The sequence below is a fragment of the Urocampus carinirostris genome, chromosome 12 (genome assembly GCF_059441175.1).
Source record: "Urocampus carinirostris isolate Australia breed hairy pipefish chromosome 12, RoL_Ucar_1.0, whole genome shotgun sequence".
Lineage (NCBI taxonomy): Eukaryota > Metazoa > Chordata > Actinopteri > Syngnathiformes > Syngnathidae > Urocampus > Urocampus carinirostris.
Window position 1 is genome coordinate 32,714,867 of NC_142360.1, and position 243,793 is coordinate 32,958,659.

Genomic DNA, 243,793 nt, shown 5'->3' on the forward strand with positions numbered 1-243,793 from the left:
CATCTTTGATGTTTTCAAAAACAATTTGTGTCTGATTCGCCATTGCCTTTGATGTCAGAAAAATGTAGTTGGAGGCTACGTCGTTTGTCTTTGATGTTTACCGAAACATCTACATCGGTTATGGGGACCCTTTTTCAGTGTAAAAATGGTATTAATTCAATTCATTTTATTTTCAGAAAGTAACAACACTTGAGAGCTATTTTGGTTTGAATGGTTGGAAAAATAATTGAGGACCGATTTGTTTTGGATGGTCAAAAAATAATACCGTATTTTCCGCACTATAAGGCGCACCTAAAAGCCTTTATTTTTTTCAAAAGCTGACCATGCGCCTTATAATACAGTGCGCCTTATATATGGATCAATATTAAGTTGCAAAGTCTTGCAACTAAGGCAAGCAGCCGCCGACTAGATTTTCCCCTAAGGCAAAGTAGTCCGCGGTGTATGCTGGGATTTATATACCGGCGTTTCATTTCCTAACCAATGTGTCAATCATCATTTGAATCAAGCACTATTGGCTAAAGTTATTCAGAGGTAAAGGGGGCGGATCCTTTTTATCATTTACAGGCTCGCATAGGCTACAGGGGTGAAACAAAGCCTGCAATTGGCGGAAAAAGATGAAGGTGAATCACACGTTGGGTTGAACTACGGCATAGAGAAAACATTTTTTACTATTCTGTATTTGTAAATTTTTTACTCTCCTGGATTTACTACACTCACGGTTGTAAGAAGACCATGGTTACATATCATTATTGAAAGTGATGGCTGCAAGAGAACTTAGGTGAGCTATGCGGCTTTATATTTTCCCGGTATCTTGTTTTAGAACGATCTTGATGTTTCTGTGATGAGTCTATTTTTAAACTAAATTCAATTCAAAGTGTTTATTGTCATATGCACAGTAAAGAACCCCGTTTCCCTGCACAATAAAATTCTTACTTTGCTTTCCACACAGTTGCCAGCAAAAAATAAAATGGAAACTAAGAAATGTTTGGCATTTCTTGAATCCCAAGACTTTAACCTTCCGAATGATATTTGGAACGATGCATTTGAGTGACTGGTGACATGGTACAGACACCGTTTCCGTACATGTCTGAGACATGTATTTGCTTCTTTGCAAGCTTTCGGACTGTAAGGGGGTAATAAGTTTGACTGAAATATCTGACTGTTTTGTCGACGTTCCCATTGTAGCGCCTTATAAAATCCGGTGCGCTTTATGTATTAGAAAATATACCAAAAACTATTTTTTGGGGGTGCGCCCTATAACCCGGTGCGCCTTATAGTGCGGAAAATACGGCAATTAAAATGTGTTTGTTTTGATGTTCCTGACCTAGGAAGGTCAACCCTAAAGGTTGTGGGAATCAAAGAACAGCAACGTGACTGGCAAATAGAGTCAGAGATGCAAACCGTGCACAAACTCTTTGACAAAAAACAGTGGACATTGAAAGTCAAAATAACAAAAAACAGTGCTCAATATGAGTCAAAATAACCCTATTCTTTGCAGCTGTCCAATAACCGAAATAGAACCATATTTTTCATTGTAAGCAAGAATAAAAACAAATGTCTAAATCATAACGAAGTGTTTTTTTTTTTTATCAACTATATACAGATGGATACATCTATGGGATTTTCCCTGTGGGGGCAGAGAAATAAAACTGAGTTGTCCCAAAAATAAATCTACCTATACACGTGAAGCATTTTTTAGATACTATGCTGGAATTTGCCTGTATCATTCATCTTCGTACTACAAGTTTAGAATGCCTGGCGACACAAAAAAATCACGGATGTGGGAAACTGTGCATGCATAATATGCCCAAATAAAGGGATTGATTGTTTCTCTATTTTAAATATGCAGTCATTTGTCTTTTTTGGGGCAGGAGTTACGTTCCAAAAAGGTCGTGCAGTAGTCAAAGCACGCAAAGTAGAAATCCTTTGACTATTCATTAAATACTCTTCTATACTCTTTTATACATTGAACAAACCCAATGTACAGGTTTATTCATAATTTTTATACTATGAAATTATAATTAAATAAAATAATCTTACTGTATTGCACTTAAGATGATATTTTCAATCAAACAAAACACTTTATTTGTCCTCAAGGGGCAATTAAAGGCACACAGAGTAGCTTAAGCACCCACCCACATACATACACAGCATCATGGGGACGTTATAGGGAAACAAAAATGTAGCAGGAAATTACTTTTGCCTCTTTTTAGCATGTCGAGAAGTCCAAGTTTGGTGGCGATAGAAAGTATCTTCATCTTCCTTTTGGTGCTTTTGTGGGTCCAGAGTGTTTTAACGACATAATAGCTTTTAGAAAACCTGGAAATTGAAAAATGTTTGCGCCCACGTCACGTAGGTTGACAAGCTGTTTCATGCATGTGTACAACTTAGACCATAACTTTTTTGACGCACAGGCAGACACAGGCAGAAAGGGGCAAGGCGATTGCTTTGCAAATGGGAATGCAGAAGACAATTCACCAGAAAAATCCGCAAAGTAGCGAAACTACGAAAAGTAAACCGTGAAACAGTGAGGGATTACCGTAAGAACACATTTTTTTTTAGTAACGAGGTAATCTCGCTTAGCTAATTATTTATTTTGCTTTTCACGCCATTACTGTTACTGACGGTCAAAAGCGGTGCGTTACTTTGGCTGCATAACGCCAACCCTCAAAATAGGGACTACCATGTTCAATTATAGTATTTTTTATAGCGCCGAAAGAAAAAGCGAATTGTGGTGAATGCGTCAGCGACCGACTCGTGTCGTTTGTGAACGAAATGTCTCAATGAAGTGAACGAAGTTAGCCCGCTCCCCACCAATAATCAGGTGCTTCCCTCCGAGACATCGTTTTTTCTGTTGTTATTGGTCAATATGCAATATCCTGTATTGTTGAGTTTATTTTGTTGAGCTTAGAAAGGTTAAAATTGTTTTTTTTCTTTTTTGTTGGTATTTTCATTGTATCTTTTCTTGTAGATTTACAAATATTTCTATTATATTTTCTGTGTTTTTTCAGTGTTAATGTGTTTATTTAAAAATATGTTTATTATTTTTTTCTACTTTTATCTCTCTTTTCATTTTGTCATTGTATTGGGGCAGCATTAGCTCAGGAGGTAGAGCGCTCGTCTTGGGATCAAGAGATCGCAGTGTGAATCCCGGCTCCTCCGTGGTACATGTCGAAGTGTCCTTGGGTAAGACACTGAACCCCTAATACCCCCAATAAGCAGGTTAACGCTTTACATGGCTGCACGGCCGCTATCGGGAAATGTGAAGCACATTGTAAAGCGCTTTGGGAAGTCATTGACTTCAAAAGCGCTATATAAATGCAGATCATTTCATTTCATTTCATATTTTCCCTCGTTTTTTTTTTTTTGGTCCATATTTTGTTTTTCCTTTTGAAGTCACTCCATGCACAATGTAACACCATAATCGGTAATGTAGGGATTAAATCAACAAAAACAACTAGAAGAGCCGATTGGAACCCAAAAGAGTCGAGCAGATTTAGCCGGTTCCCCAAAAATAGTCATAATTCCCATCTCTACAAGAAATCGTGTTTCGTATTTGCTCGGAAAATTTTAAATTCTTAGACATACAACTTTGACTTAAAGTAACGGAAATAGTTAGTTTCCCTGGTAAATAGTTACTTTTATTATAGGGTAATTTAGTTACAAACTCAGTTACATTTTGGAAGAAGAAGTAACAACAGAGGGCAGCACGGCAGCGCGGTTCTAAGGTCTTGGGAACCTCCTGTGTGGGCTCAAATCCAGCTCCAGACTTACTGTGCGGAGTTTGTATGTTCTCCCCGTGCTTGCGTGGGTTTCCTCCAGGCACTCCTGTTTCCTCCCACTTTCCAAAGACATACATTTCAGGTGGATTGGCCGGTCCAAATTGTCCCTAAGTGTGAGCGAGCGAGTTGTCTGTCCCTGTTTGCCCTGCGATTGGCTGGCAACCAGTTCAGGGTGTCCCCTGCCCGCTGCCCGATGATTGCTGGGATGGGCTCCAGCACCCCCGGGACGCTACTGAGGATAAGCGGTGCAGCTAATGAGCTAATAATGAGCTAATAACAATAGCTTTACTTTTTAAAAGTAACGTACCCAACACTGGTCATAAAAGCGCTGACAAACGTGTCCATCTTGGGCGTGAGAATCCTTGGAGAAGGTCGTCGGCCTTGTAGCACGCGTTAGCATTAGTGCCGCTCCATTGTCCCGCAGGTCAAATGCGGTTGAGGTGAAACCATCTTCCCATCAATGACACAACAGCCAAAGCTACCTAATGTAAAGATAAGAGGATTCTCTCTGAAACGCCGGCGGCCAGGGACGATGCTGGCCGCCCGGATGAAAAATATAATCATCTCGCCATCTCGCGATACCCATCGGAATGAGACACTACAAGTACGGCCTCCAGTATTTTTGAGTTATATCTTCAAAGTACACGGTCAGAGCCGAGCTGATTTTATTTAGTAAGGCTGGCAAAATAACAAACCTGACGCGCTTATCGCTCTCCGGACCGCGGACATCAATACGACAGCCGCCGTTTATTCGGAGCGTTGAAGAAAAAAATCGGAGTTATTGACGCTTTGGCCGTGTATGTTGTCACGCCGCTGTTGGCTTTGAGTGGCTGCATGGCATTATCGAGTGCATGGAGATAAAAGCTATGCCGCTCGCTTCTTTATTGATATCTTGTCTTCGCTCCTAATGGCCGTGTGTTGACAAATATAGCGATGAGCCACTCGCCACTAACGGCCAGGGTTGGGTAGGGTTACTTTGACTGGATTACTTTCAATTACTTTTGGATTACCCCAATACCAAATATGCTAATAAAAGACAAAAAAACCTAAATATGAATAAAATGATGACTTACAACACGTGGTAAGCCTTTTCTCCTAGCTTTGATCTCTTTCATCTCCGGCAAAACGAACATAAAATGCAACAGAAACAAAATAAAAATAAATCCAAACAGCTTGCCAACATCATTTTTGCCGTTCCATGTATTCTGTTACTCCCCAAGCCTGCACAATTTAGTAATTTTATTCCTATTTAGTTTCTTTTGTCTTTTATTAGCATATTTGGTATTGGAGTAATAATAATAATAATAATAATAATTTCCTTGTATTGTCATTCTGTGTAACAATGTACACAGAACGAAATGTCGATTGCATCTGACCCGATGCAGCCGCAGCCAAGAGAGGGCGCCGCCGACCACTTTTTAAGTCTTAGGAATGACTCGGCCGGGGCGCGAACCCGAACCTCCCAGTCTCAAAGCGGGCGCCTTACCATGAAAGTAATCCAGTTAAAGTAACCCTACCCAACCCTGCTAACGTCAGCTTCATTTTGTCTGCACAGATAGTTTTATTTGGTATCATTTCAATTACAATTTCAAATTATTGAAAGGTATTTAAGTATTCAGAATAAAACGATATTCTAAATTTGTCCATTAGAAGCAAGGGCGAGTAAATGATGGCCCGAAAAAAATATACAGAATTATTATAAATATAATACAGAATTACTGACGAAATGACATAAAATAGCAGCACGATGGGGCAGTGGTTAGCGCTTGTGAAACACAGTTCTGCGGTCGTGAGATCAAACCTCCTGTGTGGAGTTTGCATGTTCTCCCCGTGCTTGCGTGGGTTTCCTCCGGGCACTCCTGTTTCCTCCCACATTCCAAAAACATGCATGTCAGGTGAATCGGCCGGTTCAAATTGTCCCTAGGTGTGAATGAGCGAGCAAATTGTCTGTCCCTGTGTGCCCTGAAATTGGCAGGCGACAAGTTCAGGGTGTCCCCTGCTCACTGCCCAGAGATAGCTGGGATGGGCTCCAGCACCCCGCGACCCTACTTAGGATAAGCGGTGCAGATAATGGATGGATAGATAGATGACAGACATTAAAATATCCTATCCTATCCTATATTATTATAATCAGCCATGTTGAAATAATAAAAGGCTTGTAACTTTTCAGTTAATTAATAATAAGTCCAATATGTATGATTTTTCTGTTTTTTTAATAGCTTGAATACGTCATCACAGTATGCTAATTAGCTGATAAAACTGTATTTCTAAAAAGAGACGGACTTTCACCACACAACTCGAACTCGAGATCGGCGTGCAGACGAAAACTCGAACCGCAAGACCAAAACAACAATGGCGGATCTGCTTGACGAAAAGTTTGGAGTGCGGTAAATCTTTGTTAAAAAAATTGTAATGACAATTTTGTGTCAAAAAACTTGCGTCCCGGGGACGCTCGTTGATTTGAGACTATGCGTCCCCAGCAAAAATAATGCGTCTAGGACGCAGGGACGCGGGCAAACGAGAACACTGCTTATTTATACTTTAAGGTAGTAATCAAATGATGAATAAGATAAGGGTTCATTTGTTTGCAAATCTGACTGTGCCTCACCACACAACACTGAATACTTGTTCTGATATCGGTATGGGTATAAAATGGTATTTACTGAAAATCTTTACCCCATATTGACATAACATACAGTGCAGATAAGGAAGTAATCTATCTTACCTACATATATATAATCGCTTCAACTTGACTCCAACCAGGCAGTTGCAAATTCTGACCTCCCACAGATCACCCGCCGCTGGCACGGTGTAATGCACGGCAATTCCTTTCCGCCTCTTATTTAATCCGGCGACATTTTCACCGTCGTCGAGGCAACCTGGCAAATTTGGGGGAGTTCGTCATCATCCCACGAAGCCTCCCAGCGAGTGTAGGAGGTGAAAACGAATGTGTTTGCATATGATGCGGGTGAGGTGATGGATACAAATGTGCGCTAGAAACGTTTAACAGCATTAGGTTTAAGAGAGAGCTTAGGTCGGCGACAGTGGAAACCATGCCAGATGACTTGAGGAGAAACCTGGTCCGAACTACTGTCAATCACAGGTTTGAGACCAAACTAAAAACATAATCCAAATCGGCTACCAGGAAGTATTTTTTTGCTCGTTCATATTCCCTACCTGTCTAACTCAGCCCATTGCTCCCCTTATTTATGTCAAGAACCAGGACGGACTCTCGGATCCAATAGCGTTTGTTTCAAAGGAGTTTTTATTGGAAAGGGTTGTTGGAGCTGGCTTGTGACCTCTTTGGGCGGAATGGCAGCTCCGTGACAGGTAAGTGGAAAGTACAGCTTAGCAGGTAAGTCGATGGCCAGGGCGGGAGAGCAGGTCGAAAAACGTGGGACGGAAACAGGTCAAAAACGGAAGGCAGGCATGAATCAGGCAAGAGGAGTCGTAGGTACTTTGTAGTCTGGAGAAACACACAGGGATACAAAAAGTACGGTCTGACGTCCATCTCTGGACGCAGACCGCTTAAGAGGAGAACGTCAGCCAATCAGGAAGTGCACTCCAGCGCGCCAAACGATTGCCCCAGGTGACTTGACTTAGGCAATCATGACAATTTATGATTGCACTTTCCCATTTTTAAGTGACTACAAACAGAACATGGCACTTATTTACTCCCAGTAAAAGAAACTACTGTATCTTAAGTAGCAGCTTTATTCATAGTTTGGCCGGTGGTGCGACTTATACTCCAGGTGCAAGTTATTATTATATTAATTATTAACCAATTACTATAACATTTAATCTAAAATTTGTATTACTCTATAGCATTTGAGTAACCTATACTTTTCGTGGACAATATCTCTGTATTATTTTTGATTGCGGCATCGTTTGCTGTCTGTTAATCCTGAAAGGGGGATGCCACATGTGCAGTCCCTTCACAAGGTTTCTTCATTTTCCTCATGTTGAGGTTTTTGAGTTTTTCCTTGCCCTCACGTTGGTTCCAGATCAGGGGATGATGTAATAATAGTCTGGAAAAATAGTCTGTGTAATAACCTGTGCAGCCTTTTGAGGCTTTTTGTGATTAAGGGCTATACAAATAAAAATGACTTGACATGAATTATTATTACTAATATACTGGATATTAGTACCTTTTTCTCCCACTCTATCTCTCTCTCTATCTCACTCTTTCTGCCTCTCTTTGTCTCTCTCTGTGTCTTTTTACCTTCTTTTGCTCTCTCCCTTTTTTCCTTTTCTCCCTATTCACTCTCTCTTGCTTTCCCCCTCTCGCTTTCTTTTCTTCTCTTTTCTCTCCTTCTCTCTTTTTTTTCTATTTCTTTCTCTTTCTTTCCCCCTCTCTCACTATTTCTCTATTTATCCCTTTTATTTTTCATGTTCTATCACTCTTTTTCTTTCTCTTTCTTTCTCCTTTTCTCGTTCCTTATGCCACACTCTCTTTGTCTCTCCCTCTCTTTCTCTTTTTTCTTTCTCTCTAATCCACCGGTCTGGCCCCCGATAGATTGTGTGTTTCTTTCTTTATTCCTCTTTGTCTCTTTCTCTCTCTGTGTCTTTTTACCTTCTTTTGCTCTCTCTTCTTTTTTTTCCTTTTCTGTCTTTTCTCTCTTCCTCTCACTTGCTTTCTCCCTTTCTCTTTTTCTCCCGTTCATTCTTTCTCCTCTTCTCTTTTCTCTCCTCTCTTTTTTTTTGTCTTTGGATTTCTTTCTCTTTCTTTCCCCCTCTCTCACTATTTCTCTTTTTATCTCTTTTGTTTTTCTCTCTCTCTCTGTTTCTCTCTCTCTTGTTCTCTCTTTCTTTGTCCCACCTTTTCTTTTCTCTCCCTCTCTTTCTCTTATTTCTTTCTCTATCTTTTTCTCTCTAATCTACTAGTCCGTCCTCCGAGAGAATGTTTGTTCTATCGTGTGGCCCCCTAGATAAAATGGGTTTGACACCCCTGACTTAGAGCTAGTTAGTGTTTGAATATTGTGTAGTAAGGATTTGGAGACTTACCTTTGTTAAAGTATATTTGATGTCTTTGAATTTTGAGTATCCCAGTAAATTTCAATTTTCGGTTTCTGAACACTATATTTTCTAAAATCCTGTTTAGTGATACAGTGGGACCTCGCTACTCCGCGGTTCCACGTTCGCGAGTTCAGAGCTTCGCGGGTCTAAAAAAATAATAATACAGTGGAACCTCGGTTTTCGAACGCCTCTCAGTTCGGACAAATCGGTGTTCGACCAAAAATTTCGAGAAATTCTTGCTTCGCTGTTGGGTCAAAAAAATCGGAGTTCGAACGCCTGTAATGCCTGAGTGCGTACGCTAGGGTGCGATGCTGAGCGGCGTACGAGTGTTTTAGCCCCTAATTATGCCTCCGAAGAAGGTCGTTGCAAGCAGCAACGTTGCTACAGGTGAAAAAAGAAAAGTTGTTCGTCCGACTATTGCCTTTAAGAAAGACATAATAGCTAAATATGAAAGAGGTGTACGAGTTTCAGATCTTGGGAATACAGCATGGCTAAATCTACTATCAGTACGATAGTAAAGAATAAGGAGGCTGTGAAATCGAGTGATGCGGCTAAGGAAGTAAGCGCTATAAGCAAGCAACTGCCGCAAATTTTGGAAGAGGTTGAAAAACTTTTGATGATTTTTCTCTCCCCACCGTCCACCACAAAGGTAAGAAATCCTATTCATAATCCTTTTTTTTATTTCTACACGTTCGCGTTAGCGTAATCTTTCGTACGGAAGATTACGCTAACGTGAACGTACGATTAGCCTGGGTTAGCTTCATGTTTACGTTCATGGTAAACATTCAGGGTGTTGGAACGGATTAAACCGATTTACATTACTTTTAACGGGAAAAACGATTCCGGTGATCGAACAAATCGGTTTTCGAACAGGGTTCTGGAACGAATTATGGTCGAGAACCGACGTTCCACTGTAATAGAAAAAAAATAATAATTATAATGAAAAATATTACATTAAAATTAGAAATTACATTATTTTACAAAATTTGAAAACAAATTATTCAATTAGAATGAGTAATTGCATCATTTTACAAAATTTTAAAACACAAAGAAATGCACGTATACGCTTTTATCCTTTTTTTTTAATTTGTACACGTTCATTTTAGCGTAATCTTTCGTACGGAAGATTACGCTAACGCGAACGTACGATTAGCCTGGGTTAGCTTCATGTTTACGTTCATGGTAAACATTCAGGGTGTTGGAACGGATTAAAACGATTTACATTACTTTTAATGGGAAAAACGATTTCGGTGATCGAACAAATCGGTTTTCGAACAGGGTTCTGGAACGGATTATGGTCGAGAACCGACGTTCCACTGTAATAGAAAAAAAAATAATTATAATGAAAAATATTACATTAAAATTAGAAATTACATTATTTTACAAAATTTGAAAACAAATTATTCAATTAGAATGAGTAATTGCATCATTTTACAAAATTTTAAAACACAAAGAAATGCACGTATACGCTTTTATCCTTTTTTTTTAATTTGTACACGTTCATTTTAGCGTAATCTTTCGTACGGAAGATTACGCTAACGCGAACGTACGATTAGCCTGGGTTAGCTTCATGTTTACGTTCATGGTAAACATTCAGGGTGTTGGAACGGATTAAAACGATTTACATTACTTTTAATGGGAAAAACGATTTCGGTGATCGAACAAATCGGTTTTCGAACAGGGTTCTGGAACGGATTATGGTCGAGAACCGAGGTTCCACTGTAATAAAAAAAAATTAATAATAATGAAAAATATTCCATTAAAATGAGAAATTACATTATTTTACAAAATTGGAAAACAAAATATTCAATTAGAATGCGTAATTGCATCATTTTACTAAATTTTAAAACACAAAGAAATGCACGTATACGCTTTTATCCTTTTTTTTTATTTGTACACGTTCATTTTAGCGTAATCTTCCGTACGAAAGAATACGCTAACGGGAACGTACGATTAGCCTGGGTTAGCTTCATGTTTACGTTCATGGTAAACATTCAGGGTGTTGGAACGGATTAAAACGATTTACATTACTTTTAATGGGAAAAACGATTTCGGTGATCGAACAAATCGGTTTTCGAACAGGGTTCTGGAACGGATTATGGTCGAGAACCGAGGTTCCACTGTAATAAAAAAAAATTAATAATAATGAAAAATATTCCATTAAAATGAGAAATTACATTATTTTACAAAATTGGAAAACAAAATATTCAATTAGAATGAGTAATTGCATCATTTTACTAAATTTTAAAACACAAAGAAATGCACGTATACGCTAAGCGTCACGGCCATAAAAGGGATCCGCCTCTCCAACCACACCAGATCCTGACAGCTACAAAAAAAGAGACCCACCTGCCAGGAAGTCTAGACAGCCCCCATTAAAAATGCCTAACAGAGGGGCAGCGGTGCCTTCTTTGCCCCGCCTGTCGCCAACTCATCAGCTTCCACCCAGGTCAATCGCAGCATCGGCCCCTCGATCGATTATTCAGAAATATTTCTCGAAACGTCCTCGGGCTTGCCTTTGAGCGACTTTCTGGAGTTTGAAGACATTCACCTTGTCGCTCGTGCCAGATGTTGCATCATCAATGAGCATCTGCTCCCTCCGATGCTAAACCTGCTCGGCTTCTCCGGTCCCAGGGGGAAAACGTGAGTTAAAGAAGGAGAAACAAGGGGGGAAAAAAATCACCGTTGGCCGGGGCAGCCACCTGGCAGGTACTTTTTTGTGTAAGGATGCTGTGAAAGAGCAAGACACAGGGAGTTATTTCTGTATGGAAGCTGTCAAAACACAAAGTTCAAGCTGTATTCTACCCGACGGGCGTCAAGAAAAAAAAAAAAAGCAGATGCGGTATGATGCAAGTTGTACTCTAACATACCTGTAGAGAATATGGCAGCATGAGGGGAAGAAGGAAATTCACTCACACAACCCAAGTTTGACCATGATGAGCTAAAACCACATGCAGGGCCAAAATAACCTCCGTCTGTAGGGTTCTTATTTTCGTGGAAAGAATGCAAAGTCCAAATCGATGAATTTTTACACACACCCGTACAAGTGAACACACCACCTTCAACATCAAGAACAATTTAAAATAAATGATTAAAACTCAGAGTGGCACGGCGACCGTGTGGTTAGCGTGTAGCCCCAAGGTGCGGAGGTTCAGGGTTCAAGTCCAGTTTGCATGCGCTCCCTGTGCCTGCATGGGGTTCCTCCGGGCACTCCGTTTTCCTCCCACATTCCCAAAAACATGCATGTCAGGTTAATTGGCCGTTACAAATTGTCCCTAGGTGTGAATGAGCAAGTGAGTTGCATGTCTCTGTGTGCCCTGCGACTGGCTGGCAACCAGTTCAGGGTGTCCCCCGCCCACTGCCCGAAGATGGCTGGGATGGGCTCCAGCACCCTGGCGACCCTACTGAGGATAAGCCCTGCAGTAAATGGATGGATGGACTTGAACTCATGATCGAAATAAGCATTTTTTTTTAAATCACACTTTTAAAAACCTATATTTAAAGCACCTGTCCGAACCAGAACAGATACAGGACCCAATCGCGTGACGTTCTCACACAAGCCTTTTTTTTCACGGGAAATCATACACGTTAGGAAGCCGGTCGGTCTGGCGAGGAAGGACAGGAAGCCAGAGACCGACGAGACCGATTCCAATTGCCCGAGTTGATATCGGACGGATGGGGTCGATACCGGACAGGAAGGGACAGACAGGATTGACAACCAATCAGGATATCGATAACTAAAAGGGGAAAATAGACAGGAACGAAAACTGGAGAAAATAACAAACAGGACCAAAATAGACGGAAACAAAACTGTAACCCGAAATTAAACAGGACAAAAACAAACGGGAACAATACCGGACTGAAGACATCAACAGGAAAACAGGACCGAGTCAGAACCCACATCTTGTGGGGCAGAAGTTCGTTTGACGAGCTGACAAAAAGCAAGAGAGCTCTGAGCTTAATATAGAAAGAAAGCCAATCTCTCAACGAGCCGCAGCTGGCGCCATACGGGCGGGGCCAATTGGGCACCATGGCAACCATGACAGCACTACCTGAAAATGTACATGCAACCAAAAAAAAGTCGTATTATAATTTTTTTGGGTAAAAACATAATCGAATAAATCACATAATAAAACACCTCTAATTCCAAGCACCATCAAATAAGCTTCCATGCAGGAAAAAAGACAGCCATAAAATGTTGAATTATTTGAAAAAACAACAACATTTTTTTTTTTGGTCTTTTAAAAAATAAAATAAAATAAAAAATATCATACTTAAAAAACTTAATAAATAAATTACCACACAGTTAACAATAAACACTTGAATTAAATAATTAAAAGGTCACATTTAAAGGGTGACGAGTTTTAGCACCTTCAAAAAATATTACTGAAAAAAATTAAACATTAAAACCCAAAAATAAAACCATAAAAGACCATACAGTGTTTTTCAGAAAAAGTCAACCAAACCAACAATATTTATTGTCATTTAAAAAACATTTATGCAATGTTATTCATTCTAAAACTTAAAAACATCATGCTACAAAATGTTCGGTTACAAAAGAAAGAAAAAAGAAAAAAAACTTCTATTGTGTATTTTGTGTATTCTCTTGGTGGTAAAAAGTCAACTTTATTCATTCAAACAAAACACAATATTGGTTTAAAAAATAAACAAAAATACCACAGCCTCCCCGCATGGAATTTGTGTGGGTTTTCTCCCACATTCCAAAAACATGGACACTGCACATGCTGAAATGTATCTGACGCCATGAAAATAACAAAATACTCCGCTGATATCATCAGTAATATGGACTCGATAGCAACGGTCATAAACGTTTAGTATTTCTAATTTGGTATGAGGTGTGCCCTGCAAACCTGGGCAGTTTCGATAAGTGACCCTGTTTTTATGGTTTTTTTTTGACATACTAACCACTTTCGTACCTGTGTGGAGTTTGCATGTTCTCCCCGTGCTTGCGTGGGTTTATTCTGGGCACTACGGTTTCCGCCCACATTTCAAAAACATTCATGTCATGTTAATTGGCCGGTCCAATCTGTCCCTAGGTCTGAATGAGTGAGTGAGTTGTATGTTTCATTGTGCCCTGCAACCAGTTCAGGGTGTCCCCTGCCCACTGCCCGAAAACGGCGGGGATGGGCTCCAGCACCCCCGCAACCCTACTGAGGATAAGTGGTGCAGATAATGGATGTAATGGATGAACGGACATGAGTTATCAAATAAACATGCATATTGTAAAATACTTGTCGGTAAAGAAATTAGCATTTATTTTATTTTTAAGAACTGACATAATTGTCTGCTATCTTGCTGCTACGGGTAGCAAAAGAAAACCAAAAAACAAGAAAAAAAGTGAAAATAAAAAAAGGTGTAGTCATTTGAGTTTTCCTTGTGCTTTTTAGCACTCGCTTTCGGTTGCAATACGTAATACAGCTAAATCTAGTGGTCTAAAAATACACTGTCCTTCTGAAGAGCAGCCATCGTAAATCTCGGACTATAGAGCGCACCTGATTATAAGCCGCACCCACCACATTTTAAGAGCAGAACCGATTTTGTACTTACACAAGCCGCACCTGTATATAAGCCGCACCTGTATACAAGTCGCATGCGCCCACATTCACAAAATTAGCCCAAATCTGGCTTTGAGTGCCGCGATTGTAACTGAATATAAAGTACACAGTCCAAAAACCACAGCGGGCAAAATGAACAGAAAATGATACCGGTAGTTAACGTTTGATGCAGACCTGCAGAGTCCAGGTACCCGTTGAAACTAATCCAAGGAAAAAAAGTCCATATTTCCAAAGGTAAGGGTGGGAAAAATATATATATATCCACTATTGTCCGCCGCAACAACAGGTCTCACTCACCTTTACCCCACTTACCGTCAGCCCGTGTTTGCTCCACCCCTCTTTTTTAATTCGCAAAACATATCAGAATAAGTGTCTCAAATAAATACATTACAAAAATATACAGGTGCAAATACATATTATACATGGTTACACATATTTACAAAGAAAGACGGTACACGGAGAGAGTTTTCAAAGCTTTAATTATAATATAACTTTCATCCCAAATGTTTATTTCAGAGCTTTACTTATGGAAAACCCCATTTGGCCCAATATTAGAGGCCACTCAATTGAGTTTGAGACCCCTGCTTTAAAGCTTGCATTCATAAAACCTTCAACATTCTTTAAAAACCCTCTCTCACACAACAAAGACATTTACAACTAAAAATTCTCAAACACAGGGCCAAACCTTTTAACACAAACCTCATCCAAAGAAGAAGGTGCGACGATGATTGGAGAAATGATCACAGAGTAACAGTTATAATAATAACGATCCATTATAAAATCACACATACCTAACACCATTTTTTTTTTATCGGATGTTGGCTCGCCCCTCAACCTGCGACGCCATTTTCAGCAGGATTTTGCCGTTCTCTCTTATGACTCCCCGCCAATTAAAAAAAGCATCACGAGATAAATGATGGCTGCCTCGCCATTTAATGAAGCCTCAATTGGCATTTGTTTCCCGTCATCTACGTGAGGACACACAACAGGTCAATCCAAAAAACGGTGCCCCCCCCCAATCAAAATCTCATTTGCATATTCATAGCAGCCAATTAGGCGTCTTCCTACTCATGTGGTTCTAGGTTCTTATTTATCTCCTGGCTGCTCGTCTCCCCGCCGCCAAATTAACATACAAAACGAGGTCAAAAGTAATCAAGCTTGTACAAAAAAATAAAGTCTCGAGTGACAAGTGGTGAGTGAGTGACAAGTTGCCCTAAAAAAAAGGTGACTTTTCGGTGTTTAGCCAGTTCCGCTCTACTTTTTCAATGTAATTGATTTTTGAGGGGTCTACGATAGGGGGTCACCAACGTGGCCCGCTGAATGGTTCTGAAATTACCTCGGAGGCTTCACTTGGGAAATGCTGGCCTGCCACTGATTCCAAGAGCCAAGAAGAAATCCGTAGGTTCGAGAGCATTCTCCTTTTGGGCCCCGACGCTGTGGATTTCTCTGCTTTCCAAGATACGATATGCAACCCCAGTACAAGTGTTTATCTATATATATTCTATCATTTATGAGTAATGATGACTTCATACTCTTGTCGAGTCAAGTCATGTTTTTTTTGTATAGCTATTAATCACAAGGACTCTCAAAGGGCTGCACAGACCACACATTCTTACCCCATCCCCTGATCTAAAGCAAAAAATGTCAAAACATGAAGACAACATATACTCCGTGGCGACCAGTCTGCCGCGCCCCCGAACTCAAGCTGTAGCAGATCAGCTGATTGCTGGTCTGCTACTTAAGGCTGGGTTGTGGGTTTGGCGGGCGCTGGCTCATTACACATTCCCCGGTCTGTTATGCCTTGTCCTGTTTTAGTTTTAAACATTGTCGTTCTGTTATGCCTTGTCCTGTTTGGTTGAGTTGGAAGAAACAACTGTTTGTTTTGTCATGTCCCAGAGTTTTGGACAACTTTTATTTTGGTGAATAAAAGTTTTGGATCGTTACGCAATTGAGTTCTCCCTTCCTGCCTCCTGCCTCCGTTCCGGTCCGGTCACCCCTTCCACTCCACCACGCTTCGTGACAGCCCCCTTCCACTCCGCCTCGTGACAATATACAATAATAAACAAGGTACCACTAATAAAAATAAATATCTTATTGTTGCATCTTAGTGTGTCTACAACAAATATACTACAAAAAAAATGCTATAAAAACTAAATAATAATACAAATGTAAAATTTAGTGGTTAAAAATAAGGACCTATTACATTATTTTGCTTTCATTTTGAAAAGACAAAATTACGATAGAAATATATAAAAAAAAAATAGTACTAAAGTTGTATCATAATACAAAAAGTGTGGGTGGGTTGGTGATGTGTCATGGGCAAGTACAGTCTGTTGGCGTCCATCCCTCTCCAGGCCAACAAATGTTTCCACAAGTACTACTACAGATTTATTACAACAGAATACAACTACAGTAATATTATAAAAATACTAGAAATATACTACAAATGTATTATTACAGAAATACTACAAAAGTACTACAAACATACTATTATAGAAATATTGTAAAAGTACTAATGAAATACTGTACAACAAAAATACCATAAAAATATTACAATGGAAACACTGTACCTACCTACCTGTTCATTTTACCTCTGAGAAGTGATGGGTCCCGGGGACTCGCATGCTCAAAAATCTATGGGTCCCAACAGAGATCTATGGGTCCCCAAAATGTAGTGTTATCGAGGTTGAAATTGTAAATCGGCGACAAATATATAATATAAATCTATATATTCATCCAGTTTTAATCATCACAGTTAATTGGCATGACAAAGCAGTTATCACTTCAGATTTTTCAGTTCACAATATTGTACATTATAGAAAATAATATTGATGAAATAATAATCTATATTTTCATTTAGTTGTAATCATCACAGTTAATTGGTAATACAAAGCAGTTATCGCTTCAGATTTTTCAGTTCATATATTCTTCGTGGTTTGCTGTCCCGCCACAGTTGTAATGCCTTCTCGAGGTTCAATCCATTATTATCCTCCGCATAGCATCACCAGGAATGTAATTTAGTCAATTTTGTCAGAAAAGTCATTTTCTTGCTAGGAGTATTCTTGTTTATTTTCTTTCGTCGAATCGTTCGCTTCAACACACTTCTTTTGCTTGCCTCCACGATCTTTCGAATAATCTTTTCGTGCCGGAATTATTGCCGTTGTTATTACTTTCTGCATTATGTTTCGACTTATTACTGACACTGAAGAAATTACCAATTTTGCGTTGATTTTTACCTAATACTGTTTTTTCGGAGGCATACTTAACCTTCACTCAACGACAACCACCACAACAATGGCGTAATCTCGAAGTAACGAGATCTCGTTTGCCGAGACCGGCGTGCAAACGAAAACTCGAACCGCGAGACCAAAACAACAATGGCGGATCTGACTGACGAAAAGTTTGGAGTGCGGTAAATCTTTGTTGAAAAAAAGTAATCGGGTAATTATAGCAATTTTGTGTCAAAAAAGTTGCGTCCCGGGGACGCACGTTAATTTGACACTATGCGTCCCCAGCAAAAATGATGCGTCTAGGACGTAGGGACGCGGGCAAACGAGAACACTGGTACTAACCACCTACCTACGTACCTACCAACCTACCTACCTTGCTGTCTGTCTTTTTTTTGGCACTCCGACTATTTGTCTGTCCATCCATCCATTCATCATTTGTTCATTTGTTTACTTATGTCACTGTCCCCATCATTTGTCCACAATGTAATTGCCCGTATCATGTCACTTTTGACACCTTTGACCCGCCGTTGCCTGGCTAAGTTGGTTATAATCGTTTTTTTTTTTCTTCGTCTTGTCTTCATCAGCAGACGGAGATAAAGGGGACAGAGGTGAACCTGTACGCGATGGGTGAGCGCGAGGGTAATTATATTGCACAAACATTAGCGTTTAACTTCAATACTAATTACCATATTTGATTTTTTTTTAAAATAGGGTTGACGTTGGGATAATGAATGTCTAAGCTAATGTAGCTTTGGGCACACACATAAATATAATGTACAGTACATATACATTCTCTAACAGAAGTTTTGGGTGTAAAAGATTGCCCAAACTATTTGAGTGATGTAAAGGTTTGATATAAATATTAAACAAAAGTTAAACTTAGGGCTAACCCACAGTGAAATTCTTCTTTCTGTGTTTACATTTTATTTTTTTCTCTATGTTTTCATCTCATAAGCACAGGTAATCCCCCAAAACCCAAAACCTTGTGAAAGGCTGGGCAAAAAAATGAAGAGGAAAATTCTGCGGTTTGGTCACTTTAAGTCTCTGTAGTTTGTAGTCTTCCTTGTTCTTTGTAGCACTTCTGAATACAGAGAAATCATCGGTTAGATATTACACAGTGTCCTTTTTAGAAAAATCATGTACGAAGCACCCCCAAATTGTAATCATGGTAAAAAAAATTATTAATTAAATGCTTAACTCCAATTACTAAAGCTAACATGCTAATTTGGGAAGATACCATGAAGAGTTAGCTCATAGGTTAGCAAAAAAAGCACAATAGCTCTCGCAGTTGACGGTGCTCTGATTTCGCCAACTGATAATCAGGGTTGGGTAGGGTTACTTTAACTGGATTACTTTCAATTACTTTTGGATTACTCCAATACCAAATATGCTAATAAGACAAAAAAAACAAAATATGAATAAAATTACTAAATTTTGTGCAGGCTTGGGGAGTAACGGAATACATGGAACGGCAAAAATGATGTTGGCAAGCTGTTTGGATTTATTTTCATTTTGTTTCTGTCGCATTTTATGTTAGTTTTGCCGGAGATCGAAGAGATCAAAGCCAGGAGAGAAAGCTTACCACGTGTTGTGAGTCATAATTGTATTCATATTTAGTTTATTTTGTCTTTTATTAGCATATTTGGTATTGGAGTAATCCAAAAGTAATTGAAAGTAATCCAGTTAAAGTAACCCTACCCAACCCTGCTGATAATGTCCTAACTTAGTCTATGGTAATAAGCGAGTTTGCAAGCTAAGTTAGCACATAGGCTCACATTGTTTGTGGAGCTCAAGAAGCGTTTGCTAGCTAATGTTAGATTACTACAATTTGTCACCTAATAGGACCCTGCAGTCGTGATTGCATGAGTTTTCCAGCTATATTTGTTTTATTATTTAATAATCACGTTATTACCTTGATAATCACATTATTGATTTAGTTCTTATAAATGAATTTTATGTTTTATCTACATATTTGAATGAGTTATTTACCTGCTGTATTTATTTGATGTGTCAATGTATCCAGTCAGTGGTTGCACTTCAGTTTTAACAAGGGTCTCTAATGGACATCCTTACTTTATTGGGAAAATCCCATATTAGTGAAGTTTCATTTTTAGCGCACTTAAGTAACAGATTAAATGTATCATAATGTAGCACAGGGGTGTCAAACTCAATTATACAGAGGACCAGAACTCAAACCACACCTTTGGTCGCGGGCCGGACAGGATAAATATTTATTGAATACACTTTCCTTTTAAAAAAAATAATTAAAAAAAATATTAATTTAAAACAGTCAGGAATATTATTCCAAAATAAACACACTTAAACATTAAATGAATTAAAAAATGTTGCTCTCCATAAAAATATCTCCTGTCAAAACTATAAAAATGAAAATATGAGAAAACGGAAAATATAAATAACATTTGTGCTTTGGGAATTTGCTTTAGTGAAAAACGTCTTCATATTCTTCTTTAACTCTTCAAGTTTCTGTATCTTTTCTCAGGATTTAAGGTTTTTCTGCTTACTCTGAAGTTTTGTCTTGCAGTGCCGTTTTACATTAAATCCCTTAATTACGGCCACAAAATCTCCACAAATAAGACACACGGGTTTACCGGCAATGTCAGTTAACATAATTTTCGCGGCCATTGTGGTTTTTAGTATCCGAGTATAATTTGAAAGTTATCAGGGTTTCATAGACCCGGGCCATTATAGTAGATGTATATAAAAGGATTCACGGGCCGGATATGATTGTACGCCAGGCCGGATGTGGCCCGCGGGCCGTGAGTTTGACACCTGTGATGTAGCAGAATAAAAGTACATTATGTTCTTCACACATCTACTAAAATATAAGTACCATAATTAGAAAATACTCTCAGAAATACAAAATGTCCCAAAACTAACTAACTAATGTAATGCAGCAATTGTAACTTGATACTCCTCGCCTCTGTTGTTAATGAGCATCTCTGGTCTACGGCAACTGGAAGGAGCGAATTTTAAGTGGATTTTAACTATTACGCTAATTTTGAATACATGTAAGCAGTGTTCCCTCTAAGCTGCGCGCGTGCGCAATTGGGCACTGCTCGCACATTCTCAGCGCACAAGAAAATCTAGCCAGCGCACAAAAATGAGGGCTCAAAATTACTAATTTAGAAGCAACTTAATTTAAAGTTATCGTGCATGAAGGTAAAAATACACGCGTTCCCCTGACGTTGTGTCCTAAATGCGGTATTTTGAAGTCGAGTCGAAGTAGAACGCAGTTGAGTAAAGTTAGTAGAGTTTGTCGAGAACCGGCTTCTTTGGCTCGGCTCACTAATAGGAACCGGCTCTTTCGGGTGCTAAACGGCTCTTCAGGTTGTTTTTGCTTCTTTAATCCTAACATGAACAAATATTATGTAAAATTATGCACAAAATGACTTAAAGGAAGGGGGGAATAGAACAAAAAAGAAAAAAATACCAAAATGAAAAAGTAGTGAAAAGCTGAGGAAAAAAAGAAACAAAAGGAAGAGAAAAAAAGAAGGAAAAATTGAGAAAAAAGCCATAAAAAAAGAAAAGAAAGAAATGTAGGAAAAAAGTAAATAGAGAACAAAAATAAAAAAGTAACAGCTTGGAAACAATTAACAATTTAAAAGGAATTTTAAAAAAAGTAGAAAAAAACACGGAAAAAAGAAGAAAAAGTTTGTGTTGCATACATATAATTTCCAATTATATCAAGTGAATCTTGTTGCCAACATTGTACTTCCACTAAAAATGTGATTAAGTACAGTTCTGTATCTTACAACCGACTAAATAAACCCCCAAAAATGTTAATATTATGCGACAAAATATATCAGGAAATAAAAAGAAATGGATATCTTGTGAAAGAATTGTGAGAACAAACGACATTTGTAGGTCCTACAACCTTTGCAATAGTACATGAGTCAATTCATTCAAAAGAGAAAAAATTTTTTGCATTGCCGGTAACTCCGCAAAATGTAACTTGATGTCAAGTTTTGGACATGTTTGATAATGATTTAGTTGCCACACTGGGGATTATGGTTGCTCACTGTTGTTTCAAGCGTTGCTCACCGACTTTGTGTGAACGCTCAGACCGGGTGGAAAATTAGAGGTAACATTGCATGTAAGCTAAGGTTTTGGGGGTTTTATTGTACAGCGTTGCAAGATTTACACTAAATGTAGTATTGCAGTGGGCAAATTGATATAAAATTCAATGATAAGTCTGGGGTGGATGTAAGCGGTATTGGAGCGGCGAGTCTTTGTTGGCCCTGTGATTGTCTTCACTTATTATTCATGTCACCGCCAGACTTCAATCTGAATTTGGGGAATGGGATCAGCGGCTAAAATGTGACAAGAGCATCGGGAGAATTGCATTAAGCGCCGCGCTTTGCCCGTTCAACTTCATCCGCCCTAAATTGTCTTCCGACTGCCGAGTGACTTCCAGTGGAGAGAAAAACAACAAAAAAGAAGCTCAGGTGTTGTTGACCGCGCAGCTGCAAGAACTCATTTTTTTCTGCCCAAAGTAATGATGTTGCCGGCAGAGGGGAGAGGAGAATCACATAGTAGGATGATAAGGAGTCAAATTTGCAGCTTTTGTCCTTCAGCTAGCGTCTAGTTTTCGTTTTTTTTTTTTTGCAATGTCAGCAAGGGGATGGCGGACTGATGGTTTGGGGTGCAATTTCACTGGAGGAAATGCTAGGCGGCGTGAATATGGCTGCAATAAAATATGTGGAAATTCTAAGAGACAATTTCCTGTTGTGATTTAAAACGACGGCCTTGAAGTGATTCGGATCAAGACCGGACTGTACGGAGGACCAATCCTGTCATTTGTAGAACTGAATAAATATGCCGTGCCGATCGATCAATTAAAACTAAATATATGACACGAATGCAATTTATTCAGATATTTATGCCTTTTGTCATCTTTATTTTGTCATGTTAATTTTTCCAGGTATTTTGCAGTGTATTTTGTCATGTATTTCGTTGTATCCTTTGTCATGTCAAGACCAGAACGGAGACAGGACCCACTTGCGTTACCTTTCTCTTAGTTTTAGTGGAAGAAAGTAAAGTGTTGCCCCCACGATCCGGTGATCGCTGAGGAAGCAGGTCGCTCTGAATACAGTGAAGTGGGACTTCCATGGCGGTGTGGGGAACGGAAAAACGTGTCAGACGGGACAGGAGAGCAAAAAACGTGGTCCGGGTCGGAACTGAGTCGTAAGCCAGGAAAAGAGAGTGTTGGAATTTTATTTCAAAATGTATCGTTTACCAAATTGTTCAAATGAGTTATCTGACTGCATTAACCAAACACAACGTACATTCATCCAACAATTTATGCACGTTCGTTTCTTGAGGGAAAATTGATCAGGAAGCCGACATTTCCACACGGGGGCAGATTTATCTTCACTAGCAAAAGAACTAAGTGAACTCCACCGAAGACGGCCGAAGAAGCAACGTTGGAGTTGCGTGGGTTCCCTCCGGGCACTCCGGTGTCCTCCCACACCCCCAAAACATGGATGTCAGGTTAATTGGCCAGTCCAAATTGTCTCTAGGAGGGAATGAGCGAGCGAATTGTCTGTCCCTGTGTGCCCTGCGACTGGCTGGCAACCGGCTCAGGGTGTCCCCTGCCCACTGCCCAAAGATAGCTATTGTGTCGAGTATTCCGTCCTTCATTTTTGCATGTATTTTGTCACAACAAAATGTGACTTAAATGGGGGGGAGCAGGGCAAACTGGCTGAGCTTTTCACCAATTACCTATTCGTGACACAGGCCAGAAACGGACAAATGACCCAGTAGCATTCGTTTACTCAGTTTTATTGAGAGAGCAGTGCTTGCTTCCACGATCCAACCGACACCGATAGCAGGTGTCCGGAACGCGGAAGTGGCACTTCCGTGTCGAGCGAAGATAATCGTAGGCAGCAGGGATATTGGTCGATACCCGGGACGGGAGAGCAAGGGCGGTATCAAGTCCAGAAAAGAGGTCGGTTACAGGTATCAGGCAGGAAACAGGGCAAAACAGGTCGATGGTCGGGATGGAAGAGCAGGGCAGAAACGGGTCCAGAAACAGGTCGGCAACAGGTGTCAGGCAGGAGAAAACTGGGCAGGAAAATGTCGGAAGGTATGGAGCTTGCCTAACTGGGAGCACAGGTTCGCAAACGGTCTGACAGCTTCCTCTTGGAAGCCGGGGGTTTAAAAAGAATATTTGAACCAATCAGGGCTCAGGGCTGTTAGCGCCAATTGGGCAGTCACAGGTACCATGAATCAGCAATCATGACAATTCGTTCATCACTGATCAACCAATAGGTGAAAAGCTCAGGCAACTGGGCCGCCTCCTCATTTGAATAACATATTGCCGTGCCCATGATATGAACCTAAATGAAATCAGGATAGGCGTGCTTTAATGTTTTATTCGGATTGTTCATGTTTGTGGCCTCAAAGTGATAAATATTTATTGTTAGTGAGCCACTGAGAAGTGGGATGGGAAAAACTTCATTTTCATCTTTTTGCAGTGCAGGCGTTTTAAGTTTTATGACAGTAATAAAATTTTGCAGGATTTATATCTTAGTGATTCATGTGACAGTGATGACTTCCTCTGGATACTCTTTTTTTTTACCGAACCCAACAGCGTTTTGCTTTATTTTCAACATCCGTCAACTCTATCTCACACTGAAATATGCAAGCCCGTTTATTATCAGACATTACAATATTGAGATTGTAAAAAGTCAGTGGTAGAAAAGCGTGTTTGAGTTTAAGAAATAGTGTAAAAAAGTGTAGTTAACTTGTTTAAGGGAAGCAGGTTCATGTGAAGTGATTAATTAGCTGTTATGACATTAGTTCCTCAATATGGTTCTAAAACAGGAGTAGCCACACTTTGTGAGTTCTGTTGAAATTTCCATGGCTTTTGGCACTTTTTGTTTTAAGGTTATTAATATAGTGTAAGTTTTATTGACATTTTTTTTAATTCATTTATTGTAAAAATTAATCACAAAGCTATTATGTACCTTTAATACAAGTTGCTGCCAAGCCATTTTTTAATTTTCTTGCACTGTAAGTTTTTGGTTTGAGTGAAAGATGAATCATGTTAGATGTGTTGTAATTGTAATTTATTTAATGTAAAGGGATACAGAGAGCTATAGAGTTTGATTTAAATTTATAAAAAATATTCGCGTGTGCCACAGCCGAAGTGCACACTGGTTCTGTAGCATCAGGGACAAGACTTCACAATATTACCAAGGTTGAAGAAAGCTATTTGAGTAATAATTTTCAAATCTAACTAAAACAACAAATTAGGATCAAATGTAACACTAAAATTCACTTTGGATGATATTACATTATCAAGGTTCTGAGCAGTGTTTGAGAATAAAATCACAATGAGATGGACCAAAAATTAACCCCTTGATTTTTTCTCGGTTTAGGCGCAAACAATCTAGTGACATCCATCTTTGTTCTTCAGTATGGTAGACCTCTTAACGAAGCAGTTGTCTCCAATAATACATACAGTTGAGTGTCATCTGCATAGCAGTGCAAACTAATATCATACTTTCGGATATTATCCCCAAGCAGAAGCTAAAAAGAAGGGGGCGAAGCACAGAGCCCTGTGAAATACCACAGGTGACATCACAATGTTCGGAGGTCAGAGTGCTGTAACTAAAACATTAACATACCTGTCAACCTCCACGGCTCCATTCCCGTACAAACTGTCGTATTTTCTTGTACAAAATGCAAAATAATCGTACACCATATTTTTTTTTCTTCGGAATGATGCATGATGGGAAATCCCCAGGCGCATTTCAGGTGAATTGGCCGGTCCAAATTGTCCCTAGGTGTGAATGAGCGAGTGAGTTGCCTGTCCCCGTGTGCCCTGCGATTGGCTGGCAACCAGTTCAGGGTGTCCCCTGCCCGATGATTGCTGGGATGGGCTCCAGCACCCCCGCGACCCTACTGAGGATAAGCGGTGCAGCTAATGAGATGAGAGGATATATATATATATATATATATATATATATATATATATATATATATATATATATATATATATATATATATATATATATATATATATATATATATATATATATATATATATATATATATATATATTATATGGTGGTTCCTCAAGTGGGACCAGTTGTGAACCACTGCACTAAAGAACTCACTTAACTCGAAAAGTTGGTTAAAATATCCCTTTTTGCAGTGTGGTTATGAAGTAGATTCAAAAAAAAGTTTTAATCAAAAGGCGAGTTTACTTTTTTAAAAGACATGGAAGTCCTCTAATGAGTGAATTGACACGGCAAAAGAACTTGTAGTTAGTCCACCGCCAGTGTCGCTAATTGCTAGAATCCAAAGGGAATCGTTCGCTGTCCTTGTCACTTTGTCCAAACGAAATCGCCTCACTGGAACTGCTTCCTCCTCCAACTGCATACAAATGGGAAAGGACGTAAAAAGTCGTATTTGGGTCGGACGGCGCGGCATCAAAGCCACTAGATGATTTCTTGTAGTCTGCCAGCCGGGCCTGATGATGAAAGTATGAGTGATTTCCCCAAAACTCAGCAGGGGTTGGTGACGCTCTGTAAAAATATTTTTGGAACACGATTTGAAAAACCATGTAACAGGGATTGTGATGTAAGAACCACCCAAGAAGAATGTGGATGTTTTAAGGGGGACTGGTACAAACGATGTGGCATGTGTTTCATCAGAATAAGGTTTCTTGGATGGATGGACGCATGGACAGATAGAGGGAGAGACAGACAGACAGACAGACCGAGATAAGATAGAAATATATATATATATATATATATATATATATATATATATATATATATATAGAGAGAGAGAGAGAGAGAGAGAGAGAGAGAGAGAGAGAGAGAGAGAGAGAGAGAGAGAGAGAGAGAGAGAGAGTATGATAGACAGACAGACAGACAGACAGATGTCTAGATAGATGTCTAGATTGATAGATGTCTAAATAGATGTCTACATCGATAGATAGATGTCTAGATAGATAGATGTCTAGATGGATAGATGGACGTCTAGATAGATAGATGTCTAGATAGATAGATAGATGTCTAGATAGATGTCTAGATAGATAGATAGATGTCTAGATAGATGTCTAGATAGATGTCTAGACAGATGTCTACTGTAGATAGATAGATGTCTAGATAGATAGATGTCTAGATAGATGTCTAGATAGATGTCTAGATAGATGTCTAGATAGATAGATAGATAGATAGATAGATAGATAAATAGATAGATAGATAGATAGATAGATAGATAGATAGATAGATAGATAGATAGATAGATAGATAGATAGATAGATAGATAGATAGATAGATAGATAGATAGATAGATAGATAGATAGATAGATAGATAGATAGATGTCTAGATAGATAGATGGATGTCTAGATAGATAGATGTCTAGATAGATAGATAGATGTCTAGATAGATAGATAGATAGATAGATAGATAGATGTCTAGATAGATGTCTAGATAGATGTCTAGATAGATGTCTACTGTAGATAGATAGATGTCTAGATAGATAGATGTCTAGATAGATAGATAGATAGATGTCTAGATAGATGTCTAGATAGATGTCTAGATAGATAGATAGATGTCTAGATAGATGTCTAGATAGATGTCTAGATAGATGTCTACTGTAGATAGATGTCTAGATAGATAGATAGATAGATAGATAGATGTCTAGATAGATAGATGTCTAGATAGATGTCTAGATAGATAGATAGATAGATAGATAGATAGATAGATGGATAGATAGATAGATAGATAGATAGATAGATAGATAGATAGATAGATAGATAGATAGATAGATAGATAGATAGATAGATAGATAGATAGATAGATAGATAGATAGATAGATAGATAGATGTCTAGATAGATAGATGTCTAGATAGATAGATGTCTAGATAGATAGATGTCTAGATAGATAGATGTCTAGATAGATAGATAGATAGATGTCTAGATAGATAGATGTCTAGATGTCTAGATGTCTAGATAGATAGATAGATAGATAGATAGATAGATAGATAGATAGATAGATAGATAGATAGATAGATAGATAGATAGATAGATAGATAGATAGATAGATAGATAGATAGATAGATAGATAGATAGATAGATAGATAGATAGATAGATAGATAGATAGATAGATAGATAGATAGATAGATAGATAGATGGATGCCTAGATAGATAGATGTCTAGATAGATAGATAGATGTCTAGATAGATGTCTAGATAGATAGATAGATGTCTAGATAGATGTCTAGATAGATGTCTAGATAGATGTCTACTGTAGATAGATGTCTAGATAGATAGATGTCTAGATAGATAGATAGATAGATGTCTAGATAGATAGATGTCTAGATAGATGTCTAGATAGATGTCTAGATAGATAGATAGATAGATAGATAGATAGATAGATAGATAGATGTCTAGATAGATAGATAGATAGATAGATAGATAGATAGATAGATAGATAGATAGATAGATAGATAGATAGATAGATAGATAGATAGATAGATAGATAGATAGATAGATAGATAGATAGATAGATAGATAGATAGATAGATAGATAGATAGATAGATAGATAGATAGATAGATAGATAGATAGATAGATAGATAGATAGATAGATAGATAGATAGATAGATAGATAGATAGATAGATGGATATTTAAACATTGGCACAACCTCTTGCTAACACGAGATATCCCTGGTGCTGATGCGGCATCTCCATGGCAACAACCCTATTCCCCCTCGAATTTTTTTTTGTCTTTATTACAAACCAGAAAGGCGGCCAAATGATTTCCAAGCCACTATTTTAAGGTCAAATTACAAAGTATTGCTCCAAAGGACGCCAGCCCGTCGAAACGAAAAAAGCACAATGATCTTCACAATGGATGGTTTGACCTGATGGTGCATGAGATTTTTTTTTCAATATATTTTCATTATCATGATTTTGTCATTGTCCCATTGAGGCAACGGTTTTTTAGATTTTTTACATTGTTGTTCGCGAGGCAAAAAGACAAAAAGACCAATTAACCAATTAACCAAACCGTATTAGAAAATGTGTTAGTTGCAGGGGAACTAAAGGTCGGATGTGCTGACTTATCAGCCTCACGTCCGATTCCCGCCATTCCTGTAAACAATGTTTTCTATCAGGGTGCCCTGAACTTTCACAGCTCATTGAACTTAACTTGTATTCAATCGTATAAAATCCTTTATGGTCAAATGTATAAAATCCTTCACTCGCTTCTTTTTTAAGCTTTTTACCAACCTTATAGAATGGATGCACGAGATATTAAATAACAAAAACGTCAAAGTTCTTAGCGTGCTAGAGATAAAGTGCAGTGTGTTTAGACACGAACCAGGAAGTAGAAACCGGATTTCTTCTTCAGGGTGGATGCTGGGTGAGCCCTCACAGCGCCACACACCTGTAGCAGAAGACAGAAGTAATGTCCTGTACTGTGAGTTCAGAGTCCTGACAGCCTGATGGAAAACTATGTCCTTGAGCCTGCTTATTCTGGCTCTGTGACTCTTCAGTCTTTCCCTGACAGAGGCAGGTTGAAGGGGCTACACATTGTCCCTTACTTTAATAATGAGGCCAAGGCCTCAAACTATCCTCCTGAGGCCTTTCGGGCCCCAAGTTTTAGCCCCCCGCACAAAGTAATACACGAGGTCCCCTCAAGTTTAAAATCCAATCATTTTGTTGTTGCTCAAGTTAAGTTTTTCTTCTTTTAAGTGCAAACAAAGGCAAAGGTACAATCCGTTCAACTGTGTTTGGGTTTACTTTTACACATTTCGCCGATCCCGGCTCGACCAAATTAACGCACAAAAGACATCTGCGCCGGAGGTGGGAAATTGTTTCAACGGACCAATTTCGCCGCCGTCGCACGCCATTTGATCCCAAAGCGCGGCTGACAAAAGGATTTGCCAAGCGCTCGTAATTTCCTTTCCGGAAACCTGCCGCCTCTCACGGGATTTGCAGAAAAACAATGCGAGTCCTTGCAGCGGCCAATTTGTTTTCTATTTGCAAGTCCACCTGCGCTTCGGTACAGGTCACCTTTGCCGCAGTCTATCGCTCGAATCCGCGTTTGACCTTTTACGAAATGCCTCCCAATCGAGCGCGACACGTCGGTTTGGTCCGAAGCGGCCGAGCTTATTTGCGTCCTGGCGGAAGGCTTTTGACAGGGGGCCGGTCCCGGTAGTGCCCCGCTGGTATTTTAAGCCTCGAAGTGCTTGTTTTTTGCAGCCTCTCAAAGTGTTTGCATGTCTCAGGTGAGAAAAAAAGGAGGCCTGCTAAATGGGGTCAACAAAAAACATCGCTTAAAGCCGAGAAAGACATTTTCTACAGCTCACTGGGTTAGGTTTGGGGATGACTCGGTACTCGGGCCCATGGGCGAAACATCCACATTTCTAGGGGTTCTCAAACACTGTCGATTCAACCTAAGCATCTCCAAAAATGATAGATAGATAGATAGATAGATAGATAGATAGATAGATAGATAGATAGATAGATAGATAGATAGATAGATAGATAGATAGATAGATAGATAGATAGATAGATAGATAGATAGATAGATAGATAGATAGATAGATAGATAGATAGATAGATAGATAGATAGACAAACGGACGGACGGACGGACGGACGGACGGACGGACGGAGGGACGGACGGACGGACGGACGGACAGACAGATAGATAGATAGATAGATAGATAGATAGATAGATAGTCACGAAGCGGTGCGGGAAACAGGAAAGGACCCATTCCAAGGACGAACTCACAATTTATTGGGGAAGGATGAGGAGGGTGCGCACACTCGATCCGGGGATCGATGCCCGCGGAGTGGATTCGAAATCCAAACAAAAGAAAAAGTTGTCCAAAAAGGATCGGACCAAAAACAAAACAGGATCCAATGCAGGCAGATTTACAGACTAGGCATTTCTCAGAATTAAACAGAACTTGTAGAAATCTCACAGAAGTCTCACCAAAGTTTAACGGGTATAACAAACGATCCAGCAACACACCCTTCAAAGGAACGCATTTAGATACTGTCAAGAAGCAATCAGTCAATGCGAGTCAGCCGGTGTCCATAGGCGGGGCCAGCTGGGCGTCATGGCAACCGCGCCAGACATGACATAGATGGATGGATGGATGGATGGATGGATGGATGGATGGATGGATGGATGGATGGATAGATAGATAGATAGATAGATAGATAGATAGATAGATAGATAGATAGATAGATAGATAGATAGATAGATAGATAGATAGATAGATAGATAGATAGATAGATAGATAGATAGATAGATAGATAGATAGATAGATAGATAGATAGATAGATAGATAGATGGATAGATACTTTATTCATCCCCGTAGGGAAATTCAAACTTCCAGCAGTAGCCTTGTGTGGAAAAATAAAATAATAAAATAAAGATATTGAATACAAAAATACCCCATGTAACGTGTTGATATAGAGTATTTAAATAGTGCTACATAAAATACACACTGTAATGAAAATGGGGTAATATGCAAATGTGTGGGTGTGGTTTAATGCGGGCTTTTACTCCCCCGGGTGGAGTTAAAGAGCCTCATGGCATGAGGAAGAAATGATCTCCTCAGCTTGTCCGTGGAAGAAGACTGTGACAGCAGTCTCTCACTGAAGGTGCTCTTCCGTTTGGAGATGATGCTGTGTAGTGGATGTGATGAATTGTCCATGATATCATTTTGAAAACTCTGGGTGTTTTTCACCCAATTAGTATAGAAAAATGAAATGCATTAAGAGAGTGGGTGTGAAATGCAAAGCGGGTGGGGGTTCAAGAGAGATTTGCAGCCTGGTTTTGCACATATTCATCCTTAATAAAGGACAGGATAGGCATAAATTGGAAGAAAAAGGAAGAAGTAAGAAAATGTAAACTATGTAGTTTCGCAAACACTCCACTGCCTTGAACGGCAGTCCATTTGATCCTTGGCACCACTCGTATGGCCCTCTCTGATCCCATTTTGCTCGGCCAGTGTCACTTGCGGCTAGAGGTGAGATCAGGCCTAGAAAAAAATCATCTCCACCAGGCCTGAGTTGCGGGTATATAAAACCGAACCCGCCCAAACCCGGCAGATTAACTTGATTCGATGAGCAGGCCCGAAATAAATCCAACGCTTTAAGAGCACCCAAATCAACCATTTGGCGAACCAAAGTGAAACAGAACAAAATGGCACCAAAAAAGAAAATCACATTTTGCAGGTTACAAGATGCAAATTGTGAAATATTTAGACAAAAAGTAGAAAGAAAGTTTGTAAATCTTGTAAGCTATATGCAAGAAGTTTTTTTCTGGTTTTTGAATTTTTAACCTTGGTAGCAAATATTAGTTAAAACTATCTACTATTTTCTCGACAATTTTTTTTTCACCAAGAAACAAAATAAAACAAATCTTTGTTTGGTGGGCTATTTACCTATAAGAATATATTAGCTTAATGCAAGAGCTGAGGTTCCTGTGGACTTGTCCTTAAGTGGATCACTAGTGCTGGTTCATTGTGAATTTCGAGTCATGTCAAGTGATGTCATGTTTATTTGTACAGCCCTTTATCTCAAAGAGTCTCAAAGAGGTGCACAGACCGCAGATTATTGCAAACCACGGACTATTATTACATGAGGGCAAGGAAAAACTCAAAAACCTCAACATGAGGAAAATGAGAAACCTTGAGAAGGGACCGCACATGAGGTAATCCCCCTTCCAGGATGACCAGGCTGCAATGGATGTTGCAATAACAAATAATACACAGCTATTGTCGACATAAAATATAGGTTATTCATATGCTATAGAATAGAAATGTGTTTTAAGCCTAGATTAATACAGTTCCACTGAGGTTCCAAATCATTTCTCAGGGGGAAGAGCATTCCACAGCATCGGGGCCTGAATGGAGAATGCTCTCGAGCGAGCGGTTCTCTTCTTGGCACTCGGGATCAGTAGTAGACCAGCATTTTCAGAGCGAAGGCTCCGGACCGGAACATAGGGGGAAATTAAATCTAGTGATATGAGGGAGCAAGTCCATGTATGATTTTGTATAATACCAACAGAACCTTAAAATCACATCTTAAGCTAACAGGGAGCCAATGCGGGTTAGCTAAAATCGAGGTAATGTCGAGGAAACTTTCTTGTCTTGGTTAAAAGCCTCGCTGCAGCATTTTGTACCAGCTGTAGGCTCTTGATTTTGGACTTCGGGAGACCGGAGAGTGGTGCATTAAAGTAATCAAGACGGAAGGTAAAAAACAACAAACAATTAACTATAATTCCCCCATCCGACTGAGACAGCATAGAGCGAATTTTAGCAATGTTGTGAAGATGGAAAAAAGCTGTTCTAGTAATATTCTTAACGTGTGTTTGGAAGGACAGATTGGGGTCAAATGTGACACCTCGATTTTCGACTGTGTCACTCTGGGTGATATTACATTTTTCAATGTTCAGAGCAGTTTTTGAGAACAAGTCACGGCATTTAGATGGACCAATAACTAACATTTCTGTCTTTTCAGATTTAAGGCGCAAGAAGTTGAGTGATATCTACTCTCAGTGAGGCAGGCCTCCAAATTTCCACAATTTAGTGTGGCAGATTCCTCCATCGGATGATATAGTTGAGTATCATCTGCGTAGCAATGGAAACTGATATTCAGGGATGTGATTTGACCAAAGTGAAATTATCTGAAAATTAGCGGGGGGGGGGGGGGGGGGGTGATTGCTAGCTGGGGGGGGGGGGGGGGGGAAACCAGGTAGGACCAGGGCAGTGCCCTGGTGGGGGGAAAAGTGGGGCGAAGCCCCCCCCCGGAGCTCATGGGTTTTTTTAAGTACTTTCAATGCACTCAGATGACAAAGAAATAGACAAGACAACAGCATAAATTTTCAATGTATATTGAACTATCCCATATAAAATTACAGTTTAAGTCAACTCAAAATCAGTCACATTAAAAAACATTTCCCCAACGCCACTATCTTAATTGTAAAGAAGATGGTTCCAGTGGCAAGGGAGACCCTAGACGACCGGCATCTTTCTACAACTGCAGGCGGCTAACGGGATCCAGGTCTGTAGGAAACCGCCTCAAAGCGTGCCGCCACCAGCTTTTGGGATCACTCTTAGTCTGGACTCTACCCTTCGACCTGTTCGGCTTGGGTAACCCTACCAGGAGTACGAGACTCCCGCCGACATAGCTCTGGGGGTCATGGAGACGCGCAAAGTGCCCCACCACGATAAGGTGGTGATCCGTCGGGACACAGCTAAATCCATTCACATGACCCAAACACTACTTCCTCCTAGACTTCATTGCTTTGGAATGGGTCTTTCTAGCCTGCTTCTGTGCAGCTTTGATGGTTCTTCTTGAGGCAGCCTTGCTCATTTGGGTGTCCTGTTTCACAGCAAGTTCTGTTCGTTTTGCAGACAACATAGCTGCTTCTGCATCCTTCTCCTCCCTGTACCTTTTGGAGGATGTCCTCAGATTTAGGCACAGTATGGACTGCACAGGATCCATCAGAATGTCTTTCCTTCCAAAATGGCTGACAGAGGTGGTATTTCTTGCTCTTAGGGCATATTTTACAGTCTGGATAGAACTGTATGTGGCTATGTCCATTCTGCATGCTTTGGGGTTCAGGACATCACCCATGACACTAAAAGCCCCCTCTACTTGCGGCCCATGGAAGCAACTCATGAGAGCCTTCACCATCTTGGCCAGGGTTGGGTATCTTCCAACAGCAAAGACTTGGGCCCACCAACGATCCAGTGCAATTGCCTTCCCCTCTGAGTCCAAAGGTGTTGGCAACTCACTGTCCAACTGGTATTCTCTCACCTCGAGATCATAGTTCCCCAGCTCTGACTCATCAAGGACATTGGTGACCAACGACGACAGCTTCTTCAGTTGGTTTAAAGTTGAGCTGTGTCCTCTGGCAAGTGGGTCAATGGCAGAGGCTGCTCTCAGAAGCTTGCTGTTCATGGGCAACTTTTTCTGAAGGTACAGACCACATGCCAGATATGCTGCCTTGGCTTTGGCTTTGAACTTGAACACAACTGACGACTTGTTAGAAGAATCCATCAGTTTGCTGGTGACACCACCATAGAAAATATCATTTTCTCGGAGTTGGTTGGCTTTGTTGTTCAGTTCAATTTCTGTCAGTTTACAGCCTTGAAGGGACTCTGGCTTTAGGAAACAGGACAAGAACTTCTTGAAGAAGGACACTTGCTTGTCGTTCAGCTTGTGGATCATTGGCGTTTTCGTCTCAAAGGTGATCACATAGTTCTTCAGCAAGGGCAGAACTGCTGTGTACAGGTTGAGGGTGAGAAGCGTATCCAATCTTGTGAAGAATATCTTCTCATAGATCCTCTGCTTCCTCTTCCTTCCTTCCTCAGTCATGTTCTTTTGGCCTAAAGCTGATTGTATGTCTTTGAGTTTGGCTTTGACTTCTCTTGAAAGATCCTTCTTGTGGTAGATGGCCATGATGGTGGGAAGATAGAGTTCTTTATCTCCTCTGCCAAGAAATGCATAGTAGAAGATGGTAAAGACATCCATGAGGCGTAAGGTGGACATTGAAACATTATAGTTTGAAAGCCATCGATGGCTGACAAATCTCTCTGGCATGGTGAAGGTGATGCCTGTCAGAAAGCAAATTTCTTGAAGAGCTTCCTTCAGATCGGTTGACCACTTGAAATCGTTGAAGAGATCATTATGGAGTCCTTCAATCTTGTACTCAAATGGCTTGCAAAAATGCTTAGAGGCGTTGTGGATGTGGTGGCAGGTATCCCCATCTATGTCAAGGAGATGTGGTGCTGGTCCCTCTCGCAAACGCGTCTCAACTCCAGATTTGGAACCCCGCATCACTGCACATGAGTCCATCAACACAGACACCAAATTGCTCCAGGGAATATTGTTCTTGGTCATGAGGGCTGAGAGTTCATCAAAGAGAGATTTGCCGTCAACTTTAACAACACTCAAAGATGCTAAATGTTCCACCACAACAGACTTTGTCGACGGGGAGAAATAGCTGACGAGAACACACAGGACACGGTGTAGATTGTTGCTGGTGGACTCATCAATGTTCATTGAAAAGTGGGAGGATCTTAAGTTTGTTAAAGTCTCATCAAGCATAGTATGGGCAAGGCCATACTTTGTTTTGTAGGATGCACTGGTTCTATCCATGGACAGTCCATTCAGAGCTTTTGGATCCCTTGCCAGTTCCTTTGACAGTGTGATGAGCTTTGGGGCCATGGTGAACGGAAGAGAATTTTCGGCCAGCACTCCCAACAGCATTGCCTGAAGAATAAAAGAAATTTAACAATAATCAGTAAACAATTAAATAATTTAAATAATTATTTGAATTATAATCCAAAATGTCATGCGACCAAAGTAAATAAAAAAGGATTTAGTCTAAACTTTCATGCACATTCACATGTCAGAGTATTTATTATGGTGACAAAAAAATGTTGAAAATTAGCTACAAACCATTGGAAATAATATTTACCATGCAATAAATCATTTAATCAATCATTCTTAATACATAATGGATAACAAAAACATAAAATACCTCATGCAGCAAGCTCTGATAAAAACACAATCATGCATTCGACTAAGATCATCTCTGTAACTGCATACATCAAGACACTCAACATCTTGAAACCTAAAAAGTGCAAACATGCAGCATTCATTTGAGTTTGTGTCAATGATTAACCATGTTATTAATATTAAGTAAATTATGTACCATAATAATATCGTGGCCATTAAGAAAATCAATGGTAGAATATCATACAAGTACTTAATTTAAAAAATATAAATACTGACAATAGTTTTGATTACTATTAGGCTTAATAATATTTTTAAATTTCCTAAATCATATTTTAAATGTAATAATTTATTTCTTTAATAGCAGCGTATCCAAGTATTTGATAAATGAAAGTACAATAAGTATAGGCCCTACAGTAAAGTGTTGGTGTAATGTACACATGAAAATCTATTATTGTAATTGTTAAATATTTATGGCCATTTTTATTACGTTATAATATTTTCGAAAAAAATGGGAAAACTGTCAAATAAATTTGAAAAGTTTACCACCTACCTCAAAATTCACGACTCTATCAGCAACTGGTACAGGTTGTTGGGGTGGATCACGTCTCTTTATTACCGCTTCCGATTGTGATGTCAATAAGGGATGGAGGCCGTAAAGTTTTGGAGTTTTCGTTTGGGCACCGAAACTTCCAGCGATGGAATAATTTGTCGTTCTTGACTGGAGTTCTTTCACGTGTTTTTTGCTCTTTGCGTGACTTTCAAGAGCTTTGAAACCTCTCCCACCATAGTCGATGGTATCATGACACCAAATGCAAAGTGCTTTCCCGGCACGATCGATCTTCCGAATAAAGTCATTGAACAAATTCGTCACAGTCTTCTTTCCAACATTCGTAGATAATTCCTTCTCCAACCAGTCCCATCGAAACTTGTTTTTTACAATCTTATCAATTTCTTTAGCTCGCGGAGCATCTTTGCGTTCGATCACGGACATCTTTCTTTAAACACCCGGCAAAAACGTGTGAGAAATGAACAATGGCACACTCCTATAACAAGCGCGTTTATTGGTCAACACGAGACTTCAACCAATCGCAAGTACGTTTCATTTCAGTTACGGAAACACTCAAATGGCATGCTGTCGAGACGAAATCGTTTTTTTTTACCAATTAAAACACCGGAAATTTTAAAATTTTATTTTTGGAGATAAAAAAAGCGGAATTCCGCGAATTAGCGGAAAAATCACATCCCTGTGATATTATACTTGCGAATAATATCACCTAATGGAAGCAGGTAAATGCTGAAAAGAATTGGGCCAAGTACTGAACCCTGCGGAACACCACAGGTAACACTAAAGGGCTCAAATGTTTTTTCACCATATTTAATACAGTGCGTCCTATCTGAGAGGTAGGATCTGAACCATAAGACAGTTCCAGAGATACCAATCCATTTTTCCAACCGTTCTAGTAAGATATTATGGTCCACAGTGTCAAAAGCAGCACTAACGTCCAGTGATGAAGCACAAGAGTTAAGGCGCAAGAAGTTGAGTGAAATCCATTCTTTTATCTTTAGTAAAATGATATTCTTTTTAGTCGTTGACTGAGTGTATTCAACCCAACTTTCAATAATCAGCAAATTCATTTTAGAAATGCTATCACGAAACCAGAACAGACCAGTGGACCCCAGAGCATTCGTTTTAGTTCTTTTATTAAGGAAGCGTTCAGGGTTTGCTGGAGACGTGATGGCCGTCAGACGTCAGCAGCAGCGCCGGGGAGATAGCTTCGGAGTGGGTAATCGGAGTGCGGTAATCAGGCATGTCGTGTTTACCGAGGCTGGAGAGGAGATTGAAGCGTGGGACGGAAACAGGTCGGATCGGAGGCAGGCAGAAACGGGTAAGCAGAGTTCTTAAATAATAATATATAATAATAATTATAATGAACGGGATATCAGGAGAAACACACTGTGTTACAAATGTACACTCTGACACTGGTCTCTGGACGCAGCGCGCTTAAGAGAGAAGTACCAGCCAATCAGAAGGTGCCCACCCAGGCGCCAAATGATTGTTCCAGGTGATCTGAGTTACTAATCATGACAAATGCATATAAAACCGGTAGCCCTTTTGACTAATTATTAACAAAAAGTAGCACTCGGCTTAAAAAGGTCGGAGACCCCTGGCTTAATGCTTATCAAAGCTAGACACAATTGATGAAATCTATATCAAAATATTCCTCAGGTGGTTAGTTTGTGACAACTAGCTTAAAGTTCAGCTAGCTGGCTTCTGGAATGCAAATTATAGTCAGTTAAATGTCATTTCACTCGATTTTGAAAGGGAATTTGGACTCGAGGCGCATGTTAAACTAAGCTAGTCCGGCCAAAAACAACACTCATCAGACGTTTCCAATTTTATATTCAGTCTTTATTTAAATATTTTCTTTGGCTACTCACACCGACACACATTCATCGCCAAGTTACAAAGTCAAGTGCTATATTTTTGTTTTTGCCGGGGTAGGGTAACAAATCAGTCTTTGAAGAGTATTAAATACTGCATTGAAAGAACACACCACTATTGAACATAGAGTTGGCATAGATATTTTCGTACCCCAAAAAATCGCTTATTGTGCTGTACAGTTCAACACGTCCGCAAAGGGACGAGAAGTGCAGATTTTTAGAGTTGGCAGGTTTCACCTACAAAGCCAACTTTTGTTTTTTTTTTCTTCACATTTTTGTGACATACAAAAACAACAACAAAAATGACATTCGGTATTGAGTCAACCCACGCGAGCTATTAGCTTCCTTTCGGACGTCCTCGGCGTTAAAGACTTGCCATTTGTCACGATATTGCTGCGAGATGACAGGCTCGGGTTCGCTATCTTTTCCAAATGGAGCTTGCGAAAGGACATTTTGTTGTAAGTGGTGATGGGGGAGGAGGGGGGATTGATATTAAAAGGTATCATAAAACATCTCAGGATGAATTATTGTGGTCATCATCTCAGGCAAAAACACACGTACACGCACAGTGGCTGGAAGGCTTAAAGCACGTCACTGCGGAGAGATTGTCTGTGATCGTCGGCATGCATTTCTAAGAGGACACGAGCATCTCACAGAGAAATCTGTGCTTTTCATTCGAAGCGATTGTATCTTTTTTTTTTCTTGTACTTCTTCCTTTTTTTAAGGTGCCATTAGAGTCCCAAGCTGCTACCTCCGCCAAGGTGGTTGTGATGGATTTGATTTTATTAATTTTTTTACAAAACATTGTGAAGGAACAGTCGAGGAAAAGGATTGATTTTTTACGTATGATTAAATATCAATTATCAAAAGTCTCTGAAAAACATTCAGGCGATGTGTTTTGAATAAAATTACCCGTGGATCACGAATAGGAAAACTGGTTTCGTCTTTCATTTTGGTGGTACAGCGGGGGGTAGGATCTTAAGCCTGTCGGGTCGGGACTAAAACGTCATTCATTGCTTTCGGGTTCGGGCTGGGCTTCTCTCTTGTTAAATTTTTGCTGCGAGAAGGGTGCTTAATCCGTCATGCGGATCCTCCTCAAAGAACAGGAAACCCAGAAAAATTATGGATTGACCTTTTTTTTCAGCTAGAGCAAAGCCCTCCTCCTTACTAATAAAATGTAAAAATTTGTGTTTGCTTTAGGCTCGGTCCCACAAATTTGTCAGACTGGGCCGGGCTTTAATACCCACAGGCTCGGGTCGGGCTGGATTTATTTAGGCCTCTAGGGGACACAGTAAGTGGGTGGTGACTTCTCCAGTTCAGAATCTGACAATTGTCATGAACGTCCAAAATGGCAGTGTACTCAGGGGAGACAGGTGACACTGTGCCTCACCTGTCATCGTGGAAACATGAAAATATGACATACCTGTCAACCTGTACGTTTTTGCCGTACAAAGTATGTTTATTATGCATTTTAAGACGTGTACGACGTACAAGAAAATCTGCACAGAAAAACGCAAATTTGTCTATTATGGGTACCATTCGGTATACACCGACTATCACGAAATGGCAAATCAATCAAGTCAAACGAGTTCACCGCTGTCTCTGTATCGTTTTTTTTCGTTGCAAACGAAGCGAGCGATTTGATCCTACTGTGCGCATGTGTCTGCCGCCTCGGATTTCATGTGGTAAATATGTAGTGAAAGGAAGTCCGTCTCTTTTTAGAGAACCGGCTTTTTCGGCTCAACTCATTAAAGAGAGCATGCTCTTAAACGGCTCACTCGCCTTGATGCATTAGATTACGAAATATTATGTTGTATAAAGAAGTTAAGAAAAAAAGGAAGTATAAAAGGAGAAAATGAAAAAAGACAGGTTTGTGGTTATCCCTTTAATCAGTCTATTACCGACAATAATTTAATCCAGAAAATGAATTAATAATTTGAATAAGAAAATGTATTATTCTACTTGATTATATTTGCATGTATTTTATCCTTCTACAGTGAACGTCCAAGCTACTTCATTTTTTAACTTTTTTTATAATAAACCTCATTCATGTCAAGCAACTCAGGATCTCACAACAAAATGTTAATTAACAATATTTATGATATAACAAAACACATGTACAATATAACATGTTAAACTAAATAAATAAACACGTTTGAAAAAAAAATATGGTGTAAGATTATTTTGTATTTTGTAAGCGAAAATACATCATTTTGTAAGGGCATGGAGCCCTGGAGGTTGACAGGTATGATATAAATATGTAAAATCGTTAAGTTAAATCAGTGATCATTTTTTTTCTCATTAAACTTCACAAATTTCAAATCTTCTATTTAAAAATTGTGTGTGTCAAAAGTGTAACATCCTTTGAATATTAATAATTAATGATGTATTTCTCTCTACTTACTCCCAAGCAGATAATTTGTGTATATAAAAAAAAAGTAATCTGCTGGAGACTATTACCCAAGGTGCGCATATTGAACATTTGTGAAATATCGTTCACATAATCCACTTTCTTTTGAATTTCTCATTCAGATTTGGAAGAATCCATTTTATGATCTTCAACATTAATACTTTTTCATTTAATTTGCCTCAATTGTGTCCTCTCTGTGATATTTACAGCTCAAAGGATATCCCATTTTTTGAAACACCGCCTATTATGAATACTGATAATAGAATTAGTATGTGATGTATTTGTCATGGTTGCCATGGCGCCCAATTGGTCCCTGCCGTGTGGCGCCAGGTTCTGTCACGGTTGCCACGGCGCCCATTTGGCCCCGCCCACTGACACCAGCTGAAACGCGTTGACAGATTGCTGCCGGACTACTTAAACGCGGTCTTGCGAGTTGCCATGTGTCAGAACGTCTGCGAAACTTCTGCTAGACTCTGTGTGATATGCCAAGTCCTGTGAATCTCCATTTTGCCTGTGTTTTGATCCTGTTTTATTTTTGGCCCGATCTGTTTGATATCAATCTACTTCCACGACCATCGATCCCCGGATCGAGTGTGCGCGCATTCCTCTTCTCCCCAATGAATTGTGAGTAACGTTACGCGATTGGGTTCTCATTCCTGTTTCCTGTCCTGGTTCGTGACAGTATTACTGTGCTGAGAAGCTGCAGAAGGCTCAGGTTTAAGATCTTACCTCTACCCCGTGACTGTCACCCGCTCCACCGCCACCCAAGCCAAACAATATGGGGGATGCTAACGCTACTCTGAGCTAGCACCAGGGTTAGGCTTCGCCTTTGGTTTTGACGTGATCGTACTTCTACGTAGCCACCTAGCTTAGCTGCCAAATGATAGGAAATGAGCTCAGTGCAAGATTATGTAAGTTAGCCCTCAATTCCAATATGGCCGCCTCATAGACGCATTTTGGGGAGTTGGTATTGACATCATATATCCCCCTTGACATTTAATGCATTCAAACGTTGATCCGAATTACAGTGGAACTTCCAAATTATCATTTTATTTGCCTCTACTTCAAGTCAGTACACAAAACTTCAGTTCAACAGGCCTTTAAAGTATTAAGGTCACAAGTGTGCATCGATTTTTCTTTGGCTTTTTTTGTGTTTGTATGCTAAGGGTAAAGTGGCGGTGTACGCACTAAACAGGCAACGGACGTTAAACGTCTCAATACATTCAATAATCTTCCTGTTCCGAGGTAGGGTTTCAAATTCCGGTGAGCTTCAAATAAATGTTTCTATCTAGGGTTAGGGTTTAAAAGTACTGTTTTAACGCGACGAGTAGGTTAGAGTTGAAAGTAGCAAAGCATTTTAAACTCGTGTCAAAGGAGCGCTCAATATTCGGACAGGGTTCCAAATTTGGGTTTTAAATTATGTTATCAAGAAGGGTTAAACATTACAGTTGTAAAAATAGAATGAATGGTTTCAAAGCAGGGTTTAAAATAGGCTGAGGATTTTCAAAGAAGGGTTACAAATTGTGTTTTTCAAATAGGACTTTTAGGAGTGTCAATGTAGGGTTTTAAACTAAATTTGGGTTTCAAGTTCGGTTCTAAACCAGGTTTACGGTTTCACAGACATGTTTTAAACTAGTGGAAGGGCTTTAATGTGGAGGTTAAAAGTTGGTTTACAACATCGTGTTTAAGTTATCAAGAATGTTATTGCAGTGGAGGTAGGGTTTTAAGCTAAGTTGGGGTTTGAGTTTGGGTTTAAAACAATAAAACAAGGTTTAGGGTAGAATGTCAGGTTTTAAACTTGGGTTAGGCCTTCAATGTGAGGGTTGTAAGTAGGGTTTAAAATTAGTGTTCAAGTTTATGAGAAGTGGAGCTACGGTTTTAAACTAGGATTGTAAACCTAATTTGGATTTCAAGTTAGCGTTTTAAACCAGTTTAGGGTTTTAAAGTCAAGTTTTAAACAAAATTTAGAGCTTCAATGTAATGGTTCAAAGTAGGGTTTAAAATTAAGCTCAACGTTTTCAGAAAGTTATTTGGGTGGAGTTAGGGTTTTGATGTAAGTTTTTCAATTACGAGAGGGTTTTAAGTTAGGGTTTTAAAGCAGGTTTGGGGCTTTAAAGTAAATTAACTACGATAAGGAATTCAATATAAGGGTTGAAAGAAGGGTTTTAAATTACTGTTCAATATCTTAAAGAAAGGTATTAGTTTTTGGTAGGATTTCATTGTAGGGTTTTTAACTGAGATGACATTTCAAGTTAAGTTTTGAAACCTGGTTTCGGGTTTCAAAGTCAAGTTTTAAACTAGAGTTAAGATTTTAAACCAGGTTTAGGCTTTCAAAGTCATGTTTTAACAAGGGTTCGGGGTTCAATGTGTGGGTTCGAGGTAAGCTTTCAAATTTTTAAGAATGATGTCAGACTGGAGGTAGGGTTTCAAAGGAGGCATTTGGATTGTTTATATAGAAGTCAAGTATATGATTTAGCCTATACCCTACTGTCTAAGCGTCTAAGCTACAATTTTAAATCTGGTTTTCAAACAAATACATCTTAAATAAATAAATGCACACGCAAGATTAAAAATCACATTTTTAAATTCAAGACATCATTTATTTAAATATTACTGGAGAAATTGGAAAATTGGCAAAGAAAGTTTTTAAGAAGCGCTTGAATTTGGCCATGAAAACGGTGTACGAAATACAATATTTCAAAATCGGTTTGCAGTCGAGGTTAGGGGTTTAACGCTCGAGTTAGGTTCACAATTGACGTATTTTTAGCTTTTTCCTCACTAACTTATAGGAATGTGTAATAAGTGTTGAATTACCTTGAATTAGCTAAAATAATGGAATCTTTTTCAAATCAATGCATTTTCTTTAGATTTTATGTTGTCTTTTATAAATAAAAGAAAATAATATATTATTTATATATTATTTATTTATTTATAATAGCCAATTAATCATTTTAACATCGGGAAAAAAGTTTACAATTACCTGGCACAAGGGTTGTTGCTCAAGTTTAGAGGTTCCACTGAAAACAGACTCTATTTTGATTTTTTTTTTTTTTCCGGCCTTGGCGGAGGTCTCTGCTCTCGTGATTCCTTCTTTTTGTGCTTTGAGCATCCTCACGGACTTTTTTTTTCTCTCTCTCTCTCTCATTTCGGACTTTTGTGATGGAAGAACACGGACGTGGAGTAGTCTTTTTCTCCCCATTTTTTTTTTTAGTTTACACAGCTTATCAGTTTTTGCATGGGTTCAAGTGTTTTCCGTTCTAGCACGATTGCGCCTCCGCTCCTTGAGGTCGCACCGATTGTCTCTTGGGGCACAGGATCTTGGAGAAAGCCCTTCGGAAGCTGCTGTGGCACAACGGGTAGAGGAAGGGGTTGATGGCCGAGTTGAGCCACAGGAGCCAGAAGGTGATGTCGTACCAGTAGGTGGCCACGCAAGCGCCGCTGCAGGCCGCCCGGATGATCATCAAGAGCGTGTACGGAGCCCAGCAGACGCCGAAAATGCACACGATGACGGCCAGCGATTTGGCCACTTTGATGTCGCGGGAGAGGCGGGACCCCGGGGCACGCCGGCCCGGGGCCAAGACCGTGGGGGAAGGTCGGGGGCTCCTCCGGCCCGGCGAGAACTTCTCCCGGTGGGCCGTGATCTGGTTGGCGTCCAGGTTGACGCAGGAGGAAGGCGAGAGGCCGTCGTCGTCCTCGATGACGGCCGAGATGGCGGTGGGCTCGCTGCACGACACCTTGGTCATAAATAGAACAGGGGTCATAAATGGAGCACCTTCCATTTTATTTATCAGTTTTAAGAATGATTTTTAACCCTTAGATGCATGACCTACAAGTTCCAGTAAACTCTTTCATGATTGTAACAGGAGTTGGTCAATGACCTAAAAAAAGAGCTTCCAAAGTTACTGTAGGTAATACACTAAGACGTCATCGGAGAAAGTTTTGTGGTCAGATGAGACCAAAATAGAACTTTTTGGTCATAATTCCTCTAACTATCGTGTTTGGAGGAAGAAGACTGAAGAGTAGAAACCGAAGAACACCATCCCTACAGTGAAGAATGAGGGTGCTTTGGGGGTGTTTTTCTGCACATGGGACAGGACGAGTGCACTGTATCAAAGAGAGGATGACTGGGGCCGTGTATTATGAGATTTTGGGGAAAACCTCCTCAGCGACATCCAAGAAACCTGACTGATCTAGAGAAGATCTGTGTAGAGGGGTGGACAAAATCCCTCCTGCAGTGTATGCAAACCTGGTAAAAGACTTCAGGAAACATTTGATCTCTGTAATAGCAAACAAAGGCTACTGTACCAAATGTTAACATACATTTTCTCATTTGCAGCTATATCCCACAAATAAATTGTTAAAAAAATCATGCATCCTTATTTTTTGGATTTTTCTTTTTAGTTTATCTGTCTCACAGTGGACATGGTGAAATTTTTAGACCCCTTCATGATTTCTAATTGGGAGAAGTAGCAAAATAGCAGGGTGTTCTAATACGTATTTTCTTCACTGTAGATATATATTTTTTTTGTTATTTTGTTGTATCTAAATGTGGTTTTATATCTATTTTTGTATTTTTCTTTGCCAATGGAAAATCGTAATGTTTAAAGTGACATTAGGTATTGTTTAGCGCCTCCTAAAGGTACAAAAAAAACGGGATTTATTGAAAAAAACTATTGATTTGCATTTTTTATCAGCTATCATAGAAAAGTGTATTTTTTAAACACTCGTCTGCAGAGAAATTTGGATTTATTTTACATAACATGAGCTTCATCTAAACTCTACAGGGAGCTGACATGATTGTCCAACATCTTGCTGCTACGGTTACCCCAAAAGACCAAAAAGCTTGTAAAATTCTGGGTAAAAAAGAAAAGACAAATTGTGCGATTTAGTCATTTTAAGTCTCCCTAGCTTGTATTCTTCCTTGTGCTTTGTAGCACTGGCTTTCGGTTGCACAACACAACACAGTGACATCTAGTGGTCGAATATTACACAGTGTCCCTATAACATTTTGATAGTGTTTATTTGTATTACTTTAATAATAAAATAGCATTTGTGTTGTTTATCTAAGCACACAATTTAAAGGACTTTGGGTAGTTAATCTACTCAAAACTTTTTTTTTTTTAATGAAAAGTTTTGTTATCTAGTTTGATCAAATAAAGGTTTTATTTTTTTATAGACAAATGCTTTTATAGTGGCTTTTATTTATGCATGTGTTTTTACTGCATGGGTTTTTTACGCTTTTGATACTTGCCTTATGCATTTCTGTCAAATTTTGAAATAGAGGGAGAGGCAAATCTAATTGGATACAATTTTCCAAAAGACCCGTAGAAAGTAATAGCATCGTGAGCCTGGCTAAAAAAAGAAAGTGCTGAATGAAAACTGAAACAGGCAAGAAAAAGAAACCGTGCCGTAAAAAAAAGGATCACGTTCATTTAAAGTTACAGTAACTTTAATTTTAAGTGTACAGTAAGTCATTACTTATCATCAAAAGTCGTGCACCATCACTCGAGTCCCTTTATGGCACTGGTGTCAAACAGGCGGCCCGCGGGCCAGATCAGACCCGCTAAGGGATTGAATCCGGCCCTCGAGACAACACTCAGAGAAGCGCAAGAGAAAAACAAGCTGCAGGTTGAAATATGTTAAGTTGATGCTGCCAAAGCCAGGTGCCTCGAATAAAGACACTGTACTTGTATTTATTTATCTATCTCTCTCTCTTTCTGCCTTTCTGTCTTTCTGTCTCTCTTTCCCTCTCTAGCTCTTTCTCTCTCCCTCTCTCTCTCTCTCTCTCTCTCTCTCTCTCTCTCTCTTTTCCACCTCTTTTCTCCCACTCTCTGTCTCTGTCTTCACTCTCTGTGTCTCTCTTTTCTCTTCCTTTGTTGCTCTTTGTCTCTTTCTCTCTGTTTCTTTTCAACTTATTTTGCTCTAACTTCCTTTATTCCTTTTCTCTTTCTCTCTTCCTACCCTTTGCGCTTTATTTTCTCTTTTCTCTCCTTCTGTCTTTCTATTTCTCTTTGGATTTCTTTTGTCCTCTCTCACGACTTCTCTCTCTCTCTATCTCTATCTCTCTCTCTTTTCCACCTCTTTTCTCCCACTCTCTGTCTCTGTCTTCACTCTCTGTGTCTCTCTTTTTCTCTTCCCTTATTGCTCTTTGTCTCTTTCTCTCTCTGTTTCTTTTCAACTTATTTTGCTCTAACTTCCTTTATTCCTTTTCTCTTTCTCTCTTCCTACCCTTCGCGCTTTATTTTCTCTTTTCTCTCCTTCTGTCTTTCTATTTCTCTTTGGATATCTTTTGTCCTCTCTCACGACTTCTCTCTCTCTCTCTCTCTCTCTCTTTTCCACCTCTTTTCTCCCACTCTCTGTCTCTGTCTTCACTCTCTGTGTCTCTCTTTTTCTCTTCCTTTGTTGCTCTTTGTCTCTTTCTCTCTCTCTGTTTCTTTTCAATTTATTTTGCTCTAACTTCCTTTATTCCTTTTCTCTTTCTCTCTTCCTACCCTTCGCGCTTTATTTTCTCTTTTCTCTCCTTCTGTCTTTCTATTTCTCTTTGGATTTCTTTTGTCCTCTCTCTCTCTCTCTCTCTCTCTCTCTCTCTCTCTTTTCCACCTCTTTTCTCCCACTCTCTGTCTCTGTCTTCACTCTCTGTGTCTCTCTTTTTCTCTTCCTTTGTTGCTCTTTGTCTCTTTCTCTCTCTGTTTCTTTTCAACTTATTTTGCTCTAACTTCCTTTATTCCTTTTCTCTTTCTCTCTTCCTACCCTTTGCGCTTTATTTTCTCTTTTCTCTCCTTCTGTCTTTCTATTTCGCTTTGAATTTCTTTTGTCCTCTCTCACGACTTCTCTTTTTATCTCTTTCTCTCTCTCTCTCTCTCTCTCTCTCTCTCTCTCTCTCTCTCTCTCTCTCTCTCTCTCTCTCTCTCTCTCTCTCTCTCTCTCTCTCTGTGTCTTTCTGTCTTTTTGTCTCTCTTGCTCCCTCTCTCTCTTTTCCACCCCTTTTCTCCCACTCTCTGTCTCTGTCTTCACTCTCTGTGTCTCTCTTTTCTCTTCCTTTGTTGCTCTTTGTCTCTTTCTCTCTCCGTGTCTTTTCAAATTATTTTGCTCTAACTTCCTTTTTTCCTTTTCTCTTTCTCTCTTCCTACCCTTTGCGCTTTATTTTCTCTTTTCTCTCCCTCTGTCTTTCTATTTCGCCTTGAATTTCTTTAGTCCTCTCTCACAACTTCTCTTTCTATCTCTTTTCTTTCTCACGCTCTCTCCCTCTCTCTCTTTCTTTGTCCTGCCCTCTCTCCTTTTCCCTCCCTCTTTCTCTTATTTCTTTATGTCTCTTTTTATTTCTCTTTAATCTACTTGTCCGGCCCCCGACAGAATGTTTGTTGTATTGTGTGGCCCCCTGAGTTAAAATGAGTTTGACACCCCTGATGTAGAAGTATCACCGTATGTCTATTGTATATATATATATATATATATATATATATATATATATATATATATATATATATATATATATATATATATATATATATATATATATATATATATATATATATATATATATATATATATATATATATATATATATATATATATATATATATATATATATATATATATATATATATATATACCACAGCCATATACTCTAGTGGGAGGTGGCTATAGTCATTTCTGACTCTTTTTGGGAGATTGATTTAGAGGAGGGGATTCCCAGCCCCCTCGCTCAACCCAACTGAGGTGTTGGGAGTCATTAGGTGACCAACCCCCCCCAATTCCAACCCCTAATGCTGAACGCCAAGCAGGGAGGCAACGGGTACCAATGTTTAAGTCTTAGGTATGACTCGGCCGAGGCTTGAACCACAACCTCCCAGTCTCGGGGCGGGCGCCATCCCCCCAAGGCCACCGAGCTGTCTATAGTTAAGGAAAAAGTCATCAAAGTCCATATTCAGATTCAGAAAAAGAACAAAATCAGCTCCTCACCTTGCGCGTCTTGACGAAAAACACGGACCAGGCAGCGCCGTCCCGATTCTTCTTGACCGGCCGGGGCGGCGGCGGCGCCTCGTCCAGCCCCACGCCCAAATTCTTGTTCCTTCGATGGATGTTTAAGTAGATGCTGAGATTGAAGAAGGCCACCGACACAAAGGGGGTGAAGAACTCGAAAGTGGAGGCGCACAGAAGGAAGTACCAAGTGAAGTAGAACTCGGCGTAACACTCGTGGGCCGGCACCACGCTGTGGCCCACCGCCGCCTCCCAGAAAATGATGGCCGGGCCATAAAGGAGGAAGGCTAGCGCCCAAACCGCCACCATCTTCAGCACAGCCTGCCGGGTCATGTGACGCTGAGCTCTGTATCTGACCTGAGAAGGAAAAAAGGCACAGGGCACTATTACCGACAAGCAATGTTCCCTCTAATCTTCCACGGGTCCGAGCGTTCACACAAAGTCGGTGAGCAACGCTTGAAACAACAGTGAGCAACGGCAATCCCAAGTGTGGCAACTAAATCATTATCAAACATGTCCAAAACTTGACATTAAGTTACATTTTGCTGAGTTTCCGCTTTTGAATGAATTGACTTATGTACTATTGCAAAGGTTGAACGCCTACAAACGTCATTTGTTTTTACAATTCTTTCACAAGATTTCCATTTCTTTTTTTTTTTCCTGGTATATTTTGTCACGGGCAGCACGGTGGCGCAGTGGTTAGCGCGTGTGCGGCACAGTTCTGAGGTCGTGGGAACCTCCTGCGTGGGTTTAAATCCAGCTCCCGGCCTTACTGTGCGGAGTTTGTATGTTCTCCCCGTGCTTGCGTGGGTTTCCTCCAGGCGCTCCAGTTTCCTGCCACATTCCAAAGACATGCATTTCAGGTGAATTGGCCGGTCCAAATTGTCCCTAGGTGTGATTGATCGAGTGAGTTGTCTGTCCCCGTGTGCCCAATTGGCTGGCAACCAGTTCAGTGTGTCCCCTGCCCACTGCCCGATGATTGCTGGGATGGGCTCCAGCACCCCCGCGACCCTACTGAGGATAAGCGGTGCAGCTGATGAGATGAGATGAGATATTTTGTCACATAATACTAACATTTTGGGGGGCTTATTTAGTCGGTTGCATGATCCAGAACTGTATTTAATCACATTTTTTAGTGGAAGTACAATGTTGGCAACAAGATTGACTTGATATAATTGAAAATTATTTGAATGCAACACAAACTTTTTCATTTTTCCGTTTTTTCTCCTTTTTTTTTAATTCATTTTAAAAAAAATCTCGTTGTGTTTATTTTTTCCTAGTTGTTACTTTTTCAGGCTTTTTTGTTCTCTATTACCTTTTTTCCTTTCTTTGTTTCTTTCTTTGCTTCTGGCTAATGCAATAAAGATATTCACTGACTGTGCTTTAGTTAGATGTACAATAAAAGGTCAGGGCAGACTGTGTGAAATGATGTTTTGTCTAGGACTTCTGATAACAGGACTAGTGAGTGTGCTGACGCAGAATGATCCAAACATCAAGGCGCTGTGGTGTGGGATTGTTGAGCACAAACAACTGATAAGCACGCCCATGGGAGGAGCCGAGACGCCATCTTGCGGGGAGAAGTTCACCGATAAGAGAAAGCTAAAGATAGCTGCAGACACGTAGCCAATTGGAGAATGGTGGGATGTGTTTAATTTGTTTATTGAAATATATAAATGATCCAGGGCAAATCAGGGGGTAGCCGTCTCCTGTTTACACTTAGATCTGCTGTTAGGAATAGTAAAAATCCACCCCCGTGTGGAAATGTCGGCCTTCCTGGTCATTTTTCTCTCAAGAAACGAGCGCCCATAATTGTTGGATGAATGTAGGTCATGCTTGGTTAATGGAGTCAGATAACTAATTCGAACAATTTGGTATATGGTACATTTTGATAGTTACCGTATATTCCGGACTATAAGCCGCTACTTTTTTCCCAAATGTTCAGCCCTGTGGCTTATTCAGTGAAGCGGCCAATTTATGAGATTTTTCGAACGGCCACCAGCGGCGATGGAGTATAAAAGGTAAGATTAAGACCAGAAGAATATGTGCACCAAGAAAGACTGCAACCTCCAAATTTATGCATACATTGTCTGTTAAGTAAAGGTACGTTCCGATATTGAGAAAGATGCCCTTGATTGCGATAGTTATGAGGAGGAGGGGGGTTTTTAAGGGTTATTGATCTATCTTCGTTATTAATTATCCATTATCCGTTATCGGTCAGTTCATAATACGCTACAAAGCCAAGGAGCCGGGACTCTTACTCTCAGCCAAAAGGCTAAGCTAAGGTCCTAGCCCTAAAGCCTTGTTGCGATCATTGCGAATGCACCGTTCCCGGAGGTACTGCAATACCGGGCCGATGCGTGGAGTGGACAGAGCAAGCTCTTATTCCATCTCCGAAATGCAAAAATCAAATGCAAGGCCAAGCTAAGGACCTAGCATCAAAGCCATGCCAAGGCATATAGTATAAAATCCAAACACCGTGATTCTAACGAATACGGCAATGATGAAGTTGAGGACGATCTATCGTGAATTTCACATTTATGGGATGCTTGTTGCATTGCGAGCGTGATCCTACTAGCGTGTTGGTACTTTTCAAAGGCACGGTTTGGGATGAAAGTTATATTATTATTATTAAAGCTTTGAAAACTCTCTCGGTGTACCGTCTTTCTTCGTAAATATGTGTAACCATGTATAATATGTATTTGCAACTGTATATTTTTGGAATGTATTTATTTTAGAGATTTATTCTGTTATGTGTTCAACGAGCGAATCAAAAAAAAAGGGCGGAGCAAACGCGGGCTGATGGGAAGTGGAGTAAAGCTGAGTTACCGCAAGATCTGTCTGTTGTCGCAGCGGACAATAGTGGATATATATTTTTCCCACCCTTAACTTTGGAAATATACATTTCGTTTCCTTGGATTACTTTCAACGGGACCCGGACTTTACAAGTCTTCATCATACGTTAATTACGGGTATTATTTTCCGTTCATGATGCCGACTGTGGTGCTAGAATTGTGTACTATCTAGATCTTGCTCTGCCCACTCCACGCATCGGCCTGGTATTGCAGTACCTCCGGGAACGGTGCATTCGCAATGATCGCAGCAAGGCTTTAGGGCTAGGACCTTAGCTTTGCCTTTTGACTGAGAGTAAGTGTCCCGGCTCCTAGGCTTTGTAGCGTATTATGAACTGACGGATAATGGATAATGAATAACGTAGATACAACAATAACCCTTAAAAACCCCAAAACCCCACAATTGTGGAACCAACAGCCTGTTCAGGGATAAGCTTGTGATTGTGTCACATGTTTCAATGCGGGCGCGCGCGGCTTATACACAGGTGCGGCTTGTGTAAGTACAAAAGTGGCAAATCACTTAAAAAGTGGTGGGTGCAGCTTATAATCAGGTGCGCTCTATAGTCCGGAATTTACGGTAATTCCCAACAATTTACTATTGATAATGTCTGTGTATTACAACCTGGTCATCCTGGAAGAGGGATTGTCTCATGTGCGGTCCTTTCTAAAGGTTTCTTCATTTTCTTCATGCTAAGATTTTTTGTTTTTCCCTTGCCCTTTTGTAGGTTTTAGATCAGGGGAGAGTGTAATAATAGATAGATAGATAGATAGATAGATAGATAGATAGATAGATAGATAGATAGATACTTTGTTCATCCCCGAAGGGAAATTCACATTTCCAGCAGCATCCCTGAGCTGAGAACAATCGAGAACAATCGAAAATAACACGGGAGCTGCTGGAGTGGCTGCCATTCGTGACGGCGCCGGAAGAAAAGATTCAATTTGAATCATTTACAAACAAACAAACAATTGAATCATGTACAAACAAACAAACAAAATATTCATGTTTCAATAAGTAGTGTGTAGTCTGTAATAATCTGTGGTCCGTGCAGCCCTTTGAGGCTTCTTTAAATTAGAGCTAGACAAACAAACATGGCTTGATTAGTTTCCAAGGTAGAAGAAGAGCCGATGCTCTTTTTCAGCATGGGGGAAGTTGAATGTAGTTTTTGGCTTAGAAGAAGATGCTAGATTTTTGGCATGGAAAAAAAGGGTGCTCGCTTTAGTTATAGAAGAAGACGCTTTTTGAAAACAGAAAAGAGGAAGGTTCTTTTTTTGGCATCAAAGAAGATGACGCTAGTTTAGTGAAGGAAAGAAGTCCATGCTTGTTTGCTGTCGAAGAAAGCTAAATTGTTTCCATCAGGCTCGAAGCACTGTGTGAAGTTAAGACTTTTCATGTACAAGTCGCTTTGTAATTCTGTCCATTGACCAAAATGATGCTTTCAAGGAAAGAAAAATAACAGGAATCAATTCCTATCCGTATAAATCCGGACGGTGCCATATCATCCCACTATTGTCAATAAAACCCGAGAGGAAAATGCAACATTTTCCTGCATCATACGTCAAAAACCTCATTAGTTGAGGCAGTTGTAAGTCAAGGTGCCACGGGAACAGCACAAAAAAAATACTCTTCACCACTGGCGATGAATTACATTTCTATCAGCCGCAGAGCAGACAAACACCCCCGTAGCGGCGCGCTGAAATGAGCCCCGAGCGCTGCCACGCTGACAAAGTGATGGCGTAAATAAAAAGCCACTCATGGTGATGATGATGATGCTCTTATTCTGCTTTGTGTCAAGCTCAGACGAGGGACTAAGGTGGCTGCGGGGTAGGGGGCTGCTTCCCCGTGAAAAAGAATATACCGTAAATTCCGGACTATAAGCCGCTACTTTTTTCCCTAACTTTCAACCCTGCGGCTTATTCAGTAATGCGGCCAATTTATGTAATTTTTCTAACGGCCGCCAGCGGCGCTCGAGTACAAAAGGTAAGATTTAGACCGGTGGAATATATGCGCCGAGGAAGACTGCAACTTCTTAGCTTGTGCACATGTCTGCACAAAATAAATTAGCGTAGACATATCCTCATCATGCAAATTGCAAAAAGAAAGGCACTCATCGGGTAGTGGGCAGAGGACACCCTGAACTGTTGCCAGCCAATCGCAGGGCACACAGAGACAGACAACTCATTTGCTCATTCACACCTAGGGACAATTTGGACCAGCCAATCCACCTGAAATGCATGTCTTCGGAATCTGGGAGGAAACCGGAGTGCCCGGAGGAAACCCACGGAAGCACGGGGAGAACATACAAACTCCGCACAGGAAGTCCGGTAGCTGGATTTGAACCCACACAGGAGGTTCCCAAGACCTTAGAACTGTGCCGCACACGCGCTAACCACTGCCCGACTTAAAACTTAAACCTATATATATATATATATATATATATATACCGTATTTTCCGCACTATAAGGCGCACCTAAAAGTCTTAATTTTTTTCAAAAGCTGTCCATGCGCCTTATAATACAGTGCGCCTTATATATGGCTCAATATTAAATCGCAAGGTCACGCAACATACGCAACAGCCGCCGACTCGATTTTCCCCCGAACGTGCAGTAGTCCGCGGTGTATGCTGGGATTTATATACCGGCGTTTCATTGACTAACCAATGTGTCAATCATCATTTGAAGCTATTGGCTAAAGTTATTCGGAGCCTCGGATAGGCTAGAGGGCCGAAACAAACCCTGCAATTGGCCGAAAAAGATGTGTCAATCATCAATCAAATCGATCGCTATTGGCTGAAGTTATTCGGAGCCTCGGATTGGCTAGAGGGCCAAATCAAACCCTGCAATTGGCCGAAAAAGATGTGTCAATCATCAGTCAAATCGATCGCTATTGGCTGAAATTATTCGGAGCCTCGGATAGGCTAGAGGGCCGAAACAAACCCTGCAATTGGCCGAAAAAGATGTGTCAATCATCAATCAAATCGATCGCTATTGGCTGAAGTTATTCGGAGCCTCGGATAGGCTAGGGGGCCGAAACAAACCCTGCAATTGGCCGAAAAAGATGTGTCAATCATCAGTCAAATCGATCACTATTGGCTGAAGTTATTCGGAGCCTCGGATGGCTAGAGGGCCAAATCAAACCCTGCAATTGGCCGAAAAAGATGTGTCAATCATCCGTTAAATCGATCGATATTGGCTGAAGTTATTGGGAGCTTCGGATTGGCTAGAGGGCCAAAACAAACCCTGCAATTGGCTGAAAAAGATGTGTCAATCATCCATTAAATCAATCGCCATTGGCTGAAGTTATTCGGAGACTAGGATAGGCTAGAGGGCCAAAACAAACCCTGCAATTGGCCGAAAAAGATGACTGAATAGCAAGCTCACTAAACTACGCCATAAAGAAACATGCTTCATTAGTCTGTATTTGTAAACATTTTACTCTCCTGGATTTACTACACTCACGGTTGTAAGAAGACCATGATTGCGTATCATTATTGAACGTGAGAACTTAGGTGAGCTATGCGGCTTTATATTTTCCCGGTATCTTGTTTTAGAACGATCTTGATGTTGCTGTGATGAGTTGAGTGAATTAAATTCAATTCCAAGTGTTTATTGTCATATGCACAGTAAAGTTGCGAGCGAAAAAGAAAATAGAAACTAAGGAATGGTTGGCATTTCTTGAATCCCAAGACTTTAACCTTCCAAATGATATTTGAAATGATGCATTTGAGTGACATCGTACAGACACCGCATCCGCACGTGTCTATGACACGTATTTGCTTCTTTGCAAGCTTTCGGAATGTTAAGGGGGTAATCAGTTTGACTGAATCATCTGACTGTTTTGTCGACGTTCCCATTGGAGCGCCTTATAATCCGGTGCGCCTTATCTATGGAAGATATAGGACCAAAAACTATTTTTTGGGGGTGCGCCCTATAACCCTGTGCGCCCTATAGTGCGGAAAATACGGTATATATATATATATATATATAGTCCACCACCAAAAAAGAAAAAGAGAACCAGGCTTTGTTCGACACCAATGCTTTCTTCAGGTCCTGTGATGCCATATGCTACCACACACAACCCTTTCCACAGAAGGGCCCTTTCCTTTGTTCTCAGAGGTACGCGGGAAAAGACCAACAGACCAATCTTTAGTTTCTGACATGCTATGAAAATAATTCCTGATCACTTAAATAAGTTGATTATCTTGAAACCAGATTCATTGATCAGAGCAGAGGTTAGCACATTTGCCCAATACGCGAAAGGTCCCCGGTTCGAGACCAGGAGATTTGTTGGCATGAAGAGGGATGGGTCCCACCAGGATGTTTTTTTCCAAGACACACCACATGAAATGGTACCTCTACGACCCTTGTGTTTAAGGAAACCATACATCAACCCACCCACCCACTTTTATTATTTATACCGAATTTCTTCCCCCTCCACTCTTTGTTAACACCGTGAGTGCTTGTTTCAACAATGTGCTTTATTGTTTTCGTTTGATCCATTTTTCCTTGTCATGTAAATAAAGCATAGTTTGTTAGAATCAAACCACCAGCATTATTTATATGTGTATCAGTATGATTTTACTTCTGGACCGATCATTCATTATCCAAGTCAATTAACTGAAAGAAATTACAATTTAAAGCTAAAAATAAAATGTGTTTAGAGTATTGCTCCCTACATGATAAATGCTGGATACAATATGAGGCTATTACAAATTATTTCGGGTGGGAAATCGTGAGCACTACCTGTTGGCTGAATCGGTAACCGCCGAATTTGATTCTGAACCAAAAAATATATAATCTAAAGCAATATTATTTACATTGTAAGGCCCCTGCCTTGACATGACAGTTAAAGGTACATTGTGTATCAGACAAAAAGTAAAACTCAAGAAAAAAAGGAAAAGAAAAGAAAACTGAAAAAAAGAAGAGAAAACTGCATTTTTTTTGTTTTGTTTTCCCTCATTTTCCTTTCCTTTTCTCCATTTTCATTTTTTTGCTTTATTTTCCACTGCTTTTCTATTTATTCTTGTTTTTTGCCTTTTTTTTTAAAATTTCTTTTACCCTATTTTTTACTTAAAAATGTCCCTTCTTTTTGTCTTTCTTTGAGAAAGGCTGGGTAAAAAATGGAAGAAAAATGGTGCTTCCTGTTCACTCTCAGTCTCTGTTGTTTGTAATCTTCCTAGGTTGCACTACACATTACAGCGTCATCAAGTGGACAAATATAAAACACTGTTCATTTAGGAACAGCGAAATATTTCTAGCGACGCTGTTTTTGTGGAAAACCCCATTTGGCCCAACCTCACCCGGATCCTAGCTTCAGCGACCCCCAACTCAATTGAGTTTAAGAACCCTGGTATTCAATAAAAATTGATGTCCCTTTAAATATATATCAAAGTATAATAATAATAATAATAATAATTTCCTTGTATTGTCATTCTGTGTAACAATGTACACAGAACGAAATGTCGATTGCACCTGACCCGTTGTAGCGAGCCGATGCAGCCGCAGCCAACAGAGGGCGCCGCCGACCACTTTTTAAGTCTTAGGAATGACTCGGCCGGGGCGCGAATCACCGACCTCCCAGTCTCAAAGCGGGCGCCTTACCATCTAGGCTACTGAGCAGGTATGTATCCCATACATGGAAAATTTTTGGCAGACCGCCAGGGTTAATTGGTCCCGACACAGTCTCATAAACTTTTACTATTAAAAAATATAATAATATTAAAAGAGATAGATAGCTAGCTAGCTAGATAGCTAGCTAGCTAGCTAGCTAGATAGATAGATAGCTAGCTAGCTAGCTAGCTAGCTAGATAGATAGATAGATAGATAGATAGATAGATAGATAGATAGATAGATAGATAGATAGATAGATAGATACATAGATACATAGATACATAGATACATAGATAGAGAGATAGATCAAAGCAGCAATCACAAAAGCAGCAGTACTTATATTTATTATTGTAATTGACCTAAATCAATTAAGCAGTGTTCTCGTTTGCCCGCGTCCCTGCGTCCTAGACGCATCATTTTTGCTGGTGACGCATAGTCTCGAATCAACGCAACTTTTTTAACACAAAATTGTCATTTGGTCCCTAGCCTTTGTCATTACATTTTTTTTAAACAAAGATTTACCGCACTCCAAACTTTTCGTCAGGCAGATCCGGCAGATGTTGTTTTGGTCTCGCGGTTCGAGTTTTCGTCTGCGATCTCGAGTTGTGTGGTGAAAGTCCGTCTCTTTTTAGAGAACCGGCTTTTTCGGCTCAACTCATTCAAGAGAGCCGGCTCTCATACGGCTCACTTGCTTTGATGCATTATATTACGAATTATGATGTTGTATAAAGAAGTTAAGAAAAAAAGGAAGTATAAAAGAAGAAAAATGAAAAAAAGACAGGTTTGTGGTTATCCCTTTAATCGGTATATTACCAACAATAATTTGATGCAGAAAATGAATTAATAATTTGATGATTAAAACTGAATGAATATATAGATGCCCTGCGATTGGCTGGCAACCAGTTCAGGGTGTCCCCTGCCCGGTGCTTGTTGGGACGGGCTCCAGCACCCTCGCGACCCTACTGAGGATAAGCGGTGCAGCTAATGAGATGAGAATATATAGATTTTTATCATATATTTGTCACCGATTTACAATTTCAACCTCGATAACACGAAATTTTGGGGACCCATAGATCTCTGTTGGGACCCATAGATTTTTGAGCATGCAAGTCCCCGGGACTCATCACTTTTCAGAGGTAAAATGAACACTGTATAAGTAATACATTTAAAATTAATATCCGTGATTCGGCCTTTTTACTCTCTGATTTGATACTTAATAGTAGTACAATAGTACAGCGTTGGCATGGGAACAATACCAGTTATAGAATAGAATAGAATAGAATATACCTTTATTGTCATTGTTACAAAATGGGTTAACATATTGTGACAACGAAATTGGGCATGACACTCCAGTTTTACTCATTCACAGTGAGGTATGAGCCAAGAAGATAAAGGAACAGAGAAGATATAGTTATTTCTAGACAAGCAAATTCAGTAGCATTAAACTCCTGTCTCGTTTACCACTCTTTGTGGGTGGGACGTGTTTGCAATGTAATTGCCTTTCATAACTACTGCATTTTTGATTCCATTCAAGAGCATACAATAATTACAGATCTGAGTTCTTGATTTTGCTCTGAAAATGCACCAGAATTATGCTTCTGACTTTAAAATGTACGAAACTTTCTAACGAGGGAGCATACCCCCTGACCTCCCTCCACAGTCCACCCACCAGGAGTTCACAAAATTCGATGATAAATATACAATGTAGCAGTGTTCATTTTACCTCTGAAAAGTGATGGGTCCCGGGGACTCGCATGCTCATAAATCTATGGGTCCCAACAGAGATCTATGGGTCCCCAAAATGTAGTGTTATCGAGGTTGAAAATGTAAATCTGCGACAAATATATAATATAAATCTATATTTTCATTCCGTTTTAATCATACTTAATTGGTAATACAAAGCAGTTCACTTCAGATTTTTCAGTTCACAAAAATATTGTACATAATACAAAATGATATTGCTGAAATATTAGTCTATATTTTCACTCAGTTTTAATTATCAAAGTTAATTGGTAATACAAAGCAGTTATCGCTTCAGATTTTTCAGTTCATATATTCTTCGTGGTTTGCTGTCCCACCACAGTTGTAATGCCTTCTCAAGGTCCAATTGTTTGGTAAGATGCACCTTCATAAGCTGGTGTTGTGTTACGATATTGAGGTGCTTTCGCTCTTTTGTGAGGATGCTGTTTTGGACGCTGAAACCCCTCTCGGCTGATGTCATTGCAAGCTGCGCCAACAGAATGAGATTTGGAAAATCATGTAGCCTCTGATAGGGTGGTCGTTTTGGTTGTAACATTTTTTAGAATTCACTGTGAATATAACTTGTTTTTATATTCCTAAATATAAAAACAATCTTTCACACACACACACACATGAAGTAACGGTTCAATAATCAGTCTAATTGCGTGTCTTGTACGTTTATCAGTTTTGTACTCTTTTATTTTGAAGATGCATTTCCGGTGTATATCTGTTTCCTGTGTGACTAAAGTTAACTAGACACACGGGGGCGCGCAGTGTGGCCGGGAGCCCAGCCGGGGCGAGTGGCGTTTGGGCCATCACCAATGCTAATAAATTTTATTTACCTTAATGCTTGTTTTTATTTGTTTAATTCTGCCAACATAGAGTTCATATAAGTTTTAACTTTAACACCTCCATTATCATCCTCCTCATAACCAGTAACCAGGAATATAATTTAGTCCATTTTGGCAGAAAAGTCCTTTTCTTGCTAGAAGTATTCTTTTATTTTCTTTCGTCGAATTGTTCGCTTCAACACACGTGTTTTCCTTGCCTCCGCGATCTTCTGAAGAATTTCTCCGCTGTTTTTTTCGTGCTGGAATTATTGCAGTTTTTTTTATCACTTTCTGCAGTATGTTTCCACTTATTACTGACACTGAAGAAATGACCAATTTTGTGTTGTTTGCATCAAATACTGTATTTTCGGAGGCATACTTCTCTTTCACTCGACGAGAACCACCACAACAATGACGTAATCTCGAAGCAGCGAGATCTCGTTTGCCGAGATCGGTGTGCAGACGAAAACTCGCGTGACCAATCACGAGACCAAAACAACAATGGCGGATCTGCCTGACGATAAGTTTGGAGTGCGGTAAATCTTTGTTAATAAAAAAAGTAATCGGGTAATAATGACAATTTTGTGTAAAAAAATGTTGTGTCCCGGGGACGCATGTTGATTTGACACTATGCGTCCCCAGCAAAAATGATGCGTCTATCGCAGGGACGCGGGAAAACGAGAACACCGATGTAGGTGTTACTCTTTTTGCTCCTTTGTCTTTAATTACTATAATAGTCCTGTACCGAATTTAAACGAACTAAAGTAGGAACAATCATCTGCATTTAACATGCTAACTGAGAATGCGGTGCAATGTTCCCTCTAAGATGAAGATGCGTGTGTGCGAAATTGCACACTACCCAGAGTTTTTCCGCGCACAAGAAAATCTAGCCAGCTCACAAAAATGAGGGCTCGAAATTTCTAATTAAGAAGCGAATTAAGTCAGGTACAGTGCATGAAGTCAAAAATACAAGGGTTCCCCTGACGTTGTGTTCTAACTGCGGTATTTGGGAGTCAAGGTCGTAGTAGAACGAAGTTGAGTAAAGTCAGTAGAGTTTTTCGAGAACCGGCTTCTTCGGCTCGGCTTGCTAAAAGGAACCGGCTCTTTCGGGTCCTAAACGGCTCTTCAGGTTGTTTTTGCTTCTTTAATCGCAACATGGCCAAATATTATGTAAAATTATGAACAAAATGACTTAAAGGAAGGGAGGAATAGAACAAAAATGAAAAAAATACCAAAATGAAAAAGTAGTGAAAAGCTGAGAAAAAAAGAAACAAAAGGAAGAGAAAAAATGAAGGAGGAATTTAGAAAAATCCAGAAAAGAAAGAAACAAAGGAAATAAGTAAATACAGAACAAAAAGAAAAAAGTAACAGCTAGTGAGATTTATTTTAAAGGAATTTTTAAAAAGTAGAAAAAAACACAGAAAAAGAAGAAAAGGTTTGTGTTGCATTCAAATCATTTCCAATTATATCAAGTGAATCTTGTTGCCAACATTGTACTTCCACTAAAAATGTGATTAAGTACAGTTCTGTATCTTGCAACCGACTAAATAAGACCCCAACATGTTAGTATTATGCGACAAAAGATACCAGGAATAAAAGAAATGTAAATCTTGTGAAAGAATCGTTGTAAAAATAAATGACGTTTGTAGGTCGTACAACCTTTGCAATAATACATTAGTCAATTCATTCAAAAGCGAATTTTTTTTCGCATTGCCGGACACTCAGCAAAATGTAACGTGATGTCAAGTTTTGGACATGTTTGATAATGACTTAGTTGTCACACTTGGGATTGCCGTTGCTCACTGTTGTTTCAAGCGTTGCTGACCGACTTTGTGTGAACGCTCAGACCCGTGGAAAATTACAGGGAACATTGGTGCGGTGCATTCAGGGTGCTTTCTCTGCATAAGAACTTGGAAAAACATTTCTATTTATGACCCAGTCCTACTAGGGTCTATTGGGACATGCTGTGTGTGTCAGGAATTGGTACGAAATATTTGGAGTACATACACACTCTATAACTCATCATTGTCATTATCATCATCATCATCATCTCTCATCATGATGGCCGCCGCTAGTTTCGGCACACGTTCATCTTGATCATATTCCCCCTTTTAGACGGGGAAAGAACAGGCTGTTTTTAGACTTAAAAGAAATAAATGAAATATCTCTTAATTAGTTCATAATAAATGACTACAAACTGCGGTCCTGACCTTTAGAGCGCTTCTCAGCGGCGGCGCGTAATCACTCAGCTCATCCAGGACTCAGCAGCTTATTTAAAGGTATTTTTAAATGCCAACAACATTTATAAATGGGGATGGGTGGTCCCTTGGGTCCGTGTATGGTAGGGTCGTGGGCGATGGTGTCTTTTATCTTCAGTTTTGTAAAACACTTTGCGAGGCTTTTGAGTATGAAAGGCGTCATAACAAAGAACCTGGGAAGGTTTGATTGATCGATTGAAGAAGTTTAAGACAATCTGAAACTGGAAGCCCAAGTTTGACTTCTGGTACTTCTGTAAGACCCAGCCTTGTAAAATTACAACACTTATTTTTTCCATCAAGTAGTAGTAAGGTTTTTTTGTTGACTTTCTTTACATTAACATAGTCATTGGGTGCTTTTGTCTCGATCACAATGATTCTGGTGATAAATTTGTATAAAAGCCAGAACTTTAACAAACTTCAGACCCTCGAGTGACCCCATTAAAAAATATCTAACCCGAATGAGGAAACAGGTGAAAGGAGAAGGGGTAGCAGTGTTCATTTAACCTCTGAAAAGTGATGGGTCCCGGGGACTCGCATGCTCATAAATCTATGGGTCCCAACAGAGATCTATGGGTCCCCAAAATTTCGTGTTATCGAGGTTGAAATTGTAAATCGGCGACAAATATATAAATAAATATATAAATCTATACATTCATTCAGTTTTAATCATCACACTTATTTGGTTATACAAACCAGTTATCACTTCAGATTTTTCAGTTTACAAAAATATTGTGCATTATACAAAATAATATTGCTGAAATATTAGTCTATATATTCATGCAGTTTTAATCACTTCAGATTTTTCAGTTCATATATTCTTCGTGGTTTGCTGTCCCGCCACAGTTGTAATGCCTTCTCAAGGTCCAATTGCAGCAACGGAATTTCCATAGCTAATTTGTGGTTTTCATTGTCGTTGTGCCGATCCAATGTGCTTTTCTGAAAGTTCGTATTGTGAAATGATTTATGCAATCCAGTTTTTTTGTCACGCTGGGTGCACGCATCACAGAACATGTAGCCTCCATTATCATCCTCCTCTTAACGTAACCAGGAATATAATTGAGTCCATTTTGGCAGAAATGTCCTTTTCTTGCTAGGAGTATTCTTTTGTTTATCTTTCGTCGAATCGTTCGCTTCAAAACCTTGCCTTCGCGGTCTTCTGAAGAATTTCTCCGCCGTTTTTTCGTGCCGGAAGTATTGCCGTTGTTACCAGTTTCTGTATTATGTTTCGACTTATTACCGACACTGAAGAAATTACCAATTTTTTGTTGATTTGCACCTAATACCAACTCTTTTCACGGAGGCATACTTCTCTCTCTCTCACTCGACAACCACCAAAACAATGACGTCATCTCGAAGCAACAAGATCTCGTTTGCCTAGATCGGCGCGAGACCAAAACAACAATGGCGGATCTGCCTGACGAAAAGTTTGGAATGCGGTAAATCTTTGTTAAAAAAAAAAAAAGTAATCGGGTAATAAATACAATTTGGTGTCAAAAAAGTTGCATCCCGAGGATGCACGTGGATTTGACACAATGCGTCCCCGGCAAAAATGATGCATCTAGGACGCAGGGACGCGGGCAAACCAGAACACTGGGGTAGAGAGGAAAAAGTCCCCTCCCGATGCGAGGATGTCTGATGTAGCATACAGTAGCTGTTCATTGCGACTATAAAGGTAGAAACAAGGAAAGATGGTATTGCTTGCTATGTTAAAACTGTTGGCAGCGGACAGCATGAAGCCAAAGTAAATTAAGCTGTAATTTCAAGACATCAGACCCCAAATAACACTGTTAAGACGTTTAGATTTTGTTCAGCAAAAAGGTGCTAAAAGACAGGGATTTGGCATGCACGGAGGTGACATTTTACCACAAAAATTGAGCACTCATTGTTTTTTCCCCACCAATATTATGTGATCATTTAAAAAAGACAGATTAGGGAAGTTGCTCTGTGTTGGTTGCGTGTGACTGTCTGTGTGCACGACTGTAATAGGCTGGTGTATACTGTCAAACAGCGGGCGGGCGCTGCCTCCCAAAACCAATTGGGAAATATAGCGCTTTTAACAGCTAATTACAATAGAAATTCATAACTTCTGAGGAAAGTCAAAAGAAAGAAAAGAAATGGTGATCACCAGCGGTTGCTTTGTGGATTGTTATCGGGTTTGAGAAACGACTGAGGCGGCGTCGGTAGAGAAGGCAAGAGCGGTGCTGCGAGTCAGACTTCCTGCTACGACTAAGCTACATAGCAACCCTCACAAGCTACCCCCTGCAGAACTTGTATTTCAGCAACTCCAGTTTTATGACCCACAAAACGGATGACCTGGAGCTACAACTCATTGGAAAAAGCAACATCCAGGATTGTTGTAGGTTAATCATCTCAGGGACTTGGCTCAATTCGAAGCCACCAAATACTAGCATGCAACCAGCCAGTCGCCCTCTAACGAGTTGGGATTTCCTAACTAGGTCTTTAAACAAAAAGCACGGACCAAAATGAGTTGTCTTTATTTTAAAGGGGCATCGTGTATTATTTAGCTTGCCCTTTGTGGTAAAATACATTTATTCATTAAAGAAAGAAGGAACATTATTTGAATTAGGGTTTTAGACTAGTTAGACAATTCAACAAATTTTAGAGGTTCAAATTAGGGGTTTCAGCCACAGTTGTTTTTTTTTATTGCATTCTTGCAACAAAGGCTAGGGACCAAAATGAGTTATGTAAATGTAAATGTACTTAGTTCATATGGCCCTTTACAATAAGCCTTTAGGTGTACCAAAGTGAGTTGTCTCTTTTTAAGACATTGTGTATTATTTAACACCTCCGAGTGGCAAAAATAACATTCATGTCATGATTGTCAACAGCCTGGACAGCTGATTGGCTGTCACTCTCTTTTCAAACCCCGGCATCCAAGAGGAAGCCGTCAGATCGTTATGCGAACTATTGCTGTTCAGCTCAGTAAGCCTTTTCGTCCGACTCCGTTTATGCCCTGCTTTTTTCTACCTGATTTTTGTTGCCAACCTGTTTCCGGACCTGACTACTTCCCGTTCTGCCTGCCTGTTACCTGACCTGTTTTGCCCCGTTACCTGCCTGCCTCCTGCTAACGACACCAACTTTGATCTCCAGTCCCGGCCAACGACTTGCTATTCCCGCCTGTCTCCGATCCTCCTCGCCAGACACGAAAGTGCCACTTCCGCAACGCTCATTCCTTTTGTCTGTCAGCCATCGGATCGTGGAAGCAAGCCTTACTCTCCCTCTTTTTCAGTAAAAACTGAGAAAACGAGCGCTATTGGGTCCTGTGTCCATTTCTGGTCTGTGACAACTCATTGATAAAAGGAAGAAAAAGAATTCAATAGAGGTTTCAGATTGGTTAGACTTTTCAAAAAAGTTTAGGGTCTCAAATTAACATATAATATCATATAAACATGCATTTAAAAAAAATACTAGCTATAAATGGGGCAGCACGGCGGCGCAGTGGTTAGCGCTTGTGCGGCACAGTTCATGTCATGGGAACCTCCTGCGTGGGTTTAAATCCAGCTCCAGACTTCCTGTGCGGAGTTTGTATGTTCTCCCCGTGCTTGCGTGGGTTTCCTCCGGGCACTCCGGTTTCCTCCCACATTGCAAAAACATACATTTCAGGTGAATTGGCCGGTCCACATTGTCCCTAGGTGTGAATGAGCGAGTGAGTTGTCTGTCCCCGTGTCCCCTGCGATTGGCTGGCAACCAGTTCAGGGTGTCCCCTGCCCACTGCCCGGAGATGGCTGGGATGGGCTCCAGAACCCCCGCGACCCTAATGAGGATAAGCGGTACGGCTAATGAGATGAGATGAGATGAGACTAGCTATAAATGAGAAGTAAAATAAGTCTATGTAGTTTGTGATCTTTTTTGTGCTTTGTAGCAATCTTTTTCGGTCAAATATTACAAAGCGTCCCTTTCAAAAAATATATTGCGCTAAATTGCAATAAACATCATTATTAAGTATGAGTGGAGTTTTATAATTATTAATTTTTCTTTTTTTAAAGAAAATACATGATTTAATCAAGAGTAATATCATAAAAAGTGGCTTCATCTTTTATAAATAAGATTGTACTTTACTAGTTTGTTTTTAATCTCGTTTGTACTTTGAGCAATCGTTTTCGGTTGCGCTACACAATACAGCTACATCTACGGTAGTGGTCAAATTTTACAGAGTGCCCCTTTGATAAATCACATCATTTTAATGATTTCAAATGAAAAAAACTTTTTTTGACACTAATGCAAAACTGACAACTGAACGCATGACAAAAAAGAATAAATAAATAGAAAGATTTTTAAAACCTGACTAAAAATAACAAAAATGTAGGCCAAGTCGCAGTCAAAGGGAGCAGCTTGTGCCTGAACTGAATATTAAAATGCGCCTGAAATATTCCAAACAGGCAACCGCAAATCAACATTTAAAAAAAAAACTGCTTGGTATTCTCTGGCTGCAAAAGCTTTTTTCCAAATTAACTCAAGGTTTCATAAGAGTGTTCAGGAGGAATGCCAAATGTTAGCCAATAGGACGGAGCGCTGCTAAAATGAACATGAAACGGACTGTAATTTGCTTCAGAAATTCTCTTTGAAGCTCTCCTCGGGCCATTTCTTATTGGGGTTCTCTAAAGTTGGACACCTTTCATGTAATTCCCAACCTGGGGCTAGGTTATCTTTATTTTTCAGTTTTTTCCCAAATATTTTTTTTTATTTTGACCCCATGCTAGCAAGTGATGCTCCCCGCCGTGCTGACCTCCGAGATGAAGATTGATTCCATACAGTGGACTTGTTGCGTGAATGACGCAGAAGACTGTCCAGGTGAGCCATTGCCCGTAAAATATTGTTTTTTTCAACAAAGTTTGCCGTTCGATGACGATTTTAGCTTCTTCTTTTTTTACCATATGACTTGGCTTGTCAAACTTATCTTTCCTGAGGGCCACATCTGTGCAATGGCTGTCCTCAAAGGGGTCTCATGTTCATCTCATCTCATCTCATTAGCTGTACCGCTTATCCTTATCAGCCCATCCCAGCCATCTCCAGGCAGTGGGCAGGGGACACCCTGAACTGGTTGCCAGCCAATCGTAGGGCACACGGGGACAGACAACTCACTCGCTCTGTCACACCTAGGGATAATTTGGACCGGCCAATTCACCTGTAATGCATGTCTTTGGAATGTGGGAGGAAGTGCCCGGAGGAAACCCACGCAAGCACGGGGAGAACATACAAACTCCGCACAGTAAGGCCGGTAGCTGGATTTGAACCCACGCAGGAACTGTGCCGCACGCGCGCAAACCACTGCGCCGCCGTGCTGCCCATGTTACTTGCCAAAAATAAAATAATAGTAAAAATATAAAATATAAAACAAATATAAAATATAAAATAATAAAAATAAAATGTAATCGGTCTGTAATATAAATGTAACTAACGAATATTTGAATGATCAATGAATCGGTTAGATTATATTTTTTAAAATAATAGATGAATTGGTATTGAAAAAGACATTTTTAATTTCCTTCTTTTTACTCAAATATAAAAATGGTGCACACAAACAACAATATATTCCAAAATATAAAACACTACAAGTGTTTGTTAAATAACAAAAATACATACAAATGTATGCTATGCAATTGCAAATATGTAAGGTACTCTGTTCTAAACCCGTAATCCTAAAATATGTTTTTATTTTTTTGGTTGAATCTTTGACTATTAATGTGCAAATTATATATAATATGTTTAAAAAGCTGACCCTTGTGTTGAGTTAAGTACAGTAATCCCTCGGTTATCGCGGTTAATGGGGACCAAAACCAGCCGCGAAAAGTGAAATTCCGCGAAGTCCCTTCAAAAATGCTTATTATTATTATTATTTTATTTTATTATTTTATTTTTTAGACCCGCGAAGCTCTGAACCCGCGAACGTGGAACCGCGAAGTAGCTAGGTCCCACTGTATATTATTCTGTTTTTACTATATTTTATTCATTTCTTTTTTTGATTTGCTTTCTCTATATTTCTGCAGCACTTTTTGCTCTTTTTATTGTAGTTTTTTAGTATTTGACCGTTTCATGCTAAATATCCTTGTTGTAAATATCCAACCTCATCTCATCTCATTAGCTGCACCGCTTATCCTCAGTAGGGTTGCGGGGGTGCTGGAGCCCATCCCAGCAATCATCGGGCAGTGGGCAGGGGACACCCTAAACTGGTTGCCAGCCAATCGCAGGGCACACAGGGACAGACAACTCGCTCGCTCATTCACACCTAGGGACAATTTGGACCTGGCAATCCACCTTAAATGCATGTCTTTGGAATGTGGGAGGAAACCGGAGTGCCCAGAGGAAATCCACGCAAGCACGGGGAGAACATACAAACTCCGCACAGGAAGTCCGGTAGCTGGATTTGAACCCACACAGGAGGTTCCCAAGACCTTAGAACTGTGCCGCACACGCGCTAACCACTGAGCCGCCGTGCTGCCCTAAATATCCAATGTTAAATTAAAAACAAATGTTTTAATGTAAGATACTCGTATTATAAAATTGGTCTCGAGGCACCCTCTGCCGAACCAAAGTAGTACCTCAACCCTCAATGTCACAAAAAAATTGAATGCACTCTTATTTGCATTGTTTTAATGTGCTTAGTGGCTCAGAAATTCTGCAACGCGATGAATCAATAAAAAAACGACTTGTTGCCAACGCTTTTATTAATCAATTTTAATTAATGTTATCAATTCGTTGTTGCAGCCCTACAATACACATATACATTATAATATGTTATAAATTAAATGCAGTGAAACTTCTACATAAGAAACTCTCGACTTAAGAGGAATCAGAGATACCAGATGTCTTTCGAGCGAAAAGATCCAGAATTTCCAGACTATAGCACTACAGAACGGGACTTTTCATTTTTTGTCTTCTTATTTATCTTCTTATTTTATTTTTTATGTTCAAATACTATTTGAATGTTTTTTGGTGATCAAGAAATCTTATTTTATAATTTATTTTATAGTTGTTTAGGGTGGGCAGCACGGCGGAGCAGTGGTTAGCGCGTGTGCGGCACAGTTCTGAGGTTGTGGGAACCTCCTGAGTGGGTTCAAATCCAGCTCCCGGCTTTACTATGCGGAGTTTGTATGTTCTCCCCGTGCTTGCGTGGGTTTCTTTCGGGCACTCCGGTTTCCTCCCACATTCCAAAAACATGCATTTCAGGTGAATTGGCCGGTCGAAATTGTCCCTAAGTGTGACTGAGCGAGTGAGTTGTCTGTCCCCGTGTGCCCTGCGAGTGGCTGGCAACCAGTCCTGGGTGTCCCCTGCCCACTGCCTGATGATTGCTGGGATGGGCTCCAGCACCCCCGCGACCCTACTGAGGATAAGCGGTGCAGCTGATGAGATGAAATGAGTTATTTAGGGTTAACTTAAGTGCTTTTGGGAGGCAGGGAACAACTTAATTGGTTTTCAGTTATTTCGTATTGGGAAAATTTGCTCCAGACGCGAGCAATACTAGATACGAGCATGGTCCGTGCACAAATCAATGTTGAATGTAGAGGTATCCCTTCACAACAAACCTTCTCGGACATTTTTGGGATCATTTATTTCTCAATTCTAAAAATTGGCACCGATAGGGAAATACTGGGGTGTAATGGCGCTGAGCCGCAAAGTCGCGGATATCGCAGACAACAGACATCGAGGGAAATGTAGTTTTTGGTCAAGGTATTCTTTTAATCTGTTTTTTTCTCTCGCAGGCAATATAGAATGATGTGCGGGCCATATTTGACACACGGGCTTTGACTTTGACGGATGAGATATTGACCCTTTCCACCGATATGACGACTCCATGACGGACGGCAGTGACCCGTACTAAACAGAAGGTATGGCTAGTAAACAGTAGACATCAACAAAAAAAGCTATACTATTGAACACCATTGGCAATGACTAGACAAATTAATATTGTGCAGCTGTCGGGTGAAGTGGCTCACCTTGCCGCTATTTAGAGAAACTGAGGACCAAATCTCTACCCATATACTGTATGTTACAATTTACTCCGGGCAAATTCTTTCATTTTTTGCCTATCCCTTTAAACATGTCCATACCTGATACGTAATCCTTGCACAGATTTCATAGTGCCCTGTTTAGGTGTAGCAACCCGATTGGGGGCAACGACGCTTCATACCAAACAGACTAAGAGGACGAGGTGGCCGAGTGGTTAAGGCGATGGACTGCTAATCCATTGTGCTCTGCACGCGTGGGTTCGAATCCCATCCTCGTCGCATGTTATTTTGGGGGCGGCAGTAGCTCAGGAGGCTCTTGGGATCAAGGGATCCTAGTTCGAATCTCGGCTCGTCCGTGTTACATGTCGAAGTGTCCTTGGGTAAGACACTGAACCCCTAATACCCCCAATAAGCAGGTTAGCGTCTTACATGGCTGCAATACAAGGCCGCTATTGGGAAATGTGGAGCACATTGGGAAGTCATTGACTTAAAAAGCGCTTTCTAAACGCAGATCCTTTCATTTCATAACTAATGCCAGGTGCCATCAATCACAAGGAAATAAATATAATGGCAAAGTGAAGCCAACAGAGTGCAGTGTCTCCATCATTTTTAAGCAGACTTGTTGTGGGACATGGCAACTATTTCAAGCAATTACAAGCACTTTCCCTGAAATTCTGGCACTTTTCAATCCTTGAAAAAAACAACATTAAAATTCAAGCATTTTCAAAGAGTTCAAGCACCTGTACGCAGCCGGAATCAGGTTTTTAGAGTACAAGAAGAAGCTTGTTTGGGCATAGAAAGACAATGAAGTATAAAACTTTTTTGGGGGGATAAAACTTGACAGCGCAAAAGAAGGAACTAATATTTGGGGCAGTGTTCTGGTTTGCCCGCGTCCCTGCGTCCTAGATGCATCATTTTTGCTGGGGACGCATAGTGTCAAATCAACGTGCGTCCCTGGGACGCAACTTTTTTGACACCAAATTGTCATTATTACCCGATTACTTTTTTTTTTTTAACAAAGATTTACCGCACTCTAAACTTTTCGTCAAGCAGATCCGCCATTGTTGTTTTGGTCTCGCGGTTCGAGTTTTCGTTTGCACGCCGATCTCGGCAAACGAGATCTCGTTGCTTCGAGATTACGTCATTGTTGTGGAGGTTGTCATTGAGTAAGGGGGAAGGTTAAGTATCCCTCCGAAAAAACAGTTAGTATTAGGTGAAAATCAACACAAAATTGGTAATTTCTTCAGTGTCAGTAATAAGTCGAAACGTAATGCGGAAAGTGATAACAACGGCAATAATTACGGCCCAAAAAAATGGCAGAAAAATTCTTCAGAAGATCGCGGAGGCAAGGAAAACACGTGTGTTGAAGTGAACGATTCGACGAAAGAAAATAAATAAAGAATACTCCTAGCAAGAAAAGGACTTTTCTGACAAAATGGACTCAATTATATTCCTGGTTACACTATGAGGAGGATGATAATGGAGGCTAGATGTTCTGTGGTGCGTGTACCCAGCGTGACAAAAAAACTAGATTGCATAAATCATTTCGCAATACGAACTTTCAGAAATACACATTGGATCGGCACAACGACAATGAAAACCACAAATTAGCTATGGAAATTCCGTTACTGCAGGAAGAGAGGCAAGTATGAACGGATACGACATCAAAAAGAAGACTTGGCCATGCTTTCACTGCTAAAAATAGTTAAGTGGATGGCAGTATTTTCAGTATTTTGTATAATGTACAATATTATACACAATCTGAAGTGATAACTGCTTTGTATTACCAATTAACTGTGATGATTAAAACTAAATGAAAATATAGATTAACATAATTATTTCAGCATTATTATTTTATATAATGTAGAATATTGTGAACTGAAAAATCTGAAGTGATAACTGATTTGTATTACCAATAAACTGTAATGATGAAAACTGAATGAATATATAGATTCTTATTATATATTTGTCACCGATTTACAATTTCAACCTTGGTAACACAAAATTTTGGGGACCCATAGATCTCTGTTGGGACCCATAGATTTTTGAGCATGCAAGTCCCCGGGACTCATCACTTTTCAGAGGTAAAATGAACACTAGTGGGGTACAAGAAAATACATGTGGAAGTAGTTTTGTTTTGAGTTTTGTTTTTTGCCTGGTTTTGTTGTGAAAGCGAAATACAGTTGTTATTTTTCATACCTGTATAAATATCTCATCTCATCTCATTAGCTGCACCGCTTATCCTCAGTAGGGTCGCGGGGGTGCTGGAGCCCATCCCAGCAATCATCGGGCAGTGGGCAGGGAACACCCTGAACTGGTTGCCAGCCAATCGCAGGGCACACAGGGACAGACAACTCGCTTGCTCATTCACACCTAGGGACAATTTGGACCGGCCAATTCACCTGAAGTGCATGTTTTTAGAATGTGGGAGGAAACCGGAGTGACCCGAGGAAACCCACGCAAGCACGGGGAGAACATACAAACTCCACACAGTAAGTCCGGTAGCTGGAGTTTACCAAGACCTTAGAACTGTGCCGCACACGCGCTAACCACTGCGCCGCCGTGCTGCCCCTGTATAAATATATGAACAAAAATATATGCATCCCCATGTGGACTTTTGAGTTGAAAGCTGCACAAATTATTTTTCTGCAAGTACCAACGCTTCAAGTGAACAAGAGAGCAAATAAATTTCCTGTCAAGAAGTTGTCACGCCTCAAACATTTTACGGATGAAGGGAAATAGAAGGCAGTGACAGACAAGCAATATTGATTTGTGAGACACTATAAAACCAACCACATATGACAACCAAAGCAGTCTAGACAAGGTCTGCTATCATCCCATTCATGATCACTTCGACTCTATTCCTACAAAATCAAAATGCCATATCAGTGATGAGCATTTTTTATTCAAAAAGGCCTCACTTACTACAGTGCTCGTCCTCATCAGGGGTGAGGCCAGCAGGCCTGAAATAAACTTAGAAAAACAGCCACAACCGATAATCGGTCAACACAACCGATAATCGGTCAATCCATTTGTTCAATCAACTTAACGGGCTTTTTTTCGGTCTTTTTAGTCGTGCTATGCGCGCGAAAGCCAGAGTAAACCAAACTAGAGAGAACAAAGCCAAGGTCTTTTACAGAGAACCGCAGAGAGGAAACGCAAGCAGACCGCACTGCTCCATTCATTCTTTTTTTTCTTTTAAGGAATGAAACCATGAGAACTAGATCTGAGCCTGACGCAGTGCACTCCACCTGCTAAATGGAGGCTCGCCATCAAAAGCAGCTTTCCTTTGTTTGTTTGTTTCAAGCACGCAGTTACAGCCACACCTTGAGTGACAAGACACGCCTCAGATGGGTCGGCGACCTATACAAGTTTTATTTGCCGATATTTTTTAAGGAAGGTCAACGTACTTTACTTGCTCCCTCAGAAACCTTGAGGCACGTGTGACGCATTGCATATCTATCTATCTATCTATCTATCTATCTATCTATCTATCTACTATCTATATATATATATCTATATATATATATCTATATATATATATATATATATATATATATATATATATATATATATATATATATATATATATATATATATATATATATAGATAGATAGATAGAGAGAGAGAGAGAGAGAGAGAGAGAGAGAGAGAGAGAGAGAGAGAGAGAGAGAGAGAGAGATTATAGATATATATATATATATATATATATATATATATATATATATATTATATATATATATATATATATATTTATATATATATATATATATATAGATATATATAGATAGATTAGATAGATAGATAGATAGATAGATAGATAGATAGATAGATAGATAGATAGATAGATAGATAGATAGATAGATAGATAGATAGATAGATAGATAGATAGATAGATAGAGTATAGATATATACAGGGTTGGGTAGGGTTACTTTAACTTGATTACTTTCAATTAGTTTTGGATTACTCCAATACCAATATGCTAATAAAAGACAAAAGAAACTAAATATGAATAAAATTATGACTCACAACACGTGGTAAGCTTTCTCTCCTGGCTTTGATCTCTTTGATCTCCGGCAAAACTAACATAAAATGCGACAGAAACAAAATGAAAATAAATCAAAACAGCTTGCCGACATCATTTTTGCCGTTTCATGTGTTCCGTTACTTCCCAAGCCTGCAGAAAATTCAGTAATTTTATTCATATTTAGTTTCTTTTGTCTTTTATTAGCATATTTGGGATTGGAGTAATCCAAAAGTAATTGAAGGTAATCAAGTTCAAGTAACCCTACCCAACCCTGGATATATATATATTTTTTTTCTTTTAAGGTGATGCCAAAATATTGATGGGAACAAAACAATGATTGCTTGATATTGGTGGGGACATGAAACATTTATTTTTAATTGATCACGTTATATTGGTGAAGATGAAACAAGGACTGCTTGATATTGGTAAGGACACGGCACATTTCTTTTGACTTGATCACAAAATATTAGTGGGGAGAAAAAATTATTGATCGATATTTGTAGGGACCAAAATATGCTTCACACTGGCATATTTCTTTTTAGTTGATTATATAATAGCGTTGGGACAAAATAATAATTCCATCAATTACATAATATTGGAAGGGATGAAACAATAATTGCTTGGGCACAGGTTTCTTATTTTCCTATTTTTTCAGGTTTTTCCTTGCCCGCATGCAGGTATCAGACCAGGGGACATTCAAAGTGTGGCTGAACTTTGAGACTTTTTGTGATTAAAGGCAGTACAAATACTGTCAATGTGATTTGACTTGGCATGGCACATTTTTTTTAAAGTTGATGTCATAGAAATGGTGGGGACAAAACAATGAAACAATGATTGCGTGTTATTGGTGGTCCACTCATCTATGCCAATATATATGATATATGTCCCTGGGTGTGAATGAGAGAGCGAATTGTCTGTCCCTGTGTGCCCTGCGACTGACTGGCAACCAGTTCAGGGTTTCCCCTGCCCACTGCCCACTGCCCGAAGATGGCTGGGATGGGCTCCAGCACCCCAGCGACCCTACTGAGGATAAGCGGTGCAGACAATGGATGGATGGGTGCATTTATTTTTGTTTATTTATTTTTTAAATTTTATTTATATATATATATATATATTTTTTTTTTTTTTTTTTTTTTTTTTGGGGTCACTTTTTTGGGGAGGGGGTGGGTGTACTCACAGCTCTGGTAACAGACAGGAATCGGTCGTAGCTGATGAGCACGATGTTGAAGACGGAGGCGCTGCAGAGCAGGTAGTCCATGACCAGCCACACCTTGCACAGACCCTTGCCCAGCATCCACCTGCCCGTCAGGTTATATGGGATGTACACCGGGATGCAGAAGGCGCCTAGGGGTACACCATCATGCACATCATAATGAGGATAACCATGAGGGCGGCTAAGAGGGGGGTGAGATGAGCGGCAATTTGGGCACGCAATCAGATTCCCTGGAGTGGTTTGATTGAGAGGAGGGTGATTTCTAGACTGCAGCACAAAAAGGGTTTGGGGAAGAACCATCCTACCCCCCAAAAAAATCTTTCAAAGGAATCTATTTTTAGCCAAATCGTCCACTCCATACTCAGTGATTGGAGGTAATTGCAGGGAGGAACAAAAGACTCCAAGAGTCCAAAAAAGAGAGGGTAGGTTGGGGAGGATGGCTTCTCACAAAAAATGCAACTCACCCACGAGGAAATCAGATATGGCCAGGTTGAGGAAGAAGTAGTTGCTCTGAGTTCTCAGTGTTTTGTCCACAACGAAGGCCAGGATAACCAGCGCGTTTCCGGCCACCACTGTGGCCACCAGCGTCACCATAAGCACCGACAAAAGCAGCGCCAGGTAGCCGGGCAGCGGCACCGCCGGGGACAAGTTGTCGCTGGAGTTGGACTCCAAAGCGCCCATGGTTAGCGGGGCTCCCCCAGCATCATGGTCGCCCCCCTTCGTCACCCACTCCCGGATGCCCCTCACCTTCTTTTGCCAAGTTCAGCTGCGCGCTTCAAGGAGAAAGACACCCGGGCGAAAGGAAAGGCGTGCCATTTTGGGGGACTTTGGGGAAGTTTTGGAGGAGGAGGAGAAAAAGGGGGTGAGGCTTCCTGAGGTCGCCTCGTGGATGCTGGAGCGCAGAGGAGGAGACTCCTCGTGTGTGGTGCGCGCCTTTATCCCTTGTGCGCACGAGAGGTGTGAGCGCACAGTTTTTTTCCCTCTCTCGTCTTTGTCACTCCGCAGCCGTTTTACAAATACAATCCACTTCCGCCTGGAGCTCCAAAATAAAAGTGTAAAGGCAGGACAAGGTCACGCAAACATACCGTATTTTCCAGACCACAAGGTGCACCTTATTATAGAACTGGTTCTCAACTGGTCTGACTTCAGGATCTCCCATTCCCCCTTAATGACGAGAAAATATTTCCTCTTCTCAAATGTATCAAAAGAACAGATTGAAAAGTTTAAAGCAGAGATAGTATAATATCCATCCGTCCATTACATGCAGCACTTATCCTCAGTAGGGCCGCGGGCATGCTAGGGAACATTCCCGGATTCTTCGGGCAGTGGACAGGTGACACTCTGAACTGGTTGCCAGCCACTTGCAGGGCACATAGGGACAGACAATTCACAACTAGGGACAATTTGGACAGGCCAATTAACCAAACATGCATGTTTTTGGAATGTGGGAGGAAACTGGAGTACCCAGAGGAAACAAAGCACAGGGAGAACATGCAAACTCTGCACGGGAAGACTGGTAGCTAGATTTAAACCCATGACTGCCGCCATGCCGCCATAGTAAAATATCGCTTTTTTATCAAATTTCTTCAAGTACCTTATACCTTAATCTCGCATATAAGCCTAATTTACATATGAGCCGCCCCCTAAACTACGTTAAAGCCCCAGTGTGTAATGTTTGACCACTAGATGGCACTGTATTTTAAAATGATAACAAAAAAAACACAGAGCACAGTCTAGCAGCAAGATGCTCGACAAACATGATGACGACTTCTAAGTAGAGATTTTACTATGTAAAAAATTGTTTTCGCAACCCATGATTTAAAAAAATAATAATAATACTAGCATGATACTTTATGTATTTTCGCTTAATATTCAAATCAATTTTTTTTTACTGAATGAAAGTTTTTATACCACTAGGAGGCACTAAATATTGCACACCATCATATATCAAAAGAAATTCTAAATATTAAAAACACGTGCACCTACGCATTGATAATGACATGGGTAATAGAGGTTAACTTAACGGTAAAAAGCTAAAAAATATAAGATTTTAAACCATTTACTGTACCTACCAGTGCTTCAAGACAGACACTCAAACACATATTTTGTACTTTGCCTTTATTTATTTATTTTTTACTTCCCCTTATCACGAACTTTCTTGGGACCTGTTATTATGGGCAGAAAAAAGAAAATAAAACCAACAAAATCACAATAAAATTAAATGTGGTTCTTTTCAAACATGCCAATTGACTAAACAGGTAGAAGAGATCGAACAGGGCATTATCACCATCTACTGTTAAGGAGCGCAATTGACCCTCCTTAGTTTTTAATTTAAGAATTATAATACCAAGGGAAAGCTGTGTGACCCACTGAAAACGGGTCCATGACCCACTTTTGTGTCTCAACCCACCAGTTGAGATACACTGCCTTAATATAAGGCGCACCCTCAATATTTTCCTTCATGAGATTATTTTCAAATATAAGGCGCACCAGACTATAGGGCGCATGAAATTAAAACTGCAGTCAGAATAAGTTTGTAGTCATGAAAACAAATATATTCAGAAAAAATGAAAATACACTTTTCTATGGTTGTTCAACTAAATTAACTAAATTCAATTATGAATATTTGACATATGTAGAAGTATTTCATTTTAATTATAGACCCCTGATTTGATTTAGGGCAGCACGGGGGGCAGTGGTTAGCGCTTGTGCGGCACAGTTCTGAGGTCATGAGATCAAACATTCCTGTGTGGAGTTTGCATGTTCTCCCCATGCTTGCATGGGTTTTCTGTGGCGCACGTTCAAAATTACACGAAATTTGGGGTTTTTAAGGTGGGCCTTAAAGTCTCGAAAATGCGGTACTGTGAATTCAAGAAAAAAATATGAATAGATGTTTTAAAAACTGTTCACAATACATTTCTATTATGATTTATTGGTCTGTTTATGTACATTTTTTACTCACTTTAGTCTGTATTTATTTTAATTGACCTTATTTCATTAATTGTTTTTGAACTGCTGCGATATAAAAAGTCCATGTATAGGCAAAAAAAAAAACAAAAAAAAAAACAATGAAAAGATTTGACTTGAAGAAAGGAGCTTAAAATACATTATAATAAAGCAGGGTCTCCAATGTGGTGCCATCTGAGAAGACCTGAGGAGCCCAGTGTCGTTAAGTTGGACTGCTAATAAAAAAAAATCTCATGGAGTGGACCTGTGTGGATCAGTGTTAGATCTCGTTCAAAATAATGTCATTTTGAAGGTACTAGGGACATCAAAACATCTAAACAAAAGAAAAAACTTTAAAAATCAAGGCATTATGGCAATCCAATCCAAGGATGTCAAAATGTCTTAATATTTTTTTCTTTTTTTTCTTCAAGGTCCCATATACATCAACCTTTGACATTAAAAAGTATTAAATGTCGCGCAACTTATTTTTACATGCAAAAAAAAAAAAAATCCGTCTCCAGAATAGAAAAATTTTTTTTTTAAAAATGTTCTCGTTTGAAACAAAAGTGGCAATACTTTACAGAAATGGAAATCTAATGTTATTGCTGGAGCGGTTTATTCATGCACAAAGACTCAGTATTGCTTTAAAATAAAACAGCCGTAGCCTAAAATACCTGTCTTGAGTCAAGATTTGTTGTCGTTTATATTTTTAAAAAATGTGGATTTAAAATAAATCATTAGTGTTATTGTCACAGTTGCCACGGCGACCAATTGGCCCCGCCCATAGACACCGGCTGAAACGCCTTGACGGATTTCTCCCTGGGAGTATTTAAACGCTTTCCTTTGAGCCGTTAGTTGTCAGAGCGTCTGCAACACTCCTGTTAAACTCTGTGTGAAATGCCTAGTTCTGTGAATTTGCCTGCGTTTGATCCTCTTTTGTATTCGGCCTGATCTGTTTGATTTTGACCACTCTTTTGTTTGGATTTCAATCCACTTCCGCGACCATCCATCCCCGGATTGAGTGTGCGCGCATTCCTCCTCTCCCTAATAAACTGTGAGTACGTTACGCAATTGGGTTCTCTATTCCTGTTTCCTGACCTGGTTCGTGACAGTTATTAAGGGAAGAAAAGTGGTAGTCTAACACAGTGGCTTCAACTGGTCTGACTTGAGACCCACCATTCCACCCTAACGACAAGCTGTGACCCAGAAAACAATTATACTTTTTGAATGTATCCCATTGTGCAGAGATGGTAGAATATTTTCACATTTTTTTCAAAAAACAAAATGACTATCAAAACCAAAACAGCTTCAGTGCTGTATATACTTCCATCTAAACCTCCATGGCATATAAGCAACTCCCTAAAACTGCTTTTAAAAATGGAAACATTCTACAAAAGATTCAAAATATAAATAAAGAGTGAGCCTTAACATATTTAGTTATTTACTCATGTAGTTAATATAGATGAATATACAGATAAAAAGCGAAAAAGGAATAACTTTTAACCCATTATTGTGCGCGGACAAAAGAAATGAAACGTAAAAAATCACAATAAAATGAGATATGCATACCTGTCAACCTCCAGGGCTCCATGCCCTTACAAACTGTCGTATTTTCCATAACAAAATACAAAATAATCTTACACCATATTATTTTTAAAACGTGTTACTTATTTATTTATTTTGACGTGTTTATGTTGTACATGTTTTTCATTATATCATTTATATTGTTAATTAACATTTTGTTGTGAGATACTGAGTTGCCCGACTTGAATGAGGTTTATTATAAAAAACAGTTCAAAAATTAAGTAGCTTGGACGTTCACTGTAGAAGGAAAAAAAACATGCAAATAGCCCTGCGATTGGCTGGCAACCAGTTCAGGGTGTCCCCTGCCCACTGCCCGAAGATGGCTGGGATGGGCTCCAGCCCCCCCGCGACCCTAATGAGGATAAGCGGTACGGCTAATGAGATGAGATGAGATGAGACTAAATTTTCTTATTCAAATTATTAATTCATTTTCTGCATTAAATTATTGTTGGTAATATACTGATTAAAAGATAACCAAAAACCTGTCTTTTTTCATTTTCTCCTTTTATACCTCCTTTTATTCTTAACTTCTTTATACAACATAATAATTTGTAATATAATGCATCAAAGCAAGTGAGCCGTTTAATAAAATGAGCCGAAAAAGCCGGTTCTCTAAAAAGAGACGGACTTCCTTTCACTACACAACTACCGCATGAAATCTAACGTTTTTTTAAGACCACATGTATTTCAAATTTACTCAATCAACTTCGCCTGTTGTTTTCAGATCAGAATGACGTACGGCGTTTTAATTCAGGTCGGCCATTGCGACTTGATGATTGTATCCAAAGAAAACTCAAAACTATGTTGTAATTTGGGCCTACTGCTCTGTTTTCGCTTTGTTCACGTGTGATCGGAATGATGCAATGGGAAATCCCCAGGCGGCAGACGCATGCGCACAGTAGTATCAAACCGCTCGCTTCGTTTGCAACCAAAAAACTGTACCGAGATAGAGGCTACCGCGGCAAACTCGTTTGACTCGATTGATTTGCCGATTCGTGATAGTCGGTGTATACCGGATGGTACCCAAAATTGCCAAATTTGCGTTTTTCCGTACAGATTTTCTTGTACGTCGTACACATCTTAAAATGCATAATAAACGTACTTTCTACGGCAAAAACGTACAGGTTGACAGGTATGGATATGGTCCCCCTTAAACGCGTCGATTCCCTGAACGGGAAGAAAAGATCAAGCAGGGCATCATCGCCATCTTCTGTTATGGAGTGTAATTGCTCTTCCTAGCGTTATTTTTCCAAGGCAAATGCCCGCAACCCACTGAAAACGGGTCCGCGATATACTTTTGGGTCCTGACCGACCAGTTGATAAACACTGCCCTAGCGCATATAGAGGGTTGGGTAGGGTTACTTTAACTGGATTACTTTCAATTACTTTTGGATTACTCCAATACCAAATATGCTAATAAAAGACAAAAGAAACTAAATATAAATAAAATTACTAAATTTTGTGCAGGCTTGGGGAGTAACAGAATACATGGAACGGCAAAAATGATGTTGGCAAGCTGTTTGGATTTATTTTCATTTTGTTTCTGTCGCATTTTGTTAGTTTTGCCGGAGATCAAAGAGATCAAAGCTAGGAGAGAAAGCTTACCACGTGTTGTGAGTCATAATTTTATTCATATTTAGTTTCTTTTGTCTTTTATTTGGTATTGGAGTAATCCAAAAGTAATTGAAAGTAATCCAGTTAAAGTAACCCTACCCAACCCAGCGCAAATAACGGTAGTGTTGGTGAATATGAGTTAGCTTGAGTATCCCCCGTGAGCCGACTCTTTATGAAGCCGTCACGAAAAAAACCCAAACATGAAAGACCAAACATGGATTCCAAAACATAACCTCAGAACTGTGAGGCCTTCTTTGATTTTCTTCGGCTCAGCTTTCATTCTTAAGCCTCTTGGAAACAAAAACGATTCAAAAAAGCCACCCCCGGGCCCCACATCGCCCCCTCCGCTCTATATTTTATTGTGAAGGAGCATCCGGCGTCGGCTGTGGCTCTTTGTCCTCACCCTCCTCATCCTCATGCCCGCAGTGTGCGTTGCCAAAAACCTTCAAGAGGTCCACTCCATGAGATTTTTTTAAAATTAGCAGCCCAACTTGAAGAAAGGTGAAATATAAGGTTCCTTCGGTTGGTCCTTTTGGGCGACACCGATGCCAACATGAAGACATGAAAGGCAGGAAAGGACTTCTTTGTCTTAGGGCGAAAACGCAGCGTCTGGGCGTTTCTTTATTTATTTCCAAACTAGAGCACCCAAATCCAAGCCCTCGAGTGCTCAAAGTCTAATAACAGATTGTCAAAGATCCCAGCCGCTGTGTAAAATATGCAAATCCACTTTGAAATTTAATAAATGAAGGCTACACCGGCTAAGCTGGCGATAGCTTGTCTCGCCCCAAGTCATCATTATTAGGAGTTTGAATGCATATTTGACACTGAATAACCTCTTGTTTACGCAGCCGCTTTGCCGTGAAAACTACAAAAGTTCCCCATTTTGTTGTACAGTAGCACTTTTTCATTGATTTGCCTTTGTTTACACAAATTAAGTCAGCCATGTCAAACTCTGTTTGGCCCCGGAGCAGGATCAAGACTTTCTGTTTAGAGGTGGGCGGGATCAGTGAAAGAATATTAGCTTGTTTAGTTGCTTTTTTTTTTCAGTACTATGCTCTATCATTCGGCCTAGATTGTTGCGATTCTACGATGGACCCAAACGCAGGATGTATGTCAAGGTGGTCAAAAATGATGGCAGTTAATCACAAAATAAATCAACTAGAGTAACAAACAAATGGTCAATGAAGAACTGTCAAAAACTAGAAACAGACACAGGACCCAGTAGCGTTCGTTTTCTCAGTTTTATTGATAAGAGGGAGAGTAGGGCTTGCTTCCACGATCCGATGGTTGACGGGCAAGGGTAGCAGGTGGCTGGAAACGAGGAAATGGCACTTCCGTGTCGAGCGAGGATGATCGTAGACTTGCAGGAATACTCGTTAGCCGGGACAGGAGAGCAGGGGCGGTATCGAGTTCGGGAACGAGGTCGGCAACAGGTGTCAGGCAGGTAGCCGGGCAAAACAGGCTGAATGTCTGGATGGCAGAACAGGGCAGAATCGGGTCCAGAAACAAGTCGGCAACGGGTATCAGGTAGAGGAAAACAGGGCAGGAAAAATGTCTGAAAGTGTGAGCTTGCCTAGCTGGGAGCATCGGTTCGCAACGATCTGACAGTGTCCTCTTTAAAGACGGGGGTTTGAAAAGAGTCTCTTGGCCAATCAGCTCTCAGGGCTGTTGGCGCCAATTGGGCAGTCACAGGTGTCTTGAATCGGCAATCATGACAAAGAACTAATCTTTCCAAACCATAAAACAAAGAACAAACTTCAAAAAGCAAGGTGAAACTGAAAAAGGTGAAGGTGACGTTAAGGATCGAAAATGAAGGTGAGAAATGAAAATGACCCAACAACAGTCCAAAATATCCTTTTAAAGGGTCAGGCTAGTTAAGAGACAGGTGTGGGTTGATTGGACACATCTGTAGCCTACCCTACAAATTATAATCATGAATGATATGGGATCTTTTGTAAGAACAACAATAAATTCACAAACAAGAGGAAAAAAAATATTTTGATGTTTAGATGTGTTAACAATTTGTTTATTTTAACAAATGAGTGAATGCTGTTTTACACCTGAACCAACGCACCACAGTATTCATACTCAACACTGCCCTCTAGAAGCCAGAGAGAGCATTTAGTTTGCATTTATTAAAAAAAAATCCTAACTGTGTGATATTTGACAACTAGATGTCACGGTATTGTTTCTGTCACGTCCTGCACTGTTGTCATGGCGCCCAGCTGGACCCGCCCCTTAACACCAGCTCACTCCTATGGGTATTTAAAACCGCCTTTTGGAACTGCCCTTTGCCAGATGGTTGTTTACTATTGTTGAAAACCTATTCATGCCTGTTTGATACCTGTTTATTCTTGTTGTGCTTGTTGGACTTTGTTGCACTTCGGTGTAACATTCTGAGAGATTCCTGCAAGGTCTATTAAATGCCTAGTCTGTAGTTTTGCCTGCATTTGAGCCTGCTTTGTTTTGTTTTTGGTCCGTTTGTGTGTTGGACAACTTTTCTTTCTCAATTAAAGTGTCAGATCGTCTACGCAAATGAGTTCCAACTTCCTGATTCCCGACCCGCTTCGCGACAGTTTCAGGCAGCCAAAAACGGGCGCCACCAAACACAAGGAAGAATAAAAACTACTCAAAGTGACCCAACTGTACCAAAAATATAAAGCAAAATGAAGATCCTGTGCCATTGGCATAAAAAAACCTAATTTTAAAAAAGAGGCCAAATTATCCTCCATATCAGAGAAGTCTGTATTTTTTATCTTCTAGAACAGATGTTTGAAATTGCAAAAACATTTTGCTCACCATGTCAATTTTTTTATCCGGCTATATTTTTCCTAATTTCTTGATTAAAGTACGAAAAACAAGCCTTCTTATTTGTTGCTCACTCCCACAAAGGTATTTTTCAAACCCCATGAGAGGAGCCATTTTAATCAGCCAGGATGCCAGTTGGCTGTGTTCATGCCCACAACGGGGTCTTTCCAACTGCACGAGAGGAACCTTTTTAATTAACCAGGATGCCAGTTGGCTGTTTTCATGCCCACATCGGCGTCTTTCTAACATTTCCATTCGTCTTTGCCTTGTCATGTAACATATCCAGAATACAATTAACATTTTTGTTGTCATTTCCATGGATTCACAAATTTCTCTTGTCATGTCCTGCACGGTTGTCATAGCGCCCAGCTGGCCCCGCCCCTTGACACCGGCTGGACTGATTGCTCTTGGAGTACCTAAGCGCGCTACTTTGTACTGTGCTTTGCTGGAACGTTTGTTAAAACTGGTTAAACTCCGTGAGACTTCTGTTAAAACCTGTCAAATGCCTAGTTCTGTGAATCTTCCCGTATTTGATCCTGTTTTGTTTTTTGGTCTGATCCGTTTGTTTGTTTTTGACAACTTGTCTTTTGTTTGGATTTCTAATCCACTCCGCGCCCATTGATCCCTGGATCGAGTGTGCGCACCCTCCTCATCCTTCCCCCAATAAATTGTGAGTATGTCTACGCGAATGGGTCCTTTTTTCCTGTTTCCCGCTCCGCTTCATGTCATCTCTGTTCATTTGAAAAGGAATCGATAGAGTCCGTGTTAGAATTCCAACCTAGACTCAGTGGGAACATCTAACCGTTCTTTCATAGTCTTGCGTCTTTTAGTAGCTCATCATAATATCCCAAATATCGTTTCGACAACCGTGAGAGTTTGACCCGGGATTCTCGGATTCTTAAACGCTAAAGGTAAAAATCCGAGGTTGTGTTCGTCGTTGAAGTCGAATTTGAAAACATCAGCCGGCGCCCGAGAGACGAGTACAAAGGCAGGTAATTCCCATCAACCGCGCCCCGTGACGGCTCCGCTAGGCTCAAGGTGCTCCCCTCCCGAGGATAAGGAACCGGGCCCGGGGATCACATTCAGGGATTATCATAGCCGTCCGTGAAAGAAAAATCAAAACTAGAAGTTAAAGTTCCGCTGAGAGACGTTTGATGGCTCATTCCTTAAGTCGACGGTCGCTACGGAAGATACTTTTCTGTTAATGAAAGGATATTTTAATATAGTAAAAAAAAGCAAAACAAATGTTCATTTTAGAAGTTTGGGTAATTTTTCCCAATTTTGTGAAAGTATGCACCAAATGTAAGAGTTTTAGACTGTCAATACATAAAGTGTTTACCGGTATACGACATGAAGCCACAATCATGACAATTTAAGACATTTCAATGTTACTTTTAATACTGTACATTGGAGTTCATCTCATCTCATCTCATTAGCTGCACCGCTTATCCTCAGTAGGGTCGCGGGGGTGCTGGAGCCCATCCATCCCAGCAATCATCGGGATGTGGGCAGGGGACACCCTGAACTGGTTGCCAGCCAATCGTAGGGCACACAGGGACAGACAACTCGCTCGCTCATTCACACCTAGGGACAATTTGGACCGGCCAATCCACCTGAAATGCATGTCTTTGTAATGTGGGAGGAAACCCACGCAAGCACGGGGAGAACATACAAACTCTGCACAAGAAGTCCGGTAGCTGGATTTGAACCCACACAGGACGTTCCCAAGACCTTAGAACTGTGCCGCACACGTGCTAACCACTGCGCCGCCCTGCTGCCCTACATTGGAGTTATTTAACAACATATTCAGGACTTTGTCCAATGGAGCTACGCTAACCACCTGCACCTGAACACCACCAAGACCAGGGAGATGGTGGTGGACTTCAGGAGAACTAGAACTCACCCGGTTCCCGTAACTATCAAAGGAGAATGTGTAGAATTTGTCCAGACCTACAAAGACCTGGGTGTGCAGCTGGACAATAAACTGGACTGGACTGCCAAAACAGAAGCTCCATGCAGGAAAGGTCAAAGCCGACTGTACTTCCACAGAAGGCTGGCATCCTTCAACATCTGCAAAAAGCTCCTACAAATGTTCTATGAGACTGTTGTGGCAAGCGCCCTCTTCTATGCGACAGCGTGATGGGGAGGCAGCGCTAAGAAGAATGCTTCTAGTCTTAATAAACTGGTGAGGAAAGCGAGCTCTGTTGTGGGCACAGAGCTCGACAGCCTGACAACAGTAGCAGAGAGACGGGCACTGAAAAAGCTGCAGTCAATCATGGACAATTCATCAAATCCACTACACAGCATCATCTCCAAACGGAAGAGCAGCTTCAGCGACAGACTACTGTCACAGTCTTGTTCCACGGACAGACTGAGGAGATCATTTCTTCCTCATGCCATGAGGCTCTTTAACTCCAACCGAGGGAGTAAAAGCCCACATTAAACCACACCCCAACATTGCATATTACCCTATTTTTATTACAGTGTGTATTTTATGTAACACTATTTAAATACTCTATATCAACACGTGACATTGGGTATTTATGTATTATATTCCATTTACTTTATTATTGTTGTATTTTAAACACAAGGATACTGCTGGAAGTGTGAATTTCCCTACGGGGATGAATAAATTATCTATCTATCTATCTATCTATCTAAAGCTTGGGTCACTAACCTTTTTGAAGCCGAAAACTACTTTTGTTACTGATTAGAGAGGAGGGCTACCAGTTAAATATCTCATCTCATCTCTCATTAGCCGTACCGCTTATCCTCATTAGGGTCGCGGGGGGCTGGAGCCCATCCCAGCCATCTCCGGGCAGTGGGCAGGGGACACCCTGAACTGATTGCCAGCCAATCGCAGGGCACACAGGGACAGACAACTCATTCGCTCATTCACACCTAGGGACAATTTTGGAACGGCCAATTCACCTGAAATGCATGTTTTTGGAACGTGGGAGGAAACCGGAGTGCCCGGAGGAAACCCACGCAGGCATGGGGAGAACATACAAACTCCGCACAGGAAGTCTGGAGCTGGATTTGAACCCACGACAGGTTCCCATGACATGAACAAGCGCTAACCACTGCGCCGTCGTGCTGCCGATTCACTTGATATAATTGGAAATTATTTGAATGCAACACAAACTTTTTCCTCTTTTTCCGTTTTTTTCTAAAAAAAAAAATTAGATCCCTTTAAAAAAAATCTCATTGTGTTTATTTTCTCCCAGCTGTTACTTTTTTCTTTTTGTTCTCTATTTACTTTTTTTCCTTTGCTTATTTCTTTTTTTTTCTGCCTTTTTTCTGAATTTTTCCTTCTTTTTTTCTCTGCTTTTCACTACTTTTTCATTTTGGTATTTTTTTCCTTTTTGTTCTATTCCCCCTTCCTTGAGTCATTTTGTGCATAATTTTACTGAATATTTGGTCATATAGGGATGAAAGAAGCAAAAACAACCTGAAGAGCCGTTTAGGAGCCGAAAGAGTGCTTTTAGTGAGCCGAGCCGAAGAAGCTGGTTCTCGAAAAACTCTAAAAACTCACACACGCAGCTTAGAGGGAACATTGCGCTGGATAGATTTTCTTGTGCGCTGAGAATGTGCGGGCAATGCGCGATTGCGCACGCGCGCAGCTTAGAGGGAACACTGTACGTACCATTTTTTTTTCTTTTAACAATGTACTGGGTGCGGCTTATAATCAGGTGTACCTTGTAGTGAAAGTTTGCCATCGTCGTGAGAGTTGGCCCCAGACTTCTGCATAATTATTGGCCCATGTTTTCCTCCTTCAGCCCCCCCAAAAAATCTGGCCTGATGCGACAACGACAATGATGATAATGATACGCTTGTCGGGGCGTACTCGGAGCGCCTTGTAATTATTCTCACACGAACTTTCACATATCCGAGTGTGCCATCCTCAAACGCCCCACCTCTCTCTCTTGCATCCCCCTCGGAGCAAGATGACTAAACGCTGAATGAAACCAACGTTTAAAAAGGGCCTGTAGGGGAGACATGCCGGGCGCTCTGCAGGCAAACCTCAAGTGAAGACTCAAAGTGAAGCCGAAAATTGAGCAGGAGGGTGGAGGGCAGTTTTCCCTCTAAACTGCGCGCGTGCGCAATTGCGCACTGCTCGCACATTCTCAGCGCACAAGAAAATCTAGCCAGCGCACAAAAATGAGGGCTCAAAATTACTCATTAAGAAGCGATTTAAGTCAAAGTTACAGTGCATGAAGGTAAAAATACACGGGTTCCCCTGACGTTGTGTCCTAAATGCAGTATTTTGAATGAGTAAAGTTAGTAGAGTTTATCGAGAACTGTCTTCTTCGGCTCGGCTCACGAAAAGGAAACGGCTCTTTCGGGTCCTAAACGGCTCTTCAGGTTGTTTTTGCTTCTTTAATCCCAACATGACCAAATATTCTGTAAAATTATGCACAACATGACTTAAAGGAAGGGGGGAATAGAACAAAAAAGAAAAAAATACCAAAATGAAAAAGTAGGGAAAAGCTGAGAAAAAAAGAAGGAAAAGGAAGAGAAAAAAAGAACAAAAGATTTGGAAAATAGCCGGGAAAAAAGAAAAGAAAGAAATGTAGGAAAAAAAGTAAACAGAGAACAAAAAGAAAAAAAGTAACAGCTCGGAAAAAATAAACACAATGAGATTTTTTTTTTAAGAATTTAAAAAAAAAGTGGAAAAAAACAGAAAAAAGAAGAAAAAGTTTGTGTTGCATTCAAATAATTTCAAATTATATCAAGTGAATCTTGTTGCCAACATTGTACTTCCACTAAAAATGTGATAAGGTACAGTTCTGTATCTTACAACCGACTAAATAAGCCCCCCAAAATGTTAATATTATGCGACAAAATATATCAGGAAATAAAAAGAAATGGATATCTTATGAAAGAATTGTAAGAACAAACGACGTTTGTAGGCCGTACAACCTTTGCAATAGTACATGAGTCAATTCATTCAAAAGAGAAAAATAATTTTGCATTGCCGGAAACTCAGCAAAATGTAACCTGATGTCAAGTTTCGGACATGTTTGATAATGATTTAGTTGCCACACTTGGGATCATGGTTACTCACTGTTGTTTCAAGCGTTGCTCACCGACTTTGTGTGAACGCTCAGACCTGTGGAAAATTAGAGGGAACATTGTTGGAGGGGGCGTTTTTGGCTCCCCCCCGCCCAAACACATAGACACTACTAACTCTGCAAACGCAACGCTCGCCGATGATGAGCGCGGACACAAGCAACCTCGCCCTCCTCATCTTTTACTCGTTCTCTGAATCAGACTGAATAAATTTGCCCGCCGATCTCATTTGGATCGGGAGGAAACGCCGACAAGAGCACGAAAAACAAGCCCCCGCACTTGGAATGTTTTTACATAATTTGCAAATCTTCTGCTTTCCAAAGAGAGAAAACTTCCAACTCCAACATCTTTTTAATGAGTACAACTGCAGTAATTATTGCACGAATATAGAGTGTAGGGAAACACCTCTGTTGATTTTTATTTATATTTTATTAACAGCAATGAATAAGAAAAAACACTCAAAAACTTCGTTTTGAAACCTTTAGTTACCTGTGGACTTTACATAAGGTCTGTTAAGTGTAATTTTTAACCGCAGTTGACATAAAAAAGAATCCAAAAAACGGACTTGATTCTCGCATGATGCATTGCTTTCCAAGCTGCAGCTAAGGGAGCCATTTTTGGTCGGCCATTTTTAAATCGTACTTGCACCCACAGCATGAATGAGCTGACAGAGGCTGCAATGATGACACAAGCCAGCAAATGGGAGCAGCAAGAAAAACATTTCCAAATTCCATACAGCTCCTATAAAGTATTTTTGATTTATTTTAAAATTTTAAATAAAATAAAAAAATCTCAATTTTGCGGAGTCAAGAATTCAAGGAACATATATATTTTTTTATTTAAAAGGGGGTGATTGATGGAAATTCTTTTGATTGTATTTTTGACAACCTTTATTATGTATTATGTGTTATTATAAGCAGGGTTGGGTAGGGTTACTTTAACTGGATTACTTTCAATTACTTTTTGGATTACTCCAATACCAAATATGCTAATAAAAGACAAAAGAAACTAAATATGAATAAAATGACTCAATTTTGTGCAGGCTTGGGGAGTAACGGAATACATGGAACGGCAAAAATGATGTTGGCAAGCTGTTTGGATTTATTTTCATTTTGTTTCTGTCGCATTTTATGTCAGTTTTGCCGGAGATCAAAGCCAGGAGAGAAAGCTTACCACGTGTTGTGAGTCATCATTTTATTCATATGTAGTTCATTTTGTCTTTTATTAGCATATTTGGTATTGGAGTAATCCAAAAGTAATTGAAAGTAATCAAGTTAAAGTAACCCTACCCAACCCTGATTATAAGGCAGGAGTGCTTTCACTTTTACACAATGTGAGCTACTTCAAAGCAAGTCAAAATGATCTAAAACTGCAAAACATCTAAATGTTTTGAAATGCTTTGAGGATTCTCTTTCTATTCTTTGATTACACTAAAAACTACCTAAACCCAATGAAGATTCAGGGGCAGTCTGCATTTAAAAATAAGTTCCTAATTCATGTACAGTGGAACCTCGGTTTTCGAACGCCTCTCAGTTTGAACAAAACCGTGTCCGACCAAAAATTTCAAGAAATTCTTGCTTCGCTGTTCGGTCAAAATATCGGAGTTTGAACGCCAGTAATGCGTGAGTGCGTACGCTAGGGTGCGATGCTGAGCGGCGTACGGGTGTTTTAGCCCCTTATTATGCCTCCGAAGAAAGTCAGTGCGAGCAGCAAAGTTGCTACAGGTGAAAAAAGAAAAGTAGTGCGTACAACTATTGCATTTAAGAAATAAATAATTGCCAAATATGAAGGAGGTGTGCGAGCGCCTTCTGCTGACCACCACAAAGGTAAGAACTCCTATTCATAAGATTGCGATAACGCGAACGTAGGATTAGCCTGGGTTAGCTTTATGTGGGTGTTGGAACGGAGCCCAACTTTCAGGGTGTTGGAACGGAGCCCCCTTTCCAATGAACCGCTCACCACTTGTTGTGGAGACCCGGGTGCTAAATGACTTGTAAACGACCTGATTTCTTTATTTTTACACGTTCAAGTTAGGGTAATCTTTCGTACGGAAGATTACGATAATGCGAATGTGCGATTAGCCTGGGTTAGCTTTATGTTTACGTTAAACATTCATGGTAAACATTCAGGGTGTTGGAACGGATTAAAACGATTTACATTATTCTTAATGGGAAAAATGATTTCCGTGATCGAACAAATCGGTTTTCGAACAGGGTTCTGGAACGGATTATGGTCGAGAACCGAGGTTCCACTGTACTTGAATGCTGACAATGTTTCTCAAAACGAGGCTAATACATTAAATGTGTTCACTTAAAAGAAAAGTCTAATAGTATTTTTTTTTCAAGGCAAATGATGTTGCAAAGTACCGTATTTTCCGCACTATAAGGCGCACCTAAAAGTCTTAATTTTTTTCAAAAGCTGACCATGCGCCTTATAACACAGTGCGCCTTATATATGGCTCAATATTAAATTCGCAAGGTCTCGCAACTTACTCAACAGCCGCCGACTCGATTTTACCCCGAACGTGGAGTAGTCCGCGGTGTATGCTGGGATTTATATACCGGCGTTTCATTGGCTAACCAATGTGTCAATCATCATTTGAATCGATCACTATTGGCTGAAGTTATTCGGAGCCTCCAATAGGCTAGATGGCCAAAACAAACCCTGCAATTGGCCGAAAAAGATGTGGCAATCATCAGTTAAATCGATCGCTATTGGCTGAAGTTATTCAGAGCCTCCAATAGGCTAGATGGCCAAAACAAACCCTGCAATTGGCCGAGTTTAGCAATGGCGTAGCAAGCTTAGCAAGCTTGCTAAAGTACACCATAAAGAAACATGTTTTATTAGTCTGTATTTGCAAATAATTTACTCTCCTGGATTTACTTCACTAACGGTTGTAAGAAGACCATGATTGCGTATCATTATTGAACGTGAGAACTTAGGTGAGTTATGCGGCTTTATATTTTCCCGGTATCTTGTTTTAGAACGATCTTGATGTTGCTGGGATGAGTTGAGTGAATCAAACTCAATTCCAAGTGTTTATTGTCATATGCACAGTAAAGTTGTGAGCGAAAAAGAAAATAGAAACATAGAAATGTTTGGCATTTCTTGAATCCCAAGACTTCAACCTTCCGAATGATATTTGAAATGACGCATTTAAGTGACATGGTACGGACACCGCGTCCGCACGTGTCTGAGAAACGTATTTGCTTCTTTGCAAGCTTTGGGAATGTTAAGGGGGTAATCAGTTGGACTGAATCATCTGACTGTTTTGTCGACGTTCCCATTGTAGCGCCTTATAATCCGGTGCGCCTTATCTATGGAAGATATAGGACCAAAAACTATTTTTTGGGGGTGCGCCCTATAACCCAGTGCGCCTTATAGTGCGGAAAATACGGTACTTAATGAGCATCCCTGTCATAAGGCATCAAGTTTCTGTGGAACTCAAAAACCTTTACACATAAAATGTGTGTTCAAATGAAGAAGCTGAAATTGAAATGCTGTTGGCTTTTATTTCATATAAAAAAGTTTCAGACAAAAAACAGGCTATAATTTTTTTTTTCTGTTTTATTAAAAGTCTTTCTCTGCCTGAACGATCACTTAGTCTTCTTGTTTTTAAGCCGTTTTGCCTTCCCTGATGATTTGGCGGCATCATCCTGTAAAGAAAAAAGAAAAAACATGTTAGGGACTATTGATTATGCTACATTAGCGCTCCACTTGCGCCTTTTTTTCCTTTTCTTAGAGTGGCGCTTCAGAATTTTTGACAAACACTTGTGCGCTCGCTGTGTCACTGCCTCACCGAAATATGCTAATCACAACCTACTGATTGCCCCGCATCGTTTTTTCGACGTACGCTGGTAATTTCATCAAACCCGGCGCCTTTCAGAGTACCAAAAAGAACAAAAAACCCCATCTCGGTCCGTGCGCCGGGGTGAACTCTCACCCTGGCTGGATGGAAAATATCAGAAGAGAAATAATCCGTGCGAATCTCACAGAGCCTAAAGAAGCGAGCTCATTTCACCTTCGCCCGCCGTCGTATCTTCCATCTTTCGTGGGGCGCACGTTGAAATCAATACGCTTTTCCTTACAAAGGTTTGAGAATTGATTGAAAAATTGAGTCTTTTAGGGGGTTTTCAGAAGGCTCTTTATCTTTGAGGCTACTCTTGCGATTTGTTCAACACGCATTAGGACGAAGCTGGGGAATAAAAGAGAGACAGCTACCTGTGAAATTTTTTCTGCCCTTTCATGGGTCGAAAAGCAATTATTTATTGTTCAGAATCGGATTTACTAATTTTCCACTTTATGCTGAAGGTCAAGATGAACTGAGTTTGAAGAGAAAAGAAGGAGCTGCTTTCCCTGGCATTGACCCAGGTCTGCTGTGCTCACTCCCACACTGCTGCCTTTTTTGATAGGCAAGAAGAAGTATTTTAAAGCAGTGGTTCTCAAATGCTCTGACTTGAGGAGCCACCATTTCAAATGAAAATGAAACGATCTGCATTTATATAGCGCTTTTCAAGTCAATGACTTCCCAAAGCGCTTTACATTATGCTTCACATTTCCCAATAGCGGCCTTTTACTGCAGCCATGTAAGACGCTAACCTGCTTATTGGGGGTATTAGGGGTTCAGTGTCTTACCCAAGGACACTTCGACATGTAACACGGACAAGCCGGGATTCGAACTGGGATCCCTTGATCCCAGGACGAGCGCTCTACCTCCTGAGCTACTGCCGCTCCATTCCATTCTGACGACAAATTGCAACCCAAACAAGAACAGATTTCCGCTTCTTAAATGTATCCAATAAAAGGATTGGGCAGTTTAAAGCAGTGATAGTGTGATATATTCAACTTTTTAAAAAACAAAACGAGCAAAACCAAAACAATTTCAAATACCGTAAAAACTTGCCTATGAGCCTATGTCGCATATAAGCGACCCCCAAAACTTTTAAAATTGCAACATACTAAAAGAAATTAAAAATATTGTTGATTAATCTCAAGTCCTGGGGTCGGGAACCTTTTTGACCCAAAGAGCCAAAATGGTAAAGTCTTCAGAAAAAATGCAATGAGCAGTCCGATAAAGAAGGAAACAGAGCTACTGCATGCAAACCTTTCCTTGCGAGCGTGTTGCTAGCGTGTTTCAGAATGAGGGAGCATGGGACGATGTCTATATGACAAAGTCTCTTCCCCATACTAAAGGAAGACAATGATGATGTCAGTTGTAGGGAAGAAGATGAGAACAGTTTTCTGTGATTTCCACATGTACGGTATGGTTTTTTTAACAGACCCGTAAACTGTATTGCGAGCGTGTTCTTAGTAGCGTTTTGCTACCCTTCACAGGCACAGTTTGGGATGAAAGTTAGAATATTATTATTAAAGCTTTGAAAACTCTCTCGGTGTACCGTCTTTCTTTGTAAATATGTGTAACCATGTATAATATGTATTTGCAGCTGTATATGTTTGTAATGTATTTATCTGTATTTATTTTGGACACTTATTCTGATAAGTCTTGCACTGACCAACTAAAAAGAAGAGGCGTAACAGACGCGGGGGATGACGGGAAGTGGGGACTGGTAAAGGTGAGTGTTTGTGGACAGAGCAGACAATAGTGGATATATTTTTACCACCCTTACCTTTGGAAATATACACTTGTTTTCCTTGTATTACTTTTAACGGGACCCGGACTCTGCAGGTCTGCATCAAATCTCAAGTACCGGTATCATTTTCCAATATTCTGCCGGCTGTGTACTTTATGATCAGTTAAAATCGCGGAACTCAAAGTAGGGTTTGGGTCAATTTTGTGATTGTGTTACATGTTTTAATGTGGGCGCATGCGGCTTATATACTGGTGCAGCTTGTGTAAGTACATAAGCGGTTATCCCCTTAAAATGTGGTGGGTGCGGCTTATAATCAGGTACGCTCTATAGTCCAGAATTTAGGGTATTTTCCGTGGCCCTTAAATCGAATTGTATAAGCAGATTACTGGACTCTTTTACCTCAAATATGAAAAATGTTGATTTAAAATCTGTCTTTTTAAAGTGTGAGTGATTGCTTATCTGCTAGTGTGCCAAGACAATATAGCAGGGTTTTTCAACCATTTTTGAGCCAAGGCACACTTTTTTTTTTGTTAAAAAAATCTCCAGGCACACAGTCTGTTGGAAATTATTAAAAATTAATTTAAGGCACCAGTTTTTTTCTAGCTTAAAGTATAAGATAACCTAAAATTAGAGTATACAGATTTTCTTCATTTCATTTTGGTTCACGCTTTTACTGTGGTTTTGGATTCAACTATATTTTTAACCTGATTTTTATGTATCACATTTTTAACTTGACCTCCAGCAATAGATCTAAAAAAATGCAATTACTTTTTTTTTCCCATGCTGATTCATCAATTTTTTGTATTCATCTAATGCCACTGCTTTAAAGCGGCTAACTTTGCTGTAAGTCATCCTGGGAAGGACAAAGTTAAAATGGCGCTCTGGTGCTGATTAGAACCTTGAAAGTACAATCTGCTTCCCACATTGGAACAAAATTGCTTGCGGTATTTTTTTTTTTTCTTGCTTGATTATTCTTTGACACAGGTTACCCATTTGTAAACAAAGGAAAGAAACTAACGGGCATGTTGAGTCGATCGTCGTAAATCACAATTGCTCCTGTTAATACATTTGCACTTTAGTATGCTATTTAAATTCATCCTTGATTAAATAAGCAGATTTAAGATCAGATTAATGCCCCACCTTTTTTTTTTTACCTGCAACATAGCGAGTAAATTGCCAAGTAAATATAATTAATCACATTAATCGGGCCACACAAATGGGCCGCGAGGTTGATATTGTTGCCCCCGGCCTGCTAAAAACATCGGCGTGGTGATTAATTTTATCGATTACTCTCGCCCCGATTCCTTACGGCGGATCACGGCATGCAAGTAAATACTTGGATAATCGAGGCAGACGCTCAACAATCGGCTGTTTGGCGATGCCCGAGGAATTACAGCACGCTGCAGAGGCTACATGGAGTGGGAGCTATTTTTCTATGGAAGACCGATCCAGCGATATGTGGTTATTGTATGATTACTAATAATTTTTATATGAATAAATGTACACAAATAAATCACGAAATGCCTAAATGTATGACACAAATGTAATGTATTGATTTATTTGTGTATTTTCCTATTTTCATTTACCTAAGTGTGAATGAGCGAGCGAGTTGTCTGTCCCCGTGTGCCCTGCGATTGGCTGGCAACTAGTTCAGGGTGTCCTCTGCCCACTGCCCGATGATTGCTGGGATGGGCTCCAGCACCCCCGCGACCCTACTGAGGATGAGCGATGCAGCTGATGAGATGAGATGAGATGAGATTTTCTCATTTGATTTGTCATACATTCATTTCAGTATCTATTTTGTCGTGTATTTTGTCATTTATTTATTTTGTTATTTTTTTCGTGTATTTTGGAATTTATTTATTTATTTATTTGTTCTTTATTTTGTTTTGTATTTTGTCGTGTATTTTGTTGTGTTTTTTTTTGTCATTTATTTGGTCATTTATTTATTTCAGTATTTATTTTGTCGTTTTTTGGGTATTCTTTTTTTTTCATAAATTGTTTTCATCTTTTTTTTTCATCTTTGTCGCGGTCCCTTCTCAAGGTTTGTTCATTTACCTTATGTTGAGGATTTGAGTTTTTCCTTGCCCTCGTGTAGGTTTTAGATCAAGGGATGGTGTAGTCTGTAGTTTCATCTGCATGATCTGCATGTTTATATAGCGCTTTTCAAGTCAATGACTTCCCAAAGCGCTTTACAATGTGCTCCACAATTCCCAATAGCGGCCTTGCAGCCATGTAAGGCGCTAACCTGCCTATTGGGGGTATTAGGGGTTCAGTGTCTTACCCAAGGACACTTCGACATGTAACACGGACGAGCCGGGATTCGAACTGGGATCCCTTGATCCCAAGACGAGCGCTCTACCTCCTGAGCTAGTGCCGCAATAAGCTGTGGTCTGTGCAGCCCTTTCAGACTCCTTGTGATAAAAAGCTATTCACAATAAACATGACTTGACTACTTTGTCATTTACCTTATTGTGTATTAGTCGTGTATTTAGTCATTAAGTTTGTCATTAATTTTGTCATGTGTTTTGGCTCGTATTTTGGCATAAATTTATTTCATTTTTATCCTGTATTTTTATGGTGTATTTTGTCATGTACTTTCTTGTGTATTGTGTTTTTTTGTCGTATATTTTGTTATGTATTTTGTAAATGGTCTGCATCTATATAGCGCTTTTCAAGTCAATATAGACCTTCCAAACCGCTTTACAATGTGCTTCACACTTACCCATTCACACACACCAATAGGGAGGCAGCATTGTCTTTAGGGATTCAGTGTCTTGCCCAAGGACACTTCGACATATAACACGGAGGGGCTGGGAATTGAATCTGCGACCTATTGATCCCAAGAGGGGAGCTCTACCTCCTGAGCTAATGCTGCCATCATTTTATAGTGTATTTTGTCATTACAACATTTAAAGGAGCGGGCGGGCCTAATTGGCTGACCTTTTAGCCTATTGGTTAATCGATGAGTGCACCGATCGTTAATCATCGATCAACCAACCAAGTGAAAAAAACGTGAAAAAAAAAATGTCAATATAGTGACAAAATGTATAAATAAATGAAAGAGTTATATTTCAGCATGACATGATTCAATAATGTGTTCATCTATTTACAGTATATGGAATAAAGTTGTGGGTATGTATTCATCTCTTGGCCAATAAGAATGCGGCTCTTTGCCTCATCATATTTTCTATATACTGTGGCTCTTTGCCTCGTTTCATGTTTAGTTTTTGAATCCATCGGAGTTAATAACAAATAATAAATAATATTTTGAAATTAATTTGGCAGATTTGTTGTTTTTATGCTGCTCTGGACACATAACTGACTGCCAATCATCTGCGTAGGTTACGTCTAATGCCTGTCAGTGCGTGGTGTGGCTCTTTGACTCTCACAGTTAAAAATTTCGGCTCTTTGTGCCGATCCTGCTCGCCACCCCTGATCTATAGATTCATTTTTCCATTTGGGCAGAATCAGCCCCCGTATTTTTAGTCCCGCCGCTGCAGTGTTTTGCAGAGGATGAGAATAACAATGAAAAACACAGATAAGGTCTGTGATTGCTCTGCAAACAACATTGAAGAAATTTAAAGTCCCCAAATTGACCGAGAAGGTGACCTTCATGTGCTTGAATTCGATAGACTTTTTTGTAGCCTGTAACAAGAAAGTTTGTGGATACCATGGAAAATCCTTTCGGAGAAAAAAAAAAACACCTCCAGGTTTCATGTTTATACGTCTCTCTATTTTTCGATCTATATGTTATCCCACTTTGGAGAGCATCAAGCGGACATTTTTAACGGTAGCCACTTTGCAGACCGTATTATCAATGACGTGCGGTCGTGCATCATGCGTCATCGGTAGCTCGAGAGTAAAAACACTAAATATACCAGCGGAGGTTGATAGCAAACATCAATGCCAATAATTCACATCAATGTATAAAATGCGATGCAACATACATGTGAGAGACTTTTTTTTCTTCATCTTTTCATGCATATTTTATATCCATTCTCTTTTGGGAATTTTGCATTCCCAAGTAAAATCTATCTGGTGGTATATATCCTTTTTAGAAGTGGATAAATATGTTTTTTTTTGTACATTAGAAAAATGTCTGTAGAGATTTTTGTTTACATGCCTGCATTTACAATTAGACGTGCATTATTTAGTTATTCTAATTTTGAAAAGCTGAGGTTATTGAGAATATTTTTTTAAAAAACATTTAATGTGCTTTTTTTTAAATATCCGTAGGTCAAAAACGGGTATTTATTATACATATCATGAGGCTCACTGAGTCATCTTGCTGCTAAGGGTAGCCCAAAAATAAAAAAAAAACTGGTGAAAGGCAGAAAAAAGGAGAATAAAAGAGGTTTGGTCACTTTCAGTCTCCACAGTTTGTAATCTTCCTTGTGCTTTGTTGCACTCGTTTTCGGTTCTACGGCGCAATACGACATGTTGTCGTTTTAACTCATTTGTTCAATAAATGAATGTTTATTAGAAGTGGTTTACTGAATATAACGCTCAAAAAAATAAAGTAAGATCCTTACAAAGAAAAATTTACACATCGCAACATAGCAATTTACTTTAGAATCGCATGAAATGTTTCATTTTTCTTTCAGCTTAAAGGGAACACTGATGGTAATTAATCGGGGGTTACTTAAAGGGACATTCTGTATCATCTAGTGCCTCCTAGTGGTACAAAAAAACCTACATTAACGCAACAATATTAATTTGAATAATTAGTAAATACACATGAACTATCATATAAACGCATTTTTGACAAAATACTCATAGGCAGAGAAGTTAGCATTTATTCTACATAGCACGATCCTCAAATAAAGAGAGCTGACATAATTGTCCCCCCAATTGCTGCTATGGGGACCCCAAAATCTCATTAAGAATGGGAAAAAAATAAAGTCAAATGGTGCCTTTTTGTTCACTTTGAGTCTCCATAATATGTAGTCTTTCTTAGGCTTTTTATCCCTCATCTTTGGTTGCACGACTACTCCATATAGTGACATCTAGTAATCAATCAATATACACTGTTTTTTTATTTGAATAATTGAAAGTACTTTTGCTAAAAAAAATTGAAGAAAATGAATAAATTGGATGTGTGTTTTTTGGTTGTGTGAATGTTTTGGAAGAAAAATAATACATGTTACGGAAGATTCTTATGTTATTTTAAAATTAATTTCCAAAGTAAAATGTAGTATTCTTTTTAAGTAATACTACAAAAAAACTATATTTTAAAGCGGGCATGTCAAACATACGGCTCACTAGCCTATTGGGTGATTTAACCCGGTCTTCCATAAATTTCTGACCATGTAAAAAAAAAAAAATCTCTACTAGGCAATTTCTTTCAAAGTAATGCTTTTTTTAAATGTATGCAAACCAAACGTGTTAGATAGATAGATAGATAGATAGATATTTTATTCATCCCCGAAGGGAAATTCACATTTCCAGCAGCATCCCTGAGCTGAGAGCAGTACAATAATAAAGTCAAAAGAATACAATATACAAATACCCAGTGTGACGTGCAAATGCCCACTGTAGCGTGTTATATAGAGTATCTGGATAGTGCTACACAGAATACATATAGCAATAAAATTCGGTAATATGCAATGTAGGGGGTGTGGTTTAATTTGGGCCGTGATGGTTGCTAGAGAGCAAGGTTGAATTCGTATAGCGTGGTGAGTTGAATCAGGTGTAAACTGCTTTTACTCAACTGTTAAATTAAACCAGTTAACATATTTAATGCCAAAACAATGTGTTGATTTATAAAAGACCCCTTGTCATTTCAAATTATAATCTGTAGTGTAAGTTACTAATTTTGGCTAAATCATAACAAAATACTGAAAAACAAAGGAGATTACATTCTTTTACCGATCCAGCCCTCCTCAGAAAAGAAAGTCTGGATCCGGCTCCACAGTGAAACCGAATTCCACATCTCTGTTTTAAAGTAAAGAGTCATTTACGAGGAAAAGGCACATATAAATTACCTGACATTTTTAAAGGAAAATTGAATACAGAAAGAGAATCGTGATAAACAAAACTCCCCCCCAAAAAGTTCCAATTTAATTAAAAGCTGAAACGGCTTGCCATTGGCAAAAGCCTTTTACAGCCCGCATTTGTCTGCGCACGGTTACGGCTTCAAAGCCATAACAGCAAATCTTCGTCGCGCTTCCCAATAAGCTGAGTCGAGCCCACCCGAGGTGAAATTTCATTTTAGCCGCTAGGTTGTTATTCAAGCGAGGCAGAAGAAGAGCGGCGGATTTATCCTCCGAATTGGTTCCCGGGTCCTCGACGGGCCCTCGGCGGGGACCCGACGGGGCCAGCGGCGCCTTGCACCTGTTTTTTGCTCGCAGCTTGACGTTGGGCTGCCCGTTAAAGCGGAAATCAAGCATCTGTCTGTCTGTATTTTTTCTTTTTTTAAACACTAGGCCTGACATCTTTTTGAAGTCGCTTTTTTTATGACTACCTTTAATCTACGTGTGACGTTCCAGCTCAAAAGCTCTATCATGCTATCAACGAGAGAAGTTTGCGGACATAAAAACGGCTTCAAAGCGAAGCGCCAGCCGACTTTGGCGTTTGATCTCTGAAAGCAAACGCTTCAAAAAAAAAAATGGTGTCCGGATTCGGCACTTGAAGCGCCGGGAAAACGAGATCCGGTACCCATGTTCCGGTCTTAAGGTTTGGCCATCTTGTCTCGAGCATTTTTTGATGTTATAAATCTATCCATCCATCCCATCCATTATCTGCACCGCTTATCCTCAGTAGGGTCGCGGGCAATGTTCCCTGTAATTTACTACGGGACTGAGCGTTCACACAAAGTCGGTGAGCAACGCTTGAAACAACAGTGAGCAACAGCAATCCCAAGTGTGGCAACTGAGTCATTATCAAACATATCCAAAACTTGACATCAAGTTATATTTTGCTGAGTTTCTGGCAATGCAAAAAAAAATTTCACTTTTGAATGAATTGACTAATGTATTAATGCAAAGGTTGTACGGCCTACAAACGTCATTTGTTTTTATAACACTTCTTTCACAAGATTTCCATTTCTTTTTTTCCCTGGTATCTTTGTCGCATAATACTAACTTTTTGGGGGGCTTGTTTAATCGGTTGCACGATACACAACTGTACTTAATCACATTTTTTAGTGGAAGTAATATGTTGGCAATATGATTGACTTGGTATAATTGGAAATTATTTGAATGCAACACAAAGTTTTTTTAATTTTTCCTTGTTTTTTCTATCTTTTTTGTAATTCCTCTAAAAAAATGCGTTTATTTTTTCCTAGCTGTTACTTTTTTCTTTTTGTTCTCTATTTACTTTTTTCCTTTGTTTTTTTCTTTTCATTTTTATTCTGGCTTTTTTTCTGAATTTTTCCTTCTTTTTTTTCTTCTTTTTGTTCCTTTTTTTCTCATCTTTTCACTTCTTTTTCATTTTGGTATTTTTTTCTTTTTTGTTCCATTCCCCCTTCCTTTAGATCATTTTGTGCAGAATTTTACCTAATATTTGGTCATATAGGGATGAAAGAAGCAAAAACAACATGAAGAGCCGTTTAGGACCCGAAAGAGCCGGTTCCTTTTAGTGAGCCGAGCCGAAGAAGCCGGTTCTCGAAAAACTGCGCTGGATAGATTTTCTTGTGCGCTGAGAATGTGCGGGCAGTGCGCGATTGTGCACGCGCGCAGCTTAGAGGGAACATTGGTCGCGGGGGTGCTGGAGCCCATCCCAGCTATCTTTGGGCAGTGGGCAGGGGACACCCTGAACTGGTTGCCAGCCAGTCGCAGTGCAAACACAGGGACAGACAATTCTCTCACTCATTCACACCTAGGGACAATTTGGACCGGCCGATTAACCTGATTTGCATGTTTTTTGGATGCGAGAGGAAACCGGAGTGCCCGGAGGAAACCCACGCAAGCACGGGGAAAACATGCAAACTCCACACAGGAGGTTCGTGCCGCACCCGCACTAACCACTGCGCCGCCGTGCTGCGTTATAAATCTATATTTAGCATAAATACCGGATTATGTAGCGCACCTGATTAATCGCCACATGGGCGAATTTAAGGAAAAAACTCGTACATGCCGCACCAGATTTTAAACTACATCGAATTCTAAGCTGACGGCTTAAACGGCAATTTCTTGCACTTTGAAAACATCAGCGGGGAAATGTCAGCCACAGAAAAGTAACACATTGTCTCCGCAGCTGTCAATCTTAATCGACTCGTGCAGCAAACGATGCTAATTAAATTATTCTTCTTCTGCTTCTGTATGGACAATGTTGTTCCTATAAAAACTGTACACTCCTATGAAAACAACAAGCCCTGAAAAACGAGCGACATCAAGTGCCTTCTGAACCAAAAAAGATGGTGATCAGCAGGAGCTAAAACGAGTACAGAGGGAGCTCAGAGTCCAGCTCTGGGAAGGGAAGGAGCAGTACAGGGGGAAGTTGGAGAAAAAGCTGCAGAACAACAGCATGAAGGAGGTGTGGGAAGGAAAACCATTACTGGCTGCAGCACCAAGCAGGGTGTGGCTGTTGACGTAGATGTGGGGAGGGTCAACCAGTTGAACAACTTTTAAAATTTGCGCTGAGTGCGACAAAAACATTCTCAAAAGGAGATTTAAGAGACCGTTCACGGTTCCCTTAACCACCAGGATCATCACATCCTGTGGTGCATCTTGGGCAAGTACAACCTGGCGGTGCCCACTGAAAAACTTAAATCTTAAATATGCATTAAAGCATCCGTGCAAAGTGCTTGCTTGTAATGTACTTTATAATCATTTAGGTAAAAGTATCTTACTGTATGAACAATTAGGCATGGATTTATGATTAAATTGATATTACAGTAGTCATAAAACTGCTCATCTGCTCCTCAGATAAAAATAAAGAGCAAACAAGTCCCACCAAGAGGGCATGTGGAGTTAGTACACTGTAATTTTATATGACAACGAAATGCCTCCAGATGAGTGTGGCATCAAAATAGGCGTAACAGTAGCCTTAAACCATACCTAAAGCCTTATTCCATCGCAATCTGAAAAAGTATTTTACACATTTTTCCAAGCGTAGGTTTTTCGGCCTTTCTCAAAGCAGACATTTGGAGAACACTAAAACCTTTGAACATGTGTATTTGACTTTGGCTATTTTGTGTGACATTTTGAAAGAGTTGTAAATGTTTGACTTGTCTTTCCGGAAATCAATCGATGTGCACATTTGCGCTTAATAATGGTGCGTAAAAACGGATACTGTGTTGCATTCGCGCACATTTATTTCAGGGTCTAATTTGAATATCTGCAAATCTTTGTGTTCGGATTGCATCTTGTAACCAATGTGTTAATCATCATTTGAATCTGTTACTCATGGCGATAGCTACTCAAAGCTAAAGGAGGAGAACCACAGCCCGTAAGGAATTGGAATTGGGGGGTTTGGTCACCTAATGACTCCCAACACAGCAGTTGGGTCTAAAATGGCGGCACCCTGTTTGGCTGCGGCTGCATCGGCTTGCTACAGTTTGACTGTAAGGGTCAGGTGTATCGACATTTCGTTCTGTGTGCATGGTTACAAAGAATGACAATAAAAGTAAATTCTATTCTAATCCAATAAAAATAAAAATAAAATAATTATCTAGCATGAAACAATTTTGCTTAATTTAGATGTAAATGTCATTTCTTTTTCAAAATAAAAATAAGGAGATAAAATGACTTAAAATAAGTAAAGTTCTACTAAAAAATAGCAAAATTAGCCGCCACTGAGGTGATATTTATTTTTTTTTAATGCTAGAAAAAAAGCAATGAGGAAGAAAACACACTTGAGCACGTTTGTTCAGGAAAGGATGCTGCAGGACCAACTGACGGAGACGATCACGAAGGTTCACCTTGAAAAGTTACTGACAAAAATTCAGAAGCCTATACAATCCTAGCAGGAGGTACACATGCTGAGCCGTGCAATGGATCTTAAGCTCACCCATCCCTTGCGCACATCTATTGCTACTATTACATAAAAAAAATCCTCATACATGCCAACAAATGTTATTTACATACAAGATGTTTGGTAAAAGATAATTATCAAGCTGGCAGTTATCCGACTGATCGCAGCCTAATATGACGTCAATTTTGGCCCTACAGGAAAATTATTCAGGGTAATTTGTCACCTGCTGCCACACTAAAATATTCAATTAGCCGACATTACTTGTAAGAAATATTCCAAGCATTTATATGAAATTCTTTTTCAAAGTAGTAATAGCAATACTCGGTCTCCTCTCTATCACTTTGTCATGTGTACAAGGAATGGGAAAGCTGAAGATCAGTTGCATAGTAAATGATGTGTGCAGGCTGTTGTGATTGTATGGGGTTCTGAATTTTAGTCAATCCAGTACATTGAGTTTTGTTTTGAGAATGTTTTTGTCGTACTCCTGCTTATATGTTAAAGCTAATTTATTGACTTCTTCAGTTGCCTGCATAGTCCCATACCTGTCAACCTGTACGTTTTTGCCGTACAAAGTACGTTTATAATGCATTTTAAGACGTGTACGACGTACAAGAAAATCTGTACGGAAAAACGCAGATTTGTCAATTATGGGTACCATCCGGTATACACCGACTATCACGAAACGGCAAATCAATCAAGTCAAACGAGTTTGCCGCGATAGCCTCTATCTCGGTATCATTTTGTTTCGTTGCAAACGAAGCGAACGGTTTGATGCTACTGTGCGCATGCATCTGCCGCCTCGGATTTCATGTGGTAGTTATGTAGTGAAAGGAAGTCCGACTCTTTTTAGAGAACCGGCTTTTTCGGCCCAACTCATTAAAGAGAGCCAGCTCTCAAACAGCTCACTTGCTTTGATGCATTATATTACGAATCATTATTGTTGTATAAAGAAGTTAAGAAAAAAAGGAAGTATAAAAGGAGAAAATGAAAAAAATGACAGGTTTGTGGTTATCCCTTTAATCAGTACAATAATCTAATGCTACTTAATTATATTTGCATGTATTTTTCCTTCTACAGTGAATGTCCAAGCTACTTAATTTTTGAACTTATTTTTAATAATAAACCTCATTCATGTCGAGCAACTCAGTACCTCACAACAAAATGTTAATTAACAATATATATGATGTAACGAAACACATGTACAATATAACATATAAACTACATAAATAAACACGTTTGAAAAAAATAATATGGTGTACTATTTTGTAAGGGAAAATACAACATTTTGTAAGGGCATAGAGCCGTGGAGGTTGACAGGTATTTAGTCCGGCAACAAGTGTCTTGATCACGGCATAATGTGTTACTTTTGTGCAATAGACATTTCCCCGCTCATTTTTTTTCAAATAACGGTGATGGACGTGAAAAAGTTTCATGTTTAAGGCTGTTTGCGGTTTAAAATCGCCGTGACGTCACTGTGGGGCTGCCTCACTTTAAAAAAAATAATAGTTAAATAAATAAATAAATAAATAAATAAACAAGAACGCAGCACGGCAGCGCAGTGGTTAGCGCATGTGCGGCATAGTTCAAGTCCTGGGAACCTCCCGCGTGGGTTCAAATCCAGCTCCAGTCTTCCTGTGCGGAGTTTGTATGTTCTCCCCGTGCTTGCGTGGGTTTCCTCTGGGCACTCCGGTTTCCTCCCACATTCCAAAAACATGCATTTCGGGTGAATTGGCTGGTCCAAATTGTCCCTAGGTGTGAATGAGCGAGTGAGTTGTCTGTCCCTGTGTGCCCTGCTATTGGCTGGCAACCAGTTCAGGGTGTCCCCTGCCCACTGCCCGATGATTGCTGGGATGGGCTCCAGCACCCCCGCGACCCTACTGAGGATAAGCGGTGCAGCTAATGAGATGAGATAAACAAGAACAGCCGCATAGCAATGCAGGCTGCAGTGTTTAATATGAATAAATATAAATATGAATAAAATTACCAGGTTGTAGTAAGGAATTTACGGTCCATTTTTCTTCACACACACACACACACGTATCTGTAATTCAACTTAAACACAGCGTGCATGTATTTACAACGCCTCTGCAAAGCCCTCACACACTTGCTCGTCGCGGTGTCAGCAAAAATGGCGGCCGCAGGACGTTCTATTGGAAGACAGCGCTCTCCTTTTTCAGCATCTAAGCATCCTTCAAAACCCGCCCGTACTTGATCGCTAATGGCCGCCCGGACATGGCGGGGTGGCGCCGTTTGTCACTCGGCTGCCCGAGCAGGTCCTTGAACCCACTACTCGCCCGGCCTCGTCGCTCAATAGTGTCTGTTTCCATTTCGTCAGTTTTGGAAGTTATATCAGAGCTGTGGGTCGAAGATGGGGTCTGGGTTTTACACCCTGCGTTCACTATTGACCAATTCATTGCCTAAATGTGAAAATGCGTTTTCAAAAGTATGGTCTCTAAATGCTAATATGTAATTTTTTTTCCCCCTAACTATTATAAACCGATTGGCGCAGCTCATCAGTAAGTATTAAGTCTCTGGGAATGATTTCAATATGAAAAATACCATTAGATGGCAGGAATAGCTTTGATCAGATGGAAAGCATTGTTTAAATATTGGAGGTATCACAAATGCAAACAAATAAAAAATAAAAAACAAAGTAAAAGTTCAGCATGAAATGCATCATTTCACAAAATATGTTTTTCTCAGTTTTTGGCAAACGAGTATTTTCAAGAAAAATAGCAATGTTCAACTGCTGTTTAATAAACGGTGGTGAAAGCTAGAAACTTTTTTTTTCTAATGAAGGATGAGGGTTGAAGCCTATATAGCTACCGAACTAAATTTTCTATAGGATGGGTTTTGAATGAATTAATAGAATAGAATAGAATATACCTTTATTGTCATTGTTACATGGGTTGAATATATTGTAACAACGAAATTGGACGTGGCACTCCAGTCCACATTTTACAGTGAGGATAAAGAAAACAAAGAATATAAAGGAACAAAGAAGACGTTTGTACTGTCCTTGTTGCAGGCTTTGTTTTCCTCCGGAGGGGGGTGTATGAGGGGGTGAGGGACAGACAGAGTGGCCGGATCCAACTAGATGTTTGATATTACTGTACACACGTTCCAGTGTTTTTTCCCATTTTTGCCATTTAGTGTTGAAATCGTCTTTACCCAAAGTCTGAATTTGAAACAAAAATATAATTCACTAAAACAATCGTGAAACCCTAATCCTGGAAAAAATACATAGACTAAAATTCAGATTTGTAAATGCTTAAATTTCCAAACTCAAAACTGTAAATACCTAAACTCCTGTAGGTGTAAAACCTTAAAGGTGGGGTGGGGAAAACTAACGCTCAACTAATGACTTTAAACCAGCAGATTATCACATGATTTGCATAAACGTACATGGCATTTCTAGGCGCGCTCAAATAAACTCTTTTTTCATCATTTTAGGGGTTTGTTCCGCCCGGAACAGGCCTGATAAAGGTGGGATTAAAGCAGATTGGCGCAATGGAAAATAAAACAAATGTCTTTTTGAACTCAGATTGGCATCGTTAACACATACTTAATTAAGAAAATAATTAACCTCCATATTTTTAAGGACACCTCAAACTACGCACTATACCTTTAATTTAAAACTTTAATCCAAGCTTGAAACACAAGAATTAAAAATGCCTTAAAATACCATAACCTTTGATAAGTTTATTCTGTTTTAATATGGGACACCTGCAAAAGGGACTGCATAGAATGCCAGTTTGTGATTTTGATTATTAAACCTCACTGTTGCTCGTTGTTTTAAGTATTATGCACTGTTCTACATCATTGTCGCTATCGGCCAATCATGTTGCTGTTCTTTGATTTTCACACCCTTTAGGGCGGATCTGCTTTTCTAACCTATAATATTGCCAATATGAATGATAGGTTCTTTCATACTGTATTGTGAGCAGACAACGTACTGCCTTCTTCTGAGAAAGAGAGGGCAGCTTGTCAGTCTTTGCCCCCTGAACCATAGGGACAAAAAAGGCTGAAACTTAGAACAGGCCTTTCGGCGAGGAATTTTCCTTGCCATGTAAATGTACAATAGTTTGTTGGAACTAAACCCCGTGAACTGTTTATTTGTGTGTCCATATATATTTTTCTGATCAATCAGATATATGTTAATTTTCGAGACACTTTATGATGACAAACTCTAACCCAAAACAAAAATGTTTCACCCAAAAGCTCTAGCTAAGCACCTAGAGGAATTTGATTGGGTGCTCGCCCAGAGCTGTCTGCACTGAAGGTAAATATGTTGGTACCCTCATTTGCAGGATTTTGTGACATTTCTACAAAAGAACTTTGCTTGCACTTTGTTTTTAAACCATTATTTATGACAAAAATAACTTTTGAAAATGAGCCTCAACACTACTAAGTAACTGCGAGAGGGAGACGAATTTTGAGTGGTATCTTTATATTGATATGTGACAATTGCTCTAGTATTATTATTATTTAACAGATTGGATCAAATCATCAAACAGTGAAACAAGATGCGCTGAAGAATGAGCTTTTTCTGGAGAGGGGGCTTTTGTCTAATTTTGTGTCAAAATATATGTGGTGTGGCTCTCTCTCAAAAAAAATAATACATTTAAAAAAATGAAAATATTTTTGCTTTTATGGCACTTTGGGTCAAAAATGTTCCTGGCCCAATCTTTTTAAAGGTAATATGATGGGGTAATATTTAACCAATGGATGTTGCTGTATTGTGTAATGCAACCCGAAATGCATGCTACGAAGCACAAGGAAGAATACAAACCACAGAGAATATATGACCAGTCCGCACCTTTTTGCTACTGTGTTTTTGGGTACCCTTAGCAGCAAGATGTCAAGACAATTGTGTCAACTTCTTTTAGGTGAGCCTCATGTTACATAAAATAAATACAAATCTTTAACCTACTAGTATTGGTTCATGTGTTTTTGCTTATTATTCAAATCAATATTGTGTTGGGCTTTTTTTAACCTCTAGAAGGCACTCAATAATACCCAATATCCCTTTATTCTAAAATCCTAACTCAATTGCTGACCTAAAACTCGATTCCGGCTTACTACTAAATCATTGGTTGGCAGCCACACTTCACTCCAAATTGTAATCTGAATTCTTGATCTCTAAACCTGATGAGTAATACACTGACTGGGACACTTAGGCCCAATTTTTAGGGTTGTTTTGCATAAATATATCCACTGGTTTAAATGATTAAAACGTGTTAACTCAAGCAAAATCCCCAAAATATTGTGATATCTAATAATGAAACCCTTATCTGTTGCCCCAATACCTAAAAAATATTCTGTACAATAAAACCCCCCTTAACCCAGAAAATCGATTAAAATTACCGTAAATTCCGGACTATAAGCCGCTACTTTTTTCCCAAACTTTCAACCCTGCGGCTTATTCGGTGATGCGGCCAATTTATGTAATTTTTCTAACGGCCGCCAGCGGCGCTCGAGTACAGAAGGTAAGATTTAGACCGGTGGAATATATGCGCCGAGGAAGACTGCAACTTCTTAGTTTGTGCACAAATTAAATTAGCGTAGACATATCCTCATCATGCAAATTGCAAAAAGAAAGGCACATGACGCAGCTTTCAAGCAATAAGCAATCGAGCAGTCCGATAAAGATGGAAACAGAGCTACTGCACGTAAACTTTACGTTGCGAGCGTGTTGCTAGCGTGTTTTTGAATAAGGGAGCGTGGGACGACGTCTATATGACAAAGTCTCTTTCCCATACTGGGGAAGACGACTTTGATGACGTCAGTTATAAGGAGGAAGATGAGGACGGTTTACCATGATTTCTACAAGTACGGTATGTTTTTTCTAACAGACCCATTTACTGTGTTGCGTGTTGCTAGTAGCGTTTTGCTACCCTTCACAGGCACGGTTTGGGATGAAAGTTATATTATCATTATTAGAGCTTTGAAAACTCTCTCGGTGTACCATCTTTCTTTGTAAATAACCATGTATAATATGTATTTGCAGCTGTATATTTTTGTAATGTATTTATTTTAGAGACTTATTCTGATATGTTTACCATGGGCGAATCAAAAAGAAGGCGCGAAAACAACGGGGGCTGACGGGAAGTGGAGTAAAGGTGAGATGTGTTTGTGGACGCAGCGGACAATAGTGGATATATATTTTTCCCACCCTTACCTTTGGAAGTATACATTTTTTTTTCCTTTGGATTATTTTCAACGGGACCCGGACTCTGCAGGTCTGCATCAAACCTTAAGTACCGGTATCATTTTGCCGGCTGTGGTTTATGGACTGTGTACTTTATATTCAGTTACAATCGTGGGACTCAAAGTCGCATTTGGGTTAATTTTGTGATTGTGTTACATGTTTTAATGTGGGCCCATGTGGCTTATATACAGGTGCGGCTTGTGTAAGTACAAAAGCGGTTATCCTCTTAAAATGTGGTGGGTGCGGCTTATAATCAGGTGCGCTCTATAGTCCGGAATTTACGGTAGTCCAAATAGCCTTTTCTTAACGTAACTGTTTTTACAGTGTTAACCTTGTTTAACTTAAAAAGTGGAGCTCAGCCTTGATTTATCCGTCAATGTCGGCCACACTAAATCATCACTCATTTCAGTGATTCATGCATTGGTCATTCATCACAGCACTCAGGATTGTCAATTTTGTACATTTAGATTCTGTTTTTCATGCTTTATTATCGCTAGATCAGAGACTGCACTGAGATACCCCAATTTTGGGACTTGTACTCATTTTCCGCATGACTAATTTGTCTAATGCCTCATGAAATTATATTTAATGGCTTTTAATGACCTTGACATTTTTTATCTGGAACTCTTGCAAAACGTCCTTAAAATGAACTCACCAGTGCCGCCACGTACCCTTCCTGCACAAGGATGCTTCGAGCGCAGTTGTTGATGTGCTTGAAGCGATCGGGACCAAGCAGGATCCCACCGTACCACCTGGACACCACCACTAGCACGTTGCGGATGTCTAGAATCTACGAAAACAACAACAAAAAAATCGAATTCGTCGGTATTTTCATATCGACACAGAAAAATGTCAGCCTCCTTCGATAGCTACGGTCGTTTTATAAATCTATGTTTCTCATCTTGTGGGTCGGGACCCAAAATCTGGTCACTGACCCGTTTTCAGTGGGTCATGGGCAATTGGTCTTCTCAAATAATGCATAATACAAAGAAAAGAACAACTCAGTAGATAACGATAATGCCCTGTGATTGCAAGATGATGCCGCTATTTCCTACGACAAAAAAATGCTGATAAGTTTTTTTTTTACAAATGTGGGGAGTGAAGGATTTTTTATTTTATTTAATTGACTATAAGGGATTTTAGAAATTACAGTTATTGAATGCAATGAAGATTTTTCACAGAGGAGGCTGAAGTTCAAAGACAGGTCGCGCCGTTCCAAGTGTGGAGTGTTTTGGCTGGGGAATTTTGATAACGGGGTGCTGACGAGGGAATTAGGCCTTGTTTTGATAAACGCTTGGTATTGTTTTGAGCTGATAAGAGTTTCCTTTACACATGGCGGCGGCTTTCGGCGAGGAGGTGGTGACGCTGGCACCTGACCTGCCCCATGGGGGGAGGGGCTTTCGTGACGCACCGGTCAGACGAGGTGGGGGCCGACGCCCCGACATGTGAAAAGACGGAAGACGGAAGGAGAGACGAGAGACGAGAGATGGGAGAATTAGAGGGAGCCTCGACGAAGACTATTTCGACAATAATTCGGCTAAATTCGATGGAATTCACTTACTTAAATACTTTAAGAAAATAAATCTGCCCCCGTGTGAAAATGCCGGCTATCTTTGTTCATTTTCCCATTAAGAAACGAGCATGCATTGTTAGGAGAGTGAAGTTTGTGTTTGGTTAATGGAGTCAGAAAACTAATTCGAACAATTTGGTAAAGGCTACATTTGTTATATAGTTTTTTTTCCCTAACAGGAGCATGGCCAAATGCAGATAAGGAGGAGAATACAGTGCCTTGCAAATTATTGACCCCTCAAAAACCTTTTGACGGATTTTCTTGTTTCAGGCTTCAAAAGAGACTTTAAACTTATCGATAAAAAACTCAAAGTATTTTCTAAGAATTCACAAGAAATATTCACAAAATCAAAAAATATAAAAGTTGAAAAGTACGCGTTGCAAAAATGTTGGCCCCCTTTGAGTTAATACTTTGTATAACCTATTTTAGCTGAAATCACACCACAAGTCTTTCTGGGTATGATTTTTAACATTTTGTACATCTTAAAACACAAATATTTGCCCAATCTTCCTTAAAAAACAGCTCAAGTTTCTTAAGGTTTGATGATTGTTTGTGCACAGCATATTTCAGATCTTTCTACCAATGCTCTCATATAAGGATTGAGGTCTGAACTTTATACTGCTGGTTTTTAACCATTCCGTTTAAAATTTTGCTTTATGTTTAGAGTTGTTGTCCTGTGGGAAGGCGAACCTGCGCCCCATTCTCAAGTCTCTTGCGGACTCCAATAGATTTTCTGCCAGAATCGCCCTGTATTAGGCTCCATCCATCTTCCCATTAACTCAAACGATCTTTCCAGTCTCTGCTGAAGAAAAGCAACCCCAGAGCATGATGCTGCCATCAAGTTCGACAGTGGGGATGTCGTTTTCAGAGTGATGTGCAGTTCTACTCTTACGCTAAATGAAACAATTTGCATTCAGCCCAAAAAGTTCAATTTTGGTCTCATCTGACCAGAGCACCTTGTTTCACATGTTATTTGTCTTTCATGTGGCTTCTTGAAAACACCAAACGAGCCCTTTTATGATATTTTTTCAGAAATTACTTTTTCCTTGCCACTTTCCTATAAAGGTCAGATTTACGCAGAGAATGACTAATATCTGTCTTATGCACAGACTGTCCCACCTCAGCTGTATATGCTTGCAGGTTATCCAATGTGATCATGGGCCTTTTGGTTTATTTTCTGATTAGTTTTGTCCTTCTTTGGGTAAAAAGTTTAGAAGGGACGGACAGGTCTTGGTAGCTTTTATGCGCTCTCCATTTTGATATTATTGCTCGCACAGTGCTCTGGGAGATGTGCAAATGTTGCAAAATCTTCTTGTATCCCATTTCTGCATTGAACTTTTCCAAAACTTTATCCCAGACCTGCCTGGTGTGTCCTTTGATATTCATAACGCTGTCTGTTCTCTTTTTACAGACCTCTGAGCCCATCACAGAGCAGATGCATTAAAACTGAGACTTAATGACACAGATGATCACTCTGTCATAGTCTTTTAGCTTGACATTGAATCATTCAGAAGTTATCAGGGAACATCTGGAGTCAGTTGGATAAACAAGGGGCAATGTTTTTGCAAAACCTACTTTTCAGTTTTTCTTTGTAATTATAAAATGTTGAAATCATTTGGTTCCACTTCACGTGTGTGTTTCACATGTTGATTCATGGAAATTTTTTTTATTTTTTTTAGCAATAAGTTTGAAGCATGAAATGTAGCAAAACGACAAAATGTTTGTGGGTGGAGGGCTAATACTTTCACTAGGCACCAGGGTTGGGTAGGGTTACTTTAACTTGATTACCGTATTTTCCGCACTATAAGGCGCACCTAAAAGCCTTTATTTTTTTCAAAAGCTGACCATGTGCCTTATAATACAGTGCGCCTTATATATGGATCAATATTAAGTCGCAAAGTCTCGTAACTAAAGCAGGCAGCCGCCGACTGGATTTTCCCCCGAAGGCGAAGTCGTCCGCGGTGTATGCTGGGATTTACATACTGGCGTTTCATTTCCTAACCAATGTGTCAATCATCATTTGAATCAGTCACTATTGGCTAAAGTTATTCGGAGGTAAAAGGGGCGGATCCTTTTTATCATTTACAGGCTCGCATAGGCTAAAGGGGCGAGACAAAGCCTGCAATTGGCTGAAAAAGATGAATGTGAATCACATGTTGGATTGCATAGAGAAAACATTTTTTACTATTCTGTATTTGTAAATATTTTACTCTCCTGGATTTACTACACTCACGGTTGTAAGAAGACCATGGTTATGTATCATTAATGAACGTGAAGGCTGCAAGAGAACTTAGGTGAGCTATGCGGATTTATATTTTCCCGGTATCTTGATCTTGATGTTTCTGTGATGAGTCTATTTTTAAACTAAATTCAATTCAAAGTGTTTATTGTCATGTGCACAGCAAAAAACCCCGTTTCCCTGCACAATAAAATTCTTACTTTGCTGTCCACACAGTTGCCAGCAAAAATAAAATGGAAACTAAGAAATGTTTGTTTGGTGACATCGTACGGACACCGCATCCGAACGTGTCTACAACACGTATTTGCTTCTTTGCAAGCTTTCGGAATTTTAAGGGGGTAATAAGTTGGACTGAACTATCTGACTGTTTTGTCGATGTTCCTATTGTAGCGCCTTATAATCCGGTGCGCCTTACGTATGGAAAATACAGGACCAAAAACTATTTTTTGGGGGTGCGCCCTATAACCCGGTGCGCCTTTTAGTGCGGAAAATACAGTACTTTCAATTACTTTTGGATTACTCCAACACCAAATATGCTAATAAAAGACAAAAGAAACTAAATATGAATAAAATGACTACATTTTGTGCAGGTTTTGGGAGTAACGGAATACATGGAACGGCAAAAATGATGTTGGCAAGCTGTTTGGATTTATTTTCATTTTGTTTCTCTCGCATTTTATGTTAGTTTTGCCGGAGATCAAAGCCAGGAGAGAAAGCTTACCACGTGTTGTGAGTCATCATTTTATTCATATTTAGTTTATTTTGTCTTTTATTATCATATTTGGTATTGGAGTAATCCAAAAGTAATTGAAAGTAATCCAGTTAAAGTAACCCCACCCAACCCTGCTAGGCACTGTCATAAGGGTGGAATGATGGATACGAAGGTCAGACCAGCTGTGAAACAATGTTCTAAATAATTGATTCCTGAACCCATGACTTTCACTTCACAGCATGTGGAGAAGCAAGGGGGAAATAACACTATACATATCAACATAACTGGTCTCATTAAAAGAAAAGAAGAACTTTTGTTAAAGCTGGCAAATTCACAGATGAACTTCAAACTTTCTTCTGAATATATTGCAAAAGCTGAACTTCAGAAAATGTTGTAAAATAAAAGTATTCATCTTAAAATCGTCTTTGGCTTCACGGATCATTTTCTTGAGTTTCGATTTGATTTTCTTATTTTCTTATCTGGTCTAAGATTATTTTAAGTCCCAAAATTTAAAGTTCAAAGTAATTTTACAAGTTTCATGTACTGTTGGTAGATATGCATTTGCGCTTTTTAAGAATTATTTTTGTCATGTTTCAATAATTTTAAAAATTATTTTAGTAAAGCAACAAAAATAATTACAAAAATCAGAATAACGATCTACGGACAAAATAAAACAAAAGTAAGTTATTTATTAATTTGTCCATTTTTTAGTCCATTTAGCTATTTAATGTCATGCTATGTTACTGCTCGGAAAATACTGATCCCAAGAGCCAAGAAGAAATCCGCAGGTGGTAAAGCGTTTATTCGGCCCAACGTGCAGTGGAATGCTCTGCCCTCTGAGAATTGATATGCAACATCAGTGGAATTGTTTAAATCTAAGCTCAATACTCATATATACGATGTTGCTTATGAATGACCTCCATTTCTTTCACCACTAGGAGGCGCTAAATAATAAAAAATGTCCCTTTAAAGTCTCGTTGTAAACATTGATTACTACGTTGTTAGCAATGACAATAAAGACAATTGTAACTCTAATTCTGATTCAATACATTAATTATAAACAGATTAAGTAAAAGATTATTCTTTACTATACTCTTTTATTGTACGACTTATTGCTTATCATTGATGGCTTACGCTACTGCAGCAAAGTTATCAACATTATAAGGTCTTTTCTCACCCCGGCCACCACCTCTTTGACCTGTTGCTCTCTGGTAGGCTCTACAAGTCCTTTAAAACAAGGATAAACAGGCTCATGGACAGTTTCTTCCTCAGGGTGATCACCACCTTGAACAAGTGTGCAAAACTGAAAATATAGATCTTGCGCCTTATTCGGGAATTTTGGTTTGCTGGTAATGTATTCCTTTTCAATGCACTATTATTTATTTAAGGGTTTCAATCCGGCCCGCGAGACAACACTAAGAGAAGTGCAAGGGAAAAAATAAGCTGCAGTTTTAAATATGTCCACTTAATGTCACCAAAGCCAGGCACCACTCCCAAAGCAACTGTATCTATTTTTTTTCTTCCTTTATTTTCTCTTTTGCTTCCTCCTTGTCCACTAGTTCATTTATTTATCTCTCTTTCTCTCTATTTCTGTATGTCTTTATCTCTCGCTTTCTTCCTTTTTTCCCCTCTTTCTATTCTTTTACTCTCTTTTGGTGTCTCTCTTCCCTCTTTCTTTCTCTTTTTTGTCTGCTTTTTTCTGTATTTTTTTTCTCTCTTTCTCTGTCACTTTCTTTAATTTTTTATGTTGTTGTTCCTTCATATCTTTTCCTCTTTTATCTCCTTTTCTTAATGATTTCCTCCCTCTCTCTTTAACTTTCCCTCCCCCTCTCTTGTTCTTTCTCTCTTATACTCGTCCGACCCCGTGGGATGGTTTTGTATTTCTACCATGTGGTCCTCAAGCTAAAATAAGTTTGACACACCTGCTCTTAGCACTAAGTTGTAAATATTTTGCCTTTTAACTGACAGTCATCAAATCCAGCTACCAGCCTTCCTGTGCAGAGTTTGCATGTTCTCCCTGTGTTTGCCTGAGGTTCCTTTCACAATCCAAAAAAAAACATGTATGTCAGGTTAATTGGGCTGTCCAAATTGTACCTAGGTGTGAATGAGAGAGGGAATTGTCTGTCCCTGACAACCAGTCCTGGGTGTCCCCAGCCCACTGTTTGAAGATGGCTAGGATGGGCTCCAGCATCCCCGTGACCCTACTGAGGATAAGCGGTGCAGATAATGGATGGATGGAGTCTGACAGTCTTATCTTATTTTTCACCAAAGTCTTTATCACATCTTTACCCTGGAGTGCCATGTCTAATCTCGTTGCATACAATGTTTCATCACGTTGATATCAATGAAAATAAAGACCATTCTATTCTGTTCTACTCTTACTTTGATGATGCACAATCCCATTCATGTAACACTCTCCTGTGAAGATGGATTAAACTCTAATTGACCTATCAAAGTCCCAAGAAATTTCTAATCAATATATGTTTTCATTAATAAACAACTAAAATCACACATGCACAGTCCAATCTTCCGGCCGTGGGTGGAGCAATAAGGACAAGCGCGCATCTGGTAAAGGGAAGAAAGGCTCTCTCGGAGAGCAATGAGATTTGAGCAGAAGAGATTAATGCCGAAGCACTCGATGCAAATTGCTCCGTGCGCTGCCACAGTCACTGGCAGAAGAACGTTCGGCTTCCTTCACCGAGAATGGATACGAAGATAGAAAGTGTCACTTTCAGACGCAGGTCCTCAAACTTGACATCTAGCAGATGGCTCGTGTTTATCCATTTGGAACTAAAAAGAGATTTGTTCTGGATTTGTTTGATATATTTTTCATTTGTTCGCCGCTCAAACTAAATTTGCTTTGATGAATGGCACTCAGGAAGGTTGAAGGCAGAACTCTTTCTGTTGGGGTTACTTATTCCTCTCCTTTCTGTCATTGTTTGAATACTGTTGAAGAAGTGTTTTTTTTTTCCTTCTATATGCTCGTTTTATGAGTATGTTGTAGAATACAAGCTGAGATGAGAAGTTTCTTTGAAGTTTTATTGCAGAAGATTCTGTGCACGAATGAGCTACGAAACAATGGCAGTGGGAGTCCTTTAAATATTATTTAAATGGGTGGTTCTAGCAGACACTGTTTTTAATCAGTGTGATTTTGACAAAGAACAAATCACATTTGATGACGATTAACATATAAATGTGAGAAATGTTAAAGGTTTACATACTGTAAATTCCGGACTATAGAGCGCACCTGGTTATAAGCTGCACCCACCACATTTCGGGAGGAAAACCGATTTTGTACATACACAAGCCGCACCTGTATATTGGCCGCATGCGCCCACATTGAAAAATCGCAATACAAACACAACTTAACCCATACCCGATACAGTCCAAAAAACACAGCCGGCAAAATGAAGGGAAAATTATACCAGTACTTAACATTTAATGCAGACCTGCAGAGTCCAGGTGCCCGTTGAAAGTAATCCAAGGAAAAAAGTGTATATTTCCAAAGGTAAGGGTGGGAAAAATATACATCCGCAATTGTCGGCCGGGTCCACAAACATGTCTCACCTTTACTCCACTTCCCGTCAGCCCGCGTTTGCCCCGCCCCTTCTTTCTCATTTGCTCGTACAAAACATATCAGAATAAGTTTCTAAAATAAATACATTACAAAAATATACAGTTGCAAAGGCATATTATACATGGTTACACATATTTACAAAGAAAGACGGTACACCGAGAGAGTTTTCAAAGCTTTAATAATAATATTATAACTTTCATCCCAAACTGTGCCTGTAAAGGGTAGCAAAACGCTACTAGCAACACGCTCGCAACACAGCAATCAGCTCTGTTAAGAAAACATACCGTACTTAGTAGTAAGCATGGTTACCGTTCTCATCTTCCTCCTTATAACTGACGTCATCAAAGTCGTCTTCCCCCAGTATGGGTAAGAGACTTTGTCATATAGACGTCGTCCCACGTTCCCTTATTCAACAACACGCTAGCATCACGCTCGCAAAGTAAAGTTTACATGCGGTAGCTCTGTTTCCTTCTATATCGGACTGCTCGATTGCGTATAGCTTGAAAGTTGAGTCATGTGCCTTTCTTTTTGCAATTTGCATGATGAGGATTTGTCTACGCTAAATTAATTCGTGCACAAACTAGGAAGTTGCAGTCTAAATCTTACCTTTTGTACTCGAGTTCCGCTGGCGGCCGTTAGAAAAATTACATAAATTGGCCGCATCACTGAATAAGCCGCAGGGTGTAAAGTCTGGGAAAAAAGTAGCGGCTTGTAGTCCGGAATTTACGGTACTTATTCATACCACTGTAGCAAAGTTCCTTTTTTGGGGGATCAAAAGTTTGGTGACATTGTGATAACCAAAAAAATAAAAATAACTCATGTCTGTATACCGTTAAACGAAAAGAAGTATCAACCCCTCTATATACCTTAAAACGATGTAGTGCATTAGACATTTTTTTGCTTTAGGTCTTAATTTGTCTTAGACTGGTTAATTTAACACTAGAACTTAATCCAACTGTACAGTGCAATTCAATAAGTGGGCTAGGGTGAATGCAACAAGAATAGAGTGTTACCCGTGCTAGCAGATGTGTTCCGATATTCAGATTTTTTTGTTTTCAAATTGTAAATATAAAAGGATGTTTGTTGATTGAAACTTGTTTGTAACATGTTTTAAATGGCATAAGACTGGGAGGTCGCTGGTTCGCGCCTCGACCGAGACATACCTAATAGGTATAATGGCGGCGCCCTCTGGCTGCGGCTGCATCGACTCGCTACAACGGGTCAGATGTATCGACATTTCGTTCTGTGTACATTGTTACAAAGAATGACAATACAAAGGAAATTATTATTATTATTATTATTATAAATCAAGAGTATTTATTCAGAAGTGCATATCGCCCAGCCCTTAAGCCTGGTCAAATCATTGAACATACATAAAATGATAATTCACATCTGCCCATCAGAAGGCAGCAACACTGTTTAGCTAGTTTACTTATATGATGTTTTTAGTTAGTAAGTTTTTAGTATTTTGGTTAAAAAAAATAAAATAAATAATAATACGGGCAGATCACAGATCTCCAATCACTTAAAAAGTCATTTTTTTCCTGAATTTAATGACATCTTTCCAATGTTGTGGTATGGTTTAACATTGATGTTTCCTAAGCAAATGAGGCAATTCTCTTGAATAACATGAACGTTGAAATATGTAGATCAGTGTAGAATACAATGGTTGACCTTCTCAAACCAATGAAAAGAAAAAAGAATATTGATTTACTTTTGAAGGGATCTGACAATCATTGATCTCTTTAAGTTCAGGAAATCGGGGCTGGAGAATCGATGCACTCTTTATCATATGTCAATAATGGAATGGTAAAAGCCTTTTCATTCCATTGCTCTGTGCCAAATACAAGCAAAACATTCCATGTTTAAAATTAAACAAATGAGCCGTTTAATGGGTTACCATCAGTGTTCCCTCTAAGCTGCGAGCGTACGCAATTGCGCACTGCTCACACATTCTCAGCGCACAAGAAAATCTAGCCAGAGCACAAGGGTCCTAAACGGCTCTTCAGGTTGTTTTTGCTTCTTTAATCCCAACATGACCAAATATTATGTAAAATTATGCACAGAATGACTTAAAGGAAGGGGGAATAGAACAAAAAAGAAAAAAATACCAAAATGAAAAAGTAATGAATAGCTGAGAAAAAAGGAAAAGAAAAAAAAGAAGGAAAAATTTAGAAAAAAGCCAGGAAAAAAGAAAAGAAAGAAATGTAGGAAAAAAGTAAATAGAGAACAAAAAGAAAAAAGTAACAGCTCGGAAAAAATAAACGCAATGAGATTTTTTTAAAGGAATTTAAAAAAAAGTAGAAAAAAAACACGGAAAAAAGAAGAAAAAGTTTGTGTTGCATTCAAATAATTTCCAATTATATAATAATAATAATCATAATAATTTCCTTTGTATTGTCATTCTTTGTAACAATGTACACAGAACGAAATGTCGTTGTAGCGAGCCGATGCAGCCGCAGCCAACAGAGGGCGCCGCCATTTTACCAAAGTGAATCTAGTTGCCAACATTGTACTTCCACTAAAAATGTGATTAAGTACAGTTCTGTATCTTACAACGGACTAAAAAAGGCCCCAAAATGTTAATATTATGCGACAAAATATATCAGGAAATAAAAAGAAATGGATATCTTGTGAAAGAATTTAAGAACAACCGACGTTTGTAGGCCATACAACCTTTGCAATAGTACATGAGTCAATTCATTCAAAACTCAGAAAAATGTAACTTGATGTCAAGTTTTGGACATGTTTGATAATTAATCATCTTGCCACACTTGGGATTATGGTTGCTCACTGTTGTTTCAAGCGTTGCTCACCGACTTTGTGTGAACACTCAGACCCGTGGAAAATTACAGGGAACATTGGTTACCATTATATTTAGTTATTACTAATTATCTAATAATTGAATGGTTCTACATTAGAGGAGACAACCATTCAAAAAAAAAACAACTGAAAGAGGTTACAGTAAAGACCTTGGAAACCAAAACTTGTTTTAAAACTACATGAAGATTCAATGATACGAGAGTACTAATTCCGGAATAAAATTGAGGTCGAAACCCAAATGTCTTTCGGATACAAAAAAACAATAACAAAAAGAACAAAGGAATACCTTCAGTGAACACTCAACAAAACCAATAAGAACAGACAAAAAAGCTTGAGTGACAATTTTCCATTTCTCATAAAACGGCTGCTAGAAAACAATGTCGGCCTCCTGGGAGGTCTACGGTGTTTACAACAAGGGCGGGGAACCTTCTCGTGGTTGAGTCCTGAGAGGGCCGCCGATTTACAAATGAAATGTTAAAGCGCTTTTTGCGTCAAAGCCGCATAAAAGGAATCGACAATGCCAGCTGGCTGTTATTTCATAGACGTCGGCATACATAATGTATGAAAGACGAGACTTTTCTGGAATCAAAAAGAAAACGAAATGAAAGCGGCGAGTGAGCTAAGTGCCGCCACCGACGGCTGACTTTGACCGAAGGAGAACAGCATCGGCCTCTCCGAACAATCGCGTCTCGTGGATTTCAAGGTTTTTTTTCTCTTTTTGCAACTTGTCCCGGCATCAACAATCTAAATCCTCCAACCGCAAACAGACGTGACCCGGTGCGACGCTCGCTAACGAGAAAAAGTTTCTAATCACTTGAAATGATCGTGTCTTGGTAATGAGCGCTGCGCTCGCCTTCTGTGTGGCGGATTGACGATTTTTCTCCCGTGCGTGCGGGATTGTGAATCATAATGCTATCGGACGACAGCGGCGCCCCAAAGGAAAAACGTAAAATAAAATACAACCGCAACAACAACGAGCGACTCTTTGATATGAGGAATGAGAAGATTAATATCAACTCCGCCGGGGAACAGATTGTCACATTAGCCAATATGGAAATACGGCAAGTTGTGGAACTGTTTGTGCTTAGTAATTGTGTGCACTGCGTTAACTTCACTCGAGAGTTCAATCATTGTGACAAAAGAAAAAAAAACTCAAATTGCTCTAAATCACAAGTGTCAAACTCCCGGCCCGCGGGCCATATCAAGCCCGCCGTGTAATCATATCCGGCCCGCAAGACCATTTTACATTATTGTTATTAATGGCCCGTCAATATGAACAACGCCGTCTCATCCTTGGACATCATATACTGACGTTTTAGTCACTGTACCTATTCCTTCATATATGACGTATACCATACTATATACCAGGGGTTGGGAACCTATGGCTCACGAACCATATATGCCTCTTTCTATGAGTACCTATGGCTCAGGGAAAAATTTAATTGCATGCACGTTTTCTCCATCTCGTTCAGAACTTGAGCCATTAATCCTGTTCAGATACACGCAAAGTCAAACCAAAGATGAATAACAAAGCAGTACGGTTCAGAATATATAGGGCACGTTTTCACTACGATTTACAGTCAATGTGTCAAACAAAAAAAACTCGTTTTGGCTGTACAACGCCAACTAATCCTTTATATAAAAGCTCATATAATCTGTGTTCAGTGTTCAGATACTTTTTGATGAATCCACGGAACAAATTGTAAATACGCCAAAACACGGGAAGAGAATTTAAAGTTATTTGATCGGGTGAGTGGGAGGAATGGGTGGAGCTGTGCAAAAATTGCAAGCACTCCCTCCCATCTCTCGCCCTACGCCGTCTGCGCCAAAGGTAAGCACATCAGGCTCCCTGTTCTCAGAATGTTGTGACGTTTTTACAAAATAATTTGTGTAGCATTTTCATATTTCTACTTTTGACAGGAGATATATTAAGGAGAGCAAAATCTTTTGGGATATTTAATTTTTTTTTCTAGGGTAATTGGATCAAATCCAGCTACTAGCCTTCCTGTGCTGAGTTTGCAAGTTCTCCCCGTGCTTGTATGGGTTTCCTCTGGGCACTCCGGTTTCCTCCCACACTCCAAACACATGCATATGAGGTTAATTGGGCAGTTGGAATTCTCCCAAGGTGTTAATGAGCGAGTGAGTTCTCTGTCTCTGTGTGCCGTGCGATTGGCAGAAAACCAGTTCAGGGGGTCCCCTGCCCACTGCCCGAAGATTGCTGGGATGGACTCCAGCACCCCCGCGACCCTACTGAGGTTAAGCGGTGCAGATAATGGATATGGATATAGATATATATATATATATATGTTTCCGTAGTGCAGTGGTCAGTACATTCGCACATTTGCCTGGAGAGGGATGGGCGCCACCAGGCTGCACTTGCCCAAAATATCCCACAGAAATGGCATAAAGTATATAAGATAAATATTCGATAGATATTATATACACACACTGAGGGGAAAAAAAACACAATTTCGTTTGCAGTAAACAACTGTGCCATCTAATGATCAAATACTACACTTAGGGCCTTTAAGGCCAAAATAAGACTTGAAATGTATTTAAATCTAATAATCAAAAATGCATATTAATGAATTGTTCTGTCTAAGACCCTGGTTCTCAACTGGTCTGACTTCAGGGCCCACCATTAAACCCCAATAACAAGCTGCGACCCAAACCCAGGGGCAAAAAATCTACTTCTCAAATTTCTCCAAAGAAAGGATTATGCTATTTAAGGCAGAGATAGTAGAATATATTAATCTTTTTTCCCCAAAAAACTAAATGTTCAGCAAAACCAAAACAACTAATACTGCGGCTTATCAATGACTTATATTTCATGTTGACAATGTCTGTGTATTATGTGTTGATGCCCTTGCAACGTCTATTGCAGCCTGGTCATCCTGGAAGTGGGATTACCTCATGTGCGATCCCTTCTCAAGGTTTCGTAATTTCCTCATGCTGAGGTTTTTGAGTTTTTCTTGCCCTCATGCAGGTTTTAGATCAGGGGATGGTGTAATAGTATTCTCTTTTGATAACTCTTGTAATCAGTGCTATACAAATAAACATGACTTGACTTGACTGTTTAAAAATGTTTTGTTTTGTACCATTTTACAACTTCATAGTGTTTCCCCCAGTGATTCATATGACTGATGGGACAACAGGTTTATCACGCTCTACAGCAGGTGAACATCACATCACACCCCCTGCCATCTAAAAAAAACAAATTTTCAAATGTCACCAGCCAGCGCACAAAATCCCCTTTGCCAAAAAGGATTCGGCGCCTGTCGTAGGTCATCCGGCCTCACTATCACAAAACGGGACTCTGCACATTTCATCTGCAGTCTGCATTAGTGGATCCATTCATAATTTCACAGTAGGGGGGTTTCATTCACCCCAAAAATTCTGAGGTTGTGTGAGCACCTGATGCATTTCTAGCGCATTAGCGAAATATCCATATGGAGTACGCTGCACACATTTTAAAGGTCAGCAAATTAGCGTGGAGAGCGAGCGGCGGGTCACGGGAGGCTGCGGAGAGCTCCGTCCTCATTAACAATTGCACTTTAAAAGGTTCGACAGACTATGGAAATGAACAAGCGGTGGGCCTGGAACAGACACAATTAGGAGTAAAATGTTTTTTTTATGATGCGGCTAAGAAAATGAACTGTGCCACTGTTATGTCTTAGCCTAAAAACTGTTCCTGTGTCCAACAAAAAAAACCTAAATGGAGATTGGAGATTGTAGAAAATTAAATCTGTAAATATATTTTACATGTACCATAAATTCCGGACTATAAGCCGCTACTTTTTTCCCAAACTTTCAACCCTGCGGCTTATTCAGTGATGCGGCCAATTTATGTAATTTTTCTAACGGCCGCCAGCGGCGCTCGAGTACAAAAGGTAAGATTTAGACCGGTGGAATATATGCGCCGAGGAAGACTGCAACTTCTTGGCTTGTGTATAAATTAAATTAGCGTAAACATACCTTCATCATGCAAAATGCAAAAAGAAAGGCACATGACGCAGCTTTCAAGCTAAAAGCAATCGAGCAGTCCGATAAAGAAGGAAACAGAGCTACTGCACGTAAACTTGGCATAAACGAATCGATGGTGAGACGCTGGAAACGGCAGCGGGAAGAACTGGAGAAATGTAAAAAGGCAAAAAAAGCTTTCCGAGGTAATAAAACTAGGTGGCCCGAACTGGAAGACCTTCTAGAAGACTGGGTGAACACACAGAGAGCAGATGGCCGAAGTCTTTCGACTGTGCAGATCAGACTGAAAGCAAAAACAATCGCCACCGAAAAGAAAATTCCGGATTTCAAAGGAGGACCGGCGTGGTGTCTTAGATTTATGAAACGAAAAGGTCTGTCCGTCAGGAGATATATTTAGTGGATATATATTTTTCCCACCCTTACCTTTGGAAAATATACACTTTTTTCCTAGGATGGGGCGGCAGTAGCTCAGGGGGTAGAGCGCTCGTCTTGCGATCAAGGGATCCCAGTTCGAATCCCGGCTCATCCGTGTTACATGTCGAAGTGTCCTTGGGTAAGACACTGAACCCCTAATACCCCCAATAAGCAGGTTAGCGCCTTACATGGCTGCAAGGCCGCTATTGGAAAAATGTGGAGCACATTGTAAAGCGCTTTGGGAAGTCATTGACTTGAAAAGCGCTATATAAATGCAGATCATTTCATTTATTTCATTTCACTTTCAACAGGACCCGGACTCTGCAGGTCTGCATCAAACCTTAAGTACCGGTATCATTTTCCGTTCATTTTGCTGGCTGTGATTTTTGGACTGTGTACTTTAATGAAGGACATTTAGTTTCAATCGCGGGACTTGGGTTAATTTTGTGTTTGTGTTACATGTTTTAATGTGGGCGCATGCGGCTTATATACAGGTGCGGCTTGTGTAAGTACAAAATCGTTTTTCCTCTTAAAATGTGGTGGGTGCGGCTTATAATCAGGTGCGCTCTATAGTCCGGAATTGACGGTACGTGCTTAATAAAATAGATCACTTCAAGCAAGATCAAGAACATTTTTGAAATGTTTTATAAAGAAAAAATGTTTAAAGTTCTCTCTGATATGTATAAATGTTTGATGGCATGAAGTGGGTATTAACAGAAGATGAGTGCAGGGGTCTGGAAGGTATGGTTCACAAGCTAGGTGGGGCTCGGCGATACAATTCAATTTTTATGCGCGTTTAGGCCAGGGGTGGAACACCGTATTTCTACCACTAGTGGCAGGATCACTATGGCGCTTTTCTACCTTTAAGGGTGGCTGAACTGTCATTTGTACTTTTTCCCCATGACTCTTTGCCATCTAAACACATCAGGATACACATGTGAGCGTGATGTCCGCCTTTTAGTATTTCCTGGATAATTTTCAAGCGTTAATTTTGAGCAAGTTATGTAAAATTCAGAATGATTAAAGATTCACATGAGGACTTTTACTGTAAAACAAATGTTTGTAGGTTTCAAACATGTTGAAGATTTGCATCTATAAAACGGAATGGAGGATATATAATGCCCACCTGATTTCCAATGGTATAACTGTGACCACGTCACATAGCTGAAAGTTAATACGTCCCTATCCTTCTTGTTAGCAGTATTTAGAAATATTTTTACAAAATAACTAAACACACCTTGTTTTGAGATACTTACTCATGACAAAAATGTCATCCAAAATGAACCTCAGCAATTTTAAAGGTACATTATGTAGTATTTAGCACCTCTAAGTGGTTAAAAAGAACGTGTTACAATAAAAAAAATACAATATTGATTTGAATAATAAGCAAAAAGGCATGGCCTACCATATGAGCATGCATTTTTAAATACCATCAGTTAGAGCACATGAGTCAAACTCCCGGCCCGCGGGCCACATCCGGCCCGCCGTGTAACTTCATCCGGCCTGCAAGACCATTGTACATTATTGTTATTAATGGCCCATCAATATGAACAACGCCGTCTCATCCCTGGACATCATATTCTGACGTTTTAGTCACTGTACCTATTCTTTCATATGCCATATGACGTATACTGTCCTATATACCAGGGGTCGGGAACCTATGGCTCGCGAGCCAGATATGGCTCTTTCTATGAGTACCTATGGCTCAGAGACAAATTTAATTGCATGCAAATTTTCTCCATCTCGTTCAAAACTTGAGCCATTGAATTTGAATTGCAAAGCAGTACTTTTCAGAATATATAGGGCACGTTTTCACTACAATTTACAGTCAAGGTGTCACACAAAAAAAAACATCGTTTTGGCTGTACAACGCTAAAGAATCCTATATATAAAAGCTCACTATATAATCTGTGTTCAGTGTTTAGATAAATTTTGATGAATCCACGGAACAAATTGTAAATACGCCAAAACACGCGAAAGAGAACTTAAAGTTATTTGATTGGGTGAGTGGGAGGGATGGGTGGAGCTATGCAAAAATGCAAGCACTCCCTCCGATTTTTTGCCCTATTCCATCTGCGCCAAAGGTAAGCACATCAGGCTCCCTGTTCTTAGAATGTTGTCACGTTTTTACAAAATAATTTGTGTAGCATTTTCATATTTCTACTTTTGACAGGAGTTATATTAAGGAGAGCAAAATCTTTTGGGATATTTAAGTTTTTTTTTAATATATACATTGACATAGGAGCAAAGGAATTTGAATTTTATTTTAATGTTAAGTTGTTTAAGTTAAGTTCTAAGTTGTATAATTTAACAAGATATTTTTATTTACAGCAAAATAATAAATACTGTATAAGTGATTTAAGGTTTAAATTGAATATTTTTGTCTGTTTTTATTTATATTTATGTTCGAAAAGCATTCAGTTTAAGTGTGTTCAATAAATGTTTATCCTGGTTGGCCCGTGACCATAAGTGTGTTTTGAATTTTGGCCCCTTGTGCAATTGAGTTTGACATCCCTAAGTTAGAGAAATCTAACTGATGCCAAGATGTTTGGGGCCTGATCCCACCTCTACAAGGGAGCTGTCATGATTGTCCGCCGTTTTGCTTCTAAGGTCACCCTCAAAATTTAAAAAAGTTGTAACCTTGTGAAAAAAACATACAAGAAGAAAAATCGGTACAGTTTGGTCACTTCAAGTCATCTTAGTTTTTCTTTCCTACTTGTGCTTTGTAGCACTCACAACTAAACAATACAGTGACATCTAGTGGGCAAATGCAACACAGTGTCCCCTTATAGTGGATTATTTCAAAGACAACTACAAATCTAAATATGTTTGACATTCTACATGCTCAATGAATGAATTCACTTAAAAGGTTATGATTGGGTTCCCAGCAAATTGTGTGCGATTTTCTCCACGAGTGGGCATGTGCTTGATGGAAACTCTCACCTGCAGCAAATGGAGCAACCTGCCACCTGCTGCCGTCTCGCCGTCGTCCTGGCAGTCCTGCAGGAAGCTGTTCTTGTCCTCGCAGTAGATCCTAATGCACACGCGGAGCAGAAAAAAAGTATTTGTCAACTTGTCGTTACCAGTAAAGTCTGCTTTAAATGTCAGCGAGTCCTCCCCGGTGGGCCTGGCAGCGTCTCAGCTGCTCTGCCTCATTAGAGCATGCAATAAAAAAAAAACAAGATGAAAAAACACAGACAGGCTCACACAAGAAGGCAGTGACACTAAACTCACACATGCCATTTCTTTTTTTGACCTTTAATTGCACGACATTAGGGGAAAAAAACGTAACTGACCTGTACGCGTAGATGTTGTGAGTGGCGCTAGCAATCTTCTTGTTGTCGTACAGCAGCTCCAGAGCCGCTTTGACCTGCCGCATGCCAGACACACAGGCGTTCCAGGCATCTTTATTGATAAGCGAACATGATGATTGGAGTGCAATGCAAACAAAGTTGTTTGAAACTCTAATTTGAACCTTAAACAGCCAAAAACCGTAATTTGAAAGTAACAGAAAAATTATACCGTAAATTCCGGACTATAAGCCGCTACTTTTTTCCCAAACGTTCAACCCTGCGGCTTATTCAGTGATCCGTCCAATTTATGTAATTTTTCTAACGGCCGGCAGCGGCGCTCGAGTACAAAAGGTAAGATTTAGACCGGTGGAATATATGCGCCGAGGAAGACTGCAACTTCTTAGCTTGTGCACAAATTAAGTTAGCGTAGAAATATCCTCACCATGCAAATTGCAAAAAGAAAGGCACATGACGCAGCTTTCAAGCTAAATGCAATCGAGCAGTCCGATAAAGAAGGAAGCAGAGCTACTGCACGTAAACTTTAGTTTGCGAGCGTGTTGCTAGCGTGTTTTTGAATAAGGGAGCGTGGGACGACGTCTGTATGACATAATCTCTTTCCCATACTGGGGAAGACGACTTTGATGACGTCAGTTATAAGGAGGAAGATGAGGACGGTTTAACGTGATTACTACAAGTACGGTATGTTTTTTTAACAGAGCCATTTACTGTGTAGCGAGCGTGTTGCTAGTAGCGTTTTGCTACCTTTCACAGGCACGGTTTGGGATGAAAGTTATAATATTATTATTAAAGCTTTGAAAACTCTCTCGGTGTACCGTCTTTCTTTGAAAATATGTGTAACCATGTATAATATGTATTTGCAACTGTATATTTTTGTAATGTTTTTTTTTAGAGACTTATTCTGATATGTTTTCCACGGGCGAATCAAAAAGAAGGGGCGAAAACAACAGGGGCTGATGGGAAGTGGAGTAAAAGTGAGAGGTGTTTGTGGACGCAGCGGACAATAGTGGATATATATTTTTCCCATCCTTACCTTTGGAAATATACATTTTTTTCCCTTGGATTATTTTCAACGGGACCCGGACTCTGCAGGTCTGCATTAAACCTTAAGTACCGATATCATTTTGCGTTCATTTTGCCAGCTGTGGTTTTTGTACTGTGTACTTTATATTCAGTTACAATCGCGGGACTCAAAGTCGGGTTTGGGTTAAATTTGTGATTGTGTTGCATGTTTTAATGTGGGCGCATGCGGCTTATATACAGGTGTGCCTTGTGTAAGTACAAAAGCGGTTATCCTCTTGAAATGTGGTGGGTGCGGCTTATAATCAGTTGCGCTCTATAGTCCGGAATTTACGGTATGTGGAAACATGTTTTGAATATTTTCTTACAGGAACTTCAAAACCCAAACCAAGATTTAAAACCCTATGAATCTGATAAAGTTATAGTGTAATAGTCCTGTCTTTTTCCAACTGCTTGGCTGGTGGTGATATGAAGGAGAAGGACGATTTGAGACTCAGCGGACCAGCCTGGACCTGAAGCATGTCGATGCCTGCATCGACCAGCCTACAGCGATGGGAAGCTGCTTCGTTGCTGTTTTGGACTTTTTGGACTATTTTACAGGCTTGAGGCGTCGTTGCTGTCATGCACTTTCTGAACAAATTTTAATATACTACCTATTGTTTTCTTTTATTGATGTTCACTATGTTATGTGTACTGTTACCCAATGCTAAATCTATTGGTTATCTTGGAAGGGGGATTACCACTTCTGAGGCCCCGTCTCAAGGTTTTTTTATTTCCTCGTGCTGAGGTTTTGAGTTTTTCCTTGCCTGCGTGTCGGTTTAAGATCAGACGATGGAGTAATTGTAATCCTGTGCAGTCCTTTGAGACATCTTGTGATTAAGGGCTATACAAATAAATGTGACCTGACTTGACAATCAAAATAGGGAGGGAAAACATCAATGAATTTTGAAAAAGGAGAACAGGAAAGGACTGTAACAAAAATCCCTCATTCCAATACGTTGTTAAGATCCTCCCCTTGCCCTTTCTTTTTTTAATCTCCAGCATTACATAAAGCAGATCTGCCCTAAAGGATGTGGAAATCAAAGAGAACAGCAATGTTATTTGTCAATAGTGACAATAATGTAAATCGTGCATAATTGTAAAAATTAAGAACTCTGGCCTCCTTGGCAATCTCCTTCGCAAGTGTCCAATAGTATAAACAGAAGTACATTCTTTATAATAAGCAACTAGAATACACTGAATAGATCATCTTTTAGACTGTATTCAAAATATTATTGGAAATGAAATTTTAAATCCAGTGCCAAAACTCAAACCCTAATTAGGATTTTTAGCCAGATTCAAAACTATGACATGTAGCCAGATATGCAAACATGAACAAAATCATAATTGGAATTTGGGGAATTGTGTCATATTCCTAATCTTTTGAAGCCACAATTTCGGCTTTGCCTCCACTTTAAACTCTTGACAGGAAGCCACACAATAAAACATGAATAAATTCATAAATAAAATCGCTGCTCTTTATTTGAAATCAATAATTCTGGCTATAACCCTAATTTGAGATCGTGTCCATTGTTTAAAAATCCTAATCCAGGGTAGAAACCCTACTCTCACATATCAAACCCTTAAAATGTAAACCGTATTTGAAACCCTACATAATACTTTGAATCATTTGAATCGCTGTCTCTTTTGAAACACTATTTTGGAACCGTAACCAGGCTTGGAAGGTTTTTTTTTTAAAGTTTAATTTCAAAACAAAAGATGATTTTTGCCCCTACCTTTTCTTTCAAGACGTAATTAAAAAAAAATAACTGGCTAAAAAACCCTAATTTGATACCCCCGAACTTTATCAAGAAGGCTAACCAATCCAAAAACTCTCATTTCAATCAATTTCCTTCCTGTGAAACCATTATTTTCAAACTTAAAGCTTGCTAAAACGTGGAATCAATGTTATCACCCATAACCAAGTTTTACACTATAAATGGATTGACACTACATCATGAAAACCCAGTTCCTGAAAGGGCTACTTCATTTTATAATCCTCATGTACCCTGTACAATAAATTACAGAATAATGTATATTGTGCATGCAGTGATACGTGCACTTAGAACGCACCCTCTTGATAATCAACAAAAGGCTGTGCGAAAAAAAAAAGATATCGCACTCCAAAGTCCAATTACCTTCCTGTGAAAATAAGCACATTCCCCGTGCACGCGCACTATAAGCCAGTAATAGTGCTCAAATGGAGGAGTCGGCAAATGGGGCCTGGCGGAACAAATAATTTTTGTCTTTTTTTTCTTTTTTACAGGAACATCAGAAGCTAAATGAACACTTCTAGAGTTCTGCGATGAGATGAGATGTAAATGTCATACATTGTTAACCCAGCCGTTGTTCCAAAAACTCTTTTTGGTTCAGAATAGCACTTCCCAGCTAGTGGTAGGGTGCACTCATGAAGAAATCTTTCAGATATATTATGTTAATCATACCTTTTGAACATAGACAAAAGAGTTTTTCCCCTCACCTTTTGACATCAATAAGGCACACTGACAAGGATTTGTGCAAACCAGAATTTGGGTGTACTTAAAAAAAAAATTAAAACCATTAACTGCCTTGAATCCCAATATGAAAACCTTGATTTGACAAAGTCAAACTACCAAACTACTAGACTACCAATATTGAGATTTATTTTTGGCTTGAAACCATAAACTTTACTTCAAACCCAAATGCAAACTCTTATCAACCTCTGGTTGCGACCTTTATTTTACACTCTGAGCCAAATTAATTAAAAAAGACTCTTAAGGCTTGAGCCTGAACACATGAAAACCAGAACCTCATTTTAAACTATACCCCTAAAGTACATAACTAGAACTTGAAATTCTAAGTTGAAACCCTCCTAACACTTGTTTGAAATCGTAAACCAATTGGAACATAAATGTCACTTAATTCCCACGTTTAAGAAGTTGAGTAAATTGTAATTCAAAAAGTAACCATAATTTAAAACCCCAACCCGAGCTAAGATCCCTGAGCTGTGTTTGTAAACCCTACCCATAAGCCACAGAATACAGTGAAGAAAATAAGTAAAACAAAATCAAATATTTGAACACCCTGCTATTTTGCTATTTCTCCCACTAAGAAATCATGGAGGGGCCTGAAATTTTCATCGTAGGTGCATGTCCACTGTGAGATAAACTAAAAAGAAAAATCTAGAAATCACAATGCATGATTTTTTTAATGATATATTTGTGTGATACAGCTGCAAATAAGTATTTGAACACCTGTGTATCATCCAAAATTCTGACCCTGAAAGAGCTGTTAGTCCGCCTATTAGAAGTCCACCTGGACTCCATGTATCGTCCTGAATCAGACACCTGTCCACTAGAGCTAATATTTATGGCCCGAGCCCGAACCCGAACCCGAACCCGAGGCAATTTCGGGCCGGGTCGGGCCTGAAATGTCAGTCATACGGTCGGGTCGGGTCGGGTTCGGTCCTGCTTTTTTTTTTTTTTTATTTATTTATTTTTTTTTAATTAATTAATAATTATAAATATATGTTCATTAAAAATATATACTTAAACTATGTATGGATACTAGACCAAGGAATACTTGTTATAAAATAAATAATTTGGATAAAACGGAGAAGGAGCTGTAATTGCTTTTAACGGAGCCAGAGCATGCTCTGTGCACGTGACGTGACGTGAATGCTGTCCTCTTAATAATCTTCCCCTCCGCAAATTCGCGTGATTTTGGCCTGGTATCCCCGATATGGAGTCGGACCAACAAGAAGTTAAGGATAAACTCAAAAGAGGAGAACTGACGAGGAAAACGCACTCTGGTAAGAGTCAAGTGTGGAGCAATTTCAAATTGATAGTAGAAAATGATACACAGACTTGCGTTGGCTTCGCTGAGTGTCAATGTGGCAATTTGCTCGCATACGATAGCAAAAAGACTGGGACCTCGACGCTGATCAGACATTTAAAAAGCTGTCCTGGCAAAAGTAATGAACGTCAGACATCTATATTATCATTCGTCCCAAAGACAGTTATTATAATTAGCTCGCTTTATTGTTTTAATAAGCGTTTTATATAGAATACGATCGGGGGGGGGGGAATTTTCATAGGAGTCGGAAAAGGGCACAACACGTCGTCAACACCCCCTCAATGAAAGTGCGCTAAAATCTTAAGGACGTACTACTACTGCTGCTGTGGATTATGGCCCAATGATCAAGTCGTCAAAATGACGGACGCCCTTAAATGTTTTCGCTACCTCGAAAAAAAACCCGTCAATGACAGATTGTCGCTTAATGTGACATCTGCAGTGCAGACACAGAAATATAAAAGATGTAAATGTTTATACAGTTTTATTTAACTTAGGCCTAGATGTTGTAACAAAAGGCAGAGTTTAATTTGTTATCATAAATCACCCCTCCTTATAAATAAAATATGTAATTTCGGGCCCCTCGGGCCGGGCCAGCAAATCCAGTTAATTAGTCGGGCTCGGTCCGGGTCGGGTTTATTACCCCTCGGGCCTGCGTCGGGCTCGGGTGCTTTTTTTGGGCCCGATCTTACCTCTACTGTCCACCCCATACAATCAGTAAGACTTTACCTTGTAACATGGCGAAGACCAAAGAGATGTCCAAAGACATCAGAGACAAAATTGTACACCTCAACGAGGCTGGGAAGGGCTACGGAGCAATTTCCAAGCAGCTTGGTGAAAAAAGGTCCACTGTTGGAGCAATCATTAGAAAATGGAAGAAGCTGAACATGATGGTTAATCTCAATCGGAGTGGAGCCCCATGCAAGATATCACCTCGTGGGGTCTCGATGATTCGAAGAAAGAGAAGAAATCAGCCCGAAACTACACGACAGGAGTTGGTCAATGACCTAAAAAGAGCTGGGACCACCGTTTCCAAGGTTACTGTAAGTAATACACTAAGACGTCATGGTTTGAAATCATGCATGGCACGAAAGGTTCCCCTGCTTAAACCAGCACAAGTCAATCCCCGTCTTAAGTTTGCATATGACCATTTGGATGATACAGAGGAGTCATGGGATAAAGTTTTGTGGTCAGGTGAGAACAAAATGGAACTTTTTGGTCATAATTCCACTAACTATCGTGTTTGGAGGAAGAAGAATGAAGAGTACAATCCGAAGAACACCATCCCTACGGTGAAGCATGAGGGTGCTTTGGGGGTGTTTTTCTGCACATGGGACAGGACGAGTGTACTGCATTAAAGAAAGGATGACTGGGGCACGTGTGTTGTGAGATTTTGGAGAACAACCTCCTTTCCTCAGTCAGAGCATTGAAGATGGGTCGTGGCCGGGTATTCCAACGCGACAATGACCAGAAGCAAACAGCCAGAAAAACCAAGGAGTGGCTGCGTAAGAAGCATATCAAGGTTTTAGCATGGCCCAACCAGTCTCCAGACCTGAACCCAATTGAAAATCTTTCACATGAGTTTAAACTCTGTGTTTCTCAGCGACAGCCCAGAAACCTGACTGATCTAGAGACAATTTGTGTGGAGGAGTAGAACAAGATCCCCCCTGCAGTGCGTGCAAACCTGGTGAAAGACTACAGGAAACGTTTGACCTCTGTAATAGCAAACAAAGGCTACTGTACCAAATATTAACATTCATTTTCTCAGGTGTTCAAATACTTATTTGCAGCTATATCACACAAATAAATTGTTAAAAAATGCATTGTGATTTCTGGATTTTTCTTTTTAGTTTATCTCTAAGTGGGAGAAATAGCAAAATAGCAGGGTGTTCAAATCCTTATTTTTCTTCACTTTATATCCTAATTTGAAGCCCTTTTTCAAAAAACTTCTAACCCTTTTAACAGCTAAACCCAGTTTGATTTTAAAAACACAACTCTAATTTAAAGCTATTCTAACCTTTTGCTAAGAACCTAACTTTAAATCACAACCCATTGGTAAACCACAGCTTCAAAACAACATTTGAAACATTAAATATTCATTTGAAATTTTGACACAACATGAAAATAACTTCATTTAAAACCCTACATCTGGATTGGCCTCTAACTGCAAACCTCAATTTGAAACCCTTTTAACAAAAAATTGAGAGCCTACTCCAAATGAAAGGATAGCTTTTGCCTAACAACCACATTTAAAACCCTAACTTCATCTTTGAATCCTTGATTCAAAACCCTCACACAGGCGAAACTCCGGATTAAAAAACCCTCACCACGCATAATTAAAAATCCAAACCATCCAACCTTAACTTGTCTTGCGCTGACGAAATGCAGTGTCTACTCAAACTGCTTGACTGCGTCTATTTTGCAGTATCAATGAGGTTCATTTAACAATATTCATTTGCATAAGACGTGAGCCGAAAATTAAGATGTCTCTTTGCATTCATCCATCAATTCCCTCTTGTAGATCAACTATGAAAAAGCTCATACCGATAACTTCTCACTGCATCCAGTACATTTCCTTTGTTCCATTTCAATAACGTGGGTGAAATGAAGTCTGATGATAGCATTTTTGTATTTAAAGGTGGAGTGCTTACTTTCAAGTGTCCTTAAAATGTTGAAAGTTATATATTTTCTCTATGAAGTATGTGTTAACAATGCCCAACTGAGTTCAAAGAGCATTTATGCTTTACTTTCCATTGCGCCTGTATGATTTTATTTTATTTTCTCAGGAACAACCCCCCAAAATGTTGAGAAAGGAAGAGTTCATTGGAACCACATGAATGCATGCAATTCATGTGTTACTCTGCCGCCATCTCCTGGCTCAAAGTCATGATTGCAGCCTTAAATTTTCAAATGCCGCACCCCACTTTTAAGGTGGACCAATCCTGCCATATGTAGAAATAAACATAGCGATACATTTTTGCATGGCCCATAATCAGGGATGGGTAGGGTTACTTTAACTTGATAATAAAATTATGACTCACAACACGTGGTAAGCTTTCTCTCCTGGCTTTGACTCTTTGATCTCCGGCAAAACTAACATAAAATGCGACAGAAACAAAATGAAAATAAATCCAAACAGCTTGCCAACATCATTTTTGCCGATCCATGTATTCTGTTACTCCCCAAGCCTGCACAAAATTTGGTAATTGTATTCATATTTAGTTTCTGTTGTCTTTTATTAGCATATTTGGTATTGGAGTAATCCAAAAGTAATTGAAAGTAATCAAGTTAAAGAAACCCTACCCAACCCTGCCCATAATAAATGTGCATAACTGCTACGTAATCCTTGCACGAAACCACATTTAATAGTGCCCTGTTCAGGTGTAGCATGCACTCCTCCGTTTGGGCGCGACCCGTAGGGTGACACTGACGCTTCTTAGGACAATGCCATACAAGCTCAGGTGAGCTGCCGTTGATCACGAGTGGAAAAAAAATGCAATGGCAAAATGAAGCCACCAGAGAGCAGTGTTAGCATGAGTTTTAACCAGAGTTAATGTGAAACATGGCAACAATCTCAGGCATTCATAAGCGCTTTACCCAAAATACCAGCCCTTTGCGATCCTTGAAAACACAGTTCAGTGGAACCTCGGTTTTCGAACGCCTCTCAGTTCGAACAAATCGGAGTCCGACCAAAAATCTCGAGAAATTCTTGCTTCGCTGTTCGGTCAAAAAATCGGAGTTCGAACGCCGGTAATGCGTGAGTGTGTACGCTAGGGTGCGATGCTGAGCGGCGTACGGGTGTAGATCGCTCTTTTCGTGACCAACTGTTATCGCTTGCGGACGTGCTTTGTTTTGCTTTCGCTTTTAATATAGGTGTACGGAGTGTTTTAGCCCCTAATTATGCCTCCGAAGAAGTCAGTGCAAGCAGCAAAGTTGCTACAGGTGAAAAAAGAAAAGTGGTGCGTACAACTATTGCATTTAAGAAAGAAATAATAGCAAAATATGAAGGAGGTGTGCGAGTGTCTGATCTTGCTAGGGAATACCCCACCGTCCACCTGCGCCTTCTGCTGACCACCACAAAGGTAAGAAATCCTATTCATAATTCTTTTCTTTATCCTTTTTTTATTTTTACACGTTGATGTTAGCGTAATCTTTTGTACGGAAGATTACGCTAACGCGAACGTACGATTGGCCTGGGTTAGCTTTGTTTACGTTGAACATTCAAGTTAAACATTCAGAGTGTTGGAACGGAGCCCAACATTCAGGGTGTTGGAACGGAGCCCCCTTTCCAATGAACCGCTCACCACTTGTTGTGGAGACCCGGGTGCTAAATGACTTGTAAACGACCTGATGTTTTTATTTTTACACGTTCATGTTATGTTAGCGTTCATGTTAGCGTAATCTTTCGCACGGGAGATTACGATAACGCGAACGTACGATTAGCCTGGGTTAGCTTTAGTTTACGTTAAACATTCAAGGTAAACATTCAGGGTGTTGGAACGGATTAAAACGATTTACATTATTTTTAATGGGAAAAATGATTTCGGTGATCGAACAAATCGGTTTTCGAACAGGGTTCTGGAACTGATTATGGTCGAGAACCGAGCGTATGAATCCCTGTATAAAATCACCTGTCTTGGTGTCACAACAGGAGCCAGGTGAGCCTGGAAGGTGCTGCGGCGATCAGTGATGCAGTCGCCATGTTTGATTGGCGGCGACTCTTCATCTAAATTGGGTCACATCATTAAATTACTTGCCGGTCTTTCATTGAACGCTCGAGTGTGTGTTTAATCGTACCGCTTGCGTGTTCCAAGAAATGCGACACCTCCTCTGTACTCAGCGTGAGACCCATAAGGTTAGGAAAGTCTTCTTCATCCTCGTCCTCTTCTGTGGTGAGGGTCGCCTTGTTTGACTGCTCCACTGAAGTCAGGAAAAAGGAGAGACGTGTCGGAATTACGTGTCGAGTGCAACTGCAGTTCACGGATAAATTGGTTCCTGGGTTGTCAAACGCTAGAATGGGAAGTCAAATTAAAAGTGTTCTTTCCGTGAGTCTGGCCAAGAGATTTCCTTAAAATAAAACGGTTTATGGGTTACTACTGGACAAAACTCAGGGTGCGACAAGAACTATTTTAATAATCGATTAGTCGCCGACTATTGGGACAATTAGTCCAATATTGGGATAATTATTCATTTTTCGTTAAGTTTAGCATGAAGTAGACTTAAAGGTGGGGCGTGAATTATTTTCTCTAATAAGTATATGTTAACAATGCCCAACTGAGTTCAAAGAGCCCTTGTATGTATTTTTCCACTCCGCCTATCTGCTTTTATCTTACTTTTATTTTTGGTGTTCCGGCCATTGAGCACGTTATCCTGGAGGAAAGGAGTCTGGGGAATGAGGGGGGTGGAGTGATTCCACGCACGTGCTTGTGGTTTTCTCATATTCTATAATGAAAATGGTGAAAGTAAGAAAAGGAGTATTTCAAATACAGTCCAAATGCCTGCCCAAACCCCCAAAAAGATTAAGAAAGAAGAGTTTATTGAAGCGCATCTAAAAAGTCACTTGCGTGAGTAACAAAAGGAGCTCGGCAGAGGGTGCAATGACGATTTCAGCCAGAAGAAGGCATCAGCAAGTAGAATATTTTAAATTGAGGGACACCACTTTTTAAAAGTTGAAAGTACAATATTTACTTCATTAATTATGTGTTAACAATGCTCAACTGAGTTAAAAGAACCCTTATGCTTTATTTTCTACCGTACTTATAGGCTTTTATCTTACTTTTTGTACCGCTGTTCCAGGACTTTTTACGAACTAGGAAAATGGGGAGGGGTATATTTAAGGGGAATAAATCTGGTTCAACATCAGGACAGAGGGACCGACCAATCCTAGCTCTCCTGTCTGGTCAGGATCATTGTAAAGATGCAAACTCCTTGTACAGGTTTTTAAAATATTCTTAAACAAAATATATTCTTTTAAATCTTACCCTTAGAGCAGGGGTGTCAAACTCATTTTATCTCGGGGGCCACACAATAGAACAAACATTCTGGCGGGGGCGGGACTAGTAGATTAAAGAGAAATAAAAAGAGGGATAAAGAAATAAGAGAAAGGGATGGAAAAGGAGAGAGGGTGGGACAAAGAAAGAAAAAGACAGAGAGGGAGAGAGCGTGAAAAACAAAAGATACAAAGTCGTAAGAGAGGGGGAAAAGAAAGGGAGAGGAAGAAAGAAATCCATAGAGAAATAGAAAGACAGATGGTGAGAAAAGAGAAAATGAAGCTGCGAAGGGTATGAAGAGAGAAAGAGAAAAGAAACAAAAGGAAAAAAGGAAGTTAGAGCAAAAGAAGTTAAAAACACAGAGAAAGAAAGAGACAAAGAGCAACAAAGGAAGAAAAAAAGAGAGACACAGAGAGTGAAAGAGACAGAGAGGGAGAAAAGGGGTGGAAACGAGAGAGAGAGAGAGAGAGAGAGAGAGAGAGAGAGAGAGAGAGAGAGAGAGAGAGAGAGAGAGAGAAATAAATACAAGTACAGTGTCTTTGTGAGAGGCACCTGGCTTTGGCAACATCAAGCTGACATATTTCAACCTGCAGCTTGTTTTCCCCTTGCGCTTTTCTGAGTGTTGTCTCAATCCCTTAGCTGGCCTGATCTGGCCTGCGGGCCGCCTGTTTGACACCTGTGCCTTAGAGTTTTCCCCATTATCAGGGTTGGGTAGGGTTACTTTAACTGGATTACTTTCAATTAGTTTTGGATTACTCCAATACCAAATATGCTAATAGAAGACAAAAGAAACTAAATCTGAATACAATGATGAGTCACTACACGTGGAAAGCTTTCTCTCCTGGCTTTGATCTCCGGCAGAACTAACATAAAATGCGACAGAAACAAAATGAAAATAAATCCAAACAGCTTGCCAACACCATTTTTGCCAGTCCATGTATTCCGTTACTCCCCAAGCCTGCACAAAATGTAGTCATTTTATTCATATGTAGTTTATTTTGTCTTTTATTAGCATATTTGGTATCGGAGTAATCCAAGTAATTGAAAGTAATCCAGTTAAAGTAACCCTACCCAACCCTGCCCTTTATATACAATTTAAAAAGTAAAAAGTACATAACTTCTTTGGTATGTTACCCCCTCTAGCTATGACTTGGGAAAAAAACGATCTATCGTCAACCTGTTGTTTGTATACTCAAACGATTGCTTGTGTTGAACTGCTGTGGGCATCAGAAAAAACGTGTCACCCGGGGCGACCGCATTACTCATTGATGTGTTCTTAATTGTTTTCACATTAGAGGCACTCGTTCGGATTTATGTCATTTCTTCTCGGAACACACACACTCAAACAATGAGGTCCAATTAACTGTTGCTAGGGTGGTGGGCTATGGGCTGCTAGAGGAGATAAGGTGGCAATTTGCACTTTTGATGATAACTTTGGTAATTGGAATTTTGTCATCATGTGATCAAAGAAATCAACAAACGGATTTTACAGGGATTGAATATCTAATGAATTGAACTTCTCTATTGCGGACCTATCTTCAGAATTCATTTGCTCCCGCCTCCGAGTACCGTAAATTCCGGACTATAGAGCGCACCTGATTATAAGCCGCACCCACCACATTTTAAGAGGAAAACCGAGTTTGTACATACACAAGCCGCACCCGCATATAAGCCGCATGCGCCCACATTTAAAAATGTAACACGATCACAAAATTAACCCAAACCCGACTTCAAGTGAAAACTAAATGTGGGGGTTTTGGGGTTTTTAAGGGTTATTGATCTATCTTCGTTATTCATTATCCATTATCCGTTATCGGTCAGTTCATAATACGCTACAAAGCCTAGGAGCCGGGACACTTACTCTCAGCCAAAAGGCCAAGCTAAGGTCCTAGCCCTAAAGCCTTGCTGCGATCATTGCGAATGCACCGTTCCCGGAGGTACTGCAATACCGGGCCGATGCGTGGAGTGGACAGAGCAAGCTCTTTTTCCATCTCCGGAATGCAAAAATCAAAGATCATGGCAAAGGCCAAGCTAAGGACCTGGCATCAAGGCCAACATGAATCCATAGCATAAAGTACTCAGTTCCACGACCACAGCCGGCACATAAAGTACTCAGTTCCACAACCGCATAAAGTACTCAGTTCCACTCTCAGAGTACACAGCCCAATGTCCTTCATTCAAGTCCACAGTCCAAAAATCACAGCCGGCAAAATGAACGGAAAAGGATACCGGTACTTAAGGTTTGATGCAGACCTGCAGAGTCCGGGTCCCGTTGAAAGTAATCAAAGGGAAAAAGTGTATATTTCCAAAGGTAAGGGTGGGAAAAATATCCGCCCCTCGTTTTTCGTTCACCCGTGCAAAACATATCAGAATAAGTGTCTAAAATAAATACAACTAAATACATTACAAAAATATACAGTTGCAAATACATATTATACATAGTTACACATATTTACAAAGAAAGACGGTACACCGAGAGAGTTTTCAAAGCTTTAACAATAATAATATAGCTTTGACAGGGCAGTTAATGGTAGCAACACTCGTGCGCCGCTGGCGGTCGTTATAAAAATTACATAAATTGGCCGCATCACTGAATAAGCCGCAGGGTTGAAAGTTAGGGGAAAAAGTAGCGGCTTATAGTCCGCAATTTACGGAATTTCTTCTTGATCTCGTTTTGCTTAACTCTCCTGTACATACTCTCACACACGCTCCCAATCCTTCTCCCACTCTCTTGTCCTCAGATCACCTCTTGTTCTCATACACATTGCAGTGTCTCTGAGCTAAACCACTCAAGAAGGCACATGCGTATTTAAAGAATTATGAAAACAACTTTGTGTATCTCTCACGTAAACGCTTAGTCTATCCGTCTCAGTTTTGTACTTGTCTCAGTTCTATGCCCATTTTTTTTTTACTTTCTTCACCTTTTCAAGCCTCACAGTAGCAGTCTTAAAATCTCACCGCTTTTTTAGTCATCTTTGTGCTCTCACACTCATGAAGTAAAGTCAAGTCATGTTTATTTGTATAGCCCTTAATCACAGAGTCTCAAAGGGCTCCACAGACCAAAGATTATTGCAAACCACAGACTATCAAACTTTCTTGTCAGAGTTAAAAGCCTCGCTGCAGCATTTTGTACCAGCTGAAGGCTATTGATTTTGGACTTCGGGAGACCAGAGAGTAATGCGTTACAGTCATCAAGACGGGAGGTAACAAACGCCTGAATTATAATCTCTGCATCCGACTGAGACAGCATAGGGCGAATTTTAGCAATGTTGCGAAGATGGAAAAAAGCCGTTCTCGTAATATTCTTAACTTATGTTTGAAAGGACAGATTTGGTCAAATATGACACCTAAATTTTTGACTGAGTCACTCTGAGTGATATTACATTTGTCAATGTTCAGAGCAGTTTCAAGTCACAGCATTTCGATGGACCAATAACTAACATTCCGGTCCTTTCAGAGTTAAGGCGCGAGAAGTTGAGTGACATCCATTCTTTTATCTGAGAGAACTCAAAAGATTTAACTTTCTAACAAGCGTGTTTGAAAAATTATCTCACACTAAGTAAAAACTCACTAGTTCTCATCTATGAAATGTATTACTGTTTCATTTGCTCTTTTTCACACACATACTCAAATACTCTCTTTTGAGCACACTCAAAAGTGCTCTTGCACACGGAGCATACTAATTGCCATGTAAAATATGTATCTTTTACTTGGCTACTGTCTCTCTCACTCCCTCTCTCTCACAATAATAATAACAATCTCTAATAATAATAAATGCAAATGTATTCATACAATCTCTAACACACATCACTAGGTATCATGAATTTAATCTCTGACTTTGTCTTTGTTTTTTGCCCTTTCACACACACATACTCTCTCACTCAATCACACTCAAAAGTTCTCTCACACAGAGTGCATAAATTCCACAGTTATAAATGTTACATATCTATCTCTCCCTTAGTCACCGTCTCGCTCTCTCTCTCATATATACATGTTAGAAAATAGATGAAAACTTGTGACTCCATTCATTATAATACTCTCACTAAACCAATCTCAATAGTGCTCTCTCACACCGAAGCATAAAAATGCACATCCGTTAAGTCTTTTGCTCCCAAGAGCCAAGAAGTGTTCCGCTGGTTCAAGAGCGTTCTCCATCCGGGCACCGGTGCTGTGGAATGCTCTTCCCCCTGAGATCCGATCTGCAACCTGAGTGGAAATGTTTAAATCTAAGCTTAAAACTCACTTCTACTCTATAGCATATGAATAACTTTTCGTGGACAATATCTGTGTATTATTTGTGATTACAACATCCTTTGCTGTCTGGTAATCCTGGAAGGGGGATATCACATGTGCGGTCCCTTCTCAAGGTTTCTTCATTTTCCTCATCTTGAGGTTTTTGAGTTTTTCCTTGCCCTCATGTTGGTTCCAGATCAGGGGATGGTATAATAATAGTCTGAAAAAATAGTCTATGCAATAACCTGTGAAGCCCTTTGAGACTCTTTGTAATTAGGACTATACAAATAAAATTGACTTGATTTGACTGTCCTTCTCCCTTATGGTCAATGTTGCGCTCTCTCACATTCACAGTCTAAATACTCTTTCACGATGACACTTAAAATAGTGCTCTAAGACCCAGTCATAAGATTTCTCATCGGTGACATCTCTTTTTCTCTTTCTCGATCTCACATATTCATCATTTAAAGTGAATCAAATTAATTCACCCATTTATTCACATTCTCTCACTGCAAGCATAAAATTTAAAATCCATAACATCTTTCGCTTTTTCTCTCCCTCTCAAAGTTCTCACATTCACGCTCTGACGAATCTTACACAATCACACTTAAAATAGTGCACTAACACACAATCATAACATTTCTCATCCATGACATCGCTTTCCCTCTCTCGCCCCAACATATAAATAATTCAAAATAAATCAAACTAATCCATTCGTTCGTACACTCTCACCGAATCAACACTAAATAGTGCTCTCTCACACAGAAGCGCACAAATCAACACCCATTATATATTTCGCTTTTTCGTTCTCTCTCTCGCTTTCAATATCTGGCTCTCTCACATTCATGAAGTAAATAATTTTACACAGTCACACTTGAAAAATTGCTCTAACACACAATCATTACATTTCTCATCCACAATATACTTTTCTCGTCGACATTCACTTCATTCACTCTTTGCCCCAGTCTCATCCTCACACATATTTATCGTTCATTTACTCACAGGAACTCGCTCTCACATTCACTGACTCTCACTAGTTTCCATCTCGGTAGATATTTACGCCCACTCTCACATTATACCAACTCATTCTCGCAATGACCTCTTTCCTCTTCCTCTTTTACACTCACACACTCACACACATACTGTCCTCTCCCTATCACTCTCTGTCGCTCTTTCTTTTATCTCACGGGCACAGTTGTTCGGTCACCTTCCCTCGCTTTCTCTCACCCTCAACATTTACTTTCTTCTGCTCTCTGGTGCCATCTCTCAATGTTTGTCTTTGGGTGTCTGTTTTGCTCCTCTATCTTGTCTTTTCTTTACTTTTCATGTGGTCTTTATCAAGTTTGACCCTTTTCATGTCCTAACTCAAGAGCCTTCACCAAATAACCCCCATCACCCTGTTGCCAATTCCTCAAGTGTGCCTCCGCCAGCCGTCAATCAGGCATCTCGGGGTGGACTTATTACCACATGAATCCGAGGAACAGGACGTTCCCTGCCACCTCGACAATGCAGGGAGACCATTAATACACCATAACCCCAGCGACCCCGCCCCTCGAGGTGGTTGCTCAAAAGGACGGTCTATCTGGGTAATGAAGTCGGCCGGGATCGTCCTGCAGATAACAGAACCCCAGGACGGAATCAAAATTACACATTTATAAAACCTTTCAATTGCGTATCTAGTCCACCTCAAAAGATGCTGTCAAGAAACGTCCGCCATTAGGCAGATATCCATCTAAATGCAATACAGTCACTCAAAGTTGGCTGGGAAAACAGGCTTTTGTGCTCATCCTCTCTCTCGTAGGGTTGCACACTTTATGCATTGGGAGAAAAGAGAGAACTTCGATGAAAAAAAGGAAAATGTTTCTGGAAGTAGAGGAAGGCTGCTCTGTCACCAAGGCTGCCTTTATGCAGGCGCCACAATACATCGCCAGTTGCCAGGATCTTTCATGCAAATGAGTCATCAGCGTGGCGCGGGATTGCTAGAAAGGAGATTACATTTCGATGTGCATGGGAGTGTGCCAATTGCATACCCTGTTGACACGGTGCCATGAGTCCACCTTGTGTGATTAGGCGTTGCAAATGTATGAACAATATCTACAAGGGGGCTGAGTCACAGAAGTGGTTCAAAGAAGAGCATGGGTGCTAGACATTAAAGAAATAATACTATACTAGCTTTAATGCAACTTGCATTGCCCCTGGGTGCATTTTTCAGTGGCCCATGCATTTACTAAAAACGATATAAAAATTATGAAACAGAATTTATTTTCATAAAATCCTTTTTTTTTTTTTCAAAAAGATGTTGTCTTTCTATTTCTGCGATGTTTCGAAATTCAACTTGTAATGGCTTAAAACCCAATGACACTCGGAAGAAAGGAAAGGGAATTTAGTATTTTTTTGAGGAATTTTTGATCAATCAATTAATTACACAAGTAAATGAATACCGTATTTTCCGCACTATAAGGCGCACCTAAAAGCCTTTATTTTTTTCAAAAGCTGACCATGCGCCTTATAATACAGTGCGTCTTATATATGGATCAATATTAAGTCGCAAAGTCTTGCAACTAAGGCAAGCAGCCGCCGACTAGATTTTCCCCCGAAGGCGAAGTAGTCCGCAGTGTATGCTGGGATTTATATACCGGCGTTTCATTTCCTAACCAATGTGTCAATCATCATTTGAATCAGTCACTATTGGCTAAAGTTATTCGGAGGTAAAGGGGGCGGATCCTTTTTATCATTTACAGGCTGGCATAGGCTAAAGGGGCGAAACAAAGCCTGCAATTGGCCGAAAAACATGAATGTGAATCACATGTTGGGTTGCACTACGGCATAGAGAAAACATTTTTTACTATTCTGTATTTGTAAATATTTTACTCTCCTGGATTTACTACACTCACGGTTGTAAGAAGACCATGGTTACGCATCATTATTGAACGTGATGGCTGCAAGAGAACTTAGGTGAGCTATGCGGCTTTATATTTTCCCGGTATCTTGTTTTAGAACGATCTTGATGTTTCTGTGATGAGTTTATTTTTAAACTAAATTCAATTCAAAGTGTTTATTGTCATATGCACAGTAAAGAACCCCGTTTCCCTGCACAATAAAATTCTTACTTTTCTGTCCACACAGTTGCCAGCAAAAAATAAAATAGAAACTAAGAAATGTTTGGCCTTTCTTGAATCCCAAGACTTTAACCTTCCGAATGATATTTGGAACGATGCATTTAAGTGATTGGTGAAATCGTACAGACACTGTTTCCGTACATGTCTGAGACACGTATTTGCTTCTTTGCAAGCTTTCGGAATGTTAAGGGGGTAATACGTTTGACTGAACTATCTGACTGTTTTGTCGACGTTCCCATTGTAGCGCCTTATAATCCGGTGCGCCATATGTATGGAAAATATAGGACCAAAAACTATTTTTTGGGGGTGCGCCCTATAACCTTGTGCGCCTTATAGTGCGGAAAATACCGTAAATTAATTTCCTGAACCGTTTACTCTCACTGGGCTCGCAGGGGGCTGGAGCCCATTCGAAGGGAGATTGGGGAGTGGGCAGGAGACACCCTGGACTGGTTGGGTCTTCAATCAACCTGCCGTGCATATTTTTGGATTGTGGGAGGAAACTGAGGTGAAGGGGGAAATCCCACGCAGGCACTGGGAGAACATGCAAACTAGCTTAAATTGAACCCGACACCTCTGAACTATGAGGTGGATTTGTTAACCACTCAGCTTTCTTGCCGCCCACATACATAAATAAACATTTAAGAACATTTTGTTGTAATACTGAGCTCGGGAGCAAGAACATTAAAAAACAATTTGCTGTGATACAGAGATACAAGTTAGGGAGGAAGGGAGGAGGGAAGGTAGATTAATAGGGGGATAGAGAGTAAGGAAAGAGGTACAGTAAGTGAGGATAAGCAGTAAGGAGGGAAGGAAGGTAAGAAGGCGGGAATGCATGTATGGAGAATAGTGAATAAGCAAGGAAGCCTGATTTCGGTTATGTTAATTACCGTTTTTATTTACATAATTTATTTTAAAACTTTTTGGGGATGAAACCAGATTTTTTATTGTATCATATTAAAAATTGCCTTTCATACTTACAATTATGGATAAAAATATTCAAAAAACTAAAAAAGTAAATTAATAAAAAAAGAACATTTAAAAGAAAGTACAACTATACCTGTTTAAACTAACAAATAAATAAATGAATAAATAAGAAAGCAATGCACACCTGGCCGGTACAGCGGCTGGGTGGTAAGCGCACAGCCCTACGGTGTGGAGGTCAAGGGTTCCCATTCCAGCTTCCACCCTCCCTGTGCAGAGTTGGCATGTTCTCCCCGTGCCAGCATGGGTTTCCTTCGGGCACTCCGGTTTCCTCCCAAATTCCAAAATCCTGTCAGGTAAAACTAGTCCTTAGGTGTGACTATGCGATTCAATTGTCTGCCTCTGTGTGCCCTGCGACTGACTGGCAACCAGATTAAGGAGTCCCCTGCTCATTGCACGAAGATGGCTGGGATGGGCTCGGGCATTTAGTGAGGATAAGCGGTGCATGAAATGAATGGAAATGCTTACATGAATAAATAAATAACCTTGCATCCTTTCTGTATGTGACCCAAAGAGGAAAAAGCATCCCACCCAGAAACATGCGACGTTTTGGCCTCCCAGCGGCTTTTAAGTCAGCTGACCCAGAAATCTTATGTAATTAAAAAAACCTGTGTCAAACCCACCGTTTCTTTCTAAAGTACTTGAAAAAGTTGGGGCACAGCAGCTGAATGATTTTATATCTGAGAAAAATCTTTTTGAATCTATGCAATCAAGATTCAGGGCTAATCACTCTACTGAGACAGTCCTGATTAAGATAACCAATGATCTTCTACTGGCAATGGATTCCGGCGCTTCATGACGGTTGCAGCAGCTGGACCCTAGTGCTGCCTTTGACACTGTGGACCATAATATCTTACTAGACCGGCTGTAAATATGGATTGGTCTCTCAGGAATCGTCCTCTTATAGTTTAGATCCTACCTCAAAGTTAGGCCGCATTGTGTTAAATATGGTGAAATGACATCTGAGCCCTTTGGTGTTACCTGTGGTGTTCCGCAGGGTTCAGTACCTGGCCCCCTTCTTTTCAGCATTTACATGCTTCCATTAGGTGATATTATTCAGAAGTATATTTCCATTGCTTCACAGATGACACTCAACTATATCTTCCAATGGAGGGATCTGCCCCACTAAACTGGAAACTTGGAAGCCTGCCTTACTGAAATAGAAGAATGGATGTCACTCAACTTCTTGCGCCTCAACCCTGAAAAGACCAAAATGTTAATTATTGGTCCATCTAAATGCCGTTACTTGTTCTTAAAAACTGCTCTGGATATTGACACATTTGATCCCAATCTGTCCATTCAAACACACCTTAAGAATATTACGAGAACAACTTGTTTCCATCTTTGCAACATTGGTAAAATTCGTCCTATACTGTCCCAGCCTGATGTGGAGATTATAATTCATGTGTTTGTTACCTCCCATCTTGATCTTTGTAAAGTACTACTCTCCAGTCTCCCGAAGTCCAAAATCAAAAGCCTGCAGCTGGTACAAAATGCTGCAGCGAGGCTTTTAACCAAGACAAGAAAGTTTGATCACATTACTCCGATTTTGGCTAACCAGCATTGGCTCCCTGTTAGCTTAAAATGTGATTTTAAGGTTCTGTTGTTAGTAAACAAAGTCATGCATGGACTTGCTTCCCTCATATCTTTCAGATTTAATCGCTCCCAAAGTTCCGGTCCAGAGCCTTTGCTCTGAAAATGCTGGTCTACTAGTGATCCCAAGAGCCAAGAAGAGATCCGCAGGTTCGAAAGCGTTCACCATTCGGGCCCCGATGCTGTGGAATGCTCTGCCCACTGAGATTAGATCTGCAACCTCAGTAGAACTGTTTAAATCTAGTCATAAAAGACACTTTATTCCATAGCTTATGAATGACTTATATTTTATGTTGACAATATCTAGGTTTATTTGTTATAAATACATCCGTTGCAGCCTGGTCATCCTGGAAAGGGGATTACCTAATGTGCAGTCTCTTCTCAAAGTTTTTTCATTTCATTCATTTCCTTTCATGTTGAGGTTTTGATTTTTTCCTTGCCCTCATGTAGATTTTCGATCAGTGGATGGTGTAGTCTGCAGTTTGCAATAATCTGTGGTCTGTGCAGCTATTTGGGACTCTCCAAATAAACATGACTTGACTTGACTTTGGTTGCTTGCTCATTTAAAAAAAAGAAAAGACATGTGAACAGGTCTTTAAAAAATTATTGCATATTAAATCAAAAATTTAAGAGAAATCAATCTATGAAATATGCTGTAAATCAATCATCATTTTATACCCAACTTTTCTGGGTTCTGGAAAACGTAACAACACAAGGTTTCTTTCTAAGCCCTGTCTGAAATACTACCCTGCTGCCAAATCTTTCAATTCTTTTAGAGTTGTCTGCAGATGATTTTCCAATCTATATTTTCTAAGCACGTCAGAGTCAATCTCACCTGTTTCAAAATCGTGAGCTTTCTCCAGCAGGAAGTCCCTGACTTTTTCAACCCACATATAGAGGATGCTCTCCCCCGCATGCTCCCTGAAAAACATTCAGCGAAGGGGCTTATTTTTCACATTTTTCACAACACATCGGAGGCTTCGGTGACACCGCCTCGCCCAAAGCCAGAGATGAGAGAAGGGCCACTTACACGTAGAGGTCTTCCAGGCTGTTGGCCAAACGAACCCTCTCAGAGCCTCGCAACCACGCCGCACTACAAAAAGCCCAGAACAAACACGGGGTTATGAAGTGGGGCCGACGAGTGGCTTGTTGTCGGATAAATTTGTCAGCTGGCCTAAAATTTGAAAGGCAAATGCTCTGACTTGATCTGGTAGTTTGGTGGGGCCGCGCTGGGATAATCAGGCGGCAGAATTATCTGGAGGAGATGCAGAAGGACAAAATAAATTATCCAGATTGCAAAAGAAAAAAAAATGGTTTATTCAGTTGTTTTTGGGGGTTTGTTTCTGCACCTGCAAGCAGGCCGTCAGTTTGGTCTCCTCCATTTGGTTTGATATTTTGATGCAAAATATCCGGGAAGCCTCGTCAATGACGCACCATTCATCACCGTAAATGGACGACAACGCTTCCACCTCCTCCATCTGAAACTCGGGACAATAACCCATTCATCAGATCACAATATTTACACTTAACTTCTCAACTGTGAAAAAGACACCAGAAAAGTTACAAATGGCATATTAGCGCAGCACAAGGTATATACTATTGATACCTATACCAAATTTTAAACCTGGAGAAAAGGGTGTATGAAATTTGGTACAAATGAATTTACCTTGACTTTATTCAACTCCCGAAGAACTTACTTGACCATTGAAAAAATAAAGCGTTAAAAAAGGAAAGATATACAAGCTATTCTTCCAACAGAGCTTGGGTAAAAAGTTACAACCAATCACGGCTCAAATTTTTTAACCGGAGCTATTATTCGTTGTCATTAAATTACATAAAGCCTTCCTGTGCGGCGTTTGCATGTTCTCCCCGTGCTTGCGTGGGTTTCCTCCGGGCACTCCGGCTTCCTCCCACATTCCAAAAACATGCATGTCAGGTTAAATGGCCACCCACACATCTTCCATTTGGAGCCATAGCCACCCAGCGGCTTTTTCTGCAGCTTCGCTAACGGATTTAAGGCCTTCTTCTCGGCAGTCGCTGTCACACCCAACTGTCCTAGGACTTTGCAGTAGGATCGTCCAGCAAAACCTCTGAAGCCGACCTTTATGGGCTCAAAGACAATTTTCCAGCTCCTGCGGCCGCACTCCTCCACCAGCTCCTGGTACAGTACTTATTATGATTTATCTTGTTTGCTTTCTCAGTGCACTCTACTCACGGGACTGTGAATTCCATCATGATCAGGTGCTTTGAAGCCTCAGAGGTAATGAATATGTCTGGTCAGAGCGATGTTGCTGATATGTGCTGGGAGAACTCTAGTTGCTTTCCAAGGTCGACGTGCAACTGCAAATCAGAGGCAGTGTGGAGGAGCCCAGTTGTTGTCTGTGTACATGCCTTTGGATTCTCTAGTGCCTTGATGAAAGGGACTGACTTGCACGGGGGCCTGATGGTATTTGCCCGTGTTGATTGCTCGGGCGATGCCTTCAGCAACTGCTTTCAGGACCTGGTCATGGTGCCAGCAATAGCGACCATCAGCCAGGGACTTTGGGCAGCTGCTGAGAAGGTGTTCCAAAAAGCCTCTTCCAGAGCAAAAGGGACAAGAGGGTGTCTTATTCTTCCCCGACACATGAAGGTTCACTGGGCTTTGTAGGACATTGTAAACTGCCTGCACAAAGAACCAAGCACGGTGTCAGTCTGCCTGCAGGATGTTTGAACAGGTCACTATGCGCTGTAATGTGTTCTTCCACCTTGTCCATGCTCCCTGCTTCTTTCCCTGGGCCTCGCTTACTTAGGTAGTTGGAAAGAAGCCCAGGCCTGCTCTCCCTGTTGCCAGGACCCCAATCAGTGTCTTCTGCCTCAGGAATGACTGTGCCACCTCCACTTCCTTCTCAGCTCTCCACTTCCTCCCGGTTCTCACTTTAACCCCAGTTTATGACACCTTGCGGTCCTTGGAATCACTATACTAAAGAGCCTCTCTAGAACATATCACTGTGAACTCCTCAGTGAGCCCACTGAAGGAGAGCTGGAATGTGCTGCTTGTCCAATACAGGGCAGCGCTGGTAAGTCCCAGCCACTTCAGAGGAAAGCTACTGATCTTCCTTTCGAGGAACTCCACAGTTGATAGCATAGACAAAGACATGGCCGCAAGATTCTGGGTAGAATAGAGTGCGGGGAGATCCAGGTTTTATTTCTACCTGGCAGGCCAGACTTGTCTACCTTGGTGAGCCACATTCCTAGTTGTTCAACAGACGTTTGGTTGGCAGCAGCTGTGTTGAGTCAAAGAGTTTCCCCAGGCTCTTAACTGGTTGCTGCGAAATTGATAGGATCTCAGTTCCAGAGATCAAAAACATTAACTTATCCACCACCTTTCTTATCTTCAGAACTATGAATCTTGACTTGATGGGCTTAAAGCTCATCATTGCCTATGTGATGAGTCTCTACAAACCCTGCAGGATCCACCTGCTCCTTGGGATAATGCTGTGATAATGGTAAGGACGTCCATGTATGCTCCTATGGGAGAGTGGCCCTCTACATTCTACCTCTGCAACTTTGACTACCATGTTCACAGCTAAAGCAAAATTGGTAATGGATATGGTACAACCTGTTAGTGTGGCTTTCTCAAGGTGATGGTGAAGGTGATGCTAGTCTGATGTTACTCATACGGACGTGAACCTAAGCCTGAAGTTGGCATAAGAAACCAGAATCAGGTGCTTGATCTTGTTGGGGACGTGTTGGAGGTGAAGTACAATTGGTTTGTGTGTAATGGACCCATAGGTGTTAGTCAGGTCCAACCACAACACAGCAAGGTATAACCTGGCTGCCTTGATGACTTCTTCAACCTCCTTCTGGCTCGGCTCTGACACCTTCAAGTCTACTATATACATACATATATATATATATATATATATATATATATATATATATATATATATTCATCTATCCATTATCTGCACCGCTTATCCTCAGTAGGGTCGCGGGGGTGTTGGAGCCCATCCCAATTATCTTCGGGCAATGTGCATGGGACATCCAAAACGGGTTGCCAACCAGTCGCAGGGGACAAAAAGACAGACATCTCACTTGCTTAGGGACAATTTGGACCAGCCAATTAACCTGACATGCATGTTTTTGAAATGTGGGAGGAAACCCATGCAGGCACGGGGTGAATATGCAAACTCCGTGGGGAGGGTGTGGTAGCTGGGGTTGAACCCTGAACCTCTGCACTGTGGGGCTGCTGCTGTGCCACCCATATATATATATATATATATATATATATATATTGGAAATAATTACGTGCATTAAAGTTATTGTCTTTTGTCTGTTTTTTTCAATGTATGGCAATCTCATTGCCTATGCTTTGTTGTTTTCCTTTATTTCTTTTTAAACCACACTCATTAATTTGCAAAGAAATGTTGCACAGAAATTGAAACTTTATTTTCTTATCTTTTTGGGGCTTTTAAACATGACCAAAAGTAAATTAATTCCTTCTGGATTTTGTTCACATATGAATGAAACTTAAAAAGGTTACAAACATTTATAACTCAATAAGCACTATTTTCTGGGCTTAATTTCTTCTCGGTTTCAAATGAAAATACATTTAAAAAAACTGTTGAGGGGAAAAACCGAAGAAAAATTCCCTTTCCTGCGTCCTGGACTTACACGCTCCCTGCAGGCCGCATCAACCATTGCACGCTCAAAAAGCAAAACAGGAAAAATTAACAGGATTTTTTTTTTAAGTCTAAATAATACAATTGATTGACTGATCAGATCACCTACTTGTGACTGCAGATCATCATCATTTTCTGTGTTTATCGATTCGGCCATTGAGACATCACTACAAGTTTCTGGAGAGGTGAAAGAAAAAACGCTCAATGAATAATGTCAATATGATGGTGGAAAATAAAAACTAGCAACGAGTAGTGAGTGTGACCACACGTGAGGACGATACCGTTGTACTTCCGGGAAGAAAACGCTATTCATTCGTGTTATATTTCCGCTTCATTTGTAGAAATAAACGTGTTGAATATTTCACATATATTGTACAGGAGTAAAATAACGTAACACAATTTCTAAAGAAACATAATACTCTCTTTTAATATTTATTAAAAACGTATTCGTGCTAAAATATTTCTTCAGAGGCAATCAAATGAGTGTCAAAATCTTATTTTGAAAGAATAAAAGAAATGAGTTCCGCCATGTCCAAATCAGCTGATCATAGTGTAAATAGACAGAACAGACGCGTGCGTGCGTGGGAAGTGTCTATAACGGTGTCTCTTTGTAGTACCAGAGGCGAAACGCTGTAATATCTATATACTATTACACTATTGGGCTCAAAAATACATCACATGAAATCGCACCGAGAAGGGAGGTTGTCACTACTTCTGGATTAAGTAAGTACAACAGTACTGTAAAGTACTCTGAGATGACATAGTGATTCAATCAAGAGTGAAATATTACCAGGGTTGGGTAGGGTTACTTTAACTTGATTACTTCCAATTACTTTTGGATTACTCCAATACCAAATGTGCTAATAATAGACAAAAGAAACTAAATATGAATACAATGATGACTCACAACACGTGGTAAGCTTTCTCCTGGCTTTGATCTCCGAAAACTAACATAAAATGCGACAGAAACAAAATGAAAATAAATCCAAACAGCTTGCCAACATCATTTTTGCCGTTCCATGTATTCCGTTACTCCCCAAGCCTGCACAAAATTTTGTTATTTATTCATATTTAGTTTCTTTTGTCTTTAGTAGCATATTTGGTATTGGAGTAATCCAAAAGTAATTGAAAGTAATCCAGTTAAAGTAACCCTACCCAACCCTGAATATTATCACTTAATGTGCCTTAAAGTACAAATACTTCTAATGAAATTGTTACTGTGTTTAATTGCTGTTAAAAGTGTCGATAAAAATTGTTCAAACCTCATATTGTTAGTAAATGATATAATGAAATTGTGAATGTGTTTATTTACTGTTAAAAGTGTCAATAAAAATTGTTCAAACTTCAAACGAGTAAAACGAGTACAGATCTGGTAAGTTGTTCATTACTAAGCAAATGTTTGAAAATGCTTCCTCTGAAACTATACTCACATCAAGAAAAATACTGTTATCACCAAAAAGAATTAATTCATAATTGAATTACTTTTTTGTATTTCTTTTTTTCCAACTAGACATCCTTCTGTCTTTATCTTACTGTATTTCTATTTCTGGGTGTTTTACTGTTGCCTCCCCCTTTTAAAAATATATCATAAAAAAGGAAAGTAGTTTCAACTCGAGATCTCTAGTCCCATTCAAGGAACAATGAAAACGATGACGCAAAAAGACGTGGAAAAAACAGGTTTTCCCACCCATTGTTTTCCTTTAAAGTTAAATTTTGCTGTTCTTTTTTTCTGTGAATCATTCTTCTAAATGGCTTTACTCTTTGAAGTCAACGATGAGTAATGTGTATTTTTTTTTAAATCTGTTGCATCATTGCTATTTGTTTCTGTCTACTGCTTTCCATTTTTCTTCTTCTCATAGCCCACAAAATCTCAATTCCTAAAGTTAATTTTCCTTCAATTTCTTTGGTGATTGACAATACCTAATAAATAATCACTATTTTAAGGGAATGGGATTTTGAAGTGGCGAGGTTGTGAGATCAAACCTTGTGTGTGGAATTTGCATGTTCTCCTCGTGCTTGCGTGGGTTTTCTCCGGGCACTCCGGTTTCCTCCCACATTCCAAAAACATGCATGTCAGGTCAATTGGCCGCTCCAAATTGTCCCTAGGTGTGACTGAGCGAGCAAATTGTCAAGTCAAGTCAAGTCACATTTATTTATATAGCCCTTAATCACAAAAATGTCAGCATCTAGTGCCATCACCTCAAAATCCAGCTCAGCTCCGATCCTGGGCCCCGCGTCCCTCCAAGTCTCAACAGAAACCAAGTTGGGCTTGGGAATGCTGGCATTAAAGCAGCCGTACACTAGGCAGCCTACGTGGCTCACACCCAGTTTATTCACCATACCCAACAATGTATCTCCTCCTTTAGGTTGAAATATGATAAAGTTGGCTTGAATGTCCAAGTGGATGTAGCCGCTATCGTCATAAATGTCTCCATGGCGACGCAGAATCTGTATATTGTCATAAGCAAGAGGGACTCCTTGGAGGCTGGGTGAAAACTTTAAGAGCTCGGCCTTCAGCTCTTCCCGCAAGGCCGTCCTCTTCTTATTCGGGAACGCGGGCGGTAGGACGACATGTCTTCGGCGTGTGTTCATAACCAGGCACGAGTAAGGAGCTGACACAAGTTCCGAAGCGGCCGCAAAAGAAGGAATAATGCACGGAACCCCCTCCGACATGTCTGGGGCGGCAGTGGAGGGTTCAACTACCGGGGCCTGCATGCTAGTTTCGGGGTGCTCGCCGGACATTTTCACATGTTTTGGGTCGTCTTCGACATGCTCTAAGTTCGCCATGTTGCTCTGTGGGACTGGAATAACATGATAAGTTGTTATTTCAGAAACGCATATAAAACTGGGTGCCCTTAGTAACAAAAAGTAGCTCTCAGCTTAAAAAAGGTTGGGGACCCTGACGGACAGGCTGTAGATGAGTCCATAGCACAATATTGCTTCTATTGTCCATTTCATTGCCCGCATGTTGGTTTAAGATCAGGTTATTATTATTATTATTATTATTATTATTACTACGTTATTACGTTATTACTGTTATTGTCTGTCCCTGTGTGCCCTGCGACTGGCTGGCAACCAGTTGAGGGTGTCCCCTGCCCACTGCCCGAAGATAGCTGGGATGGGCTCCAGCAACCCCGCGACCCTACTGAGGATAAAGCGGTACAGATAATGGATGGATGGGATTTTGAAGTATGTAAGATCCAGAAGTTGGCTGAAACATGAATCCTTAGTCGAACAAAGTCAAAGAAAATGTGTTTGAAGTGCTTTTCATTACACTCAAGGTCGTTGTACAAAAAGCTACAATACAAAAGCTACAACATAGTAACTTGGTAATTTCCTAAGACCTCTCCTTGAGTAATATGCTCTTGTGTCATCACTTGGGGCGGCTTCATCTTTTGTAGTCAATTTTTTGTGAAACTACAAGAAAAGCTGGGTCGGAATAATCAAATCATACTTTAATTTAGTGAAGCATTGTATACACATGTAGACATTTCTTTATGACACTCATTACCGGAATGAGTGTTTTTGCAAAACAACCTCACATAAAGACATTTCTCAACAAGCTTTTTGGAATAAGTGGTTGAAAACACCACACATTATTAACACATTATTCACAAATGTGACCATCAATAAGAGAATGATTACATCCCGGTATATCATTAGGACTTTCATATAACTTCATCAAGAGTGATAAATGGTTGCAATCAAGACGGTTAAATTTACACCAAAACATGAGCAGCAACTGCGTGCGCATTAATATTCAAATCTGCCTAAGTCCTGCATAATCAGAATAATAGCATCTAAATGACATTTTCTGAAGCCCTAATGAGATCATATGCAAATAAGATGTTGAAAATATTTTAGAATTAGCATCGGAAAGATTTTTCTTTTGACCCAAACATTTTTGGCGTCCATATTGTAATGAGCGTAGCATGCGAGCAGTGACAGAAGGGGGAGGAATAAGTAACTGAAACGTCTGCCTCATGAGACTCCAAGAGCAAGTGAAACAAATGTTCCAATATATATATATCCATCCATCCATCCATCCATTATCTGCACCGCTTATCCTCAGTAGGGTCACGGGGGTGCTGGAGCCCATCCCAGCCATATTCGGGCAGTAGGCAGGGGACACCCTGAACTGGTTGCGACCCAGTCGCACGGCACACAGAAACAGACAACTCACTCACTCATTCTCACCTAGAGACAATTTGGACCGGAGAATTAACCTGACATGCATGTTTTTGGAATGTGGGAAGAAACCGGAGTGCCCGGAGGAAACCCACGCAAGCACGGGGAGAACATGCAAACTCCGCACAAGATGGTTGGTAGCTGGATTTGAACCCATGACCTCAGAATTGTGCGGCACATGCACTAACCACCGTGCTGCCATGCTATATATATATATATATATATATATATATATATATATATATATATATATATATATATATATATATATATATATATATATATATATATATATATATATAGTTATATAGATATATAGTTATATACATAAATAGATATACAGTGGGACCTCGCTACTTCGCGCTTCGACGCTTCGACGTTCACGGATTCAGAGCTTCGCGGGCCTAAAAAAATAAAATAAAATAAAATAATAAAAACTTTTTTTTTTTTTAAGCATTTTTGAAGGGGCGTCGCTACTTCGCAGATTTTCACTTTTTGCAGGTGGTTTTGGTCCCCATTAACCGGGTCTAAAAAATAATTTAAAGAAAAAAAAGTTTTTTTTTGTTGTTGTTTTTTAAGGTGTGCCGCTACTTCGCGGATTTTCACTTATCGCGGGTGGTTTATATATATATCAAATTGACTTTACTGATGCCCATGTGACCTTCTCAGCGCCTCCGACTTTAAACTTGGGTTTCCTCTCACACCGCAGCCTTCCTATTTGCTTGCATGGTTCCTCTCAGGCGTTTGCCTACTGACAAATGACTCTCTTGTGACTCGCATGCTCTCCGCTGCCACAAATGACACAATCACGCTGCACATTATTTCCTCGAAAAACAAAAACCCACTAACTGGTCACCGGGTAGAACAGTAATTGCCGCAGTTCCTCAGGATTGTCACTCATCGCATTATAAGTGTTAATAGGCGGAGCTTCTTCGATGCTGACCCATGAAAGTAATTTTTAACACCATATACTTTAACCCAAGATTCAACAAAACCGCCAAATCCGCTCTGTAAACAAAAGGTAATTCTTCAAAATTTATGAAATAATAATCATGCCAGAGCCTGTGTCCCATATCAATCTAAAATACCACTTAAAACGTGTCTATCCCCTACAGTTAATCAAGGGTGTTGAGCCTCATTTTGACCTTCATAATCGTTTCAAAACTAGGTGTAAGCAAAGTTATTTTGTAAAAATGTCACAAAATACTGCAAACAAGCAGGATACCGACGTATTTACAGCGCAGACAGAGCTAGGCAAGAGAGAGAACGGAGTGCGTGCGCAATGTGTGCATAGCTCCGCCCATCCCTACCGCTCACCTAATCCAATCGTCTGGCTCCTTTGCTGGCTTTTTCGGGTTTTCGCAGTTTGTTCTGTGGGTTTTCCAACTGGTAATAACATTATAGTAACATAGTAACACCATGGTAACAACATAGTAATACAATGATAAGTTGTTATTTTACGCATGGGTATCAAACTGGTAGCCCTTTGCGCTAATCAGTCACGGGAAAGCAGCTCTCAGCTTTAAATGTTTGGTGACCCATGGTGTGGAGCAATTAGCAACAAAATTGGAGGTAATGGCACAATAGACATGAAAATCCATTTTAGTCTAGTGTTAATTGCAAGACAGAACTATGGTTTCAATCTTAAGGTTTTCCTTGGGTTAGGGTTTTTAATTGGGGTTTCGAAACATTGTAGGGCATCAATTAAGGTTTTTGATTGTGTTTTCAGGACATAGTACAGCATCAATTAAGGTTGTAATATATTGTTACTGAAAATCAATATTTGTCACGTGTTTGATTGATAGGCAATTTTATTTTTCTCCACTGTTCATCGAATACAAGGTTCCAAAGACTTAGAAATGAAATGAAAAATGAAATGATCTGCATTTATACAGCGCTTTTCAAGTCAATGACTTCCCAAAGCGCTTTACAATGTGCTCCACATTTCCCAATAGCGGCCTTGCAGCCATGTAAGACGCTAACCTACTTATTGGGGGTATTAGGGGTTCAATGTCTTACCCAAGGACACTTCGACATGTTACACGGACGAGCCGGGATTCGAACTGGGATCCCTTGATCCCAAGACGAGCGCTCTACCTCCTGAGCTATTGCCCCCGAAATCAACAACTTTTATGAACAGTTGACAAAAAAGAAGACAAAAATGGGAATGGGTAAAAGCCGAAGCTTATCTCATTCCCATCCCCTTCTCGGTCTAAACACTTTCACATAACCAGATTATTTTAACAAGGTATTATGGGTAATAAGGCAGTGTGAAAAACGTCCTTCTCGTTTGGTATACAGGAGTAGAACAATGTGTTACTGTCAAGTTAGAACTATGGTTTGAAACTAATGGTTTTCCCTAAATGATGGGGTTTTAGTTGAGTTTTCATGACAAAGTAGGATATAAATTAACATTGTGATGGTTTTCCAAGTGCAAGTCCATATTGATCAAGTGTTAATTTAAAGACAGAACTATTCTATTTTTTTTCTCAAGGATAAGCTTTTGATAAGGTTTTTAAGTAAAAATAATGTATCAATTCAGGTGTTAGTATTTTTAAGTGAAAGATTCTGGTGATAAATCGCTAATTCAAGGGGATGCGAGCAGTGTTCCCTCTAAACTGCGCGCGTGCGCAATTGCGCACTGCTCGCACATTCTCAGCGCACAAGAAAATCTAGCCAGCGCACAAAAATCAGGGATCAAAATTACTAACTAAGAAGCGACTTAAGTCAAAGTTACAGTGCAAAAAGCTAAAAATACACGGGTTCCCCTGACGTTGTGTCCTTAATGCGGTATTTTGAAGTCAATGTCGAACGAAGTTGAAAAGTAAAGTTAGTAGAGTTTGTCGAGAACCGGCTACTTTAGCTCGGCTCACTAAAAGGAACCAGCTCTTTCGGGTCCTAAACGGCTCTTCAGGTTGTTTTTGCTTCTTTAATCCCAACATGACCAAATATTATGTAAAACTATGCATAAAATGACTTAAAAGAAAGGGGAATACAACAAAAAAGAAAAAAAATCCAAAATGAAAAAGTAGTGAAAAGCTGGGAAAAAGAGAAACAAAAGGAAGAGAAAAAAATAAGAAAAAAAATGGAAAAAAGCCAGAAAAAAAGAAAATAATGAAATGTAGGAAAAAAAGTAAATGGAGAACAAAAAGAAAAAAGTAACAGCTCGGAAAAAATAAATACAATGAGACTTTTTCAAAGGAATTTAAAAAAAGTTGAAAAAAACCACGGAGAAAAGAAGAAAAAGTTTGTGTTGCATTCAAATAATTTCCAATTGTATCAAGTAAATCTTGTTGCCAACATTGTACTTCCACTAAAAAATGTGACTAAGTACAGTTCTGTATCTTGCAACCGACTAAATAAGCCCCCAAAAATGTTAATATTATGTGACAAAATATATCAGGAAAAAAAAAGAAATGGATATCTTGTAAAAGAATTGTAAGAACAAACGACGTTTGTAGGCCGTACATCCTTTGCAATAGTACATGAGTCAATTCATTCAAAAGAGAAGAATAATTTTGCATTGCCGGAATCTCAGCAAAATGTCAAGTTTTGGACATGTTTGATAATTAATTATCTTGCCACACTTGGGATTATGGTTGCTCACTGTTGTTTCAAGCGTTGCTCACCGACTTTGTGTGAATGCTCAGACCCGTGGAAAATTAGAGGGAACATTGGATGCGAGACAACATCTTTATTTTACAGCCACTACATCCTCTCCACGTCATGGAGGACCCAGAGCAGGACGAGCAGTTATTATGGTGCGCCAGGAATGGAGATTTGGACGCCATTCGGAAGCTCCTCGCGTCCAAGGTGAGCGGAGAGAGCACATTGGACATCAACTGCAAAGGTTCGTCTGCAACACCTAATCATTGTTAAGCTATCTTGTCCTTGAAATTGCCAACTAAAACAGCAGCACCTTGTGAAAGGCTGCAGCATGCTTCAAATAAAAATCAGCGTCTTAAATTGAAATTCATGCCATCGTCAGACACGGTTTGTTTTTTTTGTTTCTGTTGCAGGAAAGAGTAAATCCAACCGTGGTTGGACGCCTCTTCATTTGGCTTCGTATTTTGGACACACAGACGTGGTGGATGAATTATTGAAGGTTTGTCGTGAACACACTGTATTTTCTGGACTATAAGGCGCACCTAAAATCCTGAAATTGGCAAGAAATTTTAAAAGGCATCTTATAATTCTAGGGCAGCACGGCGGCGCAGTGGTTAGCGCTTGTGCGGCACAGTTCATGTCATGGGAACCTGTCGTGGGTTCAAATCCAGCTCCAGACTTCCTGTGCGGAGTTTGTATGTTCTCCCCGTGCTTGCGTGGGTTTCCTCCGGGCACTCCGGTTTCCTCCCACATTCCAAAAACATGCATTTCAGGTGGATTGGCCGGTCCAAATTGTCCCTAGGTGTGAATGAGCGAATGAGTTGTCTGTCCCTGTGTGCCCTGCAATTGGCTGGCAACCAGTTCAGGGTGTCCCCTGCCCATTGCCCGGAGATGGCTGGGATGGGCTCCAGCCTCCCCGCGACCCTAATGAGGATAAGCGGTACGGATGATGAGATGAGATGAGATCTTATAATTCTTATATTCTTATATAGAATAGAATAGATAGAATAGAATATACCTTTATTGTCATTGTTACAAAATGGGTTAACATATTGTGACAACGAAATTGGCATGACACTCCAGTTTTACACATTCACAGTGAGGTATGAGCCAGAAGATAAAGGAACAGAGAAGATAAGGTTATAAAACAAGGGGGATAAGGCTATAGTTATAATTTACATGGTATTTACACAAGAAATGTCAGCATGTGGGATGTTACATACAGTTGTTATCGTGATACCGTTGGTATCATAAGGGTTGTGCAATATTGCATTTGGTGCATAAAAATAGTCAGCATATACATTAGTGCAAACATAGTCATCATAGTGCAGAAAAAAGAAATGGTCAGACATTGTGCAAGGTGAGCAGTAAACATAGTATATACAGCAAAATACGGTGAATACAATTGGAAAGGCATAACGTATTGATGTGATTGTTTTGCTACGCAAGGTTTTAGGGTTTACGACCGTATTTGTACAACGATTGTTCAATCAAATAAAATCGCTGGCCATAATTGCAATGTATTGTATACTACGGGAATCGAACCCAGTTGCCAATGGTGAGAACGCCACAACTTAACCACTTCACCACCAATAATAACATATGAAAAGGCATTCGATTTTCAAGTCAAGTCACATTTATGTGTATAGCGCTTAAAAATGTCTCAAAGAAGCGCACAGGGCTCTATTACACCGTCCCCTGATCTTAAACTAACACGCGGGCAAGGAAAAACTCAAAACATCAACATGAGGAAAATTTAAAAAAACATGAAAATAGACCTCACAAGAGGATGACCAGGCTGCAATGGATTTAGCATTGGGTAACAATACACAAAACAAGTGAACATCAATAAGAGAAACACAGGTAATATGTTAAAACTGTCCAGAAAATGCATGGCAGCAACATTTTAACTCATTATTACACTATTTTTACTTACAGTGCCAGAAACGAATGCTAGAGAATCGAGAAAATAAACCTTTTCGTCCTGAGAGATATAAATAAAGCCTAACTCATCATCAGATACACCAATTTCTGTCCCTCTATGTGCTTTTTTTTATGTCTGTTTGTTTATATCTTTTTTTTCACGTTATGAATGAATGAAAACTTTATTCGAACACCAAAATAAAAAACAGAACAAAAACAATAACTCAACAACAAAATAACGTTACATAATATGTTCGAAAGGGGTGGTAAGAAATAAATGCTTATATTACCTTCTTCCTTCTTTCAGGAAGACTTTCTATTTTCTCCATTCTCAAACATTCGTTTTTGGCAACATGAGTAAAAATAGTGCGATGATGAGATAAAATGGAATGCCTTTTCATACGTCATCTGTACCACTAGTGGTCTAGTGGTTACGTTTTGGTTTTCTCGGCGCTGCGACTTGGGTCCGATTTATTTTATGAATGATTAGTCATTGCACTAAAATAATTGTATAAAATGTGCAACGGCCAGGGTTGGGTAGGGTTACTTTAACTGGATTACTTTCATTTACTTTTGGATTACTCCAATACCAAAAATGCAATAAAAGACAAAAGAAACTAAATATGAATAAAATTATTACTCGCAACACGTGGTAAGCTTTCTCTCCTGGCTTTGATTTTTTTGATCTCCGGCAAAACTAACATAAAATGCCACAGAAACAAAATGAAAATAAATCCAAACAGCTGTTCAACATCATTTTTGCCGTTCCATGTAATCCGTTACTCCCCAAGCCTGCACAAAATTTAGTAATTTTATTCATATTTAGTTTCTTTTGTCTTTTGTTAGCATATTTAGTATTGTAGTAATCCAAAAGTAATTGAAAGTAATCAAGTTACAGTAACCCTACCCAACCCTGGCAATGGCTTTACAATAATGAACACGATAGCTCTTACTGTGGTTTGAATTTCCTGTGCCCTATAGTTCAGTGCGCCTTATATATGAAAAATATGACAGAACATTGTTTTTTTGGGTGTGAGACTTGTCAACCGGTGCGCATTTTATTGCGGAAAATGCAGTTGTTCCAAAAACCAAGCAAGTAAAAAGTTTGAATATGTTAAAACAGGCAGGGGCGGATGTCAACCTTACCAACAACGTCGGAGACACCCCTCTTCACAAGGCCGCCTTCACAGGGCGAAAGGTACTTGAATGCAGTGTTCCCTCTAAGATGTGCGCGTGCGCAATTGCGCACTGCTCGCACATTCTCAACGCACAAGAAAATCTAGCCAGCGCACAAAAATCAGGGCTCAAAATTACTAATTTAGAAGCGACTCAAGTCAAAGTTACAGTGCATGAAGGTAAAAATACACGGGTTCCCCTGACGTTGGGTCCTAAATGCGGTATTTTGAAGTCGAGTCGAAGAACGAAGTTGAGTAAAGTTAGTAGAGTTTGTCCGGGAACCGGCTTCTTCGGCTCGGCTCACTAAAAGGACCCGGCTCTTTCATGTCCTATACGGCTCTTTGGGTTGTTTTTGCTTCTTTAATCCCAACATGACCAAATATTATGTAAAATTATGCACAAAATGACTTAAAGGAAGGGGGGAATAGAGCAAAAAAGAAAAACAATACCAAAATGAAAAAGTAGTGAAAAGCTGAGAAAAAAAAGAAACAAAAGGAAGAGAAGAAAAGAAGGAAACATTTAGAAAAAAAGCCAGTAAAAAAGGAAGGAAAGAAATGTAGGAAAAAAGTAAATAGAGAACAAAAAGAAAAAAGTAACAGCTCAGAAAAAATAAACACAATGAGATTTTTTTAAAGGAATTTTTTTTAAAAGTAGGAAAAAAAAAACACAAAAAAGAAGAAAAAGTTTGTGTTGCATTCAAATAATTTCCAATTATATCAAGTGAATCTCGTTGCCAACTTTGTACTTCCACTAAAAAATGTGATTAAGTACAGTTCTGTATCTTACTACCGACTAAATAAACCCCAAAAAATGTTAATATTATGCGATACAATATATCAGGAAATAAAAAGAAATTGATATCTTGTGAAAGAATTGTAAGAACAAACGTCGTTTGTAGGCCGTACAACCTTTGCAATAGTACATGAGTCGATCATTCAAAAGAGAAAAATCATTTTGCATTGCCGGAAACTCAGCAAAAAGTCAAATTTTGGACATGTTTGATAATTGATTATCTTGCCACACTTGGGATTATGGTTGCTCACTGTTGTTTCAAGCGCTGCTCACCGACTTTGTGTGAACGCTCAGACCCGAGGAAAATTACAGGGAACATTGATTGAATGCATCGCTTGCTTCGACTCCATCCATGCTTATAACCGAATTTTCAGGAGGTTGTCATGCTTCTGCTCCGTTACAATGCCAGCGCCACCATCATTAACGGAACGGCACAGGTTCCTAAGGACGTAACCCAAAACGCAGAGATCAGGCACATGTTGGCTGGTGAGACCGAAGGCACACAAATGCACGTATCCACGATTGTGTTGGGGGAAATATGTTTGCTATTTGTATTTCTGCAGCGGTTGAGAGGACAGAAGAGAGAAAACAGGAATGGAAACTCCTTGAAGCAGCACGGGAAGGCGACCTCTCTACTTTGAGTCAGCTGGTCAGTGTTTTACGCTCTTTTGATGAGTTGCAGTTTTTTTTAAAAAAGGCGCAATTCTAATCATCGCTAATATCATGGACCAGTGAAGCTTTTCGAGGGTTTTTATCTAGGTCAAGTGAAGTCATGTTTATTTGTATAGCCCTTAATAACAAGAAGTTTCTAGGGTATTGTACTACAGTTTTGGACGCATAAACCTTGTTAGGGTTTCAAACTGGGGTTTTGAGCTTGGGTTTTAGCGCAATATTGGAGTTTTAAAGTGTTCCTAGGGATTCCAGCTATGGTTTCAAGCTAGCATTTCAGGTTCACATTAAAGGTATGAAGAATCTGTCAGAAGGACCAGAACAGAACAGGAAACCCCAGAGCGCTCGTTACAGTTCTTTATTTAGGCAAGCGTACAGGGCTAGCAGGAGACGCGATGGCTGTCGGACGTCAGCAGCGGACCCGGGAAGGTAGCTTCGGAACACGTAGCCAAATGGAGTGCGGAAGTCTAGCAGGTCAAGTTTACCGGGACTGGAGAGAAGATCGTAGCGTGGGACGGAAGCAGGTCGGATCGGAGGCAGGCAGAATCAGGTAAACAGATCAAGACAGAACAGGTAATCAGGAGAGTCATACAGGGTACAAACGTAATCCTCAGACGAAGAGGTCTGGGCGTAGCGTGCTTTAGGGCTATACAAATAAAGATGACTTGACTTGACTTGACTTAAGAAGGGAAAATTAGCCAATCAGAGGGCGTCCACGTGATTGCTCCAGGTGACTCGAGTTAGCAATCACGAAAGAATCCCTTTGGTTCCCAGCTAGGGTTTTAGTTATAGAGTTTTAGTCACCCCTTAGGGAAGACCTGGGCACTCCGGTCCTCGAGGGCTGCTTGTCCTGCTTGATAACTTGTATCAACTGGGTTGAAGAAGAGAAAACCTCCAAAATCACCTAAGACATGCCCAGGCCTGCCTAAGGGTTTTGAAGCGTTCAAAGGGTTTTCAGAAAGGGTTTTGAGCCCATAACGGGGTTTTAAAGTGTTTTAAGGCTTTCAAACTTGGGTTGGACCTGGGGTTTTGGAACCTTATTAGGCTTAGGATTTCAAAGCATTCCTAACATTTCCAAGTTGAGTTTCAAACTATAGTATTTTACCCATGTTAAGATTTTAAAGTGTTCTTAGTGTCTCCAGCTATATTTTCAAACTCACATTAGGGTTTTAAAGCATTTTTAGGGTTTCAAACTAGGTTTTGAACTTCTGTTACTGACTCATGACAGGGTTTTAAAGCGTTTGTAGGGTTTCCAACTGTATTTCCGCTTCATATTAGGGTTTTCAAAGCATTGCCAGAGTCTCCAGCGAGGGTTTGTAAATACTAACTAACCAATGGGATTCTAATGTAGACGTTCAAGGTAGTGGTTAATGTTACAGTCTAACCATAGAGACATTTTTGTGATTAAGGGCTATATAAATAAATGTGACTTGACTTGACTTGAACCACATAATATTTTCCCTTCTACCATCTGCCTTTCTAAGGCATAGTTTACTCAAGATCCAAGCGATCACGGCGCCCTTCCTCACAGGCTATTAAACACCTCGGGGAGCCGGCAGAAGAATCTGCGTTTGCTCATTCTCTTTTATTGAACTTTTATTTAACTTGTGTGCAGCTGAGCAGCAAGAAGCCGCCCAACGTAGAATGCACAGACGTGCTGGGCAACACTCCGCTGCACTGCGCTGCCTATCGGGGCCAAAAACGTTGCGCAGCCAAGCTGCTGAGGGCTGGAGCCGGAACTTATGTGAAGAACAAGAACGGTGAGGGCTGCACCGGACGGGATGAATTTTTATGTTGGTGTTGTTGGATCGAGCAAGGAAAACCAGATAGGACAGGGATGTTGTATTTTTGGAAATCCTTCGATGGGACCCCGTCACGCCGCCAGGCACACAGTCTTAATTATTGTTATTTGAACAGCAAATTGCTCCGGCACTCTGACATTTAGCTGACACACCTTCAATTAAGACGTGTCAGACCTGTCAAGATCCCTTTTCGTCTTTTAGTGCATTTAAAGCTTATTGCACACAAAAAACATTCAGTGACCGGTTGTTTTTTTATTTTTGACTCAGAAGTGGGAAAAGTGTTGGATACCGAGAAAAATAAATCACATTTACAGAAAATATTAGCGATGTTCCATCCATTTTTTTTAAGACTTATACCAGCTTTGGTACTTTAGTGTAATCAGTAGCAGTGATCCCAAGTAACGAAACAGTCGTTTTTTTACATCCATCCATCTACCCTCTGATTCATTAAACCATACACCCCTCTGTTCACCCATCCATTTAAATATTTAAATATCCATCCATTGAGGATCCATCTATTTAGCAACCCATCTATCGGGCCATCAATCCATCCATCCATTCACACACGTATTGATTAAACTATCAATGAATCCATGTATCCATACAAGGGTTGGGTAGGGTTACTTTAACTGGATTACTCCAATACCAAATATGCTAATAAAAGACAAACGAAACTAGATATGAATAAAATGATGACTCACAACACGTGGTAAGCTTTCTCTCCTGGATTTGATCTCCGGCAAAACTAACATAAAATGCTACAGAAACAAAATGAAAATAAATCCAAACAGCTTGCCAACATAATTTTTGCCGTTCCATGTATTCCGCTACTCCCCAAGCCTGCGCAAAATTTAGTCATTTTATTCATATTTAGTTTCTTTTGTCTTTTATTAGCATATTTGGTATTGGAGTAATCCAAAAGTAATTGAAAGTAATCAAGTTAAAGTAACCCTACCCAACCATGATCCATACACTATCCATTCATCCATCTGTCAATGAATCAATCCTCCATACATCCATTCATCATCCATCCATCCATGAATTTATCATCCATCCATTCTTCCATCCATCCATTTATCCATTAACCCATCTGTCCATCCATCTACTGACTCATGCATTCATCCGTTGATCCATGCACCCAGCCATGCATTCATTCATTTATCAATCGATCCATGCATGTATCCATCAATCCATCCATCCATCCATCCATCCATCCATCCATCCATCCATCCATCTATCAATTGGTTAATCATCCACCCATCATTTGGTTAATTATCCACTCATCCCCCTATCATCAATGCATAAATCCACCCATCTATCTATCATCCATGCACCAATCAATCGATCCATTAGTACATCCATAGTATTTTTTTTACTCTTTTGTGTTTTTGCTCTTTTTCAATATAATAATTCCATTCATGGGCAGCACGGTGGCGCAGTGGTTAGCGCATGTGCGGCACAGTTCATGTCTTGGGAACCTCCTGCGTGGGTTCAAATCCAGCTCCAGACTTCCTGTGCGGAGTTTGTATGTTCTCCCCGTGCTTGCGTGGGTTTCCTCCGGGCACTCCGGTTTCCTCCCACATTCCAAAAACATGCATTTCAGGTGAATTGGCCGGTCCAAATTGTCCCTAGGTGTGAGTGAGCGAGTGAGTTGTCTGTCCCCGTGTGCCCTGCGATTGGCTGGCAACCAGTTCAGGGTGTCCCCTGCCCACTGCCCGATGTTTGCTGGGATGGGCTCCAGCACCCCCGCGACCCTACTGAGGATAAGCGGTGTAGCTGATGAGATGAGATGAGATAATTCCATTCATACAAAAAAATGAAAAAGGACACAAATTGCGATAACTATTTTAGGATTGTACCGACCATATATATGTTGTAGTTAATCATTGATTACTGTATAAACAGTATATTCCACACCCACCTGATAGATGAAAATACACAGAAAAGAGGCAGTATAAAACAACTATATTAAAAAAGAGAAGAAGGGAGAAAAAATGCATTCAAAAGCAATAACGCAGTGGCACTCACAGAGTTCTTTTCTTTTCCATCTGATTAAATGCTTGATACTCGGTGATTAGCGCCGCGACTCAAGAAGGGATGATTGCATGAGAGGCCTAACAGTGCTAATTAGCCTCGATGCGCTTGAGTTTTTTATCCCGTTTATGTCGATGACGGTCTAATGTTGCCGTCAGATTGGACTGTGTTGAGCTGTTTAAGGATTCATAGTTTGTACTTCACCCCTCCGAAAAAAGAAAATGTTTTCAGTCAAGGAAAGTTTACGGTTTCCAATGAGATTTTTAAACATCATTTGACGTGTTCCCCTCAGGTCAAACTGTGTTGGATTTGGCCAGCGACGCAGCCATGAGGCAGTTGCTGGAGGGCAACGCACGCCGAGTGAGTGTGGAATCCCAAGCTCAAAAATTAGCCAACTGTTCTGCTTTTTTATGTGGTCTTTCTTTGTTTTTTTTGCAGGGCATGAGACGCCATGCCAAGAAATTTGAGGGGCTCCTATGGAAGGTACAGTCTACAACAGCCTTTTTGTTAAATACCCTAGCTATTAATAATTTTCATTCATGGAGAAAGACTGTGCATCACTACACAATAGCAAAACCAGGGTGAGTGTTTGAGGGTACGGTTTCAAACGATTAAATTATTTGATTATTTATGAATAAAGGTGGCATAGACACGATCAATTTCTTTGGAGGGACCTAGCATTATTTGTAGTGCCTCCTAGTGGTACGAAAACTTTTATTCAGTAAAAACAAAAACGGTGATTTGAATCTCATCTCATCTCATTAGCTGCACCTCTTATCCTCAGTAGGGTCGCGGGGGTGCTGGAGTCCATCCCAGCAAGCAGTGGGCAGGGGACACCCTGAACTGGTTGCCAGCGAATCGCAGGGCACACAGGGAAAGACGACTCGCTCATTCACACCTAGGGACAATTTGGACCGGCCAATTCACCTGAAATGCATGTTTTTGGAATGTGGGAGGAAACCGGAGTGCCCGGAGGAAACCCACGCAAGCACGGGGACAACATACAAACTCCGCACAGGGAGTCTGGAGCTGGATTTGAACCCACGCAGGAGGTTCCCATGACATGAACTGTGCCGCACATGCGCTAACCACTGCGCCGCCGTGCGGTGATTTGAATACTAGGCAAAAAATACCTTAACTATCATACCAATATTAATATTTATTAAAAAAAATCAGTTCCATACATTTGTTTTTCCTTTTACAAAGTGGTATCCCTAACTAAGGTCCCCGCCATGTTTGCCTGACAACTGCTACCCTTTGCTCTGTAGCACTTTTTTCATTCTCACTAGACAATACAGTGCCATCTAGTGGTCAAATATTACACACTTCGACTTTCAATTATTAAAATGTACTATTTAGATAAGGGACCCTGGTTATTATTATAAAATAGGGTTTCAAGTCTGGATGATTTTTTTAGGAAAAAATCGGTGTTTTAAATCTAGATTTTAAGATGGCAGTGGGTTTAGGTTTCAATTAAGGCAATTTGTTAGAAGATTTGTTAGAAATAAACTTTCAGAGTAAGGTATAAAACAGGTTTGTTATTTTAAGAATGCACTATAGTAGGATTTTACTCAAGGTAAAAGCTAGATTAAAGGTCAGGAACCTATGGCCCGCGAGCCATATGTGGATCTCTTTATGAGTACATATGGCTCAGAGGTAAGATAGAAATTATGGAATTTCTCATTTTACCATTATATTTGGAGCAGATTGCCACACAGTGCAAACCCGAGATAATAATGTGTCCTTGAGGTGTTCGGTCCAGTATATATAGAACACATTAGCCAAGGTGTCACACCAACAGACACAGTTTTGGCGGTATATCTCTAAATAATACTTTATATGGAACCTCAATGAACAAACCATGTTCATTGTTGAGTTACTTTGTAAAGAAAAGCCACTGAATAAACTTTAACCCAGAACAAACTTTTTACCCAGAAGCTCTAGCAAAGCACCTAGAGAAGTTCAATTGGTTAAGTGATGGGAATGGGCGGGCCTATAGTCTGCACTGATGGTAAATATGTTTGTATCCTCGTTTGCAGTCATTTGTGACATTTTTACCGAATAACTTTGCTCGTATCTTGTTTTGAAATCATTATTATATGTGCTTCAACACTTTTAAGTTACTGAGGTTGATGAATATTAAGGGTTTAATTTTATGGATATGCGACAAAGGCAGGGCAGCACGGCGGCTCAATGGTTAGCGCGTGTGCGGCACAGTTCTAAGGTCTTGGGAACCTCCTGTGTGGGTTCAAATCCAGCTTCCGGACTTACTGTGCGGAGTTTGTATGTTCTCCCCGTGCCTGCGTGGGTTTCCTCCGGGCACTTCGGTTTCCTCCCACATTCTAAAGACATGCATTTCAGGTGGATTGGCCTGTCCAAATTGTCCCTAGGTGTGAATGAGCGAGCGAGTTGTCTTTCCCTGTGTGCCCTGCGATTGGCTGGCAACCAGTTCAGGGTGTCCCCTGCCCACTGCCCGATAATTGCTGGGATGGGCTCCAGTACCCCCGCGACCCTACTGAGGATAAGCGGTGCAGCTAATGAGATGAGATGAGATGGGACAAAGGCTCTGGCATAATCGTTACTTCATAGATTTGATCAAATCATCTAACAGCACACACTGAAATAAAATGTGCTTTTGTCTGGACAGCGAGTTTGGCTGTTTTGTTGAATTTTGTCTTTAATCATATGACATGGCTCTCTTTTCCCCCCAAAAATCAAAATATTTTTGCTTCTTTGGCTCTTTGAATCAAAAAGGTTCCAGACCTCAGGACTAGATTTTCAAAATTAGGGTCCTACTCTGAGGTTAAACCACTGTGTATTTTTTGACCACTAGATTCTGTATTGGGCCATGTACCCAAAAATGAGTGCTTAAAAACACATGGAAGAACACAAATGGTGACCAAACTGCACCTTTATTCTTGTCGTTTTTTGCCCAGCCTTTTTGCCCGTTTTTTGCCCTTGCATATTTTAAAAACAAAAACAAGAACAACAGCCATACTATTGGCTATGACTAGTCAAACGAATATTGTGCAGGTGTCGAATGGGTTAGCTCACCTCGGCAGAAAGCACAAAGAGCGCTATTTAGAGAAACTGAGGATAGCATTAGCAATGCTAGCTACCAAGCAATATAGCCCCTCTCCTGACAAATTCACACATCTAAACTAATCATCCAGTATGCCAGACTTCAGTCCACACATGCTGTTAGATCATTTTGTAAATGGAGTATCCCCAATCTTTGTACACCGGTGGTGATCTAAAAACACTTAGCAGTTCTTCCTGGTGGTGTGCCAAAAAAGCACTCCCGGCGTAAAATGTCCTCCTTTGCACTAAAATCACTTTGTAACTATTTTGCGGGGCTAACGTAATAGAATAGTAAAGCACGGGGCATTTTCACCTTTTATAGAAATCCTTTTTGAGCATGTGGAAAATATTTATCTTGGCGAAATGACGTTTTGTCATCCGGACCTTTATCTCTCATTTTACCCGTTGGTAAAAAAAAGGTAAGCCACTAACATAGCTAGTTATGCATTAACTATCTATCTATCTATCTATCTACCTTGGTCATATCCCTCAAGAGGGGTGACGGACAGCAAGACAAACACATGCAATAACAAACAAATTAAAAGGGGAAAAAATAGCAAAAAACACACACCATGGCCAACCCAAATGCCCAAACACCCAAACAAGTTAGGCACCCCTTTGCACCAAAGTTGGTCATGCTTTCGTCCCTCCAGATGAGATGAAACGGGACTCAAGAAAGCGGCCATGTCACTCGGATCAGGGTGACACAACACACTCTTTTGTTCAACAGCAGGGCCCGACAGCTTTCACTGGTTTACCCCTGCTGCATCATACAGGTGCCCTGCCCTTCCCTTAGAACGCGCCCAAACATCCCACTATCCTTTTACAACACCTCTCCACTTATTCCTATCACCAACAATTAGCAAACTTCTTATATTGAGTGTATGCCACGTGACTTGTAACTACCTAACATAAACTTCCTCGGAAATACATCAAACATATCTTGTAAAAATGTTGGCTGCATATCCTGTAATACGTGAGGGCTGCCTGTGTTGTGACTCGGCACAACACCGGTCCCTCCATTTGACTGCAGATAAACATTGCCGTCATCTGTCTTCATAAAAAGGCATACAATTCCAAATCCGAAGCTTGCCCACTGCACAGGAATTAATCACTGTGGAAAAATTGGTGGTTATATTCAGTGTTCCCTCTAAACTGCGCGCGTGCGCAATTGCGCACTGCTCGCACATTCTCAGCGTACAAGAAAATCTAGCCAGCGCACAAAAATGAGGGCTCAAAATTACTAATTAAGAAGCGACTTAAGCCAAAGTTACAGTGCATGAAGGTAAAAATACACGGGTTCCCCTGACGTTGTGTGCTAAATGCGGTATTTTGAAGTCAATGTCGAACGAAGTTGAAAAGTAAAGTCAGTAGAGTTTGTCGAGAACCGGCTTCTTCGGCTCGGGTCCTAAACGGCTCTTCAGGTTGTTTTTGCTTCTTTAATCCCAACATGACCAAATATTATGTAAAATTATGCACAAAATCACTTAAAGGAAGGGGGGAATAGAACAAAAAAGAAAAAAATACCAAAATGAAAAAGTAGTGAAAAGCTGAGAAAAAAAGAAACAAAAGGAAGAGAAAAAAAGAAGGAAAAATTTAGAAAAAAGCCAGAAAAGAAAGAAATGTAGGAAAAAAGTAAATAGTGAACAAAAAGAAAAAAGTAACAGTTCGGAAAAAATAAACACAATGAGATTTTTTTAAAGGAATTTAAAAAAAAGTAGAAAAAAAACACGGAAAAAAAAAGAAGAAAAAGTTTGTGTTGCATTCAAATAATTTCCAATGATATCAAGTGAATCTTGTTGCCAACATTGTACTTCCACTAAAAAATGGGCAGTTCTGTATCTTACAACTAAATAAGCCCCCAAAAATGTTAATATTATGTGACAAAATATGTCAGGAAATAAAAAGAATTGGATATCTTGTGAAAGAATTGTAAGAACAAACGACGTTTGTAGGCCGCACAACCTTTGGAATAGTACATGAGTCAATTCATTCAAAAGAGAAAAATAATTTTGCATTGCCGGAAACAAAATGTAACTTGATGTCAAGTTTTGGACATGTTTGATAATTAATTATATTGCCACACTTGGGATTATGGTTGCTCACTGTTGTTTCAAGCGTTGCTCAACGACTTTGTGTGAACGCTCAGACCCGTGGAAAATTAGAGGGAACATTGGTTATATTCTTCTATTGTGGTAATTGGTATTTGTTTCAACCCAACTCCTATTTAACTGCCATTCACTTAATTGCCGCATGCCGTCCGTCATTGCTCTCATTGTTCCAGAGAAGGCAACGTGACATCACGTGAAAAGGGTCAATTGCCAAAAAATTATATAGTAGAAAGTACACTTTCTATACCAGCATAAAATATTTTTTCTGCCTTGTGGTTTGTGTCGAACATTTCAAATAAGGTTTATAAATTTGTTTTTTAAGAATGTGTTAAGAATTCAAAGTGAAATTTCAAGGCAGGGTTGGAGCCAAAGTTTCACACCCGTGTCGAAAGTTTAATTTTCCAGTCGTGCACATATGACACGACACAACCTCAGCAAAACTCCCAGCGAGACTGCAGCTGTGTTCTCCGCATACATTACTAGCATACAGTAGCGCACGCCTCGAACGATACTTGATGTAGCGCACTCTGGCAGCGGGTCAATAGAACATTGATTGCTCCGTTTTACAGGCTTCAATTCGAACATGTAGCTAATTAAAATGTACTCATGACCGGCCCTCTTTTGCGTATAGTCACCCTTTGTTTTCCCCGCTATCCTCCTGTGGCCTCATTTTAGTGGGCCTGTGAAGCGGCTATTGATTAGCATAATGACTCCGTAAACGCAGAGACATCAACGTGTCAATGAAGCGTGATGAAATTACTCGCTGAAGTCGGAAGCGTTTCACTCAAGTTACATGCCATGAGTGATCGTCTTTGAGTGCAAAATCACGCCTGTCCTGATCAATTACACCGAATCGTTGAACTTGCTCGTAAGCTAGATGGCCGTGGTGTCTAAGTCATTGTTTTTCAACCAGTCGGGTTAACACAAGTACGCCACAGAGAATTGCCCGATTTCATCCTTGCAGAAATGCATGCCATTGTTTAGTATCGTTGCTTTATTCCAATCTTCAGCCGAGTAACTGCGACATTCATCCATATCAGTAGGTGGCAGCAGATTCCTTTTTTCCCTTTGATATAGTATATATATATAAAATATAGGGCAGCACGGCGACGCAGTGGTTAGCGCGTGTGCCTCCTGTGTGGGTTCAAATCGAGCTACCGGACTTCATGTGCGGAGTTTGTATGTTCTCCCCGTGCTTGCGTGGGTTTTCTCTGGGCACTCCGGTTTCCTCCCACATTCCAAAGGCATGCATTTCAGGTGGATTGGCCGGTCCAAATTGTCCCTAGGTGTGAATGAGCGAGCGAGTTGGCTGTCCCTGTGTGCCCTGCGATTGGCTGGCAACCAGTTCATGGTGTTCCCTGCCCACTGCCCGATGATTGCTGGGATGGGCTCCAGCACCCCCGCGACCCTACTGAGGATAAGCGGTGCAGCTAATGAGATGAGATGAGATATATACATGTATAATATAGTAGGGTCGCAGGTTCTGCAGGAGCCCATCCAAGCTTTCTTCAGACAGTGGGCACACCTAGGGACAATTTGAACTGGCCAATTAACCTGACATGCATGTTTTTGGAATGTGGGAGGTAACCAGAGTGCCCAGAGGAAACCCACACAAGCATGGGGAGAACATGCAAACTCCATACAGGAAAGTTCGATCTCATGACCTCAGAACTGTGCCGTACACGCGCTAACCACTGCCCCACCATGCTGCCCTATAGTGAAATAAAAATATACCAATACAGTAAAAATTGCTATGTAAATCTTCTACAAGTGGAAAACAACTTAATGAACTTGAAAAAAAACATTTGAAAAAAGTAATAAACATCACATAATTTACACTCAAATGTTTTGCAAAGGACAACATAATAAAATAACTGTAGATTGAATCACACAAAATCGCACCTCAAATTAAATATCTAATTGTAGTGGTTAAATTCATGCTCAAAATATATCGGTATTTGTCACAGTGAGTTTGAATTAAACGTGTATGAAAAATGTGGAACTATAATTTGAAAAACGATTAAAAAAGCCCCAATAGTCAGTTTTTATTTAATGCTCCATTCTGTTCTATTATTTTATTGTTGTTGCAAATTTGTCCTTTTATGGCACAGCATTAAACTCACAATAAAAAATCCCATTTTAAAAATAAATTCCTGATTTAACTAATTTATGTGTCACTACCATCTACTACAATTTAACTTTTGTATAGATTTAAACCTTTAATTATCACATGAATAGTGTTTGTCATAACCAGGATGGGTTTGTTGTAATTTGTATTCCTCATTTGTGCCTTTCAACCCCCGACTGAGAACAATCGCCATATGCAAATGGAACGTCGCTATTGAAAATGGAGAGAGGGCGCTGATTCCTCCCTCATGTTTGGTCTCCTGCAGAGCTCCAGATTTTTGGGCTGGCGTGCCTTCTGGGTGGTCCTCCACGATGGCGTGTTGTCCTGGTACTCCAAACAGTAGGTGCCATCGCCAACCTTCCTCACCTTCTGATTAGAAGCGTGGCCACTTGAGCCCTAAAGTTAGAAAACTCAAAAAGTGAAAAGTACGAGAAAGACAGCTGAGATTTGTTGTATAAAGTACAATACACCCCCAGGATACAGTGTATCTGCCTTAGCACATTTTCCTCACTATACAACATCAACAACAAATTATTTGGTGCGTCTAAAAGCCTTAGGGAAATTCATTTTCACGGTCTATACTGGGGGTATTGTCAGTGTTGTCACAGTAGAGCGTGAGCCAATTGACCGATTTACAGCACCTGGTATTCCCATTCAAGCATTAACCAGGCTCGACCTTGCTCAGCATATCTGAGATCAGGCGTTCTTATGGTGTTATGGGCATAAACATATTCACTTCATTTAAAATGCTGGTCTGCTATTAGTTCGTGTCACCGCATCATTAAAATCCAGTAATTCTATTGGCTTAACTACCTCCTACAATGCCTTTCTCTTTCTTCATTCATGTGCTTCTTTAAGATTTTGCGAATCGGCGTCACAATACTTTACCTTTTGTATTGTATTTACTATGGGTCAGAGCCTTGGAGTGATGCCAAAGAAAGAAGCAAAAAACATGATAACCATGGAAACCAATCATGCGATTATCAAGAAATTCGAAGATGGACACCGAATTGCTGCATTGCTGTGACCAATAGATGATTGGGATAATTACTATAAAGTAAGGAAGCAATAAAATAGAATAAAAAAATCTTCTGAAGTAAGACCAATCTTTGCAAGTGGATTTTTTAAAATCTTTTCATCTATAATTCCCCGTTGTCCATTCTGTAACTCCACTGTATGAGCTTAAGTCACGTCACACTCAATATAAATCAGTTTTCATTTTTCTTTTACATCAGGGGCCTCAAACTTGCAGCCGCAGGCCATTTGCGGCCCCCGGAATGATGGTTTGAGGCCCCCGCCTTAATATGAAAATATAAAGTAAGTGCAGCCCATTTTCACTGAAGGATTTATTCTTGTATTAATTCTTATGTTTTGTGTAAAAAATGTACTCAATTTTATATCTGCTGAATTATTTTTGTATTTTATTATTACTGACTAATTTATATTTTTACTAATTCTGATCATGTTTATTTTTATATTTTTCGTCTAGGGGAAAAATAAATATTTGAGACATTGGAATATTTTCATCAGAAACATCCTTTTGGAAAACCCTAACTGGCCCCACCTCACCCAGACCCTAGCTTCGGCGGGCCCCCAAAAAGTTTATTTTGAGATTCCTGGTTTACATTTACCGTCAATTCCAGACTATAGAGCACACCTGATTGATTATAAGCCGCACCCACCACATTTTAAGAGGAAAACCGATTTTGTACTTACACAAGCCGCACCTGTATATAAGCCGCATGCGCCCACATTAAAAAATGTAACACAAACACAAAATTAACCCAAACCCGACTTTAAGTCCCGCAATTGAAACTAAATGTCCTTCATTAAAGTACACAGTCCAAATATCACAGCTGGGAAAATAAACGGAAAATGATACCGGTTCTTAAGGTTTGATGCAGACCTGCAGAGTCCGGGTCCTGTTGAAAGTAATCCAAGGAAAAAAGTGTATATTTAGGTAAGGTAAGGGTGGGAAAAATATATATCCACTATTGTCCGCCGCGTCTACAAACAGGTTCCTAGCCTTTACCCCACTTCCCGTCACCCTGCGTTTGTTTCCCCCCTTCTTTTTCATTCGCCCGTGCAAAATATATCAGAATAAGCGTCTAAAAAAATTACAAATAAATACATTACAAAAATATACAGTTGCAAATCCATATTATACATGGTTACACATATTTACAAAGAAAGACGGTAGACTGAGAGAGTTTTCAAAGCTTTAGTAATAATAATATAACTTTCATCCCAAACGGTGCCTGTGACAGGGCAGTTAATGGTAGCAACACACTAGCAACACGCTCGCAACACAGTAAACTGGTCTGTTAAAAAAACATACCGAACTTGTAAAAATCATGGTAAACCGTCCTCATCTTCCTCCTTAGAACTGAAGCCATCAAAGTCGTCTTCCTCAGTGTCGAAAAGAAACTTTGTCATATAGACGTCGTCCCACGCTCCCTTATTCCAAAACACGCTAGCAACACACTCGCAACGCAGTAAACGGGTTTAGTAAAAAAAACATACCGTACTTGTAAAAATCACGGTAAACCGTCCTCATCTTCCTCATGTTCTGCGTCATGTGCCTTTCTTTTTGCATTTTGCATGATGAGGGTATGTTTACGCTGATTTAATTTATGCACAAGCCAAGAAGTTGCAGTCTTCCTCGGCTCATATATTCCACCGGTCTAGATCTTACCTTTTGTACTCGAGCGCCAATGGCAGCCGTTAGAAAAATTACATAAATTGGCCGCATCACTGAATAAGCCGCAGGGTTGAAAGTTTGGGGAAAAAGTAGCGGCTTATAGTCCGGAGTTCTTATTGCGACCCCAACCTAAAAACAGAATAATGCTGTATCCCTGCATTCTGCTGTATAAAGTTTATTTCTCCTATTAGATTTATTAAATATAAAGTCTACACACTCATATTTAAAGACAATTTGAATAATGGAACATTACAATTTTCTAATAACTCAATTAAGATGAATACATTTTCAAAAGAAGAGCTCATTTTGACTTGGTTTGCAAAAGTGCTCACACCCGCCGACAACGAAGTCTGATCTAAGATACAAATATTCAATACGCATTTTAATTGGGAGTCTGTAATAATGTACCTTTAATAAACGCAAACAAAGTTCAAGTGTTTTGGTTTGGCTTTTCCTGAGATTAACTCCTCAAGCCACAATGTCTGCCATGACATATTTATGTTACTTTAGGGAGTTATAACGATAGAAATAATGATGTAACCACACGTAGGTGTTTGCGAGAAATCTTCATTACCTCCTCATTATCACTGTCACCGAGTTCACAACTGTTTTGGCTGTGCTTCCAAAAGTGTTCGACCTGCAAAATGAGCATCGTAGATTCAGTGCGACCAAATACTACAAATCTTCCTTAGTTAACTATTTATTATTATAGCATATTTCTAAATGTGTGTTTTCAATGAAAACTGCGTAAAAATTCTGAAAGAAGCCGGTAACCCGACAAACTCTACTAACTTTACTCAACTTCGTTCTCCTTCGACTCAACTTCAAAATACTGCATTTAGGACACAACGTCAGGGGAACCCGTGAATTTTTACCTTAATGCACTGTAACTTTGACTTGAGTCGCTTCTTAAATAGTAATTTTGAGCCCTCATTTTTGTGCGCTGGCTAGATTTTCTTGTGCGCTGAGAATGTGCGAGCTAAATCAAGTACAGTGGATCCTCGGTTCTCGACCATAATCCGTTTCAGAACCCTGTTCGAAAACCGATTTGTTCGATCACCGAAATCATTTTTCCCATTGAAAATAATGTATATCGTTTTAATCCGTTCCAACACCCTGAATGTTTACCTTGAATGTTTAACGTAAACATGAAGCTAACCCAGGCTAATCGTACGTTCGCATTAACGTAATCTTCCGTATGAAGGATTACGCTAACATGAACGTGTAAAAATAAAAAAATCAGGTCGTTTACAAGTCATTTAGCACCCGGGTCTCCACAACAAGTGGTGAGCGGTTCATTAGAAAGGGGGCTGCGTTCCAACACCCTGAATGTTTGGCTCCGTTCCAACACCCTGAATGTTTACCTTGAATGTTTAACGTAAACATAAAGCTAACCCAGGCTAATCGTACGTTCGCGTTATCGTAATCTTCCATACGAAAGATTACGCTAACATGAACGTGTAAAAATTTAAAAAAGAAGGCGCAGGTGGACGTGGGGAGAAGATCAGACACTCGCACACATCCTTCATATTTTGCTATTATTTCTTTCTTAAATGCAATATTTATACGCACTACTTTTCTTTTTTCTCCTGTAGCAACTTTGCTGCTTGCACTGACTTTCTTCGGAGGCATAATTAGGGGCTAAAACACTTCCTACACCTATATTAAAAGCGAAAGCAAAACGAAGCACGTCCGCACGCAATAACAGTTGGTCACGAAAAGAGCGATCTACACCCGTACGCCGCTCAGCATCGCACACTAGGCTACGCACTCACGCATTACTGGCGTTCGAACTCCGATTTTTTGATCGAACAGCGAAGCAAGAATTTCTTGAAATTTTTGGTCGGACTCCGATTTGTTCGAACTGAGAGGCGTTCGAAAAACGAGGTTCCACTGTAATGCTCATTTTTGTATTGACAAAGGTGATCGTTTCTTAGTGATTTATGGTGCATTAGTGCCATCAGCTGGACATTTGCAGTAACAACAGTTTTGGTGTGTGGTTCTTGTCTTCTGAAAAGTTATTAACGATTCGAATAAGGTGTTACGATCATAAAATGTGCACGAAATGAAAGAACACGGGGTCAGTCTATAGTTATTTAACTCATTATGTGCTGTTGCCAGCTATGAACGTCACGTGCATTGGTCCAATGCCACTGACGGCTATTGATGTCATTTGCAGTCACTGATGATCAGTGTTCCCTCTAAGCTGCGCGCGTGCGCAATTGCGCACTGTCACGAGACGTGGTGGCGTGGAAGGTGACCGGACCAGAACGGAGGCAGGAGGCATGAAGGGAGAACTCAAATGCGTTGACGATCCATAGGTTTTATTTAATAAAATAAAAGTCGCCCAATACTCCGAGGCAAAACAGAACAATACAGAGTTCCTCCGGCACGAACTCAACAGGACAAGGCATAACAGACCGGGATTGTGAATAATGAGTAATGAACCAGCACCCGCCAAACCTAAAATCCAGCCTTAAATAGCAGAACAGCAATCAGCTGATCTGCTTCAGCTTGAGTTCGGGGGCGTGGCATACTGGTCGTCATGGCGACCGTGACAGCGCACTGCTCGCACATTCTCAGCGCACAAGAAAATCTAGCCAGCGCACAAAAATGAGGGCTCAAAATGACTAATTAAGAAGCGACTCAAGTTAAAGTTACAGTGCATGAAGGTAAAAATACACGGGTTCCCCTGACATTGTGTCCTAAATGCGGTATTTTGAAGTCGAGTCGAAGGAAAACGAAGTTGAGTAAAGTTAGTAGAGTTTGTCGGGGAACCGGCTTCTTCAGCTCGGCTCACTAAAAGGAATCGGCTCTTCCGGGTCCTAAACGGCTCTTCGGTTTGTTTTTGCTTCTTTAATCCCAACATGACCAAATATTATGTAAAATTATGCACAGAATTACTTAAAGGAAGGGGGAAATAGAACAAAAAAGAAAAAAATACCAAAATGAAAAAGTAGTGAAAAGCTGAGAAAAAAAAGGAACAAAGGGAAGAGAAAAAAGAAGGAAAAAAGCCAGAAAAAAAGAAAAGAAAGAAATGTAGGAAAAAAGTAAATAGAGAACAAAAAGAAAAAAGTAACAGTTTGGAAAAAATAAAGACAATGAGATTTTTTTTAAAGGAATTTAAAAAAAGTAGAAAAAAAACACGGAAAAAGAAGAAAAAGTTTGTGTTGCATTCAAATAATTTCCAATGATATCAAGTGAATTTTGTTGCCAACATTGTACTTCCACTAAAAAATGTGATTAAATACAGTTGTGTATCGTGCAACCGACTAAATAAGCCCCCAAAACTGTTAATATTATGCAACAAAATATATCAGGAAATTAAAAGAAATGGATATCTTGTGAAATAATTGTAAGAACAACCTTTGCAATAGTCCATGAGTCAATTCATTCAAAAGAGAAAAATAATTTTGCATTGCCAGAAACTCAGCAAAATGTAACCTGATGTCAAGTTTTGGACATGTTTGATAATGGATTAGTTGCCACACTTGGGGTTGCTGTTGCTCACTGTTGTTTCGAGCGCTGCTCACCGACTTTGTGTGAACGCTCAGACCCGAGGAAAATTAGAGGGAACATTGCTGATAATTATCATAAACTAAGAAATCTCACCGTAAAAATAAGTATTATTAATCAATAAAAAGGTGAAAATTCCTCAGACAGAATTATTTGTTCTTGCCTAGATTTCAAGATTTTGAATATGCATTATTGTGGGTTTTATAATGTATACTGTATTTTGTCTTCACTGTTTTCTGCTTAAGGTCAGATGCAGATGCTAACGTCAGAAGGCAAGGATGCAAGTCTCTCACTCACGCTCAGTTTCTGGTGATGACTTTTTCACATTTTGGGGGATTTGTGCTTCCAACAAGAAGTTTCGAAGCCTGGGTTAAGGTTTCTATTAACAAGCTTTTGCTGGGATTTATAAACAGGGGTTATAGGCAGGGATTGAGATGCTGCAGCCCATCCCAGCAATCATCGGGCAGTGGGCAGGGGACACCCTGAACTGGTTGCCAGCCAATCGCAGGGCACAGAGGGACAGACAACTCGCTCGCTCATTCACACCTAGGGACAATTTGGACCGGCCAATCCACCTGAAATGCATGTCTTTGGAATGTGGGAGGAAACCGGAGTGCCCGGAGGAAACCCACGCAAGCACGGGGAGAACATACAAACTCCGCACAGGAAGTCCGGTAGCTGAATTTGAACCCACACAGGAGGTTCCCAAGACCTTAGAACTGTGCCGCACACGTGCTAACCACTGCGCTGCGTGCTGCCCCATTTGGTTTGTATTTATTTTTTTTAAAAAACCTAACCATGGATAAAAATGAGCTAGATACTTTTTTGGACATACTCAGAAATTTATGGCGGCTGGTATCGAATCATCCCACAGGCTGAATCCGCGTATGCTTGACATTCCTGCTATTTCACGTTAAGTAAACAGGTCGATTTCAAACAATCCATTGTTATATAACAATGGGATGCATAGGAAATGTATTTTCTCAGCTTGATCTTTGAAACGTGTGTGATGTATTTGTGTGCACGTTTTCCTTAGATGCGGTCCAAAGATAAGTGCATCTTTACCCTGAAGTGCTTCGATGACAGCGTCCATTACTTCAAAGTCTCGGGCAAAACGGAGCCCGAAGCGACAAGAAAAGTACATTTTGACGTTCTCACAATTTTGAACTTCCCGCAGCGTAGTCTTTGCCCTCCGCCGATCAATCGGCGGGCGGGGCCTTCCGACGGGGTCTTTCTTTCTAACGAATGGAAAAGTTGAGCTCCTGCCGATGCCTGACACAAATCACCGCGCATTTGGAAGGCCCGCTCGCCCATTTGCTGTGACATTTGTCTGAGGGGGAAAAAAAGTAAATGGCTACCTTGGATGTCATTCTTTGTGCCCGGTTATTTTAAGCACTTTGGATGTCCAAATTGTTTTGTTTAGATGTGTTTTTTCCCTCTGTCAGAACAAGCTGACAACTGAATAGATTTCATTACGTTCACAGATGAGTGGCCAGAATTGCAAAGTTAGAGTTTGGAATTAGGATATTGAGACAAGGTTAGAATTGAAGTGTTTTTTTTTTGAGTGAGTTGTGTTTCGAATTGAGATTCCAAACAAGAGCTTGAAGTTGAAATATAAGTGAGAGTTAACAAGACTCGATTAGGGATTTTAAACAGGATTATGGTTTTGATTAGACATTCGGGAAACTGTATTAGTAATCGGATCGGTTGTGGATAGGGTTTCAAATTAAGGTTCCAAACAAGGGCTTAAAGTTGAAACATAAGTTATAGTTTCCAAGACTCGGTTAGGGATTTTAAACAGGGTTATGTTTTTGATTAGAAATTTGTAAAACTGTAAAAATGAGGACAAGGGTTTTGAATGGGGTTTCAAATTAAAAAAAATTGTCAGGTTCAAAACAAAGTCCAGATGAAATAAAAGACTTTTGAGTTACAAACTTGTTTATTAAAGAAAAGCAAGCACATTGAAACAAGGGAAAATTGCGTTCTTGGATTGCGATGAAATAATCCCACAGGCTGAAGCGTGAGCCTCCTTTTTATATTGTTTCATAGATTTCTGATTGGAGGATAGAGTGAAACACGGGCACGTAAGCGCATTCTGATTGGTTTAGGCAGGAATCACATTTTCAAATGCAGTGTATAATGTTGGTCGCTGGATGGCGGGAGAGCATAATAAATGATATATCACAGCAATTTATTGTTTTCACATAGATATGAGTCTTGGGAAAATTACCAGTGACCTCAAATTGGCTATGGGAAAGTTATGTCCTTGGGTTTTGCCGAAAGGAGTTCCGTGCACCTGTTTGATAACAGATAGGGAGCTTCCAGCTCTGTAAAAAAAAAGGTCCTTTGGCCTGGGAAACCCACGCTCCCAACCCTGGAGGTGCTCGCTCCGGAGAACAACTCGAAAACGCAACTGCACAATTATTTAGTAAATATAAATGTATAAAAGTATTGAAATATAGTATAAAAGGCATACTTAGACCATAATTTCCCTTACAATTTTAAACAAGAGCTTGATGTTGAGCTATAAGTGAACCGGTTTGGGATTTTTATCAGGTTAATGGTTTTGATTCGAAATCGAGAAACTCTGATAGTAAGGGCAAGGGTTGAGAATGTGAATAGGGTTTCAAATTAAGATTCCAAACAAGAACTTAGAGTTAACATAGAAGTGGGCCTCGAGTAGAGATCTTAAACAAGGTTATGTTTTTGATTAGAAATTTTGATTAAAAGCAGGTCTCTTCTTATGTTCATCATTTTCATGCTAGACTTACAATTAAAATAACACACACTCGCTCACACTCACTCACACTCATACATACATACACACCCACACACACCATCCCCCATTTGTCCCAGATAATGTGTTCCGCCCCAAACATTTTTGCTAAAAGTATGATAAAAGCAAATAGGTCTGTTGGGGAAAAAAGCATAAGTGCTCTTTGAAATCAGTTGGACTTTGTTAACACATACGTCCATCCATCCATTATCTGCACCGCTTATCTTCAGTAGGGTCGCGGGGATGCTGGAGCCCATCCCAGCTGTCTCCGGGCAGTGGGCAGGGAACTCCCTGAACTGGTTGCCAGCCAGTCGCAGGGCTTAACACATACTTAATAGATAAAATGTTTCTTCATTTTCCTCATGTTGAGGTTTTTGAGTTTTTCCTTTCCCTCATGCAGGTTTTAGACCAGGGGATGGTGTAATAATAGTCTGTAATAATAGTCTGTGGTTTGCTATAACCTGTGCAGCCCTTTGAGACTCTTTGTGATTAAGGGCTATACAAATAAAAATGACTTGACTTGACTTCTACTTTCAACTTTTTAAAAGACGCCTCAAGAAAACTGTTACACTTCTAAATTGGGATCGTGTTGTAAATTAGTTTGTCCTTCACCAGAAGTTTTTCCAAATTGTTGACTTGCAGGCTTGGCTGGACGCTTTGGAAGCACACGCAAACTTCAGCACACACTACTGTTCTGCGGATCAGGACAGCCGAGAGGGTGAGGAGGATGACGATGAAGAGGAGGACTTCTCACTGGGCCGGGTAGCCGATGCCCTGCAGGTGCCAAACCAACACAAACAAACAACAATCAAACCGCCAATTAGAGTCATTAGACGGACCCAATGCGGCGCAGGGATCACGCTGTGCAAAGACCCCCGCTCACTACCCAGCTCGTGATTGGCTTTTTTTTTCTGGTCATGGCTTCAAGGACTTGATGGGGGGATCTCAAAATACACTTTTAGGTTAACAGTAGGCTTGGAAAGTAAGGTTTCAAGGCAGGCATTGAGTTTAAGTTATCTGGTGACAAATTAGGGTTTCAAGCAACAGTCTACACTGTGAAAGGAATTGAGGTTTTTTAAAAGGGATTTTCATAATCACTTTTCTTCAGACGGGGCGGTGGCTCAGGAGGTAGAGCGCTCGTCTTGGGATCAACAGATTGCAGTTCGAATCCCGTGTTACATGTCGAAGTGTCCTTGGGCAAGACAGTGAACCCCTAATGTCCCCTATAAGCAGGTTAGCGCCTTTCATGGCTGCAGGGCCGCTATTGGGAAATGTGAAGCACATTGTAAAGCACTTTGGGAAGTCTTCATTGACTTGAAAAGCGCTATATAAATGCATTTTCATTTCAGACCATTTGGGACACTCAATCCCTCCCTTACAATTGCAGGAAATTAATCCAGATATAATATTCGTTATGTAGTTTATGTAAAATGTCCGCTTGAGGTGGAATGGTATCTGCTGCAGATTTGACACTTTTAGTTTTCTTTTTTTTTTCATATGTCTTTTTACTTTTTGGGTTTGTTGCAACAAACATTACATCCATCATCACATTACCCTTCTCAGTGTTTCTTCATTTCCCTCATGATGGAATGAAATGAAATGATGAAATGATATGATCTGCATTTATATAGTGCTTTTCAAGTCAATGAAGACTTCCCAAAGCGCTTTACAATGTGCTTCACACTTACCCATTGACACACCAATAGCGGCCTTGCAGCCATGGAAGGCGCCACCCTGCTTATTGGGGGCATTAGGGATTCAGTGTCTTGCCCAAGGACACTTGGACATACAACACGGAGGAGCCTGGAATCGAACCTGCGATCTCTTGATCCCAAGACGAGCGCTCTACCTCCTGAGCTAATGCTAATGAGGTTTTTGAGTTTTTTCTTGCCCTCGTGTAGGTTTCAGTTCAATGAAATGGTGTCTATAGTCTAAAGCCCTTTGAGACATTGACATGACTTGACTTGACCTGACATTAAAAAATTAACAAATCTCCCAAAAATAAAAAAATAAAAGATAGGTTGAAGCCAAAAGCTTATAAGAGAGACCTTCTCATAGCTAACTTTGGGTGTTTATTTTTATCAAATATTTTAACTAGGTGTCATGTCTTATATTGTTATTTGTTAGTCAGATAAGAAGGTATAATGTGGTTTAAATGGACAGTGTGTAATATTTGACCACTATAGGTCACTGTATTGTGTAGTGCAACCGAAACTGAGTGCTACAAAGCATAAGTTAGATTAAAAACTACGGAGACACAAAGTAAACAATATGCTGCATTTTACTTTTTATTTTTCACCCATGGTTTTTGAGGTTTTTGGGTAGTCGTGGCAGCAAGATGACGAATGATTATGTCAGCTCCCTTTAGGTGAGTAACCATATTTTTTAAATAAATATACATTTCTCGACGTAAACGTATTTTAGAAAATACCCATTCATACCATGGTTCGTGTGGTTTTGATTATTATTCTAATCAATTAATTTTTTTAAAGAATAACATTGTTTTTACCACTTCGAGGCGCTAAATAATACACAATGTCCCTTTAAATGAAGATGTACATTTTACATTTTCTGAGGGTTTTTTCTGCATTCTTTTCATCCTTCTCCTTCTTACTCTTTTAACAACAATACAATCTGTGAAAATTGGGACTAATTGGCATTTTGACAAGTCAATTTATTAAATGGGATTGGACATGTTACAACTACCAGGGCCTGATGACACTCAGAATTAAGGTTTGAAGCCTCAGTTGGGGTTTCAATATATCCAACCCTAGTCTTAATGTACATTTTCAGTGTCTTTGCATTTCAAATTAGGGTTCGTAGCCATGGTCTGGGTTTTCAAGACAATTAGATTTCAGACTATGGTTTAAATTCAACCACGGGTAAATTGTAAAGTTGGGTTTTGAAGCTTTGATTTCAATTTGGATTGTTACTCTGCCTTTTTCTGTTGTTGATATTGGACACCCGCTAAGGAGATTGCATAGGATGCCAGTTCGTTATTTTCACAATGATGCACTGTTTATATCATTGTTACCATTGGCCAATATTGTTGCTGTGTCTTTGTTTTCCACACCCTTTATGGCTGCTTTTTCTGACCAAGGAGATTTAATTAAAATAAAGGGCTTTGTCATAATTGCCAAAGTGAAGACACCTGTGGCAATCGTTTGGCGCGCTGGAGCGCGCTCTCTGATTGGCTGTTGTTCTCTTCTTAGGCGGTCAGTGCCCAGAGAAGGACGTCAGACCGTACTTGTGTGTTCCTGTGTGTTTCGCCAGATTACCAAGTACCAAAGACTACTCTCCTGTTTTGATTCCTGCCTTTGGTTCCGACCTGTTTCTGCCCCGCGTTTACGATCCACTCTCCTGCCCTGGCCACCGACCTGCCCGCTAAGACGTATTGATTCTGCCTACCTGTCACGGAACTGCCGTTCCGTCCAACGCTGCTAGCGACCGACAACCATCGGCTTCCAAACCCAGCTCTGTCAGCTCAATCCAATAAAGATTCGTATAAAACGAACGCAATTGGGTCCGAGATTCCATTCTGGGTCGTGACAGGCTTGGAAGAAGAAAACAACGGAAACATCATCGGTATGGTCATGTCACAAGATCATCAGGAATGGCTAAAATAATTCTCCAGAGCACAGTCTAAAGGCGAAGGAGAAGAGGAAAACCGAAAAAGAACTGGGCTGACAACATTAGGGATGGACTAGTGCCAACTTTGCCACGACCCAAGAACAGTCCAGAGTCCGTCAACTGTGGATAAGGCTATCCAGAGGCTATCCGACAACCTAGGCGGTTAAGAGATCCTTGATCCGTGAACGGTTAAAGGGCATGGAGGAAGGCTACTAGAACTGATTTGTAATTTTGTGTCATGAGGCTTTTTTGTACAGTCATATCCTGATCTTCTATTCACTCCTTATTTTGAACGTCTACTAAACTATAAACTTATCAAACTTTCGGACTAGAATTACGGCTTGTAATATGTGTCCTAATTGAGGCACTTAAAGTATAATTACATTTTTCAAAGTAGCCTTGTTTGTTTATCTCCCTTTCCTGATGCAGGCAGCGCAGGATAGTCACGCTAAGATGGAGCAGGAAGTGGAATCCTTCCTGTTTGCCGTCAAGACTGACAGCCTGACACGAGGTAAAAACGACAACAATTTGAAGTCCCATTTATTTGAGATGTGAGCTGGCACGCTTCAGAGGAGTGCGGTTATAATCTGATGGAGATAGAGTGGCACTCAGACAAGAGAAAACCTCCGCCAAGGCTAAACAACAGCCATTAAACAGATGTACTTCTTATTATTCAATAATTTAGGAAAATAGATCAAGTTAAAGCTCACTTGGTGAAAGCAGGCTAACATTTTTATGGAGTTTTTTTTTTTTTGCCAAAGAAACTTTCTGATGACTGGAATAGCGACATCAGACAAGGCCTCACGAGATCCAGATTGTGATCCGCAACAAATTGTTTACTGTCAAGGAAACTGTCAGAATTATACATTTTCTTACAAATGTGTCTGGGTGGTGGGGGACAAATGAGTAGTTTTTGCATGTTTCACATGTATGAACAGGGTTACAAAAGGTACAAAAAAAACTAAATATGAATAAAATTATGACTCACAACACGTGGTAAGCTTTCTCTCCTGGCTTTGATCTCTTTGATCTCCGGCAAAACTAACATAAAATGTGACAGACACAAAATGAAAATAAATCCAAACAGCTTGCCGACATCATTTTTGTCGTTCCATGTATTCCGTTACTCCCCAAGCCTGCACAAAAATTAGTAATTTTATTCATATTTAGCGTCATGTCCAGCATGGTCGCCGTGGCGACCGGCTGGCCCAGCCCCCTGGGCACCGGCTGTAGCAGATCGCCTAATTTGCGTGTGTGCCTCTTAAGGGGGGTTTTGGGTATTGCCGGTTGCTGGTTCATTGTGTTTTCTGTTCTGCATTAATCTGTTCTGTCTGACTTGAGGAAACCTGTGTTTGCACGTTCTGAGTAAAAGCCTGTTTTGTGAGTATTTCTAGTCTGAGTTCCTGTTTTCCTGTAAGCCTGTTTTTGTTTGTCCCTGAGTGTTGGACAACTTTTATTTTGCTAAATAAAAGTAACTGGTCGTTACGTGATTGAGTTCATCCTCCCTGCCTCCTGCCTCCGATCTGGTCCGGTCCCGTGACGTTTAGTTTCTTTTGTCTTTTATTAGCATATTTGGTATTGGAGTAATCCAAAAGTAATTGAAAGTAATCAAGTTAAAGTAACCCTACCCAACCCTGTGTATGAAAACTGCCTTGGCATCAGTATGTAAATAAATAATGTTAGGGTTTAGTGAGTCTCAGGACAGGCTTAGTGTTTCAAAGATGGTTTTTCAGAAGAGGTTACAAAATGGGTTTTTTTTACAAGGGTTTGGGTTTAAAAGTTGGGTTTCAAAAATGGTGTCAAAACTAGGTTCAGAATGAGGGTTTTAAGACAATTGGGATTTCACAAATCTGGCACCAGAGTCAAACTGAGTTTGACATTTCTTGTAACATCTATTGCGACCTTTTATTTGGGCAGAGCACCAAAAATACTACAAGAACTAATTAACAAAGTAAAAAACGTATCCTCCGGAGTCCTCACAAATAAAATATAAAAATTCAGGTTTTCTTTGTGCTCAGTCCTTCAAATCAAGTTAATTGGTCAAGCCCAGGCTGTTCGGGCAGGATTATTTTAGGCCTGATCCTACTTCTACATTTCAAGCCCGCAATTATACCACTAGCTACTCCTTTACCATCTAAACCTCAAAGAAACTCTTGATTTAATCATTTTACTCAGTATATTTAGCAAAAATATGTATAGTACAATTGTTTTGAATTCATATAAAATAGGGATTGTCAAATCGAGTGTTCTAGGTTATGATTTTAGTTTGTGATTTCAGATGTTCAGATGTTTTTAAAATAGGCTGTTATCTAAAACCAGGGTTGTTTTGTTTGAAGTTGGGTTTCAAGACTAAGTAGTGTTTTTAATTTTGTGTTCAATCAAGTATAGGTTCACAAATAGTTTTTCAAGATAGGGATAGGTTTCAAATGATTAAAATATTTTATTAAAGGGACATTGTGTATTATTATTCAGACTCACTTAGTGGTAAAAGACTTCATTCATTTAAAAAAAACAGTAAGGATTTAAATAATAAGCTAAAATGTAAAACAAATATTTATTGATTGCAAAATTTGCATTTATTTTACATAAAGTGAGCTGATATAATTTTCAGCCATCTTGCTGCTACAAGTACCCAAAACCTTGCAAAAGTTCGGGCAGTAGTTTTTTTTTACTTTCTTGTGCCTTATAGCACATGTGTTTGGATACACTACACAATAAAGCGACATCTGGAGTTTAAATTATACATGCTGTTCCTTTCAGGTTCCAAATTCAGGTCCTCATTTCTTTTTTAATTCAATTTTGAGCCCTTTTCCAATGTCAGTGCTTTATTAATCCTTTACCTTTGGACAGATTTTCGGTCCTTCACAATGGAGACGCTTCAGGCAATTCAAGACCTGTCAAGAGAGACCTGTTCCTACCTGGACGTCTGCCTCGGACTGGTCTCCAAAAAGGAAGTGGTGAGTTATTTTTGCGACATTTTAAATTAAGTGTTATTAGCTATGTAATAACAAAAGAGCAATCGAGTAATTAATTACTTTTCTTTGACATCAATGGAAATGGATGTATTCAATTTAACAAATAATCTACACCACTACAGTTTTTTTCTGTATAAATCAAGCTCCAAACAGAACCCGTGATAGGCAAAATCTAAAAGTAAAAATGTCATGGTCGCCTTGGCGACCGGTCTGCCCCGCCCCCTGGGCACCAGCTGAAGCAGTTCAACTAATCGCGTGTCTGCTACTTAAGGCTGGGTTGTGGGTTTGGCGGGCGCTGGCTTATTACACATTCCCCGGTCTGTTATGCCTTGTCCTGTTTTAGTTTTAAAACATTTTCCGTCTGTTATGCCCTGTCCTGTTGAGTTCGTGCCGGAGGAACTATGTATTGTTCTGTTTTGTCCCGGAGTATTGGGCGACTTTTATTTTGTTAAATAAAACTTATGGATCGTCACGCAATTGAGTTCTCCCTTCCTGCCTCCTGCCTCCGTTCCGGTCTGGTCACCCCTTCCACTCCACCACGCCTCGTGACAGCCCCCTTCCACTCCACCTCGTGACAAAAAACCCTTTTTTTAATGATTATTATAGAATTCAATACTCTATTATACACTAAAGCTAAAAAAACAAACCGTTTTTACAGGCTCAAGCATTTGTCTAACAAATAAAAGTACTGTATAATCACATTTTATACAGTACAGTCAAATAATAATAAGCCGGGAGACTGTTTAGCCAATCTAAATACAGAACGCAAATTCCTTAAAGTAGCAAAATCTTGAAAAGTAAACAGCTTTATAGCGAGGGATTACTGTACAGTAGTGGTATGATCTTAAACCCAAGCCCGACCAGAGGATGGGCCTAAAATGTCAATCATTACGTTTGGGTTCAGGCTGGGCCAGGCTTCTCCTTAGCTTACTTTTTCTTTTAAATTGTCCACCTGTCTTTGTTCTTGTCATTATTTCTTTGTGTCACGCAGTGGAGTATCCGCGCAATGGAGGATCCGTGTGATGGATTCAATCCCCCTCTTGCAAAGAACAGAAACAAAGAACAGTGATGGGGGATTTTTTATCTTATTTTATGGTCTGAGAGAGAAAGAAACCCGTAACACATCATAGATAAAATTTGAGTTTTTTCGGGCTCGGTCACTCAAATCAAGTTAATAGATCGGACTCAGACTGGGTCGGGCTCTTTTGTTAGGCCTGATCTTACCTCTACATCTCAAGCTATAACATCCATCCATCCATCCATTATCTGCACCACTTATCCTCAGTAGGGTCGCGGGGGTGCTGGAGCCCATCCCAGCCATCTCTGGGCAGTGGGCAGTGGACACCCTGAACTGGTTGCCAGCCAGTTGCAGGGCACACAGGGACAGACAATTCGCTCGCACAGTCACACCTAGGGACAATTTGGACCGGCCAATTAACCTGACATGCATGTCTTTAGAATGTGGGAGGAAACCGTAGTGCCCGGAGGAAAGCCACGCAAGCACGGGGAGTACATGCAAACTCCACACAGGAGGTTCGAACTCATGACCTCACAACTGTGCCGCACATGCGCTAACCACTGCGCCGCCGTGAAGTAACAGCTTTTCTGTTCGGCCCGCGACCGAAGGTGTGGTTTGAGTTTTGACCCTCTGTCCAATTAAGTTTGTCACCACTGTGTTAGCATGAAGGTTGAGGCGACCGATGAAGTTGTTTATAGACACAACATGTAATCCTGGACCAAACCTTTACATACATTGTGTCAACACTTCTGTTGTTTTGCATTGTGTGTCAGTATTAGACTAGCTTTCTTTGGACAGAGAAGAAAGGTTATGTTTTTCAGCTTTACCCAATAAAGTGGTTCATCTCAGCTAAACCTCCAATTGTCAGAGCAGATCGGTCGCCATCTGCAGCGACAATGGTGCCATTCATGCCTGGCGCTTCGTTCCAGATTTTGCCGTGAAAAAAAAACTGGAATGAATTAGCATGCTCATTAAAGACCAGAAGAGGCGCCAGATCATCCAGCGCAAGCGCGCTCTGGGTTGTGACACTTTGGCCCGGGGCCTCCCCGGCTTAGCTGGAGCAAGCTGGAGCAAGCTTTTTCAAGCGAGACGTGCACTGGCATAAAGGGCGCGTGGTCCCGAGACCCCCTGCCTGAGAATAGCAGAGCGCTCCGAGATTTACCTGCGTATTCGCCATCTCGGCTCACGCTAGCCTGAGTGTGGATGAGCAGCGGTGCTTGCATTTAAAATCATCTCCAGAGAGCCTCTGACTCCAAACTTTCTTCTTGAAAGTGGACTGTGTCTCACCTTGTCATCATGGAAATATATATTACAAATATATTACATGGGCTTATTTATGTTCTTTCTGCTTAAACCTTACTGTTTTGGGAATTTCCTTTTCAATATTGCAGAATTTTTGTATCATGTTATGACAATTATTGATTGATTCCCCTTTTAATTTGTTTCTACTGATTGCATATCTGTCAACCTCCACGGCTCCATGCCCTTACAAATTGTCGTATTTTCCCTTACAAAATAATCTTACAACATTTTTGTGTAGTTTAACATGTTATATTGTACATGTGTTTCGTTATATCATATATATATTGTTAATTAACATTTTGTAGTGAGATCCTGAGTTGCTTGACATGAATGAGGTTTACTATGGAAAAAAATTCAAAAATTAAGTAGCTTGGACGTTTACTGTAGAAGGAAAAAATACATGCAAATACAAGTAAGTAGAATAATACATTTTCTTAATCAAATTATGAATTCATTTTCTGCATTAAATTATAATTGGTAATATACTGATTAAAGGGATAACCACAAACCTGTCTTTTGTCATTTTCTCATTTTGTACTTCTTTTTTTTCTTAACTTCTTTATACAACATAATAATTTGTAATATAATGCAACAAAGCAAGTGAGCTGTTTGAGCGCCGGCTCTCTTTAATGAGTTGAGCCGAAAAAGCCGGTTCTCTAAAAAGGGACGGACGTCCTTTCACTACATCAAACCGCTCGCTTCATTTGCAACGAAAAAAATGAAACCGAGATAGAGGCTTCAGCGGCGAACTCGTTTGACTTGATTGATTTGCTGTTTCGTGATAGTCGGTGTATACCGGATGGAACCCATAATTGACAAATTCACGTTTTCCTGTACAGATTTTCTCGTACGTCGTACACGTCCTAAGATGCATCATAAACGTACTTTGTACGGCAAAACCGTACATGTTGACAGGTATGTGATCGTCAAATGCAAAGTTACGCAGGTAATAGAGATATGGTCTTAAGCCCGAACCTGACCCGATCTTACCTCTACATTTTAAAATCAAAAATTTGACAAAACCGAAAGAAAAAAAGGGATGACGCTTAGCTGAATCTTAACTTGGTCCCGTCCCCTTAAAAGTCCAAACACTTTTCACATTAATCAAATCATGTTTGATAATTAAAAAAATGTATTTTATGTAATATAAATAACATATCATTCTCACTCGAGCAGTGTGAAAAGTGTGAATACAAAATGCAAATACAAAAATGTAATCCAAAATAATAACATTAGTGTGTAAAGTAATACTGTGCTGAGCATTTGTAGATGCAGAGTGAGGCATGCAATTCTACTGCCTCATGGCAGAGGGTGATAGTGAGACCATGGATTCAGATTTGCCACACACTTTCGCCCCAAACAATAAAATTGATGATAGTGATGGTATAAACAAAGCTAAAGTCAAGCCAATTAGTATTTTTTAGTTTATCTGTATCTTTCTTGTTCTGCCAATCAAAGGAGGAATAAGATGTAGGTTCATCTCATCTCATCTCATCTCATCTCATTAGCTGCACCGCTTATCCTCAGCAGGGTCGCGGGGGTGCTGGAGCCCATTAGGCAGTGGGCAGGGGACACCCTGAACTGGTTGCCAACCAATCACATGGCACACAGGGACAGACAACTCCCTCATTCACACCTAGGGACAATTTGAACTGGCCAATTAACCTGAAATGCATGTCTTTGGAATGTGGGAGGAAACCACAGTGCCCGGAAGAAACCTACGTAAGCACGGGGAGAACATACAAACTCCTCACAGGAAGTCCGGTAGCTGGATTTGAACCCACACAGGAGGTTCCCGAGACCTTAGAACTGTGCCGCCGTGCTGCCCGATGTAGGTTAATTTATGTGTAAATCCAACTACACAAACTTCACCATATGTCAATGTACAGTCAAACTCATCCCAGTTATACAAAGACTCATTTATCTATTTTCTAATGATTGAAAAATAATTTGTAGCATAATCGTATTGATTTTGGAATATACCTGTTTTAGACCAAGCATCGAACATCGTTGTGTACACTTTCAATCTCCACTATGAAGAAAAAAAAGTTCCCTTTGAGATGATTTCCCTGTTTCACTTTGTTTGATATTTTGCTGTTTACCATGTGATGGATGCCAGTTTGGCCCCAATCTTGCCCTTTCTTGCTTTCCCGCAATCCGACGAGGTTTTTGGGTGCCAAAAGTGCAGGCGAGACGCTAGCTATTACCAGGGTAGCTTTGGCTAATGCTCCATGTGAGTCCATTAGCCGTCATTTGATCTCCACTCCCGCCGACCAGTCGTGTTCCCGGGGCAACGCCAGGTAGTCGCAACCGCTATTATACCTTAACCCCTGTAGTTGTGCCCCCCGTCTCCGAGTAATGACAATGCCACTGACTTTCAGGTTCCGATGGGCTCTTTTTGCAAAAATGCAACCTATAGTGACTATACCTTCACATTTAAAAGAAAGAAAGATAGAAAGAAAGAAAAAGGGAGGAAGAGAGAAAGATAGGAAATCAGGATTTGAGTAAAGATGAAAGAGATGGGAGAAAGTAAGGAAGGAAGGAAGGAAGGAAGGAAGAAACGTAATGAAAGAAGAAAATGAGGGGGGAGTAAGGAAAGAAGAAAAGATGGAAAAGGGAGGGAGGCATGGGGGGAAAAAGGGATGGAGGGAGAGAGGCATGAAGGAATAGAGGACGGACAGAAGAGGGAATAAGGAAAGACAGGACTGAGGGAGTTAGCCTGTCTAATATGATTTATTTTGTTCTATTTTCTCCTTTTTTCAGTAAAGTAAATGAAATAATATCCATTCATCTATTAGCTGCACCGCTTATCCTCAGTACGGTCGCGGGGGATGCTGGAGCCCATCCCAGCTGTCTTCGGGCAGTGGGCAGGGGACACCCTGAACTGGTTGCCAGCCAGTTGCAGGGCACACAGGGACAGACAATTTGCTCGCTCATTCACACCTAGGGACAGTTTGGACTGGCCAATCCACCTGACATGCATGTCTTTGCAATGTGGGAGGAAACCGGAATACCCGGAGGAAACCCACGCAAGCACGGGAAGAACATGCAAACTTCACACAGGGGGTTCGAACCCACGAACTCAGAACTGTGCCGTACATGCGCTAACCACTGCCCTATTGTGCTGCCGAGTGACTCGTTGTGTAATAAAGTGGAGGGATGTTTTTCGGCACAACACAGTAAGATTAAAATGATCAACACAGGTCTGTTCATAAATCATTTCATATAGCAATTGGCAGAAAACTGAGAATAATATAATTTTTTTAATTTCACTAAAACAACCATGAAAAGGTTAAAAATATGCTTATGTGATGTTTATTTTTTATGTTATCGAAATAAATCTTAAAATCAGTAATAAAATGTGGCTGTTTTTACACATTTTTTGCTCATTTTATTATTTTTCAAAATACAAAATAAAAAACATTAAACTTAAGAAACTAAACATGAACTAACACATCTTAGTTTTCTTATTTTACTAAAAAAATATAATATACTATAAAACACAATATGTTGCAAGGCAAATGTTTTTTTTCAAAGTTTTTACTTATTAGGTTTCTAATGAATATTCACAAATTGTACTGTAGAAATAATCTCCTTTTTTAACTTTTAATTATTTTTATTCGGGCATATTAGGGCATGGTAAATAAAGCAATAAAAATATTTAGACATATGATTGTCTTTCTTATTATACCAAATGGTTTTATTTAGACAATTCATAGAAAAACTAGAAATTATATATACTTTGAAAAACAAATATTTTTCACAGCACATTTTACAGCACATGTATGGGGCAATATATGGGGCCTAGTGAAAAATTGTAATCAAAATAAAATGTCAGCAACAGACAGGGTGGCCGTACACAGTCCTATTTACTCGATCCTGCGCTGATGAGCTAAGAGATGAATTGACACAGCCGCTGCATCCAAACAAGGACTCAAACGCTTTCTTAATAACCAATCCCCGGTATTTGGATTCACTTTGCAGGATAAATATGATTTTGCTCTGATTTTGAATGCGATGCTTGTGTTGTTTTCCGTGTGTAAACAGAATCCGGTCTATTGTTTCGAAACGTGCGTGTGCATGCAGGTGTGTAGCATGAAATTGGAGAAGGAGGTGGAGAAGAACAAGATCCTGTCCAAAGTGCTGCAGACTCTTGCCACCGAGCATCACGAGCTGGAGCAAGTCGTGGTCAAGGGCGGCCTCAGCGACGAAGAGTTCCACGATGCCGTGTCTGGTCAGTAAAAAGGGAAAGGTTGTTTCTTTGAAAGACAAATCTGACTTTTCTTCTACTATTTGAAAAATAATTTTTAATCAAATAAATTGTATCATATTTTCCAGACTATATGGCGTACCTAAAAACATTTGCCCGAAATTCAAAAGTTTGCCTTATAATCCAGTGCACCTTATAGACTGGGAAATACGCTAAATGCCTAATTACGATGAAGCGCGTCTATGTATGGTAACCATTTATGAAATTAATTAATTTTGGTTGTGAAACCAAATTTACTTACACTGTATTTTTTGCAGGATACCTAGCATTTTTTGATAGTTTGGCCAGGGTGCGACTTATACTCTGGTGAGATTTATATGCCGGGGCGGCAGTGGCTCAGGAGGTAGAGAGCTCGTCTTGGGATCAAGAGATCGCAGGTTCGATTCACGGCTCCTCCGTGTTACATGTCAAAGTGTCCTTGGGTCAGACACTGAACCCCGAATACCCCCAATAAGCAGGTTAGCGCCTTACATGGCTGCACGGGCGCTATAGGGAAATGTGAAGCACACTGTAAAGCGCTTTGGGAAGTCTTGACTTGAAAAGGCTATATAAATGCAGATCATATCATTTCATATGTTAAATAATTAACACATTATTATATCATTGAGTTTGAAATTTGTACCACCAGAATATAAATTCACATGTTATTTCCACACTAAACCACAAGAGCGCGCTCTAGACCTGTGTTGATAATTTGAACCTTGCTGTGTTGTGCCGAAAAACATCCCTTCACCTTATTACACTAGTTTTAGTCACGGTACCAGAGACAGAAGTTAATTTAATTGTGCACTTCACCTGTTTCATTGTAATTAAGCATGATATATTTGCTGGAGCCCATGCCGGCTTTCTTCGGGCAGTGGGCAGGGGACACCCTGAACTGGTTACCAACCAGTCGCAGGATACATAAAGACAAGCAAAACAGGAAATTTAAAACTCAAATCAAATTTTATTTGACTGTCTTCATTTACAATGACTTTTCTCATCCACTGGTAGCCCTGCTATTGGTCAATGCGTTTTTCTCCAAGTCATAATATCGACCAAAAAATGATATTTACAGTAATCCCTCGCCACTTCAGTTTTCAGTTCCCGCTGGTTGAATGCTTCGTGAATTTGTCTTGTTGTCATTGATTTCAACGTATCATGTATTGTGTTTTGCAGCAGACATCACAGCAAATGCTATCACGTGGGTGGTTGTATGTGTCTGGTAGGTGTGCGTGACTGCCTGTGTATGTGGCTTTGATAGGCTAGTGCATCCTGTCAGTTAAACAGCATGGCGGGTGTACAAGTCATTGTGGCCACCAAAACAAACAGCAAGGTTTGGCAACATCTAACTTTTAGGGCCTGGTAGTTGAATTTTTTGGGGGGGATTAAATAAGCCGCTGCCGATCAGATAAGCGCATAGAAAATGGTGATCATCAGGGGGTGCTTCGTGGATTATTATCAGGTTCGGAAAGCGACTAAGGCGGCGTCCGGAGAGAAGGCAGCTGCGGTGCTGCAGGGCCGGCCTACTGCTAAGGCTATGTAGCAATTCACGCAAGTCACCCCTGTCAAACCTCATCTCATCAGCTGCACCGCTTATCCTCAGTAGGGTCGCGGGGGTGCTGGAGCCCATCCCAGCAATCATCGGGCAGTGGGCAGGGGACACCCTGAACTGGTTGCCAGCCAATCGCAGGGCACACGGGGACAGACAACTCACTCGCTCATTCACACCTAGGGACAGTTTGGACCGGCCAATTCACCGCAAGCACGGGGAGAACATACAAACTCCGCACAGGAAGTCTGGAGCTGGATTTGAACCCACGCAGGAGGTTCCCATGACATGAACTGTGCCGCACATGCGCTAACCACTGCGCCGCCGTGCTGCCCTCCCTGTCAAATCTGTATTTCACCATTTCCACATCCGTCACCCATCAAACGGATGACCTGGAGTTAGAACTCGTGGGAAACCGCTACATTCACGATGGTTGTACTTTAATTATGGCTGGGACATAGCTTGATTCAAGGATACCCAATGCTAGCATTTAGCTAGCCAGCCGCTCTTTAAATCGCTTCCTCACACTGAGAGGAGAATGACAATAAAGACAATTCATTCAACTGCGATTCTGTGTTCTGTGTTTTTATTTGTATATCTATAGTTGTTATTTTGTCACAATCATATACTCTCAATCAGTAGGGACGTCATCTCAAGGTAAGTGTGACCCTTAGTGGCTTTTATGAATGGGCTTTGCTACGGATTTTCAGGTTTGGCGAGGGGTTCTGGTCCCCGTTAACTGCAATAAATAAAGGATTACTGTATTTTCCCTCCAGGTTCAGACTCAGAGCTCTCCCTGAGCGGTTTCGAGACCGTGGCGAGTCGTTCTTTGGAGGAAGGGGAGGAGGAAGACGAGGAAGACGAGGAAGGCGGCATCATGTTTAGCAGTGGCCCCTTTGGCATGTCGCAGGGCGATCGCCATGGCAACGACCAGCCGACTCAACCCAATGGGATCACCAAGTATAGGTTAGCATCTTAAATGAGACCCGGCAGATTTATTTCTGCACCAAAGCTGTGCACCGGTCTCACTTTCTTGATCGATGACTTTGTGTTTCAAGGATTTATTTTTCCCCTCAGAAATAAAATTTTCAACCTCGAAAAATATCCCCAAAATGTGCAGCTTTCCAACCTCGCCCAACCCCCAAAAAATAGGGGGAATGAATCAACAATTTGATGTTGCTCCTACCTCCTCTTATTTATTTTATCCTCATGGCTTTTTCCACTTGATGCACTGAATAATTTAGAGCATCGGTGGCCCCGAAAGAGCGCTATGGAAAGGACAGGTGTCTTTGTCTTAGCCTTTTAAATATTGATGACGGCTTGGCGTCAAGCGCTAATCATTCAGCTCCATTGACCGCTCCCTGCGGCCATCTTTTAACGAACTGCTTCGCCACGTCAAATATCATGCAAAGGTTTTCATGGAAAACGTGTACGAACCAATAGGAAGACAATTATTTAAGGTGGTAAGAGAATAAATGCGTATAGTCTTTCACTGCATGATATTGAGGTTTAGTTTTAGATGTTTAACTGTAGTTTCAACTAACAGACCATGTATTTATCACAACAATTGATTCATACCGTAATGAAACTTGTTCAGTCACAAATACAGTGAAATAAAGTATGCCCCCTCCAAGAACGTATTGACCGATCGAGACACAATCGTAACGTGGAACCAAATAATTTCAACATTCTATATTATATTTACTCCAAAAAAGTGAAAAGTAGGTGTCATCAGTCCCATAGTGTCATTAAGTCTCAGTTAAAATGCACCTGCTCTGTGATGGCTCAGACATTTGTGAAAGGAGTCAATGGAAAACAGACAGCATTATGAAGACCAAAGAACACACCAGGCAGGTCCAGAACAAAGTTGTGGAAAGGTTCACAGAAGAAATGGGATACAATAGATTTCACAACATTTACACATCCCTCGACGCATTGTGCAAGCAATAATATCAAAATGGAGAGCATTAAACCACTGCAAACCTACCTTTTGGACCAAATAAATAGAAAACTAATCAGAGAAGCAACCAAAAGGCCCATGGTTACATTGGATGACCTGCAGGCATACAGAGCTGAGTTGGGACAATTGTGCATAAGAAAAATATTAGTCGTACTCTGAATGAATTTGCCCTTTATAGGAGAGTGACAAAAAGAAAGCCCTGTAAGAATGCCGTAAAACGGCCCGTTTATTATTGTTACAATAATGTATTTTTTTAAAAGGATAACGATATATTTTACAATAACAAAGTAATAATATTAGTAAGTAATAAGTATATTCCTGTTTTTTTAATTAGCTTTTTTTTTTAATGTCACGATAATATGATATTTTTTTTAAAGGATTGAATTCAAATATTTGAGTAAAAACGTTTCCAGAAATAAGTTCCTGTTCTCCAAAATAGAAGGTTTTTCAAGACATTATATAGATAAAGTGTTATTCTTTGATATTTTTACTATTGTAAAGTGGTGGTTTTATTTTTAGAAAAAAATGGAGCCGTCTCAAGTGAGAGTAATGCTTTTATGATACAAACATAAGTGAACCTTTTTTCTTAAAATCGTATCATAGTAGACCTCCGTGATATGACATTAATCTGTTCTGAGGTGAGGATCACAAGGTAAGTAAAATAATCGTATAATGGGGAATAGAAACCTATAGAAATTAGCTCCGATTCTTGGTGCACCAGATTAAAAACATTAAAATAAATAAATAGTATATAGTGGTTACTTCTTATGTATATATACCTATAGTGAATAAATACGTTACAAAAATATTAGTATTGAAACGGTGACGTGCATTCGTTCCAAACATACGAGATTATGAACACAATGAAGACAGAAATGCATTATGGGAAGTAATTCAGGTATTAACATACCTGCCTTTTCATGATGCCATGACGCAACCCAATAGCATATCATCATCTTATCTGACGTCGACCAAGCAGACATGCATCAAAGAAACGTGACTCTTCATATGCACTAACACTGCAAAGTTTAAATTGTTTCAATTTTTGGGCACATGAAATATTTTTGGAGTATATGTCGAAGAGTGGGAAACATGTTGTAAAAAGGGGCTGAAACTGTCATGTCCTGCACGGTTGTCATGGCGCCCAGCTGGCCCCGCCCCTTGACACCGGCTGAGACGCATTGGACTGATTGCTTGTGGAGTACTTAAACGCTCCTTTTGGGACTGCCCGTGGCCAGACCATTGCTTTACCTTGTTGAGGACCTGTTCATGCCTGTTTGATCTGAGTAATGCCTAGTTTGTAATTTTGATTGCCTTTAAACCTGTTTTGTTTTGTCTTTGGTCCGTTTGTGTGTTGGTCAACTTTTATATCCTAATTAAAGTGACAGATCGTCTACGCATATGAGTTCCGACTTCCTGCTTCCCGGCCCGTTTCATGACAGAAACAACATCGTATTCCACACCGTAAAGTGAAAATGCCTTGAAGTGAAAGTTAGAAACCTGGAATATGGCAGTATGTCAAAAGGCTTTTGGGGTGGCAATAATTTTGCTAGGCACTGTGCCAGCATAACAGCACCACATTGTAAGACACATGAGGCTTAATTTTAGTGTGAAAATTGAATCACTGTTGATTGATTTAGTGTCATCAAGTGTCATCAAAAATTCGTCATTTTTGAACAGTTTAGTAATGAACAGGTGGACTTTGCCTGATGCGTTTGCTGAGACCTTCGGCCCGACGGGCCACAGATAATAGTCGCGCCGTCGGCTTTTGTTGCAACGCGTCACTTAATACGCAAAAAGCCTCATTAGCTGGCCGAGACGTGAATAAGATATGACGCCTGCGGCCGTTATGTGTCTCCGATGTTTAATCGAATAAGTGAAGTCTGCTGAGACTCATTTTCAGTGTAATTCATCGCGGATTATCTTTAAAGCTGAGTAGGAAAATCAAGTCATTTAATAGCAAAATTTTAAGTTGTTTGTTGTCTTTGATGAGTAGATTTGTTTGGTGCTTGCAATCCTTTAAAAATGCTTGCATTTCAATGTTAAAAAGTGCCTGAATTTTGGGTGAAGTGCTTGTTAATGATTGAAATCGTTGCCATGTTACTCAATAAGTCTGCTTAAATACAACAACAATACTGCTCTTTAGAGGCTTGTATTTCTTCTTACCTCGAGATTAACAGCAGCTGTCCTATGAGGCGTCAGCGCCCTCTACTGGTTGTGCCCAAATGAACAGGTGCATGCTACACCTAAACAGGGCCTAAGGAAGTTGTATTAGTGCAAGGATTACATATCAAGTATAGACATTTATTATGGGCCATGCAAAGAATTAAGGTAGCATTACCCGGTAATAAATTGTAATGGGAAAAACTTGCTGTACCTGAAAATGTAAGTTACATATGACTAGCAGTTTTACCCAACACCTATATGGGGAGAGATTTGATATACTCCAGATTTAAAAATCACATGTGTTGATAAATTCACACGCGAGAGGAAAAATCGCATATGTAAACTGCAAATATATTTGTGGCTCTGCAAAATACATTATTCACCCTGGATTTTCTTTTTTTAATGTATGAATTGGAAAATGAGTTTTATAAAGTGCTTACACTTGTCCATGAAAAAGGTGTAAAAACCCTGTTGATGTACCGTCCACAATCTGATTTTTTTCATTCTTGTATCTGTAGGATTAAATGCCCAATATGAATGCTTGTGTGCTATTGTTTCAGGACTAGTTTACCTGCACCCATGTTTTCAAGAAATGACTTCAGCATTTGGAGTATCCTGAGGAACTGCATCGGCATGGTGAGAATGACATTTTGGTTTACAGCCCAGTTTTTATGACGTGACGGCAGTGAGCTAAAAATGTCGGATGCCTGTCAGTAGATGATTTGCCTGTGTATTGATCAATGACATTTTGAGTTGTTCTTGACTCAAACTGTAAAATTGTTGATGCCCTGCAACACCCATTGCTGCCTGGTCATTCTGGAAGTAGGGTTACTTCTTAATTTTCCTGATTTTAATTTTAATATTATGGTTATTTTGCCTTGTTCAATCATGGAATGTTGTAATCTCGGTCTGTGCAGACCTCTGAGACATTCTGTTAAGAGCTATTCAAATAAATGTGACTTTTTCAATAAACCACATGGCTACAAAGTGACGACAGCTAGAAATGGGTCTTTGGAAGGGACCCCACTGTGCTTAAATTTGTTAAATGCTTGACTAAAAAGCCACAGTTGAATCAACACTTCCCAATTAGCATTTAACATCATACAATATGACATCATTTATAACCCAAAAGTGAACAAAATTAGAGCTCATCACAGTTGACATGATGACTAGAAAGCCACAATTGACTTCAATAGAATAGAATAGAATAGAATATACCTTTATTGTCATTGTTACAACAAGGAATATTTGTGACAACTAAATTGGACGTGGCACTCCAAGTCCACATTTTACAGTGAGGATAAGGAAAACAAAGAGATAAAGGAACAAAGAAGACGTTTGTACTGTCCTTGTTGTATAGGCTTTGTTTTCCTCCGGAGGGGGGTGTATGAGGGGGTGAGGGACAGACAGAGATGGGCGGATCCAACTAGATGTTTGATCTTACTGTACACACGGTCCAGTGTTTTTTTCCCTAATTGCTCAGTCCTCGTATTTGGGAAGTACAGTCCTCAAACATGCCCGATTAAAGTCGCCGGCGACGTGAAAAGCTCCGTCGGGGTGGGCAAGCTGCTGTTTATTGATAGCAGCGGGCAGGAGATTTAGCGCTATGCTAACGTTAGCATCCGGTGGAACGTAAACAGCAAGCACAATGACCACAGTTAGCTCTCTCGGTAGATAGAAGAGTAAACGATACTGCTAGAAACTCTATATCGAGTGAGCAGTGTGTCTCAATGATTCAACTGTTATTGTAGCGCATAGTCCCCCACCCCTGTTTTTACCGGGGTCTCCGTCTCGTTCGTACCGGTGAAGCGTACGTCCTGCTAGTTGGACTGCGGCGTCGGGGAAGCCAAGACTCCGTGATGACAAAAAATACTCCAATAAGGGCTCATCCAGGATTTGAACCCAGAACCTTTCACACTCTAAATTAGGAGATTAGCCCTACACCAAAAGAGGATAATTACAACCCAAACAAAGCTGATCAGTTGAACACTAGACCAAAAAAGCAAGAACAAAAAAAACTGTTGACCTCCAAAAAAGTGCAATAACTTTTAATATGGGCTCATCTAGGATCTAAATCCAGGACCCCTTGCAGAATCATATATAACAGGGCTCAGGAACCTATTTGACCCAAAGAGGCATAAAACAAAAATATTTTGATGTTTTTTAAAGGGAGATCCACACCATAAATCTTAAGTTCAACTAAACAGCCAAACCCGCTTCCCAGTTTGATGAGCTTCCATATAAAGGATTATTTAGCAATTTAAAGCCCAAAAAGGTATGTTGGTGTGACACCTTGACTGTAATCTATGGTGAAAATGGTGTCCTATATATGATGGACTGAATCCTTTTTAGACTCAGTATCCTCGTGGCTCTGCAAGTGCTCCAATCGGCAACCGAGCCATATTTGGCTCGCGAGCCACTGGTTCCGGACCTTGGTCTAGACGAGGGGTCAACAACCTTTTCGGTGTGGAGTGCCACTTTCAAATTTCCTTGTAAATCGGAGTGCCACACCAAGATTAATGACTCGCACAACCTTTTTTTTTTATATCCAACTGAGCTGTAATTTTACACCAGTCCAAATATACAACGTGCATATACATTTTAATCGTATAACTCAGTGTTTTTCAACCCTTTCTGAACCAAGGTACACTTTTATTTATAAAAAAGTTCCGAGGCACACCGTCTGTCAAAAATGTTTGAAAATGAAGTTATGTCAAATATTTCACTGTACTACCTCATAATGTAATGTAATGTAATGGTCTGCATTTATATAGCGCTTTTCAAGTCAATGAACACCTCCCAAAGTGCTTTACAATGTGCTTCACACATTTCCCTTTTACATATAGCTCGGAGGAGCCGGGAACTGAACCTGCGACCTCTTGATCTCTCTTTCAGTTTTTTGAAAATACATAAGCAGATAATTAGTATATAAAAATAATAAAATAATACTTAAAATAAACAAGAATAGTGTGCTTTATGGTTTTATTTTTTACAGTAATCTTAAACCGCTTTGTTAAACAAATTAAGTGATTAAATGGACTGTGCTACCTCAAGAGCAGATAATTAGTACATAAAAAGTATATAAAAATCTACTGCCACCTACTGATATGGATGACTATTACAGTTCCTCCTCTGAAGATTGCAAAAATACTGAATAATGGCCTGATTTTTTGGAAAGATAAAAATTCCAGCGGCACACTAGACAAGGTTTCACAGCACACTAGTGTGCCCCGGCACACTGGTTGAAAAGCACTGGTATAACGGACCAATTTATCTTCTACTATTCTTGTTCATCAATCAAATCAAAAATGAATGTGAATAACAAGTGGAAAGGCCTGTAGCCATCCATGACTTAAACTTTTTGCCACAAGTGTTAACCAGAATCAACCATTCTTCATTAACGATGAACTTCAATCAAAAAACAAGTGCTATGGACAGCTATCATACCATTCATCAATGATATCTTGTTGCAGAAAATATTAAAAGTTGAAATAACAGCAGCAAAGCAGAAGGCACACGCGCACACACACGCGTACACACACACACACGCTTCTTTAAAATATTCGCCATCAGTAAATGGTTTTCTGTGCTTTATTATGCAGTTAGAAATGTGATCACTTTTGTTTTTAGCAGTGACAAATGTTTTCAGGGGCTGCGTTTGTTTGATATACCTGGACACGCGTTTTTATGTCTCCGTCTCGTTGGACTCATCCTTGAATTCATGTTCATGTTTCGTCTCGTAATGACGTTAAACACTTGATGCGCGAGGTACAACGCTCTCGAGGCATAATGCACAAAACGGCACGGTCATTTTTTGCACAAAGCCTCATTCGTCTGTCCACGCTGGCTGGAAAGCACGCGATGTTTTTGCTCGAGGAGCCGTCCTGATTCGTTCATTTATTGTGCGTTTCATTGGCTGCGTTAAAACACGGAGCTCCCCTCTTCTGCGAGGCATGGCACAGACACACACACTCACACACGAAGAAGAGGGCCGCTCCCGTAAACGCAGCGCGCAATTGAAAATGTCTAAATTTCAGGTAAAAATGCGCTTTTTTAAAATATAATCATTATCATTTTGCCGTGTGCTCGCGTGCCACTGGTTAACCCCTCGTGTGCCACTGCTGGCACGCGTGCCATAGGCTGCCGACCCCTGGTCTAGACCAACAAGCCTGATGACTTCCACATAAAACATAACTTTTATCATGTGAGATGATTTCAAACCCAAAATGCGCTAACCCCACTTTTAACACAGCTGCAGCTCATCAGCAAGCTTTATAAAAGTCTGATAACAACATCATCTAATCAGATGGAGGCGGGAGACATTGGAAAACAAGCAGGAATATGTTTCTCAAGGACCAGATGTGGGCAACCTCAGTCCCTCATATTTTTTTATTTTCTTTGCTTCAAGACAGCTGATTAAAATGACAAGAATCATCATCAAGCGCGGTACATTTTTAAAGAAAAAACATTTTGTTAATACATAAGCGTTACCTGACTATAGGCCGCCGGTGCGCACATTGAAACATTTACAAAGAAAGACGGTACACAGAAAGAGTTTCAGTAATACAGGGTGGGCCGCTGGACTTTTGATAAACAAATATGTATCTGTACGATGTCACCAGTCACTGAAATATTTCATTGCTCATATCATCAGAAAGCTTAAACTCTTGGGATTCAAGATATGACCATTTCAAAATGTACTCATCATAGAAACATCACAATCATTATGGAACAAAATACAGTGGAACCTCGGTTCTCGACCATAATCCGTTCCAGAACCCTGTTCGAAAACCGATTTGTTCAATCACCGAAAATCGTTTTTCCCATTAAAAGTAATGTAAATCATTTTTAATCCGTTCCAACACCCTAAATGTTTACCATGAACGTAAACATGAAGCTAACCCAGGCTAATCGTACATTCGCGTTAGCGTAATCTTCCGTACGAAAGATTACGCTAACATGAACGTGTAAAAATAAAAAAATCTGGTCATTTACACGTCATTTAGCACCCGGGTCTCCACAACAAGTGGCTAGCGCTTCATTGGAAATGGGGCTCCGTTACAACACCCTGAATGTTTTACGTAAAAAACGTACGAAAAAATAAACAAAGGGTAAAGAAAATAATTATGAATAGGATTTTTTACCTTTGTGGTGCTCAGCATAAGCCATGCTGTATGTATAGCAAGATCGGAAACTCGCACACCTTCTTCATATTTTGCTATTATTTCTTTCTCAAATGCAATAGTTGTACGCACTACTCTTGTTTTTTTTCACCTGTAGCAACTTTGCTGCTTGCACCGACCTTCTTCGGAGGCATAATTAGGGGCTAAAACACTTGGTACACCTATATTAAAAGCGAAAGCAAAACGAAACACATCCGCACGTGATAACAGTTCTTCACGAGGGGTGGGGGCAGTCTACACGATCTACACCCGTATGCCGCTCAGCATCGCACCCTAGCGTACCGGCGTTCGAACTCCGATTATTTGACTGAACAGCCAAGCAAGAATTTCTCGAAATTTTTGGTCGACAACCGATTTGTTCGATCTGAGAGGCGTTCGAAAACCGAGGTTCCACTGTACCTGAAAACTATAAAGCCGAGATAACTCACCATATGTTCCCTGGCCGTCTTCAACTTCTTTGAATGTCTGCAAAAATGGACTATGTTACATCAAGGACAACCCATTGAATCCAACCGTGTAAAATATTTACTCCGAAACACACGATAATGCCGGCAGATAAATAGGAACCCGGCTTAAAACTTTCTGCTTTGTTGGACATTTCTTATTGTGGTGCATTTGTTTAGCGACATTGTTTCCGTTTACAAATAAAGAGAGACAAAGAGAGAAGACAAGACATCCCAGATTTTACGGTAGTTAGCGCTCCCCTTTTGATGGACACCTTCTCCATGATGACGGTTCTCTCGTACTAGTTTTATTCATGCACAAAGCGTAAAGTACATTAAACTTACATATATATTCTTCGTGTCTCACTCTTATACCTGTACTGCTCGGGTTGTACAGGTACAAGCCTGTTCATTGGCCGTACCATTGCATAAGCCGCAGGGTTGATAACCAAGGAAAAAAGTCATGGCTTATAGTCCAAATATTATGGTCCGGTAATCACTTATATCAGCAGGGTTGGGTAGGGTTACTTTAACTGGATTACTTTCAATTATTTTTGGATTACTCCAATACCAAATATGTTAATAAAAGACAAAATAAACTAAATATGAATAAAATTACTAAATTTTGTGCAGGCTTGGGGAGTAACGGAATACATGGAACGGCAAAAATGATGTTGGCAAGCTGTTTGGATTTATTTTCATTTTGTTTCTGTCGCATTTGATGTTTTGCCGGAGATCAAAGACATCAAAGCCAGGAGAGAAAGCTTACCACGTGTTGTGAGTCATAATTGTATTCATATTTAGTTTCTTTTGTCTTTTATTAGCATATTTGGTATTGGAGTAATCCAAAAGTAATTGAAAGTAATCCAGTTAAAGTAACCCTACCCTACCCTGTATATCAGCTATGTTGGACAAGAGAAACCCTTAAAAATGCAGAACATGTAGCCCCCAAAGCCCAAGTATTCCCACTCCAGTTTTATAGACTTTCTTCCTCTCACACACCTGATACATTAGGAAGTTCTGCAGAAACCTGATAATAATCTTGATCATTTGATTCAGTTGTAAAATACCTAAAACAATCTGAACCTCTGAGCTAAATGAACAGACTACTGTGAAGGAAGCGAATCCTGGTCCTCTGGAACAATAGTCCTGACATATTTCAATGTCTCCTTCTCCAATCACAGCTAATTGATGAACATGATCACTATCTGACTTATATTTGAACCACAGTTGTGTTGGACAAGGGACATGCATGAAACAGACTATGACTATCATGAACCTGACCCTGAGCACTGTTTATTTTCCCCATGAAACATCATGTAGTAATTGCCGGAGAAAAACCTCATATAAAAGCTAATTTTAAGGCTCATCCGGGATTTGAACCACATTACATCCACTACCGGTTTGGGAAGCATACGACGAGAGCAATGAGCCTTGTGAAAAATGCCTGGATCTACTAACTTCTTAAGATGTGAGATATTAAACCCAATAAGGCTAATCCCACTTTAACAAACCTGTACCTCAGGGGTCGGGAATCTTTTTGACCCAAATAGCCATAAAAACATTACTATTTTGATTTTTTTTTTCTGAGAAAGCCACACTATCAATTTTCAAACAAAATTAAACAAAACCACCAAACCCGCTCTCCAGACAAAAGCTTCAGCACATTTTATTTCACTGCGTGATGTTACTATTATTATTTTATAGATTTTGTCCTGTGTAGCCTGTGTCCCACATGAATATAAATGTACCTCTTCAAATGTGTATTCCTATCCGTTACTTAAAAGTGTTGAGGCACATTTTGATATTTGTAATCTTTGTCCTGAATAACGGTTTCATTACAAGGTGCAAGCAAAGTTCTATTGTACAAATGTCACAAAATACTGCAAAAGGGCCTACCAATGTATCTACTATTAGTGCTGATCGCACTCAGCAAAGAGTAGAAGTGGGTGCCATAGCTCCGCCCATTTCTAACGCTCACCAAATCAAATTGCTCCAAGTGCTTTTGCAAGAGCTCCCGGGTGTTTGAAAATTACTATGCGGCTTTTCATCATAAAGTGTTTCAACAATGAGCATAGATAGTTTGATGAGCTTCCATATAAAGAATAATTCAGCCACAATGGGGTATGTTGGTGTGACAACTTGACCTCTAGTTAAAATTGTGTCCTATTCATAGGGACGAGGTGGAAATATATTTTGGGCTGGAGAGAAATGGGCGCCACCAGGCTGTACTTGTTCAAGACACATCACAATGGTTCCCCTACCAACCCTAGTCGTTTAGACATCTAACCAACCAGGTTTACTGGACTTAACCCATTGCTCAGGCAGTAGCGTATAGGCTCCACACCTGTGACTATTGATTTTTGAAAGACACAATATTTTGATTATTTCCGCAGGGTCTATTTTATCTCAGAGCCATATGAACTCATGAAAAGGGCCATATAATGCTCGTGAGCCATAGGTTCCTGACCCCTGCTGCAGCTCGTCACTAGAACGATAAACTAAAAAGCCTCAGTTTACCTCCAAAATTACCAGTAATCTATAAAGTGGGTTTATCCCGTAATTCTTACACCCTAAGCAAGATTGATACCAATCGACCAACTAACATTGTGTTGTTCGTTTTTGCAGCAATATGCAATCTAGGATATTGTATCGAGAATTTTTTTACTTTGCACACAAAAAAGTATTAATTCCTGTGGTGTTAAATGGGATTAGAACTATCAGGAATTAGGCTGAGCACTTTTTGTTCTTCTCAGAAATCCCAGAGGAATAATAGTTGAACAAAAAATTCACGTAATTTCTGAAATAAGGGCTTGTCCAGGATTTGAACCCGGGACCTCTCGCACCCGAAGCGAGAATCATACGACTAGACCAACAAGCCTTGAATACCTGCAAGCCATTCAGCTGTTTTTCTGTTATTTAGCTAAAACAAGTAATGGGTAATTGTCCTGGTCAGGGAAAATTGCGTGAAAAAAAGTAATCAAATACAGTTACTAGTTACCTGTTAAAAAATCTAATCAGTAACAATAGAGAAAACAAAATCATGCACTTATTTGTCGTATCACAAAAAGTGTTCCCATTTTAACTACATAGTATAGTAGTATATTGAGCAAAAATACATGGTAGACAAAATACTCTCTGTTTTCGTTCACATCAAGAGCACATTAAAAACCCAATATTGTGTTAAACACACAAAGTGTTCACTTTCTAAATGACCCAAAAATCTGGGATGTCTCGTTTTCTCTCCCTGCCTCTCTCAGGTCAGTGATTAAAATTATGATGACACAATTAGTCTATTAGCACATTATGTATATGTAAATGTGAGACACATGTGAATGAGTGAAGGACACTAATGTCAGGGGTGTCAAACTCATTTGAACTCGGGGGCCACACGATAGAGCAAACATTCTGCCCGGGGCCGGACTAGTAGATTAAAGATAAAGAAAAAGAGAGATAAATAAGAGAAAGAGAGAGGCAAAGTCGTAATTTTATGTACTAAATGTTATGTGATAATGTATTTTTTTCTGTATCTGTAACGGAATACACTACTTTTTTGGGGGGGTATCCAATGTTAGAAAATAAACTATTCAAAATGTATTGTTTACCAAATTGTTCGAATTAGTTGTCTGACTCCATTAAACAAAAACAAACTTCATTCTCCTAACAATGCATGCTCATTTCTTTCTGGGAAAAGAAGGGCAAGAATAGCGGGCATTTTCACACGGGGGCAGATTTAATTTCTTAAAGTATTTAACTAAGTGAATTCCATCGAATTAGCCGAATTAGCGACGCTCTTTGTCGAGCCTCTCTCTCGATTGTCCCTCGCGATCTGAAGTTCTTCTGCCCACGTCTTTTCACAAGCTGGCGTGCCGGCTCCTTCCATGGGCGTGCTGACTCCTCCCATGGGCATGCCGACTCCTCCCATTGGCGGGCCAGAGACTCCCCACGTGGATTCCACCTCGTCTCCTCGATGTGTAGACCCCTACCGATTATCAAATCAGTGTCTGGCCTTCTGCGTCAGAGTCCTGTTATCAACAGAACTAACCAAAACATTCGCATTCGGAACGGCGTGACCTGTCATTGAACTTAAGCCTTCTCTGTGAAAAATCTTCATTGCATTCAATAAATGTAACTTGTATAAAATCCACTATAGTAAAATGTATAAAATCTTTCACCTATTTACGTTACATGTATTCCGTTACTTTCCAAGCCGGTTGATATCACCCTTAAAGGATTGAGGTGTGACTCAAGCTAATAAGCTTTTTTGTACTAATCTAAAAAATGGACACTAAACATCCTAATGATCCTCCCTGTTTTGGCTTCCAGGAGCTCTCCAAGATCACCATGCCGGTGATCTTCAACGAGCCGCTTAGTTTTCTGCAGCGTTTGACCGAATACATGGAACACACGTACCTTATTCAGCAAGCTAACTCGGCCACCGACTCCCTCGACAGAATGAAGGTAAAGCGAACAAACCCAAATCACATAGTCAGGTTAAAACAGGGGTCAGGGACCTTTTTCACCCAAAGAGCCATTAAAGCAAAACATGTTTTAAAAAGAAATTGAGAGAGCCACATCATATATTTCCAGACAATATTGAAAAAACTGCCAAACACACTCTCTTGACAAAAGCTAATTCTTCAGCACATTTTATTTCACTGTGTGTCATTTGATGATTTAATCAAATGTATGAAATGATAATAATACCAAATCCTGTGTCCCAAATCAATGTAAATATACCATTTACAATTTGTCTTCCACCTTAAGTTAAGAGTGTTGAGGCAATTTTTTTCCATGAAATTTGTCCTTAACGGTTTCAAAACGATGTGCATTCAAAGTTCTTTTGTAAAAATGTCACAAATGACAGCAAACGATAAGCATATCCGGGCTGTGCAGTCCCTGTATGCCCGGTGCCAGAGTCTGGTCCGCATTGCCGACAGTAAGTCGGATTCGTTCCCGGCCAGGGCTGCCCTTTGTCACCGATTCTGTTCATAACTTTTATGGACAGAATTTCTAGACGGAGCCTTGGTGGGGATGGAGTCAGGTTTGGGGGCCTCAGCATTGCGTCACTGCTTTTTGCAGATGACGTGGTGCTGTTGGCTTCCTCAGGCCGAGATCTTCAGCTCTCACTGGAGCGAATCGCAGCCGAGTGTGAAGCGGCCGGGATGAGGATCAGCACCTCTAAGTCCGAGACCATGGTACTCAGTCGGAAAAAGGTGGCATGCTCCCTCCGGGTTTGGGATGAGATCTTGCCCCAAGTGGAGGAGTTCAAGTATCTTGGGGTCTTGTTCACGAGTGAGGGTAGGATGGAACGGGAGACCGACAGACGGGTCGGTGCAGCGTCTGCCGTCATTCGGACCCTGTACCGGTCCGTCGTGGTGAAGAGGAAGCTGAACCGAAAGGCAAAGCTCTCGATCTACCGGTCGATCTACGTTCCTACCCTCACCTATGGTCATGAACTTTGGGTTATGACCGAAAGAACACGATCCCGGATACAAATGGCCGAATTGAGTTTCCTCCGCAGAGTGTCTGGGTTTTCCCTTACAGATAAGGTGAGAAGCTCAGTCATCCGGGAGGGTCTCTGTGTAGAGCCACTGCTCCTCCGCATTGAGAGGAGCCAGTTGAGGTGGCTCAAGCATCTGATAAGGATTCCTCCTGGACGCCTCCCTCGGGAGGTGTTCCGGGCATGTCCCACCGGCAGGAGGCCCCGAGGGCGAACCAGGACACGCTGGAGAGACTATGTCTCTCGGCTGGCTTGGGAACGCCTCGGGAACCCGTCGGATGAGCTGGAGGAGGTGGCTGGGGATAGGGACGTCTGGGCTTCCCTTTTAAGGCTGCTACCCCCGTGACCTGACCTCGGATAAGCGTAAGATAATGGATGGATGGATAAGCATATCGTCATATTCACTTTGGGTGTAGACTGCACTGAGCGAGAGAGAGAGAGAAGGAAGTGCATTGCGCTGTGTGCAGGGATCCGCCCACCTATACTGCTCACCCAATCAAAGTCGTTTGCCAGCGTTTATATTTATCAGTTTAAATGGTTTCTTATCGAACTTCTGCATGAAGTTGCTTCGGCTTTATATGGACCAAAATCGGGATGAAATCACTTGACTTTGGAACGCCACAGAGAGATGTGCAATAGTTACATTTTATTTCGGAGCCATATGTACTCATGAAAAGAGCCATATATGGCTCCCGAGCCATAGGTTCCCTACCCCTGGGTTAAAAGAACTTTCGTTGTCAGTGTGTGGCGGCCTTCGTGGTGTCGGCAGTGGCGTCGCAGTGGGAACGGACCGGCAAACCCTTTAACCCGCTGCTAGGAGAGACCTACGAACTGGTCAGGTGAGAGGCAATCCATTTAAGGGAAAAGCACTGAAGCTACATCACATACATTTCACTCATTCACTGCTAGCTGAGTCGAATTGGATATTTGACGTAAAAAACAGTCCATGGCCGTCAACGAGTGAGACGTCTAAAATGGCAGCGAATGAATGAGATCCCAAACTTTGTGTAAAGTCAGTTGTTGTAAGACAGGGGTGCCAAACTGATTATAGCTGGAAGCCACATGCTCGGGGAAAAAAGGCTAGAGGGGGCGAGAAATAGAGAGCTCAAAAGAGAAAGTGAGAAAATAAGGAGAAAGAAAGAGAAATAAAAGAGAGAAATACACTACAAAAGAGGGAAATAAATAAAGAAAGAAAATAATTTAGAAAGATATAAACAAAGAGAGAAAAGATAAAGAATGAAGAAGGACAAAACAGAGAGAAAGAGACAAAGGGAGAAAATAGATAGATAGATAGATAGATAGATAGATAGATAGATAGATAGATAGATAGATAGATAGATAGATCGATCGATCGATCGATAGATAGATAGATAGATAGATAGATAGATAGATAGATAGATAGATAGATAGATAGATAGATAGATAGATAGATAGATAGATAGATAGATAGATAGATAGATAGATAGATAGATAGATAGATAGATAGATAGATAGATAGATAGATAGATAGATAGATAGATAGATAGATAGATAGATAGATAGATAGATAGATAGATAGATAGATAGATAGATAGATAGATAGATAGAAAAGGGGTGAGCGAGAGTGAGAAAGAGAGAACGTGAGGAAAAGAATAAAGCAAAAGACAGAGAAAGAGAAAAGAAAGAGAAAGTGAGGGGGTGAAAAAGAAAGCGGCAATGAGAATGTGGGAGAGAGAGAGAAAGCAAGACATAAGAGAAAGAGACTGAGAAAGGAAGTGTAGTGAAAGGAAGTCTGTCTCTTTTTAGAGAACCGGCTTTTTCGGCTCAACTCATTAAAGAGAGCCGGCTCTCAAACGGCTCACTTGCTTTGATGCATTATATTACGAATGATTATGTTATATAAAGAAGTTCAGAAAAAAAAGGAAGTATAAAAGGAGAAAATGAAAAAAGTCAGGTTTGTGGTTATCCCTTTCATCAGTATATTACCAACAATAATTTAATGCAGAAAATGAATTCATAATTTGAATAAGAAAATTCCACTTAATTATATTTGCATGTAATTTTTCCTTCTAGAGTGAACGTCCAAGCTACTTATTTTCGAACTTTTTTGTAATAAACCTCATTCATGTCGAGCAACTCAGTATCTCACAACAAAATGTTCATTAACAATATATATGATATAACGAAACACATGTACAATATAACATGTTTAACCACATAATTAAACACGTTTAAGAAAAATATGGTGTAAGATTATTTTGTATTTTGTAAGGAAAAATACGGCAGTTTGTAAGGGCATGGAGCCCTGGAGCTTGACAGATATGATAAAAGTACAGTGTCTTTCACTTTGTGTGTATCTATATATACATATATGTATAATGTGTGTGTGTGTGTGTTTTATTAAATTTGATTTTATTAATGCTGCCACTATCTTTTTGATTCATCACTAGTACATGTGAAACATGCTTGTAAGGTCAAGCTGAAGTCAAGTTGACTTTTCATGAATAATAAATTGAAGTCAAGTGGACTATTTGCATAAAGAAAACTCAATTCTCATCATTCCAGGGAGGACCTGGATTTCCGGCTCATATCGGAGCAGGTGAGTCACCACCCTCCTGTAAGCGCCTTCCATGCCGAGGGCCTCCAGCAGGAGTTTGTCTTCCACGGCTCCATCTACCCCAAACTCAAGTTCTGGGGGAAGAGCGTGCAAGCGGAACCCAAAGGGGTCCTCACCTTAGAGCTACCCAAGTGAGAACTTGCACCCTCTACGTCCTTTTCTTTGCTTCATAATATTACGCTTAAGATCTTTGGTGTTCTCTGCAGGCACAACGAAGCGTACACGTGGAGTAACCCAACTTGTTGTGTGCACAACATCATCGTGGGCCAGCTTTGGATTGAGCAGTATGGAACCGTGGAGGTCCTCAACCACAAGTATGACAATTTGTTTGAATATTGATGCAGGGTTTTGCTTTGGCAAATGTTTAACGCTAAATGCTAATCGATATTACAGTAAGTTTCGTGGTTGCTTAGTAATCTTTACAACAAGGATAGTGGGATGTTTAGACGTGTTCTAAGGGATGGGCATGGCACCTGTATGATGCAGCAGGGGTAAACCAGTGAAAGCTGTTGAACAAAAGAGTGTGTTGTGTCACCCTGACCCGAGTGACATGACCGCTTTCTTGTGTCCCGTTTCATCTGGAGGGACGAAAGCATGACCAACTTAGGTGCCGAGGTGCCTAACTTGTTTGGGTGTTTGGGCAATTGGGTTGGCCATGGTCCAAAAATGTTTGTGTGTGTTTTTGCTACTTTTTCCCCTTTTTTATTTTTTTTGTTTTTGTATGTGTTTGTCTTGCTGTTGTTGGTCACCCCTCTCAAGGGATATGACCAGGGTAGATAGATAGATAGATAGATGGATAGAAAATAGGCTGAGCACTCTTTGTTCTTCTCAGAAATCGCCTAGTAATAATAGGTGAACAAAAAATTCAAGTAATTTCTAAAATAAGGGCTTGTCCGGGATTTGAACCTGGGACCTCTCACACCCGAAGCGAAAATCATATGACGAGCCCAACAAGCCGTGTATATCTGTGTGTGTAGAATGAATGAGACGGCAGAGAGAGAATGCTAGAAAGAGTACGGAAAGAACGATAGATAGGAATTAGGCTGAGCACTCTTTGTTCTTCTCAGAAATTTCTAAAGTAAGGGCTTGTCCGGGATTTGAACCCGGGACCTCTCACACCCGAAGCGAGAATCATACGACTAGACCAACAAGCCCTGTATACTTGTATGTGTAGAATGAATCATACCTCAGAGAGAGTGAGGTAGAGCAAGAGAATGCTAGAGAGAGAGAATGGAAAGAACAATAGATAGCTAGATAGATAGATAGATAGATAGATAGCTAGCAAGATAGATAGATAGATAGATAGATAGATAGACAGATAGATAGATAGATAGATAGATAGATAGATAGATAGATAGATAGATAGATAGATAGATAGATAGATAGATAGATAGATAGATAGATAGATAGATAGATAGATAGATAGATAGATAGATGGATATTAGGCTGAGCACTCTTTGTTCTTCTCAGAAATCGCCTAGTAATAATAGGTGAACAAAAAATTCAAGTAATTTCTAAAATAAGGGCTTGTCTGGGATTTGAACCTGGGACCTCTCACACCCGAAGCGAAAATCATATGACTAGCCCAACAAGCCGTGTATACCTGTGTGTGTAGAATTAATGAGACGGCAGAGAGAGAATGCTAGAAAGAGTACGGAAAGAACGATAGATAGGAATTAGGCTGAGCACTATTTGTTCTTCTCAGAAATTTCTAAAGTAAGGGCTTGTCCGGGATTTGAACCCGGGACCTCTCACACCCGAAGCGAGAATCATACGACTAGACCAACAAGCCTTGTATGCTTGTATGTGTAGAATGAATCATACCTCAGAGAGAGTGAGGTAGAGCAAGAAAATGCTAGAGAGAGAGAATGGAAAGAACAATAGATAGATAGATAGATAGATAGATAGATAGATAGATAGATAGATAGATAGATAGATAGATAGATAGATAGATAGATAGATAGATAGATAGATAGATAGATAGATAGATAGATAGATAGATAGATAGATAGATAGATAGATAGATAGATAGATAGATAGATAGATAGATTTTTGAAGGTTAAATTGTCTGTTTATGTGAAACAAAAAATTGTCAATTTGTTTATAATTTGTTTATTTTGTCTTTTTTTTAGCATATTTGGTACTGGAATACTTCATAAGTAATAGAAAGTAATCAAGGTATATTACTGCACTACTGAGGTATTCGGATTACGTTACAAATTACCTTTTTCAACAGGTAACTAGTAACTGTATCGGATTACATTTTTAAAGTAACCTTCCCAACCCTGATCGATAGGTGATATTGTTGTATAGGAGGGTGTTTGTTTTATGATTATTTTTGATTGATTGTTATTTATCTTTTTATTGGGGACATCTTTATGTGTATTTCTACACAGAACTGGTGAAAAATGCTGCCTCAATTTCAAGCCGTGTGGCCTTTTTGGCAAAGAACTACATAAAGTTGAAGGGTACATACTCGACAAAAGGTAAATCCAATTTAAAGTACAGTATATGCGTGTCAGTCACTTGTGTGTATTTATCTAAAGAAAACTAATCTCTAAAATTAATTTTTGTTTCTTTATTATCTTAGTTGCCCTTGATTGCCTTTAGCTATTCAAAGAGTATTCATTATATAAATCCGAGTAGCGTTTTTTTCAATGTAAATAAAAAAAAATCACCAGAATATAAGTTTTTTACATGACAGCGATAATACATATTGACATACATAGTTTATATATTAGGGGTGCCCAAACTATGGTTCAGAGGACCAACTCAGGCCTCGTTTTTCAACAGGCCTCAGCACATCCTAAAAATTCCATAAACTAAAAATTAATATACCAAAATACAAATTCATTCTTTACAATTTTGAAAGTAATCTTAGGTTTACATTTTTTTTTACTCAATTGTTTTATATACGGTATTGTTATCATAACCTAAACATATAGAAAGGTATTTTAGTTTTTATTCAAAATAAAAAAAATAAATCAACATGGGTTTCCAACCAACTCATAATGACATTTTAGAAATATTTATATATTTTATGTACCTTTTTATCTTAAAGTAATCGAACTTTATGTTCATCTATTGCACTCTGGTCATCCTGGAAGGGAGGTTACCACTTGTGAGGCCCCTGTCACGGTTGCCATGGCGCCCAATTGGCCCCGCCGTGTGGCACCAGCTTCTGTCACGGTTGCCAGGGCGCCCAATTGGCCCCACCCATGAACACTAGCTGAAACTTGTCGACAGATTGCTCCCTGTGACTACTTAAACACTGTCCTGTGAGTCGTTTGGTATCGGAGCATGAAACTCTGTTTTGACACGTCAAGCCCTGAGAATCTCAGTTTTTCCTGTGATTTTGCTCTTGTTTTGCCAAGCCCTGTGAATCTCCGTTTTTTCCTGTGTTTTTGCTCCTGTTTTGCTCTCGCCACGATCTGTTTAATTTTGACAATTTCCGCATTCCGAGCAATCTACTTCCCGCGACCAACGATCTTCGGATCGAGTGTGCGCTCCTTTCTCTTCTCCCCAATAAACTGTGAGTAACGTTACGCGAGTGGGTTCTGCTTCCTGTCCTGGTCCTGACAAAACGCTCCGACCACAAAATGAACCCAGCGAACGCTCACACAAGCGTGGATTGGGGGGAGCTGGAAACTCCCTACGCTCTGCAGCAGTTGCACCGGACAGAGGGCGCAGTCTGGCGATTGTCCAGTGACGTCACCGCCCTTCAACTGCTGTTCCAGCAAAATCTACATAGCATGCAGCGCCAGCAGGAGCAATTAGCTCAGCTGACTGAGCTCCTGTCACGTAGGCTGTCGGAAACGGACACGCTTCCTGGGGGTTCTCATCCTGCCGTGCTGTCACGTTTCCCGCCCATTCCGCCCACGGACTCGCCCGCCATGGGGATTGCTGTGCCTCGAATGGGGTTTCCTGTGTTTTTGCTCCTGTTTTGCTTTCGCCATGATCTGTTTGATTTTGACCACTTCCACGAAGCAAACAACTTCTTGCGACCAACGATCTCCGGATCGAGTGTGCGCTCCTTTTTCTTCTCCCCAATAAACTCTGAGTAACGTTACGCGAGTGGGTTCTGCTTCCTGTGCTGGTCCTGACAGCCCCATCTCAAGGTTTCTTATTTTCCTCGTGCTGAGGTTTAGAGTTTTTCCTTGCCCGTTGGTTTAAGATCAGGGGATGGTGTAATCGTAACTTGTGCAGTCCTTTGAGACGTTTTCCATATAAATAATTGTGACTTGACTTGACCTAATACATATTGTTGATTTTCCATGCGTTTTGAAATGAAAATATCAGCTTTTCATATTCACCGAGGAAGAGTCTAAATAGGTATCTAACAGCTTGCTGTTTAATTGCCGCTGTTTAAAAATTGATCCAAAAAGCATCCCTTTCATCATGCCTTTAATCGCACTTCATCAGTCTTGTGTATACTTAATTATTTCCAAAATCTCTGTGAATTGCCACAATCATCACTCTTGCTTTGGAGCAGGGATGTCAAACTCAATTGAACAAGGGGCCAAAATTCAAAACTCACTTAAGGTCGCGGGCCAACCAGGATAAACATTTATTAAACACACTTAAACTGAATGTTTTTGGAACATAAATATGAATAAAAACAGACAAGAATATTACATTTAAACCTTAAATCATTTATACAGTATTTATTATTTTGCTGTAAATAAAAATATCTTGTTAAATTATACAACTTAGAACTTAACTTAAACAACTTAACATTAAATAACATTCAAATTCCTTTGCTCCTATGTCAATGTATATATTAAATATCCCCAAAGTTTTTGCTCTCCTTAATATATCTCTTGTCAAAAGTAGAAATATGAAAATGCTACACAAATTATTTTGTAAAACGTCACAACATTCTGAGAACAGGAAGCCTGATGTGCTTACCTTTGGCGCAGACGGCGTAGGGCGAGAGATGGGAGGGAGTGCTTGCAGTTTCTGCATAGCTCCATCCATCCCTCCCACTCACTTTTTTTTGTGTGACACCTTTAAGTAAATCGTAGTGAAAACGTGCCCTATATATTCTAAAAAGTACTGCATTTTAATTCAGCTTTGGTTTGGCTTTGCGTGTATCTGAACAGGAGCAATGGCTCAAGTTCTGAACGAGATGGAGAAAATTTGCATGCAATTAAATTTGTCTCTGAGCCATAGGTACTCATAGAAAAAGCCAAATCTGGCTCGCGAGCCATAGATTCCCGACCCCTGGTATATAGTATAGTATACGTCATATATGAAGGAATAGGTACAGTGACTAAGTATGATGTACAGGGATGAGACAGCGTTGTTCATATTGATGGGACATTAATAACAATAATGTAAAATGGTCTTGCGGGCCGGTTATGATTACACGGCGGGCCGGACGTGGCCCACGAGCCGGGAGTTTGACACAAGTGCTTTAGAGTGATTTAAGATGTTTCATCCCATTTCAGCGAATGAAAATATCTCCATCATTCACTTTATTAAATATTTGTGAATCAAAATCGCCAGGCCAAGCACTTTGGCTAGACTCCAATCACTGATTATTAATTAATGATTCCTCAGCAAGGAATCAGTCATTTGACTCGAAATGCATCTTGTGAGCTGGATCAAATTCCTACGAGAAAGGCAACAAATCGGGATTAAAGAGAAACGTGACAAAAATGGGAAGCAGATGGCTCATTGTGGAAGGAGAGATAAGACGGGATTTTTTTGGGGGGAGAGCGAAGCTTCGCGCAGCGTCAAAAGCCGTTGACAGTGAGACCACCACTTAGTGTGTAATTTGCGATATTACTTGGAGAGTAGCGAGGTGTACACAAGCCGACACACACGGGCAACAAATCCAGATAAGAGCTTGTGTTTTGTGTTGACAAGTCACCATTTAGCGAGAAACAAGGAAAAAGTAGGATTTGGGCACACAAAGAAGGCACCGTTTATTCGGCATATTCATATGCTTTTGATATGACCCCTAACTGAAGCGGAATTCAACCCCAGGGATATCCTCAAGAATAACATGTTGTATGGACCCCAGCTAATCTAATCATGACTCATTCAGTGTTCATTTTACCTCTGAAAAGTGATGGGTCCCGGGGACTCACGTGCTCAAAAATCTATGGGTCCCAACAGAGATCTATGGGTCCCCAAAATTTAGTGTTATCGAGGTTGAAATTGTAAATCGGCGACAAATATATCATATAAATCTATATATTCAGTCAGTTTTAATCATCACAGTTTATTGGTAATACAAATCAGTTATCACTTCAAGATTCTTCAGTTCACAACAATATTTTACGAAATAATATTGCCGAAATAATTATATTAATCTATATCCTTTTGTGTATTTTCTTTCATCGAATCGTTGGCTTCAACACACTAGTTTTCCTTGCCTCCGCGATCTTCCCAAGAATTTATCTGCCGTTTTTTCCTGCCGGAATTATTGCCGTTGTTCTCACTTTCTGCATTATGTTTCGACTTATTACTGACACTGAAGAAATTACCAATTTTGTGTTGATTTTCACCTAATACTAACTTTTTTTTCGGAGGCATACTCAAACCTGTCAACCTCCACGGCTCCATGCACTTACAAACTGTAACGCGGAAGTGGTCAAAATCAAACAGATCGTGGTGAGAGCAAAACACAGGAAAAAAACGGAGATTCACAGGACTTGGCAAAACAAGAGCAAAAAGACAGGAAAAACGGAGATTCTCAGGGCGTGACGTGGCAAAACAGAGTTCCGCAGACGCTCCGACCCAAGGCGACTTACAGGACAGCGTTTAAGTAGTCACAGGGAACAATCTGTCACAGAGTTTCATCTGGTGCACATGGGCGGGTCCAATTGGACGCCCTGGCAACCGTGACAGAAGCTGTCGCCACATGGCGGGGCCCAATTGGGCGCCATGGCAACTGTGATGTATCCATTATCCCATATTGCTGTGAGCGGGGACCCGCATAAGGCACTTTTGTCGAAAAGCATGCCGCTCTCACCGTTTAAAAGGAAATGCAACATTTTGGCCGCGATCCATTAACCCCGGTCAACTTTTGCTGAGAGAGGGGGCCAAGATAGCGAAATGGTGTTATGCATGGCGACTCTTTTTCTTGTAATGTTTCCGCCATTTATGAACTTCACCCGTGCATCCGTGATCCATTATCCTGGTCGACTATTACTGGGAGCGGGGACAGGCACAAGGCACTTCCGTTGGGAGGTGTTCCATTCGTGCCCACCTAAAATCAAATGCGCAGTTATGGCCACAAATCTTCATCCCCATTCTACTATTGCTGAGAGTGGGGGCCAAGACAGCAAATTTATTTTTATGAGTGCCGGCTTTTTTTTTCCCAGTCCTTCTGCTTCAGATGTTTGTGAATCATTATCCCCGGTCGACTATTGCTACAAGTGGGGACAGGTAGAAAGCACTTTTGTTGGGAGGAGTGCCATTCTGAATTGCCTAAAATGAAATGCACAGTTAGGGCCCCAATCCATTATCCCCGCTCCACTATTGTTGAGAGCCTGGGCCGAGAAAAGCAAATTTGTGTCATGCGTGGCAGCTCTTTTTTTGCCGTTATTTCCACAATAAATAAAGTTACATTTTGCGACCGCAATCGATTATCCCTGGTCGATTCTGCGAGCAGGGGCCAGCAGAGCGTATATTAAAAATGGGTGAGGGGCTACATTTTTTGTTTTGTATTTTGGTCCCCATTAACTGCAGTAAATAAGGCATTACAGTTGCATTATTTTTGGGGACTTAATATTGTCAGAAAACCTTAAGGATGACTTCCTTTTACAAAAAAGAATCCACAGAAAATATGAAATGTTTGATTTTCAAAACAAAGTAAAACTATTCATGTTGCAAGATGGATAAACATTCCTGGTTATCTACAAAAAAATTGAGGAATGGAGTCATACCTTGACTTACTGAAAAAATAAATAATAATAATTAAAAAATAAAAAAGGGAAAAGGGCAGCACGGCGGCGCAGTGGTTAGCGCGTGTGCGGCACAGTTCTAAGGTCTTGGGAACCTCCTGTGTGGGTTCAAATCCAGCTACCGGACTTACTGTGCGGAGTTTGCATGTTCTCCCCCTGCTTGCGTGGGTTTCCTCCGGGTACTCCGGTTTCCTCCCACATTCCAAAGACATGCATTTCAGGTGGATTGGCCGGTCCAAATTGTCCCTAGGTGTGAATGAGCGAGCGAGTTGTCTCTCCCTGTGTGTCCCCTGCCCACTGCCCGATGATTGCTGGGATGGGCTCCAGCACCCCCGCGACCCTACAGAGGATAAGCGGTGCAGCTAATGAGATGAGATGAGAGAAAAAAGGGAAAATAGATTCACTTTGCTCCCCCAAAAAGACAACATACTGATTTAAAGTTCACATTTTTTCAAACTCAGATGAAACTGTTAAAAACGATTAAGTCTTTATTTCCACTCGCTTCATTTCATTCTTGTTAACAATACGATTGTGGTTCAATTTCGAAAACTGCAGGACAGTAATAGAACCGAGGAATGCATTGACTGTTTAGTTTGGGGGGAGAGGGGCTGGTATGCATTTCGCACCCTCGAGACCACCATTAAATGTGTATTTTTGCGATATTACTTGTCAAGAGCTCACCGCTTAGTCAGAAAACAAGCACAAAATAATGAATTCATATACCTGTGTGTGTGTGTGTGTTCTTCTATTTTGCACTCCCAAGCAAAAAGAAGCTGTGCGCGCTGTATGGCAAGTGGACTGAGTGTTTGTACGTCATCGATCCTGCAGCCCTGGAGGCTCACCGGAAAAGTGACAGGAAAGGTGCAGAAGGCAAAAACGCCAGCAGAAAGGTAACGACTTTGCACCGCATAACTGAGATGAAATACTTTCGGGAAATGCCTAGAGACTTTTACATCCGCACAGACCACATTTGCAAGTTTGCAATTACATTTGGGGAGAGATTGCCGGGACATCATTGTGTTTGGACTACTCAGAATCTCTTTTTCCTAAATAAAAATGGTAAAATAATGTTAATGTTGCACAGCTTTCTTGTTGCAGGTGTCAATCCCAAATACCGTATTTTCCGCACTATAAGGCGCACCGGGTTATAGGGCGCACCCCCAAAAAATAGTTTTTGGTTCTATATTTTCCATACATTAGGCGCACCGGATTATAAGGCGCTACAATGGGAACGTCGACAAAACAGTCAGATAGTTCAGTCAAACTTATTACCCCCTTAACATTCCCAAAGCTTGCAAAGAAGCAAATACGTGTCTCAGACGTGTACGGAAACAGAGTCTGTACGATGTCACCAAACAATCATTTCTTAGTTTCCATTTTATTTTTTGCTGGCAACTGTGTGGACAGCATAGTAAAAATTTTATTGTGCAGGGAAACAGGGTTCTTTACTGTGCATATGACAATAAACACTTTGAATTGAATTTAGTTTAAAAATAGACTCATCACAAAAACATCAAGATCGTTCTAAAACAAGATACCGGGAAAATATAAATCCGCATAGCTAACCTAAGTTCTCTTGCAGCCTTCACGTAACCATGGTCTTCTTAATACAGTGAGTGTAGAAAATCCAGGAGAGTAAAATATTTACAAATACAGAATAGTAAAAAATGTTTTCTCTATGCCGTAGTGCAACCCAACATGTGATTCACATTCATCTTTTTCGGCCAATTGCAGGCTTTGTTTCGCCCCTTTAGCCTATGCGAGCCTGTAAATGATAAAAGTGATCCGCCCTCTTTACCTCCGAATAACTTTAGCCAAAAGTGACTGATTCAAATGATGATTGACACATTGGTTAGGAAATGAAACGCCGGTATATGAATCCCAGCATACACTGCGGACGACTTCGCCTTCGGGGGAAAATCTAGTCGGCGGCTGCTTTCTTTAGTTGCAAGACTTTGCGACTTAATATTGATCCATATATAAGGCGCACTGTATTATAAGGCGTATGGTCAGCTTTTGAAAAAAATATAGGCTTTTAGGTGCGCCTTATAGTGCGGAAAATACGGTAATTGTTTTTTCTCGATGTTATGTTCAATGCCCGCCCACTATTCTAACCAACACTTTTCTCTGTTCATGGAATATGCATTAATGCAGGAAATTGACTTGTTTTGATGCATGTCAGGGGGCGGCTACTTTGCAAATGGATAAAATTTATTTTCATTCTTAAAGCGAAAGTTACCCCGAACAGTATTTTTCTCTATGGACCTCTTTTAATCTAAACATGGCATTTTGTGTTAGTGGAATAAAAATATGCTCTGCTCTCTTCGCTTATGTGTATGTACACAATTTAGCTCTAGCTTAACTTCTCTTAGAGAAAATCTCTGAGTCAAGATAAACCGCCAAGCTCCAATTTGGTCCAAAACTGTCACAAGCCAGAAACGGAGACAGGACCCAATAGCGTTCATTTTACTTAGCTTTATTGAAAAATAGAGCAATGCTTGCTTTCACGATCCAATGATCGTCAGACACGGGTAGCTGATGGCAGGAACGCGGAAGTCGTACTTCCGTGTCGAGCGAGGGTAGTCGTAGTTTTTTTTCTGAGGGATTTTTGTAGTTTTTTCTGCATTAACTTGCGTACCTTCAAAAAGAACAAACTATGCTAGTAACAAGGCCAAAAAAAACCTAAATGCCACAGAAATACAATTATGTCTATGTTGCTCTTAGCTAACTATAAGACAAAATATTGCTTGACTTTGGAAAATCAGAATCGTATGCCTGTCCCAAAATAGAGTGGCAGCGAGGAGGACATTCCCTCTCATGTGCCCGACAGTGTTGAAGTGATTCCCGGCAGCCAGCTCCTGTGGAGGATTGCACCCCGGCCGGCCAACTCCGCCCAGGTAGGCTCGGAAAACTGCTTGTGTTCTAATTCAAAAAGGCATTTTCAAGAAGGTAATTTCAGGCCTAAGAAATTCAGCCCGACCCCACCCTGGCCCGAGGGTATTAAAGCCCAACCAGCCTGACCGAACAATTTGCTTAAGGGACCGAGTCTGAAGAAAACAAGGATTTTTGCGTGTTGCTAGTAGCGTTTTGCTACCCTTCACAGGCACGGTTTGGGATGAAAGTTATAATATTATAATTAAAGCTTTGAAAACTCTCTCGGTGTACCGTCTTTCTTTGTAAATATGTGTAACCCATGTATAATATGTATTTGCACCTGTATATTTTTGTAATGTATTTATTTGAGACACTTATTCTGATATGTTTTGCGAAATTAAAAAAGAGGGGCGGAGCATACGCGGGCTGACGGGAAGTGGGGTACAGGTGAGTGAGACCTGTTGTCGCGGCGGACAATAGTGGATATATATTTTTCCCACCCTTACCTTTGGAAATAGAGACTTTTTTTTCCTTGCATTAGTTTCAACGGGTACTCGGACTCTGCAGGTCTGCATCAAACTTTAAGTATCATTTTCTGTTCAATTTGCCGGCTGTGGTTTTTAGACTGTGTACTTTATATTCAGTTACAATCGCGGGGCTCAAAGCCGAGTTTTGGCTAATTTTTTGATTGCGTCCTCTTAAAATGTGGTGGGTGCGGCTTATGATCAGGTGCGCTCTATAGTCCGGAATTTACGGTAATTACCCGTCATGCATGTGTTATGAATGTGGGGAGAAACCAGGGTGCCCAGAGGAAACCCACGCAAGCAAGGGGAGAACATGCAAACTCCGCACAGGAAGCCTGGTAGCTAGATTTGAACCAATGACCGCAGAACTGTGCCACGGACCCGCTAACCACTCAACTGGTTTGCGGCCTACTTTATAACATTTGTTTATGATTTAGATTGTGAAATTTTCAATATAGGATTTACTTTGTCAATTTTATTTGAGCTCATTTTCAATTTCGATACTAACATAAAATTAGAACATTCAAAATAAATTATCCTTTCATCCGCATATACTCACATATAAGCCTACATCACCTGTAAGCTGACTCCCTAAAATTTCTTTAATATAGCCACATACTAAAAGAAATATGTACCCAAAATATCAAACATGTACCTAAACATTGACTATTTAAGTGTGAAAATATAAAAGTTAAGTATATTGGTAATAAAGATAGAAATACATTTTTTATCCTATTTCAATCCAATTACTCTACACCATTTCCTTTTTTCGCAATAATTCCTTCTTTGACTCTTTGGTTGTTGTCACAGTTCTCCATTTTCCCCTTCCCTTATCAGTAGTTTTCCTGGGACCCATTATTATGGGCAAGCAAGCAATAAATGTCACTAATCACAATAAAATGAGACGTGGTCCCTCTCAAACACAATCAGGACTGCGTCCGTTGACTGAACAGGAGGTAGAGATCAGGCAAGGGGGCCTTTGGGTGGGTTGGGTTCATTTTCTTCTAAGCGCATAGGAGCCCCTGATTTGGGTTTTGTATTTTATAGTTACATTTGGCTTAGATGGGAGTATATACCGTAATATAGTACCGTAAATTACGGACTATAGAGCGCACCTGATTATAAGCCGCACCCACCACATTTTAAGAGGAAAACCGATTTTGTACATACACAAGCCGCACCTCTATATAAGCCGCATGCGCCCACATTTAAACATGTAACACAAACACAAAATTAACCCAAACCCGACTTCAAGTCCCGCGATTGAAACTAAATGTCCTTCATTAAAGTCCACAGTCCAAAAATCACAGCCGGCAAAATGAACGGAAAATGATACCGGTACTTGAGGTTTGATGCAGACCTGCAGAGTCCGGGTCCCGTTGAAAGTAATCCAGGGAAAAAAAGTGTATATTTCCAAAGGCAAGGGTGGGAAAAAATATATCAGATGAACACATTTACTCACGCAACTCCTTTTTCTTAACCAACTTTTTACCCCCTCTTCTTTCCTTGTCTGTCCCTCACTTTTAGCGGTCCCCACTTAAACTCGGCACCCCGCGTTTGTTCCGCCCCTCATTTTTCGTTCACCCGTGCAAAACATATCAGAAGAAGTGTCTAAAATAAATACAAATAAATACATTACAAAAATATACAGTTGCAAATACATATTATACATGGGTTAGACATATTTACAAAGAAAGACGGTACATCGAGAGAGTTTTCAAAGCTTTAATAATAATAATATAGCTTTGACAGGGCAGTTAATGGTAGCAACACTCGAGCGCCGCTGGCGGCCGTTAGAAAAATGACATAAATTGGCCGCATCACTGAATAAGCCGCAGGGTTGAAAGTTAGGGAAAAAAGTAGCGGCTTATAGTCCGGAATTTACGGTACTCATCAAATCCCTCCCTTTTTCTGTCATTCAATAAATCCATGTGGCCTCTCCTGACCTGACTGCAGATGTATAACTTCACCACCTTCGCCATGCAACTGAACGAGCTGCATGAGGACATGGAGGACGTCCTTCCTCGGACCGACTGCCGGATGAGGCCTGACGTCCGAGCCATGGAGAACGGCGATATCGGTAAAAATTGGGCTTTAATATGCCGTGCACTGACTTTCTCATTATGCGGCTCTTAAAATGCAATTTCCAGTTATTATTGATTCAAAACAAAAGTCACCAACCTATTGGAAGCTGGGAGCTACCTATTTTGTTTCTGAATGGCTAGCTTTTTTGATATGCATTCAAATAGAAAGTACATATATAAAACTGTAATTTCTTGTAAAGAATCAACAATAAGTGGGACACAATCATGAAGTGGAACACACTTGATTGGATATTTTTTTAAAACTTTTTTTAACAAATAAAAACAAATTAAAAAACGAAAATGATTCAGCTCTTTACTTTCAGTGCAGCAAACTCTGTCCAGAAGTTCAGTGAGGATCTCTGAATGATTCAGTGTTGATCTAAATGACTAACGATGATAAATGGTATCCACTGTGTGTCATCAAGTCTTTGTATAAATGCAAAGTCCAGACCTCAATCCAATTGAGAATCTGTGGAAAGAACTAAATACTGCTATTCACAAACGCTTTCCATCTAACCTCGCTGAGCTCGAGCTGTTTTGCAAGGAGGAATGGGCAAAAATATCAGTTTCTCGATGCGCAAAACTGATTGAGACATACCCCGAGCGACTTGCAGCTGTAATGGCAGCAAAAGGTGGCGCTACAAAGTATGAACTCAATGGGGATGAATCATTTTGCACACCCACTTTTCCGCTTTTTATTCGTTAAAAAAGTTTGAAATATCCAATAAAGTGTGTTCCACTTCATGATTGTATCCCACTTATTGATGATGCCTCCCAAGAAATTACAGTATATATATATATATATATATATATATATATATATATATATATATATATATATATATATATATATATATATATATATATATATACATATATATATTTCAACTTTTTAACAACTTTATCTCAGACCTGCCTGGTGTGTAATTTGGTCTTCATAATGCTGTCTGTTCCGGTGCATTTAAACTGAGATTTAATGAGACACTGTTTCACTCTGTTTGTCATTGTTAGTCATTTAGGTCGACATTGTATCATTCAGAAGTCATCATGGAACTTCTGCACTCAAATGGCAAAGCTGAGAGAACAGTGGGGAATTATTTTTGTAACATTGACTTTTAAGTTTTTTTTGTTGTAAATATAATATAAAATGGGCAGCACGGCGGCGCAGTGGTTAGCGCGTGTGCGGCACAGTTCTAAGGTCTTGGGAACCTCCTGTGTGGGTTCAAATCCAGCTACCGGACTTCCTGTGCGGAGTTTGTATGTTCTCCCCGTGCTTGCGTGGGTTTCCTCCGGGCACTCCGGTTTCCTCCCACATTCCAAAGACATGCATTTCAGGTGGAAAATTGTCCCTAGGTGTGAATGAGTGAGCGAGTCGTCTGTCCCTGTGTGCCCTGCGATTGGCTGGCAACCAGTTCAGGGTGTCCCCTGCCCACTGCCCGATGATTGCTGGGATGGGCTCCAGCACCCCCGCGACCCTACTCAGGATAAGCGGTGCAGCTAATGAGATGAGATAATGTAAAATGTTGAAATTATTTGTTTCCACTTCACAATTGTGTCTCACATGTTGTTGATTCTTAGTATATATAAATTTAGCTTTACATTCATCAGAAATGTGGCAAAAGGACAAAAAGTTCTTGGGGGAGGCAATACTTTCACTAGGCGCTGTGCCTAACAATGGCGTGCTTTTTTTTGTGCAAAATTTTGCAATTTTTCCCAGCACACTAGACAAAGTCTCATGGCACAATAGAATGCAAAATTCTCATTAATCGAATGCCACATTAGGGGAAAATATGAAGTTGATTTAGATATGAGTCATTTTTTGCACAATGTTGATATTAATGACAACTAAACAGTTAAAAATGTCCTATAGAAATCCTCAAAGTCTTAACTCTTGTTATGACACAGATCTGGCCAGCGAAGAGAAAAAAAGACTGGAGGAGAAGCAGAGGGCGACTCGTAAAAAGACCTCCAAAATGGACGAAGAGCGGAAGACAAGGTGAGTCCGATGCATGAAAACTTTTTCCCAGAATACACCACTTCAGAGGCTCTCAGACTAAATTCCTTTTGATTGGGGATTTAACAGGCAGCGGCCGCCTTTGTTAATACTAAGAAGCATCCGTCTGAGGCTGCTTCGGGTTGTAATTGATGGTTGATATTCACGGTACTTACTCTGGTTTGTCTATGTTTAATGTGCTCAAATGAGCAGCCATTTTGTATCAATCAGCCACTGAAATGAAAGCTGAAAAACGACATTTTTGCAACAAGCTCCTTAACTTTCTTGCTGGTGCTGAACTTGTATTGAAAGGTTAATTGCTCTCTTAGGGTTTGAATATCACGCTTAGTTCAGGAAAGGGTTATCTCGTTAAAATAGGACGTAGACAGATTTTCACTGCAGAATTAATGTCACATAATTATAATTCAATTGTTAATTTCCTAAAAAAAGAGACATTGTGCAATATTTAGCGCACGCAACTCTGGCTGTGGGGCAGAATCCGCACTTTTTGTTCTCAGGTGAGCCAGATAAGTAAAAAAAGGTCAACGCCAAATATTTAGCTTTATCATGAAGCATACATTCGTAGCCTACAGATTATAATCTCAGAAGATAAGGAATTTTTCTAAATACAACACATGCATTGGCAAATAATTTGGGGAGGGGTGTATTTTCATGTTTGGCATTGAATATGTTAACAATTTCAGTTCAGTAAATGCAGCATTACATTTGAACCAACTCACCACAAACATAACCAAACTGAGGTGGGATTTATGAATGAAAATATGATTACCTCAATTTTCTTTCTGCTTTGAAATATATAAGAAATAAAAATTTAAAGTTTTGGCAGTGAACGGGCAGAAACATCAGATCAAACGACTCGGCTGGTTCTACAAAATCTAAGAAAATACTGCACAATATTGTCAATATTGAAATGAAACCAAAGTGGACGACAGCTCTTTTACACCTTTGCTGCCCTCTTGTGGCTGGAAAGGAGAATTTGGTTTGTATTTAAAAAAAAAAAAAACTTTTAATTGAAATGAGCTAGAAACTTGATTTCTTTTATCCATCCATCCATTCATTATCTGCACCGCTTATCCTCAGTAGGGTCGCGGGGGTGCTGGAGCCCATCCCAGCCGTCGCCGGGCAGTGGGCAGGGGACACCCTGAACTGGTTGCCAGCCAATCGCAGGGCACACAGGGACAGACAATTCGCTTGCTCATTCACACCTAGGGACAATTTTGACCGGCCAATTAAACTGACATGCATGTTTTTTGGAATGTGGGAGGAAACCGGAGTGCCCGGAGGAAACCCACGCAAGCATGGGGAGAACATGCAAACTCCGCACAAGAAGGTTGGTAGCTGGATTTGAACCCACACAGGAGGTTCACTATACCTTGTTGAAGACCTGTTCATGCCTGTTTGATATGAGTAATACCTAGTTTGTAATTATGATTGCCTTTTTAAACCTGTTTTGTTTTGTCTTTGGTCCGTTTGTGTGTTGGACAACTTTTATTTCCTAATTAAAGTGACAGATCGTCTACGCATATGAGTTCCAACTTCCTGCTTCCCGGTCCGTTTCCTGACAGTTCTGCGTTTTTATTCGTAGGAAGATAATTTGTATTGTGTTACAGTTGTATATTGTCAGTCTGTAAGGACCTCATCTTGAGGTAGGTTGACCCTATTGGGGCTTTTGTGCGGGGGGCGCTACTTTGCGAATATTCACGTTTTGCGGGGCGTTCTGCCCAACATTAACTGCGATAACTGAGGGATTACTGTATAAGGCAAATGCTTAGCACTAAACACCAGTGGCTCGGTATCGCCAAAAAGAGAGCGTTAAACGTAAAAGCGTTCCTCCAATTTGTTTGTTGCTCAAAACGCTGGGGCCAAATGATATTTATTTATCCTTTCTCATCTTTTTCGCACTGGCGCACTTGGCCCAAGGTTAGATTTTGACGGATACGTGCTCGACATGCGCGATGGGATAACACCAAAAATAATTGAAAGAAAAGCCTTTCATATCCTCCGAGCAGAGATATCATCTTGAAATGTGTGTCCCCCCCCCCCTCCCTTGTTGAGATGGGCTCGACGGGGGGAAGCAAAGATGTGTTTTTATCGCTCATCTGCTCTACTTTTAATCCAGTCATCCACCTCCCTTTTTTCTTTCCGCAAATGTAACCGCGTTTTATCATGCTTTGTATGCAACTTGCAAATATTTTGGGTTGTTTTGAGTTAAAGACATTTCTGTGATGGGATTTTTTTTGGTCAAAATACGCTAAATTACACATATCAAAGTCAAAGCCCGCGTTAGTATAACAGAGATAGTATAATATATTCACTTTTTTTTAAATGACAAAATGTCCTGTGTAAAGTTGACTGTTCTTGGATGTGTATTTCTCAGACATCTATGCTAAGGAATTAACCTGTTTTTATATTTAGGAATATAAAAACTATCATCACACACATAACCATGGTCACGTTTCAAAGATCAGTCTAATTCCATTTTCTTTGTAAATACGTTTCTCTATTGTATTTCATTTTATTGTGAAGACGCGCTTATGTGTGACTTCATTTCCTGCTTATGTGTCAAAATAAAACGCCTTCTGACCGAGTGGGCGTGTACTGGGGGAAGATGGCTCCTCGGTCGTCCACTTTCCAATTCGCGAGGGAGATTAAAACCTAAATGAGTGTTTTTATCTGAGTAATTCTGCCAACAGAGAGTTTATATCTTGTATATCTCTCACACCTGTAAAACTAAAACGACTTAAAGTACGTTATACACACATATAAGCCTACATCGCATAGAAGTGTCACGACCCAGAATGGAATCTAGGACCCAATTTCGTTCGTTTTAAAGGAATCTTTATTGGATTGAGCTGACAGAGCTTGCTTTGGAAGCCGACGGTTGTCGGTCGCTAGCAGCGTTGGACGGAATGGCTGTTCCGTGACAGGTAGGCAGAATCAATACGGCTTAGCGGGCGGGTCGATGGCCAGGGCAGGAGAGCAGGTCGTAAACGTGGGACAGAAACAGGTCGAAACCGAAGGCAGGCAGGAATCAAACAGGAGAGGTCTTTGGTACTGGAATCTGGCAAACACACACAAAGAGACACAAGTACGGTCTGACACTCACCTCTGGGCACTGACAGCTTAAGAGGAGAGTGCCAGCCAATCAGAGAGTGCGCTCCTGCGTGCCAAACGATTGCCCTATGTGTCTTCATTTTGGCATTCATGACAAGAAGTGACCCGCTGATACTGTTTTGAAATAACCACATTCAAAAAGAAATGTAAAATATTACTGTATACCTAAGCGTAGATAATTATTTAATCATGTAGTTAACACAGATTAATAAATAAAACATTTTAAACCATTTACTGTACCCCCCAGAAGCGCTTAAATGGCAGACCCTCGTACACCATTTTCGGATTACATAATTGTTTCCTTCTTGGACTCGATCGTTGTTGTTTTTTCACTTCTCTTTCCTCCGAGCACTAACTGTCTTGCCACCCATTTATTTTGGACGAAAAAATAAAATACAACCAACAAAAATGGCGCACAGTTGACAACAGTTCTTTGGCGTGTCCAGTGTGCCCTATGATGTTGTTGCGCACTGTTTTGTTTGTCACAGGGGCTAAGTAGCTAGAAGTTTCCTTTAGCATCGCATCCCAATGGCCTGGATTTATTTTTCTAGTTTTCTGTGAGAGTCCATGTGTTGCGAGCATAGAAGAAGATGGAAGTAACCAGCACTTGCATGAGACTGATCTTTGATTTCACTGCTATGTGCTTGTCCTTCCAAATGGGTTTAAGTCTGGCAATTTGCGGCTGTGGTTTTGAGCTATCCTGGTCTTGATTTTGGTTCTGACCCCTCTTCTGATATGACAGCTCCAAGGTATTTAAATTCAGTGACAGGTTCTAGCTCCTGTGGTTGATATTTTTGTGGGGACACCCTCAGGATTGTTGGCAGGGTTGGGTAGGATTACTTTAACTGAATTACTTTCAATTAATTTTGGAGAACACCAATACCAAATATGCTACTAAAAGACAGAAGAAACTAAATATGAATAAAATGATGACGCACAACACGTGGTAAGCTTTCTCTCCTGGCATTGATCTCCGACAAAACGAACATAAAATGCGACAGAAACAAAATGAAAATAAATCCAAACAGCTTGCCAACATCATTTTTGCCGTTCCATGTATTTCGTTACTCCCCAAGCCTGCACAAAATTTAGTAATTTTATTCATATTTAGTTTCTTTTGTCTTTTTCTAGCATATTTGGTATTGGAGTAATCCAAAAGTACTTGAAAGTAATCCAGTTAAAGTAACCCTACCCAACCCTGATTGTTGGTAATTACTTTTTTCTCCTATGTGCCGTACTGGTTGGTGCTTTGTCCAGGCGATTGACCAGATCTCTGAAACCACGCTCCAATGGTACCATATCCCATATTCTGCCAGTTTAATGACTGGTATAACAGATGTAATAATAACAACTAGTTTGAAGCAGGAGCTTCTCCATTTGGATTTTGACGTGTGGCAGTAGGCTGGATTTCGCCAGCAAGTGTGGGCATGACAGCAGGCATGATCACGCTGCAGAGTGCCAGTAAGTGTTTGTACATGTGTTACAGTGGGTGTGAGTGTGTCAAATGTGTATCAGTAATTTGAATATTGAATTTTTATCACAACATTGTGGGCTGTATTGGCCAGGGCAGTTGTAGTAGCAATATGGATCTCATAGTGTTGGTAGATATAAATGTCGGATGCTCTCGCCAACAAGTGTGTGTATATGGCAGGGGTGGCAAACACGTGGCTTTAGAGCCGCATGCGGCTCTTGGCCAATAAGAATGCGGCTCTTTGCTTCATCATATTTTCTGTATACAGTGGAACCTCGGTTCTCGACCATAATCCGTTCCAGAACCCTGTTCGAAAACCGATTTGTTCAATCACCGAAAAAAAAATTCCCATTAAAAAAATGTAAATCGTTTTAATCCGTTCCAACACCCTGAATAATTACCTAGAATGTTTAACGTAAACTAAAGCTTACCCAGGCTAATCGTACGTCCGCGTTATCGTAATCGTCCGTACGAAAGATTACGCTAACATGAACGTGTAAAAATTAAAAAATCAGGTCGTTTAAAAGTCATTTAGCACTCGGGTCTCCACAACAAGTGGTAAGCGGTTCATTGGAAAGGGGGCTCCGTTCCAACACCCTCAATATTGGGCTCCGTTCCAACACCCTGAATGTTTACCTGAATGTTCAACGTAAAAATAATGCTAACCCAGGCTAATCGTACGTTCGCGTTATCGTAATCTTCCGTACGAAAGATTACGCTAACATGAACGTGGAAAAATAAAAAAAAGGATAAAAAAAAATAATTATGAATAGGATTTCTTACCTTTGTGGTGGTCAGCAGAAGGCGCAGGTGGACATTGGGGTATTCCCTAGCAAGATCAGACACTCGCACACCTTCATATTTTGCTATTATTTATTTCTTAAATGCAATAGTTGTACGCACTACTTTTCTTTTTTCACCTGTAGCAACTTTGCTGCTTGCACTGACTTTCTTCGGAGGCATAATTAGGGGTTAAAACCCATGTAAAATATGTATTTGCAACTGTATATTTTTGTAATGTATTTATTTTGACACTTATTCTGATATGTTTTGCACGGGTGAACGAAAAATGAGGGGCGGAACAAACGCAGGGTGCCGTGTTTAAGTCGGGACCGCTAAAGGTGAGGGACAGACGAGGAAAGAAGACGGGGTAAAAAGTTGGTTAAAGAAAAAGGCGTTGCCTGAGTAAATGTGTTCATCTGATAAATTTTTCCCACCCTTACCTTTGGAAATATACACTTTTTTCCTTAGATTACTTTCAATGGGACCCGGACTCTGCAGGTCTGCATCAAACCATAAGTACCGGTATCATTTTCCGTTCATTTTGCCGGCTGTGATTTTTGGACTGTGGACTTTAATGAAGGACATTTAGTTTCAATCGCGGGACTTGAAATCGGGTTTGGGTTAATTTTGTGTTTGTGTTACATGTTTAAATGTAGACGCATGCGGCTTATATACAGGTGCGGCTTGTGTATGTACAAAATCGGTTTTCCTCTTAAAATGTGGTGGGTGCGGCTTATAATCAGGTGTGCTCTATAGTCCGGAATTTATGGTACCTGTAACTACTACCTGTTTTGGTTTTCAGGTGGTTCCAGCAGGGTCCTAACCCTCACACCGGCTCCCAGGACTGGATCTTCACTGGCGGGTACTGGGACAGGAATTACCCCCTTCTACCGGACATTTACTAGAATTCTCCATGAGCAATATGCACACATGAACTTTGACAATCAAGAAGTTAGCATATGAATGCCACTACTAATGTTTATCACTTTCAACTTGTGTGTGTTTGTTCATTTGAGTTGACCGGGGTTTATATATTTAAAAACGTTCTTCCTTGTGTGGACAGAGAGCCGTGAACGACCTTATTTTTATTTGACTGTACTCAAAAACCACAAAAGGCGTGTTTCATTTTCATGTATAGACAATTTCTTATTACACTTACACTACTTGGTCACTTTAATGTGTATACCTGTAAAATTCAACCACAGCAAATATATAAACTGTATCTAAAAGACTGGAGGCCATTTTTCTTCTCCCATTGTCCTTTAATGAAGCTCCGTTTTTTTATCAATTCCCGGACAATGCGTTAGCCAGATGGACGACCGCAGATGAAGAAGTTCGATTGTTTTGGCAGAGAAAATAGGAAAAAGTCAAATTTGATGAATTGCCACTAAACACAAAACTCAAATAACTCAACAAAGCTATTGTTAAACCCGCCATCTGGAAATTCAATCGAGTTTCATTCAGTAGCATAAGATTTGTAAGGATGGCTATGATGAGTAGAACCCCCCAAAAAATGGCGCAGCAATCCATAATAGAAAGAATGTGTTGGATTTCAGCCATTTTGTTGAAACAATTTAAGATCAATTCGGCTATTTTCACATTAGAACATGTCCAAAACTTAGCTTCCAAATTTAGCCAACTAATAGCTTGGAGGATTGTCACAAATTATGAATTTTCCCAAAATTTGGAACAAAATGTTGATTTTTCTTCTAAGGCACAGGTGTCAAACACGCGGCCTGCGGGCTAAATCATGCCCGCAAAGGGGTTGAATCCGGCCCGCGAGACAACACTCAGAGAAGCGCTAGAGAAAAACGAACTGCAGGTTGAAATATGTCAACGTGATATTGCCAAAGCCAGGTGCCTCTCACAAAGACACTGTACTTGTATTTATTTCTCTCTCTCTCTTTCTTTTCCACCCCTTTTCTCCCACTCTGTCTCTGTCTCTTTCCGTCTCTGTGTCTCTTTTTTCTCGTCCTTTGTTGCTCTTTGTCTCTTTCTCTCTCTGTGTCTTTTAACCTCTTCTGCTCTAACTTCCTTTTTTCCTTTTCTCTCTTTTCTCTTTCTCTCTTCCTACCCTTTGCTCTTTTTTTCTCTTTTCTCTCCTTCTGTCTTTCTATTTCTCTTTGGATTTCTTTCTTCCTCTCCCTTTGTTTTCCCCCACTCTCACGACTTTTTATCTTTTGTTTCTCACGCTCTCTCCCTATCTCTTTTTTTCTTTCTTTGTCCTGCCCTCTCTCCTTTTCCCTCTTTCTTTTATTTCTTTATCTCTCTTTTTCTTTCTCTTTAATCTACTAGTCCGGCCCCCGACAGAATGTTTGTTCTATCGTGTGGCCCCCGAGTTAAAATGAGCTTGACACCCTGTTCTAAGGGGATCTTCACTTTGGTTTCCCACAATTTAAAGACAAATAGTGTCCTTTCTTCAGTAGTTTCTATGAAAATACCTCGGATTTACTTTTGACAAATACTGCATTATATATATATATATTATATATATATTTGTTTTGTATACTACATTTGTTTTTGAGGGCTGCCGTCTACAAAATGCGAAACTAATGGGAGACATTTGCTAGCTGTCAGAACCAGGACAGTGGACCCAAACGCGTAACGTTTCACACAAAGCTTTATTGA

At 40.1% G+C, this 243,793-nt stretch overlaps 5 protein-coding genes, 5 non-coding genes and 1 pseudogene across 15 annotated transcripts; 2 read left to right on the forward strand and 9 right to left on the reverse strand.

Moving 5' to 3' along the window:
* Nucleotides 1–33,363: 33,363 nt before the first annotated feature.
* Nucleotides 33,364–37,385, reverse strand: LOC148355616 (uncharacterized). The gene is made up of 2 exons (XM_088349885.1): nt 36,689–37,385; nt 33,364–35,889 (listed from the first exon to the last, which is right to left on the reverse strand). The coding sequence occupies exons 1-2, from the start codon at nt 37,127–37,129 to the stop codon at nt 33,892–33,894; spliced, it is 2,439 nt and encodes an 812-aa protein (XP_088206011.1). The 5' UTR covers nt 37,130–37,385; the 3' UTR covers nt 33,364–33,891.
* Nucleotides 37,386–43,901: 6,516 nt separating this feature from the next.
* On the reverse strand, nt 43,902–76,412 carry LOC148355617 (histamine H3 receptor). The gene is made up of 4 exons (XM_088349288.1): nt 75,931–76,412; nt 75,431–75,597; nt 48,953–49,327; nt 43,902–44,724 (listed from the first exon to the last, which is right to left on the reverse strand). Exons 1-4 carry the CDS (start codon nt 76,145–76,147, stop codon nt 44,248–44,250), a joined length of 1,236 nt encoding a protein of 411 aa, XP_088205414.1. The 5' UTR covers nt 76,148–76,412; the 3' UTR covers nt 43,902–44,247.
* On the reverse strand, nt 51,283–51,477 carry LOC148355618 (U2 spliceosomal RNA). The gene has a single exon (XR_015852338.1). It is a non-coding gene; the product is annotated as a U2 spliceosomal RNA (small nuclear RNA).
* trnas-gcu (transfer RNA serine (anticodon GCU)) lies at nt 70,422–70,503 on the forward strand. Its single transcript has one exon. It is a non-coding gene; the product is annotated as a tRNA-Ser (tRNA).
* Nucleotides 76,413–92,983: 16,571 nt separating the features above from the next.
* Nucleotides 92,984–155,592, reverse strand: impact (impact RWD domain protein). Of its 2 annotated transcripts, XM_088349475.1 has the most exons (13): nt 155,415–155,592; nt 151,994–152,122; nt 151,847–151,899; nt 151,675–151,737; nt 151,480–151,565; nt 150,207–150,250; nt 140,062–140,170; nt 139,526–139,648; nt 139,360–139,454; nt 129,824–129,897; nt 129,471–129,561; nt 111,867–112,001; nt 92,984–93,147 (listed from the first exon to the last, which is right to left on the reverse strand). In XM_088349475.1, exons 1-13 carry the CDS (start codon nt 155,460–155,462, stop codon nt 93,088–93,090), a joined length of 1,110 nt encoding a protein of 369 aa, XP_088205601.1. In that variant the 5' UTR covers nt 155,463–155,592; the 3' UTR covers nt 92,984–93,087. The 2 variants fall into 2 exon arrangements, with proteins under 2 accessions (XP_088205601.1, XP_088205602.1); XM_088349476.1 differs by lacking the exons at nt 140,062–140,170; nt 150,207–150,250.
* On the reverse strand, nt 142,634–142,753 carry LOC148355621 (U2 spliceosomal RNA; annotated as a pseudogene).
* A 279-nt stretch (nt 155,593–155,871) lies between the features above and the next one.
* On the forward strand, nt 155,872–242,365 carry LOC148355622 (oxysterol-binding protein-related protein 1-like). 5 transcript variants are annotated; one of them, XM_088349200.1, is made up of 28 exons: nt 155,872–156,028; nt 163,199–163,343; nt 163,513–163,598; nt 166,146–166,220; nt 167,365–167,476; nt 167,554–167,639; nt 169,275–169,419; nt 171,788–171,855; nt 171,934–171,978; nt 179,081–179,154; nt 185,278–185,341; nt 186,069–186,170; nt 188,451–188,588; nt 191,868–191,949; nt 194,289–194,395; nt 200,820–200,967; nt 203,311–203,500; nt 207,221–207,296; nt 216,613–216,747; nt 218,531–218,628; nt 220,334–220,516; nt 220,592–220,699; nt 222,782–222,871; nt 229,065–229,191; nt 231,091–231,198; nt 233,656–233,779; nt 235,689–235,779; nt 241,968–242,365. In XM_088349200.1, the coding sequence occupies exons 2-28, from the start codon at nt 163,220–163,222 to the stop codon at nt 242,068–242,070; spliced, it is 2,889 nt and encodes a 962-aa protein (XP_088205326.1). In that variant the 5' UTR covers nt 155,872–156,028; nt 163,199–163,219; the 3' UTR covers nt 242,071–242,365. The 5 variants fall into 5 exon arrangements, with proteins under 5 accessions (XP_088205326.1, XP_088205327.1, XP_088205328.1 ...); XM_088349201.1 differs by having other exon boundaries at nt 163,199–163,306; XM_088349202.1 differs by lacking the exons at nt 155,872–156,028; nt 163,199–163,343; nt 163,513–163,598; ... (2 more) ...; nt 167,554–167,639; nt 179,081–179,154 and having other exon boundaries at nt 169,340–169,419.
* LOC148355623 (DNA-directed RNA polymerase I subunit RPA43-like) lies at nt 157,439–158,097 on the reverse strand. Its single transcript, XM_088350238.1, has one exon. The coding sequence runs from the start codon at nt 158,090–158,092 to the stop codon at nt 157,439–157,441; it is 654 nt and encodes a 217-aa protein (XP_088206364.1). The 5' UTR covers nt 158,093–158,097.
* trnap-cgg (transfer RNA proline (anticodon CGG)) lies at nt 215,096–215,167 on the reverse strand. The gene has a single exon. It is a non-coding gene; the product is annotated as a tRNA-Pro (tRNA).
* Nucleotides 221,468–221,539, reverse strand: trnap-cgg (transfer RNA proline (anticodon CGG)). The gene has a single exon. It is a non-coding gene; the product is annotated as a tRNA-Pro (tRNA).
* On the reverse strand, nt 222,106–222,177 carry trnap-cgg (transfer RNA proline (anticodon CGG)). Its single transcript has one exon. It is a non-coding gene; the product is annotated as a tRNA-Pro (tRNA).
* Nucleotides 242,366–243,793: the final 1,428 nt, after the last annotated feature.

Coding starts and splice junctions, on each gene's coding strand:
- LOC148355616 (XM_088349885.1), bottom strand. CDS start 37,129: ATGTCCGTGATCGAACGCAAAGATGCTCCGCGAGCTAAAGAAATTGAT. Junction 35,890..36,688: donor ATAGAGTCGTGAATTTTGAG/GTAGGTGGTAAA, acceptor TTTATTCTTCAG/GCAATGCTGTTGGGAGTGCT.
- LOC148355617 (XM_088349288.1), bottom strand. CDS start 76,147: ATGGGCGCTTTGGAGTCCAACTCCAGCGACAACTTGTCCCCGGCGGTG. Junction 75,598..75,930: donor CATATCTGATTTCCTCGTGG/GTGAGTTGCATT, acceptor GTGTACCCCTAG/GCGCCTTCTGCATCCCGGTG. Junction 49,328..75,430: donor TCCTGTCTGTTACCAGAGCT/GTGAGTACACCC, acceptor TTTCCTTCTCAG/GTCAGATACAGAGCTCAGCG.
- impact (XM_088349475.1), bottom strand. CDS start 155,462: ATGGCCGAATCGATAAACACAGAAAATGATGATGATCTGCAGTCACAA. Junction 151,566..151,674: donor AGCCTGGAAGACCTCTACGT/GTAAGTGGCCCT, acceptor AATGTTTTTCAG/GGAGCATGCGGGGGAGAGCA. Junction 112,002..129,470: donor GGTTGCTCCATTTGCTGCAG/GTGAGAGTTTCC, acceptor TTGTTTTCGTAG/ATTCTAGACATCCGCAACGT.
- LOC148355623 (XM_088350238.1), bottom strand. CDS start 158,092: ATGGCGAACTTAGAGCATGTCGAAGACGACCCAAAACATGTGAAAATG.
- LOC148355622 (XM_088349200.1), top strand. CDS start 163,220: ATGGAGGACCCAGAGCAGGACGAGCAGTTATTATGGTGCGCCAGGAAT. Junction 171,979..179,080: donor TTGAGGGGCTCCTATGGAAG/GTACAGTCTACA, acceptor GGTCTCCTGCAG/AGCTCCAGATTTTTGGGCTG. Junction 233,780..235,688: donor CATGGAGAACGGCGATATCG/GTAAAAATTGGG, acceptor GTTATGACACAG/ATCTGGCCAGCGAAGAGAAA.